At 45.4% G+C, this 220,480-nt stretch overlaps 2 protein-coding genes and 2 pseudogenes across 8 annotated transcripts; 3 read left to right on the forward strand and 1 right to left on the reverse strand.

Moving 5' to 3' along the window:
- Positions 1-17,792: 17,792 nt before the first annotated feature.
- LOC126538773 (uncharacterized) lies at positions 17,793-79,818 on the reverse strand. The gene is made up of 3 exons (XM_050185501.3): positions 77,472-79,818; positions 45,001-45,207; positions 17,793-19,323 (listed from the first exon to the last, which is right to left on the reverse strand). The coding sequence occupies exons 2-3, from the start codon at positions 45,191-45,193 to the stop codon at positions 18,335-18,337; spliced, it is 1,182 nt and encodes a 393-aa protein (XP_050041458.2). The 5' UTR covers positions 45,194-45,207; positions 77,472-79,818; the 3' UTR covers positions 17,793-18,334.
- A 647-nt stretch (positions 79,819-80,465) lies between these two features.
- On the forward strand, positions 80,466-199,918 carry LOC129386809 (uncharacterized). 7 transcript variants are annotated; one of them, XM_072289724.1, is made up of 5 exons: positions 80,466-80,705; positions 90,461-90,592; positions 98,278-98,484; positions 104,677-104,883; positions 168,071-169,794. In XM_072289724.1, exons 3-5 carry the CDS (start codon positions 98,292-98,294, stop codon positions 169,432-169,434), a joined length of 1,764 nt encoding a protein of 587 aa, XP_072145825.1. In that variant the 5' UTR covers positions 80,466-80,705; positions 90,461-90,592; positions 98,278-98,291; the 3' UTR covers positions 169,435-169,794. The 7 variants fall into 7 exon arrangements, with proteins under 7 accessions (XP_072145825.1, XP_072145827.1, XP_072145826.1 ...); XM_072289726.1 differs by having other exon boundaries at positions 90,466-90,592; XM_072289728.1 differs by lacking the exons at positions 80,466-80,705; positions 168,071-169,794 and adding exons at positions 148,851-149,405; positions 150,848-151,016 and having other exon boundaries at positions 90,055-90,592.
- Positions 123,847-124,571, forward strand: LOC140219947 (uncharacterized; annotated as a pseudogene).
- On the forward strand, positions 128,117-129,967 carry LOC126538768 (uncharacterized; annotated as a pseudogene).
- Positions 199,919-220,480: the final 20,562 nt, after the last annotated feature.

Consider the following 220,480-nt stretch of genomic DNA (forward strand, 5'->3'; position numbering starts at 1 on the left):
CTGTACGGTCACATCAATAGGTGGATAGGCGAGACCCAAATATTAAGTGATTCTCAAATAGTATTCAGGCCCGGTTGCTCAATTTGGTGTGCTCATGTTGACTTGGAGAGTAGAATTCAACTCGCTCGCCGCAACAACCAGTGCGCGGCCTTAGTGACATTAAACATTGCGAAGGCGTATGACAGTGTCGACCACAGTACTTTAATCAACAGACTCAATAGTGTGAATCTTCCACAGTATATAATTGCATGGATTCAAAATTTTCTAAGCGGACGAACATTTTATTGCTATCAAAAGCGGTGTTTCTTCTCAATGTTACAAACAGACAAGTGGCGTTCCTCAAGGTGGAGTACTTTCCCCAGTATTATTCAATATTTTACTAAATCACATCCCGACACATCATGACGTACAGGTACACGTATACGCTGATGATATCGCATTTTTCACGGTATCGAATGATATACATAGCCTATATAAAACTTTGCAGTCGTATTTGAATTAGATTGAAATTTGGCTAAGAGGAATACAAATGTCACTAAATGTCAACAAAAGTGCGATCATTGTCTTTCCCTTAACTTTTCCTATCCGAATAATACTGTCGTCTCGCCAGAAGATTATTCCGCAGGTACATTCTTTAATATATCTGGGAATGATTTACACCGATAAGCTTAATTGGCAGACACACATAGAATACATCGCATCTAAAGGAGCACGCGCTGTTGGTTTATTACGAAGAGACTGCAGCAGTCGTTTTGGAATGCGCAGGGAGACCTTGCTGATGATTTATTGTATGTATGTCCGCCCCATTCTAGAGTTTGGATGCGCGTTATTTTCAGGAGGTCCTACGTATAAGTTACGTGCTCTGGTTCTTTTAGAACGCGAAGCACTACGTCTGTGTCTCGGCCTTCCAAAATTTGTAGCCAATAATATTTTATATCATGAAACTCACCTGCCTTCTCTTCAAACTCGATTTCGTATACTGACAACCCAAACATTTCTAAACATCTATGCTTCTCCCCAGAGACGCTCCTACTATATTTTTAATCTAGAACCAACTACATTCTTTGAGAATCAATGGTCCAGACTGCATTGTCCCCAGGTAGTTTTTGTGCAGAAGCTATTAGACCCATTACAAATATCAATCCGTGATGTGGCTTTTCAAAATTTACCTACTTCGACAGTAAGTGTTGAATTTGGCGATATATTTCCCAATAACACTAAGCTCCTACCTATTTGATACCTAAAAGGTTTATTACATAACCACCTTGAAAGCCTCCAAATAAATGCAGTAATAGCCACAGATGCTTCTGTCAGTGAGGAGAAGGCCGGAGTGGGCATTTTTTCGATATCATTAAATTGGTATTTCTCTCTTCGACTACCCGACTTTACGCCAATATTTCAAGCAGAGTTATTGGCGATCATCCTAGCTCTACGGAAACTTCCCACATCTATTTCTTCAGTCGTAATCTTAACCGACTCCTTGTCTGTTTGCTCCGCTTTATCTGTGCCCAATTCAAGTATCATTCTTCGAGAATTTCATTCATTCATTCCCCAACATTTACGCCTCATCCAACTGGTATGGGTGCCAGGGCACGTGGGGCTCACTTTAAGCGAGTCAGCAGACGCACTAGCAGCAGCATCTCTTAAAGGCCCGGTACTGAGGATCCTAAAGCCTTCGGCATACGTCACTTCTGCAAGATTTAAAAATTTTTCCATTCAAGAAGAACATGCCAAATCATGTGTATTAGATAACGCCGATTTTCGGCACCTTAGATTTCCTTGGCACAGCGGATGGTGTGCAACAAGAAAATTTGAAGTTTAATTTACGCGTATGCGTTGCCGAATACCACGGTTTAATTTCTATTCCCATAGGTCTAGTTTGGCACCTTCTCCTAAATGTTTTTACTGCAATGAGCCCAAAACTATGGATCATTTCTTTATAGAGTGTCGTAGGTTCAACGTGCATAGAAAACGACTTCTAGAAGATCCCTTCCGCAAACTTGGATTAGCCATTACGCTACCTATCATTCTGTCTCTGGGCGCTTCGGCACTAGGACACTGTAATAGGAACGTATGTGATGCCATATACAATTTTGTAATGGAAACAAGGAGACTTTCATGCTAATTTTACTGTTTCATTTTCCACAACAAGAAACCAAAAATATTAAATTCTAATTTTAAGAAACTATAGCATGAAAATTATTATTAACGACTAGAATACATTTAATATCTCATTCTCAGTAAAAAAATCCTATTTAGGTATTTATTATTTTTAGACCCACTGCCGCCCGATTCATGGCCAATTCCCCGTTGTAGGTTGTGCTATTACTACAGGCACCGAACAAAACCAAACCAAGTGCGTCGTATTGCTATGTAAATATACTTATATATAGCTTTTCGTCGGCGTTTTCTTACGTAACATATCTGGTGGAGGTGGACGTTCCCTCTACCTTGTCACGGAGCTTCGCAGTGCACGGTACGGCGAGACTTCCTTCATGGCTCCCGTCGACAACTCGACTCCGCCGGCTCCGATACCTGTTGCCACTTCGACGCCCTACATCACTCTCTCCGCTCCCCGTGATCCTGGCGTATTCTCGGGCAAAGATGGGGAAGACGTCGAGGATTGGATCAGCCTGTACAAACACGTCAGCTGCAATAACCGGTGGTACCCTATATCATGCTCCCCAACGTAGTCTTTTACCTCGGTGGCACACCTCGAGTTTGGTTTCGGACGCACGAAGATGAGCTCACCAGTTGGGATTCGCTTAAGCAAAATCTCCGAGACCTCGTTCGACAACCCCTACGGTCACCAACTTGCCCGCAGAAGGCGCTTTCCGGCCGTGTGCAGACCTCGACAGAGCCCTACGTCACGTACATTCAGGACGTCTTGGCTCTGTGCCGCAATGTTGGCGCACACATGACTGAGTGAGACAAGGTCTCCCACATCCTCAAAGGCATTGCCGATGACGCCTTCAACTTGCTCGTTTTTAACAACGTGGCGACGGTGCATGCAGTTATAAAAGAGTGCCGCCGCCTGCAACTCGCTAAAAGCTGACGTATCGACCAGCAGTTTACCCGTCTGCCCAACACCCCAGCGACATCTTCCTGTGCCGACGCTTCTCGTCCCAACAACACTGGCGATGTTACCAGAATCGTCCGGCGTGAGATCGAGGCCGCCTATCCGGCTGCCTTCGACTCCAGCCCCTCCAATGCACCTGCAGTCACGGTTTCCCTGATCCAGGCAGTTGTCCGCCAGGAGTTCGCAAACATGGGTCTTCATACCATCTGCTCGGCCCATCGCCCTGATACCCGCCCGGCTTCTTCGATTCCGCCCCGTCCCGCATCTTCTTACCCACCACGTTTCCGCAACCCGTCTGAATGGCGCACTGCAGACGACCAGCCCATTTTTTTTCACTGCCATGGAATCGGGCACATTTCTCGGCACTGTCGCAGTCGCTGCAGTTCCCCGACCCTGTCTACTTATGTTCCTTACTCTGGCCCCCCAGGTGGCCTTCTCGTCCCTATGCCGCACGCTCCGGTAATGCCGCCACTGATTCTCCTGCGCCGAACCGCCCCTATTCCCGTTCATCTTCGCCCCAACGACAACAATCTCGCTCCCCCCAGCCCCGTCGCTCCTATTCGCCGACTCCCTTCGGACGCCGCTCCCAGCCGGAAAATTGGACGATGCAGCGCCTCGAGGTGACGCTGCATTGCTCCCTACGCCGCCAAATCCTCTACTGACGTTGCCCGCTCATCTGAGCCATCTTGACGTGCAAGTCGACGGTGTTTCTGTATCTGCTCTCATAGACACTGGGGCGCATTTATCAGTAATGAGCGCTGACCTTCGTAACCGGCTGAGGAAAATAATCACGCCCGCCACGACGCCTGTTGTCCGTGTCGCCAATGGCGGAACAGCCCCTGTAATTGGTATGTGTGCCGCCCACTTCTCCTTCGCCGATTGCTCCACTATCATGCTATTCACAGTCATCGCCCACTGTCACCACGACATCATCCTCGGCTTAGACTTCCTCTCCGCACATTCTGCTCTCATCGATTGTTCCGCCAGTACTCTTCGCCTTGACTTGCCTGTTCTGGATCCTGCTGAACCACACCCCAGTCGCCTCAGTTCCGTCAACTTCATTCCCTTGCCACCTTCGGCACTGACTTAAGTTCACTTCGTGTCATCCCCACAAGTCCCCGACGTTCGCTACATCGCGGCTCCTATGCAAGACGTCCAACTTACACACGGGATCACACTACCTCATACAGTTTCATCTATTACGGCGAATTGCGTCAGCCTGCCAGTGGTCAATTTTGGCTTGACGACACAAGTGCTGCCACGCGGGATGTCTCTGGCCCAGCTTTGCTCATTCCAGGATCACTCAATAGCATCTATTGCAGTAGACGACAATTCAGCCGATGCTCCTCTACCATCGCAGTCGGCAACTTGTACCATCGCCGACTTACCGAAAATGATTGCGCCCGACTTCCCTTCCGAGCACGCTCGTGAGCTCTACCGCGTTCTGTTTGCCCTACCACGATATTTTTTTACTTTAACGATCGTTCTTTGGCCAAAACTACAGCTGTTACACATCGCATTTATACCGGCCCGTATCGAGTATCACCGGCTCAGCGGCAAGTTATTCACGCCGAAGTTCGCAAAATGCTTTCCAAGAACATTATTGAACCGTCATGTAGTCCATGGGCGTCTCCTGTTGTACTGGTATAAAGGAAGGATGGATCATGGCGCTTTTTTGTAGATTATTGGGGTACCTTAACAGGGTTACAAAAAAGGACGTGTATCCCCTACCTCGGATTGATGACGCCCTTGATTGCCTCCACGGTGCTCGCTATTTCTCCTCTATTGACCTTCGCTCCAGCTACTGGCAGATTGCCGTGGACGATCTCGACCGCGAGAAGACTGCCTTTGTAACACCCGACGGTCTTTATCAATTCAAAGTGATGTTCGATCTATGTAACGCTCCTGCCACTTTTGAACGCATGATGGACTCCCTTCTTCACGGTTTCAAATGCTCCACGTGCCTGTGCTACTTGGACGACGTTATAGTATTCTCCCCAACGTTCGCTACGCACCTCGAGCGCCTCTCAGCAGTCCTGGACGTTTTTCGGCGAGCCGGTCTGCAACTCAACGCATCGAAGTGCCAATTCAGCCGTCGCCAGATTACCGTCCTCGGACATCTCGTTGACGCGAACGGAGTGCAACCGGACCCAGGCAAGATACATGCTCTTACGCACTTCCCTGTTCCAGTGTGTCAAGGATGTGCGCAGCTTCATCGGCCTTTGCTCGTACTTCCGCCGTTTCGTGAAAAATTTCGCGGCCTTAGCACGACCATGCACTAACCGAGTTTTTGAAAAAGGGCGGCCCTTTCTAGTGGAGCGATAACGAGGCCTCTGCAATCTCGCTTCTAATCGACCTGCTCACAACGCCTCCCGTTCTGGCCCATTTCGATCCTTCTGCGCCTACCGAAGTCCGTACTGATGCCAGCGGTCATGGAATTGGCGCAGTACTGGCACAACGCCAGCGCGGCCACGACCGTGTTATCGCTTACGCCAGCAGGCTCCTCTCGCCCGCGGAGCGCAACTATTCCATCACTCAACGTGAGTGTCTGGCCCTAGTTTGGGCGGTTGCGAAGTTCCGCCCATACTTATATGGCCGACCCTTTTCCGTTGTCACAGACCATTACGCGCTTTGCTGGTTATGCTCACTGAAAGATCCTACAGGAAGACTTGGTCGCTGGGCCTTACGCCTTCAAGAATATTCGTACTCTGTCACCTACATATCTGGCCGACTACAGAAGGCCGCTGAGTGCCTGTCTCGCTACTCGGTAGACGAGCCTGACGACGCCGACAGTAGTGCCGCCAACGGCATTTTCTCTGTGTCTGCCTTCGCTAACATCGCCGATGAGCAGTACCGAGACCTATCGCTGCGAGAACTCATCGAGCGTCTGCGCTCTACACCTACCGACGCATCCGTTCGCCGATATGTCCTCCAGGGCGGCATTCTGTACCTGTACCGAAGGAACTTCCTTCCTGACGGCTCTGATCTTCTTGTCGTGCCAACACATCTACGACAGACTGTGCTCTTTGAGATGCATGACGCACCCACTGCAGGACATCTTGGGGTAACCCCCACGTACGACCGCGTCCGCCGCCGCTTCTATTGGCCTGGCCTCGCTCGCTCCGTCCGACGCTATGTTGCTGCCTAGATCCCTGCCAGCGTCGGCAAACACCTCAGGTGCTACCTGCCGGCCATCTCCAGCCGATCACCGTCTCTATAGAACCGTTCTTTCGTGTTGGATTAAACCTCCTCGTTCCCTTTCCCACGTTATCCTCTGGGAACCAATGGGTAGCCGTCGCAACCGATTACGCCACCCGATACGCTATCACGCGGGCTCTCCCTACCAGTTGCGCCACTGAGTTCGCGGACTTTCTGTTGCGTGACATTATCTTAGTTCATGGCGCCCCGCGACAGCTGCTTACTGACCGTGGTCGTAACTTCCTCTCGAAAGTTATCGCCGACATTGTGCGTTCCTGCTCCATTCAACACAAGCTGACTACCTCATACCATCCTCAAACCAATGGCCTGACAGAGCGGCTAAACCGTACTCTTACCGATATGCTGTCCAAGTACGTTTCCAAGGACCACCACGACTCGGACATTGCCCTTCCTTACGTCACATTTGCGTACAATTCTTCCCGGCGCGACACCGCCGGATTTTCTCCATTTTATCTATTGTATACGGCCGCGAAGCGACCTTGCCCCTAGACACGGCACTTCCTCCTGCTGCGATCTCAACAAGCGAGTATGCGCGCGACGCTATCGCCCTCGCTGACCATGCACGCCAGCTTGCCCGTGCTCGACTGACGGCCTCACAAACCACTCAGCAGTGTCAGTACAACGCCCGCCATCGTGACGTACAGTTTTCGCCTGGTGCGCTCGTGCTCCTGTGGTCGCCCTTTCGTCACGTCGGATTTTTAGAGAAGCTCCTTTCGCGATACACAGGGCCCTACCGCGTGCTGCGCCAGGTGACGCCTGTGACGTACGAAATTGCTCCAGTGGGTTCAACCTCGTCCTCTGCTCTGGCATCTAGTGATGTCGTGCATATCAGTAGGCTCAAGGCCTACTACACTGCTTCCGAGATAGGCGTTTAGTCGCTCCAGGACGGCGCTTTTGCCGCCGGGGGTAGTGCTACGGAACAGTATTTGCGATGACAAAGAGGCGAGCAGGCTGAAGACGACGACGACGATTAGAGGCTAGCGCGGGCTGTTGCCTCTTGGCCAAGTGCGGCGTATTGCCTTGTAAATATACTTGTACATAGCTTTTCGTCGGCGTCTTCCTACGTAACAATATTTTTGGATTTCGCGAAAGCGTTCGATAAGTTGTCCCATGCTAAACTGTTGTTAAAAATAAATGCTATCTTTAAGAACTCAAGCATAACGCAATGGTTTTCCTCCTATTTTTCCAATCGCAAGCAGTAGGTTCAAGTCAACACTAAGAAATCTACATTTACTTACGTTATTTCTGGACTTACCCAAGGTAGTGTCTTGGGCCCACTGCTGTTTTTTTTATTTTTATCACTGATTTACCTAAAGATATTACGGTCCCTATAAGGCATTTGCAGCCGATCGCGTAATTTATAATCCAGTTAAATCTCCTTCTGATCAAACAGAACTAAATCTAAACCTCCAGAAGATAAATAACTGCTGCATTACTTGGCGGATGCATCTAAACGCGGCAAAATCCGTTGCAATAAGCGTTTCCAGGAAAAAAAAGCTTTCTAGAATGACCGTACTCCATAGGTGATCACGAGCTTGCCAGAGTCCAAACACAAATACTTGGGTTTATGGATGACTTCAGATCTGCGATGGAAATTACATATTGACTCCGTTTGTGCTAAGGCCAACAAAGTGCTGTGGAGAGTTCGCAGAAATCTGCACAATGCCAGCCGAGAAATCAAATGTTTGGCTTACAAGGCACTCGTACGACCAATCATGGAGTACGCAAAGGTGATGTGGGATCCGTATACAAAAAGTAACTGCTGTAAGCTAGATAGAATACAAAGACTGGCTTCACGTTTCCTATTTAACAAATACCAGCGATTGCACTCGCCAACTCGACTTTGTAAACTAGCTCACCTTCAACCACTAGAACAAAGGACAGAGTACAAAAGGCTTAAATCGCTCTTTCTAATAATTAAAGATCAAGTAAAAATTGACAGATCAAAGTACATAGAAATAAAAAGCGGGGAAACATCAAGACACCGGAATAACGTATACATTCCTCCTCCGAGACACCACAATGATTGCTTTAAGTACAGTTTTCTTCCGCGGGCAATCAATGAGTGGACCAGGCTGCCGAATTCCACTGTTTCATCTGAATGTGCACCTTCTTTCGTTAAAAAACTAAATGACTTAGTGTTTAAAGATGTTTAGTGTATTTTATGCATTGTTTGCTATGCTTCAGAGTAAAGAACTTTGGCTATACCTTGTCAATCATTGTTATATGTTTATAGTTGTTTGTATAAGGAGTGCTTATTTTTGAGTATGTATGCTCCTGTCCACCCCTGCTATAGCCAAAATGAGGCTGACAGTATAATAAAAATTAAAATGAAAAAAAATATAGCATGCTGTCATTCAGGTACTCAAATACCAAGAAGAGACAATGAATTCTCATTAAACACAGGATTTTATTTGGTGCTCCGATGAAACACAGTGGAAAGCTAACTTCATCATCCTCATCGTCATGATTATCAGCCAGGTTCCGCCCACTGCAGGGCAGAGGCCTCTCCCATACTTCTCCAACTACCCCGGTCATGTACTAATAGTGGCCATGTCGTCCCTGCAAACTTCTTAATCTCATCCGCCCACCTAACCTTCTGCCGGCCACTGCTACGCTTCCCATCCCTTGGAATCCAGTCCGTAACCCTTAATGACCATCGGTTATCTTCCCCCCTCATTACATGTCCTGCCCATGCCCATTTCTTTTTCTTGATTTCAACTAAGATGTCATTAACTCGAGTTTCTTCTCTCACCCAATCTGCTCTTTTCTTATCCCTTAACGTTACACCTATCAATCTTCTTTCCATAGCTCGTTGCGTCGTCCTCACCTTAAATAGAACCCTTTTCGTAAGCCTCCGGGTTTCTGCCCCGTACGTGAGTACTAACTTATAAACAATCAATTACTCTAAAACAGTGCTCAATTGCAAAAAAAGAGAAGTATGAATAGAATAAGATCAATAGTATCTCCGGGATGAACCACGTAAACTAGAACCTAGAGCCAACAAATACACGAATTGGTCTAAAAGAACAAGTTATGTACCAAAAGAGAATACTGGGGAAGACACACAGAGCTTAGAAAGCAGATCATTCAGACATCTGTAGTATAATAATTATTACAACGAACATACATAGTTTCTAGGGTCAAGCAAACAGTAATTTTTGAGATCGGGATCAACAAAGATTACTTGTCGAATATGAAAAGCCACAATATTACAAAGCAAACTGCTCATTTTACAGTCTTCATTATATTAAAGTTTTACTGAATCTTTATGTTTTTCTCAGTTGTAAAGGCCTTATATGGGTCAATTTTCATAATTTCTTTAGCTCTATGTTTTATGACCTACTGAGAAAAGACTTAGAGCAAATATGGGGATTGAAAAAAGTGTTTCAGGGGACGTATAAGACCACATCCAGACATTTGTGCTATCAATGCATTAGAACACTAGGCAACATGCTACACGTCCATAGATATTTATTTCAAACTCTAGTTCAACATAGTTGTTGACCCACCCTAGAATCAAGGTTCTGTGCTCTCTACTTATGTCTGCTCAAACTACGAGACTGCACAAAGGATATGGAGCAGACAGTGCAACTGTATGGCCGGTCACCTGTGTGAATGCGCTGGTGTACCTTCATTGCACTTTTCAACGAGAAGCTCTGAAGGCATAAAGGGCACTGATATGTTTTCACCTGTGTGAGTGTGCGTGTGTTCATTCAGGCGGTTCTTTCGTGAGAAGCTCTGAGAGCATGAAGTGTACTGATATGGCTTCTCGCCTGTGTGGGTGCGCAGGTGGTATTTCAGGCTGGCCTTTTGTGAGAAGTTCTGAAGGCATGAAGGGCACCGAAATGGCTTCTCACCTGTGTGGGTGCGCAGGTGTTGCCCAGGCGGGTCTTATGCGAGAAGCTGTGAGAACATGAAGGGCACTGATATGGCTGCTTCTCGCCTGTGTGGCTGCGCAGATGGGACTTGATGCTGGCCTTTTGTGAGAAGCTCTTAAGGCATGAAGGGCACTGAAATGGCTTCTCACCTGTGCAGGTGTGCAGGTGTTCACTCAGGCGGAACTTTTGCGAGAAGCCCCGAGAGCATGAAGGGCACTAATAAGGTTTCTCGCCTGTGTGGGTGCGCAGGTGGGATTTCAGGACGGCCTTTTGTGAAAAGCTCCGAAGTCATGAAGGGCACTGAAATGGCTTCTCACCTGTGTGGGTGCGCAGGTGTTCTTTGGGGTTGTTCTTTCGCAGGGAGCTCTGAGAGCATGAATGGCACTGATATGGCTTCTCGCCAGTGTGAATGCGCAGGTGTGATTTCAGGCTGGCCTTTTGTGAGAAGCTTTGAAGGGACGAAGGGCATTCAAATGGCTTCTCACTTGTGTGGTTGCGCAGGTGTTCGTGCAGGCGGTACTTTCGCGAGAAGCTGTGAGAGCATGAAGGGCACTGATATGGCTTGTCACCTGTGTGGGTGCGCAGGTGGGATTTCATGCTGGCCTTTTGAGAGAAGCTCTGTGGTCATGAAGGGCATTGAAATGTTAGTATCCCCCACCTTTTTTCTAGATTTTTTCTAGTTTTTTTTTTACTTTTCTTGTTTTTCTGCGTCTGTTCCGTTGACTGCCGGCACGTTCGTTCATCGATGCGCAGTGTCATTTTCCCCGATTGTATCACTCCCTTCCCCCTTCATTTCTGCCTTTCCCCTTATATAAGGTATTCGTCTTTCATCAATAAAATTCAGTTGACAGTCAGCGCTTGTGTCTCGTCCTTGTTACTTCGTGAATGTATGTGTTCGCGCTGTTACAATTTTTATGTCAAGGCTCGCGTCAGTTCAGAGCTGGTTGGAAACAGTCGTTGGCTCCTCAGTGCGGGAGTGCAACTCATCTTACAGCACCTGAAAACCTATTTTGTCATTAGTGAGTACAGCAAAGAACTATATATCTTCGGCAGCGTTGGTGAACTCCTCCAGTGTAATTTCCATAAGCAAATGCTCGATGAGGTCAGTAGGGGAAGTCTACTGATCAGGTTGCTAGAGCTGCAATCATTGCATGACGAAGGCATTTCATATCTTGGATCATGAAACCTGCCTCGTGAAACCAGACTCGTGAAACCAGACTGTGTTCTCAGTCAGAGCCTCCATGCATCCAAAGGCATGCTGACTGCAGAGATAAAGTCAATGTTGAAGCTTTTGCCACTGTCCACACATACCGCCACAAGAGAAAGCACGCATGACCAATGGAGCTGCTTGAGTCCAGATAATCCCTTCGTCCATTGGCTGCAGGAGTGATGTTGCGTTTGGTGGCAGGAATTCCACTTGTATAGTTTTGAGGTCCTTGACATGGCTATGCGCAACGCAGTTGCCTATTGTTTTTAGAACTGTGTCCTTGGCACTCCAAATTCCTCCTCAGCTTCTGAATGCACTCTTTGAATAGATGTTGCATTATCCACACTTTCTTGTTGCTTCATACAGCACTTGAACACGCGCTCTCTCAAAGCATCTCAAATTTTTTGATTTACTGATAACAAGCATCGGAACCTTTTCAGTTCCCAGACTATTGCTGCCGAGGGGAAAGGTCAGCTGTTCCTTGCTGTGCTTGCCAAGGTGGCAAGGGTCCCTAGTGAACGCGAGAGGTTCATCAGGTGGCAACTTATAAAACAAGCCGTGTTGGGCTGCTGAGCACGAGGTCGCGGGATCGAATCCCGGGCACGGCGGCCGCATTTCGCTGGGGGAGAAATGCGAAAACACCCGTGTACTTAGATTTAGGTGCACGTGAAAGAACCCCAGGTGGTCAAAATTTCTGAGTCCTCCACTATGGCGTGCCTCATAATCAGAAAGTGGTTTTTGCACGTAAAACCCCATAATTCATTCAATAAAACAATCCAGTTTTATTGCATTTAAATGTGTCTCCGGAGGTCAACTGCTGGAGCAATGACTGTAGCCTATCACGACGATAACTTTCAGCAGCGGACTCATCTGCAGCTATAGCTGCGCGCGCACTCCTTCGTTGCGGTGCGAGCAGAGCCAGGATTTTTAAACATTCTATGCTTATTCCATTGCTTTTCGCGTTCCACACATGGTCAGAGCGGTGCTTCGGCTGTCTTATCAAGGGGCTTTTGTTATCAATGTGATCAGTCGGCCTTGAGAGACGGATAATAAGTGTGCCATAGAATTGAGAGGAACGAATAGCTGTCAAATTCAAAACCTGCTTGTTCTGTACCATTGTGAAGACGATACGTTCTCTTCAGGTTTGCGACAGGCATGCAGTTGCTTTCAATCAGCTTATTTGAGGGCACTGCTTTATGATGTGGGTGAGAGCGCAGTTACATACACTTTTTCATATTTCGTGAGGTTTCTTTCCCAGGGGGAAAAAATTTAACAGAGCCTGAAACATATGAAATTTTGGTAGTTCTTGTACAATGACTCTATGGAGTGCGTGGCGGTACCACGGCAGTGCCCAAATATTCGGGGAGGCACAAAAAATCGGGTGTCTGAAATATCGGTCGGAGAAGATATCATTATGCCACGAAAGAGAACATATTCGAATTTCACTTAGCGCTAGTAAATATTTTGTAAACCATTTTCCAATTCTTATGCTGCAACCGCATGCACCTGAATTACCAAGGAACGGTTGGGCCTTGGCCAAGTGTCGGAAGACACCTTTGGCACATTCTTCTTGTTCTTGCCAAGTGTACTGTGAAACAAAATAAACGTTTCTTGTTTGTAGTTGTCAAAAATGGAGACAGCATCCTCATTTTTGGCATTACTGTGGCAAACATGTCAGCTTTGAAAACTTTGTGCAAGCACATATAAACACTGCACAGAGTGCAAAAATAACATATCAGGGCTCAACTTTATAATTGTATTTGAAAAGAATGATAATATGGGCAGAACCGTAAAGCAGGAATGTTGTACTAGAAATGAAACTCGTTAAAACGGATGTTTGGGCGAGTTGGCAAGCCATATTTGAAACAGAACAGTCCGTGTCGTTTCTCCCTGCTTGTCCCCGTCAAAACCGCGCTGTTCTGTTTCAAATATGGCTTACCAACTCGCCCAGATGTCCCTTTTAAGGAGTGTTACACTGCATTCTGTGAATAGAAACAAAACAGTGCAACTGTTTATTTTCACTGGAAGCTTTGTTGTGCCATGGCTACACTTTTGAGAGTGAACTTGAAGACACTGTGGTGGAATTTGCTTCGTGAGCACCATGCATGAATTCTCTGATGACAGGAGATTATATTCATTGCAAAGGCAATTGATTTTCTCACCACTGTCTCGTTTCACAAAAGGAAAAGGCTTGACTTTCGCATCTGCGAAGGTGCATATGCTTGTAGCACATTGCAACAAGAGTGCAGCACAAGAACAACTATCTACTCGGAAAAACTGGCGGTACAGGAGCAGTCCCGTCGGCCACTACAGTCTGCAAACACTGTGCAAAAAACCTGAAGCCGCTATCGACGGAAGAGGACCAAAACGAGTGTATGGCCAGCAGTCACCTCAAGATGCCTACAGGTCGACTGAAGTGATTGCTGGCATGCACCTCAGATGCCCAATTCATGCTGCTGATTGCCTGACGACATTGTTGAGAGCTCAGTTTAGTGGAGGCAAGGATGTTTTGACAGCTTGAGAACGAAGAGTCGACTGGTTTTATTCAAGAGTAAACGTAGGTTTTCCGTGTGGCTGTGGTGGAGTCCCTGTCGGGCAGCCACTCTGGTTACAAGAAACAGCAGGGGGCAATGACCTGCACAGAGAGGCACACTGCATTTCTGGAGCAAGGGGCACTGACACACACGGCGAGGCACCGCTTAGTGACGGATGGTCGCTACAGGGGCTCCCCTGTAGAATGCTGGAGGCTTAGGTGTGAATGGCTGAAGGAATGAAGAGTTAATTTTCAAGATAGGTGGGCTTTATCTAGTCGAATGACACTGTCTCTGCCGTGAATGTCAATATTCAAGGTTTTGTCTGAACATGAAACCACATGAAAGGGGCCTTCACAGTAAGGAGTCAATGGTGGCTTGATAGAGTCGCGCCACAGAAAGACGGGCGCAACTTATTTCTTAAGAGTATTTCACAACTTATCTCTAAGGAGTATTTAGTGTACATAGGAGTCTTTCGTAGGCATAGCAAATAAACAAATACTTCACGATTTAGCCGTTACATCAAGGAACATCAGATGGTCATAGTCACTGAAATAGTTGCTGCAATCTGATTACCAAAAATGTCTCTGCAACCTTCAACACACCTGGTCTAAACTATATTGTATTATATAACTAGAGAACTTGTTAGTTAATAATACTATAAAGAAGCAGCTATAGAGGCGAAGTCGCATATAAATTGGCGAAAATAGCAAGCGATGCCAAGGAAACTGCGTAGTTCTCTTGTCTTTTCTGGTTGATGAGATTTAATTCCACAATATGTGCCTACATAACTGGTACCCTACTTGACTGTGGAATGGTGACGTCAGTATCATGTGTCAGGTCATATCAATGTTTTCAATTGCTTCATTACATTGTTAAAACACAATGAAACAGTTTGTCACATTATGCTGAAACATGCTATGAGTTACCTCGGCAGCTCAACATATCCGAGCATACGGTAACGCTCGCGCAAAAGAATGTCATGCAGCATGCTGCACATCAGGGTTGCCAGATTGCTCCGACCACAGATAGCCAAACTGGCCTCCGCAGTAGCCCAAATGTAGACAAAAGCGGAACTTTTGGGTAGCCCAACAGTAGCCAAAAAGCTTTGTCTTTTTGTGAAGTCATTTCTTAAGCATATTGAATTACTTTCCGCAGCCCAGTGTTCTCCCTCCATTCTTGCGCCGAGGTCACCCGCGGCGCACCGTCAACGGGAACTAAAAGCACCTCATGCTTAAAACGTAGAACGCCGAAAGCGTCATATTACTTTTTCCACACACGACCACGCAAGACCTCTGCGCGCATTGTCACGGAGGCCATGCGGCACGGAAAACAGATGCTGCACAAGCGCAAGTGCAGAAACGCAGACATGCAGGCAAATTTATGATAAGACAAATGCAGTCTTCATTGCCAGTGCGAAAAGAACACGAAAAGAACACAAGAATAGCACTGTGCAATAAACATGCTAAGCAATGGCATGCATTCAGGCGTTCAGTATTATTACTTACAGCTCATGATAATTTCGCTTAACACCACACAATGCACTATATGGAAAACTAAACAAAATTTCAAGACAAGTCGAACACAATAAATGGCGGTTGGTACAACATCTAGTAAGATATATAGACATAAAAAGTATGCTATGATTGAGAATCACGAGCTTATTGAGAAGTGGAACTGTTTGGTCCGTTCAAAATGTCAGAGCTGAAAGGGGACAAAAATTCTTCGCCCGGTTTAAAATCCTTGCAGCAGCCTCCATTCCTGGCCAGGTCAAACTTCACATGCAGGAGCGCTACCAATGTCTCGTTCGACATTCTATTTCAAAGATCGGTTTTAATGAGCGAGGCCTGGCTGAACACTCGTTCGACGGCGGCATTTGATACGGGTAGCGATAGCAAAGACAGGAGGGGGGTTTGGAGTTTGGAGTTGGCTGTGGTGGCTGTGGCGCAACGGAAGAGGATATCTTCTACGTTGGCGTTGTAGCTGGCGCAATTTGGGCAGGAAGGATCCGAGCGAATTGCCACGTAGGCTCCATGCGGCAGGCAGAAAATTCGGCAAATTTCGGTTAGGTTCAGCCCGGTGTTCTCCCTCCTTTCAGGCGCCGAGGTCACCTGCGGCGCACCGTCAATAGGAGCTAAGAGCATCTCATGCTTAAAATGTAGAACGGCGAAAGCTCACATGTGGAGACAGCAACAGTCTATGTTCCCTGGCGCACGCGGGTAGCGTTAATTCACGGATGGAGACGTGTTTCCTGAGGCCAGCTTTCTTCATCAAAATTATCAAAAGGCCACAGCCCTTGACTCTTTGACATGCATACGTGATCTCTAACATATCATTTGCAAATTTTGATCTTGTAGCAGACGCATTCAATTTCTTTGACCTGCTATCATCTGCATTTTGATTCCAGCGTGCTTTTCATTTGTGCTTAACTATTTTTACTTCTTTTTTGCACAGGAAAAAGATGCAGCCCAAAAATAGTCATATAGCCAAAAACAAAATTCTGACGCAAACTCGGATAAAAAGCAGCCCAATTTGGCTATTAATAGCCCAATCTGGCAACCCTGCTGCATATATATGCATATTCCCAGTTCAGACTTTACGTAATAGATGGAAACCTACATCTACATGGCTGAACTGTGTGGATAGATAAATGTTATTGGGTTCACATGTTACAAAGAAACTTTGAAAGAACCTGCACTGAAATGGACATGTGTTGGCACAGGTGCCCCTTCTATGGCTGTAATGTGCCAAAGCCTGAAGGTGTGCATGTCACCGAAATGGCTGAGTGGATGTGGAGGTAATCCATAGGAGTGGAACTTGCCAGAAAGAAAGATATTGTCATGCATGTTTGCCTATTAATGTCGATACATTGTTTCTGAATATAAATCTAAATTAGTGGTGCACAAAATTAGTTTTTCAGATTAAATGGAGTGCGGATGGAATAGCGTCGAAGCGAAACAAGTCGAATGTAGAATACGTCTCAAATAGTTTTCAAGATATGAAGAGCTATTATCAAATTATGTATAAAACAATGGCGCATCCGGCTGTTGATGACATTGGCCAGTTCCTGTCATTCCCCTGCATTTTTATGAAGCACTATTTACTAAAAGCACAATTAGAGCATAAGGAACGAATGAGGAATCTGCTCGCACATAGCAAATGCAAACAATCTCTGTATAGCTAGGAAAGTGTAGCTCCCTTAGCAATGTATACACCCTCTATTAATCACATTATCATATTTTAAGCCTATGCTATGACCACGGGTATGAACGCGGTTGCACAGGTAATGCTTAAAGTGTTCGAAGGCTACTAGAAAATACTTGTGTTTATGAAGTACCCATTCGAAGCAACAAATATTCACACTAACTTGATCAAAATAAAAACACTTCTTGGATTTATTATCTTGAGAACATTTCCTGTGAACAATTTTGTTGGTGAGGAAATTCCTTCACGAGAGAGTGGAAAAACTGCAATTCGTAAAGAATTTTTACAAATGTCAAAAAACACGATTGGCCCAATTTCTTGCCTTCGGCATACAAACGTATAATACAGTACAAGTGTCTTTGTATGTTTGATTCGAATGTAAATTTTATATAAATATTTCTACAGATTTATGACACACCAGTGCCTACACAAATGCTGACACATTTCCTGAAATAAAATGTAGGAATGAATTAGGCATGAGGCACCTGACATTTGACTCAAGACGTAAATTCCTTGTGTATATTAGTTATAATAAGTGCCTTTCATGCTAATAATTGACTTCCAACTGCCGTCACTCAACTTCTCTTGCAAGCCCTGATAGACTAAAATACTAACATCTCTATATTGCATGCTGTCTTTCAAGTATTAAAATAGCAAGAACAGACAATGAATACTCAATAAACAAAGGGTTTTATTTGGTGCTCTGATAAAACAAACAGTGGCAAGCTAACTTATTGAACAATCAATTGCTGCTCTTAAGAACCCTGTTGAAAAAAAAAAGAAATACCAAACAGGCTTGAATACAGGAAGATCAAAAGAATGTCCAGCATGAACCACGTAAACCGGAACCTAGAGGCAACAAACACACGAATTGGCCTAGAAGAACAAGTTCACATATACCAAAAGAGGATACTGGGATAAAAAAAGGCACGCAAAGAGCTTAGAAAGCAGATCATTCAGATATCTGTAATGTAGGCTATAACGTAGGCTAAAACGGCTTTGCGTGCATCAGTTTCATTATTTCTTCTGCTCTATTCGTTCTGACATGCTGAGAAAAGATCTAGAGCAAATATGCTAATCTGTAAAAAGTGTTCCAGGATTCCTTTAAAAGTACATCAAGACATTTGCGCTACCTGGTGCAGAAGAACACTATGTAACACGCTACATGTTAGTAGATTTGTACTTTGAAGTCTAGTTCAACATGGTTGTTGGCCTACCCTACAATATCATAATGCTGTCCTCTCTTATGTCTGCTCAAGTGATCAGACCGTGTAAAAGACTTGGAGCAGATAGTGCAGCTGTATGGCCGGTCACCTGTGTGAATGCGCTGGTGTACCTTCATGGCACTCTTCAACGAGAAGCTCCGAGAGCATGAAGGGCACTGAAATGGCTTCTCGCCTGTATGGGTGTGCAGGTGTCTCGTAAGGTTGCTCTCTTGTGAGAACCTCCGAGAGCATGAAGGGCACTGATATGGCTTCTCGCCTGTGTGACTGTGCAGGTGAATTTTTAGGCGGCTCTCTCGTGAAAATCTCCGAGAGCATGAAGGGCACTGAAATGGCTTCTCGCCTGTGTGAGTGCGCAGGTGTTTCATAAGGCTGACCTTTTCTGAGAATCTCCGAGAGCATGAAGGGCACTGAAATGGCTTCTTTGTGTGGATGCGCAGGTGTCTCATAAGGTTGTACTCTTGCGAGAAGCTCTGAGAGCATGAAGGGCACTGATATGGCTTTTCACCTGTGTGGGTGCGCAGGTGTCTCGTAAGGGTGCACTTTCCTGAGAAGCTCCGAGAGCATGAAGGGCACTGATATGGCTTCTCCCCTGTGTGAGCGCGCAGGTGTCTCATAAACTTGTCTTTTTCTGGGAAGCTCCGAGAGCATGAAGAGCAGTGATATGGCTTCTCGCCTGTGTGGGTGAGCAGGTGTTCCATAAGATGTCCCTTTCGTGAGAAGCTCCGAGAGCATGAAGGGCACTCAAATGGCTTCTCGCCGGTGTGGGTGCGCAGGTGAACTTTTAAGTTGGATCTGTTTGACAAGCTCCTATGGCATGAAGGGCACTGAAATGGCTTCTTGCCAGTATGGACGCTGGCATGCGCTTCCAGATGAAACGCTTCGTCAGCCTCATTGTCGCATAGGTGACGTAAGTGGAGGCATCCTTGGTTTGAGTTGTCACATGTTGCAGTTGACGGAGAAATAGAAGGCCTCGATGCTGCACAAATAAAACAAAAGTAAGTAAAGGTTATTATGAAATGCCAAAAAAAGAACAGAGATGCTAAATTTAATGAAGTTTTCTTTCTTTTTTTTCTGAAATCTTGAGGGTGATTTCAAGTATGATGAAACAAAGGACTCCTAATGGCCCTTTTTTATTTAGCCAATATTTCTGCATCTGAATGCTTCATGACCCTGTTTGTGAAGACCAACAAAAGTTATTTTTTGGAAAGCCAAAAAATTACAAAGTGAATGAATGTGGGGTGTTTGAAGACTTTCGCAGGCTTCTGCGACCCTTGGAGAAAAGTTTAAAAATTCTTTGACCCAGCTTGGTCTGTCATCCTCAATGAGCAAGTATGCCCTACTGAACAAAAGTCGAAGGTCGAGCAACAGGATGGTACCTTCTCATGCGATTTCACAGGTGGTTTCAAGGGGGGCTAGAGACTTTTTAATAGCAGGCAGAATTGTGGCAGCCTGACTTTCGACTTTAGATGTAGTAGCCATTGCATTTGTTGGAACACTTTCAACAACGGTCACAGAAACCATGGAAAAAGGCGGCACAGAATCAGTTTCGAATCATTTCCTTCTTAATGTATGCCCAGATGCTGCAGCAATGGCAGATTTTGCTTCTCTGCATTCAACTCGCCAATTTATACCTTCACGGTGAACAGCAGATTCTGCCACTTCACCTAGACATCATGCAACAACGAAGAAAACACGCGTGAAAACAACATAATACTATGACCACAATAGCTATGGAAGGGAGCATAGCAGTGCAGGCCTGGATAACTTTTTGTAGGGAAGTGCCAACCCTCGGCTTGGTTGTATGGAAAAAAGTGAGCTACTTTGACCCTATCTATCTCACTGTGGCGGTAGAGCTGCGCAGATGGGCAAAACCATTTTTGGGTGGTGTTGGAAGACCGCCGGCCACCGCGCATGAAGCGAACTTCTGGGGCATTCTTATGCTTCTTGAAATTCAGTACATCAGTAGTGGCTATATTTGTTCTATGTAACCATATCTCTTGCAATAATTTCTAGTTGTAACAGTGTTTTAAGAAATTGTTCGATATAAGGAATAATTCGATGTAAACATGTTTGACATTTAGACAGGTTTGACTTTACACATCACAGAGAGGTCAGATTCTTCATCCTTGCAAATATTGTGCCCCTTTGTAAAGAACACGTAGAAACACATTGGTCCCAGACGACTCCTAAACCTTCACTGAGGACAGAACCAAGTATAAATGAATGCATTGGGGCGAGGAAAAGCATTGAAATATACAGACCACAACATTGCCATTTTTATTTTCGAGAACAGGGTTACATGCATTAATAAAGATGCTGTTTTTGTATGTGCATAGCCTGTGAGAATACATGTTCCTGGGATGTTCCTTTCTGCAGCAATTAATGATAGAAGAAAACCCTTTAAGAAAGGCCCCGCATTGTAGTTTTAAACCTTAACCGGGCTGTTACAAACTTGTTTTCTGCATCTGGGTTATACAGTACATAGCATAGATTTGTTTCTTCGCTGGAACACAAACGAATGTCCAAAACTTAGTGTGTAAGTAAAATCTTACTGCATCATGGCTAATCGCTTGCCTGGTTTAAGCTGTTTCTTGCATCCGTCATCGCAACTACTTTCTCCTTTCCCCTGCAGCCAAGAGGGTGACTGTTGTCTCTCTGACTGAGTGCATGTCCCAGGTGTCAATTGAAGGGGCCTCAAGCTGCTCTCCTCTGCCGTTCATCATTGACAGCGTGCGCCTCCTTTCCTCTGTGTGGTTCGGCATCCACATAGCCGACATCTTCGTTGTCTTCGTACATCTTGTTAAAGTCTTGATCCTTGCCGTTTTTCTTCACGGGGAATACTCTGTATCCACATTGCACGCTAGTGCCGTGACTTTGATGTTGTTTCATATCTGCAATGATAGTCCTTCCTTGCCTGTCTTGTCTTTGTCTGTTCGTCTACTCTGTATCCCAGGCTTCTCAAGGTGTCGTTTTCTGGCTTGGAGAGCTTGAGTCTCTCGAGTTAGCTAATTCTATAGGGTTTCACCAGCTCTTCCGACGTATTGTGGACTGTGTTGGTGCTGGCACGTGCCATACTGGAGCAGCTAGAAATGCATTTTATAGCAGTAAACCTGACTATCAGTGCAGGTTGTGAAAGCAAATGCAAACTATAATAATCAGTTTTAACAGTGGGCAAGCTATGAGAAAGCAGTAAGTGGTCACTCATTTATAAACTCAACCAAAACACTAAAAATAACCCACCCCTTCATCGGAGTGCTTACGATAGACAGTGACGAAGCGCTGGTGCCTAAGATGAGCCTAAAAACCACTTCAGTGGCTTAGAAAAGCATGGAAGCACTTAAGCATGCTACGACCAGACTTCGGAGAAGTTTTGAGGACAATGAGCGCGATCTTGCCACTATGAATGTATTAAGATGGACCACTCTGTGAAAAGCAGTTACGCTAATAATGCACCCAGCCTGAGATACGCAAACCTTCTCTACCTCTCTAAATACAATTGGCTATTTTTATTGTTTCTTCTTTTATTTTTGCGTTCCCACAAGGCTTTCTTCTTCACATTGTACAAGTCCTTTAAGTATCGGTAATTTTGATAAAACAAATGCTGTCTATACAAATAGCTCCTTGCATAGGTAGATTATCTACTCTGGGAAACAACCTTCAAACAAACAGAATGGCAAACAAAAATGTTGTCTTTCTTTATTTGATGACTTACGGTATCTATATGTTTAAATTAAAAATTTGAGTGATGCTATTGAAGAAAACTAATTTTCTTTCATCTTCAAAAACAGTTACGTCCCAAGATAAATATCAAATTTGACACCCAGTAGGATAATTTCACATTCATAGGCAGGGGTCTAAACAAAAAGCCACACCGATCCCCACAAACATCCCCACAATTGACACAGCTCATTATGGGGAAATGTCAGCTGATGGAGGGCAGTAGTGCAATTACCATAAGCTCTGCCAGAGTTCTAGGAAGGCGTGCTACAGGATGACCTACATCACATGCAGGGTTTGTCTGTGTCAGGACTTTCACCTTTCAATGTTAAATTAGCATACTGAATCACCAACCAGAATTATGAATTTCTTGGAAGAACATCAGAATAACTGCACGGGAAGTCTGAAACTGGCAACTTTAATGGCAAAAATAATTTACCTGTTTTTATAGCACAAGCGGGATGAAAAATTTACTTAATTGTGCCCAGCGCTGTGCTTAAGTGATATACTGCATACTTGAAATACCATGATGATGAACACCAAGGAGGTGGTTCGCTTTTGCTTGTCTTGTAGCTCGATGCAAATCGCACAGTCGCAACATGTAGATACACCAGAACCTCGTTCATACGTTTTGGAAAAAACCACGAGAAAAAACATACTAACTGGGAAAATTACGATCCTAAGCAACTTAAAAAATTTGAGACAACTTTTGTTGACAACTATGTAATACAAAGCGTCGCGCTGAACATTGCGGCACGAGACGCTGACGCATTTTGTTGTTTTCCTAGTGCGTGGTATTTTCAGAGGGCGACTGGAAACCGAAACGAAATCTAGCTGGTGGGCGACGCCTGATGCCACCGAAGTGAAACGTGGTGGTCACATCACACCGCCTGCAGCAGGAAACGATGCCACATTTGCAATATCGCCTAAAAAAGGTGTGCAGTTTGCTACCAATGGCACTACGCACCACGCGATTAAGACACATAGGTGAAGATGCTTACCGCAATAGGTTCGGTGGTGACAGCTAAGAGTGTAGGGTGCAACAAACTAAGCGGAGATTTGAATGGCACCAGAGAAAGAAACTGTGTGCGCCATCGTTGTGTTGCGAGACAGGCAGCTCTACACTGTTCTCGATCTCACACGCCTCGCACCTTTTCTTGCTCACATGGAATCTTGCGGCCAGAAAACATATGGACCCTTTTCAGAGCGATTCTTAGGGCGCTGCCAAGTTTGATCTCATGGTGGAACGTCCACTACTTGCCTCAGCTGCATCTGCATTTACAAAAGGTGTGTATGGCGCCAGTGCAGCTTAGCAAACCTCTGTTTCGGGAGATACCTTAGACGTTGACTGGATGGACGACACAAAGTTTTGGCGACAACTTCAGAGAACATGCAAAAGAACTTTGGAAGTTGATTTAGCCATGCCCAAATTGGGCGAGCAAAATATATTGTGTTTATTTCAACAGCAAGGCTCAATATGCATTCCAAGCTAGCCAAATTTTCTGCTGATGAATTGAATCAAGATTAGCATATTTTGCTTTTCGTTCTTTACTTGGCAAATATTTTTGAAACAGGGGCTTGTAAATTTCCTTAGTGGGGTTACTATCTGATTATTTCTGCCTAATTACTCGCAGGGGTGCTAAGTGCTGACAAATTTGTTCTTGCTGCGTGCAAGGCTTGAAACGTAGCCATTTCGTAGATTGTAATAACTTTTAGCAAAGATCACTAGTAACTCGCTTACTCTTGTGGACCGTCGTAAAACATGCAGCTTCGACATTCAGCTTCGGTTGTGTGGAAGGCATTCAAAATAGACAACAATCCAAGGATAAAACAGTGGTACAATCCAGGCTCAATAGGAGAGGCTACACTCGGTCCACCGCAAAGTTATAACACAGCTGCTGGTATTTGCCATGCTCCTTTCGATGGAGCACAGGAACAGTGCTTAAGGATAAGCTTCAGTTTTGAAAAACTCAAGGAACACTTGCGGTGCAGGATGGGTGCACATTTCTCATATTTTGCTAAAATGTAGCATGATTCGGTGCAATTGGTGGGGTATTATCATCACTGCGTGGATACCCAAACTATGTAGCTTTTCTGCTGTTCTTTTTTTAGACCACTGTTTCGGCATCTCCAATGCTCAAATGATGCTGTATCAAAATGATTACGCTGAAAACACACTGCAAGTGTTTAAAAAAGAGTGATGTCACTGTGGACAACAAAAAAAAAGAGTCTATAATCGTGCAGAAACATCAGAAATCACGGATCCATCCTTTGTCTTTCCCATCGCTGAACGCCACATCATGGATTGTCGAAAGCTCAACGTTCCGCCTTTTCGTTCATGCACTCCTCGCACAAGACCAAATGCAAGAAAAAGAAATCAGAGGCCGGTGCGACAAATTTTTCATTGCAATCATCATCATCATCATCAGCCTGCCTGGTTACGCCCACTGCAGGGCAAAGGCCTCTCCCATACTTCTCCAACAACCCCGGTCATGTACTAATTGTGGCCATGTCGTCCCTGCAAACTTCTTAATCTCATCCGCCCACCTAACTTTCTGCCGCCCTCTGCTACGCTTCCCTTCTGTTGGAATCCAGTCCGTAACCCTCAATGACCATCGGTTATCTTCCCTCGTCATTACATGTTCTGCCCATGCCCATTTCTTTTTCTTGATTTCAACTAAGATGTCATTAACTCGCGTTTGTTCCCTCACCCAATCTGCTCTTTTCTTATCCCTTAACGTTACACCCATCATTCTTCTTTCCATAGCTCGTTGCGTCGTCCTCAATTTAAGTAGAACCCTTTTCTTAAGCCTCCAGGTTTCTGCCCCGTAGGTGAGTACTGGTAAGGCACAGCTATTATACACTTTTCTCTTGAGGGATAATGGCAACCTGCTGTTCATGATCTGAGAATCCCTGCAAAACGCATCCCAGCACATTCTTATTCTTCTGATTATTTCCGTCTCATGATCCGGATACGCCGTCACTACCTGCCCTAATTAGATGTATTCCCTTACCACTTCCAGTGCCTCGCTATTCCTATTGTAAATTGCTGTTCTCTTCCGAGACTGTTAAACATTACTTTTGTTTTCTGCAGATTAATTTTTAGACCCACTCTTCTGCTTTGCCTCTCCAGGTCGGTGAGCATGCATTGCAACTGGTCCCCTGAGTTACTAAGCAAGGCAATATCAGCAGCCAATCGCAAGTTACTAAGGTATTCTCCATTAACTTTTATCCACAATTCTTCCCAATCCAGGTCTCTGAACACCTCCTGTAAACACGCTGTGAACAGCATTGTAGAGATCGTATCTCCGTGCCTGACGCCTTTCTTTATTGGGATTTTGTTGCTTTCTTTATGGAGGACTACGGTGGCTTTGGAGCCGCTATAGATATCTTTCAGTATTTTTACATACAGCTCGTCTACACCCTGATCCGTAATGCCTCCATGACTGCTGAGGTTTCGACAGAATCAAACGCTTTCTCGTAATCAATGAAACCTATACATAAGAATTGGTTATATTCCGCGCGTTTTTCTATCACCTGATTGATAGTGTGAATATGCTCTATTGTTGAGTAGCCTTTACAGAATCCTGCCTGGTCCTTTGCTTGACAGGAGTCAAGGTGTTCCTGGTTCTATTTGCGATTACCTTAGTAAATAGTTTGTAGGCAACGGACAGTAAGCTGATCGGTGTATAATTTTTCAAGTATTTGGCGTCGCCTTTCTTGAGGATTAGGATTATGTTAGTAGTTTCTTCCAAGATTCCAGTACGCTCGATGTCATGAGGCATTGCGTATACAGGGTGGCCAGTTTCTCTAGAACAATTTGCCCACCATCCTTTAACAAACTTGCTGTTAGCTGATCCGCCCCAGCTGCCTTCCCCCTTTACATTACATAGCTCCCAAGGCATTCTTTGCTTCTTCCGGCGTTACCTGTGGGATTTCGAATTCCTCTAGGATATTCTCTCTTCCATTATCGTCGTGGGTGCCACTGGTACTGTATAAATCTCTATAGAACTCCTCAACCACTTGAACTATCTCATCCATATTAGTAATGATATTGCCGGCTTTGTCTCTTAACGCATACATCTGATTCTTGTCAGTTCCTAGTTTCTTCACTGCTTTTAGGCTTCCTCCGTTCCTGAGGGCATGTCCAATTTTATCCATATCATACTTTCTTATGTCAGATTTCTTATGCTTGTTGATTAACTTCGAAAGTTCTGCCAGTTCTATTCTAGCTGTAGGGTTAGAGGCTTTCATACATTGGCGTTTCTTGATCAGATCTTTCGTCTCCTGCTATAGCTTACTGGTATCCTGTCTAACGGAGTTACCGCCGTCTTCTATTGCACACTCTTAATGATTCCCACAAGATTGTCGTTCATTGCTTCAACACTAAGGTCATCTTCCTGAGTTAAAGCCGAATACCTGTTCTGTAGTTTGATCTGGAATTCCTCAATTTTCCCTCTTACCGCTAACTCATTGATCGGCTTCTTATGTACCAGTTTCTTCCGTTCCCTCCTCAGGTCTAGGCTAGTTCGAGTTCTTACCATCCTATGGTCACTGCAGCGCACCTTGTTGAGCACGTCCACATCTTGTATGATGCCAGGGTCATATAGCGCAGACTATGAAGTCTATTTCATTTCTAGTCTCACCATTCGGGCTCCTCCACGTCAACTTTCGGCTATCCCGCTTGCGGAAGAAGGTATTCATTATCCGCATATTATTCTGTTCCGCAAACTCTAGTAATAACTCTCCCCTGCTATTCCTAGTGCCTATGCCATACTCCCCCATTGCCTTGTCTCCAGCCTGCTTCTTGCCTACCTTGGCTTTGTAGTCGCCCATCAGTATAGTGTATTTTGTTTTCACTCTACCAAACGCCGATTCCACGTCTTCATAGAAGCTTTCGACTTCCTGGTAATCACGACTGGATGTAGGGCCGTAGACCTGTACAACCTTCATTTTGTAACTCTTATTACGTTTCACAACAAGACCTGCCACCCTGTCGTTAATGCTATAGAATTCCTGTAGGTTACTAGCTATATTCTTATTAATCAGAAATCCGACTCCTAGTTATCGTTTCTCCGCTAAGCCCCGGTAGCACAGGACGTGCCCGCTTTTTAGCACTGTATATGCTTCTTTTGGCCTTCTAACTTCACTGAGCCCTATTATATCCCATTTACTGCCCTCTAATTCCTCCAATAGCACTGCTAGACTCGCCTCACTAGACAACGTTCTAGCGTTAAACGCTGCCAGGTTCATATTCCAATGGCGGCCTGTCCGCAACCCTGCTAATGGCTCATCACGCCACCAAGCTGAGAGAGTCTTCATGATTGGCTGTTGCTATGGCAACAGTGCAACAACGCTCCAGTTGGCATTGATAGGGCTGCTTCCAAGTTGACGCACCATTTCTTTTTTGATGACACCATGATTACAAGCAGCATTTGTTCGACACTTGTTTTAAGAACTTCGAAACTGGACTTCCTTACAGAAAGCAAAGCACGATGATTATATGATAGTACGCCCAGAAAGAGAAAGCATTCCTTGCAACTATCACAAGGGCCATTGATCAGATCGTGCCGGACCACCACATTCTTTGAAGCATAATGCAACTCCATATCACGTTGGCAGTTTAGCTCTACCAAAGCAAACTGCACTATGTCATCGCGTCATGGACTACATAACAATGCAGACATTGCACACGAGCCGTTTTACTTAGCAAACCACACAGGACCGCAGAGGGCGCACCAGCACTTATTCTTCCAAGTCTTTGCAGATTCACGGGTTCTTGCAGTCTAATTCTGTTTGGTGACTAGGTGCACCTATAACATCAGCATTCATTCAATTTCAATTCAATTCAGCATTCAATTTCATCCAACATAAGTTGATAAATAAAATGCGAAGCCTTCCTAGGACCCTCGTCACTATTTAACAGCAATTGAATAACCAGAAGTCTAATGGCTGGAAAACAGAGAAGGTGGCTGCAGTCCATCAATTGGCTGATGTGCACTCTCCCGAGAACCACCACCTTACCTTGACTAGCATTCCACGAAAACTTTTAAAACACCCGATATATTCTGACCCCATCAATTTTCTGGAAAGTAACTCATTCTTTCATTCATGTCAGCAGGGTCTTGAAAAATTATTTTATGTGATCCCCAACTTCTTTGTTTCAATAATGATTGGTCCACCACCTTAAATCAAGGATTTGATGTAGACTCCTTTTTTAGATGTTGCCAATGCGCTTATATGACTCAGTATGACTGAGTAGTCATATTCTATGTGTCCTTAAACTTAGGCAGCTTAATGCAAGCAAATGTGTCATCTTGGTGAAGGACCTTATTTGCAATCAAAGTCGGTATGTCGCAGCCAATAACTGCTCATCTACTTATTCACCATTTGCCCCAAAGTGCCACAAGGATCCATCTTCCGGCTCTTGTCATTCTTGATTTACATTAATAATGTTCGTAACCGTGCGATCATTAATTATTCTGTACGCAGATGACTGTGTAATCTACCACAGTATTACTAAGCCTGGTGACTCATATATGAGGCAAGGGAATCACCACAATCTGTCACTCCGGTGTAGCAAGTGAATAATTAAACTTAACACTCACAATTGTAAACAGATGCGCATATCACATACCATAAACAATGGCAATCAATATACTACTGAATGACACTCTGTTATCATCAGTTAACACCCACAAATACCTTGATCTTCCCATAACTAATGATCTGTCGGGGAATATGCAACTAAATTATTTCACTACAAATGCTAATCGCACAATAAAGAGCTTGGGCATAATTTTCCCTCTTGATCTGCAAGCACTGACTCTCCACGAAAACCCAGTTTGATCAAAACTAGAAAACACATCTGCCATTTGGGATAAAATTAAACATCACTAAACCTTGCACTTAAGAGATTCAAATGCGAGTAATTGGCTTTATCTAGCTACTCCCCATATTCCAGTGTAACATGCATGAAAAAGGAAAGTGAATCTGCCATATAGCGCAAATGTGCTCCCCTTCGCCTATTCCACAAGGTTTACAACTCCAACCATGTAGTGAAGAAATAACAGATAACACAATCTTTCAAACTTTCATTAGGATTTGACAAGAAATATAACATTGGCATACCAGTCACCAAACAAACAGGCGCCATCATTCTTTCTTGCCCCGCACAATTACTGATTGGAACGGCCTTCCTACATTTCATTTCATTGCATTTATTTTTTCCCTTAAAGGCCCGAAGGCATTACATAAGGGGGGAGCAAAATCAAGGTCAAAGAGAAAGAATAAATTGACAAAAGAGAACAATAACAAAAAAAGAGTATGTAACAAACAACATCCACCATTAACATCTAAAAGCATCTTCATTCAAGACGTCAATCTGTGACAGTATTGCTTAAGATATATTTTTTGTATAATTGTCTGTGCATTCTTTTTAAAGCTTTGTTACCACTTCTGTATTGCCTACAGGCCTTGAAAGTACAAATAAATGAAATAAAAATTAAAGCTATATATAGGGTGCACCTGTATGTAAGGCCCACCTACTTAAACTCAATTGACTTCTGAAAACGTGATTAGGCGTGCTTGTACACTCATCGTGAAATGCCATACTTACACATTTTGGGGTACAACATTTCATTCACCAAAATTAACAAGAGCTGCAAATTCTGACAGCATAAATCTTGTCCAGGAAATCAACATTTATTGCACTTCCCTCAAAGCCACTGAAGGCCTCATTTTCGGACGCACTGTCAATAAATGTAGCTACTTCAGCCAGCAGCATTGTTGGGTTACAGTCATCAGACTCCAAATAACTTTAAGGCAAATTTTTAAGCACTTTGAAGCCTATCAGTGGCATTGCCTCGGCATTGTCGAATGCTCAGGATGTACATATATCATGATGACATCATGCTTGCTTGTAAACACACAAGTAAAATGGTGAATGGAAGCTGAAAGTACTGAGACTATTGCTAAACTGCTGAGACTCCCCACACGGGCAACTGATGATAATGGTAAAGAGGTGCTGCTTGCTTGGTTGGAACAAAGGCGCCGACGCAGAGAGCGTATGTGTGCACAATTTAGAGTGAGTTTGTTGCCAGACTCAACCTTCCCAGCTCTTCGACGCATGTGCTATCTACGAATATTAAAACAAAGGTAGTGCTGATTAACAATTTAGTGCGTTGCATTTGTGGTTCTTAAATAGAAGTTCACAAAAGCATTTTCAGGGTCCACAGACCCTTGCATGGAAGATGGATTCAAAAGTACAGTGTGCAGTGGATCACACCTTTCGGAGGGTTATGCAAGGTAGTCCTTGCCCCCTTGCTAATTAATCAAAGAGGAAGCCATATCATCACTGCTATTACATATACAGCACGTCGCACATACCAGGAAACCTTTCTCTCGGTAGGGTGAATAAAGTCCACGTTGACAATCTGGTAGCACTAGCATCCGGCGTGACACAGGCTAGTTACGAGGGTACAAAAGTTTGAGGGTAGAAAGTCCGAGTCTATCAAAATCAGCAGCAAGGCAAGCTGTAATGCGTAGTCTCCTCACGTTTTCGGTGGGCACCCTGGCTGACATTCTTCTGGCGGGATCCAGCAGATTTCTAGGCAGCTTCCAAAACCTCTACCTCGTTGCTTACGTAGTCTGATATTGTCTGCTCCAAGATTTCTAATTCAGCAACATAATGGTGGCCTTATTTTCCATCGTCAGCCTGCTATAATTTCCTCGCTTTGAAGCATTTGTCAAGTTGGAGGTGGACAACGAAGGCGCTGCCGGCACCATTGTTAGCAGCTGGCGATAAAACCACTGAAGATTATCAGTTGCTAAAGTGGCTAAGCCTCGTGTCACGGTATGAAGCTGAAGTGAACCACAATAGCACAAGAGGCGATACAAAGGGTACCACCAACCACATGCGACTTCCGAGTGCCGACAGCAATGACAGCACAAAGGCTCGCAAGGAAGTGCAGCAAGCGACGCCTGCTATCGAGGCTGTGTCAGAAATGGAAGCTTTGAAATGACATGCGAAATGCGTGCCACACTGGTTTGTAGCTGCAGGAAAACAATATGACAGAAATGTTCTTTGCATTTTCACTAGCTCTTGACTTGTGATCATGAGAAAAAGTTTAAAAAATCAAACGAAGAGAGCTTGGAACATGCTAAATTTTGATAGTTATACAATGACTCTATGAAGTGCATGGCGGTATCATGGCAGCAGAGTCCAAATATTCGGGGAGGACCAGAAATTCAGGTGTCTGGAAAATCGGTCGACAAACATATTGTCACTGCTCACTTGAGACAAAGGCGGAGAGCAGTATTTAATCTAAGCAATTAGAACAAGCATTCAATTTAGGCTTCTTCTCTAGCACCCTCGCTTGCACACACGAGGTCGTCGTCTTCATCGTCAACGTTCTTGGGCATAGATGGCGTCGTGGCATTTGCCCCCCTCCAGAAGGAGCATCGTCCCGATGCTCGGCGGGTAGCATCCGGTGTCCAGCAAACCAGAGAGTGTCCATGTCATTCAGAAAAATAAGGTTTCATGCGCACCACGTGCACAACCTCAGGCAGGCCTTGACGGCGCCTTGAGCAGAATGGGCTGTCAGGAACGACTTCATAGTTGACGCCGCTAAGGCGTCGTAGAACCTTGTACGGTCCGAAGTATCAGCGCAGAAGTTTCTCCGCGAGGCCTCGGCGGCGTACTGGAGCCCAAACCCAGACTCTTTGGCTGGGCTGGTAGACGACGCATCGATGGTGTTGATTGTAACTTCGGGCATCATGGTCTTGCTGGCTAGCTATTCGAACGCGCGCGAGCTGTCTTGCTTCTTCGGCGCGCTCTGTAAAATCTGCGGCGTCAGTCTCGGAATCGCTGGAATCATGAGGAAGCATAGCATCCAGCATTGTAGTCGCTTCTCGACCGTGCAGGAGACTGAATGGCGTCATTCTTGTTGTTTCTTGCCGAGCCGTATTATAAGTAAACGTTACGTAGGGTAATATTTGGTCCCAGTTATTGTGTTCCACATCGACATACATGCACAGCATGTCTGCGAGAGCCTTGTTGAGGCGCTCCGTAAGTCCATTGCTTTGCAGGTGATAGGCTGTCGTCCTTCTGTGTGCCGTGCCACTGAGGGTGAGTACAGTTCGCAAAAGTTCAGCCGTGAACGCGGTTCCCCTGTCGGTTACGATGACCGCTGAAGCACCGTGCCTCAGGACGACGTTTTCGATGAAGAACTGTGCGGCCTCGGCTGCTGTGCTGCTAGGAAGTGCCTTGGTTTCAGCATATCGCGTGAGGTAATCTGTCGCGACTATGATCCACTTATTTCCGGCAGCAGATATTGGGAATGGGCCCAAAAGGTCCATCCCAATTCGTGCAAACGGTGTTTCCGGCACTGGAACGGGATGTAATAGTCCGGCAGGTTTCGTAGGTGGCACTTTTCGTCGCTGACAGTCAAGGCACGTTCGAACGTAGCGCTTCACCTGTGCTGCGAGCCGTGGCCAGTAATACTTTTCTTTGATCCGTGCTAACGTTCTTGTGTAGCCTAAGTGACCTGAGGTAGCTTCATCGTGACAGGCCTGCAAAATTTCATTGCGGAGAGTTTTAGGGACGACTAGTAGATATCTCTTCCATGTTGAAGAGAAGTTCCTCCTAAAAAGAACACTGTTGCGTAGGCAGAATGATGACAGGTGTCTTAAAAACAATCTGGGCTTATTTGTGGTGCGGCTTCTAAGAAATCAATTAGTGACGCGAGCTCCTGGTACTCTTGCTGTTGTTGAGAGATGGTGGCCGCATCAACAACTCCTAGAAAGCCTGCGGATTCGTCATCATCTCCGCCTTACGACTCGATCGGCGATCTGGAAAGGCAGTCAGCGTCTAAGCGCTGCTTTACCGATTTATAGACTACTGTCATGTCGTACTCTTGAAGCCGTAGGTTCCAGCGTGCCAAACGTGCAGATGGATCTTTCATGTTGGTCAACCAACAGAGAGGATGGTGGTCACTTATAACTTGAAATGGGCGGCCGTATATGTACGGTCGCAACTTGGTAACTGCCCATACTGCAGCCAAGCATTCCTTCTCTGTGGTGGAGTAGTTCGACTCGGCACGTGACAATGTTCTACTCGCGTAAGCGATGACTCGCTTAGCGCCGTCTTGCCACTGAACAAGGACCGCGCCAAGACCTACGTTGCTGGCATCGGTGTGGATCCTTGTCGGCGCATCCACGTCAAAGTGGGCAAGAACAGGCAGAGTTTGTAGACGGTGCTGCTACTCATTAAATGCCACCTCCTGCTCCTCGCCCCACACAAACGTGATATCTTCTCTGGTTAAGCAGGTGAGCGGTGAGGCGATGCGTGCAAAACCCGCAATAAATCGCCGGTAATATGCGCATATGCCCAGGAAGCGTCTGACTGCCTTTTTGTCTATAGGCCTTGAAAACTTTGCGACGGCTGCGATTTTCTCAGGATCAGGTTTGACACCTGTGTGACTTACTACGTGGCCCAAAAACTGTAGTTCTTCATAGCCAAAATGGCACTTTTCAGGTTTTAAGGTAAGCACAGCGAACCGTATGGCTTGAAGAACCGACCGTAGCCGCCTGAGATGTTCATCAAATGTGGCAGAGTAAACAATGACATCATCTAGGTAGACTAAGCAAGTCTTCCACTTAAGGTCTGAGAGAACAGTATCCATTAGTCTTTGGAACGTGGCTGGGGCGGAACACAGACCAAAAGGGAGAACTTTGAATTCATAGAGCCCATCAGGCGTTACAAAAGCAGTCTTTTCGCGGTCCCGCTCATCGACCTCTATTTGCCAGTATCCACTTTTTAAGTCCATTGATGAGAAGTACCGTGCATGCCGTAACCTGTCGAGGGAATCGCCGATGCGTGGTAAGGGATACACATCCTTTGTTGTAACCCGATTGAGCTTGCGATAATCGATACAAAACCACAGGCTACTATCCTTCTTCTTAATGAGTACCACGGGCGATGCCAAGGGCTTTTTGACAGCTGGATGACATCAACTTCTAGCATTTTCTTCACTTGCTGCTGTATTGCTTCACGCTCTTTCTCAGCCACGCGATACGGATGCTGTCGGATGGGTATTGCTGTTTCCTCCGTAATAATGCGGTGTTTCGTCAGTGGTGTTTGACGCACTTGGGACGTTGTAGAGAAGCAGTCCTTAAAATCGTCAAGCAGTTCCCTGAGACTTTGCTTCTGTTGCGGCGCTAAACCTGGGTCAACGTCGTCGACGGGTGCATGTGACATCGTATCGGTGGTCGATTCCTCTTTTACAGCAAAGCAGTGTTGAACGTGGTCAATTTCATCGAAGTATGCCACAGCGGTGCCTTTACTGATCTGCCGGCGTTCACTGGCGAAATTTCTCAGAAGTACCTCTGTGCGACCACCAATTAGCCTGACGATACCGCGAGCGATGGCAACACCTTGATGGAGCAGAAGTGCAGTTAGTTGTTCGGCTACACCGTCCTTGTTAAACTGTTCTCCGCAACTGACGGAGACAAGACTGCATGATAGTGGTGGTAGGCAGACGTCGTCGTCGGCGACACGTAATGATATACTTTGGCGCTCTTCGTCGTGGCTTGTCTCTGTACTAAATGACAAGGTTATCTCGCCGTCCCGTATGTTAACCACGGCACCGTACTCCCGCAAGAAGTCCATTCCAAGGATGAGTGACCTGCAGCACTCTTTTAAAATCATAAAAGTGGCGACAAAAGCTGTATTTCCTATCTGGAGTCGTGCAGTACATTATCCTGTAGGTGTCATTATCTGGCCCCCGGCATTTCGAATATAAGGACCCGTCCATTGCATTTTGACTTTCTTAAGCCGGTCTGCCAACTGCTCACTCATTATCGAAAAGTCTGCGTCAGTATCAACTAAAGCTGTCACGTCGTGCCCATCAATCGTTAAGAGTAGGTCGGCACTCACAAATTCGTCGGCGTTCCGTTTCTCCTGGTTGCTCTGCTCGTTTCTCTGTAATGTTGGGGGACTTTCGGCGGTTCGACGACTTGCAACCTTCCCCCCGGAAGTCGCCGATTTCAGTTTCCCCGCCGTGGGCTTGAAGAGCGGCCTCTCACCACGTCGGCGAAACTGCGACGGTTCGGCGAAGAATAACGAACGCAACGGAGACGGCGAGCGCGACCGGAGGTTAGCTGGGCTGCCTTGTTCCCGAGTGACACTGTCGTCGAAGCATCGATGTCTCTCTAGAAACTGTCGCTGAGTGGCAGGTGACATTTCCTGGATGCCACCCTGGCGATGTGGGCAAAAACGATAAGTGTGCCCTGGTTCGCCACATTGAAAACACAATGGTCGGCGATCAGCATTATTATACTGTAAAAAAGAATATATTTGAATTCCACTTTATGCCAGTAAAGATTTTGTAAACTGTTTTGCAAATCTTACACTGCAACCGCATCCATCTGAATTATTAAGGAGAGTATGGGCCTTGGTCAGGTGCTGCAAAACAACTTTAGCACAATCTTTCACTGTTTGCCATGTGTATTGTGAAAGAAAATAAAGTTTCTTTGTTTGTAGTTGTCAAAATGAATGAAGCATTATTGTTTTTGTCATTACTGCGGTAAACACCCCAGCTTTGAAAAATTTGTGCAAACAGCCGTCAATATTGGTGAGGGTGCAAAAATTACATGTCAGGGCTAGACATTATGATTGCATTTCAAAAGAATGTGATAACATGGGTAGAATCGTAAAACAGGATTATTGCAGTACATTCTGTGAAGAGAAATCAAAACAAAGCAACTGTCGATTTTCATTGGAAACATTGTTGTGCAATGGCTACCCTGTTGACAGTGAACTTGAAGACATTGTGGCCGAATTTGTTTTGTGTGCATCGTGCACGAGTTCTCTCGATGACAGGAGATTCAATTCATTGGAATGGCAATTGAATTGCTCACTACTATTTCATTTCTCTAAGGGAAAAGGCTTGACTTTTCACATGAGGAAAGGTGGACGAGCTTGTTGCTGCACATTGTAACAACAGTGCAGCAGAAGAATAACTATCTGCTGGGACAAACTAGCGGTACAGCAAAGGTCCAGTCGGCTACTGCAGTCTGCAAACACTGCGCAAAAAACGTGAAGCTGCTACAGGTGAGAGCGGATCAGAATGACTGTGCAGCCAGCAGTGACTTCAAGATGCCTACAGTTTGACTGAAATGACTGCTGGCGTGCACCTCAGGTGCCCAGTGCATGCTGCTCATTGCCCCATGACATTGTTAAGAGTTCGGTTTAGCGGAGGCAAGGAATACATGTTTTGACAACTTGAGAACAAAGAGTCAACGGGCTTTATTCAAGAGAAAAAGTAGGTTTGCCGAGTGGCTGCATGCTTGGTTCCAAGAAACAGTAGGGGGCAATGAAGCCAACAGCAAGGCATACTGGATTTCTGCAGCAGGGGTAATGACACCCATGGTGGGGCACAGCTTAGTGGCGGACGGTCGCTACATGCGCTCCCCCACTAGAAGGCCGCAGGCTTAGGTTTGAATGGCGGAAGGAATGAAGACTTAATGTGCAATATAGGCTGGTTTCATGCGGTCGCAAGACACTGTCTCTTTTTTGCTGGAAACGTCAATCTTCAAGGTTTTCTCTGAACGCTAAATCACGCAAAAGAGACCTTCAAATAAAGGAATCAATGGTGGCTTGATAGAGTCGCACCACAAGAAGACATGTGTGGTTGAGTCCATTGTCGGGAAACTTAACATAGGCTGCCTGCGTGCGATACGTTAGGGTGTAGGTCGAAGCTCGTTGAGCCAGGAATGTAGCCTCTGTGATTGCTGCACGGTCGCTGGTGGACGCTGCTCGGTGTCAAAAAATTGGCCTGGAATGTGGATTGCCAACCTATAGAACATCTCGGCTGCACTAACTTCGAGGTCATCCTTGACTGTTGTTCGCAGCCACAGTAGTACTAGGGGTAGCCTGTCCACCCAGTGATGTCTGTTGACTGTGGCGTTCAATGAGGCCTTCAGTTGTCGGTGGAGACACTCGACCAGGCTGTTGCACTGTGCGTGGTAAGCCATGGTGTTTTGAAGGCACGTGGTGAGCAGTCTCGCCAGGGCAGAAAAAAGCAAGCTTTGAAACTGTCAGCCCCGGTCAGTAGTTACAAGCAAAGGGCAGCCATACCATGACACCAATGTAGCATAAAATGCTTCCACCACTGTTTTGGCCGTGATGTTTTGTAGAGGATTTGCCTCAGGCTACCTTGAGCACCGCCTGACAAACCTCAGGAGGTACCTGAAAGTTTCGCAGGGCAGAAGACGGCCCGGGTCGCTTTCACAGCTTGACAGGCTCGGCAGCTTCTTGTCGAGCATCGAACATCTTTGGCGATCCTTGGACAGACGAAGCGGTGTGTGATAAGCCTCTGTGCCGCTCTGATGCCGGGATGGCTTAGCCCGTGCAGTGAATCGAATGCCGCCAAAATTGATGGGGTACTAACGGGTGAGGAGCTGCATGCAATATGTCGCATGTGACTAATGTTGTTGTGTAGGAAAACGGCACAGCCGCGAGCTGGAGCGACGAGCCTTTTTCCTGTGATTGGCACAGCTTGGGGTCGTTTTTTTAACAAAGGTTAACGGCTTGTGGTTGGCCATAATGTAAAAGGCTTCAAGAAAAACACGGAAATGCTCGGCAGTGCGATAGATGGCCTACATCTCCCGCCTGAAGGTGCTAAGGCGAGTTTCTGTAGGTTTGAGGTGCTTTGAAAAGAAGCCCAGCAGCGACCAGGCTATGCCATCATGCTGCTGGAGTACTGCACCCACTGCTGTGGCCGACTCGTTTACCATAAGGCGTGCTGGCGCATCAGGGAACGAATGAATCAGCACCACTTCCCCGATAACTACTCCCTACTGAATCCATCCGGACAGCCCTGTCCAATCTACTGTGTATGTACATCAACAGCGACGTCAACCCCTGGTGCCTACTTAAACTCCCGGCCGTTCGACGCTATCTTCAGTGGGCGCGGGAGTAGCAACAGCAATATGGCTCACCTTCCGCCTTTTGGCACTTCACAGGTGTGTAAGCGTTTTTCCTTGTACGCTAGAAGAAGCGATGATCTCTGCTTGTTGCTACTTCCATGCCCACATGTGCGTTGTGATATTATTTGCGAATCTTTCCATATGTCTGTGTTATTACTTTGTTGTGGTGATATCGAAACTAATCCTGGGTCTAGCACACGTTAAGAGTATTTTCTTGAAACACAGACGTTACCTGCGTTACCTGATGAACCCTCGGAACAAATGGCTATCCTCTTCCAGCTTCTGAAAGACGTTATGTTTCAATCGGTTCAGTCCTCAAAGAATCAGACAGAATTGGTTGCTGATGTTAAAGCAAGGAAAGCGAGCCAAAAAAAAAAAATATAGAAAGCAAGATTGGCTGCATCCAAGAAAGACTGGATGCTCTTGAAGAAAAAGCAAATTCATTGATCAGCTTAAAGGGACACTAAAACGAAACAATAATCAGTTTAGACTAATGAAGCATTGCTTGAGAACCCTGCGGCAGTCATTTAAAAAAATAGTTTGATTAGTAGATGAGAAAATGAAGGTCCAAGTATCAGTATTTGAATTTCGCGCCGAAACCCCAGCGCCGGTACGTCGGCGTGACGTCAGAGATTCCAAAGTATGTTTTCCCATTTGGGCCGCGATGGCTGAATAAAGGTTCCTGAAACTTGACATGTTTAATGTTTATTCCTTTAGAACACAATGCGGTCAATCTGTACAGCTATATATAGTTAGTCGGCCCTAGAAGATGCCATCAAAATCCAAAACATCACAGCCTCCAGGGGCGGGAACTTAAGTAGGCGTCGCCACCCGTATTTCGTTCTTGCGCTTTTTCTGGCTTACCAAACGTCTTATCGTTGTAAGAGTGGTGTTTTTGGTGTTGTAGAACGGTAATTTACTGATGCAGAAGAAATTATTTTTCACTTCAGTGTCCCTTTAAGGAATAAATCACGGGTGTCCAGAAATGTGTAGAGACTTGCAACACTAAGCTTGTTTCTTTGCAATCTCGGTTCAACGACCTAGAGGACAGATCACGAAGAAACAATGTAATTTTTCATGGCATCCCCGATTTACACGAATCATGGGAAGAATCTGAGGCCCACATCATTAACGCACTAACAACTATCATCGGCAATCTACCCGACATGGCAATCTAATACACTCATCGTCTCGGTTAGTATTCACCTGACAAATGCTGCCCCATTATAGCCAAATTCAGCAACCGCAAAGTAAAGAAAAAGGTGCTTTCGACGCATCAGCTCCTTAAAGATAAAGACATCGCAATCTGTAAATGACTACTCACCAGCCGCCCGCCATATTCAAAGTAGACTGATTGCCTTTGCAAAGAAGTTACCGGGCAAACCCGTTTCATCTCCGATACAACAAATTAGTCGTAAACAAGAAGCAGTACGTATACGATCCTGTTACAGACAGCGTGATAGAGTGCACGTCATAACACACACGTGTTAACACCAAAGCGTGTACTGCACCACCCAATCGTCCATAGGGAAGTGCGAGGGGCAGTGAAAGACACTTATACGCCTATCTGTCCTTTTCACTAACATTCAAAGCATCAAAAACAAACACGACTGGTTCACTTCCGCAGTCGACACGTTCAACCTAGATATCATTGTACTTACAAAAACTTGGCTGCATCCACATATTAGAGACCATCAAATCTTCTCTACCGCACATGGCTTCTCAGTTTGTCGCTGCGACCGTACCTTGCATCAAGGTGGTGGCGTTCTTCTGGCAATTAATAAGCACCTACATTCTCAGCACATTAATATTACTACTAACTTGGAGATACTCTGGGCAATTATTGAAATAAATTACGAAAAAATTATAATGGCATATGTTATCGCGATCCTACTGACGCTGCTTCCTTTCCTAACGATTACAAGAGGCAATCAATATTGTCGTAACACGCTTTCCTTCCTTACGCTTGTTTCTACTGGGTGACTTCAACATTCCAAACATAGCCTGGCATAGCGAACCCATTGTGATACACCCTTTCTCCGCATAATCAAAATATTTTCTTCACTTGTGCGCACTGTTCTCTTTCAGCCAACTGATAACACAGTTCTCCAGAATCACACCACAAGTTGCTAACACCCTTGACCTTCTGCTAACAACACGACGCGATATTATTTCGAACATTATTTACTTACTGTCCTTAAGCGCTCACTCTCTTATCCATTTCAACATCAACATTTCACGTCCGAAATGAGAAAAAAAGATCAAGACAATTCACGACTATAAGGAAGCTGACTTTGAAACAATTAACGAGTTCTGTATATTCCTTTACACTTTTCCGACTGATTTCTATAACACCAGTGCGCAAACAAACTGGAATATGTTTATTACTAAAATTAGTGAATTAACGGAAGAATTTATTCCTACCTTCAATCTTTCCTATAATAATAACGCTCGCTGATATAACACCCACATTAAGTGCCTTTCTAACAAAAAGAAATGTTTGTACAGATCAGCTAAAACATCTCCAAGCGCTGAAAGATGGGCAGCTTACAAACGTCCTACATATAACTACATGACAGCGCTTAAGCAAGCTAAGGATAACTTTTTAAAGAACACATTTTTATCCATGCTAACTACTGATACAAAAAAGTTCTGGCGCACGATCACCCCAAAACATGACGCCATAACCGTTGTTGATAGCACTGATAACGCAATTCCCTCTGCCGATTGTGCATCCGCATTAAATGACGTTTATATGCGCACTTTTTCTAAACACGCTCGCGTAACACGCCCAAGTACACTATCTTAAGACTACGCCACAATGTACCCTTTAATAATCGAACCCGTCAGCATAGAAAAAAATAATCGCATCACTGAAACTCTCATCTGCTCCTGGCTGTGACTTAATGCAAAGTTTCTAAAGAACACTAGCACATATTTACAAAGATTTTCCAGCAATCACTTGACAAAGGTTCAGTGCCTGCTTATTGGAAGGTGAGGAACATGATTCCACTCTACAAAACAGGTGCTAAACATTCCCCACTTAATTATCCGCCTATTTCTTTAACCAGTATACCATGCAAAATTATCGAGCATATTCCGTTTTCTCATATTGCCAACTTCTTAGAAGAACACTCCTTTTATTACGAGTTTCAACACGGCCTCCGCAAAATTCATGTGACACCCAACTAGTATCATTCACGCATAAACTGAACCTATTGCTTGACCACTCTTCATCTGCAGACCTAACTTTTTAGACTTCACAAAAGAGTTCAATAAAGTGTGCCACAGCTTATTAATCTACAAACTGCACCAACTAAACCTTCATCCTAAACTTTTGTACTGGCTTGAGGTTTTCCTCACTAACCGTTCACAGTTTGTTTCAGCTAATGAAGTAACCTCTAATCTGAGTCCTGCTTATTCGAGTGTACCATAGGGCTCTGTGCTTGGACCCCTCCCATTTCTTATACATATTAATGACTTACCTTCCTGTGTTTCCTCAAGTTCACCTATTTGCTGACGACTGTGTAATTTACACCGAAATAACTAGCGATGAGGATGTAACCAGGCTTCAAGCTGTCCTTAACGCCATTTTTGCATGGTGCAATTCATGGTTAATGGAACTAAATGCTAACAAATGTAAATTGATGCGTGTATCTAGAACTACCAGTGAACCACTTGTGTACTCCCTTAATAACGCTCCATTAGATTTGGTAACAAGTTACAAGTACCTTAGCCTTCACATCACGTCCGATCTCATTTGGCAAACCCACATCTCCCATATAATAAGCAACGCTAACCGATCGCTAGGTTACTTACGACGAAACTTTTCCAAAGCACCTTCTTCCTTAAAATTAATCCTCTATAAAACTCAATAGGACCCAAACTTCAGTATGATGCTTCAATCTGGGATTCGGGTCAAATAAACCTAATGCACTCACTATAAATGGTACAGGATAAGTCCACTCGTTTCATTCTTTCTAAATATAATAAAACTGCAAATATCAGTGCCATGAAACCTAGCCTTAACTTACCGTCCTTGTCATCACATCGCAAAATATTCCATCTGTGCCTTTTTCATAAGTTATTTCATCACCTGCTGTTACGCAACAAACTGATTTCCCTGCCTCCGTATGTATTGCCCAGACTTGATGACATTCATAAGGTCGGCATTCCATTATGCAGATCCAACGCTTTTTTGCAGTAATTTGTACCATGCCCTTCCAATGAGTGGAACCGCCTTCCTGCCTCGATAGCCACTATCGCATATCACCAATTATTCAAGAATGTCATAGCTAGCAATGCATAACTAGGGACCTTTTACTTCACATTGCTCGACCTATACTCACGAACGCCATAGCTAACTTTCTATATCTAAAAATCTAGGTGCCACTTGCTTTTGTAATTAGGGAGGTTAGGGAAGACCAGAATTATTCTCAATTTGAAGAGATAAAAATATAATTACTCAAGAGGAAACAGGCTAGCCAACCTAGTCATAGTAAGGGTAAAAGTAGATGACAAGAGAAGCACAATATACTAATATATATATATATATATATATATATATATATAACCTTCTGCTTTATTAATTCCTGTTTGCTGAATTTACCCGTTTTGCTTGTAACCACTCCCCTCTATAATGCCGTACTGGCCCCGAGGGTATGCTAAATAAATAAATAAACACTGCAGTCGTAAACCATGTTCTGGCTTTCTGAAAGGAGTGTTCTTGCTCCAAGTACCAATGGAAGGTAGGCATGTTTATTTTTTTTTTGAGTCACAATGCAGCACACCAGTAAGTGGCTGAAGAACTTGCGCACAGGATGTGTTTCAAGCACCTGCGAAAATTCGTGAGCCCCAAAAACTCAAGCAACCTTCGGAAGTAGGTTGGAGAGGGGAAGTCCTCGATTGCCCGCACCCGCTATTCCAGTGCCTTGATGCCTTGGGGTCAAGCTGACGTCGGCAATCACAAACACATACCAATACAAGCGCCCGAGTCCAATGGCTAGCGTTATAGACCAGAGCCCATACGACACGATGGCATTGTTGTTCCCTGTGTGGAGCATGGGTGTGGATTTGGCATACTGGCGATCTGCGGCCGTGGCAGGAACGATAGACAGCTCGGCTCCAATCTCCACGAGGAGGCGGGTGACGGTGACGTGGTTGACAACCATGAAAAAGTGACTCATTTGAGGGCCAATGTCGCATGCCGTCGTTAGCGACTGGCCGGTGCATTTCCCGCCCACGAACAGGGCTGAGCGCAACGACTTGCTTGTTTGCGAAAGTGAAGGTGGTAACAGCCCAACTGCCATGGCGAGTCTAGGTGCACTGTGAGACTGTGAAGCCGAATGGTTATGCTGACGTTGGTCATCAGTGTTGCTGCCAGTCGCCAGCTTCTCTAGTGCACTGGTAAAGTGGTCGACAGTTTCCTCTAGGCATGAGAGCCAGTCTCTTGGCTTCAAGACTCTCAGAATAGCGATAGGTAGCTGTGCACACACGAGCAGTCACATGCAGTCAGCAAACGTAGCTAACCAATCGAGACTCATCTCACCGGAACCTAACAGCACCATGCTAAGGATTGTGGGAGGTGCTGCAAGAAAATCTTGTGCAAAATTGGAAGCTGGCTCTTGTTTGCTGAGTGTTCGCCCAGTAATTAATGCAGCCAGTTCAGCAGTTGTAACGCTTGTTGGTCACCGAATTCCTCGAGGAGGAGCTCTTGGCGCCTACTCTGTTGTCGTGGCTCGAGTACTGCAGGACCATGTGTTTCGGGTCATCATATGCAGTGACCGAAGGCGTACCCACTAGCACGTCACCTACGGAATCAGCGATGTCGGAGGGTAACGTGGCAATTACATGCAGGTACTCTGCTGTCTGCGAAGCGATGCGTAAGAGTTAAAAAGAGGCCTCTACTTGCATAAACTAAACTCAGGGATTCTTAAGCCAAAAACTGGGAAGCTGAAGCTCTCCGGCAATAACAACAGATGTAATCATGTCACCGTCTCTGTCAGCGGGTGTAGAAGTAACATCGTCCATGCCTAGTGTTCAAAAATAAAATTTAATGTCCTGCATCACCAGTAGTTGTGAGCTCCCTTTAGGGTAGGCAAGGAATACACACTATGACAGCTTGAGAATGCACACTCAGGTTTGCCACATATTCTCAGCCACTTGGCAGGTTTGCCAAGTGGCTGTGGTGGTGCCCCAGTCGGGCAGCCGCCTAGGTTCCAAGAAAGAGCAGCGGGCAATGACCTCTACTTCCGCTAAACTGGATTTCCCGAGCAAGGGGCAATGACCCCCATGGCAAGGAAAACTGGATTTCCGAGAAGAGGGGACAACGAAGTGATGGATGCTCCCTACAACATTGTTGCACATGCCTAGTCCTGGTTAGTCGCTACGGATGATGTGCTGTGGGGTGTCGTGAGTCAAACCTGTCCTAGAAATGATTCCTAACAATTCACATGTGGTTTCTGCCTCCCTTAATAAATTAGCATATCGATAAAACAAAGTATATTTTGTTTGTAGTATCCTTAACTGCATTAAACAATTGTGTTTTAATTTTGTTTTAACTTTGATCAGCCTAAACACAGGGGTCGACTGACATTCTGCATGGAACTCTATTCGCGTTCTTATACAAGTACACCGTTTAAGCATAACTAAGACTTGGCTCAAGGATGTAACATTATCACAGAGCAATCTCACGCCTACAAGAACGTCAAGTCATGAGGGCTCTGGATTAAACTCTGCCATCTTAGTTGTTTCAATGTGATCAGTACAGCATTATTTCTGCATTTTGCTTCAATCAGTATGCAGACAAGGCTCGCAAACCTGCTAATTTGTCCTCAGCAGCAGAATGTCACACACTTTAGCAAGTGATACCAAGCTACTCAGACTTGGCCATTCACAATGCTCACACACGCAAGCAAATGTAAGAGAAGTGCCAGTCACTGCCCACCTGAGGCGGAGCTTAACTGCTCCACAGTCTCCGTAGTCTGCACGCTCCTAGATTCGCTCCATGCTTTGAAGCAGCACCCAACAGACTTGTCAGCCAGAGGCAAGCTGTACTGCATGCCAACCTCGACCTGACCGACGACCTTGGAAGGGGTGTGGCATTCCATTCTGGCAGGGACGCTTTCAGCTAGGCTCATCGCATTTCTGAAGCCTGCAGAAAATAATTGGGGTGATTGCAGTCCTGTTATGGTATCGAAAAGAGGTAAATACAACAACAAAATAAATGCAGAGGCACCTTACAACGTATAGCGATGGAATACAATATAACCCTTTCGGTTCAGTATTCCTAAAAGGCTACAGGTGCTAATCCACATTGATTACTCTAAAGCAAAGCAACCTCTTATCTGTGAAAGGATTACGACAATTGAACATATGTCAGACACTTTTTTCTAGGATATATTCTAAAACTATCGCTGTAGTGCATATAATGAAAAGTGACTGCGAGATCCTAGGGTCATCCCAATAGGCCTATTTAATGTCCACTCTAAGATCCCCATGTCTTGCGCCAGCTGACACAATTCTGTTCTTGCAAAATTTTTATTTCATCAGACTACCTAGTTGTCTGCTGTCCACAAGGACATCAATTCTTCTGGTACCCATTCTGTAGCCCTGATAGATCGTCGGTTACCCACCCCCCACATTACATTGCTTGCGAAAATTCTTTTTTAACACAACAGCATTGTTTAGGGATTTGATCCAATTATGGGTAGCTCCGTGTGTCTGTGTGCATGCATGTAAGCAAGCAAGCAAGCAAGCAAGCAAGAATGCATGCATGCATGCATGTATGTATGTATGTATGTATGTATGTATGTATGTATGTATGTATGTATGTATGTATGTATGTATGTATTTCCGCATCTAACCACTTTCCTGCCAACTTTGGCCACTGGGTAGTCTATGGCCAAATGGGTAGAGCACCTGGCTACTGTGCTGAGGGAACTGTAACTGCTGAGGGAGCATGTAACATTGTCTACGTGCTGATCTTCAACAAACATTTTTGATGCCAAGCTGGTTCACTGGGTATGTGCCACTCTTCAATGGCCCTGGGCGGCATCTGCCACTTATCTCCAATTACCCTTGTCTTGTCATCTACTTTTACCCTGACTATGACTAGGTTGGCTAGCCTGTTTCCTCTTGACTAATTATATCTTTATCTCTTCAACTTGAGAACAATCCTGGACCTCCCTAACCGATGCTCACAGCCATTTACCCTACCTAACACCTCTACATCCTGCACTATGCTAGGGTCGGCACAGAGTATGAAACCTATTTCCTTCCTTGTTTTCCCATTACAGCTTTTCCAGGTTGACTTCCTGTTATTGCGCTTCCGGAAGAAGGTATTCATAATTTGAAGGCGATTTCTTTCTGTGAATTCTACCAACACCTCTCGTCTACAATTTCTAGAGTTCATGCCATAGTTCCCAGTCACTCTTTCTGCCAACCACTTTCCACCTAGTTTTGCATTAAAGTTACCCATGACTACAGCACACCTTGGACATTTCTCATTGCTAATTCAACCTCCTCATAAAACTGTTCTATTTCTCCTTAATAGTGGAGGTTGGAGAGTAGGTTTGTACTACCTGTCATCGATATCTGCTGCTAAGTTTTATTCAGATGATTGTTACCCTTTTAGTGTTACCATAACGTTTTAGGGACAGAGAACAACCAAAGTGGCACAATGCATTGGGCAAACCTGTGCCCAGAAAGCCAAGTAACACTCAACACGATCATAGCAGTGCGCACACTCATCGATAGTCGAAATATCATGTGCGGGTCAAGCACATCGACTTTCATACATGACTCGTAAAAAGTTCCAGTTGTATCGCTAATGCCTTCATGCTTTCCAGAAAGTATTACACAATATATCTCACGCATACAATCTCATTACACAAGTTTCAGTAACAACAGACACAACCGGTGACATTTAAGAACCTTCCGATACAGAAAGGTGTCTCTTAAGCTGTGTGACAATATTGTAAGAGAAACTGGACCATGAGAAAGGTTCACCGAAAACAAGCTATTAGAACACATACCAATACTGCAGAATTCATCAATGTTGCCCGCTATGTACTTATTAATTAGAAGCCCTACCCTCTATTCCCTCTCATCTGGAAGACCTCTGTAGCAGAGGATGTGGCCGTTAGTCAGCTCTGTATAAGCTTCCTATTTTTCAAACCTCATTACGGTCAATGATATCTCAGCCAATGCCCGATGATGCCTACAAAAGCCCCACAAGCTAGCCTCACGTGAGAGGGTTTACATGTTAAATGTTGCCAGGTTCTATTTGCAGTGGCCCACCTGTACAGATCCAGAGATACTTAGCACCTTCTCCCGCTTTGCAGGTCTGACTGCCGGCTTCTTCAGGTGCTTCGTAGACACACTGTGTACATGCTGCTCTTCCCTGAACCACTTTGATGATGCCAACTTGAGTCCCAGGTGTGAGCACTTTTCATATTATTCATCATACGAATAATATAACCAAGAATTGTGAACCAGTTGCTCATTTGCATTTCTACATTGCATCTGCTCAGAGGTCTTCCAGATGAGAGGGAATAGAGGGTAGGGCATCTAATTAATAAGTAAATAGCGGTAAGTACATAAGTACATAATAAGTACATTGCTCTGCATCTGCAGCAGAGGTCTTCCAGGTGAGAGGGAATAGAGGGTAGGGCTTCTAATTAATAAGTACATAGCGGGCAACATTGATAAATTCTACAGTATTGGTATGTGTTTTCATGCATGAAGACATTAGCGATACAACTGGAACTTTTTACGAGTCATGTATGGCATTGCTCATAACATGAAAGTCGCCAATCATATATACAGAATGGATGAATTGCCAACTTTCTTCCTCTTAAACCCTTGCGAGTAATTTTTGCTCCAATTACACAACACCATCATTGCAGAGCCGTAATCCTGCGGCCGCACCCAAAATTAAGCAAAAATCAGTCTGTCGAATGGCGACAGTTGCAGAACAGATCATGTCCGAGTGCAGCTATCATGCACCTAATACACCCAGATTTATACACGACCGAGAAGTGCAGACAATGCAACTCTAGAGCTACCCTGGAGCATACCCTATGGTAATGTACGGCTATTATGCAGAATAACGGTGATGCAGCCTCAAACAGCGACAGCCTCCACGTGCTCTGGGAGTCTGCATTCCTCAGCTCGGACCTACAGCACCAACTCTGGGCCATCCAGCCAGCCGAGGAACCCGACAAGGGCCAACAACCCTTGGCCGAAGCCTAGGCGGGGTCAAGCCCACCAAATTGTAGGACACCCGATAAAGTTATATGAATGAATGAATGAAAGTGACCCCCAGGGATTTACTGTAGCTTCAAATTCTTCAGAGTGACCAATTAGGGATGAAAATTTAGCTCAACTTTTTCAGAGTGACGATAAAATCAAAAAACATTTTCTGCGGGTAAACATGCCTTGTATATTCATGAATACAGATGGGCTTGCATAAACACGCATCAGATTATATATATATATATATATATATATATATATATATATATGGAAATAGATCTTTACGATTTCGCATTTGGGCAGTAGTCGACATCACAGAAATTGCCACCCAACTCGCAAGCAGCACAGCAACCGGCATCCACGCCCATAGCGCATCTAAACTATGTATATGAGTGCACGCAAGAAACCCGGTGGTTTGTCTATTACTAAATTTTTTTCGAGGCAAATATCGAATAGCAAAATATTCAAAACCATCATTAGGAAATTCAGATATTTACACGACACTAATGTGTGTACTGGACCTTGACCTGGGAGTGCTTGCCAGCACCCGTCGAGATATGAAGGCAGATGTGAGGGTTCATTCTAGCCATAGGGATTACAGTGCAGTCCACTTATAACAGTATCAAGAAGATCAATCTTACAACTAATCATTACAATGTCTGGATGAATTGCTGTACAAAAAAGAAACACAAAAGCTGCCAAACATACCTTTGTAGCTGGAGTACAAATTCGCCACTCGCACTAAAAGATACAGACTGTATGGAGTATACAATGAAAAAAATAACATGTTTATTTACAGCCATAAACTGGATGTTGAGCATCTGACGTGCCGAAATGGTCAGAAATGTGCACCTGCTCTTGAGGTATTTCATGTCTAGAACTGCAGCGTGCATCAGATCCAGCTGCTGCGCGAACACTGGTGGAAATCCTTAAGTGCACATGAAATCAATGCGGGACTTGATTAATGACACTTCATTTTGCATGAACGTGAAGGTCGAGGCCAAAGATGGGCCATTGTCTTTCTCATCACTGCAGCTGCTGTCGTCACAACATTCCACCGTTTGCAACGAGAATGATCACACCGTAGGAGATCTCTTTGCAGAACAAGGCAGTACTATGTTCACTCAGAAGCTCCTCCATTGAAGCACCCCCTGTTTCTCCATCAGTAGCAATATAGAGGCTAGAAACAGCGACCTGCTCCCACAGCTTGGTCATGTCAGCGTCTTCTACCATGTTGGTATCACTGCCGAGGGGGTTTCGCTTCGGCACACAACGCCCCCCTTCTTGAAACAGTAGATTATGGTGAAAGATGGTCTCTTGGGATCTAACTAGACACTCCCAGGCTTCTACAAGGAAACGTAAAATACCCAAGAATGTGGATGGAGAAGCGACACCACAGTAGCTCAATTGGGAGAGCATTGCACGCCAACTGCGAAGGTTGTGGGATTGTTCACCACCTGCGGAAAGTTGTTTTTTCATCCATTTTCATTGCCAGTAATTTATCATTTCAATTCAATTATGAAGTACAAGTAATTTCCCCTATGTTTTCCTTGGTATCTTTGTTTGTTCAATCATCATGATACGATTAATCAAAATGAGGCCCCTCGGTTGACCCCCTTTGTTCTCGTTTTTATGCTTTGTTGGCATTTTAATTCATCTCTAACACATGTCCCACGATGCGATATGAAATTGGAGGCAATGACAATACTAAACCCTCTTGGAGGTTATCAACAATCGTATACAACGGCTCTCAAAACGTGTCTCCCTGTGTATTCTGTGTTCTACGCAAACAGCAGTGGTGCACGCAAGGTAATGTTTGACATCAACTCACCAGACTCGCATTGAACTAACCATAGAAGAAATCAAACATTTGTAATCTACATCACTGCCAGTTATTTTCAATCACCAAGGTAACATACGAGTTGCGACCTTTGCAGTCAGCAAGCAAGGACAAATGGAGGAATTAGAGGGCAGTTAATGGGATATAATAGGGCTTAGTGAAGTTAGGAGGCCAAAAGAAGCATATACAGTGCGAAAAAGCGGGCACGTCCTGTGCTACCGGGGCTTAGCGGAGAGAAGAGAACTAGGAGTCGGATTCCTGATTAATAAAAATATAGCTGGTAACATACAGGAATTCTATAGCATTAACGAGAGCGTGGCAGGTCTTGTTGTGAAACTTAATAAAACGTAGTCATGATGACCAGGAAGTCGACAGCTTCTATGAAGACGTGGAATCGGCGATAGGTAGAGTGAAAACTAAATACACCATACTAATGGGCGACTTCAATGCCAAGGTAGGCAAGAAGCAGGCTGGAGACAAGGCAGTGGGGGAATATGGCATAGGCACTAGGAATAGCAGGCGAGAGTTATTAGTAGAGTTTGCGGAGCAGAATAACTTGCGGATAATGAATACCTTCTTCCGCAAGCGGGACAGTCGAAAGTGGACGTGGAGGAGCCTGAACGGCGAGACTAGAAATGAAATAGACTTCATACTCTGTGCTAACCCTGGCATCATACAAGATGTGGACGTGCTCGGCAAGGTGCGCTGCAGTGACCATGGGATGGTAAGAACACGAATTGGCCTAGACCTGAGGAGGGAACCGAAGAAACTGGTACATAAGAAGCCGATCAATGAGTTAGCGGTAAGAGGGAAAATAGAGGAATTCCAGATGAAGCTACAGAACAGGTATTCCGCTTTAACTCGGGAAGAGGACCTTAGTGTTGAAGCAATGAAGGACAATCTTGTGGGTATCATTAAGGAGTGTGCAATGGAAGTCGGTGGTAACTCCGTTAGGCAGGATACCAGTAAACTATCGCAGGAGACGAAACATCTGATCAAGAAACGCCAATGAATGAAAGCCTGTAACCCTACAGCTAGAATAGAACTGGCAGAACTTTAGAAGTTAATCAACAAGCGTAAGACAGCTGACATAAGGAACTATAATATGGATAGAATTGAACATGCTCTCAGGAACGGAGGAAGCCTAAAAACAGTGAAGAAGAAACTAGGAATTGGCAAGAATCAGATGTATGCGTTAAGAGACAAAGCCGGCAATATCATTACTAATATTGATGAGGTAGTTCAAGTGGCTGAGGAGTTCTATAGAGATTTATACAGTACCAGTGGCACCCACGAAGATAATGCAAGAGAACATAGTCTAGAGGAATTCGAAATCCCACAGGCAACGCCGGAAGAAGTAAAGAAAGCCTTGGGAGATATGCAAAGGGGGAAGGCAGCTGGGAAGGACCAGGTAACAGCAGATTTGTTGAAGGATGGTGGGCAAATTGTTCTAGAGAAACTGGCCACCCTGTATACGCAATGCCTCATGACCTCGAGCGTACCGGAATCTTGGAAGAACGCTAACATAATCCTAATCCATAAGAAAGGGGACGCCAAAGACTTGAAAAATTATAGACCGATCAGCTTACTGTCCGTTGCCTACAAACTATTTACTAAAGTAATCGCAAATAGAATCAGGAACACCTTAGACTTCTGTCAAGCAAAGGACCAGGCAGGATTCCGTAAAGGCTACTCAACCATAGACCATATTCACACTATCAATCAGGTCACAGAGAAATGTGCGGAATATAACCAACCCTTATATATAGCTTTCATTGATTACGAGAAAGCGTTTGATTCTGTCGAAACCTCAGCAGTCATGGAGGCATTGCGGAATGAGGGTGTAGACGAGCCGTATGTAAAAATACTGAAAGATATCTATAGCGGCTCCACAGCCACCATAGTCCTTCATAAAGAAAGGAACAAAATCCCAATAAAGAAAGGCGTCAGGCAGGGATATACGATCTCTCCAATGCTAATCACAGCCTGTTTACAGGAGGTATTCAGAGACCTGGATTGGGAAGAATTGGGGATAAAAGTTAATGGAGAATACCTTAGTAACTTGCGATTCGCTGATGATATTGCCTTGCTTAGTAACTCAGGAGACCAATTGCAATGCATGCTCACTGACCTGAAGAGGCAAAGCAGAAGAGTGGGTCTAAAAATTTATCTGCAGAAAACTAAAGTAATGTTTAACAGTCTCGGAAGAGAACAGCAATTTACATTAGGTAGCGAGGCACTGGAAGTGGTAAGGGAATATACTTAGGGCAGGTAGTGACGGCGGATCCGGATCATGAGACGGAAATAATCAGAAGGATAAGAATGGGCTGGGGTGCGTTTGGCAGGCATTCTCAGATCATGAACAGCAGGTTGCCATTATCCCTCAAGAGAAAAGTGTATAATAGCTGTGTCTTACCAGTACTCACCTACGGGGAAGAAACCTGGAGGCTTACGAAAAGGGTTCTAGTCAAATTGAGGGCGACGCAACGAGCTATGGAAAGAAGAATGATAGGTGTAACGTTAAGGGATAAGAAAAGAGCAGATTGGGTGAGGGAACAAACGCGAGTTAATGACATCTTAGTTGAAATCAAGATAAAGAAATGGGCATGGGCACGACATGTAATGAGGAGGGAAGATAACCGATGGTCATTAAGAGTTACGAACTGGATTCCAAGGGAAGGGAAGCGTAGCAGGGGGCGGCAGAAAGTTAGGTGGGCGGATGAGATTAAGAAGTTTGCAGGGACGGCATGGCCACAATTAGTACATGACCGGGGTTGTTGGAGAAGTATGGGAGAGGCCTTTGCACTGCAGTGGGCGTAACTAGGCTGATGATGATGATGAAGCAAGAACAATCAGGGGAACCAAGGGGCTCAAGCTTTTGTTAGTAATGTCCTCTTCATAACCTTTGGTGGAAGTACGAGGCAACAACTCAGAATTCAGCTTCACAGCGGCCGCCGCTTCAGTTCATCACCGAGCTCGCAGGAGACGGTGCATAGTTCAGCAATGCCTGCATTGACTGTCGTGCTCATGCATCCACAGGATCCATGAACCTTCCGTGGCACCAACGGAGCCGACATCGACGACTGGCTGTAAAAGTACGAGAGGTTGAGAAGTTGCAACAAATGGGATGCCACAGTGATGCTGACGAACGTAATTTTTTACTTGCCAGGAACTGCTCGTGTTGATTCAAAACCATGAAGAACTCCGTGACTGAAATACCTGCAAGAAGTTGCGAGATATTTTCGGAAAACCACTGGGTCAGAAGGTAGTCACTACGAAAGAGTTGGCATTACGAGTTCAGACATTTACCGAAGGCTATGTCGCCTATATACAAGATGGGCTGGCACTCTGCCACAAGGCCAAGGCTGAAATACCAGAGTCTGAGAAAGTCGGGCATGTCTTAAAAGGTATTGCTGATGATGCCTTCAATTTACTCTTTTGTAAGAACTCTACTTTGGTTAATGACATTATCAGGGAATGCAAGCGTTTTGAGCAGGTGAAAAGTCACCGCATCAGTCATTTGCATGGCTTCCCACCACGGCTGCAACATCCTCTTGTGATGACCGACAGGACTCCTTCGCCAGCAGCATCCTTCAGAGCAGCTGACAAAGATTGTGCAGAGGAAGTTGGAAGCCATGTGTCCTGCAGCTAGTTACCCAGCTCTCGATGATACCTGAACTTCTATGGTTCACACTGTTCAGGCTATTGTGCGTCAAGAACTCGCCAGTGTCGCCTTGCAGTCAGTTTGTACCATCGCCAGTTCCAAGCTATCCGCACGTCCTTCGCTCGTGCATACACAACATCAATGGATCCCTCAAGGCTCTCGCAACATGACAGAGTGATGAACACCATTTGACAAACCTGTTTGCTTCAGTTGTCGCCGCGTTGGGTACATCGCCCGATACTGTCGCAACTGCTGGTCATCGATGCTGTTCTTGAAGAGGCCTCGTCCAGACAGCGGTTTTTGCTATGTCCAGCCGCAAGCCGAGACGAACCTGCACCCCACTTAACGGTACAACCACATGGCACAGTCGATCACCGTCGCTGAGCAGTCACCAGTCCCCTTTGCCTCAAAGTTTTTGCCTGTCGTTCAAATCACCTGAGTTCCGTCACCTGTTGGTGTCATTCTGACCTGGGCATATATGCCTTCGGAAAACTAAAAGGTGGAGCTCCCGGATGTGATGCTGCATTGTCAACCTCTTTGCCGAAGCCTCTCACCCTGCCCACCAGAAGCAATATGGTCAATGTAGAAGTTCACGGTTTAGTTGACCCAGTGCTTGTTGATACTGGAGCCCATATCTCGGTGATGAGCAGCCACCTTCATTGCCACCTAAAGTCCTTACACCTGCCGCATCTCATGCTATCCTGGTCGCTGACGGAGCAACGCCCATTATCCTTGGTATGTCCAGCGCCCGAGTAACTGTTGCTGGTTTCAACACTCCCGTTCAATTTGCTGTTCTTGAACGTTGCTCCCATGACTTCAGCCTTGACTTTTTATCAGACTATTCAGCACTGACTGACTGCACTGCCGGCCTCCTCCGACTCAAGCTGCCTATTCACTGCTGTCCTCCAAAATCAGGTAAGCCTCGTTTATGTTCTGTTGACTTCATATGGTTGCCACCTGAAGCTCTCATATATATATATGCCTTTGACATGCTTCCCATCTGTTCCTGACGATGACTAAATGGAGACTCCTAATCTCAATGTTTTCCTGCTAAGCTGAGTTGTCATTCCTCATACCATTGTGACTATCGCCAATAACTGAATATTTCTTCCCGTTTAAAATTTTGGTTTAAGTACACAGGTCGTCCCGAAAGGCATGTTGTTTGGTAACGCTTCACCCATCGACAATACTGGCATCTCTGTATTAGATGTTCTGTGCTTGTCTTCATTCACTTGCTTTCCAATAAGTTCCACAATGTCCAATCCTGGCATATTTTCAAAGATGATTGCTGAAGACCTGCTTACCAAACAGACTACGGGTCTTTGTCACGTCCTGGTGTCTTATCGTGATGTCATTGACTTCTAGGATCGCCCTCTGGAACAGACTTCCGTTGCAACTTGAAAAGCGTGCGCGAGAAATCTTTGAAGCATTTTGCATATTCAAAAGTGGACACGCGTGCGTCAGCTCTGCGTCCCTCAGGCTCTCAACAAAAGAAATTGGTTATCTTCTTGGCTGACGCTTATCCTTCTTTTTCTATTCTTTATTTCACCTTGATGATGTATTTATAAAAAAAATTATGGGGTTTTACGTGCCAAAACCACTTTCTGATTATGAGGCACGTCATAGTGGAGGACTCCGGAAATTTCGACCACATGGGGTTCTTTAACGTGCACCTAAATCTAAGTACACGGGTGTTTTCGCATTTCGCCCCCATCGAAATGCGGGCGCCGTGGCCGGGATTCGATCCCGCGACCTCGTGCTCAGCAGCCCAACACCATAGCCACTGAGCAACCACGGCGGGTGATATATTTATATGCTGCTTCTGCAAATAAAGCATTTGGTTGCTAGTCAGCACTCTATCCTGTTTAATCGCTCGTCGTGTGTTGCGCTTTTCCTGTTTTTATTCTAACCCCCGAATGCAGAGATCTAACTTGGATCGTGCTTGGACTTGACGAAGTGGGCCTGAAACAAGAAGCATACTTCAAAATGCCCAAGTCTGCTTTCGCGTTTCATAGATGCTCAAGCTGACTTCCTTCATCAAGTCAAGACTGCGCTTTAATGCAAAAGTAGGTTGCTCGTCTGTGTTTGAGGTTAATAATAAATTTATTAGCATAAGGCGCGTTGTACAGCAAATAAGTATGTATCTTTCCAAATTTTGACCAGGGCATAAGTGCTGAAGTATATTTTGGGTAAATTTATTCCATCTGGTGACGTCCGCCGCTGCGACGGGCAGTGTTGCTTGCCGAAAGCACCCGTTACCGGCGCGTTTAAGCGGTGTTCAAGTGTCGGTATTATGGCGCGCTTTTTAAGTTGCAGGTTTCATCATTTTTTCAAGTCGGTGCTCCACTTTTACGTGACAGTGTATTGTTGTAGCTTCCACGGGGCGGCCGGACGGAGAACCTACGGCATGAGGCATAAACGGCCGGGGCGCGCAGCGCCGCAAGAAAAAGCCGGACTGCTTCAGTTGGGGACCAGACCAAAACTGAATTTATTTCCGCGAGGGGAAACGCTGGAGGCAACTTACAGCGTTTGGGGCTGAATGGCGCCTTGACGTAAACTACCCAAAACCGAAACCAGAAGCCAACACAGCATACCACATCACCTCATCCTTGAGAGGAAAATGCGCTACTCGCTCTCCTCACAACAAAAGTAAGTCATGAGTTACAGAACACATGTTAGCACTGTAACACGCGTGTTTGGTGATGACCTCTTTACACAATAGAAAGTTACATCTTTGGCTTCCCCATTTTAAGAAAAACACACATGAAAACTGAAAATGAACATGGTTGCACTACAGTTCTGAAGAGTTTCAGTACCCGTCCGGGGAAGACGATAAGATGCAGACTTGCACACACAGATCACACATGAAAAAGAGTTCGCAGAGTACAAGTCAGGGTGTCTACCAAGTTGACATTTCCAAATTCCCTGAGTTTTCCAGGTTTTCCCTGAGTGCCTTTGCACATTTCCCTGAGTGATGCAGAACTATGTTTATGTCAAGACGGGCTGAAACCATATCGCCTGATGCTGTCACTCTCTAGTAAGCACATGAAAAAAATAAAAAAGCAACTTAATCCAATCTGAATACTAAGGAGTAGTGTTTATGTTATTCAAAAAGATAATAGAAGGCAGGGGTTAGTAAAATGCACAGCAAATAAAGTGTCTTCGAAAAAAATTGCAAATGAAGTCGGACATTCACAAATACGAATAAAAAGGAGATGCACATAGAAGCAAATATATTCGAATATGAGCTATTTATATCAACTGATAGCAAGCTCAGTGGTATGAGGCCCGAACTCTGTCACAATTGACATTCTCTTTCAACAGCCCGTAAGTCAACCTCAACTGTCCTGACACAATCTCAGCCCGCGCACGACGCCTGAGTGTTGTGTTTCACTGCTTTAAAGAGTTTATTTTGGTTTGGGTGAGGGACACCTGCATCTCGGCATCAGCCAAAATTTCGTTTTTTGAGCTCAAGCTTCTTCAAAACGGCGGCAGCAAGCTTCCTTTCCCGTTCAATCCTCAATGCGTACATCATTTCTGTTCTTGTCCTCCTTCTGCCACTCGTTCGCCCCAAGGACCATTTGAAGCATCTTGGTCAGTTGCACAGTCCACGACCGATGTTTAGAACTCCGTAGGGGTCGGAAAAACGTTCGAAAAATCGGCCAGTTGGAAAAAAAAAGAAATGCGTGTCATTTACTGCCCTTAGGGGCTCAAACAGCGACAGGGACGTTCGAAAACGCTCTGAATGCCTGTCAGTACACGTATTAGGCAAATTGGTGCTCGTACTGTGACAGGGGAGACCGGGTGCCCGCGCGTATAATTAAGGAATACATACTGTGTCCGGTGGCATATCCGCTTCCCACGCTTGTTATGATTCACTGCAATACTTTTACATATGCTTCACTAAGTAACATTTCCGTACGGAGGCGAAGCTGACTTTCGGGAACCGGCATTATGCAACGCACTGTGCTTTCCAAGCTCCTAAGCCAATCGCGAGGACCACAAATGCGGAGTCCGTGCCATTGCTGAAAGCAGCTAATTCTTTCAATAAAAAACTCGGCACCCAACGGCAAGAAGCTTCACAGCGAACGTCGAAGCAGCTAGGCCTAGCGTTGCCGCAGTGGTGGCAACTGCTGCCAGCGGATCTGCGTGCGAGAGTGCCGGTTCGAGGTGGCGAAGTAATCAAAACGGCAGCGGTGGTGCCTTTGATTATTGCCGTTTCGGACCTGCGGTCACGGCAAAACGTCCGGAAAATCGGACGGCGAAGAGTTCTTGCGTCCGAAATTTCACACGTTCTGATACGTTGACTCTATGGGTTACGTGGCGGTGGCGCGAAGCCGTCCAAATTATCGGGAATCCGGAAAGTCGGTCGTTGACTGCACACTGGCAACTCCTCCAGCCGACGACAGCGCGTCAAAGACGATTCATTACGACTCCTGTCTGTTGCTCGAGGCCGCATTACCGCGACTTTCGACCCTTTCAATATATTGCCGCTAATTTTCCCTGATAGAGGCCCAAATTCCCTGAGTTTTCCCTGAGTTTTCCCTGACTTTTTCCAGACTACTCAAAATACCTGAGAATTCCCGGTTTTCCCGGTTGGTAGACACCCTGACAAGAGTAGACAGTGCAAACATCTGTGCGCCCCCTGGGACAGCACTGATGGGTGGCTCATTCGCCCTGAGCCTGACTCGAGACAGTCTCTGTGGCTGTCGCGGATTGGAGATTGTGCGTACAAAGCACTTTACACTCCCAAGAAGTTGGGATAGTCCCCCCGTAACGATGCTAACGACCTAAGTAATGTCCAAAACTTTTTGGCATGAAAGACAAATTCGTATGGCAGCTATTACCGTAGTGAAATTGTGCATACTACACGCTTATGCTGCAAGAAATGTAATGTACAAGAAATACGGTATCCCTTCTACGGGGATGCTAAGAAATGAAGAAAAGTGTTCCTACCACTTGGACCCACTGATAAACCTGCAGTAAAGCAGTAAGTACAGCGTGCGCATTACACCCTTTATGCTGCCAGAAATCCCCCCATTTGAAGGATACTAATTATGCCCTATTTACCTAACAAACATGTAAGGAAATACTTTTGGCGTTAAGAGCCGAATTCGCATGGGAGGGTTGAAACCTCTGTATACAGTAACCCAAGACAAAGTTACTTGGAAACATAATCCTTAAGCCATTCCGGAGGTTGTCTATGACGTGCAGAGCTACGGAGGACTGGTTCAGGTTGTAGAAGACGAACAGCGGAAGTGTTACTCGTACAGGGACTGGAAGGTGTGTCAGTGTCCTGAGTGCCTTCAGGGGCAGTGTCTTGGGGAGGAGTGTCGCACAGACGTGGTGGTGGTGGTGAGACAGGTGGTTGCAAAAAAGTGGCTGCAGCAGGAAAATCGGTACCAGTAGGAACTGGAAGAAAAGGTGGAAAACTATCGTCAAAGATTGTGTCGTCATTGAAATGACTCCTTTCATTTGTTGTTTCACCCTGACGTACCGAGTACTTCACCAGTTTAGGTGCATTCCAACGCTTGCCATTTTCAAGCTGGAAAGTACTTCGACCTGCTTTGCGATAAATCTTGAACGGACCGGAGTATTTAGTACCAGATTTTCGTGAAGATCCTCCATTCGATCGCCACGTCGAAGTTACAATAAACTGGCGCAGGCAACTTACAGCGTTTTGAGTCTGAGTGGCGCACTGACGTAAACTACTCAATACCGAAACCAGAAGCCAACACAGGATACCACATGTATTTGAGCGCAAATTATTTTATAGTCACATTTATTTCGGTTTTAGCTTCTTGTTAACCTAAAGGTCTTGTGCGTTTGTATAACTGGCCGTAGAGAAGTGAACAAAATGGTTGGTTCGTATGGCGGGCTTTCAACGGCTTCTGTTCTCGATTGCCGCAAGGCGTTCATGCACAGTCTGGGTCGGCAACCGGATGCAAGAGGCCGAGACGAGGCATACGGTCGGTTTCGGAGGGAACTCGTTTTCGCCTATAGGCATTCCAGCAGGAAGGGGACGGCCCTTGTTCTGGTCGGGCTACGTGACCCTTTGAAGAAAAGGCCAACCTATTCGAACGTGCTACGCCGGAGTCATAAACAAGAAAAAAAAACAGCAACATATGCTGCGAACGAAGAGTACCGAGCGCCGTGGAGTCCCCTGTCCGAACCCATATGGGTAACAACACCCGATAAAAAACTAAATAAATAAATAAATAAATAAATAAAATTACACGTGCAAACGATTTGTCTACTTCGCATGGAATCTTGCCGAGAACAATGAGAGGGAGAGTGTGGCACAGTCATAGACATTGCAAATTGGCAGTGCTTGTCGTCTGCTAGGAAAGTGTCGTCTGTTAGGCAAACAAGCTGTGGGGCTAGCACGACGGCCGCGCCACATTTGGTACGAAATTGTTGTCCTGTCAACAGGCTTTGACGCTGAAATGTCGCACTCACGTACGCTCTCCTCCCCAGAGAATGCACCGCAACGCAAGAAGGCACCCCGTTTTACAGAAGACGAAAAGAGCCTGCTGACGACACTCGTGAACCACTACAAGCATATTGTGGAATGCAAGAAAACTGATGTCGCGTCGTTGACCAAGAAGAATGAGACATGGAATGAAATAGCAAAACAATACAATGCCAACCACGAGATTACGCGGCGCAATCACCTGCAACTGAAAAAGTGCTGGAACAACCTGTAACAAAAGCGGAAAGAGTGCGAAAGAAAAACGAGAGCGCCACAAAACTGGTAAGCGCACATGTTCTGCATGACTCGCTTGTTTGGGCTACTTCTTATTATGCTCATGCGCATGTTCTGTATTCAGTGGGTGAGTGCGTGACAGCCCGGCATGCTGAGCATAAATATCGTCGTGAGCGCTAATAACTAGTGATGGCATGTGTAACCACTGGAGATGAGAAAACGCGCTCGCAATCAATCTTACTGCGATTGCGGGAAGCACACTCGGGCGCAGGCGCTTCGCGATGAGCAGAGTCATCTTTCCAACTGCACGACACGTTGTTGACTGAGGAATGCACACCAGATGCCCGGTGACTGTTTGAAACGTGCCAGCGCCGTAAAACAGAACCATCAGCAACTGCAGCATGGGAGGCACACAGGCTGTCCTCTGTTGTCCCCGCTTTCCCGGATAGGCAACATAGTGAGAAGTTGTCGCACGGCGTTCTTCGTGAACCTGTAGCGACGAAGGAATTGTCCGTCGTCGTACAACTCCATTGGATTTCCTCGGTCACGTAGGGAAGGTCGCGGAATTTTCGGCAAGGGATGCGCCTCTGAAAATGCTGTATCCATGGTGTGGCAAGCAAACTCAAAAGCAGCTAACCTCCACGCAACGTCCGTTCGGGAGGCTGCAAGGTTGGAATAACGCACGAAGTCAGTTTCAAGCTAGCCTGGGAGGAGACTTGAAACTTGAGCGGACTTTCACCCAGCCAAGTTATTCGCAAGTCGTCCGCAAGGTCGAGTACGATTTAAGACGCACGACGAAGCTGTCTTGAGACTGCCAGAAGTCAAGTTCGAGCCAAGTTAGATCTCTGCATTCGGGGGTAAAGATGAACCAACCAGCCCCATTGAACACACTGCTAACTTATTAAGATTGACACCGGTGATACTACTCCAATCCGCCGGAGACCTTATCGCGTCTGACACGTTATGCAAGCTGAAGTAGACAAGATACTAAACAAAAGTGTAATTTAGCCATCTTTGTGTCCTTGGGCATTGCTGGTTATCTTGGTCAAAAGGAAGAATGGCAGCTACCGATGTTGTGTCAACTACCGTCAACTGAACCAGATCATGAAAAGGGATATGTACCCTCTCCTGTGGATTGATGATGCCCTCAACTGCGTTCACAGATTGAAATACTTCTTTTCAATTGGCCTCCAATCTGGCTTTTGGCAGATTTCGGTTGATGAACTTCACCATGAGAAGACTACTTTCACTGTATTGACAAAAAACCAGCCAAAGAAAGATGCACACAGCAAACATACAAGAGGACAGGAAAGAGCCTGTTTTTTTCTTTTCTTAATACAATGCAGCAACTATCCCAACAACGTGTTTTACAAGACTGTTCGTGTTACATCGGACGGTATTTACCATTTTAAGGTTATGCCTTTGTAATAATGTTTGCAATGCCTCGGCAACTTTTGAAAGAATGATGGACTCTCTCCTTTGGGGCTATAAGTGGTCCAACTGTTTGTTATCTAAACAATGTCATCGTATGTTCCCCTACATTTCCACAGCCACCTCAGTCACTTGGCCACTATTCCTTAAGTTTTTCAGGGAGGCTGGCCTTCAACTTAACTCTTCTAAATGCCATTTTGGACATTGCAAGTCAAAGTTCTTGGCCACCTTGTCCAAAGCTGCCAGTACACATCCTGATCCTGCTAAGATTCATGGTGTCAAGAACTTTCCTGTGCCCTGCTGAGCAAAAGATTTGTGCAGCTTCGTGGGCTTGTGCTGATATTTTCGTCAGTTTGAGTAATTTTGCAGGTATCACCCAGCCACTGACTGACCTTCTCAGGAAGGACACTACATTCTTTTGGGGCTGCGAACAAGCCGATGCTTTTTTGCTGATAAGTGCATGCACACTGTTATAGCGCATGAGTTGCATTATGCTGTTGCATCTTCTATATCTGTGCCCCCGAAAGACACTGAGCGCTGACCTCACAGGGTGACGCACACAGCTGAGAATAAATATTGCGGGCTCTTTTGTGTGCCTTCAGACCTTCCTGCGCTTCTTAGAAGTGATCGCGCAGCACTATCCAGTGTGAAGGTACATCATAAAGTATAGGAAAATAAAGCGTAGTTTTCTGACCCTTTGGTTGCATGAATGTTTTCTGGCATTCTTGCATGCTTACATACAGGGAAAGCCCACGGCAAAGCACTTCTGTGCTTGCCGACACTCACTTTATCTTTAAACGTGAGAAGCGAGTGATCTGTTGAAAGCCCAGTGCGAAAAGCACGCACACACCAATCTGTGCTAGGAAATGCAAGCTCAAGCACATAGCGAGCCGTGCCAATTTAATCCACAGGAAAGAGAAGAAGCGATGAGCGAAGGCGCACGCAAGCACGTAGCAAGCCATGTCAATCCAATCCAGTAGACAGAGGAGAAGGGGAAGCGTATTCATAACATGTGTATTAAAGTCAAACTCCTGCCCATAATCAGCGATATTAAGAACATACTGCACGCTGCTCAAGATTGTAAGGTGGCCAAATGCTACTCCTCTGTTTGTAAGCTAACCACTTCTCACTACTTTGATGCATAAGCATTCTTTGGCGAGTACCCTAGCAAAATCTGTCTGTCACGGGAAAAGTGTAATGCCTTCTATGTGCAGAAAAATGTGTAATTTGTGAAGCTAACACATTTAATGGTTTTAATTCTGTAAATGTAGATGATTGGTAGCTTTATAAGTGATAAGGAACAACTGAAAAGAAGAACTGTTCCAAGAGAAAACCCTTATGATCAGATTTATGCATATCCATAGGGATACATAATGCTCCATAGAAGATGCCTGGCGAAACCTATACTAGGGGGGGCCAACATGAAAATTGGGGGAGGGCAAACAAATTTAGGGTTATACGCTTACGCACACTATAGTATGCATACATAGACAACTGCAGTGGAGTTCCTGCAAACTTACTGCTACAAACTAAACTACTATCTGGAAACTGAAATTAATGCGCCACCACATCTGTTCTGCATCTAATAACCGTAGTTTCTAGATGCAATTTTTACATGTCACTCATACATATAAAAAGATTAACGCTCAATGTGATCGGCAGGAAGTGGCAACAACTGATTCGACAACTGAACATTCCATGTTCAAAGGATTTTCTTTTCTATGACCATAAATGGCAAGGAACATTGCGAAGTATTTCATTTACTTGAGCAACCTTTTTTCAAAGTAATTTTACCGTTATTTTCTGGCGGTTTAAATGCACGTGCTTTGTAAACGGTCATCTTATTTCCTTTTTCTTTCTGTTTTGTCAAGTGCATGCGCTTGATCATATAAAGCTTTATTAGACATGTCAACTGTTAGAAATCATCACATCCAAACGCAGACACTCAAAGATGGTTTCTCCAGTCTGACTGGGGTTTTTCAGAATAAATCACAGGAAACTGGATTCACTAAACTGTGTGACCAATTAATGTTTAATTCTGTACACATTTAATAATGGTAAATATCCCACGAAGGTTTTCAACGACCTCATAGCTTTGTAAAGAGGCTTGTGGGGGTCGAGAATCACGTACATTTGAAGCCACGGGCATTTTTCTTCATATTACCCATACATGTTTCTGTATTTGCTTCAGTGTTGCGTACGGAGGCTTCGTCGAACAAAGTTGCCTCTGCAGTCAGAGATGACATTCACAAGTTTTTGTAAATACTGTGCACCACACTGTTTGAAGTGAACATACGATTTTGTATGTCACTGTCTTACGATGGCTTGATATGTTATGCACACCCGGCCGTGCTTAATTTTGAAGCCATCTGCTTCTCTGGGGACAATTTCAGTTATGGTTTTGAGGATAGTATCGCGGCCCGAAATAGCATTTTGTGGATTTCGTTGCAGCTTGTCATGCAGCTAATTAGGTGAGATACTCTTCATGGACAACAGTTTCCATAAATCAAAAGATTCTACCTACGACTTGCCTTAGACAAAACGATAACAGAAGAAGGCAAAATCACGGTTGCGAGCGTGATGATGAGAGTCAATAGGAGAATTTCCGAGTCAGCCGAGGTGAACGGACGTGTCGTGAGCGCGCTCCGTAACCACCGAGACTACGCGACCTTCACCGACCGCCCTTGCCCGGGCCGCTATCGTCGGGAGTCATATGGGAAGCGGCCTTCTCGCCGTTTCCCACCGACCACCTTTTTGAAGCGGACTCCGCCTACGCGGGAGCTGCGTTCCGCGCAACGCCTGCTGTCGACGCCGCCCGATTTCGCCGCCTACGTCGATACAGCTCACACGCCGACATGGAATACCAAGTCGCAGGCACCTCCATCAGCCCTGCCGAGCTTGAAGCTGACTCACGCTGGGTCCGTGCCGTGAAAGCACGCCGTGCAGCCGCGGCCCACCAGCCCGTCGTCTCGCCACCGCCTGCCTCGCCACCATCCAAGACTGCCTGCACTGCCACTCTCCGTCGTCACGCTCCCCTACCTCGCCTCCCAGCGGAGGACTTCAAGATCGTCTACAGACCGGGAGGAGGGCTTGACCTCCGCACAACCACTAACGGAGCCCTGCTCCAAATCCTTTGCACTCGTGCGACTATCGACTACGCCAGCGCACGCACCGCCGACCGTGTACGGATAAATCCGTACAACAATTCCCTTACTGTCAGCACCCCATCTGAGCCGCGCGCTCGCCTCTACCTCCGAGTCTCGGAACTCCACCTGGGTACCATATCTTACCCCCTGCGTGCCTACATGGCCGCACCCGACAACGCCCTCCGCGGTATCATACACAACGCAGTGGACTCCCAAACCCAGGACGAGATCGTCCAAGACCTCCAGTCAATGAACGTGAACACCCCCCCTACGCCATCGCTGACGCACGCCAGCTGGGGCGCTCCCAATCCATCCTCATCACCTTCGTCGGCACTTCTACTCTTCCCTCCACCATCGTCTTCAACTGCGGGGTCTACCGCTGCCACCCGTTCCGCCCGAGAGCCGAGGCCTGCACGAACTGCTGGGCTCCTGGCCACCGAGCGGATGTCTGTACCAAGCCCAAGTCCGCCCTCTGTCACCGCTGCGGCCAGGCCCACAAGCCAGTCGAGCCCCCGGCCTGCGTCCCCTGCTGCATCCTGTGCAAGGGAGCCCACGTCACGGGCTCGCGCTCGTGCGGGCTCCGGTTCGAGAGGAACGGCCCGTCATCGCCCCCGGCCACCTCCAAGCACCAGCCTCCCCCACCAGCGCCACCCACCGTGCCCATCCTCAAGACCCCCCGGCCTTCCCGTCCCCGCCACCACTCTGTCTCCCGTGGTGCCCAGTCTGCCAGCCGCCACCGCTCCGTCTCCTTCCCGCCTCTGCCTAGGTCCGAGGCGTCCACCGCCCCCGCCACCACCACCACATCACCGGTAAGCTGGAAACCGCAGCCTCCCACGTCGGACCCCCAAACCGCGGCCCTCGAGGCCACTATCGCTGCCCAGCAACTCCAAATTCAGGAGCTGTCGCGCCAGCTGCAGGCCGCGCTAGTGCGTCTGTCCTCCCCCGCTCCCCCTCCTACTTCCCCAGCTCCCGCACCTCCACAGCCGCCGTCGCTAGCTGTGGAGTCGATGAATACGGCATCCTCGGCTGCATCATCGCGCGCCTCCTCTCCCAACCGCAGTCCCCCGCTCAAACGCCGATCACCTTCCTCCGACCCCGTCGCGCCCGAGCGTGACGTGATTCGCCAAACAACCTCCTTCTTGGAGGCGTTTGAGAAGCGCGTCATGGCCCGCTTTGCGCGACTTGAGGAGCGCGTCGCCAGTATCGACACCCGTGTGGCGGCCATCGAATCCCACCTTACCGCCCTAGACACGAGGGTCGCGGCCTTAGAGACCCGCCAAAGCGCCACTGAGGCCACCGTCGCACACCTGTCGCTCCCTGCCCCACTCACCCCGGCACCTACCCCAACTCTGTCGGGGGACTCCGCCATCCATCATGGCCAGACACCCCACGCGCCTTAATTTCTGGCAGTGGAACTGTCGGGGGTTCCGCAGCAAGCGGAACACCCTGCAGCTCCACCTCCAGAACATCCCTCCCGACACTCTCCCCTCCGTCCTAGCACTCCAGGAACCCCTAACTCCCGTGAAACTGCGCGACTACACCTCCTTCCATCCTTCTTCTGAAGCCCACCCAAACGTTGCCACACTGGTGCAGCGAAACCTTGCTGCCGTGCAGCACCAGTTGGACGTTTCGGACTGTGCCCATCTCCTCCTTGAAATCCTTCCTCGCCGTCGCACTGAGACAAGCCTCTTTGTTCTCAATGTGTACAGTCCTCCCAAAGCCCCTTCAGCTCCTCTCCTCCTCGTCCTCCGCCGAGCGCTCTCCTGCGCTGGCCGCAATGCCCTGGTCGTTCTTGGCGACTTCAATGCCCCACATACCAGCTGGGGCTACCTCCAGAACACTCGCAAAGGCCGCTCACTCTGGACTTTCATCCACAACGAGTGCCTTTCGGTCCTTAATGACTTCGCTTGCCCCACCAGGATCGGATCTAGTGTTCAACGAGACACCAATCCGGACCTTACCCTCGTCAAAAATGTCGCCAATCCGACCTGGACTAATACAGGGGTCTTCCTCGGTAGCGATCACTACGTCCTCTGTACAACTTTCCCACTCCCCTCCCTTGCTCGCGCCTCTACTCGTCTCACCCAGATAGTCGACTGGGACCGCTTTCGCTCCACTCGTCTCTCTACTGCCTCCTCTGCTCCTATCACCGATCTCTCTGCCTGGACCGAGACCCTTTTGGCGGACGTCCACACTGCCACATCCACACTCCCTACAGCACCACACTCCACTACGGCAGACAGCCGTCTGCTGCACCTTTGGGAGGCCTATCACGCTGTCCACCGCCGGTGGCAGGCTCAGAAATACAATCGCCGCCTGCGCCTCCGTTTGGCCCGACTCGCGTTGGACATGGAGGAGCACTGCGCCTCTCTCGTTAGACAACAGTGGGGCCAGACCTGCGACCGCATGGCAGGCAACCTGGGCCTCCGCGACACGTGGTCGCTTCTCAGGGTGCTGCTAGACCCTACACACACTAAAGCTTCCCAGCGCAAGGATATCTCCCATCTCCTTCATTCCTCCCCACTCACCGATACTGACTTCCTGGCGGCCCTCCGGGACCACTACCTCTGCACCGACCTACCTACTCCGCTTCCCACCTACTCCGGCTCCCCAAACCCTGACCTTGAGGCGGACATCTCCGTGGGCGAGGTTCGTGCGGCGCTACTCACACTCCGCACCACCTCGGCCCCGGGGGCGGACCGCATCACTAACAAGGTACTCCGCAACCTAGACACCCCCTCCCTCGAAGCCCTTACTGATCTCCTCAATACACATTGGCAGGCTGGCACTCTTCCATCCTCCTGGACCCATGCACGTGTCTCATTCATCCCCAAACCCGGCAAACCTATTGCCCTCGAACACCTCCGCCCCATCTCTCTCACCTCCTGTCTCGGCAAGCTGTTCGAGCATGTCATCCTGGCCCGCCTCCAGACCTATCTGAATGATCATGACTTTTATCCGGACTCCATGTTCGGTTTTCGTCCCCAGCTGTCCACCCAGGATGTCATGCTCCAACTTTCCGAGGATGTCCTACACCCCTCCCACCACAAACGCACTCGAGCTATCCTGGCGCTGGACCTTACTAAAGCATTCGACAATGTACACCACACCGCCATCCTGGACGCTCTCTCCTCCCTCCATGTCGGACCCCGTGTCCATGCTTACGTCACTGCGTTCCTCGCCCACCGCACAGCCGAAATCTCATACGGCCCACTTTCTTCTCCTTCCTTCTCCCTTGGCAACAAGGGTACCCCCCAAGGCTCTGTCTTGTCCCCTCTTCTGTTCAACATCACCCTCTTCCCGCTGGCACGTGCTTTACGAGCTATCCCAGCTCTGTCTCATGCTTTCTACGCCGATGACATCACCCTCTGGGTGACCACCGGCAATCTTGGCGACATGGAGACCGCTCTACAGGCAGGTGTGGACGCGGTAGCAGCTCACGCCCGGGCCATCGGGTTGAGCTGCTCCCCGACCAAATCGGAGCTTTTGCTCCTTCGGCCTGGGAGGATGGCCCCCCTGTCGCCTTCTCCACTCACCGTCTACCTTGACGGCACACCCATTCCTCTCGTCTCTACCCTCCGCATCCTCGGACTCTTTCTTCAGTCCAATGGCAAGCACACCACCCTCATCACTCGACTCACAAACACTGTACACCACACTGTCCGCCTCATACGCCGCATCGCAAACCGCCACCACGGCATGCGCGAACACGACCTCCGCCGCCTGGTCCAGGCCTTTGTTCTCAGCCGCTTCATTTATTCTCTTCCGTATCTCTACCTTTCTCGTACCGAGGAAGACAAAGTCAACAGCCTCATTCGCCACGCATATAAGTCAGCCCTGTCCCTTCCCACATCTACGTCGACGGCTCGGTTACTGTCGATGGGCGTCCACAACTCCCTGACGGAGCTGACGGAGGCCCATCCCACGGCCCAGCTCCTCCGTCTCTCCCGCACCCGCCCGGGTCGCGCACTTCTCTCCACCCTTAATCTCTCCCCTCTTATTCCTCTTCCCACATCACTGCCCATCCCTTCCCATGTCTTCCCCCTCTTAACCGTTAATCCCCTCCCTAAAAATATGCATCCCGAACACCACCCCTCCCGTAGAGCAGCGCGAGCCTCCGCGCTCTGGCGTCAGTACGAACGGCAGGCCGCCGTGGCTTACGTAGATGCTGCCCCGTACCGCCGCTACCCAGCACATGCCCTTGCCGTCACTGACAATTCTCTCCGACCCACTCTTACTGCCTCAGTCTACACTTCTACCTCTGTCGAGGCCGAGGAGGCAGCTATTGCCCTTGCCATCACGCAAACCTCCGCGAAGTACATCTTCAGCGACTCCAAACCTGCGGTCCACAACTACGCGGTTGGACGGGTGGCACACCCGGCCATCGGAATCTTGCGTTCCGATACCGTTCCCTCTCGCCCCATCCAAATCATCTGGGTGCCCGCTCACGCGGCCCATCCTGGTAACGAGGCGGCCAATTCCATCGCTCGAGATTCGACTGACCGAGCAAGCCCGTCCCCGCCGGGAATGGATACGCGCGACGCGCTCCTCACGTACCGCGATATCACGCAGCACTATCGCCTCTCTCGTCTCACCTTCCCCCCTCCGCACCAATCCCTTTCCCAGCCCCACCAACACTTATGGCGCCACCTTCAGGCCCATACCTATCTTACTCCCGCACGTCTTGCCCTCTTCCACCCCGGGACGCACTCGCCGGCTTGCCGCTTATGTGACGGCTCCCGCGCCGATTACGTTCACGTCCTATTCTCCTGTCCGGCACACTTGCCCCCTGCCTCTTGGCGCCTAAGCAATCTGCAGCAGTGGGAGGCTGCTTTGTCCAGCACCGAGCCGGATATCCAACTCCGGCTGGTGAACTGGGCGGAGGACGTCGCGACTAGGCATGGCCTGGACGCCACAACCGGCAGCCTGAAGGCCGCCCACAACGCTGCTTTTTAATTTTTTAATTTGTTTTTACTTTTGGCCTTCTCATCAATAAAAGTTTTTCACCACCACCACCATGAGAGTCAATAGCGCATATTTCGGTTTGGCATCACATTTTTTTCCTTCGAATTGTGTTCGTGAAGACCAAGAATAATTAAGTCATCCATTGCGCCGTGAGCCAGCATCCATTTTTTAAACGAGGAATCAATATAGATTTGTTCTCAAGAATGAAAATGTGGATTCTCGTACCCAACATGACGTTCACACACATCGGGCTTGTCTGTGAGATTCTTTCAGCACAGCATGTTTCTATATATTGACCCTTTTCACAGAAAACTTTGTTCTAGAGAAACGATGATGATGATGATCGGGGTTTATTTGTGCAAGGGCCAGAAGTGGCCAAAGAGCGCCAAGGCTATAATAAGAAACTGCCGTTGCTGAATAATGATCATCAAGTGGATGAAACACGGCAGTATAGAGCCCTAAAGAAATATCCTTTGGAAAGTGCATATATTCTTAATAACGCTTGACAATGATACATGAAATATGTTGTGGAAAATGATGTACTATGATGAAGTGATATACTACAATATGTTGCTACAAGTAGCACCACTGCCTCGCCAAGGCCCTTAAGCTTAATAGAGTGGCCCGGAGGCATGTGCCATACATGTTGTCATTACAGAGTCAACTGCTCATCAGAAGATGTGCTATGAATATCGTGGGCTTAAACGCGCAGTAAATTGACATCTTGTAAAAAATTTAAAACTTATTTATGATCAAAGATTGGTTCTGCTCCGAGAAACATTACCAGATGAATGTGAATGTGGCATCGGTATGCTATGGGAAAGCGCTTTTTTGCTCAGCTTCTGCTTCCCCTCACTCCAATAAGACGTGGAAACGGTCAGCCTCTCACCACATCTATCGCAGAGGGGAGCTTCACAACCAGGCATCAGGTAAGAATGAGTACCGTATGTGTATCCTTTCTCAGTCGACAGAACATGACTATCACGTTTGTCACACTTTTGTTACTGAAGGCGAATTTCGTATGTGCGGCTTAATTAAAGAAACGAGATGGCGCTTTCGGTGGCATGCCGCATGTGGCATCAGAGACAGCACACGAATACGAAACCATTACCGCTTCCTTCCTTCTGTGCAATCAGCTGTCAGAAATGCAACTGAGTTTTTGCTAATGGACAGTGCTCCAATCGTGTTGGATTGAAGACGTGTGCAATATTAAGGAATGGAACGAATCTTTGTGGCCAATTTTGCGGACCACTGCTGCAACTGTTGGTACGTGTTACTGGCGCTTTGAAATGTATGGCTTTCCTCGAGGATACAGGTATTTGCTCATCCACCACTGTTGTATCTCTAATCTTCAGAGAAAGGTCTTCAGTACTGGAATGTCGGCAAGAGCGAGTACCGCTTCTTAGGAAATGACAAAGGAGGTAGTGCCGCTTCCTGTCATAGCAAGCTTCACACGCAGTATCTACACACATCTAACCTAACTGTAATAGAATCTTACGCACACTTTATCACCAAGATGTCAATAAGTGAATGGATGCACACTTCAATATATGTGAACCATATACACACAATAAATGACACTACACGGATGGTGCACAAATGGACGAAGTTAAATGTTTTGTGACAGTCCACAAGAGTAAGTAGCGATATATTTGCTACAATGTACTTAAATGTACAAAACGGCTACGTTTGAAGCTGTGTGCGCAGCAATAACAAATATATCGCAACTGAGCACACCCATGCACAATGAGGCAGAAAATAATCAGATAGTGACCACACCGACAGACTTTGCCGAATCAGAAATGTGACAAGCCACTGCTTCAAAATATTTTCCAAATAAAGTACGATGAACGAAACACACTAACCCTGATTCAATTCCTGAGCGGAGTTTGGATAGAATGGAATACATATTTAGCCCCACTTTTAGAACAAGCACCACATACGCTGCTCGCGCCGTTTGGACAGCTTAATCAGCTCCGAAAACTCTTTTTCGCATTCTCTGATGCTGTGGCCAATGCTATGTGTCGTTCACCCAGTCACCGCCTACGATGTCTCCGAAACAGAGGTTTGTTGAGCCGCACCGGCGTCATACGCATCCATTGTAAACACGGAGGCAACGGAGGCAGTTGAGGCCATGACCTACTGGAACTCCAGACCTGCACAGGTATCCGGTTTCTATGGGAGCCACTTGCGCCCACTCTCGTTCAACCATAGGCCATTGGTGTCGCTTTTATAACCTGTTCGTCTGCTACGCCACGGTCGACTGGTGCGGCGTTGTAATTAGTACGGCGGCTGTTGTGTTGTCTAGTTGACGATTTTTGCAACCACGGTGGCAGAGATGTCACAAGGCTTTGATCGGTCACTCGGCTCCAAAAGTTGACTGCCCAAACTTTAAAAAATGTCGGAGCGTGTAGTCCGCTGCTCTCTAATATAGCGTTAAATCAGGCACGTACCCAGGGGGGGGGGGGGGGCCCGGGGGGCCCCCCCCCCCGAAATCAAGTGGCATAACCCCCCCCCTCCCCGCCCACGTCACCACTCCTCACACATTCCTAAAGCGCCGCCATATCAATGTTGACACTTGGGAGCTGTTCATCGGTCAGCATTATGCTGCCTTTTTCACTCCTTTTAGATGACGGTAGTTATCGGCATCTCTTGTAATGTGAAGGACAGTTTTCTCATAGATTCCGCACCCGCGCGATTAACTCGAGATGCGTTCAGTTGTCACCATCTATTCAACCGTCACGCGCATAGCTGTTGCTTTTGTTAGTTCAACTTTCTTTGTTTAGGCTGGTCCTGCGACCAGGAGAGGGATGCGGCTGTTACTCAGCTGGTCTGTACTCTCATGGAACGAGTTGCGGCCAGAGAAAACGCCAATTGCGTTTAACTTATCCCTTTGCTTCATTATTTCCTTGAGTTACGGCTCGCCGCGACGCTGGCAGATGCCCGGAACTATATACACGTGATATGGGTTAGATAAGGTGGGAAATAAAATTATGTGAAAGAGCGTCCATCATGAAACCCTGCAATAACCCTTAAACCCATAAGCAAGATGACTGTCACCCGTAACCTCGTCAGTTTTTCCCTAATTGTATAGCACTTTTCGTGCAAAATTGGCAACTGGAAACAAAAATCGCAAGGAGTTGAGAAATTAAGCGATCTACTAAAGGAGAGAGCCAAGGCAACAATCAAAGTGCAAGCAAAAGCGAATAATAAAAAAAGTTAACCGTTGTTTATGAGAATATTTATGGATTAACATCTTTTTATTTAAAAAGGAAGTAGAGAAAACGCCGCCGGAAGTGGAGAACAATTACTTGTTTTGAACGACGCTTCTACAGTTATCGGTCGAACCGCCTCACGTAGCCACTTCTCTGCTGTGCTTATGTGGGTGTTTTTCTAACCTTTCGCGGTGAGCGCAGTACGTCTAGAATCGCAGAGTCCTGCGCTCTACGCGGTTGTGTGGGACTGGCGGCAGCACAGCGTTACGCAATTCGCGGAACTGTCAAAACTGATCAACAAGGCGAAAATAACTGATATTCGAAACCATAACATGAGAAAGACTGAAAAAGCCGTAAAGAATGAACGCAGCCTGAAATCAGTAAAAAAGAAACCTGGCATAGGACAAACCATGATGTATGCACTTAAATATAAGAAGGGTAATATCATCAGCAATCTCGAAGATATAGTAAAAGCAGCGGAAAAATTCTAAGCTGACCTGTATACAGTACCCAGAGGAGTCACGATACCTCACTTAGAAACAGTAATGAACAGGATACAGAAACTCTCCTATAACTAGCGATGAGGTCAGAAGGGCCCTGCAAGACATGAAACGATGAAGAGCGGGAGGAGAAGGTGGAATAACACTCGATTTAATCAAAGATGGAGGAGACATAATGCTTGGAAAACTGGCGGCTCTTTATACGAAGTGCCTATCGACTGCAAGGGTCCCAGAAAACTGGAAGAATGCAGATATTATACTAATCCACAAAAAAGGAGACGTTAAAGAATTGAAAAATTAAGGGACCATTAGCTTGCTCCCAGTATTATATAAAATATTTACCAAAATAATCCCCAATAGAATAAGGGCAACACTGGATTTTGCCAACCAAGGGAACAGGCTGGCTTCAGGAAGAGATACATTACAATGGATCACATCCATGTCATCAGTCAGGTTATCGCGAAATCTCCAGAGTACAATAAGCCTCTCTATGTGGCTTATATAGATTACGAAAAGGCATTTGATTCAGTAGAGATACCAGCAATCGTAGAGGCACTACGTAATCAAGGAGGTACACAACGCTTACGTAAAAAGCTTGGAAAATATTGCTACATGCGTGTGGTATTCGTTTGTTTGAACGAGGCGCGTAGGCGCCATAACTCCAGAAAAGAGAAGGAAGAACGAACTGGGCTCGCGCTGTGAATCTAACCGGTCAGTGCAGCAACCGTTCTTGTAAATATAATCTGTAAATAGTTTGTCGTCTTACTGACTCGTCCTTCGCGTAAGAATACTACAGAGGTTCTACAGCTACCTTAATTCTACACAAGAAAAGCAGGGAAATACCTATAGAGAAAGGGGACAGACAGGGAGACACAATTTCTCCAAAGTTATTCACTGCGTGCTTAGAAGAATTCAAGCTATTAAATTGGGAAGGCTTAGGAGTAAAGATCAACGGCAAATAACTCAGCAACCTTCGGTTTGCCGATGACATTGTTCTATTCAACAACAATGCAGACGAGTTACAACAAATGATTGGAGACCTTAACAGAGAGAGTGTCAGAGTAGGGTTGAATATTAATATGCAGAAGATGAAGATAATGATAAATAGCCGGGCAAAGGAACAAGAGATCAGGATCGCCAGTCGGCCACTAGAGACTGTGAAGGAGTACGTTTACCTAGGTCAATTAATCACAGGGAACCCTGATCATGAGAAGGAAATTCACAGAAGAATAAAAATAGGTTGGATCGCATACGGCAGACATTGCCAGCTCCTGACTGGAAGCTTACCATTATTATTGAAAAGTAAGGTGTGCAATCAGTGCATTTTGCCAGCGCTGACATATGGGGCAGAGACTTGAGAGCAAGTTAAGGACCGCGCAAAGAGCGATCGAACGAAGATTGCTAGGCATAACGTTAAGAGAGAAAGAGAGTGGTTTGGATCAGAGAGCGAACTGCTATAGACGATTTTCTAATTGAAATCAAGAGAAAAAAATGTAGCTGGGCAGGTCATGTAATGCACCGGTTAGATAACCGTTGGACCATTAGGGTTACAGAATTGGTACCAAGAGAAGGGAAACGCAATCGAGGACGACAAAACACTAGGTGGAGCGATGAAATTAGCAAATTCGCGGGCGCTAGTTGGAATCGGTTGGCGCAGGACAGGGGTAATTGGAGATCGCAGGGAGAGGCCTTCGTCCTGCAGTGGACATAACACAGGCTGATAATGATGATGATGATGGTGGTGGTGCCCCCCCCCCCCCCGGAAAGAAATTCTGGGTACGTGCCTGCGTTAAATAGCCGCTCACATATTGCCCTTTTCAGGCAGTAGCAAACCGTGCAGATCTTGTACACTAAGTCACATTGTTTATAGAGTTCGTAAAGTACACAACAGTTTCATTGCATACGTTGTAAAATTCGTTTCTGCACTCTTTAGAAACTTGAAACCACCGTAATGTTTAATGGCAGAACGATTACCACTCATTTTAACCCTTAAAAGTTGTCTGTGAATGCATCGTGAGTTCAAAAAGAATTACGCACACACCTTCAATGCGTACGTATCTTTCGCACCACCGTTATGTTCCCGTGGGACCACGCAGAAAAGCTAGCTGTACAGTTTGAAAATAGTTCCGTGACACAATTTAAGGCCTGCAGCGCAGCACGTTTTAAAGCACTGGGATCGCTTTTGCAAGCTTTCTACTGAGCTAGACATCCAACGACATTAAAGACAAGATATCCTCAGCTTTCCTTGAAACATACTCGATCAACCTATTGCACCATATCGGGCGGAGGGCTTAATCGTGAATACTTTTACCAGATCATCTGCCTTTCTCTACGGCACACAGCAGTAAATCCTAATGTTATCTACGACATTAGGTTATCTGTAATCAACTCAATAAAGCTCGATTATCCCATGAATCTTGTAACACAATTTTTCCAGTGTCTTACTGAGGCTAGGAAAGGGAAATTTATGTCGTCGATCTAGCATTGCAGCTGCCACCTACACTCTTAGGCAAAGTTACACCCTTTGGCTTGCCCCTTCTGCCACACAACAATAATCGTTATCTGCCTTGATGCGTTTCCTCTCTTTATCGCTGCGAGCCCGGAACTTTCCAGTAACGAACGGCACGCGCGTTATCAGAAGGGGCACTCCAAAGGGTGTAAACTATTATATGCTGATAACGCGCGTGCAGTTCGTTACTGGAAAGTTCCGGGCTCGCAGCGTTAAAGAAAGGAAACGCATCAAGTCAGATAACGATTATTGTTGTGTGGCAGAAGGGGCAAGCAAAAGGGTGTAACTTTGCCTACGAGTGTATGCTTGTTTACATTTCTTGCACCGCGCTCCTCCTCTAGTTTCACTATTCAAACACAAAGCATTCGCAAATTTCTGTTTTCTTTTTATATTGGTGAATTTATTTATTCACGGCCAATACAAGCGTTTTGTGCCTGCCGAAATGGCAGCACGAGCGCTGAACAGAATCCAGAAGCAGACGACAGCGAATAGGTTATAACTAGCGCCACTCTGCTCGTACGTCCTGACCCCAGCCGCAAAATGGGCTAACTAGACCTGGCGTGCTGGAGCAGGGAGATCTGTGCAGGTCTAAAGTTCAGTAGGTGGTGGTTGAGGCAAGCAGTGGACGCGTCACCACGTGATTAAACATGGCAGCGCCCACGGGATCACCATTTCTTTCTCTATGGGATCACCGTGAAAAAGGGTGAATATCACTCTCTGCCGTCGCCCCAATGCGAAAAAAGCATATCGAGCACCAGCGTCACGTTGCATCTGGCCGCTGTAGCAGCCGTGGAAACTTCTTCCTATTGTAAGACGTCGACGCACTTCTGCGCTAACTTTCCCCGGAAACAAAGCCGCCGCACATCACACGGCACCAACAGCATGACCACAGTAGCGACAGACAAAGCAGCACCACCGATATGTATACAGACGAGGAAGCAGAAGCGAAACCAGAAGCGACAGAAGTGACGAAAGACGCGATTGCAGCACAAGTAGTTCGCGTGATCACCACTTCGCGAGTGCACTCTTTTACGAATGACACCTTTATTCTATGGTGACACTCCACTTACCAAGTGACACCCTCCTTAGTGCACTTGACAGAGGTATTGCTCTATGGTTGTTCCTACAATTAAGTGTCAGCAAACGAACAGGTAATCGTGCGAAACTCCGAGAAGTATTCTCACCTTTGTTCCAGATGCGTTTCGGCAGCACAGGCACTTGGGCACACTGATAATGGAACAGACCCTGGGGTGCCCGACGATTGTCCGAGGTATCCTTCGAAAGCAGTTCCTTATTCTGTGAAAGCACTGCGGTACTGTGACCAAAAATAGATCTCTTCTGCTGCTGCCGGCTGCCCTAGAGTGTACTAGAAAACGGTTGAGTGGTGCGAACGGATGGGGCGGCGCATGCTTACCAGTCGGATTCGCGACGACGAAATCTACTGTGGCGGCGCTGCGATCGACGTGGATTGCATCGCGTCACGGTCGCACCGTTGGAAACTGCGGTTTCTTCTGGGATACTTCTGGGAAGGGTCATTCGTACTACCTTGCACACTGGTATATGCGTTGAGCGCCTCAAATTGTGTTCATAATTGCAGTTGACATGTATTTTGTTTATACCTTAGAAATAGACGCCTTTCTTTCCCTGCTTTATTTCGTTTTATTATTTTTTTTTGATGCCGCTCGGCAATTGCGCGTGCATTGCGGCCTCGATCGGTGTCGGCTTTTATTCTACGATGTTATTGTACGGTTTTCTTTCGAGAACAAATATTTTTCTTGTTCTTCAAGCAGCATGTATCTCTCGTGTGTATTTTTGCGCATATAATTTTCCATCAGTAAAATGTTGAATTCCAATGGCAGATCCAGATCAAGTTTTTCTGCTCTGTATGTAGCAATCCTATTCCAATGGCAGAATGGGAGCGTGAGCTGTGTGTTCCAATGGCAGATTGGGACCAGCCGCTGATCCCGGATTGCTCCGTGGAGCAAAAATATTTGTTCCGCTGAAATCGGCAGATTTGACCGGAAGTTCTCACGTATTGTCTTCACCCGCCTCTGCTTCTTGTCACGGTCGCCTGTTTCCGGTCGCGGGCAGCTATGGACGACATGGGAAACGTGGACGCAGCTGACGCAGCGTCGCGCCGTGCGATTTTGTTCGCTATCCTGGACAGCTCCGACTCAGACAGTACAATTTCCATGTCGAGTGATGATTCTTCTGACACGGACAGTGAAATGGGCTGGTGGGTTGCGCTTCCAAGCGCTTGTTCCTCTCTCTATTCTAGCGCCCTCTCATTTGATTTTCCTGTACTAAGTGCCCCCGCGGGAGCGCACGCATTCCCTTCGCAGATATGGTGTGAGCAGATGAGAGCGATCTCAGTCGGAGCAACGCGCTCCGTTCGTGATCCGGCCGAGCGCTCGCGATCTACCATTGGAATTCCACATAATGAAACAAAGACGGAAGAACATATATAAGCTTCCTGCTTGCCGCTTCAAACAAGTAAAACACATATCTGCCCCATCTGGCGCCCTGTACTAAGATTTACGAGAAGTATTTCTACAGAAAAAAAAACTGCATTGCAACATTCCATTCATGTTCCCGTGTCCTTCATGTAACAGAATGCGGAGTAATTGGTACGGATTCTTTTATTGCGGTTGGACCTCGGGTACCGAAGGCAGTTTTAGGTAGCCGCATTATATATGCTAATGTTTGGCCCGTAAGCCGTGTGAAATTTCTTGTCCAGTCTGTGCTTAACAAAAAAATAAAGGAAAAGGAAAACGACGTGGTAATTAGTGGCGATATAGTGGATATATGGCGTTGCGCTGCTAAACTCGAGCTCACGGGTTCAGACCAGGTCGCGGAATACGATGGGAACAAAATGGAAAACACTCGGGTACATCTGCAGTGTTTCGGTGCACGTTAAAGAGCTATTTGCCATGCATATATTTTTAGGCCAACCACCAAGGCACCTTCTTTTTTACCTTAATGAAATAAAGCTTTTTGCAAAAAAATTGAATTTTACAAATTTTTTTCATGCGAACTGCTAAACCATCGATACTACAGATATTTTTCAACAGTACTATGTTGACAGGGCTACTAGTATATATTTTATATGTGACTTCCAGATTTTTCTATGTTCCGAGAAAAAAACTCAAACTTTGCAATTTTACACGCTTTTGCTAGTGCCAGAACCAATCGAAATATTCAAATATTTATAAAATTGGCAATTTTTGCAGTCACATCGCATCTTTGGGTTGCTATAAACGCAATTTGAAGGAGTGGATCATACAATGTGTCTTTGAGGAAAAACGTTGATTGATGCCGTCTAGGTCAGCTTGGCAGGAAAAACAAATTGTCGTCAAAATTCAACAAAATTTTTGGCAAGGAAAAATAAACGTGGAAGATGAGTTTTGAACTCCAACAAACATCAGGAAATTTTTGCCGCTATATTTGTGATGGTCGAAGAAACGCTGGTTGATTTTGCATGGAATGACCCATATTATAATGGCTACCTAAAACTGTTTTCGGCACCCGAGGTTCGACCACAATAAAACAACCCGTACCAAATTACTCCGCAGTCTGTTACGTGAATAAGAAGGAAACATGAATGGAATGCTCTAGTGCAGTTTTTTTAATTTCTTTTTCTATAAAATACTTCTCGTAAATCTTAGTACAGGGCGCCGGATGAGGCAGATATCTTTGACTTGTTTGAAGCGGCAAGCAGGAAGTTTATATATGTTCTTCCGTCTGCGTTTCGCAAGACTTACTGATGGAAAATTATATGCGAAAAAATACACATGATATATACATGCTGCTTGAAGAACAAGAAAAATATCTGTTCTCCAAAGGAAACCGTACAATAACATAGTAGAATGAAAGCCGACACTGCGGCTGCAATGCACACGCAATTACCGAGCGGCATTAAAATATAATAAAACGAAATAAAGAAGGGAAAGAAAGGCGTATATTTCTAAGGGATAAACAAAACACATGCAAACTGCAATTAGGAACATCATTTGAGGCGCCTCAACGCATATACCAGCTTGCAAAGTAGTACGAATGACCCTTCCCAGAAGTATCCCAGAAGAAACAGCAGTTTCCAACGGTGCGACCATGACGCGATTCAATCCACGTCGATCGCAGCGCCGCCACAGTAGATTTCGTCGTCGCGAGCCCGACTGGTAAGCGTGCGCCGCCCCATCCGTTCGCACCACTCAACCGTTTTTTAGTACACTCTAGGGCAGCCGGCAGCAGCAGAAGAGCGCTATTTTTGGTCACAGTACCGCAGTGCTTTCATAGAGTAAAGAACTGCTTTCGAAGGATACCTCAGACCATCGTCGGGCACCCGGGGTCTGTTCCATTATCAGATCCTATAGTCCCCGTTGCCCAAGTGCCGGTGCTACCGAAACGCATCTGGAACAAAGGTGAGAGTACTTCTCGGAGTTTTGCACGATTACCTGTTCGTTTGCTGACACTTAATTATAGGAACAACCATAGAGCAATACCTCTGTCAAGTGCACTAAGGAGAGCGTCACTTGGTAAGTGTAGTGTAACCGTAGAATAAAGGTGTCATTCGTAAAAGAGTGCACTCCCGAAGTGGTGATCATGCGAACTACTTGTGCTGCAATCGCGTCTTCCGTCACTTCTGTCGCTTCTGGTTTCGCTTCTGCTTCCTCATCTGTATACATATCAGTGGTGCTGCTTTGTCTGTGGCTACTGTGTTCGTGCTGTTGGTGCCGTATGATGTGCGGCGGTTTTTTTTTCCGGGGAGAAGTTTAGCGCAGTAGTGCGTTGGCGTCTCACAATAGGAAGCTAGAAGTTTCCACGGCTGCTTCAGCGACCAGATGCAAAGTGATGCTGGTGCTCAATATGTTTTTTCGCACCGGGACGACGGCGGAGAGTGATATTCGCCCTTTTCACGGTGATCCCGTGGGCGCTGCCATGTTTAATCACGTGGTGACGCGTCCATTGCTTGCCTCAACATCCTCCGTTGCCACCGTGTTTACAATGGATGCGTATGACGCCAGTGTGGCTTAACAAACCTCTGTTTCGGGAGACGTACTCGTAGGCGGCGACTGGGTGAACGACACGTAGCTTTGGCCACAGCTTCAGAGAACGTGAAAAAGAGCTTTCGGAGCTGATGAAGCTGTCCAAACGGCACGAGTAGCGTATATGGTGCTTGTTCTAAAAGTGGGGCTAAATATGTATTCTATTCTATCCAAGCTTTCTGCTCACGAATGGAATCAGGGTTAGTGTGTTTCTCTCACCGTACTTTATTTGGAAAATATTTTGAAGCAGTGGCTTGTCACATTTCTGATTCGGGAAAGTTTCTCAGGGCGGTCACTATCTGATTATTTTCTGCCTCATTGCTCGTGGGTGTGCTCAGTAGCGATATATTTGTTATTCCTGCGCACACAGCTTGAAACGTAGCCGTTTTGTACATTTAAATATATTGCTAGTTACTCTTGTGGACTGTCCCAAAACATTCAGCTTTTACCATTTGTGCGCTATCGGTGTAGTCTGTCATTTATTGAGTGTATATGGTTCACATATATTGAAGTGGGCACCCATTCACTTATTGACACGTTGGCGATAGAATGGGCGTAAGATTCCATGCCAGTTGGGGTAGATGTGTTTAGATACTGCATGGGAAACTTGCTATGACAGGAAGCGGCACCACCTCCTTTGTTATTTTTAACACGCGCTACTCATTCTTGCCGACATTCCAGGACTGTAGACCTTTCTTTGAAGGTTAGAGATACAGCACTGGGGGATTAGCAAATACCTGTATCCTCAAGGAAAACCATACATTTCAAAGTACCAGTAACACATACCGACAGTTGCAACAGCGGTCCACGAAATTGGTCGCACAGATTCATTCCATTCTTTTTGCAGCCAACTATTCCACACGTCTTCAATCCAACACAAGTGGAGCACAGTGCACTAGCAAAAAGTCACTTGCATTTCTGACTGCTGATTGCACAGGAGTAAGGCAGAAGCGGTAATGGTTTCATTTCGTGCGCTGAGGCCACGTGCGTCATGCCACTGAAAGTGCCATCTCGTTTCTTTAATTAAGCTGCACATACGAAATCGGCCTTGAGTAACAAAAGTGCGACAAACTGACGCCATGTTCTGTCGACCGAGAAAGTATACACATAGGGTACTCATTCTTACCTGCTGCCTGGTACTACCAAACCTCCCCTCTGCGATAGATGTGGTGAGAGGCTGACCGTTCTCAACGTCTTAGTGGAGTGACGGGAACCAGAAGCTGAACAAAAACAGCACTTTCCTATAGCACACCGATGCCACATTCCCCTTCATCTGGTAATGTTTCTTGGAGCAGAACCAATGTTTGATCATAAATAAGTTTTAAATATTTTACAAGATGTCAATTTATTGCGCGTTTAAGCCCACGATATTCATAGCACATCCTCTGATGAGCCGTTGATGCTGTAATGGCAACATGTATGGCACATGCCTCTGGGCCACTCTGTTAAGCTTAAAGGGACCCTGAAACGCTTTTGACAATTTTCCACAAACGTACTGAGTCGTTAAGAGTAGGTCCTTCTGATCATTCATTGACACGTCTAAGTGCTCCGCGTAAAGCGTGTAATTTACTATAAGGTTTTAAAAATGCACATCGCTGCCGATCGCAGCACACTACTCGGCAGAATTTTGAGCCGCCCCTACCCATATGACGGAAATCACCCATATGACGTCAGTGGGGCGAGCTATCCTATTGGCTGACCAGGGCGCGTGATCGATAATTTTTCCAACTTTATGGTAAACCAATTATCTTCGTAATAGTTGGAATGTTAGTTCATTTGTTTTTATAAAAAGAAAGTAACATGAAGAGAATGCACAAGAGCAATTTTTCAGTACACTTAAGCACTTCCGGCACACAGCTAGTGTCGTCTGCTTGTGTTACAACGTACTCCATTTTAACGAGAGCTCCGCGGTCAGAGTTGGTCTCAGTCTTTTTGTGAGCACTATGATTCGACTTTGTTGCCTTGTGGACTGCAAACGTAGCGACTGGCAATATGTCAAGCTCCGCCATCGTGTTCCTCTGCAAGGCAGCATTCGAGCGAACTGGCTGCTGCCCATCGGACTGCCGCTATCCGATCGGCGCCAGGATTTGCGCGTTTGTGGCTGTCACTTTACACCGGAAGATTACTAACGCAATAGCATTTCGCGAGTCCGGTATTAGGGCAAACGCAAGCGCAAGGGGACAGGGTCTGGCCGCTTGACTGTGCTGTAACGGGATGAGCCATGAGATGAGCAGAAGGGTAAATGTGAATGGTCTGCACGGTGCAGCCACCTGGTGGCACAGAGCTCAACCATACACAGTAGCAGCAACGAAGTGTATTCTTCTTTGCTACTGGTGTGCATTTTTCACAGGAGTGTAATCATCTACACGTTGTTTTTATAAATGTTTAAAATGTTTTACACTTGGTTAGAGCAATATTGGCGCTTTGTTTGGCTGGTTAAGCGCTGCGCCAACAAGTGTCTGGACCATGTACGTCTGCGCTAAAGTTCCTTCATCAGCTTGAGTTTATGCCTCCAGTCATTTGTCGAAATGACCAGCTTGCCTGTGGTTACTGGAATACCAGACACGTACGGCGCTACGACAGAATGCTCGCAACGCACTCTGCTTCGATAGCTCTCGCTTGGGGTAGGGCCAAGCGGCTAGCAGAGAGGTCTCGCGCGGGCGGGGGCGGGCTCCAAAACAACCGGAAGTGGACGATGTGACGTCGCATCGTGACGCAGAGCTAGTGAAGGCGGAGCTTAGCCCCGCTCGCTAGGCAAAGAGTTGAGGAGGAAAAGCATGGCTAGGGAAGAGGGTAACTTCTAGTCGCTTGTAACTCCATTAATATGTAATGCTTCACTTAAGTTGTGGTGCGAATGTTCTACTTAAGCTGTACCCTACGCGTCTACAAAATTTGTCTGAACCGTTTAAGGGGCCCTTTAAGGGCCTTGGTGAGGCAGTGGTGCTACTTGTAGCAACATATTTTAGTATATCACTTCATCATAGTACATCGTTTTCCACAGCATATTTCATTAGTCATATCATGAGAAGCCAGCAAACACTGGCACCAAGGACAACATAGGGGAAATTACTTGTGCTTAATAAATGGAATGAAGAAACGATAAATTAATGGAAATTAAAGTGGATGAAAAAACAACTTGCCATAGGTGGGAACCGAACCCACATCCTTCGCATTTCGCGTGCGATGCTCTACTAATTGAGATACTGTGGCGCTGTTTCCCCATCCACTTTCTTGGGTATTTATGTGTCCTAGTAGAACCCTGGGAGTGTTAGCCAGCGCCTCGGTTAATCCCCTCTCTTCTCGTTTACAGCATATTTCATGTATCATTGTCTAGCTTCATTAAGAATATACGCACTTTCCAAAGGATATTTCTTTAGGCCTTTATACTTCCGTGTTTCATCCACTTCTTGATGATCATTATTCAGCAACGGCAGTTCTTTATTATAGCCTTGGCGCTCTTTGGCCACTTGTGGCCCTTGCACCAATAAACCCCGATCATCATGATCATCGTTTCTTTAGAACAAAGTGCTCTGCGAAAAGGGTCAATATATAGAAACACTGGCTGTGCTGAAAGAATGTGTCACAGACAAGTCCGATATGTGTGAATGTCATGTTAAGTACGAGAATCTATATTTTCATTCTTGAGAACAAATCTATATTCATTCCACGTGGAAAAAATGGACGCTGTTTCACGGCGCAATGGGTGACTTAATTATTCTCGGTCTTCACGAACACAACTCGAAGCCAAGAAATCTGATGCCAAAGCAAAGCTGACCAAGAGACAGAGCTCGAGTGTTGGTAGGCACTGCGGGGGAAGCTTGTAGGGATGCGCTTTATGCAGGCTTTAAGTCAATTGCAATTTGAATGGTGTGGTGCTTGCATACGAAATATGCGCTACTGACCCTCATCATCAAGCTCGCGACCGTGATTTTGCCTTCTGTACTCTGAAAGCTTGAACTTATTGAAGACGACACCACATAGCAGCAATACGGGGTCATTCTGCATGAGCCAACTTATAGGTGGAATCTCTTGAGCTATGGAAACTGTTGTCCATGAAGAGTATCACACCTAATTAGCTGCATGAAAAGCTACAACAAAATCCACAAAATGCTATTTCGAGCGGCTACACTACCCACAAAACCATAACTGAAATTGACCTTAGAGAAGCAGATGGCTTGAATATTAAGCACTGCCTGGTGTGCATAACATACCAAGCCAACGTAAGACAGGGTCATATAAAATCATAGGTTCACTTCAAACAGTGTGGTGCACAGCATTTAAAAAAGCTTGTGAATGTCGTCTCTGACTGCAGAGGCAACTTTTTTCGACGAAGCCTCCGTATGCAACTTTGAAGCAAATACAGAAACATGTATGGGTAATATGAAGAAAAATGCCTGTGGCTTCAAATGTACGTAATTCTCGGCCCCCACAAGCCTCTTTCCAAAGCTATGAGGTCGTTGAAAACCATCGTGGGATATTTACCATTATTAAATGTGTACAGAATTAAACAATAATTCGTCACACACTTTAGTGAATCTAGTTTCCTGTGATTTATTCTGGAGAACCCCAGTCAGAATGGAGAAACCATCTATGAGTGTCTGCATTTGGATGTGATAATTGCTAACTGTTGACATGACTAATAAAGTTTTATATGATCAAGCGCATGCACTTGACAAAAGCATAAAAAAAAATAACATGACCGTTTAAAAAGCATGTGCATCTAAACTGCCTGAAAATAACAAAAAAAATTAATTCGAAAAAAGGTTGCTCAATAAACGAAACACGTCACAATGTCCGTTGCCCTTTTTGTTCATAGAAAAAGAAATCCTTTGAACATTGAATGTTCAGTTGTCGAATCGGTTGTTGCCACTTCCTGTTGATCACATTGAACGTTCATCTTTTTATATGCATGAGTGACATGGGCAAGTTAGGGTTATTAGACGCGGAACAGATGTGGTTGCATATTAAATTCAGTTTCCATATAGGAGTTTAGTTTGTAGCAGTAAGTTTGCACTGCAGTTGTCTAAGTATACATACTGTAGTATGTGTAAGCGCATAACCCTAAATTTGTTTGCCCACCCCCAAATTTCAAGTTGGCCCAACCCTAATATAGGTTTCTCTAGGCATCTTCTATGGAGCACTATGTATCCCTATGGATGTGCATAAATCTGATCGTATGGGTTTTCTCTTGGAACAGTTATGTTTTTTTTAGTTGTTCCTTATCGCTTATAAAGCTACCAATCATCTACAGTTACACAATTAAAACGATTAAATGTGTTAACTTCACAAATTACGCATTTTTCCGCGGATACAAGGCATGACACTCTTCGTGTGACAGACAGATTTTGCTAGGCTACTCGCCAAAGAATGCTTATGCATTAAAGTAATGAGAGGAGGTTAGCTTACCAACAGAGGAGTAGCATTTGGCCTCCTTACGATCTGGAGCTACATGCAATATGTTCTCATTATTGCTGATTATCTGCAGGAGCTCGTCTTTATTACACATGTTATGAATACACTGCCAGAAGAAACGCCACGAGTTTTATTAATTTCAAAAAAATTATCTTAGGCGTCTGCTACCGGCCACCCTCGAATAGTCCGTTTTGTGATCACCTGCATGACTCTAAATCAATTAACAGTAAGATTCCCCGGAGCAAAGATAATTCTTATGGGCAACTTTAACTTTCCTAACATAAATTGGTCGAGCACATGTCCCTTCGCTTACCCATCATCCAGTGAGGCTAATCAGTTTATCACTATTTGTCCTGACTTTAGTACAAACGGTCGTTATTCCAACACGGGTAGCAGGCACTATGTCATCATTACTTGATCTCGTGCTGACATCATCAGCTGATATTATATCCCCAATAACACACTTACCTGGCCTTAGCGACCACGATACATTACATTTTACAGTCACAATATCACTACCACTGAAACGTAAACAATATAATCAAATAAAAGATTGTAAAAAGGTTAACTTCTCTGCAATAAACAACGAACTTGCTTCCTTTCTTGACACGTTTCTACTCTTCCATCTCGATCGTTCTGTCGAGGAAAATTGGCGCCTCTTTAAAGAAAAAGTATCTGATCTACTAAATCGTTATATTCCAGTCCGATGTATATATTCAAATAGTAACGCACTGTGGTATAACAGACACCTTAATAGACTAAGTAACAAAAAGAAGCGCCTCTTTTGTATCTCTATAAATGGTGACAAAATCCTGAACTCTGGTTCTCATACAAATCCGCTGCCGCCACGTACGCTTCAAACTTATGGTCTGCAAAGTTTTCATACTACAATGTTACCCTTCCCAAGCTGCTGAAAACTAACAGTAAGGCATTTTGGTGCTCTATGATAGGAGACAGCACTAGAAAGATCACTCTAACTTCACTAACTGGGAAAGCAATCGCCAACCACGCATGCGCTGATGTGCTAAATGACACGTTCGTACAGGCCTTTTCGCTGTCTTTACATGTTACTCCTCCCGAAATACGACCAAAAAGATGCCCCCACAAGGATCCCGTAGCATTTAATAGTAACAGTATCAAATCGATTATAAATAAATTAGAATTAAGATCATGTGGTGTTGATGGAATTAACATTACATTTTTACACAGTACTAGTGAGTATTGCTCAATAATTTTACAATTACTTTTTTCTCAGTCACTTCACAGCGGCATATTGCCTTTTCACCATATCGACTTTATAGCAAGCAAAGGTAATCGCACACTTGGATATCTTCGCAGAAACTTCTCACTGACATCATTATCACTCAACATTTGTTATACACGACATATGTCCATCCACAGTTGGAAAATGCATCTTCAGCATGGGGCTCACGTCATGCCATCTCAATTAACTGCCTTGAAAGTGTCCAGAATCGCTCCACTCGGTTTATACTAGCTAATTACCATCGTACGGCAAGCGTAACACAAATGTACACTGAACCTACCTTCACTGTTAACGCTCCGGAAACAATCATGCCTATGCTTATTCCACAAGATTTACTACCAGAACGCAGTGCTTCGGTTGGCATGGATTAATCCAGCACCATTCATCTCCTCACACAGAGATCATGCGCATAAGGTACATGTGCCTCACTCTAACACACTAACACATTCGCAATCATTTTTACCCAAAACATGCTACAAATGGAACGGTCTGCCAGCATCTATTGTTAGTGTAAGTGCATGTTCCTCTTTTAGTCTGTGTCTTCGTAGCGCTCTTCTCTTCAAGTATGCAAAACCAACTTGCCCACATCAAGCTTCTGCTAGTATAAGTAATCCTCTTCAATTTAGAAATGCTTTAGTTAACTACATTTAAATCATGAAACTTGCGTTCAATATATCATGTGACTTTTCATTGTATAAATAATATATTTGCAACTTAACTATGTATGTATTGACCGATCATTCCCAACTTATGTATTGAAAAGTGTATCAAGAGATTTCTATGGTGACTTACCACTATTATTTTTTGTTTATGATGTGTAAATTAGTGAGCTAGCATAACTTTTCATTGTTACTTACACTGCGCCTTTTCTGTATATCATTCTTTTACCTCATTTATGTAGCCTCTCCCCTTTATAATGCATATTACTCTGAGGGTACTGTAAACAAATAAATAAATGTGCTTTTAACTTGGTTAGTTGGAAAGCAGAATCGCCGAGCCGGATCGCTAATTTGCATCGTCAAGCTTCAGGCTTGAGGTGCCAGCTACATGTGTATGTCGAGGTCGGTACAGGGAAGTTTTGTTCTTCACATTAACCTCCGTATAAAAGTTTGAGCGGGCAGCTAAACTGCATTTACTAATGAGCAGGCAGTACAGGTTAGGTGGGGGAAAACAATGCATCGCAGCAAGCCTAGTAGACGAAGCACCTTGTGTGAAGAGACATGCGACTGCAAGGCACCCTGACAGGTATCGCTGAGCGTAGTGTCACAAGTTGACAGCGCCGCGCTTCGCGTTCTCCTCTGTCTTCGGGATTGGATTGACATGGCTTGCTGCGTGCTTGCGTGCGCTTTCGCTCATCACTCCTCTTTCCTCTGGATTAAATTGGCACGAGTCGCTGCATGCTTGCGCTTGCATTTCCAAGCACAGATTGGTGTGTGCCTGCTTTTCGCACTGGGCCTTCAATAGACCACTCGCCTCTCACGCTTAAAGATGAAGTGAATGTCAGCAAGTGTAGAAGTGCTTTGCCAGCGGCTTGCCATGTATGTAAGCACACAAAAATGCGAGAAAACATTCATGCAACCAAAGGGTGAGAAGAGTACGCTTTATTTTTCCTTTACTTTGTGATGTACCTTCACACTGGATAGCGCCGCGCGATCACTTCTAACAAGCGCAGGAAGGTCTGAAGGCACACAAAAGAGCCCGCAATGTTTATTCTCAGCTGTATACGTCACCCTGTGAGGTCAGCGCTCAGTATCTTTCAGGGGCACAGATACAGAAGATGCAACAGCATAATGCGACTCATGCGCAATAACAGCATGCAAGCACTTATCAGCAAAAAGGCATCGGCTTGTTCACAGCCCCAAAAGAATGTAGTGTCCTTCCTGAGAAGGTCAGTGAGTGGCTGGGTGATATCTGCAAAGTGTTTGGCAAACTGACGAAAATAGGAGCACAAGCCCACAAAGCTGCACAAACCTTTTGCTGAGCAGGGTACAGGAAAGTTCTTGACAACATGAATATTATCAGGATCAGTATGTATATGGGCAGCAGTGACAAGGTGGCCAAGAACTTTGACTTGCAATGTCCAAAATGGCACTTAGAAGAGTTAAGTTGAAGGCCAGCCTCTCTAACAACTTCAAGAATAGTGGCCAAGGGACAGAGGTGGCTGTCGAAATGTAGGGGAATATATGATGACATTGTCCAGGTAACAAACAGTTGGACCACTTATAACCCCGAAGAAGAGAGTCCATCATTCTTTCAAAAGTTGCTGAGGCATTACAAAGGTCATTACAAAGGAATAACCTTAAAATGGTAAATCCCGTCTGGTGTAACAAAAGCAGTCTTGTAAAACACATTGTTGGGATAGTTGGTGCATTGTATTAAGAAAGAACCAGTCTCTTTCCTGTCCTCTTATATGTTTCCTGTGTGCATCTTTTTTTGGCTGTTTTTTTTTTCTCAGTACAGTGAAAGCCGTCTTCTCATGGTCCAGTTCATCAACCAAGATCTGCTAAAAGCCAGATTGGAGGCCAATTGAAGAGAAGTATTTCGATCTGTGAATGCAGTTGTGGGCTTCATCAATCCACAGGAGAGGGTACATATCTTTTTTCATGATCTGGTTCAGTTGATGGTAGTTGACACAAAATCGCCAGCTGTCATTCTTCTTTTTGACCAAGATAACCAGCAATGCCCAAGGACACAAAGACGGCTCAATTACACTTTTGTTTAGTATCTTGTCTACTTCAGCTTGGATAATGTGTCATTCTGTGTGAGAGACGCGATAAGGTCACCGGCGGATTGGACTAGTATCACCGGTGTCAATCTTGTAAGTTACAACAGAAGCCTGTCCCAGCGGGCGATCCTCCAAACCAGACATCACAATAATACACCAGGATGCGACAAAGACCTGGAGCCTGTTTGCTAAGCAGGTCTTCAGCAATCATCTTTGAAAATATGCCAGGATCGGACGCTGTGGAACTTATCGGACAGCAGGTGAATGAAGACAAGCACGGAAGATCTAATACAGAGATGGCAGTATTGTCGATAGGAGAAGCGTTACCGAGCAACATGCTTTTCGGGACAACTTGTGTAGTTAAACCAATATCTTAAATGGGAAGAAATATGCAGTTATTGGCGATAGTCACAGTGGTATCAGGAATGACAACTCTGCTCAGCAAGAGAACATTGAGATTAGGAGTCTGCATTTAGTCATCGTCGGGAACAGATGGGCAGCATGTCAAAGGCATATACAAGGGAGCTTCAGGTGGTAACCATACGAAATCAACAGAACCTAAATAAGGCTTAGCTGATTTTGGAGGAGAGCGGTGAATAGTCAGCTTGAGTTTGAGGAGGCCAGCAGGGCAGTCAATCAGAGCTGAATAGTCTGATAAAAAGTCGAGGCAGAAGATCAAGTCATGGGAACACCGTTCAAGAACAACAAATTAGGTAAATGGAAGTGTTGAAACCAGCAACAGTTACTCGGGCAGTGGACATACCAAGGATAATGGGCGTTGCTCCCGTCAGCGAACCGGATAGCATGAGGTGCGGCAGGTGTAACGACTTTCTTCAGGTGGCAACGAAGGTGGTTGCTCATCACCGAGATATGGCCTCCAGTATTAACAAGCACTGGGACAAATAAACTGTTGACTTCTACATTCACCATATTGCGCCTGGTCGGCAGTGTGAGAGGCTTTGGCAGGGAGGTTGACAATGCAGCATCACCTCCGGGAGCTCCATCTTTTAGTTTTCCAAAGGTATATGCCCAAGCCAGAATGACGCCAACAGGTGATGGGACTCGGGTGACCTGAACGACGGGCAATGACTTTGAGGCAAATGGGACTGGTGACTGCTCGACTACGGTGATTGACTGCGCCATGTGGTTGTACCGTCAAGCATCATGCAGGTTCGTCTCGGCTTGCGGCTGGAAATAGCAAAAGCCGCTGTCTGGGCGAGGCCTGTTCAAGAACAGAATCAATGACCAGCAGTTGCAACAGTATCGGGCGATCTGCCCAACGGGGTGATAACTGAAGCAAATAGGTTGGTCAAACGGTGTTCGCCACTCTGTCATGTTGCGAGAGCCTTGAGGGATCCATTGATTTTGTGTATGCACGAGCGAAGGACGTGCGGATAGCTTGGAAATGGCGACGGTAAAAACTGACTGCAAGGCGACACTGGCGAGTTCTTGACGCACAATAGCCTGAACAGTGTGAACCATAGAAGTGCAGGTATCATTGACAGGTGGGTAACGAGCTGCAGGACACATGGCTTCCAACTTCCTCCGCACAATCTTTGTCAGCTGCTCTGAAGGATGCTGCTGGCGAAGGAGTCCTGTCGGTCATCACAAGAGGATGTTGCAGCCGTAGTGGGAAGCCATGCAAATGACTGATGCGGTGACTTTTCACCTGCTCAAAATGCTTGCATTCCCTGATAATGTCATTAACCAAAGTAGAGTTCTTACAAAAGAGTAAATTGAAGGCATCATCAGCAATACCTTTTAAGACATGCCCGACTTTCTCAGACTCTGGCATTTCAGCCTTGGCCTTGTGGCAGAGTGCCAGCCCATCTTGTATATAGGCGACATAGCCTTCGGTAAATGTCTGAACTCGTAATGCCAACTCTTTTGTAGTGACTACCTTCTGACCCAGTGGTTTTCCGAAAATATCTCGCAAATTCTTGCAGGTATTTCAGTCACGGAGTTCTTCATGGTTTTGAATCAACACGAGCAGTTCCTGGCAAGTAAAAAATTACGTTCGTCAGCATCACTGTGGGATCCCATTTGTTGCAACTTCTCAACCTCTCGTACTTTTACAGCCAGTCGTCGACGTCGGCTCCATTGGTGCCACGGAAGGTTCATGGATCCTGTGGATGCATAAGCACGACAGTCAATGCAGGCATTGCTGAACTATGCACCGTCTCCTGCGAGCTCGGTGATGAACTGAAGCGGCGGCCACTGTGAAGCTCAATTCTGAGTTGTTGCCTCGTACTTCCACGAAAGGTTATGAAGAGGACATTACTAACAAAAGCTTGAGCCCCTTGGTTCCCCTGATTGTTCTTGCTTGCGGACTGCAAAGGTCTCAACTCGTGTGTTACCTTGGTGATTGAAAATAATTGGCAGTGATGTGGATGACAAATGTTTGATTTCTTCTATGGTTAGTTCAATGCGAGTCTGGTGAGTTGATGTCAAACATTACCTTGCCTGCACCACTGCTGTTTGCGTAGTACACAGAATACACAGGGAGACACGTTTTGAGAGCCGTTGTATACAATTGTTGATAACCTCCAAGAGGGTTTAGCATTGTCATTGCCTCCAATTGCATATCGCATTGTGGGACATGTGTTAAAGATCAATTAAAATGCCAACAAAGCATAAAAATGAGAACAAAGGGGGTCAACCGAGGGGCCTGATTTTTATTAATCGTATCATGATGAGCCAACAAACAAAGATACCAAGGAAAGCATAGGAGAAATTACTTGTACCTAACAATTGAATTAAAGAAATGATAAATTAGTGGCAATGAAAGTGGATGAAAAAACAACTTGCCGCAGGTGGTGAACAATCCCACAACCTTCGCAGTTGGCGTGCGATGCTCTCCCAATTGAGCTACTGCGGTGTCGTTTCCCCATCCACTTTCTTGGGTATTTTACGTTTCCTTGTAGAACCCTGGGAGTGTCTAGTTAGATCGCAAGAGACCATCTTTCACCATAATCTACTGTTTCAAAAAGGGGGGCTTTGTGTGCCGAAGCGAAACCCCCTCGCCAGTGATACCAACATGGTAGAAGACGCTGACATGACCAAGCTCTGGGAGCAGGTCGCTGTTTCTAGCCTCTATATTGCTATGGATGGAGAAACAGGGGGTGCTTCAATGAAGGAGCTTCTGAGTGAACATAGTACTTCCTTGTTCTGCAAAGAGATCTCCTACGGTGTGATCATTCTCATTGCAAACAGTGGAAGGTTGTGACGACAGCAGCTGCAGTGATGAGAAAGACAATGGCCCGTCTTTGGCCTCGACCTTGATGTTCATGCAAAATGCAGTGTCATTAATGAAGTCCCGCATTGATTTCGTGTACACTTAAGGATTTCCACCAGTGTTCGCGCAGCAGCTGGATCTGATGCACACTGCAGTTCTAGACATGAAATACCTCAAGAGCAGGTGCACATTTCTGACTATTTCGGCACGCCAGATGCTCAACATCCAGTTTGTGGCTGTAAATAAACATGTTATTTTTTTGAATGTCTACTCCATACAATCTGTATCTTTTAGTGCGAGTGGCAAATTTGTGCTCCAGCTACAAAGGTATGTTTGGTAGCTTTTGTGTTTCTTTCTTGTACAGCAATTCATCCAGACGTTGTAATGATTAGTTGTAAGATTGATCTTCTTGATACTGTTATAAGTGGACTGCACTGTAATCCCTATGGCTAAAATGAACCCTCACATCTGCCTTCATATCTCGACGGGTGCTGGCAAGCACTCCCAGGTCAAGGTTCACTACGCACACACACAGAATACACAGGGAGACACGTTTTGAGAGGCGTTGTATACTATTGTTGATAACCTCCAAGAGGGTTGAGCATTGTCATGGCCTCCCATTGCGTGTTGCATTGTGGGATATGTGTTAAAGATCAATTAAAATGCCAACAAAGCATAAAAACGAGAACAAAGGGGGTCAACCGAGGAGCCTGATTTTTATTAATCGTATCATGATGAGCCAACAAACAAAGATACCAAGGAAAACATAGGGGAAATTACTTGTACTTAATAATTGAATTAAAGAAATGATAAATTAGTGGCAATGAAAGTGGATGAAGAAACAACTTGCCGCAGGTGGTGAACAATCCCACAACCTTCGCAGTTGGTGTGCGATGCTCTCCCAATTGAGCTACTGCGGTGTCGTTTCCCCATCCACTTTCTTGGATATATTACGTTTCCTTGTAGAACCCTGGGAGTGTCTAGTTAGATCCCAAGAGACCATCTTTCACCATAATCTACTGTTTCAAAAAGGGGTGCTTTGTGTTTTGTCTACCACATTTAGTGGTAGACAAACCACTGGGTTTCTTCCGTGCACTCATATACACAGTTTGGTTGTGCTATGAGCGTGGATGCTGGTTGCTGTGCTGCTGGCAAGTTGAGTGGCAATTGCTGTGATGTCGTCTACTGCCCAAATGCCAAATTGTAAAGCTCTATTTCCGTATATATATATATATATATATATATTTATTTATTTATTTATTTAATCTGATGAGTCTTTATGCAAGCCCATCTGTATTCATGAATAAACAAGGCATGTTTGCCTGCAGAAAATGTTTTGTGATTTTATCGTCACTCTGAAAAAGTTGAGTTAACTTTTCTGCAAAATTGGTCAGTCTGAAGATTTTGAATCTACAGTAAATCCCTGTGGGTCACTTTCATTCATTCATTCAAATAACTTTATCGAGTGTCCTGCGATTTGGTGGACTTGACTCCGCCTAGGCTTCAGCCAAGGGTTGTTGGCCCTTGTCGGATCCCTCGGCTCGCTGGATGGCCCAGAGTTGGTGCTGTAGGTCCGAGCTGAGGAATATAGACTCCCAGAGCACGCGGAGGCTGTCGCTGTTTGAGGCTGCATCACCGTTATTCTGTATGATAGCCGTACATTACCATAGGGTATGCTCCAGGGTAGCTCTAGAGTCGCATTGTGCGCACTTGTCAGTCGTGTATAAATCTGGGCGTATTAGGTGCATGATAGCTGGACTCGGATAGGATTTGGTCTATAACTGCCACCATTCGACAGACTGATTTTTGCTTAATTTTGGGTGCGGCTGCGGGAAGATACCTCGGCAATGATGGTGTTGTGTAATTGAAGGAAAAATTTACTCTCAAAGGTTTAAGAGGAAGAAAGTTCGTAGTGCATCGATACTTTAGGTATGATTGGTGACTTTAATGTCATGAGCAATGCTGTGATTGGTGCACAATTCTTGGTTATATGATTTGTATGATGAATAATATGAAAAGTTCTCACCTGGGACCCAAGTTGGCATCAAAGTGGTTCATTGAAAAGCAGCACATACTCTGTGCGTCTACGAAGCACCTGAAGAAGGCGGCAGTCAGACCTGCAAAGCGGGAGAAGGCGCTAAGAATCTCTGGATCTGTACAGGCTGCCACCACAAATTGAACCTGGCTACATTTAACATGTGAACCCTCTCACGTGAGGCTTGCTTAGTGGGGCTTTTTGAGGCATTATAGGGCATTGGCTGAGATATCATTGACTGTAATGAGGTTTGAAAAATAGGAAGCTTATACAGAGCTGACTAACGGCCACATCCTCTGCTACAGAGGTCTTCCAGATAAGAGGGAATAGAGGGTAGGGCTTTTAATTAATAAATACATAGCGGGCAACATTGATAAATTCTATTGGTATTAGTATGGGTTCTAATAGCTTGTTCTTTGTGAACCTTTTTCATGGTCCAGCCTCTCTTAGAATATTGTCACACAGCTTAAGAGACATCTTTCTGTATCGGAAGTTTCTCAAATGTTGTCGCTGGTTGTGTCTGTTGTCACGGAAGCTTGTGTAATGAGATTATATGCGTGAGGTTAAATGTGTAATACTTTCTGGAAAGCATATGAATGCATTAGCGATACAACTGGAACTTTTTACGGGTCATGTATGAAAGTCAATGTGCTTGACCCGCCATGATATTTTCACTATCGATGAGTGCTCACTGCTATCATTGTTTTGAGTGTTACTTGGTTTTCTGGGCACAAGTTTGCCCAATGCATTGTGCCACTTTGGTTGTTCTCTGTCCCTAAAACGTGACGGTAACCCTAAAAGGGTAACAATCATCTTAATAAAACTTAGTAGCAGATATCGATGACAGGTAGTACAAACCTACTCTCCAACCTCCAGTGGTGAGGAGAAATAGAAGGTTTATGAGGAGGTTGAATTAGCAATCAGAAATGTCCAAGATGTACTGTAGTCACGGGCAGCTTTAATGCAAAAGTAGGGGGAAAATGGGTGGCAGAAAGGGTGACTGGCAACTATGGCATCAACTCTAGAAATTGTACAGGAGAGATGTTGGTAGAATTCATAGAATGGAATCGTCTTCAAATTATGAATACCTTCTTCCAGAAGCGCAATAACAGGAAGTCAACCTGGAAAAGCCGTAATGGGGAAACAAGGAAGGTAATAGGTCTCATACTCTGTGCTGACCCTTGCATAGTGCAGGACGTAGAGGTGTTAGTGGGGTAAATGGCTGCGAACATAGGTTAGGGAGGTCCAGGATTGCTCTCAATTTGAAGAGATAAAGATATAATTAGTTAAGAGGAAACAGGCTAGCCAACCTAGTCATAGTCAGGGTAAAAGTAGATGACAAGACAAGTGTAATTGGAGATAAGTGGCAGATGCCGTCCAGGGCCATTGAAGAGTGGCACATACCCAGTGAACCAGCATGGCATCAGAAAGGTTTGTTGAAGAGCAGCACATAGACAATGTTACATGCTCCCTCAGCAGTTGCAGTTGCCTCAGCACAGCAGGCAGGTGCTCTACCCATTTGGCCATAGACTACCCAGTGGCCAAAGTTGGCAGGAAAGTGGTTAGATGCGGACACACACACACATACATGCATGCATACATACATACATACATACATACATACATACATACATACATACATACATACATACATACATACATGCTTACATGCACGCATTGTTGCTTGCTTGCTTGTATGCATGCACACACATGGAGCTACCCCTAATAGGATGAAATTCCTAAACAATGATGTTGTATTAAAAAAGAATTTTTGCAAGCAATGTAATGTGTGGGGTGGTTAACTGGCAGTCTATCAGGGTTACAGAATGGATACCAGCAGAACTGACGTGTCATTGTGGACAGCAGACAACTAGGTAGTGTGATGAAATAGAAATTTTGCAAGCACAGAATGGCGTCAGCTGGCACAAGACATGGGGATCTTAAAGTGGACATTAAATAGGCCGATCGTGATGACCCTAGGATCTTGCAGTCACTTTTCATTATTTGGACTGCACCGATAGTTTTAGGATATATCATAGGAAGAAGTGTCTGACATATGTTCAACTGTCATAATCCTTTCACAGAAAAGAGGCTGCTTTGCTTTAGAGTAATCAATGTGGATTACCACCTGTAGCCTTTTAGGAATACTGAACCAAAAGGGTTATATCGTATTCCATGGCTATGCATTGTAAGGTGCCCCTGAATTTACTCTGTAGTTGTATTTACCTCTTTTCGATACCGTAACAGGACTGTAATCACCCCAATTATTTTCTGCAGGCTTAAGAAATGCGATGAGCGTAGCTGAAGGCATCCCTGCCAAAATGGAATGCCACACCCCTTCCAAGGTCGTCGGTCAGGTCGAGGTTGGCATGCAGTACAGCTTGCCTCTGGCTGACAAGTCTGTTGGGTGCTGCTTCAAAGCATGGAGCGAGTCTAGGAGCGTGCAGACTACAGAGACTCTGGAGCAGTTAACCTCCACCTCAGGTGGGCAGTGACTGGCACTTCTCTTACATTTGCTTGCATGTGTGAGCATTATGAGTGGCCAAGTCTGAGTAGCTTGGTATCACTTGCTAAAGTGCGTGTGACATTCAGCTGCTGAGGACAAATTGGCAGGTTTGCGAGCCTTGTCTGCATACTGATTTAAGGTTTAAGAGGAAGAAAGTTGGCTGTGCATCCATTCTTTAGGTATGATTGGCGACTTTTATGTCATGAGCAATGCTATGATTGGTGCACAATTCTTGGTTATATTATTTGTATGATGAAGGATATGAAAAGTGCTCACACCTTGGACTCAAGTTGGCATCAAAGTGGTTCATATAAAAGCAGCATGTACCCAGTGTGTCTACGAAGCCCCTGAAGAAGGCGGCAGTCAGACCTGCAAAGCCGGAGAAGGTGCTAAGAATCTCTGGATCTGTACAGGCTGCCTCTGCGAATTGAACCTGGCAACATTTAACACGTGAACCCCCTCACGTGAGGCTACTTACTGGGGCTTTTTGAGGTATTATCGGGCATTGCCTGAGATATCATTGGCCGTAATGAGGTTTGAAAAATAGGAAGCTTATACAGAGCTGACTAATGGCCACATCCTCTGCTACAGAGGTCTTCCAGATGAGAGGGAATGGAGGGTAGGGCTTCTAATTAGTAAGTACATAGCGGGCAACATTGACGAATTCTACAGTATTGGTATGTGTTCTAATAGCCTGTTTTCGGTGAACATTTTCCATGGTCCAGTCTCTCTTAGAATATTGTCACACAGCTTAGGAGATACCTTTCTGTATCGGGAGTTTCTCAAGTGTTGTCACTGGTTGTGTCTGTTGTCACTGAAGCTTGTGTAATGAGATTGCATGCATGAGATGGATTCTGCAGTACTTTCTGGAAAGCATGAAGGCATTATCGATGCAACTAGAACTTTTTACACAGATGACAAGGGTAATTGGAGATTAGTGCGAGATGCCGCCCAGGGCCATTGAAGAGGGGCACATACCCAGTGAACCAGCTTGGCATCAACAAGGTTTGTTCAGGAGCAGCACATAGACAATGGTACATGCTCCCTCAGCAGTTAGTGTTCCCTCGGCACAGCAGCCTGGTGCTCTACCCATTTGGCCATAGACTACCCAGTGACCGAAGTTAGCGGGAAAGAGGTTAGGTGCGGACACAGACACACACCATCATTATCATCATCATCATCAGCCTATTTTATTTCCACTGCAGGACGAAGGCCTCTCCCTGCGTTCTCCAATGACCCGTGTCCTGCGCCAACCGATTCCAACTAGCGCCCACTAATTTCCTAATTTCATCGCTCTCCACCTAGTCTTTTGTCGTCCTCGATTGTGTTTTCCTTCTCTTGGTACACATTCTGTAACCCTAATGGTCCAACGGTTGTCTAACCGGCGCATTACATGACCTGCCCAGCTCTATTTTTTCCTCTTGCTGTCAATTAGGATATCGTCTGTACCCGTTTGCTCTCTGATCCAAACAGCTCTCTTTCTGTCTCTTGACGTTATGCCTAGCAATCTTCATTCCATTGCTCTTTGCACAGTCCTTAACTTGTTCTCAAACTTCTTTGTCAGTCTCCAAGTTTCTGCCTCATATTTCAGCACTGGTAAAATGCACTGATTGTATATATATACCTTCCTTTTCAGTATTAATGGTAAGCTTCCAGTCAGTAGCTGGCAATGTCTGTCGTATGCGATCCAACCCATTTTTATTCTTCTGTGAATTGCCTTCTCATGATCAGGGTTCCCTGTGATTAATTGACCTAGGTAAACATACTCCTTCACAGATTCTACACGCCGACTGCCGATCCTGAACTCTTGTTCCTTTGCCCAGCTATTTATTATTATCTTTGTCTTCCGCATATTAGTCTTCAACCCCCTCTTACACTCTCTCTGTTAAGGGCCTCAGTCATTTGTTGTAACTCATCTGCATTGTTGCTGAATAAAACAATGTCATCGGCAAACGGAAGGTTGCTGAGATATTCGCCGTCGATGTTTACTCCTAAGCCTTCCCAGTTTAATAGCTTGAATTCTACTTCTTCTAGGCACGTAGTGAATAGCATTAAAGAGATTGTGTCTCCCTGTCGGACCCCTTTCATTACAGGTATCTTCCTGCTTTTCCTGTGTAGAATTAAAGTAGCTGTAGAAACTTTGTAGATGTCTTAAAAGGTATTTACGTAAGCGTTCTGTACGCCTTGATTACGTAATGTCGCTATGACTGCTGGTATCTCTACTGAGTCAAATGCCTTTTTGTAATCTATGAAAGCGATATAGAGAGGCTTGTTGTACTCTGCGGATTTTTCGATAACCTCATCGATGACATGGATGTGATCCATTGTAGAGTATCCCTTCCTGAGGCCAGCCTGTTCCCTTGTTTGACTAAAGTCCAATGTTGCCCTTATTCTATTGGAGATTATTTTGGCAAATATTTTATATAATACTGGGAGCAAGCTATTGAGCCTATAATTTTTCAATCCTTTAACGTCTCCCTTTTTGTGGATTAGTATAATGTTTGCATTCGTCCAGTTTTCTGGGACCCTTGCAGTCGATAGACACTTCGTATAAAAAGCCACCAGTTTTTCAAGCATTATGTCTCCTCCATCTTTGATTAAATTGACTGTTATTCCATCTCCTCCTGCCACTCTTTTTTGTTTCATGTCTTGCAAGGCCCTTCTTACGTCATCACTGGTTATAGGAAGAGTTCCTGTATCCTGTTCATTACTGTTTCTAATTGAGGTATTCTGACCCTCTGGGTATAGTACAGGTCAGTATGGAATTCTTCCACTGCTTTTACTATATCTTCAAGATTGCTGATGATATTACCCTGCTTATCTTTCAGTAAATACATCTTGGTTTGTCCTATGCCAAGTCTCTTTCTCACCTATTTCAGGCTGCGTCCATTTTTGCGGCTTCTTCAGTCTTTCTCACGTCATAGTTTCGAATATGCCTTATTTTCGCCTTGTTGATCCGTTATGACAGTTCCGCAAATTCTATCCTCTCTCTTGAGTTGGACACTTTCATTTTTGTCGTTTCTGTATTAGGTCCTTTGTTACTTGGGAGAGCTTGCCTACTGGTTGCCTTGGTGCTTCTGAAGTCAACCTAGTTACGGTTTCATTCATTAGCTCTATGCCATCATTATCTCTCTGTTCTAATGCAGCATATTTGTTTGCAAGTACCAGCTTGAATTGGTCTGCTTTTACCCATACTGCCTCTAGGTTGACCTGTTTCTTCTTGACCAATTTAGCTCTTTCTCTCATAAAATTGTGGTGAGTCCTAGTCCTGACTAACCTTTGATCACTCCACTTTACCCTACCTATCACCTCTACATCCTGCACAATGCTGGGATTCTCAGAAAGTAGGAAGTCAATTTCATTGCTTGTTTCACCATTAGGGCTTTTCCAGGTCCACTTTCTTTTGCTATGCTTCCTGAAAAAGGTGTTCATTATTTGAAGTTTATTCCTTTCGGCGAATTCTACCAGCATCTCTCCTGTAGCGTTCCTAGAATTGACGTCGTAGTGGCCAATTGCTTGTTCACCAGCCTGCTTTTTCCCCACTTTTGCATTGAAGTCACCCATTACTACAGTATATTGAGTTTTCACTTGTCTCATCGCTAATTCAACATCTTCATAAAACTGATCTACTTCCTTATCATTGTGACTGGATGTTGGAGCGTAGGCTTGTACTACCTTTAATCTATACCTCTTATTAAATTTGATTACGACTACAGCTACCCTCTCATTAATGCTGTAGAATTCGTCAATGTTGCCCGCTATGTCCTTATGTATTAGGAATCCTACCCCGTATTGCTTCTCATCTAGGAGACCTCTATAGCAGGGGACATGGCCGTTATTCAGCAATGTAAAAGCCTCACCAGTTCTTCTAATCTCACTAACGCCGATGATATCCCAAACAATGTCTGATAATTCCTCAAAGAGGCCCGCTAAGCTAGCCTCACTCGAAAGGGCTCAGGTGTTAAACATTGCAAAGGTCAGTATCCATTGGCGGCCTCTCCAGATCTAGAGATTCTTAGCACCGTCTGCTGCGTTACGGGTCTGACTGCCGCCTTGGTGAGGTGCTCCACAGCTGCTGGGGACTGAGGGACATTGGGTAATTGAGTTAGCCATTTGGGAGGGGGTGGCCATATACAGCACCAGGGAGGCCAGTTCCTGATCTGGTGGGGGAGTCTCATGTTGAAACTTTGTGGGCCTTTCTAATTTCGTTGTACCTGGATTAGTATAGCCCCACTCACTCTCGGCATCTTGTGCTGGTGACAGGTGTCACTCCAAGCCTGCAGAAGTTGTGCACTGGAAGAGATGAATTTCAAGCTCGCCAGAATAAATAAAAAAAAAAGAAACAGCGGAATTCGAAGTTCCGACTATAGCAACCGAGCATTCGCCATAGTTCAGTCAGATAATCCTGCAGGCGGGAAAGCTACCTTATCGCCGACAAGTACAGCCCCGAGGGCCCTACATGCCTAAAAACTTATTTGATTTGTCTGTGATAGAAGTGCTTTCTTGATCGCAATGGGTAACTCAATATAGAGCGATTTCTAAACGGGTTCCGGCCTGATAGTTCCGGAGTCGCACGTGCGCAGGTGACACGGCGTAGTATTGCTCAAAGGTTCCATCATCATGGTTTCGGAGTCACCCGTACGCATACGGCCATGAATGCGGCTAGATATACGATATATTTTCGGCGAACTTGAACAATATCTAAATGTAGTGTGGAACAAAAAGAAGATGAGAAGAAATAAAAAAATACTTTTAGCGCCTACCGGGAATTCACTAGTAGCGTGTTCAAGGAGGTACACCAAACAATTAACGGTCTCGGCTGCCTGTCCAATGCATTGGAGAAGTCTTTCTGAATGAGACGGACCTGTTACTGATGCACCACGCAAGGCGGCGCATCAGTACGCAAGGTGTAAGGAGGGTGTATTCACTGAGACTTTTGCTTAAAGGAAAATTTGCAGTGGCGAGACGGGCCGCCCAACAACATTTTTGAGCCGCGCATAAAGTATGCGACCTTACAAGCAGTCTTGCTCTATGGTTGGAAAGCGCTTATATGATGCCTCTTTTAAGCTGCAACGTAAGCTTCTGCTTCGCGTGGGAAACCTATTGACATCCCGTTTGCCGCCGAACTTGCAATACTTGTAATTTAGCAGTTGCGTATGCGCACTTGTAATCTTCTTGAGTACAAACGAAAAGCTGTGAAAACTAACATAAGTGCAAATGGGGAGGAAATAGCTGGGTGCGAACTACGACCCTTTTTACATGATGAAGATCTGTATTGTGAACTTTTGAATTGTTGTCGCGACATTGTTTTTCTTATGATGTGCGTGATACTGTGAACTGTCTCTTCATATTTTCTTTTCCTTTCGCACGACAATTATTACTTTTTTTCGCTGTGGTACAGAGTCCATACAACTATTCATGTTTCGAATGAAATGTGCACGATGCGCTCGCTTCGATAGCAGAAAGGGGCATCTCAGTAGGTACTGTCGGCAGCGAGCTTCAGAAGCTATTCCAGCTCATTCCGTAAATGTTACATGCCTAAAAACTTCTTTGATTTGTCCACGCTAGAAGTGTTTTCTTGATCGCTATGGGTAACGCAATATGGTGCGATTTCTAAACGGTTGCGGCCTCATAGTTCCGGAGTCGCGCATGTGCAGGTGACGCAACGCTATTGCATTAAAAATGAATTTTGGCAATCAATGTTAGGTGTAGGGCAAGTAACCAATGGTCTACAAGCGTTGCAGAATGGGTACCAATAGAACTGGCATATCATTGTAGACAGCAGACAACTAGGTAGTGTGGTGAAATAAAAATTTTGCAAGCAGAGAATGGTATCAGCTGGCACAAGACATGGGAAACTTACAGCGGACAATAAGTAGGCCGATGGCAATGACCCTAGGAACTTCCAGTAATTTTTTATTGGTTGGACTGCACCAATAGCTTTAAAATGTATCATGTGAAAAAGTGTCTGAGATATGCTCTACTGTCGTAAGCCCTAGCGTAAACAATGGGGATTACCACCTGTAGCCTTCTAGGAATACTGAACCAAAAGGGTTATATTGTATTCCATGGCTATGCATTGTAAGGTGCCTCTGCATTTATTCTGTTGTTGTATTTACCTCTTTTCGATACCGTAACAGGACTGTAACCACCCCAAATATTTCCTGCAGGCTTCACAAATGCGATGAGCCTAGCTGAAAGCGTCCCTGCCAAAATGGAATGCCACACCCCTTCTAAGGTCGTCGGTCAGGTCGAGGTCGGCATGCAGTGCAGCTTGTCTCTGGCTGACAAGTCTGTTGGGATTTGCTTCAAAGCATGGAGCAAGTCTAGGAGCGTGCAGACTACAGAGACTCTGGAGCAGTTAACCTCCACCTCAGGTGGGCAGTGACTGGCACTTCTCTTACATTTGCTTGCGTGTGTGAGCGTTGTGAATGGCCAAGTCTGAGTAGCTTGGTATCGCTTGCTAAAGTGGTTGCAGTAAAACGCGTTGTGTGGCTAGTTTGTGAATAGCTTTCAAAAGCTGAACTGCCAACAGTTGCGGCACACTAGGAAGGACCAAAGACAGGACAAGATGCAGGAAGCACCTTCTACTGTCTTTGTTCTTTCCTAGTGCGCCGTCACTGTTGGCACTTCATCTTTCGAAAATTTTATTGCTAAACTACGTGTTGCATTCTGCTGCTGAGGAAAAATTAGCAGGTTTGCGAGCCTTGTCTGCATACTGATTGGGCCAAATGCAGAAATAATGCTGTGCTGATCACATTGAAGCAACTAAGATGGCAGAGTTTAGTCCAGAGCCCTCACGACTTGACGTTCTTGTAGGCCTGACATTGCTGTGTAATAACGTTACATCCTTGAGTCTCCTAGTTATGCTTAAAGCAGTGTATTTGTGTAAGAAGGCGAATAGAGATCAATGCAGAATGTCAGCTGGCCTCTGTGTTTAGGCTGAACAAAATTAAAACAAAATCCTTTAATGCAGTCAAGCATACTACAAACAAAATACACTGTTTTATCGATATGCTCATTCATTGAGGGAGGCAGAAACCACATGTGAACTATCAGGAATCTTTTCCAGGAAAGCTTTGAATCATGACATCCCACAGCACATCATTGGTAATGACTAAGCAAGACTAGGCATGTGCAACAATGTTGTAGGGAGCATCCCTCACTTTGTTGTCCCGTCTTCTCGGAAATCCAGTTTTCCTTGCCATGGGGGTCATTGCCCCTTGCTCCTGAAATCCAGTTTACCTTGCAGTGGAGGTGATTGAGTGCAGCGGTGGCGTAGAGGTAGAACACCCGCCTCGCGTGCAAGAGGTCCGTGGTTCGAATCCCGGTGCCGCGCAATTTTCCACCGGATTAAAAAAAAAATCCGCATGTTCATAGAATTGCATAAACAGGCCTGGAGTGTGGCCTGATCCTGGTGACCAGAACCGGTAACGCACTCCCTCACCAGAGCAGGATTGGCCACCCTGGTGCAGTACTTGGCCACAACCTCCTATATGAACACGAGGAGGGAAGATAACCGATGGTCATTAAGGGTTATGGACTGGATTCCAAGGGAAGGCAAGCGTAGCAGGGGGCGGCAGAACGTTAGGTGGGTGGATGAGATTAAGAAGTTTGCACAGACGACATGGCCACAATTAGTACGTGACCGGGGTTGTTGGAGAAGTATGGGAGAGGCCTTTGCCCTGCAGTGGGCGTAACCATACTGATGATGGATGATGATGGAGGTGATTGGCCACTGCTCTTTCTAGGAACTTGGGCGGCTATCCAACTGGGGCACCACCACGGCCACTTGGCAAACCTGCTTTTACTGTTGAACAAAGCCAGTCGAGTGTGCATGCTCAAGCGGTCATAATGTGTATTCCTTGCCTACCTTAAAGAGAGCTCCTAACAAGTGGTGACGCAGGACATTACATTTTATTTTCGAACACTAGCCATGGACGGTGCTACTCCTACACTTGGTGACAGAGACGATGACATGATTACATCTCCTGTCATTGCCGCAGAGCTTCAGCTTTCCAGCTTTTGGCCCAAGAATCCCTTAGTTTGGTTTATACAAGTAGAGGCCCCTTTTCAACTCTGACGCCTCGCTTCACAGACAGCTGAGTACACTCACTTCGTTGCCGCGCTACCCTCCGACATCGCCGATGCCATAGGTGACTTGCTAGTGGGTGCGCCTTCGGTCACTGCATAGGACGACCTGAAACACCAGTGCCTCGAGCCAACAGCTCCTCTTCGAGGAACTCGCCGACCAACAAATGTTACAACTGCTGAACTGGCTGCATTAATTATTGGGCGAGCACTCTGCAAACGAGAGCCAGCTTTCAATTTTGCAGAAGCTGTTCTTGCAACACCTCCCGCCGTCGGTAGCATGGTACTGGTGGGTTCCAGTGAGATGAGTCTCGATTGGCTAGCTACATTCGGTGAACGCATGTGATTGCTCATCGGTGTACAGCTTCCGATCACTGTTCTGAGAGTCTTGGAGCCAACAGGCTGACTCTCATGCCTAGAGGAAACAGTCGACCAGTTTACCAGTGCACTGGAGAAGCTGGTGACTGGCAGCAACACTGATGACCAATGTCAGCCTAACCATTCTGCTTCACAGTCTCATAGTGCACCTAGACTCGCCTTGGCAGTTGGGGTGGTACCACCGTCATTTTCACAAACAAGCAAGTCGCTCCACTCAGCCCTGTTCATGGGCGGGAAATGCACCAGCCAGTCGCCAGCGAAGGCATGCGACATCGGCCCTCGAACGAGTCACTTTTTCGTGGTTGTCAACCACGTCACCAGCACCTGCCTCCTCGTGGTGATCGGAGCCAAGCTGTATCATTCCCGCCACGGCCGCAGATCACCAGTATGCCAAATCCACACGCATGCTCCACACAGTGAACAACAATGCCATCGTGTCGTATGGGCTCTGGTCAATAACGCTAGCCATCGGACTCGGGCGCTTGTATTGGTAGGGTTTTGTGATCGCCAACGTCAGCTTGACCCCAAGGCATCAAGCCACTGGAATCACTGGTTCGGGCAATCGAGGACTTCCCCTCTCCAACTTACTTCCGAAGGTTGCTTGAGTTTTTGGTTCTCATAATTTTTACAGGTGCTTTGAACCATCCTGCGCGCAAGTTCTTCAGCCACTTACCGACCGGCTGCATCATGACTTAAAAAAAAAATGCCTACCTTTCATTGGTACTTGGAGCAAGAACACTCCTTTCAGGAAGCCAGAACATGGTTGACAACTGCAGTGTTTATTTATTTATGTACTTATTTAGCATACCCTCAGCGCCATTACGGCATTATAGAGGGGAGTGGTTACATGCAAAACGGGTAAATTCAACAAACAGGAGTTAATAAAGCAGAAAATTATATATATGTATATATAAATATATATATATATAATAAACACGAATGGCATCTAGATATACAAAGTTAGCTATGGCGTCCGTGAGTACAGGTTGAACAATGTGAAGAAAAAGGTTACTAGTTATACAGTACTAGCTATGACATTCTTGAATGATTGGTGATCTGCGATGGTGGCCTTTGAGGCGGGAAGGCGATTCCACTCATTGCAAGTGCGTGGTACAAATGACTGTAAAAAAGCGTTGGATGTGCATAATGGAATGCTGATCTTATGAGTGTAAGCTAGTCTGGGCGATACATACGGAGGCAAGTAGCGTTTTCTGAACCATTTCCAGTGAGTGCATTAGGTTTATTTGACCTGGATCTCGGATTGAAGCATCATACTCAAGTTTAGGTCATATTAGAGTTTTATAAAGGATTAATTTTAACGAAGAAGGTGCTTTGAAAAAGTTTCGTCGTAAGTGACCTAGCATTCGGTTAGCGTTACTTATTATATGGGAGATGTGGGTATTCCAAGTGACATCGGACGTGATGTGAAGGCCAAGGTACTTGTAAGTTGTTACCAAATCTAATGAAGCGTTATTAAGGGAGTACACAAGTGATTCACTGGTAGTTCTAGATACACGTATGAATTTACACTTGTTAACATTTAGTTCCATTAACCATGAATTGCACCATGCAAAAACGGCATTAAGGACAGCTTGAAGCCTGGTTACATCCTCATCGCTAGTCATTTCGGTGTAATTTACACAGTCATCAGCAAATAGGTGAATTCGAGAGGAAACACAGGAAGGTAAGTCATTAATATATATGAGAAATAGAAGGGGTCCAAGCACAGAGCCCTGTGGTACACCTGAATAAACAGGACTCAGATTAGAGGTTACTTCATTAGCTGAAACAAACTGTGAATGGTTAGTGAGGAAAACCTCAAGCCAGTACAAAACTTTAGGATGAAGGTTTAATTGGTGCAGTTTGTAGATTAATAAGCTATGGCAGACTTTATTTGAACACTTTTGTGAAGTCTAAAAAAATTAGTTCTGCAACTAAAGAATGGTCAAGCAAAAGGTTCAGTTTATGCATGAATGATACTAGTTGGGTGTCACATGAATATGTTTTGCGGAGGCCATGTTGAAACTCAGAAAAAAAGGAGTTTTCTTCTAAGAAGTTGGCAATATGAGAAAACGAAATATGCTCGATAATTTTGCATGGCATACTGGTTAAAGTAGGCCGATAGTTCAGTGGGGAATGTTTAGTACCTGTTTTGTACAGTGGAATCACATTCTCCACCTTATAATCAGCGGCCAGTGAACCTTTGTCAAATGATTGCTGGAAAAGGTTTGTAAAAATAATGGAACAATATGTCCTAATGTTGTTTAGAAACTTTCCATTAAGTCACAGCCAGGAGCAGATGAGAGTTTCAATGATGCGATTATTTTTTTTATGCCGACGGGTTCGATTATAAAGGGTACACTGAGGCGTAGTCTTAAGATAGTGTAGTTGCATACCTGCCAACGTGCCCGATTCGCCTGGGACTCCCGATTTTTTACTGAACTTTCCGATTGTACGATCACTGTCTTATATCTCCTGAAAAGTGGTCTCTGTTCGTGCAATAATGGTTTTTGCGAAACCGGCACCGCGGAATCTACAGCCACGTCATAATTGTCAGCATCACCAACAACGGCTCCACAAGCACCATCGGTATCATCGACTAAGCAGCCGACTACGGTGCCTAGTAAGCCGACCGAAGCCACCCCCAATGTAGCTCTTGCATATTATGCATGCCTTCCTCTATGGTGCATTGTTGCTGCTGCTTGTGTGTATGATTAGTGTTGGCTAGGCCGTGTGTGTGCGGTGCACCATGTAAAGTTAGAATCCTTGTGTGCTTGATGCCATGGCGCCATGAGAGCTCAAGAAAAGGTATTTGCAGAAGTTTTTGCAATCTTATACTTCTGAATTTCCGTGCTTTTTGACATCAAGAAAAGGATAACATTTTGCGTTTTGTACAATGTGTGGATGTGACGTCAGCGTGTCTCACGGTGGCAAAGGCGGCTTGAAACTGTGCATTTCCACGGGGAAGCATCAAAGCTGTGTTCGTACCGTTGAGCAGCAAGACAACATAGTGAACTTTCTCCGGAACAACTGTGACGACAGTGTCATACTTGTCGAGCGCCTGTTTACAAGATTCCTCATCGAACACAACCTACCGCTTAGTGTCAGCGACCACGTTGGACCTCTTCTACGTAAAACGTTTCTGAAATGCAACAAGGCGAAGCGCTATGGATGTGGATGCAACTCTGAAGAATGCGGAGGTGGCCAACCTGAAATTTATTTCACAGGCATCGCTCTCGAGTCTTCGTTTCTTGCTCTCAAAGCTGACTATGCCACACTACAGGTGTACAGTCTTCCAGAGGGCATTCTGAATGAATAAAGGTGGGATGTGCAGTGGTCTATGGCTGGAAAAATGAAAAACACTGATGGAAAGCATGTTTCACCGTGTTGCTAAGGTGATGCTGGATTTACTCGTGATACTGCATAGCTACTCAGAGTGTGAGAATATTTTTAGCACGGCACGAGAAACTAGGACTGAATTCCGCTCATCGATGTGCGACACAACCACCTGCTGCTAGTGAAGGGCCTTCAGTCTAGACCATGTTTTGAGCAAGGCTACTCCGACAAATTTTTGAAGTCAGCAAAGTCTGCTACTACAAGGTCCCTGCAAAAGGAGAACACTGCCTGACAATTTGAACGAACCCCCCACTTCACCTCCCCCCCGTTGGCGCGAATAAAAAGACTCCCAATTTTTTATCTCGCCAGGTTGGCAGGTATCTAGTTGGGTGTGTTACATGAGCGTGCTTAGAAAAATTACGCGTATAAACGTCATTTAATGCGGATGCACAATCGGCAGGGGGAATTGCGTTATCAGTGCTATCAACAAGGGTTATGGCGTCATGGATTGGGTTAATAGTGCGCCAGAACTTTTTCGTATCAGTAATCACCATGAATAAAAAGTGTTCTTTAAAAAGTTATCTTTAGCTTGCTTAAGCGCTGTCATGTAGCTATATGTAGCCGTTTGTAAGCTGCACATCTTTCAGCACTGGCAGATGTTTTAGCTGATCTGTACAGACATTTCTTTTTGTTAGAAAGGCGCTTAATGTGGGTGTTATACCAGCAAGCGTTATCATTATAAGAAAGACTGTAGGTAGTGACAAATTCTTCCGTTAATTCACTAATTTTAGTAATAAACATATTCCAGTTTGACTGCACACTGGGGTTGTAGAAATCAGTCGGAAAAGTGTCAAGGAAAGTACAGAGCTCGTTAATTGTTTCAAAGTCATCTTTCTTATATGGTGAATTGTCTTGATTTTTTTTTCTGAGCTTGGACATGAAATGTTGATGTTGAAATGAGTGAGCACTTAAGGACAGTAAGTAAGTAATGTTAGAAATAGCATCAGGTCGTGTTGTTAGTAGAACGTCAAGGGTGTTAGCAACTTGTGGTGTGATTCTGGTGGACTGTTATCAGTTGACTGAAAGAGAACAGTGCGCACTAGTGAAGAAAATCTTTTGATTATGCGGAGAAAGGGTGTATCACAATGGGTTCGCTATGCCAAGCTATGTTTGGAATGTTGATGTCACCCAGTAGAAACAAGCGTAAGGAAGGAAAGCGTGTTACGATGATATTGATTGTCTCTTGTAATCGTTAGGAAAGGAAGCAGCGTCAGTAGGATCGCGATAACATATGCCCATTATAATTTTTTTATAATTTATTTCAATAATTGCCCAGACTATGTCCAAGTTAGTAGCAATATTAATGTGCTGAGACTGTAGGTGTTTATTAATTGCCAGAAGAACGCCACCACCTTGATGCAACATACGGTCGCAGTGATAAACTGAGAGGCCATGTGCGGTAGAGAAGATTTCATGGTCTCTAATATATGGATGCAGCCAAGTTTTTGTATGTCCAATGATATCTGGGTTGAACGTGTCAACTTTGGAAGTGAATGTGTCGTGTTTGTTTTTGATGCTTCGATAGTTAGTGAGAAGGACAGGCACGGGGTATAAGTGTCTTCCACTGCCCCTCGCACTTCCCTATGGACGATTAGGTTGTGCAGTACACACTTTGGTGTTAATACGCGTGTGTTGTTACGTGCACTCTGTTACGCTGTCTGTAATAGGATCGTACATGTACTGCTGCTTGTTTATGATTAATTTGTTGTATCGGAGATGAAACAGGGGTTTGCCTGGTAACTTCTTTGCACAGGCAATCAGTGTACTTCGAATATAGCAGGCGGCTGGTGAGTATTTATCACAGATCGTGACGTCTTTATCTTTTAGGAGCTCACATGCGGAAAGCGCTTCTTTCTTTACTTTGTAGTTGCTGAATTTCGTTATAATGAGGCAGCATTTATCAGGTGAATACGAACCAAGACGGTGAGCGTGTTCGATTGCCATGTCGGGTAGATTGCCGATGATAGTTGTTAGCACATTAATGATGTGGGCCTCAGATTCTTCCCATAATTCGTGACAATCAGTAATGCCTTGAAAAATTACATTGTTTCTTTGCGATCTGTCCTCTAGGTCGTTGAACTGAGATTGCAAAGAAACAAGCTGAGTGTTGCAAGTCTCTACAGATTTCTGGAGACCAGGGGTGCGATCGGAGATGGTTGTTCAGCGCGTTCGTTTGGTTACCGGCGCGCGCGACTGGCCTACTCCGCGCCGACGTCGCCAGCCGCGGGGCGCCGCCCCGTTTTTGGTGACGTCAAAATGACGACACGCTCCTGTCAATCATCCGCCCACCGAGCATTTCGTCCGAACGCGACGGGAGTTGAGAAGTTTGGAGCGATCATACGGCTTCGCATGGCGCGTCTGGTGGATTGGATTGGATCCAACAGGCGGCCTTTTCGGCTGCGGAATGGCACGTTCAATCCAATCCATAGTTTAATTCTAGAAAATGGCGCTTCCGTTGGAAACTTAGGTTGTTACGCTGGCGTTTCTAGAGGAAGGAGGAGAGCGGGTGGCGGTGCGAAACGCGTTTGAAGAAAAAGCAGAAAGTGAATTCCGGCGTCGTTTTTGTTTCTCGAAACAAATAATTCGTTGGTTGTACAGAGAAATCGACAACATCATCGGTGCCAGCGAGCCACTGGGATGTTGTCGCTGCCTCTTGAAAGGTGCGCCACTCTTCCCATCGTTTTTTTTTTCTTTTTCCTTCTCGCTGTGCGCGACACCACCTAGGGACGACGCAAAGAACCTAATAGTTATAAATTGCAGTAGTCACACGTACTACTATTTGAAAACGTGTTTGGGCTTGAGAAGAAAAAATACATTTTTTTAGATAAAGATGTCATTCAATTGGAAGACGAGAAACATTTGACTTTGTAGTATACTGTTTGCAAGCAGACGACAATCGACGGAGGCAAACTTCCGGGGAGGTCACCGCTTCCTGATTGGCTGCTCTCTCCGCCCCGCTGTCACAAATTTTGCATACTGCAACTTTGTGACGTTGCAGCAACTGAACAGAACGCGTATCGAACAAAATATCTCCGATCGCGCCCCTGGGATGTGTTCTTTAAAGGGACACTAAAGTGAAAAATAATTTCTTCTGCATCAATAAATTACCAATCTACAACACCAAAAACACCACTCTTACAACGATAAGACGTTTGGTAAGCCAGAAAAAGCACAAGAATGAAATACGGGTGGCGACGCCTACTTAAGTTCCCACACCTGGAGGCTGTGATGTCTTGGATTTTGATGGCATCTTCTAGGGCCTACTAAATATATATAGCGGTACAGATTGACTGCATTATGTTCTAAAGGAACCAAATACGAAACATGGCAAGTTTCGGGAACCTTTATTCAGCCAACATGGCCCAAATGCGAAAACATACTTTGGAATCTCTGACGTCATGCTGACGTACCAGCGCTGGGGTTTCGGTGCGAAATTCAAGTACTGATACTTGGACCTTCAATTTCTCATCCAATAATCAAACTATTTTTTTAAATGACTGCCGCAGGGTTCTCAAGCAATGCTTTATTAGTCTAAACTGATTATTGTTTCGTTTTACTGTCCCATTAAACTGATCAAGTGAATTTGCTGTTTCTTCAAGAGCATCCAGTCTTTCTGCTACTCTCGCGCCGACTGAAGATAGTGTCGAACCGCCGGGAGTTTAAGTAGGCACCAGGGGTTGACTTTGCTGTCGATGATGTACATGCACAGTAGATTGGGCAGGGCTGTCCGGATGGATTCAGTAGGGAGTAGTTATCGGGGAATTGATGCTGATTCATTCGTTCCCTGATGCGCCAACATGCCTCATGGTAAACAAGTCGGCCACAGCAGTAGGTGCAGTACTCCAGCAGCATGATGGCATAGACTGGGCGCTGCTGGGCTTCTTTTCAAAGCACCTCAAACCTACAGAAACTCGCTACAGCTCCTTCGGGCATGAAATGTAGGCCATCTATTGAACTGCCAAGCATTTCCGTGTTTTTCTTGAAGGCTGTTACATTATGGCCGACCACAAGCCGTTAACCTTTGTTAAAAAAACGACCCCAGGCTGTAATAACCTAACCTAACCTAACCTACACCCTGACGTATTGCACACGGGCAGCCTGTGTTAAGTTTCCCGACAGTGGACTCAACCGCGCATGTCTTCATGTGGCACGACTCCATCAACCCACCATTGATTTCTTCCTATGAAGGCCCATTTTGCGTGGTTTTGCATTCAGAGAAAACCTTGAAGATTGACGTTTACGCCAAAGAAGAGACAGTGTTGTGCGGCCGTATGAAACCAGCCTGTCTTGAACATTAACTCTTCATTCCTTCTGCCATTCACACCTAAGCCTGCGGCATTCTAGTGGGGTGCCCATGTAGCGACCGTCCGCCACTACGTTGTGCCTCACCATGGGTGTCATTGCCCCCTGCTCCAGAAATTGAGTATGCCTTGCTGTTGGCGTCATTGCCCGCTACTGTTTCTTGGAACTAAGCATGCAGCCAATCAGGCAAACCTACTTTTACTCTTGAATAAAGCCCGTCGACTCTTCGTTCTCAAGCTGTCAAAACATGTATTCCTTGCCTCCGCTAAACCGAACTCTTAACAATGTCATCACGCAATGAGCAACATGCACTGGGCACCTGAGGTGCACGTCAGCAATCATTTCAGTTGACCTGTAGGCATGTTGAAGTCACTGCTGGCTGCACAGTTGTTCTGATCCTCTCTCGTCTGTAGCGGCTTCAGGTTTTTTGCACAGTGTTTGCAGACTGCAGTAGCTGACTGGACCTTTGCTGTACCGCTAGTTTGTCCCAGCAGATAGTTATTCTTCTGCAGCACTGTTACAATGTGCTACAAGCTGATCCATGTTTGCTGAGGTGAAAAGTCAAGCCTTTTCCCTTAGAGAAATGAAATAGTAGTGAGCAATTCAATTGCCTTTCCAATGAATTGAATCTCCTGTCATCGGGAGAATCCGGGCATGATGCTCACAAAAGAAATTCCACCTTAATGTCTTCACGTTCACTGTCAACAGAGGGTAGCCATTGCACAACAAAGCTTCCAGTGAAAATCGCCAGTTGCACTGTTTTGCTTTCTATTCACAGAATGTACTGCAATAATCATGCTTTACAATTCTACCCATTTTATCACATTTTTTTAAAATGCAAATATAATGTCTAGCCCTGACATGTAATTTTTGCACCCTCATCTGTATTGACGCGTATTTGCACAATATTTTCAAAGTTGGGGTGTTTGCCACAGTAATGACAAAAACAATGACGCTTTATCCGTTTTGACAACTACAAACAAGAAAACTTTATTTTCTTTCACAATGCGCATGGCAAACAGTGAAAGATAATGCTAAAGTTGTTTTGCGGCACCTGATCAAGGCCCAAACTCTCCTTGATAATTCAGATGAATGCGGTTCCAGTGTAAGATTTGCAAAACAGTTTACAAAATTTTTGCTGGCATAAAGTGGAATTCAAATATATTCTTTTCACAGTATAATAATGATATGTTCAGCGACTGATTTTTCAGACACCTGAATTTCTGGGCCTCCCCGAATATTTGGACTCTGCCATGATACCGCCTGCACTTCATAGAGTCATTGTATGACTACCAAAATTTTTTGAACTTTTTCTCATGATTGCAAGTCAAGAGCTAGCGAAAATGCAAAGAATATTTCGGTCGTTTTGTTTTCCTGCAGCTACAAACCAGCGTGGCACACATTTCGCATGTCATTTCAGAGCTTCCATTTCCGACACAGCCTCGATAGCAGGCGTCGCTTGCTGCACTTCCATGCGAGCCTTTGTGCTGTCATTGCTGTCGGCACTCGTAAATCGCATATGGTCAGTGGTACCGTTTGTATCGCCTCTTGTGCAATTGTGGTTCACTTCAGCTTCATACCGTGACACGAGGCTTAGCCACTTCAGCAACTGATAGTCTTCACTGGTTTCATCGCCAGCTGCTAACAATGGCGCCTTCATTGTCCACCTCCAACTCGACAAATGCTTCAGAGCAAGGAAATTATAGCAGGATGACGATGGGAAATAAGGCCACCATTATGTTGCTGAATTAGAAATCTTGGAGCAGACAATATCGGACTACGTAAAGAACGAGGTAGAGGTTTTAGAAGCTGCCTAGAAATCTGCTTGGTCCCGCCAGAATAATGTCAGCCATGGTGCCCACCCAAAACATGGGGAGGCTATGCATTGCAGCTTGTCTTTCCTCTGATTTTCATGGAGTCGGACTTTCTACCCTCAAACTTTTGTACCCCCGTAACCAGCCTGTGTCACGCTAGATGCTAGTGCTACCAGATTGTGAACATGGACTTTATTCACCCTACCGGGAGAAAGGTTTCCTGTTACGTGCGAAGTGCAATATATGTAATTGCAGTGATGATATGGCTTCCTCTTTGATTAATTGGCATGGTGGCAAGCACTACCTTGCATAACCCTGTGAAAGGCGTGATGCGCTGTACACTGTACTCTTGAATTCAACTTGTTTGCAAGGGCGTGTGGACCCTGCAAATGGTTTTGTGAGCCCCTATTTAAGAACCACAACTGCACAGAAGTACATTGTTAATCAGCACTACCTTTGCTTTAATATTCATAGGCAGCACATGTCTCAAAGAGCCAGGAAGGCTGTGTCCGGCAACAAACTTGCCCTAAATAGTGAGCATGTACGCACTTTGTATCGCGCCTTTCTTCCAGCTAAGCAAGCTGCACCTCTTTATCATAATTATCATCAGTCGCCCGTGTGGGAGGCTCAGCAGTTCAGCAATAGCCTCAGTTCTTTCAGCTTCCATTCACCATTTTACTTGTGTGTTTCCAAGCAGGCATGATGTGATCGTGATATATGTATATCCTGAGCATGCAACACTGCCGAGGCAATGCCACTGATAGGCTTCAAAGTGCTTAAAAATTTGCCTGAAAGTTATTTGGAGGCTGATGACTGTAACCTAACAATGCTCCCGGCTGAAATAGCTGAATTTTTCGACACGTGCGTTCGAAAATGAGACCTTCAGTGGCTTTGAGGGTAGTGCAATAAATGTTGGTTTCCTGCACAAGATTTATGCTGTAGGAATTTGCAGCTTGTGTTAATTTTGGTATATTAAATTTTGCACCCCAAAAAGTGTAAGTATGACATTTCACGATGAGTGTACAAGCCGCTTAATCATGTTTTCAGAAGTCAATTGAGTTTAAGTAGGTGTGCATTATATGCTGGTGCACCTTATATATAGTTTTAATTCTTATTTGATTTATTCATACTTTCAAGGCCTGTAGGCAATACAGAAGTGGTTACAAAGCTTTAAAAAGAGTGCACAGGCAATTATACAAAAAAATATATGTTATGCAATACTGTCACAGATTGACATCTTGAATGAAGATGCTTTTAGATGTTGAATGGTGGATGTAGGAAGGTCGTTCCAATCAATAATTGTGCTGGGCAAAAAGAATGACGGTACCTGTTTGTTTGGCGGCTGGTATGCCAATGTTATATTTCTGGTCAAACATTAAAAGATTGTGTTATCTGTTATTTATTCACTACATAGTTGGAGTTGTAAACCTTGTGGAATAGGTGACGGGGACCACACTTGCGGTATATGACAGATTCACTTTTCTTTTTCATGCATGTTACACTGAAATATCAGGAGTAGCTAGATAGAGCAAATTGCTCGCTTTTGAATTTCTTAAGTGTAAGGTTTAGTGATGTTTAATTTTATCCCAAATGGCAGATGTGTTTTCTAGTTTTGAGCAAACTAGGTTTTATTAGAGAGTCAGTGCTTGCAGATGAAGAGGGAAAATTACGATCAAGCTATTTATTGTGCGATTAGTATTTGTTGTGAAATAATTTAATTGCATATTCCCTGACAGATTATTAGTTATGGGAAGATCAAGGTACTTGTGGGTGTTAACTGATGATAACAAAGTGTAATTCAGTAGTATATTGATTGCCATTGTTTATGGTATGTGATATGCAAATCTGTTTACACTTGTGAGTGTTAAGTTTAATTATTCAGTTGCTACACTGGAGTGACACATTGTGGTGATCCCCTTGCCTCAAATATGAATCACCAGGCTTACTAATCTCATGGTAGATTACACAGTCATCTGCGTGCAGAATAATGATTGCACGGTTACGAAGATCATTAATGTAAATCAAGAATGGCAAGAGCCGCAAGATTGATCCTTGTGGCACTTTGGGTGTAACTGGTGAATAAGTAGATGAACAGTTGTTGGCTGCGACATACCGACTTTGATTGCAAATAAAGTCCTTCAGCAAGTTGACACATTTGCTTGAATATTATGCTGCTTAAGTTTAAGGACACATAGAATATGACTCAGTCATACTGAGTCATATAAGTGCTTTGGCAACATCTAAAAAAAATAAGTCAACATCAAGTCCTTGATTTAAGGTGATGGACCAATCATTAGTGAAACAAAGAACTTTGGTATCCCATAAAAAAATCTTTCAAGACCCTGCTGACATGAATGAAAGAATGAGTTACTTTCCAGAAAATTAATGGGGTGAGAATATATTCTGTGTTTTAAAAGTTTTCATGGAATGCTAGTCAAGGTAGGGTGGTGGTTCTCAGGACAGTGAACATCAGCCGATTTTTGGACCTCCATTTTCGAGCCATTAGACTTCTGGTTATTCATTGGCTGTTAAATAGCTACGAGGGTCCTAGGAAACTTCGCATTTTATTATGTTGGATGAAATTTGGTAAGCAGGCACATCACTGAATGGAGATTTAAAGTGTGCAAACAGATTTTTGTACATCATTTAGATAAGTAGATATGACAAAATGCCAGATTGCAATTAGGTCATTTCTGACGGGTTGTTATGGAAGTTTTTTTTTTAGTTACTTCTCTGAAATATGTTGTCATTCTCAACGGTTGCCACACAGCCTAAAGCTGAGAGAACATTGCTATAGTTATTCTATTGATCAAAAATACTTTCAACATTGCAAATAAAAAATTACCTTACTCTAATTAGATTACATATCAGCTAGTTAATAATGTATCAAGGTTATCAATAAAGGAAAGCCTTAGCCTATAGTTGAGTTCTTAGTAAAAAGAATGATACCAAGTCTTTAAATACCTTCATGTAGACATCCTTAAAATTTCTGTAAAGCTTAGGTACCTCACAGAAAGAAACAATGCTGAGAAGATTTCATTAAAGTTTTGTGTGTGTATGGAATTTAACTTTGCACCTATGATGAAAAGAAAGGCTTTAGAATGAAGCTCAGCTTTGGTGAACATAAGGAAACCAAACGTATTGTAATCGGCTCAGTGAATTGTAAATCATCCTCCATTAGATTCATTTTGATAAATCTGGTAGTATCCCCTGCTTCTATGAAGCAGCATTCATTTTCAAAGTGTGAAAACAACTTGCACAGCAAAACTCTCCACGAGACCGCATGGGAATGAGCGCACGAGACGCACATCGTGTTCAACACGAATTGCACCTAGCAGACACTGTGCTGCATTGTTCGCATTTCTTGGTGCTGCAAATGCACTGTGTCCACTATTGGTGACGTTATAGGTGCACCTAGTCAGTAAGCAGAATTAGACTGCAAGAACCCGTGAATCTGCAAAGAGTTGGAAGAATAAGTGCTGGTGTGCCCTCTGCGGTCCTGTGTGGTTTGCTAAGTGATACGGCTCGTGTGCAATGTCTGCATTGTTGTGTAGTCCATGACGCCATGACATGGTGCAGTTTGCTTTGCTAGAGCTAAACTACCAACGTGATATGGAATTGCATGATGCTTCAAAGAATCTGGTGGTCCGGCACGATCTGATCAATGGCCCTTGTGATAGTTGCGATGAACGCTTTTTCTTTCCGGGCGTACTATCATATAATCTTCGTGCTTTGCTTTCTGTAAGCGAGTCTGGTTTCGAACTTCTTAAAACAAGTTTAGAACAAATGCTACTTGTAATCATGGTGTGATCAAAAAAGAAATGGTGGGTCAACTTGGAAGCAAGCCTATCAACGCCAACTAGAGTGTTTTTGCACTGTTGCCATAGCAACAGCCAATCATGAGGCTTCTCTCAGCTTGGTGGCATGATGAGCCATCAGCAGGGCTGCTTGCAACGAAAAATTTGTCAGATCGGCCTCTGATTTTTTTTCTTGCACTTGGTCTTGTGCGAGGAGTGCATGAACGAAAAGGCAGAACTTTGAGCTTTCGAATAATCCATGATATGGCGTTCAGCGGTGGGAAAGAGAAAGGGTGGATCCGTGAACTCTGATGTTTCTGCATGATTATGGGCTCCTTTTTTTGTTGTCCACAATGACATCACTCTTTTTTAAACACTTGGAGTGTGTTTTTAGCTTAATCATTTTGGTACAGCATCAATTGAGCATTGGAGATGCCGAAACAGTGGTTTAAAAAATAGAACATCAGAAAAATTACGTAGTTTGGGTATCCACACAGTGATGCTAATGCCCCACCAATTGCACCGAATCCTGCTACATTTTACCAAAGTATGAGAAATCTGCGCCCATCCTGCACCGCAAGTGTTCGTTGAGTTTTCAAAACTGAAGTTTGTCCTCAAGCACTGTTCCTGTGCTCCATGAAAAGGAGCATGGCAAATAGCAGCAGCTGTGTTATAACTTTGCGGTGGACCGAATGAAGTCTCCCCTATTGAGCCTGGATCGTACCACTGTTTTATCCTTGGACTGTTGCCTATTTTGAATTCCTTCCACCCCACTGTGTGCGGGCTGCTTAGGCAACAGGACATCATCGCTTTTCAGGCTGCAGCGAGCAAGTGCACTGGTGCTGAGCAAACCCTGCGCTCCTCCCTTGCATGACCAATTTATTATAGTAATCAAAGTTTCATATGCTGTATAGTGTTTTGCTGGATATTTCCAGCATAATGCATTGGTGCAACAGCTGTGTCAATTGTGCCAAACTGTGTCGAGAACATGGCTTTGTGCCATGCTGCACCAGAACGGCATTTTAGCAAAATATTGCACCAAGCCTGCACCAGAGCATGCACAAGAGCGAATTCCTCCTTTCATCTATGTTTAGCAGCTCCAAAACTGAAATGAAAGCCAACAGTACACCACCATCATCATCATCATCACCATAGAAGGAAGCAGAGTCCTATTCATACTCTATGGGCCCGTCAGAGCCGTCTGGTTCGTCATTGCCACATTTTTCTCTGACGGAAGTACAGTGTAGTGCTACTATACTGCCTTGCTGCCACTTTGTTTCGGTGTTCATTGAACTTGCATGGTACCATAGAGTTTGCCGAAGGAGGATGTCACATTTTAGGATTAAAGTTGAGCTTTTTATGTGTTGATGGGTGATAACAGGGCTTTGCAAAACAGTCACTGTCATCAGATTCGCACGTGGTGCATATCTTAAAATGTTCTTAGGGAATGAGGTCAAATGTGGTACACAGCGAGAGCTGCCATTTCAATGGGTGAGAACATGTTTGTTGATGCAAAAGTTTTGCATCGAGCTTGGGTGGCTGTGCTATTTCATTGAAATAGTTGCCAACACAAATGCAAAACCCTGATTGCATCTCGTGCATGCGGAGTGGCACTGACGCACTGACGCTATGCGGAGTGGCACTTACGAAACCTTTATGTCCTCTATTCAAGAACTCCTTAATGTGCATGGCATGACATGAGTACACTGCATGATGCCATGTTAAGTACAGGCGCATGTACTGATTGGTCTTGCAGTGAGCCTTTGCGCACAAGCCGTTCTGGCTTTTGCGCTGAATTGCATACTGGGTTAATAAACATGCGTTTGTTGACGATCTGTCTGCGGTGCCTTTTCTGCGCCATAACTACGAACCCGTCTGTAGTGCCCTTTCTGTGTTGCGCTCTGGAGGAGCGCTGTGTCCTTTCCTGACCACGCTTATAAGGTAAGCCTCACAAAAACCCATTTCCACGACGTATCGACTATATCAGTTAAAATTTGCATGGTATATTATAAACACAAGTGCGCTGGACCGTGTGCCAAAAGGGCTTGCTGCTGCACCAACTTGGCTTCTTTTCTGCGCCAGGACGTTACGGCCGCGAAGCTCAGACGATGCTGGACACTATGCTGCTGATGAAGACAAGTGGCTAACTACCGATGCCGAAGATTTTCCTCAACGCGCTGAGAAAGCTCGCCAGCTTCCGCAGCTGCACATCACCTGTACATCTTCACAGAGGTCATTGCATGCAGCATTCACGACAATCACAGCAAATCCTATTGTGATAACCATCTTCACCTATCTGCTTCACAGCGTGTAGTGGAATCGGAAGCGCACCACACACTTATGATTAGAGGCCCTAGCTTTCCTGGATTCTGCGATTCCGTGAAAAATCATGGAATTGATGTTCTTTCGCAGAAATGCGATTTAAAAAAAAACGTTGCTTTTTGAAGCAGCAGCGTAACGCTGTTTCTCGCAGTTTTCACAAGATGGCGCGTAAAAAATGACAAATCAAGTGAGAACTGCCAAGATGACGGAAAAGTGGGATTTTCTTAGTAATTAATCGTAAGAGGGTTTCTACTGCCTCTGCACCTTATACTGATGCAGAAATTTAATTTCATATTAAAATATTCTCGCCTTATAAAAAAAATTGGCTAGGTGGCGCAGCCGCCAATCGAATCGAGACCCCTGCGAGACCCCTGCACGGCCGTGTCTACAGTGCACTAGAAAATATTACTTCTAGTTCACTGTAGCCGTGTCGTAAGCTGTTCGTACGGACGCTCCTGTGGTCGAGGCTTCAGCGACTTCGTTCGTAGCTAAGTACTTTTTTTATCTTTATTAGCTAGTGTTTTGAAGTGTTTTCTGTTGCATGGAGTAGAGGCGCAAATTTTGAATTCTTGGTAAGAGTAGCAAACGCACCGGCTTTGTCTAGGTCTGGCGGCTCCCCCGTTAGGCCTAGTTGGTAGGAGGGACCTATTGATAGGCTTAGTTAATTCTTTCAGCTAGCTCCTCGGATTCTTACATGGGGTAGGGAGTGATAATTCTTTATTTTAGTTTGGGATAGCGGTCGAGGTCGGCTTTGCTTGAGTGATTTGGCGAACTTCCTCGTTGGGCCTAGGGACGTAGGCCTAGCGATGAAATCGAAAAACGTGAAGGCCGCGGGGGACGGGGAGCAAGTGCAGTGCGACGAGTGCCTGCGATGGTGCTTCCTCGACGAAACTAAGTTCCAGAATTTAGCAGACGCGGAGGGGTCTAGCTTCACGTCAGGTCGTGCGAGGGCGTCAGGGAAGCCGTCCAAAAACTGGAAGGGAATTGGGCGGCTAAGTTCGACGAGCTTAAGGCAGACCTGAGGGAGGAACAGGAGAAGCGGGTAGCACTGCAGGTGAAAGTTGACAATTTCGTCAAGGTGGAGGCGGCCCAGGCCGCGCAGTTAGTAAGGACCGTGGCCGAGCTTTAGGAAGAAAAAAAAAGGAGTGCCGAACTAGAAAGGCGGCTCGACGCGCTGGAGACGCGGGCAGCGGAGAAGGTCGGGTCAGGACAACAAAGTGCTGGCAAAAACTCAGAAAGTATGGTAGAACCTACAGGCGGAGTGGGAGGCAGGGAGCCAGAGCAAGCCGTCCTCAGCTTGCCGCCGATGAAACGGCGTAGTTATAGTGAAGCTGCACAACGCGCCCCGAGTGAGGCGACGCTGCAGCCACAGGGGCGCCAGCGGGCGCAAAGGGAGGGGCAGCGGACACAGGCTGCAGTCGAATGGTTTGCACGTAGAAGGGTCCTGGTGATAGGGGACTCCAATGTGGGGAGGGCCGAACAGGGCGAGTACAGGTAGAGGCGCAAGCGGGCAAGGGCATGGCGGAAGCAATGACCAAGGCGCGGGAAGTAGTTGGGGTTAGCACGGAGAGCGACAGCTTGGTCATTGTGCATTCTGGGCTCAATGACGTGCTTAAGGGGAGAAGCCAGGACCTTGAAAGGCACATTGAGACTGGGCTGAGTAAGCTTAGAGAGGCCTCCGGGAGGGTGCATGTGACCATATGCACTATCCCAGAGGTCCAGGGCCAGGCTTGCCAGGTAGACAGGAGGGTGGTTGAGGCCAATCGCGCCATTAGTAGTCTGAGCGGACGACTCGGGTACAGCGTGATGGAGGTCAACAGGGACGTGTACGGAACCGGCTTCCGGCCTTTTGTGCAGGATGGCATTCACTACAGTGGTGCCACTGGCAAAAAGATAGGGGTTAGGATGGGTCGCCAGGCAACAGCTTTTTTAGGGAGACCCAGAGCCCTGAAAGAAGCAGTGTAGGCGTGGACGATTCGAGGCAGGAGCCACAAACACACAAACATCGGTACTTTAGGAGAGGTGACAGGAATAAGCGCAAGAGCCAAATTAAGTCAGACATACGGTTCATTAACATGCAAGGTGGCAGAAATAGGCTAAAATGGGAGGAAATCAAAGAACAAGACAGGAGAACTTAATGGTTTATGGGTTTGTAGAGACACATCTTAGGGACATGGAACAACCGCCCTGTAACCCTGATTATGCATGGGAATACTGCAACAGAGTGCAGGGTAGCAGAAAGGGTGGGGGAATTGGAGCACTCATTCATAAAAATACAAATTGGCAAAGGGTCAAACAGGAATGCAAGGAGAATTTATGGCTAAAAGGAAAAGTAGCAGGGGCGAAAACACTTCTAGGCTTTGTATACCTTTGGACAGGATCAAATGCTAGAGAGGAAAACAAAAAAATGTTGGACTGTATAGCAGCGGACATCAATGAGCTAGGAAAAGGATGTGAAGTAATTGTATTAGGCGACATGAATGCGCATGTTGAAGATATGGATGGGTACACAGACTCCACAGGTAACATGCTGCTGGATATGTGTGCGAGGCTTAACTTAGTTGTCTGTAACTCTACTGAAAAGTGTGACGGGATCATAACATGGGAGGTAGGGGGCCGACACTCGACAATAGATTATGCGTTAATGTCACATAGGATGTACGATAGATTAGGAGCCATGATTATAGATGAACAGGGCTCCAGAAGTATAGGTAGCGACCACAAACGTATCAAGTTGAGTTTTAAGAGGGAAACTAAAGCACGAACGACGCGCGAGGAAACGCCAGATGTGATTTTTTACTCTGAAGACCAAGTGGAAATAGCGGCCAAACAAATTGAAGAGGAAATATCAGAGGGTACTGAAACTGATTGGACTTACCCAAAGTTAATGAGACTATTTGAGCGTGAGCTAGGTAAGGCGCGAGTCAGGAAAACAAGGCAAGGGATACGAAAACTCAAGAGCTGGTGGGATGAATAGGTTAAGAAGGCCATAAAGAAACGTCAGGAAGCCTCCAGGGAACACAGGTATTCCAAAAGTAAGGGAGAACCTGAAGCAGAAGTAGAGAGGAAATGGGTAAACTACATAAAATGCAAAAGGGAAGCATCCTATTTGATCAACGAGAAAATCAAGACAAAAGGGTCCCAATGGCTGTCAAAGATAAGCAATAAAAAAGATAAACAGGCAGCTAGAAAATTCTGGCAATATCTGAACTCCTTGGGTAATAGGACAAGCCTAGAGCAGAGGTATATAGTAACAGCTCAAGGTACTCGGTTAGAAGGAGAGGAGGCAATGGAGCATATAGGAACCATGATGAGGGAAAAATTTACAAAACAGAAATGGTACATGCAGTACGTCGGAGAGGGATAGCCCGGTCAACCCACTGCTTTCGCTTGGACAAAAAGAGTTGGAAAGGGCTGAGAAGAGGGTACCAAGTTGCACATCGGCAGGCCCCGATGGTATTCCAATTACGTTAATAAAGAAATTGGGCCCGAAATCTAAGAAAGCATTGAGGGAGGTGGTGAGCAAAGTGCTAGTGGATGGTAAAGTACCTGACGAATGGAGGCTAAGTAGGATGAGAATGATATATAAGGGAAAGGGGGACAAAGCTGACATAAATTTAACTACCGGCCTATAACAGTGACGTCAGTGGTTTACAGGGTGGTTATGCAGATTATAAAGGACAGACTGCAGGCATAGGTAGAGAACGAGGGGGTACTTGGAGAGCTACAAAATGGGTTCCGGAAGCATAGGAGGCTAGAAGACAATCTGTTCTCGCTAATACAGTGCATTGAAATAGCTGAAAAGGAACACAGACCCCTATGGCTGGCTTTTTGGACATCAAGGGAGCCTTTGACTGTAGTTCAAGAAGGCTTGTGGGGCATTCTGGAAACTTTACGAGCGCAAGATGGAGTAACCAATTTCGTAAAAGATATCTATAAAGGTAACCGGGTGATTATACATTGAGAAAAGCAGGTTTCGGAGCCTGTAATGATTCGGCGGGGGCTTAGGCAGGGGTGCCCATTGTCACCTCTGATGTTTATGCTGTACCTACAAGGTTTAGAGGCCAAAATACAGCAAAGCGGACTCGGCTTCAACCTATCATTTTTCAAACAGGGAAAATTGATTGAACAGTCATTACCAGGACTGATGTACGCGGATGATATTGTATTAATGGCTGACAATGCAGAAGATCTGCAGGAATTAATGGACATATGTGGTACAGAAGGAGACAGATTAGGCTTGAAGTTTAGCAAAGAAAAATCAGCAGTCATGATTTTTAATGATAACATTTGCGGCGAGCATAATATACAGGAGGCCACGCTGGAGATAGTCGATAAATACAAGTACCTTGAGGTGTGGATAAATAATGGCATTGAGTATCTGACAGAGTACGAAAAATATCTAACGACTAAAGGTAACAGAAGTGCAGCGATTATGAAGAGTAGGGCACTGTGGAACTACAATAGGTACGAGGTAGTACGAGGGATATGGAAGGGGGTAATGGTACCAGGCCTGACTTTTGCCAATGCAGTTCTATGTATTAGAACAGAGACCCGGCAACAGTTGGAAATTAGGTAACCTGGTGTGGGTAGGCTCGCTCTGGGAGCACATGGCAAGACACCAAATCTTGGAGTGCAGGGGGATCTGGGATGGTCTTCTTTCGAGGGCAGAGAGGCTAGTAGCAAGATAGCATTTGAGGAGCGATTGAGAAAAATGGGGGAAATTCGGTGGGCTAGGAAGGTTTTCGGTTACTTATACACGAGGAATGTTGACACGAGGTGGAGGAAGCGAACTAGAAAATTGACAAGCAAATACTTGGGCAGTAGCGGGGGGACAAGTAAGGAATCATCTGTCAAGAAAAAGGTTAAGGAGACAGAGAGGGGTATGTGGAGTACAGAGATGCAAACCAAATCGACATTGGAGACATACAGGACGTTTAAGCAAGAAATAGCCAAAGAAAATATTTACGATAACTCAAGGGAAGCTCATTGTTGTTTGAAGCCAGGACAGGTGTACTGCGGACTAAAACGTACCGAGCCAGATACCAGGAGATAGATTTGGTGTGCGAGGCGTGTGGAGAGGAGGAGGAAACGGCTGAACACCTGATACTTGCTTGTAAACAACTTCACCCTGCAGTTGAATCTAACGGGGAACTATTCAAAGCGTTGGGTTTTAAAGACAGTGAAAGTAGAATAGACTTTGAACAGGTAGAAATAACTAAACGGAGACTATCTGATTGGTGGATAATATCAACGCAAAAGTAAAGAAGTAAATACATAGGTATGCATGCATATAGAACCATTAAAGGCTAGGTGGCGCGTGCCGCCGCCGCCCGATTCAAAGGGTTGAGCCTCAATCATCCATCCATCCATCCATCAAAGGGCCCAACCGTAGCCGTAGTCATCAATCCATCTAACGTTTGCTTCAACAGAAAGTGCGTCATTTTACTGTTTGCTTTGTGTTTCAAGTTGGTAATCAAGATGGCTCCCACAGGACCTCATTTGAGCAAGACAGCCAAAGAACATGCTCGAGAATACAAGAACGCCAGCTTTTACGAAGATTCACGAGTTCTTTTTTGCCGAGTTTGTGCAAGAGCAGTTGACCATCGGCACAAGCAACTATTGATGAGCACATCGAGAGCAACCGTCATCATAAGAATGCAGAAGCAAGAGAGACTTCCAAACGAAAAAGTGGCGAGGAATCATCAGAAGACGGTGTTGGGGCTAAAGGAACGCCTGGAAAGCAAAGCCGACTGCAAACGTTGGAATCCGCAATTACCGCTGGCGAGACGAGGCAAGACATTGTGGTCATATTCCTGGATCTGTTACTATCTGCGAATATTCCCCTAGAGAAGGTGGACAATCCAAAACTGAGAACGTTTCTGCAGTCACGTTCGGAACGGCGGTTCAGTGCCTGGATCCGATACGCTCCGCCGCTGACTTCTAGAATTGTTTGAGAAGCACGAAACAGCTTTGAAAGCTATGGTTCAAGGTACCACGGTGTCGGTAATTACCGGTGAAACCACCGATGACCGATCAAAATTGGTTGTGAACGTGTTCGTCGAGTCAGCCAGAAGCGTGAGTGCTTCACTACAACCTGTACTTGTGGAAGGTAAATTCGTCGATGAAGTGAACTCGTCTGTGTAGGCCGCATTGTAACGAGAGTACTTACGAAGTACTGAATTGAATTCGAGGACGTAACAGGCTTTGTATGCGATAACGCTGCTTATATGGTGAAATCATTTAATGAGTGCATAAAGCCACTCTGTGAAAGTGCTGTTCACATTACATGTGTAGCCCATACAGTAAACATCATAGGCAGTGCATTGCAGGTATCCTTTCCCTTAGTGGACAAATTTGTGGCCTGTATGAAGAAGGCGTTTCGGCTGTGGAGTAGAAAGAGAGCTTTCTATAAATGTCATCTTGAAAAGTGCGGGATTCAGTGTGCCAAAACACCTCCAGCACTTGTCAACAGTAGGTGGAATTCGTGAATTGAAGCTGTTGAGCAGCATTCTGCATACTTTGAGTGCTATCCTTTGCTAAGGCAAGTTGATGAAAGGTATGCAGAAACTGCATGCATTGATTCTCTTCTGGAACTTTTGAATGAGTCCTCAACTGAGCTTAAGTACAGCATGCGATGCATTGAAGTATTTGGTAAAAAAGTTGCCAGCCTGCTGAAAGCAGCTGAGGGTCAGCGTGTAGCCTGTCATAAAGCGTGCAATGCTTTTATTTGTACTCTGAGGATATTTGGAAGGAGCTGCACAGGAAGATTTTGAAACACAACTGAAGAAATAAAACATTGCACATGATGAGGCCCATCGGATTGCAAACAATATAAAGGCTACCATGAGTAAAGCAGCTAGCAAAGCGCTAGCATATTTGGATAAATCTGACACATGGAAGTTCAAGAGTGTGAGGTGCTTGCATCCTCTGCAAGTTGGGAGTCTCTCAGAGAAGAGGTCAGAGTTTGCAGGTGTGCCTGGACTTGGGAAAGAGTCACCAGCGCTAGCTGCTGAATGGCAAGCGTACCTGAAGTCTGACGAACTCAAGTCTAGTGGCAGGGGCTTAGCGCCGTTTATTTCTAAAGAAGAAAATCCAGGTGTGGATTTTGGATGTTCTGGCTTTCTGTGCAGGGATGGATCAGCTCACTCCAACGCTTTCTTCCATTGCCCTTAAATACCTGTCAGTGGCGATCAACTCTGTTGACGCAGAAAGATCATCCAGTCGCTATGGTGACATTGTGTCCCACAAGCGTCATTCTCTTAGTGAAGAGAGTACAAAGCATCATCTGATGCTCAGCCACAACAGCTTCCTTTAGTTTAAAATATGCAAGTATGTTTGGAGTCTGAAAGTTCTTAATAAATAAGCTGTTATGTGTACCTTATGTCTGTTCAATGTTGCTGCAGAATTTTGCAGATTCCTCTATCTCGATTTGCAGAATTTCAAATTTTCCACCGCACAAAGTTAGGGGCTCTACTTAAGATAGGTGCTAACCAAAACGCATCGCCGTTCCCTGCTGCAGACTGTGATCGTATTGACCCTTGTCGCGGAGCAGTTTGTCTTAGAGAATCGACATGGCGTCTTTGGCAGCAACTCGCCTCAGTGACAGTGCATGAATACGAAACCATTACCACTTCCACCTTGCTTCTGTATGATCGAATGGCGGAAATGCAACTGAGTTTTCGCTAAAGCGCATTCCTCCAATAATGTTGTATTGAAGACATGTGCAGTAGTTGGCTGCAAGAATAATGACTGGCATAATAAGGATTGGAATGAATCTGTGTAGGTAAGATCGTGGACCATTGCTGCAACTGTCCGTATGTGTTACGAGCACTTTGAATTGTATGTATTTCCTTGAGAACGCAGAAACTTGCTCATCTGCGAGTATTGTATCTCCAACCTTCAAAGAAAAGGCTTTGGCGCCGGACCTTCAGCGAGAATAAGTACCGCTTGTTAAACAATGGCAAATGGAGTAGCGCCACTTCTTGTCATAGTACCTTTCGCACACGGTATCTACACACATCTATGCCAATTGGTACAGAACCTTAACGCCGACCGTATTGCCAACGTTACAGTAAGTGATTGGGCGCACATTTGAATATATATGCACCATATATGCACAATAAATGACGGACTACACCAATAGCACACGAATGGTCGAAGCTGAATGTTTTATGATGGTCCACAAGAGTAAGCGAGTTACTAGTGATCTTTGCTACCAGGTATTACAATCTACGAAATGGCTATGTTCCACGCCTTGCACGCAGCCAACAACAATTCTGTCAGCACTTAGCACCCATGCGAGCAATTAGGCAGAAATAATCAGATAGTAACCCCACCAAGGATTACAAGCTGCTGTTTCAAATATATTTGCCAAATAAAGAACGAAAAGAAAAATATGCTAATCCTGATTCAATTCATGAGCAGAAAGTTTGGATAGCTTGGAATACATATTGAGCCTCGCTGTTGAAACAAGCACAATATATTTTGCTTGCCCCATTTGCACATGGCTTAATCAGCTTCCAAAGTTCTTTTGTATGTTTTCTGAAGCTGCCGCCAAAGCTTTGTGTCGTCCATCCAGTCACCGTCTATGGTATCTCTCGAATCAGGGGTTTGCTAAGCTACACTGGCGCCATACACACCCTTTGTAGATGCGGAGGCAGCTGAGGCAAGTAATGGACGTTCCACCATGTGATCAAACATGACAGCGCCCATGGGATCGCTCTGAAAAGGGTCCATATGTTTTCTGGCCGCAAGATTCTATGTGAACAAGAAAAGGTGCGAGGCGCATGGGATTAAGAACGGTATGGAGCTGCCTGTCTCGCGTGATAACGATTGCACACACAGTTTCTTTCTCTGGTACCCTTCAAATCTCCGCTTGGGTTGTTGCACCCTGCACTCTTAGCTATCACCACCAAACCTATTGCGATAAACATCGTCACCTATCTGTTTTACAGCGCATGGTGCGTAGTGCCATTGGTAGCAAACTGCACACCTTTAGTAGGCGATAATCCAAACGTGGCATCGTTTCCTGCCGCAGGCGGTGTGATGTGAGCACCATGTTTCGCTTCGGTGGCATCAGGCGTCGCCCACCAGCTAGATTTTGTTTTGTTTTCCAGTCGCCCTCTGAAAACACCACGCACTAGGAAAATAAAATGCATGAGCGTCTCGTGCCGCAATGATCAGCGCGACGCTTTGCATTACATAGATGTCAACAAACGTTGTCTCAAATTTTTTTAGTTACTTAGGATCGTACATTTTCCCAGTTTGTTCTTTCTTGAGGTTTCTTCCAAAACGTATGAACGAGGTTCTGCTGTATCTACATTTTGCGAGTGTGTGTGATTTGCATCGAGCTGGAAGACAAGCAAAAGCTAACCACTTCCTTGGTGTTCCTCATGGTATTTCAAGTATGCAGTATATCACTCAAGCACAGCACTGGGCAAAATTAAGTAAATTTTTCATCTTGCTGGTGCTGTAAAAACAGTTTATTTGTTTATTTATTTATTTATTTATTTATTTATTTATTTATTTATTTATTTATTTATTATACCTCAAAGGCCCCAGAGATGGGGTGGGGTATTACATGAGGGATGGGCTTAGTTTAACAAAACAGTAATTCGAGAGCAGCCTTGAAGTGATGAGCGTCGGAGTGGTTCGTGATGTCGGCAGACAGACTGTTACAGTCCCTGGCGGTTTTCACAAAAAATTATCGTAGATGAGAGGTAGTCTGCGCCGGGGGAGGATACACGGCTTTGCTGTGGTTAATGCGGCTTGACTGACGATGAGCTGCTAATATAGCTGAAATGTGGAGTGGTGAATGATAGAATTTGTGAAAAAGACACAGTCTAAAAATAAGACATCGCGACTCTAGATTAGTAAGACCGGCACGGGTTTTTGTTCAGACACTCTTGCATGATAAGAATATTCAGAGTAGATAAACTGGACTGCACGGTTTTGAATTGATTCCAGTGTGTTAGATAGGTTATGTTGATGAGGATCCCAGACAGAGCATGCATATTCTAACTTAGGGCGGACATATGTAACATAAGCTAACAATTTTACCGATGGGGGAGCAAGTCTTAGATTCCGGCGGAGAAAACCGAGGGTTCGATTCGCGGCATTGGCTAAGTTAATGACATGATGTGACCAATTTAGGCTAGTTGAAAGGTTATGCCGAGGTATTTATATGAGTCTACGGATGAGATTTCGGCGCCATATATGGTGTATTTCCTTGATTGGTGATGCTTTCTGCAATGGAAAGAAATTGGCGAGGTTTTTTTAGTATTTAAAGACATCAACCATTCGTTACACCATAATTCAATGCGTTTTAGGTCATTTTGAAGCAAATGCATGTCTGAAGTGTTAGTTATGCGTTGATAAACTACACAATCGTCGTTCGAACAATCGAACGTTATAAGAGATCTCAGTAGGAAGATCATTAATGTAAATTTGAAAGAGTAGTGGTCCGAGAACTGTGCCTTGTGGTACGCCCGAGGGGACAGAAGATCTTTTAGATGACTGTGTTAGCAAATACAAACTACTGTCGGTTAGTGAGAAAGCTACGTATCCAGTCTAGTACAAATGGATTAATCTTGAGACGGGAAAGTTTTAGGAGTCGCCGTTGGTGTAGAACTTTGTCAAATGCCTCTTTTCAAAGTCTAAGAAAATCGCATCTGCAGGTACGTTCAAATCGAGGTTAGAGCTTAGATCATGAAAAAATAAAGCTAGTTGGGTGTCACATGAAAGACCTTTATGGAAGCCATGTTGAGCTGGGTGAAAGGTTATTGGATACTAAAAAGTTTACAATCTGAGAGTAAATAACATGCTCCATTAGTTTGCAACAAACGCTGGTGAGTGAAATGGGACGATAACTAGAGCACAACAATGAAGGGCCTTTTTTGGGTACTGGAACAATCTTGCCTACTCTCCAGTCTTCCGGCACCACTCCTGATGACAATAATTGCTGAAAAATAGCACATAAGATCGCGCTCACATTTGTTTTGGTGTTTTTCAGCATTTTAACATTTATTTTATCGACACCAGACGATGATGTAAGTTTTAATGAATCAATTAGTTTCTCAATGCCGTATCGACAAAAAGTAATATCAGGCATGACTGCATGATCCGAGAGGGAAGCGAGGTAATATGTTAACAGGTTCAATTGTGAAGAAGGAAGAAAAAGTACGGTTAAGTTGTTCAGCAATTTCGCAATCGGGAATACGATGGTTTTGTTCATCAAACAGAGCTAATGGCTGGGACTTATTAGGGTTAATAACCTTCCAGAATTTTGGGGGGTTATTTCTTAACATAGACGGCAGTGTTTGCGAAAAAAAAGTGAGTTTTTCTTTATTAGCTAGAGCTTCGAGTTCTTTTTCTGCAAGGTAATACTTATTCCATGCGCCTGCGTTGTTAAATCGTTTAGCCGAGCGACAAAGCCTTTTCTTTTTATTGTTAAGACGCTTTAGTATGATATTAAACCATGGGGATGACTGTTTTTCGGTTATGGTGATAACGGGTGCGTATCTTGCGAACACATTGAGCATTTTGCTTTTGAAAAGCAGCCAGTTAGTTTCGACAGAACGCATAAGAAAACTGGTGTGGAATGAAGCAGCAAAATGTGCGAGTTCCGAGTTAATTGCCGAGTAATTCCCTTTGTCATACAGTTTGATCACTTTGGTTATCTTTGTAGGTTGTGTAAGCTGACAGGAGTACGATGCATGGATTATAGAATGGTCACTAAGACCAGGCAGATGCATCACTGCGTAAACTTTGTCAGGATCAGAAGCAAAAATGAGGTCGAGTATGTTAGAGGAATTACAACTTTGACGTGTAGGTTCAGTGACAAGTTGCGTTAATCCAAAGGTTAGGCATGAGTTAAGCGCAAGATATACTCCGGCGTAACGCGCGCGCGCGGCCACGCGCGTCGCGGTTAAACGACGTCGGTGAAAAACGCGCAGTCTACAGTCCGGCGTCACGGCGTAGCCGGCGTGCCCAGGCGCGCTTGGCGAACTCAACGCCGCCGGCGTGGAGATAGAGCATGTTCTATTTCACGCGGCTGACGCTAGACCAGAATGCACTGCGCGCTGTAGCGGCAGCGAGCAGAAGGCAGAATGGCGGCCTGCGGTGCGCGTACTGGCAGTGTGGCTGTGGTTTTTTTCAACATCCGTGTGTGATGACAGCGCGAGTGAGGACGCCTGCTTGAAGCGATCCGCAATCATCCATGTGTATACGATGTGAAACGCATGAACTACCGCGACACAGAGCGGAAGAACAACGCGTGGGAAGCTATACGAAAGAAGTGTGGTCTCGCCACAGGTAAGCTGCATTTCGCAGCTCCTGTACTAGCTGGTGGTTGTCGCCGAGTTGAGGGCGCTTGTCGAATACCTTTCGTATGTACATGGTCCGCTTCCGTTTTTGACGTAGCCGACGTACTAGCAATATGAGTGCGGTGTTGTGGCTGTCAGGACAAGTTAACGCCATGCCGCAAAAATTTTTGTTTTATGCGCACGGAAGGAGAAAAAGCGCGCGCGCTACCCGAACGGCGCGCTATTCGCCGCAGCCGTGAAGTTGCGCTCCCGGACGCAGAGATGGCGCCAGCCTCGCACTGCGCGCGCACGCCGAACTGTAGAGGAAGCAAATTTCTTGCACCCCTGGCGTCGCTAGCGCAGCGTATCCGACTTCGCCTGCTGCGGCCTGGCGCGCCGAGCACGTCGGACTATATCTTGGCCTTTAACAAAATTGCTTTCGGTACTGTGTTGCGAAGTTGATGTTAGGTTAGTCCAGTTTATGGCGGGAAAGTTAAAATCACCGAACAGTAACATCGGAGAGTGGTGATGCAATTCAGTTACCGAACGCAATGTTTCGTGGAATTCTGCAACAAAGTTAGGATTATTACCAGGGGGGCGATAGCAGACTGCGAATATTGTGGGTGGGTAAGAGGCGTTACACAGGACGAACAGAATTTCTAGGGAGGACGATGTCTTAATTTCAGTACATTGAAGGTCCTTATGAGCGCCAATGAATACGCCGCCACCACATTTTGTAGTTCGATCATGCCTAAAGATATTGAAATTAGGGAAAAATGGCAATATTTCAGAGTCTTCTATTGTAGAATTAAGCCAAGTTTCAGTAATAACGATTAGATCAGACTCTGTTGTGTCGGCAAGATTATTGAGAGTGTCAAGCTTCGGTAAAAGCTTGACACTCTCTTCACTCTGCTTCTAATGTCAGTAAAAACAAATGAAAAAAAATTGTCTTGGAGTTGGCATTGCAGGGGCCTAGACATTTAAAGTACGAGGGACAACCTTTTGGGTGTTGCGGTCAAACGTGTAAGCTTTGTTTCCAATAGTTAGCTTGTCATGTCGGAGCTTGAATGATTTCTGTTGTGTCTTGGCGAATTCGATTAAACGCCTTCTAGCTGTTAGAGCGTTAGGAGAGTAATCTTCTGAAATTCTATATTCAGTGCCATTGAGTTTCCTACCCTGTGAAAGAACTTGGTCTTTTACTTTGAAATGTGAAAGTTTTACAATAATTGGCCTGTTGTTGTTTACTTTGAATTTGCCCAAACGGTGGGCACGTTCGATGTCCACCGACTGAACAGTTATATTTAATTCTTTACAACATAGATCTATTATTAACGACTCTGACTCGGCCCACGTTTCACATTCGCGATCTGTTAATCCAAAGAATACTAGGTTTGAACGTCGCGCGCGGTCTTCTGAGTCGTCCAGCCTGGCCTTAATCAATATCTCTTTTGCATTTTGATCGGCGAGCGTCCGGATGTCGTGAACTTGTTCTTTTATTACTACCAGGGATACGCAGTCTTCTTTAGTCTTGACAAGGCGGTCTTTAATCTCCTTTATAGCGCTGTCTCTCTGGGACAGTTTGCGTTGCATGGATTTCATTTCTTTTAGTTGTGAAGCTTGGCCAGATTGAATTTCAGTCAGTGCTGTCATTATGTCACTAGATATTTGCGTTTCGCTTGCACGGGTGCTTGGACCTGGGTTTAACTCGACGTCTCCGGACAGTATTTGTAGTTGGTGGACACGTGCACAGTCGAAAGCAATATCAATACAACACTGTGGGCTCGACAGCACAACAAGGGCCATATAACGAGTACGTCGGGCATACAATGAATACTGATAATTTACCTGCAGAGCGAAAAGGCGTCGCAGGTAAGCGGCTGTTGTCATGGCTGTCGTGCCACCGAGCCCATAGATAGCCGCGCTGCACGGTGTCACACTTATATAGTCCTGGGTAAAAGGCGACGTTATCTGGTGGCTTGGTAGCGGTAGAACCAGGGGGCGCAGTTGTGAGAGCCAAGGCGGCGGCTCGTGAAACGGATCATGGGGCGGCGATGTAGCGTGCGTCTATTTGTCGTACAAAAATCCCTCAAGTGACCTGATCCTAGGTGCCTAGGGACAGCATCATTTAGGGATTTTTGAGAAGGCGCGATGCTGGCGCCGAGCGACGCCGTGGCGTGTTCGTCCTCGGCGTGATCGTTCTCTGGGCCGCGCGTTGTTCAACATTGCTCATGTAATCGTGCGTGCGTTGCTTGTGTGTTGGTTGTAGGTTCTGTGTTACTTGGCGAAAAGCCGTGAGTAGTGGCGGTGCGGCAATGCGGCTTTGGCCTCGATGAGCTCTGGCACTACAGAATCTGCGTTGTGTGACCCGTGCTTTCTTGAGAACCCGGCGGTGGTGACAATTGAAATATCGAAGTGGCCTAGCTCCTCGGCAGCGAAGTTCTGCGAACCGCGATGTGGCGTCGCCGTGTCCGACTTTGCTTAACGGACATCGAGGGATGTGCTGCTCGCTGCAAGTCATGTAAATGCAACTGCGTCGACCGCCCATTGTTCAGCGCTGAATGTGTGTTTGGTGTGCTGTGCTTGAAACGATTGATGCAGCCGTGCAGCGGGGGTGGCGGAGGAGTAGAGTGGCTTAGGGTTTGCGCGTTCACATACATGTGCTCCCGTCTTGGTCTCATTAACGGCTGTCGCGGGATTGTGGTGTGCTAGCTCCTTGCCTAGTATGAAGTTTACGACGCTAACACACAGCATGTTCACGTTTTTCCGCGCTATATGTCATTTGCATGACGGCCGAGTTGAAAACGAGACATATAGTGGTCTTTGCGTTTGTGTGTTGTAAATTACTTTCTATTGTGGAAGTTCTGGGAGTCTTATTACGCAAGGAGTGCGAACGTAAACATAAACACATATGTGTGTCTGAAATTTTGAATTACCCATAATACCCTTTACAACTGATAAGTGGGCTACACGGCCTATGTGAATTAGCTACCGTATATTGCGACGCTCTTCCGTGTGGTAGACTGATGCATGGTGCGCGTTTACTTCTTGCTGTTGTAAAAACCACTTGTTTATTCACTCAATACAAATGTACGGCTTCTTCGCCGCAGTACATTTTAGTTACGCGGTGAAGCATACTAAAAGTGGGAGGGGGCCGCTATCAGCCAGCATAGTATGTCCACTTAGGTGAACTGAGAGGCGGCGGCTGCGCAAGTGTATAATTGAAGAAGTCTTATGTCCAGTGACAGTGGCCCCTTTTCACTTTTAGTATGCTTCACTGCAGTACATTGCTTAGGCTTCACCGCGAAATAATAGTGTATTGCGAGAAAGATAATCGTAAAAAGCCTAATTATGCAACGTTTCTTTTGTAGCTTGCTACACCGCAATACAGGGGTGTAAATAAGCATCGTGCAGTAAAGCATGCTAAGAATGGAAAGGGCACATAGGTTTTAAACTGTGCTCATTACTTTCAATTGTGACATAATTTGCAAGTGCATCTGTGCTCGTGGTAAGCTTCATTGACAATTTTTTTGTACATTACAAATTAATATTGCAATGAAGCTTACTAAAGCACATTCGCCATTATGGTACGTGTTATTCACCTTCAATGCAGGAGCACAATGCGGATTCTTGCCCCTGGACTGCACGTGCTCTTTGACAATTGATTCATTGTTCATATGCGCACTGGTACTTTACTCTAAACTGGAGGGCTCAAGTTGATATGAAAGCACAACTTTTATTAAGGGGACAAGATGTTGCCAAGATGGTTGCAGCACAGCTTTTTTTCTTTCTTCCAGGCACCTTTTCTACTTGAAGCTTCCATTGCAGTGTTTTGAACATCATTGAACCAGCACATAGTGTATATAAATATTGGACACTGATTGGGAACATCACCTAAGTTCATGCCTATATATAGTAAAAAGATGTAGCACGACCAGACAAAATAAAAGAAGGGGGTGGGCTGTAGCAATACTAAGTGTTAAATGGTGCTTTATCCTTTCCCTTCAGTTTTCTATTTTTGTGCTTTTTATGAATCCTCCGCAGTAACCATGCGAGTGCTGAGCTTGAGCTTGTTGGTTTCAAGTCTCATGGTTGTTACTAACAGAACAGTGTGATAAACGAACAAGGGCTTGGAGGCATCCATTCACCTTGCTTGCCTCATGGTGCCGCTTCATAAGCACCGTGAGCATCCAGGCCAACTAGGAAGGGAGGTTTGTTGCAATTGCTTCTGAACTTTATTGCCACCAAACCAACAGTGCTCTCATTGACAGCTTTTGGACAGTAGAATGCTTGCACCCAGCAAAGGCTTAAGAAGGAAGCATTCAGGATGTGCAAAATAGGCTTTTGAAGCTGGCAGCATTACTGAAGGGGCTTTGCCCATCTGCCCTCTTTATGGATACACAAAGATGATTTCCTCTTTAAGAGGGATTGTTTCAGAGGTCGTTACATGGCAACAGTGTTGGGTGTTTAGTAGCTTGTCTTTGCCCACTGTTAATAACCTGTTCCTTCTCCAGTGCCCCTGTGAAGTGCCTACTTTTTGGACACAATGTGCTCTCCACGCATTCATGCATTTTTAGCTTGTAAAGATGTCTATTACCCCTTGCCTCAAGCTGGTCTTTGCTGATGTCACCCAAGAAGGCGTTGGGGAGTATGGCAATGTACGCTTACAAAACACTGTCGATACCAGTGAAACTAAATTAATGGAGCTGCTGTTCTTTTTTTGTCCACTCCATCCTTGTTAGTTACAATGAGCAATGTCCGAACAGAAGGCATATGTAGTTCGTCGTGCATAGCCTGCGCACTAAGACTTGTTGGCATGTTAAGACCTTAGCACAGTGTTTATATGTAAAAACCTTCTGATGTGTTGATGACTTCCTTCTCTTTATTATACTTTGCCTGGTGGAGCCAGCAAGTGGGTCAACCAGATGTTCAACAAGCTTCCCTCTAGTTTTCCCAGAGTCTCCTTACCAGGGTGCTGCTCATAGATATCTGTTTTCTTGACCTTGCACTGCACTTCAACCATGGCCACACTTGCTAAACCTATAGCATGCGATCAAAAAAGTGCTATACATCATGTTGCTCCAAACTCGCAACATGTGCTACAAGGCCTTGAGGAACACCCTCATTTATTTACGCCCTCATCATACTGTATGAAGCTTCGCATAATAAGTGCGACAATTAACATCTGCTGGTTTTTCAGCGTTATTCCTGTCCAGCTTGCTGAAAGCTATCCTGAGTGTTTCAAAAAGCAAACGACCGCTGCTAGACAAGAAGTGCTTAAAACAAGGGTCGCTATAACCACATATGTCACACGAAATGAAGGCCACTGAGTATACAGGCGGTTTACTTCATATCTGACAAGCTTGGTTCTCCCTTTGCTAGTGAGTGAACTCAACTTGCCCCGAATACATGGCCTGTGACAAACTATGTGCCAGATGCTGTGTCCCCTGCAAAGCTGAAGATGTGTATGAAATCCCGACACCCTGCAGCGGCTTCTACACTGGGCAAACAGGCTACTATAAAAACGACTGCCTTTACTAATATGCTAATAACATGAAAACGGGCAGAAATTTGGCTATTCATTGGACCCAACTGCAGGTGCAAGCCACCCTTCCACCGGATGTGTATTGTTCACAGAAACTGGAGCTATAGAAATGCAGATAAAAACAATGATGGTTGAAAGTAGTAGAGCTGCACTATATTCTGCACAAGCAGTGCTATCTGCAGCGCTGGTACCTTATAGCCACAATTCATGGCTGGACCACCATGCAAAGGCACTATTCTTGAATTATTAACTTCTATTATATTTATGGTGGCCATAGATTGCAATTATATATCATCCACATTGTGTGCAATATGGTTAAATGTCAATTATGATAGCCATTCCTAATCTGAAATGCAACAAAAGAGCAAATATAGGCAACAAATTGCAATTCAAAGAGACAAAAGGCAACCAGTGCACAGGACAAGTAGTGACAGACTTCCTTTTATTGAAAAAGAAACGTGGCATGTGTCATGCCACCACTAGTGGGTAGCAATCTTTCAAGCTTGGGTGACAGAGGCAAAACTTAGCAAAATGCTACAATCACGCTGTAAAACGGCCTTGGACACAAAAAACCGACATCATATTGTACAGAATGAAAGGGCAAGACTTCATCTAAGAACAGTCTATGGCACCACATACTTGAAATGGTGTAAAAAATGTTGACATGCCCTACCCATAAAGAAAAAGCAACAAACACAGAAAACATGCCTTAAAATGCAATGTGCAGAGTCTGAAACCAAGAAAAAACAACCCGAAAAAGGTTTCGCTGAGTCTTTCAATGATTAAAATTGTCAAACTGTATCATCACTTCTTAGTGAACCTGCACAGCTGAAAAGGAAGGAAGGAAAGCTCAATAGCAGGGCTGCAGAAAATGTCACCGAATAAATATACTTTGCTTACCAACGATACCTGTGGTTTAGTTGTGGTCTGTATATAAACTAATTGTGTATGAACTTTTCTTGTTTAGAATGGCTGAGCGGATAGGGAAAAAATGACCATAAGAGCACCAGGTGTATGCATAGTCTACGCACAAAAAGCCACTGCTTTCTTACTTCTTTTTTCTCTGTATGACTATTCATCGGAGTATTTAGGTGCCTTATTAGCACTGCTAACATCCCACTGCAAAACACAAAATTGGGCAAGTTGTGGCATAAAGAAAATTGCAGTTTCACTCATAATGTGAAACAATGATGCAGTAGCTGGTGAAATATGCACAGGAAGCTTACTTCATGCAGTGTTTGCTGAAGTGTGTGAACACTTGCCAATGCAAGTCGGTAATCTCCTTAAAAAAGTTAAATAAGTAAGAGTCCTATTTATTTGTGGGAGTTGTGCCTCAGTGTTGAAGTGGAAAGACTCGGCTTTTCTTCCTCCTCTTTCATATCCGGACTTAGCCACTGATCTACACCGAAACAACCCTTCAGCTTCTTACTGCTGAATTCGTTTTGGTTTTCTCAAATCTATATTTGGGCTACGCATTGCTATGTCTCGCGCTTTGCTTGAGGAAAACAAGACACCAACAGCTCCATCCAGTAAATCTGAGAAGCCAAGCACTAGAAGAAGATTAATGAAGCAGCTGCACCCAATCATTGTCATCACATGCAAGAAGAAAACTTAACATAGGACTGCCTTCACAAGTGGGAAGGTGATGTGCAAGAACTTGAAGGTGTGGATGCCAGCTCTATATACAGTATGCAGACATTGAGCAGGTGCTAGCCAATCTAGGCACCTGTTGGCTAGATCACGCTCTCCGGGATCAGTATTCACCACGACTGTACCTTCAGCAGAGTGGCTGAAATGTAGAATTGTGGACTGCCACTCTTTTGATCGTATGTTTAAATCCTCGCAGCACAATGAGAACTTTATTTGCAATACTCTAGCAAGAAATTCGGGAATTCCAGTGACAACACCAGTAGACATCAGAACAACCAGGGGAGTTAGCCCATAGCAGCTATTGCTGTAAAAAATAAGACTGGCATAAGCACAAGAATTGAGATGGGCATACTACATGCCTTTGTTCTGGTAGTGGTCCACTACTTTGGTGCTACAGTTTATGATCTCCACTGTCACTGGACATAATAAGAGTTCTTAAATTATACAGTCGCGCACCAGCCGCCTCTCAGGTCACCTAAGTGGACATACTATGCTGGCTGATAACGGCCCCCTCCCAGTTCTAGTATGCTTCACCACGTAACTAAGCTGTACTGCGGCGAAGAAGCCGTAAATTTGTATTGAGTGAATAAACAAATGGTTTTTACAACAGTACAGAAATAAACGCGCACCATGCATCAGTCTACCACACGAAAGAGCGTCGCAACATACGGTAGCTGATTCACACAGGCCGTGTAGCCCACTTATCAGTCGTAAAGGGCATTATGGGTAATTCAAAATTTCAGACACGCATATGTGTTTATGTTTACGTTCGCACTCCTCGCGTAATAAGACTCCCAGAACTTCCACAATAGAAAGTAATTTACAACACACAAACGCAAAGACCACTATATGTCTCGTTTTCAACTCGGCCGTCATGCAAATGACATATAGCGCGGAAAAACGTGAACATGCTGTGTGTTAGCGTCGTAAACTTCATACTAGGCAAGGAGCTAGCACACCATAATCCCGCGACAGCCGTTAATGAGACCAAGACGGGAGCACATGTATGTGAACGCGCAAACCCTAAGCCACTCTGCTCCTCCGCCACCCCCGCTGCACGGCTGCACCACTCGTTTCAAGCACAGCACACCAAACACACATTCAGCGCTGAACAGTGGGCGGTCGACGCAGTTGCATTTACATGACTTGCAGCGAGCAGCACATCCCTCGATGTCCGTTAAGCAAAGTCGGACACGGCGACGCCACATCGCGGTTCGCAGAACTTCGCTGCCGAGGCGCTAGGCCACTTCGATATTTCAATTGTCACCACCGCCGGGTTCTCAAGAAAGCACGGGTCACACAACGCAGATTCTGTAGTGCCAGAGCTCACCGAGGCCAAAGCCGCATTGCCGCACCGCCACTACTCACGGCTTTCCGCCAAGTAACACAGAACCTACAACCAACACACAAGCAACGCACGCACGATTACATGAGCAATGTTGAACAACGCGCGGTCCAGAGAACGATCACGCCGAGGACGAACACGCCACGGCGTCGCTCGGCGCCAGCATCGCGCCTTCTCAAAAATCCCTAAACGATGCTGTCCTTAAGCACCTAGGATCAGGTCACGTGAGGGATTTTTGTACGACAATTAGACGCACGCGGCGATGTAGCAGTCCCTCGTGATGTCGGTGGGGTACGCTTCGTCCGGTGTGGCAAATCAAGGTCATCTGCTGCGGCTGGCCAAGCCGGGAGCCAAGAGACCTCCGGGATATCGCCAGCGCATCCGTTGTCGCGTGGTCGAGGGCCACACCAGAGCAAAACCTGCAGAACGAAAAGGCGTCGCAGGTAAGCGGCTGTTGTCATGGCTGTCGTGCCACCGAGCCCATTATTTAAATTGTTCTTATTTTTATTTAAATGATTAGTTAAATTATTTTTGACATTAGTGTTGCCAGTTTCAGACTTCCCGTGCAATTACTCGGATGTTCTTGCGAGAAATCCATAATACTGGTCGGTGATTCAGTCTGCTAATTTAACATTGAAAGGTGAAAGTCCCGACACAGACAAACTGTCCATGTGATGTAGGTCATCCTGTAACACGCCTTCCTAGGACTCTGGCAGCGCTTATGGTGATTGCACTACTGCCCTCCAGCTGACATTTCCTCATAATAAGCCATGTCAATTGTAGGGATGTTTGTGGGGATCAGTGTGAGTTTTCTTTAGACCCCCTCCTATGAATGTGAAGTTACCCTACTGGGTGTCAAATTTGATAGTTATTTGGAACATAACTGTTTTTGAAGAATAAAACAAAATTAGTTTTCTTCTGTAGGATCACTCCAATTTTTAATATAAACATATAGATACCGTAAGTCATCAAATAAAAAAAAGACAACATTTTTGTTTGCCATTCTGTTTGTTCGAAGGTTGTTTGCCAGGGCAGATAAACTACCTATGCAAGCAACTATTTGTATAGACAGCATTTGTTTTATCAAAATTACCGATACTTCAACGTTAAAGGACTTGTATAATGTGAAGAAGAAATCCTTGTGGGAATGCAAAAATAAAAAAAAGAAACAATAAAAATAGCCAATTGTATTTAGAGAGGTAGAGAAGGAGGTTTGCCTATATCAGGCTGGCTGCATTATTAGCATAGTTATTTTTCACAGAGTGGTCAATCCTAATACATTCATAGCGGCAAGATTGCACTGAATGTTCTCAAAACTTCTCCGAAGTCTGGTCCTACCATGCTTAAGTGCTTCCATGCTTTTCTAAGCCACTGAAGTGGTTTTTAGGCTCATCTTAGGCACCAGCGCTTCGTCACAGTCTATCGTAAGCACTGCGATGAAGGAGTGGGTTATTTTTAGTGTTTTGAATGAGTGACCACTTACTGCTTTCTCGTAGCTTGCCCAATGTAAAAACTGATTGCCCAATGTAAAAACTGATTATTATAGTTTGCAGTTGCTTTCACAACCTGCTCTGATCGTAAGGTTTACTGCTATAAAATGCATTTCTAGCTGCTCCAGTATGGCAAGTGCCAGTACCAACACAGTCCACAACACGTCGGAATAGCTGGTGAAACCCTATAGAATTAGCTAACTCGAGAGACTCAAGCTCACCAAGCCAGAAAATGACACTTTGAGAAGCCTGGGATACAGAGTAGAAGAACAAACAAAGACAAGACAGGCAAGGAAGGAATATCGTTGCAGATATGAAACAACATCAAAGTCACGGCACTAGCGTGCAATGTGGATACAGAGTATCCCCCGGGAAGAAAAACGGCAAGAATCAAGACGTTTAACAAGGTGTACGAAGACAACGGGGATGTCGGTTATGTGGATGCCGAACCACACAGAGGAATGGAGGTGCACGCTGTCAGTGATGAAGGGCAGAGGAGAGCAGCTTGAGGCCCCCTCAGATGCCACCTGGGACATGCACTCAACCAAAGAGACAGCAGTCACCCTCTTGGCTGCAGGGGAAAGGAGAAAATAGTGGTGCTGACGGATGCAAGAAACAGCTTAAACCAGGCAAATAATTAGCCATGATGCAGTAAGATATTACTTACTAAGTTTTGGGCATTCCTTTGTGTACCAGATAAGAAGCATCGATCTATGCTATGTACTGGATAACCCCGATACAGAAAACAAGTTTGTAACAGCCCAGTTAATGTTTACAACAACAATGCGGGGCCTTAAAGGGTTTTCTTCTTCTATCATTAATTGCTGCAGAAATGTACATCCCAGGAGCATGTGTTCTCACAGGTTATACACATACACAGGGTGTCTACCAACTGTGAAAACCGGGAATTCTCAGGGATTTTGAGTAGTCTGGAAAAAGTCAGGGAAAACTCAGAGAATTTGGGCCTCTGTCAGGGAAAATTAGCTGAGATATTATTGAAAGGTTCGCAAGTCGCGGTAATGCTAGCTCGAGTAACAGACAGAAATCGTAATGAATCGTCTTTGACGGCATGTCGTCTTCCGGAGGAGTTGCCAGTGTACAGTCGATGACCGACTTTCCGGTTTCCCGATAATTTGAATGGCTTTGCGGCACCGCCACGTACCCCATAGAGTCAATGTATCAGAACGTCTGAAATTTCGGACGCAAGAACTCTTCGCCGTCCCATTTTCCGGACGTTTTGCCGTGACCGCAGGTCCGAAACGGAATTAATCAAAGCCACCACCGCTGCCATATTGATTACCTCGCTGCCTCGAACCAGCGCTCTCGCACGCAGATCCGCTGGCAGCCTAGCTGCTTTGACGTTCGCTATGAAGCTTCATGCCGTTGTGTTCCGTGTTTTTTATTGAAAGAATTCGTTGCTGTCAGCAACGGCACGGACTCCGCCTTTTTGATCCTCGCGATTGGCTTAGAAGCTTGGAAAGCACGGTGTGTTGCATAATGCTGGTTCCCGAAAGTCAGCTTCGCCTTCATACAGAAGTGTTACTTGGTGAAGCATACGCACGTGTATTGCAGTGAAGCATAACAAGCGTGGGTAGGGGCTATTGCCACGGGACACAGTATGCATTTCTTAATTATACACGCGTACACCCGCTATTTCCTGTCGCAGTACGAGCACCGATATACCTAATACGTGTACCGACAAGCCTTCAGAGCGTTTTCGAATGTGCCTGTGGCGGTTTAAGCCCTTAAGGGCAATAAATGACAGGCATTTATTTTTTCAAACTGGCCGATTTTTCTGCCGTTATGGCGGCCCCTAGGGAGTTCGAAAAATCGGACGTAGACTGTGCAACTGACCAAGAAGACGCTTCAAATGGTCCGTGGGGTGAACGAGTGGCGGAAGGAGGACAAGAACAGAAAGGACCTATGCATTGATGAATGAACGGGAAACGAAGTGTGTCCCCGCTTCTTTCAAGGAGCTTGAGCTCAAAAACCACAATGTTGTCTTACGCCGAGAGGCAGGTGTTCCTGATCCAGACCAAGATAAACTCTTTAAAGCGATGAACGCAACACTGAGGTGTTGTTCGGGGGCTAAGAGTATGTCAGGAGAGTTGAGGTCGACACACCAGCGATTGAGAGAGAATCTCACTTCTGACAAAGTTCGGACCTCATACCATCGAGCTTGCTATCATTTGATAGAAATAGCTCATATTCGAAAATATTTGCTTCTGTATGCATCTCCTTTTTATTCGTATTTGAGAATGTCCGACAAGATTTGATATTTTTTTCGAATATATTTTATTTGCTGTGCATTTTACTAACCCCTCCCTTCTGTTCTCTTTTTGAATAACACGAACACTCCTCTTTAGTATTCAGAGTGGATTAAGTCGTCTTTTAAAAATTTTTTCATATGCTTATTAGAGAGTGACAGCATCGGGCAATATGGTTTCAGCCTGTCTTGACATAACACATAGTTCTGCATCACTAAGGGAATTTTGCAAAGGCACTCAGGGAAAACCTGGAAAACTCAGGGAATTTGGAAATGTCAACTTGGTAGACACCCTGATACAAAAATAGCATCTTTAGTAAATGCATATAACCGTGTTCTCCGCAAATAAAGATGACAATGTTGTGGTTTGTATATTTAACCCTTTTCCTCCCCCCAATGCATTCACTTGTACTTCTTGGTTCTGTTCTCAGTGGAGGTTTAGGAGTCCTCTGGGACCAATGTGTTTCTACGTGTTCTTTACAAAGGGGCACAATATTTGCAAGGATGAAGAATCTGACATCTCTGTGATGTGTAAAGTCAAACGTGTCTAAATGTCAAACATGTTTACATCAAATTATTCCTTATATCGAACCATTTCTTAAAACGCTGTTACAACTAGAAATTATTGCAAAAGATATGGTTACATAGAACAAATATGGCCACTACTGATGTACTGAATTTCAAGAAGCATAATAATGCCCCAGAAGTTCGCTTTCATGCGCGGTGGCCGGCGGTCTTCCAACACCACCAAAAATGGTTTAGCCCATCTGCGCAGCTCTACTGCCACAGTGAGATAGATAGGGTCAAAGTAGCTCACTTTTTTTCCACACAACCAAGCCGAGGGTTGGCACTTCCCTACAAAAAGTTATACAGGCCTGCACTGCTATGCTCCCTTCCACAGCTATTGTGGTCGTTTCGTTATGTTGTTTTTGCGCGTTTTCTTCATTGTTGCATGACGTCTAGGCAAAGTGGCAGAGTCTGCTGCTGACTGTGAAGGTAGAAATTATCGAGTTGAGGGCAGAGAGAAGGAAAATCTGACATTGCTGCAGCATCTGGGCAAACATTAAGAAGGAAATGATTCAAAACTTATTCTGTGCCGCCTTTTTCCATCATCCCTGTGACCGTTGTTGAAAGTGTTCGAACAAATGCAATGGCTACTACATCTAAAGTAGAAGGTCAGGCTGGCACAATTCTGCCAGCTATTAAAGAGTGTTTAGCTCCCCTACAAACCACCTATAAAATCCTACAAGAAGGTCCCATGCCATTTCTCGACCTTTGACTGTCTCGTTCAGTAGGGCATACTTGCTTATTGAGGATGGCAGAGCAAGCTGGGTCAAAGCATTTTCACACTTTTCTCTAAGAGCTGTAGAAACCTACAAAAGCTTTGAAACACCCCACATTCTGTTACTGTAATTTTTTGGCTTTCCAAAAAATAATTTTTATTGGTGGACTTCACAGACAGGGTCATGAAGCATTCAGATGCAGAAATATTGGCTAAATTAAGAAGGGCCATAAGGAGTTCTTTGTTTAATCATACTTGAAATCACTCTCAAGATTCCAGAAATAAAAAAAGCAAAACTTGTAATTAAATTTAGCATCTCTGTTCTTTGGCATTTCACAACTTTTACTTACTTTTATTTTTGCAGCATCGAGGCTTTCTATTCCTCTGTCAACTGCCAGATGTGACAACTTGAAGCAAGGACGCCTCCACCAACGTCAATTATATGGCTGTGAGACTGATGAACTGACTCGCCTGGAAACACATGCCAGCGTCCATACTGGCAAGAAGCCATTTCAGTGTCCTTCATGCTCTCTGAGTTTCTCACAACAGGCCCACCTGAAAGAGCACCTGCACTCCCACATAGGCGAGGAGCCATATCAGTGTCCTTCATGCTCTCGGAGTTTCTCAGTTGAGAGCAGCCTTAAGAAACACCTGCGCACCCACATACAGGAGAAGCTATTTCAGTGCCCTTCATGCTCACGGAGCTTCTCAGAAAAGGGCAACCTTAAGAAACACCTGCGCGTCCACACAGGTGAGAAACCATATCAGTGCCCTTCATGTTCTCGGAGCTTCTCAGTAGAGTGCAACCTTAAGAGACACCTGCGCACCCACACACAGGAGAAGCCATTCCAGTGCCCTTCATGCTCTCGGAGCTTCTCAGAAAAGGGCAACCTTAAGAAACACCTGCGCGTCCACACAGGTGAGAAGCCATATCAGTGTCCTTCATGCTCGAAGAGCTTCTCATCTAAGGGCAGGCTTACGACGCACCTACGCACCCACACAGGTGAGAAGCCATTTCAATGCCCTTCATGCCTTCAGAGCTTCTCAGAAAAGAGCAGCATAAAAGCCCACCTGCGCACCCACACAGGCGAGAAGCCTTATCAGTGCACTTCATGCTTTCGGAGTTTCACGCGAAAAAACCGACTGAACGAACACCTGCGCACCCACACAGGCGAGAAGCCATATCAGTGCACTTCATGCTTTCGGAGTTTCGCGCGAAAGAAACGCCTGAACGAACACGTGCGCACCCACACAGAGGAGAAGCCATTTCAGTACCCTTAATGCTCTCGGAGCTTCTCAGAAAGGTGCAGCCTTATGAGACAGCTGCGCACCCACACAGGCGAGAAGCCATATCAGTACCCTTCATGCTCACGGAGCTTCTCAGAAAAAGCCAAGCTTATGAGCCACCGGCGCCCTCACACAGATGAGAAGCCATATCAGAGCCCTTTATGCTCTCGGAGCTTCTCAGAAAAGGACAAGCTTATGAAACACCTGCGCATCCACACAGGTGAGAAGCCATATCAGTGCCCTTCATACTCTCGGAGATTATCAGAAGGCAACCTTATGAGACACCTGCGCATCCACGCAGAGGAAAAGCTATTTCAGTGCCCTTCATGCTCTCGGAGCTTCTCAGAAAAGGCCATCCTTATGAAACACCTGCACACCCACACAGACAAGAAGCCATTTCAGTGCCCTTCATGCCTTCAGAGCTTCTCGTTGAAGACTTGCATGAAGGTACAACAGTGCATTCATACAGGTGACCGACCATACATGCTCCAAGTCTTACGCACTTTCATCACTTGAGCAGACATAAGAGAGCACAGCGTTATGATATTGTAGGGTAGATCAACAACCACGTTGAACTAGAATCCAAATTACAAATTTACAGACGTGTAGCATGTTGCATAGTGTTCTGCATCAGGTAGCACAAATGTCTCGATGTGCTCTTAAAGGAGTCCTGGGAAACTTTTTCAAGTTGCCGTACTTGCTCTAGATCTTTTGTCAGCATGTCAGAAAGAATAGAGCAGAATAAATTGAGAATTGTCCCACACAAAACCGTTATAGCCGAGAAAATATGTAAAAAGTTAAACCTTGATATAATGAAGACGGTAAAATCAGCAAGGTTTGTTATATTGTGGCTTTTCATTATCCGAAAAGTAATCCACGTTCAATCCTTTCTCAAACAATACTGTTCGCATGCCCCTACGAACTATGTATCTTCATTAATAATTATTATTACACTACAGATATCTGATTGATCTGATTCTAAGCTCTTCGCATGCCTTTCTTTTGTCCCAGTATTCTCTTTTGGTACATGTGAACTTGTTCTTTTAGGCCAATGCATGTTTTTGTTGCATCTAGGTTCCGGTTTACGTGGTTCATCCTGGAGATTCTTTTGATCTTACTCTATTCACGCCTGTTTGGTTTTTTTTTTTTGCAACTGGGTTCTTAAGAGCAATTCATTGTTCAATAAGCTTTCCACTGGTTGTTTTATCAGAGCACCAAATAAAACCCTTTGTTTAACGAGTCATCATTGTGTGTTTGTATTTTAATACTTGAAAGAGAGCATGCAATATAGAGATGTTAGTATTTTAGTCTTTCAGGGGCTTCAAGAGAAGTTGAGTGACGGCAGTTGGAACTCAAATATTAGCACAAAAGGCACTTATTATAACTAATATACACAATCAATTTACGTCTTAAGTCAAACGTCAGGTGCCCCATGCCTAATTCATTCCTACATTTTATTTCAAGAAATGTATCAGCATTCGTGTAACCACTGGTGAGACATAAATCTGCAGAAATATTTATATAAAATGTACATTTCAAATCGAGCATACAGAGACACTTGCACTGTATCATATGTTTATGTGCAGAAGGCAAGAAATTGGGCCAAACGTGTTTTTTGACATTTGTAAAAATTCTTTACGAATTGCAGTTGTGCCACTCTCTCGTGAGGAATCTCCCCACCAACAACATTGTTCACAGGGCATGTTCTCAAAATAATAAATTCAAGAAGTGTTTTTGTTTTGATTAAGTTAGTGTGAATATTTGATGCTTCGAATGGGCACTTCGTAAACACATATTTTCCAGTAGCCTTCAACCACTTTAAGCATTATGTGTGTAACCCCGTTCACACCCGTGGCCATAGCATAGGCTTAAAATGTGATCATGTGATTGATAGAGGGTGTATACATTGCTAAGCGAGCTACACTTTCCTGGCTATACCGGGATTGTTTGCACTTGCTATGTGCGGGCAAATTCCTGATTTGTCCTTTATACTCTAGTTGTGCTTTTAGTAAACAGTGCTTCATAATATGCCGGGGAACAACAGGAACTTGCCAATCGTATCAACAGCCGGATGTGCACATTGTTTTATAATATTTTGATAATAGCTGTTCATTTCTTGAAAACTATTTGAAACATATTCTACATTTGACTTGTTTCGCTTCTGACACTATTCCATCTGCATTCCACTTAATCTTCCTAATTAATTTTTCACACCACTAGTTTAGATGTATATTCGGAAACAACGTATCGACATATAATAGGTAAACACGCGAGGCAATATCTTTCTTTCTGGCAAGTTCCGCTCCTAAGGATTACCTCCACATCCACTAAGCCATTTTGGTGACATGTACTCCTTCATGCTTTGGCACTTTACGGCCACGTGGAGAGGCACCTGTGCCAACATATGACTATTTCAGCGCAGGTTCTTTCAAAGTTTCTTTGTAACTGTGAACCAAAATAGCATTTACCTATCCAAACAGTTCAGCCATGTAGGTTTCTTTGTATTACGTAAAGTCTGAACTGGGAATATGTATGTATGTACAGCATGCTGCATGACATTCTTTTGTGCAAGCGTTACTGTACGCTCAGATATCTTGAGCTGCCGAGGTAACTCATAGCATGTTTCAGCATAATGTGACAAACTATTTCATTGTCTTTTAACAATGTACTGAAACAATTGAAAACATTGATATTACCTGACACATGATACATCAGCATACCAAAGTCAAGTAGGGTACCATTTATGTAGGCACATATTGTGGAAATAAATATATTATTAATTAACAAGTTTTTTAGTTATATTGCAATATAGTTTAGACCAGGTGAGCTGAAGCTCCTATGTACACTAAATACTCTTTAGAGATAAGTTGTGAAATACTCTTTAGAGATAAGTTGCGCCCGTTTTTCTGTGGCGCGACTCTATCGAGCCACCATTGACTCCTTCCAATTTAATTAAGGACCCTTTCGTGTGATTTCATGTTCAGAGAAAACCTTGAATATTGACATTCACTGCAGAGACAGTGTCATTCGATTACATAAAACCAACCTATCTTGAACATTAACTCTTCATTCCTTCAGCCATTCACACCTAAGCCTCCGGCTTTCTACAAGGGATCCTTTTTAGCGACCATCCATCACTAAGCAGTGCCTCGCCGTGGGTGTCAGTGCCCCTTGCTCCAGAAGTCCAGTGTGTCTCGCTGTGGGAGTCATTGCCCCCTGCTGTTGTAACCGGAGTGGCTGCCCGACAGGGACGCCACCACAGCCACACGGAAAACCTACTTTTACTCTTGAATAAAACCAGTCGACTCTTCAATCTCAAGCTGTCCAAACATCCTTGCCTCAGCTGAACTGAGCTCTCAACAATGTTGTCAGGCAATCAGCAGCATGCATTGGGCATCTGAGGCGTACGCCAGTAATCGCTTCATTTGACCTGTAGGCATCTTAAGGTGACTGCTGGCCATAGACTCGTTTTGGTCCTCTTCCTTCAATAGCAGCTTCAGGATTTTCGCACAGCACAGATGAGGGAGAGAGAGTTGAGAAGAAAAGCAGAGTATAAAAATAGCATCGCGCAGTATAGCAACGCGGCACTATGCTGCGCGAAATGAAATGTTAGGATCGGGTCGATCGTAGCATGAGAGAAGGAGCGGCGCGCACGCGAGCGCGCGTGAGGCATGGGGGTCAGGCGAGGGAGGAGGAGCGTTCTCTAGCGGATGCTAGGGTGTCTCGATGTCCTCCTTTTCCGCCGCTCCGTACAAGATGGAGACAACCGCGGCGTCTACTACTGCGTTAGCCATGCGAATCGCGGACCCCGCAGAAGACGCCTTTTGTCGACGCCGTAGGTACGCGTTGCCGGCACTCGTGTGTCGGTATATTTTTTATTGTTAGTGTTTAGTTACTTCAAGTCGTACGTTCTCCTAGTTAGTATATTTTTTTGCGTTTTTTCGAAAATATATGAACGAGGTTCTACTGTATCTACATTTTTTACTGTGTGCGATTTGCATTGAGCTGCGAGACAAAGGAAAGCGGAACACCTCCTCGGTGTCCGTCGTCGCGGTAGTTTGATCATGCGGGGGCCCTGTAACGTTAAACTATTCCAATAAGTTTTTATTCCAATCTCCTGACGTAAAATTTGCGTAACCGCCGACGCAGGCATCGGGCGGTCACCCGCAGGGTTGTCTGAACTGACAAATCAAACGCTCTCCTCGTAGTACATAGGAGGTCACATTTGGTTGCTTGAAAAACGAATAACATTGCCTACACTGAGCGGCTTGTCTTATCTAACTGGCTGACAAGAGGCGAGGAGCACGCATAAGTGGAGAGGGATTCGATGGGGCCGAGCCACTGCACTGAAAATCGATAATCGCATGAAGAGGGTGTTGCTGCCGTTTCTGATTGGTCCGCTTTCCCTTAGTTTACGGTGGCTCGTCGACAATCGGGGCGGCATCCAACGGAAGCTTTTGAATGACGGTAAAACGGATCTTCAGCAAAGAGTTGGCAGAACGAAGTCGTAAACGTGCCTAAAGTGCTCGAAAACGTTACACAGTGACGCAAAAAGTATTATTGTACGCAATTAAACCCATTCTCTCCGGCAGATGCGAATAGTCAGTGCCTGAGCGATCGGCGGCAGCCATCTTTTATTCCTTTTGGAACGGAACAGCCTGCGGCTATTCAGAGAAAAATTCAGTTTTGTTCGGCATATTAATGCATCTTTAACGCGTACACGTCACTTTGACGCGGTGAGTTTTCGCGGTTTTGTGACGTCGCGTGGCAGGCAGGTGAAGTGGTTGCAGCCCGAAAACTTTTGACCAATAGCCGAGATCTAATGGCGAAAAGGCGTCGAATCAGACATAACTATTTTTCTTTTGTTCTTTGCAGTCATGCATAATCAGTGTGTTCACATCATATCAGATGGGGAGTTACCGCGGTTTTCGTGACGTTGCGTATTACACAGGCGAAGTGGGGGTGGTTAAAGAAAGTTGTTGGCCAGTGACGGAGGGATGATTGCAGAATTTGAATAGAAATGTTTGGAATAGCTTTATGTTATAGTGCCCCAGGACACCAGTTAAGCGCAGCACTGGGCAAAACTAAGTACATTTTTCATGCCGCTGGTGCTATAAGAAGAGTGAAATTTTTTGCCCACTAAAGTTGCCATTTTCAGACTGTCCGCACAACTATTCGGATGTTCTTGTGAGAAAGTCATAATTCTGGTCGGCGACTCAGTATGCTAATTTAACATTGAAAGGTGAAAGTGCCAACACGGACAAACCTTCCCCGTGAGGTAGCTGATTATGTAGCACGCCAGCCTAGAACTTTGGCGGAGGTTCTGGCAGTTGCACTACTGCCCGCCATCAGCTGACATTTCCACATAATAAGCTACGTCAATTGTGGGGATGTTTGGGGGATCTGTGTGGGTTTTCGTTTAGACCCTCGCCTATCAGCGTGTCAAATTTTATAATTATCTCGGAACGGAAATGTTCTTGAAGAATCGAGAAAAATTTGTTGTCTTCTATAGGATCAGTGAAAATCTTAATTATAAATTATATACTATAAATCGCAAAAAAAAATTTTGTTTGCCGTTCTGTTCTTTTGAAAAGTTGTCTGCCAGAGCAGATAAACTGCTTGTGCAAGCAACTATTTTCACAGACGGCATTTGTTTTATCAAAATTACCGCTACCGAAATTTTAACGGACTTCTAAAATGTGGAGATAATGGCCTCGTGGGATGGCGAAAATTTCAAAAATATAGCGGGTTCCATCTAGAGGTAAAGAAGTAGGGTGCGCCTATGGTACTAGTTTGTGCTGTATGATTAACATAGTTGTTTTCCACAGAGTGGTCCAGATTAAAGACTGCATTTATGGCAGCAAGATAACGCTGAATGTTCTCACAACTCCTCCGAAGTCTCGTCGTAGCATGTCTAAGTACTTTCATGCTTTTCTAAGCCGCTGAAGTTGTTTTTAAGCGCACCCTAGGCACCAGCGCTTCGTCACAGTCTATACTAAGCGCTGTGATGAAGTGGTGGGTGATTTTTAGTGTTTGGATTGCGTTTATGAGTGAGTAACCACTTACTGCTTTCACATAACCTGCCCACTGTAAAAACTTCGTATAATATAGTTTGCAATTACTTTCACAATCTGCTCCGAATGTCTGTTTTACTGGTCCAAAATGGATTTCTAGCGGCTGCAAAAGCTGTTTTGAAATGGCATGTGCCAGTAGCATCATAATCCACAACATGTGGCAAAAGCTGGCGGGAGCTCATGGAAGAAGCCAACTCCAGAGAATCAAGCTGAGCAATTTAGGAAGAGACACCTTGAGAAGGCTGGGGTATCGAGTAGAAGAAAACAACAGAGGCAAGAAAAGTATTGGGCTTTCCTTTGTGTTCTAGCTAAAAAGCATAGATCTGTGCTATGAACTGTATAACCGCGATACAGAAAACAAGTTTGTAACAGCCCATTTAAGGTTTACAACTATAACGTGAGATCTTTCTTAAAGAGTTATCTTCTAGCATCAATTGCTGCACAAATGAACATACCAGTAACATGCCGTCTTACGGGTTGTGCACATACAAATACGTCTTTAGTAAATGCATATAATCCCTTTCTCGGAAAATAAAAATGACAATGTTGTGGTACATATACTTTAAGACTTTTCCTCACACCAAAGCATTAAATTATGCCCCTTAGTTGTGTTTTTAGCAATGGTTTAGGAGCCTAATGGGACCAACGTGTTTCTACATGTTATTTACGAAGCGGCACAGTATTCAATTCAGTCTTTATTTTTCTCTTGGACAGAGAGTGAGACAAGACTAGAAGCTCGTAAGCTTGACAGAGGTCCTGCCCCCTTGATCAACTTGGCAGTACAGTACACAGGCAACAATGTTCAATTTTCCAAATAAACACTGAAACAAGGTAACAAAACACTTCGTAAAAAGCAACGCTACGCATTGCAGCACAAGACATAGGCAATAAGATAAACAAATAACATATTATGGGGAAACGAAAAAACAAAAGTGCTATAGCTTTAAACTGAGTGCAATACCACGTAAGTTTGCTAAGAAAAAATCGCTTAATAGCATGACTTGAATGCTGAAAGGGGTCAAACAATTTTTTGTTTAATTTATTTAATAATACTGGAAGAGTATAAGAAAGAGACTGCTCGGTATAATATGCCCTAGGTGTCGGCACTAACCAAATTTGTCCTGCAAGGATGAAGAATTTGACTTCTCATGTGTAAAGTCAAACCTGAATAAATGTCGAACATGTTTGCATCGAATTATTCCTTATATTGAACAATTTTAGAACACTGTTACGTAATAAAGAAATTATCGCAAAAAATATGCTTAATCGAACAAAAATGGCCATTACTGATACATTGAACTTCAAGAAGCATGAGAATTCCCCAGAAGTTACTTATCGTCTATAATACAGTGCAGCGCAGTTGTAAACTATAACCCATCTACTTTTGGCATATGTTCCACGGTTGTTCAACAGGGCTGCATTTTAGGGCCCTTGGTTCTCCTAGTTCATAGTGATATCGGTATACCTAGTTCAGCTGATATAGTTCTGTGTGTAGATGACACTAACATATCTTTCTGCAGTCACAACTTCTTGAACACTCTAGTAAATGCAAACAAATATTTCTCTGAACATGATCAAGCTTCAGCTAAATGTGCACAACACAATATTTAATATTTATTGTCCTTAAAACCAAATATAGAATTCTGCCCTTCGATCCTGTCATCAGTTTAAGAAAGCAAAAAAATAGAATGTGTGAGCTCAATGCGTTTTCTTGGACTGGTATTTAGTGAACAGTTAACCTTGATTGAGCATATTAATAACTTGCGTTCCAATACACCACTCTCAGTTGGTCTGATACATATTGTTACGAAGAGTTGCGAAGAAATGGTTTTATTTACAGGCGATGGATGATGATCGTAGTGTGATCGCAGCGCAGCCCGGCCTCTCAAACTCTTCGTCTTCTCTTTCTTCTCTTCTTGTCGGTGCCTTTCGTATCTGTTACATTTCCCCGCAAGCAGACGAAGCCCGTGGGGCGAGTCAGGATGGACAAGCAGGGTAGAAAGGCTTCAGGCGAGCAATATGGGTCAGCTGAGTTCTGCTTGATCGCCGACCATTGCACAGTAGGCGAGCTATGACGTAAGTGAGTTCGCTGAGGCGGTCCACAACTACAAATGGGCCTGAATATTGTGACAAGAACTTTTGGCACAATCCACGCTTGCGTTGCGGTGTCCAAAGGAGGACCAAGTCACCTTTTTGCAGCGATACTGGTACGTGACGGTCGTCGTATCGCTCTTTCGAACGACTTTGCGAGGCCAGAGTACGAAGACGAGCTATTCGACGCGCTTCTTCGGCGAGACACAACGTCTTCGATACAGAATCATCACCGTGCAGAACGAAGGGTAAGAAAGTGTCCAGAGGGCTACGCGGTAACCTTGCATACAGGAGATGACATGGGCTATAGTTCGTGGTTTCGTGCTTCGCCGTGTTGTATGCATAAGTGATGAAGGGCAGCACGTCGTCCCAGTTCTTATGATTGGAGGAGACGTACATGGCAAGCATGTTAGTCAGCGTTCTGTTTGTCCTTTCAACGAGGCCATTGGTCTGTGGATGATACGGCGTGGAATGACGGAACTGTGAAGTGCACAAACGATGTAACTCTTCAATGGCATCAGCCGTGAACTGGCGACCACGGTCGCTGATGATGACACGTGGTGGGCCATGACGAAGGACCACGGAACGGAGCAGGAAGACCGCCACGCAAGCAGCGGTGGAAGACGGTATTGCTGCAGTTTCTGCATACCGCGTAAGATGGTCTACGCAGACAATGATCCAGCGGTTCTTGTTGTTAGATAACGGGAATGGACCCAAAAGGTCAATGCCTACTTGCTCGAATGGCGTACTGGGCGGTGTCAATGGCCGAAGGGGACCCGGGGCTGCGGTGGTCGGTCGCTTGTGACGTTGGCACGTTTCACAACTAGCGACATAGCGCTTGGTTGTTTCGTACATCTTGGGCCAGTAAAAGTGCTCCTGCATGCGGTGCAGCGTTCGTACGAAGCCGAAATGGCCGGATGTCACATCGTCATGCATGGCACGTAGAACGTCGGAGCGGAGACTCTCGGGGACAACATGCAAAAAACGCGCTCCATGCCCGGAGTAATTGGTTTTGTACAGCAATTTATCACGGACAGTAAAGCGACCGCTGCCTTTAGAAGTACGGGCGGCGACAAAAAATGGGTTAAGGGTAACATCATCTCGTTGTTCTCGCTGAAAGTCCGCCGCGTCAGGGAACGTAGGAGTAACAGCAGTGAGACAGTCGTCAAAATTCTCAGCATCGCAGTCGGTAGTCGCAAGAGGAATCCGAGAGAGGCAGTCTGCGTCAGCGTGACGACGGCCACTCTTGTACGATACCACAAAGTCGTATTCCTGGAGGCTCAGCGCCCAACGTGCGAGGCGACCAGAGGGATCACGCAAACCGACCAGCCAGCATAAAGAATGATGGTCGGTGATAATCTTGAATGGTCTACCGTAAAGATAACACCGAAACTTCTGTATGGCGAAAACAGCTGCCAGGCATTCCTGTTCCGTAACCGTATAATTCCGTTCAGATTTGCTCAGGCAACGGCTGGCATATGCGACTACATGTTCTGCGCCACTGTGACGTTGTACAAGCACCGCTCCTATCCCAATTCCACTAGCATCAGTGTGAACTTCAGTCGGACAAGATGGATCGAAGTGACGCAAGAGCGGTGCTGACGTTAGTATAAACTTCAGTTGCGAAAATGATGCGTCACACTCTGGTGTCCAATTGAAGGATGCATTTTGTCGCAAAATACTTGTCAACGGGTAAACGATGTCGGCAAACCTGGGAACAAACCGACGAAAATATGAACATAGGCCAATGAATGAGCGAAGTTCTCGTGCTGATTGTGGTGGTTTGAAGGAGCTCACCGCTTCAATCTTACGAGGATCGGGTCTGACGCCATCCTTGTCAACTAAGTGTCCCAGGACCAATATTTGACGTTTGCCAAAGCGACATTTTTTTTAGTTTAGAACCAGTCCAGCTTTCTCGATGCAGTCGAGAACAAGGCTGAAGCGTTCATTGCGTTCTTCAAACGTGCGGCCAAAGATTACAACATTATCGAGGTAACACATGCATATCTCCCACTTCAGATAACGTAGTACTGTGTCCATGAATCTTTCGAAGGTGGCAGGAGCATTGCAAAGGCCAAAAGGCATAACATTAAATTCGAATAGGCCATCTGGAGTCACGAAAGCGGTCTTTTCCTTGTCGGCAGGGTCCATAGGTATTTGCCAATACCCAGATCACAAATCAAGTGTTGAGAAGTAAGAAGCAGCGTGTAAGCAATCAATGACGTCATCTATTCGCGGTAGTGGATAGACATCCTTCTTCGTCACTGCGTTTAGATGTCTGTAATCCACGCAGAATCTCCAGGAGCCATCTTTCTTTCGGACCAGGATTACTGGGGCTGCCCATAGACTTGATGACTCTTGAACGACACCTTTGTTCATCATCTCCTTGACTTGCTCGGCAATAACTTTGCGCTAGGACGATGACACTCGGTAGGGCTTCTGGCGGATGGGGTGTGCTGAGCCGGTATCCTGTGACGAGCGCGGGACGATGGCAAATGAAGGGGTGCATCTTCATGCGTGAAGTCGAATGCGGCCTCGTGCCTGGCAAGGACTTGTACCAGTGCTTGCCATTCCGTTGTACCGAGGGCCTTGCTGATCATGCCAAGCATTAGCTCTTCAGAATGGCGATTATCGCAAGGAGAGCAAGCTGTAGAGACGTCCGTAGTTAGTGTCGCTATTGAGCTACATGCGGCTTCATCGAAAAGAGCGATTTTCATACCGCGAGGAAGGACAGCCGGCGTGGCGGAACAGTTCAGCGCCCACAATGTGGCGACTCCTTTCGTCATGCACACGACAGAGCAGGGCACAAGTATATTTTTTTAGCACAGTCTATGCGGAGAGGCCTGACTACAAGGTCAACACAATCAGCATCAACAGCAGTTGTTGAAACACGAACGGGCGTCAGGCACCACGATGGTGCAATCACTTCATCAAGAACACTGAGTGTGTCTGTGTCCCCGTCTTCACCACCCAAGCTTTGTTCGGAATGTGCTGATATAAATAACTTGTTCAATGAGATTTCGCCACAACCACAGTCCACGGAAGCACCGCACTGTTCAATAAAATCGATACCAAGAATAACGTCGTGCGAACAACGAGAAAGAACAAGGAATTCCCACACAAACACTTTCCCAGCCAACAAAACACTCACAGCACAAACACCAAGGGGGTGAAGCCACTCGCCGCCTACTCCACGAAAGGTAATACCGTCAATCCAAGAAAACATAACTTTGTGGCGTAGCCGGTTTTTGAAAGCAAGGCTCATCACAGACACAGCTGCCCCAGTATCAACTAACGCCATGGTCGGTTTTCCGTCAATCGAGACATTCACTTTGTTTTTGAACATCACAACAGGCAGAGGTATTTCTTGCAACGACCGTCCGGCGACCACACCTCCACTGGCCGCGGATGCTAGTTTCCCGGCGGCGGTGAGGAAGAACGGCGCCGAGGGGACGGAGAGCGACGCGGACGGTTATTTGGTGGCGTGAAACTCCGCTCAGATGCGGGCGAATCGCTGCGCCTGGTCTCGTGTGAGAAGTGGTCCATTGGGAGCAAATCGGTCGTCCGCAATTCATATGAAGTACGGGTTCTGGGTGGTGAGAACATCGGTGGTGTCCTTCGTGATTGACGGCCTTGGCGACAATACCGGGCTATATTGCCTGTGGAACCGCAGTTGTAGCACACGGGAGAGTCGCGGTTCACAGCATCTTCCTCGAAACGGATGCTAGGGTGCTGCGGGCGGCGAGAAAGTTCGTTGTCATGTGGATAGCCTGTCTCTGAGCCTCGCTGAAATCCGTTATATCGTTCATAAGTCACGTCGTGGTAGGGGGTCGGTGCTCTTCTTGTCGCGGCCTGACAGAAGTCACAGGGCCTCGGGGGTAAAAACGCGGCTGCTCTCGTTGTGGCCGAGCGTCATAATTAAGTAGCGCCTCTGTCGTAGAGACGTGGCTGCTGTCGGGGCGCGAGTTCATAATCCTCGGTGCCCCTCGCTGCAGGATACGGGGCGATGGATGCCACGTTTGACTCGAAATCTGGTGGTAGGCGGAAGCTATGAGTGCCTGAATGTGTCGCTTGTGCGTGCAGGCTCAGCTCTTCCCGAACTATTTGTCGGATCGTTGACGCAAGATCGAGGGGCTGGTTGCTGTCCACGCTTGCAACTGTCGTCACATTGGCTAGCCTGCCAAACTTCGGCGTGATGCGCCTCGTTTTCAGCTGCTCGAAAGTACGACAGTGCTGAATGATGTCAGTGATGGAAGCCAGGTTGTCCTTTGCGATGAGGAAATTATAGACGTCTTCGGCAATTCCTTTCAGGATGTGCCCGACTTTATCTTCCTCAGACATTCCCGAGTCCACCATCCTACACAGTTTTATTACCGCCTCAATATAGGCCGTGCGGGTTTCGCCTGGCACTTGCGCACGTTGCAATAGCGTCTGTGCTGCCCTTTTCTTTTTCGTCGCGGATTCGCCGAATCGCTCTTTGATTTCGGAAACAAATCTTCCCCATGTTGTGAACGTTTCCTCGTTATTGTCGAACCACAGCAACGCAGTATCTATTAGAAAGAACACGACGTTCCAAAGCTGAGAAGCGCTGCTCCACTTGTTGGCGGCACTCACACGGTGATAATGGATGAGGCATTCCTCGACGTCTTCGTCCGATCTTTCAGCGAAGGGACGCGCATCTCTCAGTTGCAGAACGGAACTTGTCGGCGCAGCTGTTGGAATGGGCCGTTGTTCGTCTGCGTCGTGGGACATATTCAACTCCAGTAGATACGGTGGGAGTCCAGCAATGCGACGGCTCCGTCGAAGAAGTTCTGGTTCAGCCTCCGTCTTCGGATGTCGATTACCCCGCACCTTCCAGCACAACTGTTACGAAGAGTTGCGGAGAAATGGTTTTATTTACAGGCGATGGATGATGATCGTAGTGTGATCGCAGCGCAGCCCGGCCTCTCAAGCTCTTCGTTCTCTTCGTCTTCGCTTTCTTCTCTTCTTGTCGGTGCCTTTCGTATCTGTATATAATATAGGCTGATTACTTGATCCACAGCAAGCCTAACCTTAGGTTTTGTTCACTTGCACAGCCTGGTGATGTTTCTCAACTGCGATATGTTTCTTGCAGGACTCCTGAGGCTATAACTAACTGTGGGCTTTTGAACTTTGAACATAGCATCATAAATTTCTTGAATGATAAAGCAAGCGAAAATCTAAATCATGAGTTCCCTTGTAAAATACTTTACAAAGAATGAATTATGGATCTATTAAGAGTTCATCCAGAAATAAGGTTCCCATGAATGTTAGAAATAGACAATATTGTTTATTCTCATAGATGTTCACACCATTTGAAAGGTGAAACTTTGCTCTATTTTTCTGCATAATCGTCATCTTTTTCTACGCATTTTTGTAGACGATGCTCCAATTTCTGTCTCCCAATGTCGTTGAACTCCGCCGCCAAACCATTGAGGAAGCGTTTCAACTCTTCTTTGACTTCATCGTCGCTTCTGATGCGTTGGCCACTCAAACGTTCAAGTGATAATCGCTACACGCAAGGTCTGGACTGTATGGTAGGTGGGGCATGACAGTTCACTCAAAGTTTGTGAAAAGTTCCTGGGTTTTACGGGAGACGTGAGGTCGAACGTTGTCGAAAGCAGCGGCTGCGAGTCGGCCTCGCCGACGGTTCTGGATAGCTTGTCTGAGTTTTCTCAGTGTTGCAGAATAACTGTCTGAGTTGATTGTTGTCCTACGTTCCATGAAATCGATCAGCAGTATTCCCTTACGATCCCCAAAAACAATGGCCATGACTTTGCCAGCAGAAGGAGCTTGTTTGAACTTCTTTGCGACTGGTGACTGGGTGACGCCACCGTTTGGATTTTTGTTTCCTTTCGGGAGTGAAATGAAACACCCACGTTTCGTCTCCCGTAACAATGGAATGCAACAACAATCCTGCCTTATCTTCTTGACACTTTTGAAGAAACTGGCGAGCACAGTCGAGGCGTTGCTCCTTGTGGTCTGATGTCAATAGCCGCGGTATCCATCGAGCACAACACTTGTGCTACCCCAGTTCTGTCACTGTATCGTAAGAACTCCGAGGAAACGGAGCAACAAGTTAACGGACGGTGATTCTCCTGTTTTGAAGCAGTTCGCGTTGGACCATCTCAATAACCTCCTCCGAAACTGACGGTCTTCCACTCCATTCTTCATTGTGGACTTCCTCCCGACCGGCACTCAAATCCCTGCACCACTTTCAGACGTGTTGAACGGACATACACATGTTGCCATACACCTGTGTCAACTGACGATGAATATCCACGGGTGAAGTCCCTTTGGCATGCAAAAAGCGAATTACGGAATGAATCTTGCACTTCGCGGGTTCAGCAATGGGAACGTCCATATTGGACGGCTGCTGAGCCAAGAATGAAGCCTGTATATGCAAGCGAAAATGCTCGCGAATCCTGCCGCCGCGCCACAGAAATCTGTTTCGAGCGGCGGCGGCGGCACTAGCGGCGGGAGCGGCGAGGTTCGGGCAAGTTGGAATTTCGTCGCAGCGGCAGCACCGCTTCCGAACGGCCCGTCTCGACACGTGACCAGTGGAGGACTAGTGTGGGAAAGCCTGCGCATAGAAGGATGTTTATTTACTTGCTACACGTGGTACGGGCAACATGCCAAGAGAGCTTTTCAACGAATTGATAATTGCTAAACGCAGGATATGTATTTATAAAATAATGATTCGAGCGGCAGGGACAAAGCCATGCTTATATTGGTAGTCGCCAACTACCGAAACTGGCTGAAAGTCCCGTCTTTTTTGCCAGCAACATTGATATTCGCAGCGGCGGAAAACGCGCGGCGACAATGCATGTGAAACGAAACCTCGCGAAAAGCTTCGCAGCGCCGCGCCGCTGTTCGCTCCATTCGCTCAATCGCTTGCATGTGAAACAAGCTTGAGCGGCACAGCGAAGCGGCCGGGGGGAATAGAGTGTGGGGGGTTGGATGGATGGGTGGATGGCGGCTATACCCTTTGTAACGGGGGCGGTTGGCGCCACCTAGCCTTTTGCTCCCCCTCCTATTTTATTATTATTCTTTTTTTTCTTTCTTTATATCCTCTTTTAACCTAGTTTTCACTCCCCTCCTCCCCCCAAGATAACTATCTAAAACAGTAGAGGAAACACTATCTCTTCGATTTATGGTGTTATCTATCCCTTGACTTCCTCCACCAATCCTCTAGCCTCCCCTTCGTTACTGCCACTCTTTTCTCGTCTATTTTCCCTCGTTGCCCGGGAAAACCTAATGCCCATTCCATATCTGCCACTGTTCCCTCTGCCAGGGTCGGGCGAAGGTCTGTGCATCTCAGCACTATATGCTCAGTGGTCTCCATTTCGGCTTCGCAAGCTGTGCACCGAAGGTCCACGTCTTCAAATTTAGCCCTGTATGTTTTCGTTCTCAAAACCCCCGTCCTAGCTTCGAATAATAGTGAGCTGCCCCGCGACCGCGCGCACCAGTGTTGCCGGATTTCACCTCGCACCTTCCCGTGTGGCTGGAGCTCTTTGCAAACCTTATTTCTCGAGTGATATTACACACAACATCGACCTATTGTGGGCCTGATGTGGGTGATTACTTATTTATTTTTTAGTGCTGTATGTGGTGCTCTATTTCACAGTTGTAGTTAAAAAATATGTTATGCTGAAATGTTTTTATACTGTGCAGAATTGTGGATGTTCTTTTTTGGTGTGATTCTGATGCTGCCGCACATGGAAGCATGTTGCCGTCTCAAGTGCATTGGTTGTGACTACCAGGAGGGCAGGCCTCGTCAGGCACACACAGCCTTTAGCCTCCCCCCTAATTTGGCGATGCATGTTTGAATGCTGTATGTGAAAAGTGAATCACGATAAACATTCAATCTTTCAAAAAGAAACTTTTCAAGTCTGAGAACTAAGGAGTGAATCTGGAGATTCATTTAAGGAAAGCGAGTGAATAGCACTGACTGTGGTGTACCAAAACCTCATTGTGCAGAGAACACGCTTAATTTTGCTTTTTATTGGCATCTTATATTAAACAAATGTTACGAAAGAGAAGTATGGTGATGCAACTTCATTTATATGTTTCTACTATGTATGCCTGTAGTAAATAAACTTAACTTTCTCCATGAACTGTGAACATAGCTCATTTGGCATAAGAGGAGAATTAGCCTGATGTTAAGATCCTTTAGTATTTTTGCTATAATTTTGTGTTGTAGAAACATGTAATCGGCCGATTCAAATACTTGTTATGCTTCTGTGGACAGAGAAGCATATATAACGGCTTCTTACGAATTGTTAAGCACAACGAATTACAGCAGAGCTGCCTTAACTATTGTGACAGTTGTGACTATGCGATAGATGCACACATTGCACTCAAGTGCAACAGCATAGGGAGAAGCCACATCATTGGCACTTCTGCCATCAAAGCTTCTTCCACAAGCGCGGCTTTGTGCAGTATTACCCCGCAATATATTACACCGCGAATTGCCGCATTCTTAGCCAATAAGTCAAGGTTAACCTCAAGGGTGTGCCTATGTCTCCTACAATGCCGTGACGTCACTCACAGTAATATATGACTTTGGGAATTATTGAAGGCAACAAAAACTATCTGTTTGATCTGTTGCTTCAATAAACGATTTCACAGTTAGAGAAATTGTAAAACCTAGAACCAGAATTTCTGTGAGTCTGTTTTACTCTGTGCCGTAACAGGAGAGACATACTTCGGTTTTGTGTGCTGGTTCCCAGGTTATGCAGTTGTTTCGTGCAGAAAACGAAACTATCTGCCTTTTTTACCTAGTTCCAATGTGTTAATGTGCACTTTGATTCGCCTCTGTCTGCCTCAGTGCTCGTGACTGTGGCACTGACTTCTGCCATTATTCAGATGTTCTCGCAGACGACGCCTGAGCTGAGCGCAATGAGTAGAGTGCATGTCAAATTGTTCCTCTTTGAACAAAACTGCAACTGAAGATGTTGTCATACTTTGTTAAGCCTATAAGGCCGGTACTGAGACAAACCCAAATTAGCAAGTAGTTTTCGCAGATGAAGAATGGCAATATCACTAAAAAAAAGTTGCCATATTTTTGCAGCTATAGCTCGCTCCAAAAGTTGTAAATCATTAAGAGTAAGGTCAGGCTTGGGGTACGGATTACAGGAATTTCTATTTGAGGTGCGTCTTTTTGGCAGCACAGTGTGCTGCCAAAAATCTTATATGCTGCCACAAAGCTGCACTTCAGGGCAAGGTTCTCGACTACTCAAACTCATTATTTCCTGGGTAACCCCTCAATCTTTCCATTCCTCTATGTAGAAACTCCCTTCATTGTCACTGATTCCTCCTCTGTACGAGTCACTATATTATATTTAGTAATCAACGAATGCTCAAACCTCCTTTTAACGAAGCGGGATATAACAAAATAATGGATACAACGAAGTAGATTAAATTCTCTGTGAAATCCCCATTGAGATTCTCGTATTTAAAACCTCATTTTAAGGACGTGAAATTGTCCTACTAATGGATATCGCGCACTAGATTCGTCCACAAAACCAAAAAATTCCCAACCGTTGCCTGCCGAGTGCATCACTTTCCCCAGGGTTCTACACTGACTCACCGCAGCAGTTTAATATTTCCAGATCGCTGCGTTGAATATGTATTCGAGCAACAGTGGCCTATCTCAATGCCACGCGTAGCTGCGCACCTGTGCACAAGCAGCAGTGCACTATTGCACGTCTCCACTGACCTCTCCCTTTCGTGCGGGTGCTTGGCTACACGGTTATGCACAGCAGAGCGAAAGAGCACTTGAGGCCTCCTAGCCTCAAGTGCTCATTAAGGATCAGCGAGCAAGCTGGCTCAAAACATCCTTAAAGTGTTCGCTAAGGTTCCAGAAATCCGTGAAAATCTTCGAACACTCCACGTTCTCTCACTTTCTAATTTTACACCTATGTAAAAAATAATTTCTATTATAGGCGTACATCACAAACAGCATTATAAAGCATTAAAATGCAGAACTATTGAGTCAATTTAAAAGGACCCCCCCCCCCTCCAGAAAGAGAAAGTTTGTAATTAAATTCAGCACCTGTTTTCTTTTTGGCATTTCATGCTATTTTTAATTACTTTTGTTTTATTTGTGCAGCATCGAGGCCTCCTATCTCTCCATCAACTGCCACATGTGACAACCCAAAGCAAGGATTCCTTCACCAATGTGACCTATGTGACTACGAGGCTGATAACTTGTTTCATCTGGATGCACATGCCAACATCCCTACTGGCAACAAGCCGTATCAGTGCCCTTCATGCTCTCGGAGTTTTTCACGAAAGAGCGATTTAAAAATCCACTTGCGCACCCACACAGGTGAGAAGCGATATGAGTGCCCGTCGTGCGCTCGGAGCTTCTCACGAAAGAACCGCTTGAACGAACACCTGCGCACCCACACAAATGAAAAGCCATTTCAATGCCCTTCGTGCCTTCAGAGCTTCTCACAAAAGGCCAGCCTGAAATCACACCTGCGCATCCACACAGGCGAGAAGCCATATCAGTGCCATTCATGCTCTTGCAGCTTCTTGCGAAAAGATCACCTGAATAAACACTTGCGCACCCACACAGGTGAGAAGCCATTTCAGTGCCCTTTATGCCCTAAGAGCTTCTCACAAAAGGACAGCATGAAGTCCCACCTGCTCACACACACAGGCGAGAGGCTGCCATATCAGTGCCCCTCATGCTCTCAGAGCTTCTCCTATAAGACCCGCCTGAACAAACACATGCGCATCCACACAGGTGAGAAGCCATATCAGTGCCCTTCATGCCTTCAGAGCTTCTCTGTAAGGGCCAGCCTGAAAAACCACTTGCGCACCCACACAGGCGAGAAGCCATATCAGTGCCCTTCATGCTCTCGGGGCTTCTCGCGAAAGTTCCGCCTGAACGAACACCTGCGCACCCACACAGGTGAGAAGCCATATCAGTGCCCTTCATGCCTTCACAGCTTCTCGGTAAGGGCCAGCCTGAAAAACCACCTGCGCACCCACACAGGCGAGAAGCCATATCGGTGCCCTTCATGCTCTCGGGGCTTCTCGCGAAAGTTCCGCCTGAACGAACACCTACAAACGCACAGAGGTGAGAAGCCATTTCAGTGCCCGTCATGCCTTAAGAGCTTCTCGCAAAAGGCTAGCATGAAGTCCCACCTGCGCACACACACAGGCGAGAAGCAGCCATATCAGTGCCCTTCATGCTCTCGGAGCTTCTCGCACAAGACTCACCTGAAGGTACACCTGCGCACCCACACAGGTGAGAAGCCATTTCAGTGCCCTTCATGCCTTCAGAGCTTCTCGCAAAGGGGCAGCCTAAAATCCCACCTGCGTACCCACACAGGCGAGAAGCCATATCAGTGCACTTCATGCTCTCAGAGTTTCTCGCGAAAGAAACGCCTGAATGAGCACCTGCACACCCACGCAGGTGAAAACATACCAGTGCCCTCTATGCCTTCAGAGCTTCTTCTGTAAGATTGCAATGAAGGTACACCAGCGCATTCATACAGGTGACCGGCCATACAGTTGCACTGTCTGCTGCGTGTCCTTTATGCCGTCTCGTAGTTTGAGGAGACATAAACGGAGAGCACAGCAGCATGAAGCACAATATGGAGGGTAGGTCAACAGCTATGATGAACTAGACTCCAAATTACAAATCTACAGATGTGTAGCAAGTGAGCATGTGTAGCAGATGTGAGATACTTTTGATTTTATTCTATTCATACTTCTATTTTGCAAATGGGTACTTTTTTAGAGCAATTGATTGTTTAATAAGTTAGCATTCCACTGTCTGTTTCATCGGAGCACCAAATAAAATCCTGTGCTTAATGAGAATTCATTGTCTGTTCTTGGTATTTGAGTACCTGAATGACAGCATGCTATATAGTGGTGTCAGCATTTTATTCGATCGAGAGCTGCGAGGTAGGTTGAGTGTTGGCAATTGGGAAGTTCATTATTAGCACAGAAGGCTCTGTTGCAACAAATACACATGCGTAATTTACATCTTTAGTCATATGTCAAGTCCTCCATGCCTAATTCCTACATATTACATCAAGATATGTGTCAGCATTTGTATAAGCACTGGAGTGACATATATCTATAAAAATAGTTCTATAAAATTTACATATTTTTTCGAGTATGCAGTGACATCTGCACAGTATAATACATTTGTGCACAGAAGGCAGGAAATTGGGCCAATAATGTTTTTCAATACTTGTAAAGATTGTTTGTGAATTGCAGTTCTGCCAGTCGCTCTTAATTTCTTCACGAAGAAAGTTATGCACAGGGCATGTTCTTAAGATAATAAATCCACGAATTAACTGTTTTTATTTTGATTATAAGTTAGTGCGAATATTTCATGCTTCAAATAAGTATTTAAATACCAAATATTTTGTAGTAACCTTCGAAAACTTAAAACTTTAGTTGCTTTATAATATGGATAATGTAATATTAAAGTGATATATGTTACAGTGATAAAGTATATATATATATATATATATATATATATATATATATATATATTATGGGGGGGTAAGTATAATCATAGAATCGATCCCGCTGTCAGGAACGGAAGAAACCTAAAAGCAGTGAAGGAGAAACTAGGAACAGGCAAGAATCATATGTATGCGTTAAGAGACAAAGCCGGCTATATCATTACTAGTATGGATAAGATAGCTCAAGTGGCTGAGTTCTAGACAGATTTATACAGTACCAGTGGCACCCACGAAGACACTGTGAGAGAGAATAGTCTAAGGTAACTTGAAATCCCACAAGTAATGTCGGAAGAAGTAAGGAACGCCTTGGGAGCTATGCAAAGGGGGAAGGCAGCTGGGGAGGATCAGGTTACAGCAAATTTGTTGAAGGATGGTGGGCAGAGTGTTCTAGAAAAACTGGCCACCCGATGCGCAAGGCCTCATGACGTCGAGCGTACCGGAGTCTTGGAAAAATGCTAAAATAATCTTAATCCATAAGAATGGGGATGCCGAAAACATGAAAAAATAATAGACCGATCAGCTTAATGTCCGTTGCCTACAAAATATTTACTAAGGTAATCCCAAATAGAATTGAGAACACCTTAGACTTCTGTCAACCAAAAGACCAGGCAGGATTCCCTAAAGGCTACTCAACAATTGACCATATTCACACTATCAATCTGGCGATAAGAGAAGTGTGCGGGATATAACTTAACCCTTATAGGCAGCTTTCATTGCTTATGAGAAAGCGTTTGATTCAGTCGAAACCTTAGCAGTCATGAAAGCATTACGGAATCGGGGTGTAGACGAGCCGTATGTAAAAATACTGAAAGATATCTATAGCGGCTTCACAGCCACCACACTCCTCCATAAAGAAAGCAACAAAATCCCAATAAAGAAAGGCGTCAGGCAGGGAGATACGATCTCTCGAATGCTATTCACAGTGTGTTTACACGAGATATTCAGGGACCGGGATTGGGAAGAATTGGGAATAAGAGTTAATGGAGAATACCTTAGTAACTTGCGATTCGCTGATTATATTGCCTTGCTTAGTAACTAAGGGGACAAATTGCAATGCATGCTCACTGAACTGGAGAGGCAAAGCAGAAGGGTGGGTCTAAAAATTAATCTGCAGAAAACTAATCTTTAACAGTCCTGGAAGAGAACAGCAGTTTACAATAGGTAGCGAGGCACTGGAAGTGGTAAGGAAATACATCTACTTAGGACAGGTAGTGACCGCGGATCCAGATCATGAGACTGAAATAATCAGAAGAATAAGAATGGGCTGGGGTGCGTTTGGCAGGCATTCTCAGGTCATGAACAGCAGGTTGTCATTATCCCAGAAGAGAAAAGTGTATAACAGTGGTGTCTTACCAGTACTCGCTTACGGGGCAGAAACCTGGAGACTTACAAGAAGGGTTCTACTTCAACTGAGGACGACGCAACAAGCTACGGAAAGAAGAACGATAGGTGTAACGTTAAGGGGGGGGGGGGGGGTTAGAGGGAAGCAGATTGGGTGAGGGAACAAATGGGAGGTAATGACATCTTAGTTGCAATCAACAAAAAAAATGGGCATGGGCAGAGCATGCAATGAGGAGGGAACATAATCGATGGTCATTAAGGGTTACGGAGTAGATTCAAGAGAAGGGAAGCGTAGCAGGGGGGGGGGGAGCAGAAAGTTAGGTGAGCGGACGAGATTACGAAGTTTGCAGGGACAGCATGGCCACAATTAGCACATGACCGGGGTATTTGGGGACGTATGGGAGAGGTCTTTACCCTGCAGTGGGCGTAGGCGGGCTGACGATGATGGTGATAATGTTCACTCTCGTTCACCCCCCTTGGGCATAGCATAGGAAGAAAATATGAGAACGTGTGTAGTAGAGGCTGTATACGTTTCTCGGGGAGCTAGGCTTTCCTAGCTTTGCAGAGACGATTTGCACTGTATGAAGAGCCCTTTGTGTGCAAGCAAATTCCCCATTTATTCCTTACACCCCACTTGTGCTTTTAGTAAACAGTGCGTCACAACATGTGACGGAATGACAGGAACTTCATCATCATCATCATTTATTGTCCCTTAAAGGCCCCTGTCAGTGTATTACATAAGGGGGGAGCGTAAACATAGTAGACAACAAGAACAAAGGTCATAAAAATATAACAATGCAACACAGGGACATAAAAAGAAGCAAAGAACGCGATAGTTAAAATGGTGCATAAGAATATTGCCTTTATGCCACAAGCGCCACACACGTCGGCGAATGGTTAGGGCAGCAGGGCAAATACACAATGGTTACAGGGAAAAAAAAACTCAATACAGGAAAAAGGATAAAATTTCATATGAGCACAAATCGGAGCAAAAAGAAACATGTCAACCCAGATGATTTAACAACATCGCCTTAAACCTTGTCGCGTCGTGCTCATTAGTTAGTGAATCGGGCAGCAGGTTCCATTCTTCAATTGCGAATGGAAAGAACTTGTTAAAAACATTTGTAGAGCAATGAAGTCGTTGGACGATATTTGAATTGAAAAGGTGGCGCGATCTACGATTGGGAGGAGATATAAGGGAACCACGCAGATAGGGGAAATTGAAATATAACTTAAGGAACAAGCACAGGCGCGCAACTTTTCCTCTGAGAGCTAAGGAAGTGAGGCCAAGTGATAGATTAATGGATCTTACGCAGGAATGAAAGTCGTATGTCGTCGATATGAAGCTTGCTGCACGGTTCTGGGCGATTTCAAGCATCTTAATTAGGTAGGACTGATGAGGACTCCAGATCGCGGATGCATATTCAAGCCTACTGCAGACAAAAGTTTCATATGCCAGTTATCGTATGTTAGCGGGGGAAGTGGGAAGTGATCTGATAGAAGTTCATGGCCATGATCGGCCATGAACTTGCCAATGTTATGAACACTGCGATGAGCACATTGTTTTATACTTATTTTGATGATAGCTGTTCATTTTTTTAAAACTATCTGAAATGTATTCTACATTGACTTGTTTCACTTCTCCATCTGAATTAAATATAATCTGAAAAATTATACTTTTTGCTCACCACTACTTTAAGTCTATTTCAGGTAACAAATACCGATATATAATAAGTAAACATGCAAAACAATTTTCTCCTTTCTGGCAAGTTCCATTGCTAAAAGTTACCTTCACACCCACTCAGCCATCTTGCTAACACATACTCCTACAGACTTCGGCACTTTACAGCCACGTGAAGAGGCACCTGTGCCAACACGTGACCATTTCAGTGCAGGTTCTTCTTTCAAAGCCTATTCGTAACTTGTGAACTGAAATAGCGTTCGTCTACCCACACAGTTATGTTATGTAGGTGTCTATGTCTTAATAAATGTAAAATAGCTGGGAAAATGCATACGTGTGCAGTATGCTGCAAGGCGTTCTGGTAGACAATCGTTACTGTATGCGAGGATAGGTTGAGCTGCTAGGGTAATTCACAGCTTGTTCCAGCATAATGTGACAAGCTGTTTCATTGGGTTTTAAAAGTGCAATGAAATAATTTTGAACACTGATGTGACATTACTCAACACTGAGAGCACCACAGTGAAGTGTGGTACCATCTATGTAGGCACACATTGTGGAAATAAATATATTAATAATTAACAGTGAAGTTATTTAGTTATATGAAGATATAGTTGAGACCAGGTGTGCTGAAGGTTGCAGAGACATTTTTAGTAATCAGTTTTGAGCACATGTGTCAGTGGCCGTGATCGTGTGAAATCTCTTTGATGTAACGGCTCAACAGCGAAGTACTTGTTTATTCGCTACGCCTACAAAAACTCCTGTGTACAGCAAAATACTCATTAGCGATAAATTGTGAATGCTGTAAGTCTCCCTAGGACATGTTATCAAAGTAGACCACTACCTAATTGAACATCCTTGTGCATGAAAAGAGTATTATGTGTGTACAAGAAAAGCTAATGGCATATTGTTTTTCTGATCTGTTAATGTCCTGAGTTGATTGGAAGTTCTGTTTGTTGAAGTAGAACGAATATATTGATGCCTTATTTAGTTAGAACTAAACTAGATTTCTGAGACATTGAGAACATAAGCAGTGTGAATGCGCTCGTGAATGAACCTACTCGTTTTGTTGGTATCTTCTTATTCTGCAACAACTGACCCTTTTGTATACAAGTGTGTGGAAGAAGATGACATTACCAATTCTGTTCTATGTGTGCATCATTTTTGTCATGTGCTGGGTCTCTTCATAATAAGTGATACATTGAAACCCTATGTAGGTCACTTCATATTCACTTGGGATGTGTGCTAGCATATAGGCCTTTCTTACATGGAGCGATGCACAGTTACAAGAGGCAGGGGTTTCCAAACGTCTTGGTCTTAGGGATATCTGACCAGCGTTTCCGTTGTGCACCTCCCTTCCTTTTCACGCTAGTTTGCTTACACACAGACTTAACATAAGAGCTCATTAATGCTTATGGAGCCTGAAATTGTAATCAGGGGAAGCCTTTTTGCACACTCAATCCGCAGAGAAGCCGGTATGTCTCGGGAGAAGGATGGAGGGTTCGGGGGAGCCACTGTATCTGCCTGCCATTATATGCAGTTCAAAGAGCCATTTTTCTTGATGATATGTGTACACTGATATATGGACCAGCAATTCTTTTTCCGCACTGCATAATGCCATGCGCAGGCAGACCATGTGGCTTTTACGCTACGCACCGGGTGCCATTCACGGCATGTTCACACAAACTGAAGTGTCGGGCACTCAAAAGCCTATAGTAGTATTTTGCAAAGAAATGTTGCATGGCACTCTTGTTCCGGAGCGGTCTTCGATGTATCAGCGCAACGATAAGTATAAATGCCCGCATCGCCTGGAATGTAGCAGTGGCCCTTGCCTCAACAAGACGCTTATTTTTTATTGTCGTTGCTTGTCAACCGACGAAACGTCAGTATGAAACTATATATGCACGGAGTTTCAGCGAACACTTCCGAATATTCTTAAAGGTTGCCTGTGGCAGATATCAGAGCTCTAGTTCTTGAGGTGGTAAAAATTGAAATGCATAATCCACTAATTAACTCTTTAAAGTAATTACACCATGGCCCATACTGCAATTTACAAATTCTAGCCGTGGAGTTGACCAAGTTGGATACAGATGAAATGAATTCTCAGGATGGCACCAATTTTGAGGTATTAATTCCTAAACGAAGAGGGCTTTGCAAATACACTCCCGACATACCTTGCACATGCTTTCTAGTGACAACGCTAAAAAAATAACGGAGACAAATTCCGCACATCTGCACCTGCCGCAATTCCTTCTTGATAAGCCCACAATACATAGAAGCTAGCTTAAACAGATTTTGAAAACATATTCGTGGAACCTAATATGCGAGTAGACGTTGGCACTACACGCTTCATAACACTACAAACGTCCAAGAACTTATCCGCAGCAACATACGAGGCACGCTGCCAAAACGGGCTTTCTTTGAGGATGTGAAATTTCCGCACAAAAGGTGCAGAGAAAAATGACGGGAATGTTTTTGTTTGCAGTATTCACGCAAGGAATAGGGGAAAGCAAGTAGCATCAACACCTAGCCGTAAAGTTAACACACAGATTTTCAGCACGTCGGACCGGTCGTATATGCGTCCATTCCTTTCGCCTACATCTGTACTTATTCTTTCTTGCTTATTTTGGTTTCTATTCCCGAGAATTGTATTGCGACCACGGCGGTAGCTGAGCCGTCAATTTATTACAAGCGCGAAATGTTCCAACCATGTCTGACTGATCCAAGAAAGCACCACTGCAGGCTACATGAGGCATACAATTCCCTACTCCCTTGAGCTAAGGGCCGCAGCATTCCCAGAAAAACTACGGGGTCAATTGCCCCCCCCCCCCCGCCCCCGCCATTTCTTCCTTCTCGATAGTTCTAGTATAACCGTTGTCGAAAGATGTAGAAAGGCTGAAGACAGCACTGGGAGCTGTCAAGGTCGCCTGCTTTGTGCGAGGCCCAGAGCGGTATTGAGACCGCGGCGCGACTTACCATTCTGAATAGCTACCCGCGAGCGTTAGTTTTCGGACGCCAAGGGACAAGCAGATGCGACGAGTGGAAGATACGCGACTCGAGGCTTCTCGGTAAGCGCTGAAAACTTTTCCTTTTCTTATTTTCACACACAAGTATTAAGTGGTGTTCAAATTCAGCTAAAATATATCGTGTAGCTAGGCGCGCTCATGATCGCGTGCATGCGTGAGGCTGCGTGAGCAAAGGCGGACAAATCAACGGATAGGCATGTAGGGCCCTCTGGGCCGTTTTTCGGCGACAGTGTAGCCTATCCGCCTGCGGGATTATCTTACTGAGCTATGCCGAATACTTGGCTGCGGTAATCGGAAGTTCCTATTCCCCCCCCCCCCCCCGTCTTTTTTTTTTCTTTTTGCATTGTGAGGCCTGACAAGCGGGATAGCCGAAAGTGGACGTGGAGGAGCCCGAACGGCGAGACTAGAAATGAAATAGACTTCATACTCTGCGCTAACAGATTGTTCTAGAGAATCTGGCCACCCTGTATACGCAATGCCTCATGACCTCGAGCGTACCGGAATCTTGGAAGAACGCTAACATAATCCTAATTCATGAGAAAGGAGACGCCAAAGACTTGAAAAATTATAGACCGATCAGCTTACTGTCCATTGCCTACAAAATATTTACTAAGAAAATCGCAAATAGAATCAGGAACACCTTAGACTTCTGTCAAGCAAAGGACCAGGCAGGATTCCGTAAAGGCTACTCAACAATAGATCATATTCACACTAGCAATCAGGTGATAGAGAAATGTGCGGAATATAACCAACCCTTATATATAGCTTTCATTGATTACGAGAAAGCGTTTAATTCTGTCGAAACCTCAGCAGTCATGGAGGCATTACGGAATCAGGGTGTAGACGAGCCGTATGTAAAAATACTGAAAGATATCTATAGCGGCTCCACAGCCGTCGTAGTCCTCCATAAAGCAAGCAACAAAATCCCAATCAAGAAAGGCGTCAGGCAGGGAGATACGATCGAGAGATCGTATCTCCCTATTCACAGCGTGTTTACAGGAGGTATTCAGAGACCTAGATTGGGAAGAATTGGGGATAAATGTTAATGGAGAATACCTTAGTAACTTGCGATTCGCTGATGATATTGCCTTGCTTAGTAACTCAGGGGACCAATTGCAATGCATGCTCACTGACCTGGAGAGGCAAAGCAGAAGAGTGGGTCTAAATATTAATCTGCAGAAAACAAAAGTAATGTTTAACAGTCTCGGAAGAGAACAGCAATTTACAATAGGCAGCGAGACACTAGAAGTCGTAAGGGAATACACCTACTTAGGGCAGGTAGTGACGCCGGATCCGGATCATGAGACGGAAATAATCAGAAGAATAAGAATGGGCTGGGGTGCGTTTGGCAGGCAGTCTCAGATTATGAACAGCAGGTTGCCATTATCCCTCAAAAGAAAAGTATATAATAGCTGTGTCTTACCAGTACTCACCTACGGGGCAGAAACCTGGAGGCTTACGAAAAGAGTTCTACTCAAATTGAGGACGACGCAACGAGCTATGGAAAGAAGAATGATAGGTGTAACGTTAAGGGATAAGAAAAGAGCAGATTGGGTGAGGGAACAAACGCGAGTTAATGACATCTTAGTTGAAATCAAGAAAAAGAAATGGGCATGGGCAGGACATGTAATGAGGAGGGAAGATAACCGATGGTCATTAAGGGTTACGAACTGTATCCCAAGGGAAGGGAAGCGTAGCAGGGGGCGGCAGAAACTTAGGTGGGCGGATGAGATTAAGAAGTTTGCAGGGACGGCATGGCCACAATTAGTACATGACCGGGGTTGTTGGAGAAGTATGGGAGAGGCCTTTGCCCTGCAGTGGGCGTAACCAGGCTGATGACGCCTGACACCGGCGAATGATGCCGAGAGGGAGTGGGGCTATGCTAATCCAGGTACAACCAAATTAGGAAGGCCCACTAAGCTAAACAAGGACACCCCGCAGGGGCGTCTGCGTCAGCAGGCGTTTGGTGTGTTGCGACACCACGTACCCGAGCACACGAGGGTTGGACCCTCCCGCGTGTAGTCGTGCGCGGCTCAGCCGTGTTCGGGGAAAGGGGGATCCTGGGGGTTGAGCCGATGCCGGGTGTTTGGATCTTTAAGGCCCCCCGGCGGAGGCAACACACCTCTTTGGCCTCTGCTTCACGTAGACGGCACCTCCGGACTGACCCACCCGGGGGAAATCGACAGTCGCCTCTTCCTGTCTCTTTCTCCCCAAATCTTAGTCTTTATCTCTCACTTTTTGATCTTTCCTGTCTTCTTCTCTCTTCCATTTACTTCCTTTCTCCACAGCGGCTAGGGTTAACCTTGTGTGGCTATCCTACCTTGGGTGCACCATATTTGGTTATAGTGACGGCGTACGACTGGCGTCGTGCAGACTTGTACACAAGCTCTGCCGCGTCCCCTCGTTGGACTCCGTGGTGGGCGGTCGGCGTTGTTGCCGAACATACACATTTTTCTCATGGCAGCGCAAGCCTCTATTCTATAAGATCGGCGTCTGAAAAGATGCCGCACCGAAGCAACGTTCCAGTTTTCTTTTCGGAGCAACGCTCCATCATTTCCCAAATTCTATGTACTGCACAACGAAGACAACGTACCAATGAGAAAGCTCTCTCCATTTCTAGTGGCCAAGTGTCTAAAAGAAAAAATCGGACCTACATGCTGTGTTCCCTTTCCTACGAGGATCAGAGCGCTGCGTGCACTAGCCTCATCGCTGCAAACTGCGCCCGTGTCGTGTGGTTCTTTCTCTGTCTTGTTCTTTTTTGCGCAGTTTTTCTTTGTTCTCATAATGTCATACCAACTAGCCCCTCACCGTACGCTTCTAGACTGCATACAAAGCCTCAAAAATGTCTAGCGGGGACCTCCTCCTAGAACTAAATGACAAAGACCAAGCGCAAAAGCTCACAGAACTTACCAGTATTGGTAACGCAACAGTGACAATTTCACCGCACAGAACATTAAATACAAGCAGGGGTGTAATATCAGAGGAAGATTTTATTGGCTTAAGCGACGAAGAACTGCTGGAAGGTTTCCAGGAACAAAATGTTACCAAAGTCCAAAGAATTGTCATCCGCAGGAACGACCAAGAAATCCCCACAAAACATGTAATACTCACCTTCGGAACAAGTCTAATGCCTACCTCCCTGAATGCAGGTTATGTAAAGCTAAATGTTAGACCATATATCCCGAACCCTAGACGATATTTCAAATGCCAAAGGTTTGGACATGCTTCGCATGCATGTCGAGGACGAACTACTTGCGCTAAATGCAGCTCCAACGATCATCAAACTGACAATTGCACCTCTTCCCCACTTTGTGTTAACTGCAAGGGAGATCACCCAGCTTACTCGCGGTCCTGCCCTTGCTGGAAAAAAGAAAAAGAAGTAATTGCTCTAACTGTCAAAGAAAAAATCTCGTTCTATGAAGCCAGAAAGCGGCTATCGTACCTTCCGCGAAGAAGTTACGCCGATGTGACGCAGATGGGGGCAGTGTCACAGAGGTCTCAGGAGTCCTCCGAGACCACGCATAGTGGTCCCACAGTGACCCCTCCCGCCCCCGTGGTGAAAGCAGCCGGCGCTGCTCCATCCTCTCCAAAGGCCCCGCGGACACCAGTCCCGCAGGGCCCTAAGATCAAGCGAACTCCAAGGCCCGAGATACGTGTCTCGGCGCCAAACTCTCGGTCCTCCAGCGTCTCAGAGAGAGCGATGGAGGTCGAAACAAAAACCCCGGTGTCATCGACACCGAAGGACAAGCGCTCTCTCGAGCGCGCTAAGAGGGACAAAATCCTAATAACGACTCAAAATAAGAAGGCTATAACCTAAGGGTTATAGCTCCGTTGTACCTCCCTTCTTCAGATCCATGTCACCTAACATATTTCTTATCTTCCATTCACTCGTTAATATCATTTCTTACCCTTCAATTTTATAATGGATTTTATGATCCATTGGAATTGTAGAGGTCTCTTACATAACTTAGGTGACATAAAAGACCCGTTATTTAATTTCTCTCCCGTAGCATTATGCTTACAGGAAACAAACCTAGGTGAAAAGCACAAAAACATTTTAAAAGGCTTCACAATTGTACGGCGCGATCGTACTCAGGCGAACCGGCTTTCGGGTGGTGTAGCTATAGTTCTACAGAGCGTCATTGCAGCTAGAGAAGTTGCCATTAATACTCACTTAGAAGCCGTTGCTGTCACGGTTATAGCACATAAAACCATTACCATTTGTTCAAACATTCCACCCCATTCACATTTTACTGTAAGAGATCTAGAGTTAGTTTTAAACCAGCTACCTAAACCTTTTTTAATAGCAGGTGATTTTAACGCTCATAACATATTATGGGGTAGCAAAAGAACTGACACCAGGGGACAAACACTTGAAGATTTTATCGTGACTAACGAAATATGCCTTTTAAACACTGGTGCGGCAACCTACTGCTCCCCAAGCACAGGAGCTATGAGCTGTCTTGATCTGGCGCTGTGCACTCCATCTCTGTTGATCGATTTTAAATGGAGTGTTATTAACAATCCTTATGTTAGTGATCATATGCCCGGCGTTATTAAAAAAGCATCTCCTTTCCCTACATTACCATTAAGATCACCCTGTTGGAAATTTCATCTAGCAGACTGGCCTCTCTTCAGCGAGAAGGCCAGTCTGGATGACATATCAGATGATCAAACAATAGACGAAATGAATGAAAAGATTATTGCCTCCATACTTGCTGCAGCAGAACAGACGATCCCGCAATCCTCCGGCTTTTTAAGGAAAAAACTAAAACCCTGGTGGACGAATGAATGTACACAAACTAAAAAAGCACAAAACAAAGCATGGGGTATCTTTCGGCGATACCCAACACAAGATAACCTCCTGTATTTCAAAAAAGCAAAGGCGAAAGCCAGGTACACGCGTAGGCAAGCCGAAAGACAGTCTTGGCAAAAGTATGTATCCTCCATCAATAGCTCAATAACATCCAAAAGCATGTGGGATCAGGTTCGTAAATTTAGAAGCGAGTACGCTCCTTATACGATCCCCATACTCTCACCTCCAGGTACACAAACGAATTTAAAAGAACAAGCAGACATATTAGGGCAGCATTTCCATAACATATCAAGCTCACTAAACTACTCCACTGAATTTCAAAAGTATAAACAATCAGCAGAAAAACAAAAGCTTCCGACAACAGGAAGTTCCGAGAAACCATATAATGCCCCCTTAACACTATCGGAAATCAACAGAGTACTCACCACTGGAAAAAAAAACAGCGCCAGGTCCGGACGGAATACATTACACAATGCTCGCACACCTATCTTTAAAAGCAGTTAATACATAGCTCCGCTTTTTTAACATAATCTGGGAGAGAGAGGAAAAATGCCAAATGAGTGGAAAAAAGCCATTATAATCCCTTTCTTGAAAGCTGGGAAACATCCTACAACAGCTACCAGCTACCGGCCTATAGCACTAACAAGCTGCCTTGCCAAGTCCTATGAATCCATTATAAACATCAGATTGGCATACGTCCTCGAAACTGAGAACCTGCTCGATAATCATCAATGTGGGTACAAGAAAGGCTGCTCTACAACAGATCATCTAGTTCGGTTAGAACACGAGATACGTGCGGCCTTTCTACACAAGCAATATTGTCTCACAGTTTTCTTTGATCTTGAAAAGGCGTACGACACAACATGGAGGTTCGGTATTTTAAGGGATTTAGCGGACTTAGGGATCCGCGGCAGAATGCTTAATTGTCTAGCTGATTTCATGTCCGATCGAACATTCCAAGTGCGTTTAGGAACGGTGCTGTCCAGCGTATTTATTCAGGAAAACGGAGTACCTCAGGGATGCGTATTGAGCACAACATTGTTTGTGGTGAAAATGAACTCGGTCAATAATGTAATTCCATCTTCTATAATGCATTCACTATATGTGGATGATCTTCAAATTGCATGTCGTGCATCGAGCATGGAAACCTGCGAAAGACAAATTCAAATTACATTAAACAAACTAACGCAGTGGGCATCTGAAAACGGCTTTCGCTTCTCAAGTGAAAAAACGATTAGTGTTGTCTTTACACAAAAAAGAGGCCTACAACCAGATCCCATCCTTAAACTACAGGATGCCACACTACCCGTGAAACAAGAACACAAGTTTCTGGGTGTTCGGCTTGATAAAAAGTTGAACTTTCTCGCACACATCAATAGTATTAAAATCCAAGCGAACAATGCACTTAACGTTCTAAAAATCCTCTCCCGGAAACGGTGGGGCTCTGACCGCAAATGCCTGCTACACATCTACCGCACTTTGTTGCGTAGCATATTAGACTACGGTAGCATTACGTATGGTTCAGCCAGACTTACGTCCGAAGACTTGATCCAGTCCATAACCTAGGACTACGGCTGGCATGCGGTGCTTACAGAACATCACCTATACAGAGCTTACATGTTGAATGTAATGAGCCTCCATTACAGCATCGCAGAGCGCTACTTTTTCCTGCATACTCAGAATCCGATCCTCACCACAACACATATGCTACAACATCGTCACACAGTGCAGCTCACGCTTACATTATACAAATAAACCAAACATGATTAGGCTGCTTATCTTGCGATACGAGGAATACTGTCGGGATTATGACATCCCTCGGGAAGTCCTCCAGGTTGCCAGAAAGCCAGAACGTTTACCCCTGTGGTGTGATTTCATAGCGTTATGTGATTGGACACTAACACATTCAAAGAAAAGAGACACACCACATCAACACATTATACAAGAATTCCGCGCCCTTCAAGACAAGTATATAAACTACATAGAATTTTATACTCATGGCTCTAAAACGAAAAAACACGTGGGTGTAGAGGCCGTAACAGAAAATTGGGAAACAAGTATTCAATTACCTCAGCATGCCTCTGTCTACACAGCCGAAGTGTACGTGATATGGACGGTAGTTCAAAAGATCATTGCTGACAAACTTGAAAACACTGTCATATACACAGATTCATTAAGCGTACTGAAGGCTCTACACATGATATCCCAAAGTGAACCCTTGTTAGGCGATATTTTGAATGCATTAACGTCAAACAAATATGGCAGATCAATTAAGTTTTCCTGGGTACCAAGCCTTGTTGAAATATTGGGTAACGAAGCAGCGGATAGATGCGCATCAATGGCAGCGTACAAAAACATTCAAAATATAGCACTTCCATATAAAGACAGTGTCAATACGACTAGGAAGGCCTTGACGTCAAAATGGCAACGCGATTGGGACACTTGTTTAAGTAACAAGCTTCATCTAATTAAACCTGTAATCGGCGAGTGGAAATCATGCAGTCACCAGCAACGATTCTACGAGGTGATCTTGTGTCGACTTCGCATTGGACACACACATCTGACGCACAAAGTCCTTCTCCAAAAAGAAAACCCGCCAACTTGCGAAAAATGTAGTGAAGCTCTTACAGTCATGCACATCTTAGTAACATGTCCACACATCGATACACTGAGACGGAGGTTTTTACACAGCCTGTATAATTTGCACATTCCATTACACCCTGCTCTATTACTAGAAGATGACCCCCTAGTGCCATTTCCTAACCTCTTCGACTTTTTAGAAAAAAACTGGTTATTTACACCAACAATAATGTAATGCAGGTTTACCTGCCCTAACGTTCCGTTTTATTTTGTCTTGTGACTGGCGCAGCATGGCCTTAGTTGCCTTTGTGCCACTAAACCCAAACTAACTAACTAACTAACTGAACAAGGACACTCCCTCACCAAACAGTAATTAGCCTCTTTGGTGCAGCATTCGGCCGCAACCTCCCTCACATGATATATTCAATTAACGAATGGCCCTCAGTCCCCAGCATCTGCGGAGCACCTGACCAAGGCGGCGGTCAGACTTCTAACGCAGGAGTGGGTGCTAAGAATCTCTGGATCCGGACAGGCTGCCAATGGAAACTGACCCTCGCAACGTTTAACACCCGAACCCTCTCGAGTGAGGCTAGCTTAGCAGGACTCTTCGAGGAACTATCAGGCATTGTTTGGGATATCATCGCCCTTAGTGAAGTGAGAACTGGTGAGGCTTACACATTGCTGAATAACGGCCATGTCCTCTGCTATAGAGGTCTCCCTGATAAGAAGCAATACGTGGTAGGATTCCTAATCCATAAGGACATAGTGGGCAACATTGACGAATTCTACAGCATTACCGAGAGGGTAGCAGCAGTCGTAATCAAACTTAATAAGAGGTATACATTAAAGGTAGTGCACGCCTATGCTCCAACATCCAGTCACGACGATGAGGGAGTAGATCAGTTTTATGAAGATGAATTAGCGGGGAGAAAAGTGCAAACTTGGCATACAGTAGTAATGGGCGATGCAATGCAAAAGTGGGGAAAAATTAGGTGGGTGAACAGGCAATTGGCAAATATGGTTTCGATTCTAAAAAAAGCTAGAGGAGAGATGCTGGTGGAATTCGCAGAAATCAATAAGCTGAGAATAATGAACATCTTTTTGAGGAAGCGTAACAACAGAAAGTGGACCTGGAAAAGCCGTAATCGTGAAACAAGAAATGAAATTGATTTCATACTTTCTGCCGATCCCAGCATAGTGCAGGATGTAGAAGTGATAGGTAGGGTAAAGTGCAGGGATCATAGGCTAGTTAGGGCTAGGATTCACCTCAATTTGAACAGACAAAGAGCAAAATTGATCAAGGAAAGACAGGTCAACTTAGAGGCAGTAAGGTTAAAAGCAGACAAATTTAGGCTGGTGCTTGCAAACAAATATGCAGCCTTAGAACAGCGAGATTACGATGATGACATAGAGATAATGAATGAAACCGTAACGAGGCTGGCTTCAGAGGCAGCAATTGAAGTGAGAGGCAAGGCACCAAGGCAACTAGTAGGCAAGCTTTTCCAAGTAACAAGGGACCTAATAAAGAAACGACAAAGAATGAAAGTGTCCAACTCAAGAGAGAGGATAGAATTCGCGGAACTGTCATAACTGATCAAGGCGAAAATAAGGCATATTCGAAACTATAACATGAGAAAGACTGAAGAAGTCGTAAAAAATGGATAAAACCTGAAATCTGTGACAAGGAAACTTGGAATGGGACAAAGTACAGGGTGTCTATCAAGTTGACATTTCCAAATTCTCTGAGTTTTCCAGGTTTTCCCTGAGTGCCTCTGCGAAATTCCCTGAGTGACACAGAACCTTGTTTTACGTGTAGGCAGGCTGACACTATGTCGCCCGATGCTGTCACTCTCTAGTAAGCATGCTATGAAATGACTTTATCCAGTTTGAATAGTAATTAAGGAGTATCATGTATTTTATATTAAACAAAATCTGTAGCGAGGGGTTAGTAAAATGCACAGCGAATAAAATAACTTTGAAAAAATAGTAAAACTCATTGTAAATCGAGTGCAACATTCTCAAATATGAATAAAATTAGATGCGTACATAAACAAATGTTTTCGAATATCCACTTCAGTCACGAATTACGATCGACTGTCGATACGTATGTGTGAAATATAGGTGGTGCTTGAGACTCCACTGAAAGCAAATGAAGGTGATAGAATGACTCTATGAGCATTTTATGATGAGTCATTATATATACAGAGTAACTAAATATTTGAATATCGTTAAGTCAGTCATGCTACATTTCTTCATAAAAAGGATTAAATCCCCCGCTCGAATGCCGTGCACAAGTTATTCATTAACCCCAAGCATTTCAACAAAGAAAAAAATTATATATTTGAAGGTTGCTATCGACTTGTCCCACATCAAGCGTCAGGTAAAACATGGTAGTGCCTTTACCGAAGCGATACTCTGTAATGATACATATCACTCAAAAGCAAAATGGAAGTAATTTAGGTTAACAGAAATATCAATTTGCCATAAGCTTAATGTTTATGCTCTATTGCTTCCTACCACTGCACAGGAATAGCAAAAATAGGTTGAGTCTACAAATGTGCACGCTGTGACTGAAGGTGATATGAGCTAATTTTATCAATTTATAGTGAGCTCATTGGTATGATGCCCGAACTCTGTCACAAATGAGATTCTCAACAGCTGGCTTGTCAACCTCATTTCTCCTGACATACTCTCAGCCCGCGCGCAACACCTCAGTGTTGCATTTCACTGCTTTAGCGAGTTTATTTCGGTTTGGATGAGGAACACCTGCATTCCAGTGTCAGCCAACACTTTGTTCTTTAATCTCAAGCTCATTGAAAAAAAAACGGCTTCCTTTCCCATTCATTGCTCAATGCATAGGACCTTTCTGTTGTAGTCCTCCTTCTACCGCGCTTTCGCCCCATGGACCATTCGAAGCATCCTCTTCGTCAGCTGCAGTCAACGTCCGATTTTTCGGACTCCCTAAGGGCCGCGAAAACCTGCGTAAAATCGGGCAGCCCGTAAAAATGAATGCATGTCTTTTACCGTCATAAAAGGCTCAAATCGGCACAGGCACATCTGAAAAGGCCTACCATCACGCTTATTATGCATATCGGTGCCCGTACTGTAACAGGAGATGGTGGATGGATGCGTGTATAATTAAGGGATACTGTGTCCCTTGACAATCGCCCCTTCCCACGCTTGTTATGTTTCACCGCGTAACACTCCTGTATCGAGGCAAAGCTGACCTTTAGGAACCGGCTTTATGCAACGCGTCGTACTTTCCGAGCTTCGAAGCCAATGGCGAGGACCACAAAAAAAACAGAGTCAGCGCCACCGCTTACAGCGGCGAATTCTTTCAATGAAAAACGCGGACCGAACGGCAAGAAGCTTAATAATGAACGTTGAAGCAGCTAGGCCTAGCGTTTGCCACGGTGGCCAGGTGATAAAAACGGCGGCAGTGGTGGCTTTGATTAATGCCGTCTCGGACCTGCGGTCACGGCAAAAAGTCCGGAAAATCGGACGGCGACGGGCTTTTGTGTCCGAAACTTCAGACGTTTTTAAATATTGATTCTTTGGGATACGTGATAGTGCCGCAGAGCCGTCGTGCGTCCGTAAAGTCTGCCATTGACTGTAAACTCCTGCAGCCGACAACACGGCGTCAAAAGACGATTCATTACGATCCCTCTCTGTAACGCGAGCCAGCATTACTGTGACTTTCGTTCCCTTTCAATAAAATTACAGCTAATTTTCCCTGATAGAAGCACAAATTTCCTGAGTTTTCCCTGAGTATTTCCAGACTATTCAAAATCTCTGAGAATTCCCGGTTTTCCCGGTTGGTAGACACCCTAAAAGTAAGCTGTATGCACTGAAAGATAAGCAGGGTTATATCATCAGCAATCTCGAAGGTATAATATGAGTAGCGGAAGAATTATATACTGACCTGCACATTACCCAGAGGACTTAGGAGGATTCTATTCGAAACAATAATGAACACTATACAGAAACTCATCCTATCACTAGAGATGAGGTCAGAAGCGCCTTGCAGGGCATGAAACGGGAAAAAGCGGCACGAGAGGATGGAATAACAGTCGATGTAATCAAAGATGGAGGAGACATAATGCTAGGAAAACTGGCGGCTCTCTGTACGAAGTGTCTATCGACTGCAAGGGTCCCAGACAACTGTAAGAATGCAAATATTATACTAATCCACAAAAATGATATGTTAAAGAACTAAATTATAGGCCCATTAGCTTACTCCCAGAATTATATAATATACTTACCAAAATAATCTCCAGTAGAATAAGGGCAACACTAGACTTTAGTCAACCAAGGGAACAGGCCGGCTTCAGGAAGGGATACTCTACAATGAATCACATCCATGTCATCATCAGGTTATCGATAAATCATCAGAGTACAATAAGTCTCTGTATATGACTTTCACAGATTACAAAGCAGCATTTGATTCAGTGGAGATACCAGCAGTCATAGAGGCATTGCGGAATCAAGGAGCACAGACCGCTTAGGTAAATACCTTGGAAAATATCTACAGAGATTCCACAGCCACCTTAATTCTACGCAAGAAAAGTAGGAACATACCTATGAAGTGGCCAGAAAAGGAGGCACAATCTCTCCAATGCTATTCACCTATTGCTTGGAAGAAGTATTCAAGCTACAAACTGGGAAGGTTTAGGAGTAAAGATCGACGACGAATACCTCAGCAACCTTCGGTTTGTCGATGACATTGTTTTATTCAGCGATACTGCGGACAAGTTACAACAAATTATTGATCCTATCATAAGAACCCACCAAACACAGGCACCAAGGACAACATAGAGGAAATTACTTGTGCTTAATAAATGAAATGAAGAAACGATAAATTAATGGAAATGAAAGCGAATGAAAAAACAACTTGCCGAAGGTGGGAACCGAACCCGCAATCTTCGCATTTCGCGTGTGATGCTCTACCAATTGAGCTACCGCGGCGCCGTTTCGCCATCCACTTTCTTGAGTATTTGTTTCCTAGCAGAACCTTGGGAGGTGTTATCCAGCGCCACCACTCAGAGACCTTGGCGGCGGACGTGGAACGTCCTTTCCCCCGCAGGCGTCACGAGAACGTGACCTTTTTGGGTGAAGGCGGCTGGTCAATAAACCCGCATGCTACCTGAAGGCAACAATGTTTCCGGACTCGAGACCCTCGTTATGTAATAAACGATAAGGAAGGGGATGGGGAAACGGCGCCGCGGTAGCTCAAGAGGAGGAGCATCGCACGCGAAATGCGAAGGCTGTGGGTTCGGTCCCCACCTGTGGCAAGTTGTTTTTTCATCCACTTTCATTTCCATTAATTTATCGTTTCTTCATTTCATTTATTAAACACAAGTAATTTCCCGTATGTTGTCCTTGGTGCCAGTGCTTGTTGGCTTCTTATGATATGACTAATAAAAAAATCGGGCGCCTTGGTTAATCCCCATCCTTCTCGTTTAACAAATGATTGAGGACCTTAACAGGGAGAGTGGAAGAGTGGGGTTGAAGATTAATATGCAGAAGACAGAGATAATGATAAATAACCGGGCAAGGGAACAAGAGTTAAAGATCGCAAATCAGCCTCTAGAGTCTTTGATAGAGTACGTTTACCTTGGTCAACTAATCACAGGGAACCCTGACCACGAGAAAGAAATTCGGAGACTAAAAATGGGTTGGATCGCATACGGCAGACATCGTGAGCTAGCTCCTGAACGCAAGCTTACCATTGTCATTGAAAAGGAAAGTGTACAATCAGTGAATTTTACCGGTGCTGACATATGGGGCAGAGACGTGGAGGCTGACAAAGAAGCTTCAGAACAAGTTAAGGACCGCGCAAAGTGCGATGGAACGAAGAATGCCAGGCATAACGTTCAGAGACAGAAAGAGAACGGTTTAGATCAGAGAGCAAACGGGTATAGCTGATATTCTAATTAACATAAAGAGAAAAAATGGAGCTGTGCAGGTAATGTAATGCGCAGGTTACATAGCCGTTGGACCATTAGGGTTACAAAATCGGTACCAAGAGAAAGGAAGCGCAGTGGAGGACGGCAGAAGACTAGGTGGTACGACGAAATGAGGAAATGTGCCGGTGCTAGGTGGAATCGGTTAGCGCAGGACAGGGGTAATTGGAGATCGCGGGGAGAGGCCTTCGTCCTGCAGTGACATAAAATAGGCTTATGATGATGATGATGACGTATTCCCGAACTATGCGGAGAAATGCATTGTCGTCCCAGTTACTTTCTTAACAAAACGTCGTTCTATGCATTAAAGCGCAAATGTAACTGGGCCATAAAATAATTACAACCCTAGGTAATGAAATTTCGTTAATTTCTCCGTTACACATTTCAATTCTTTGTGCAAGTAATGTCCGCCTCTTGGAGTAGACCAGCTCATGAACAGAATTGTGCTATCTCCATAGGCAAGTTTCAAAAATTTTGAAAGTCTTAGCCTAAACACCCGGTATATACATGCAAGCTCGTTTCATTGAGATACTGCAACATACTTAATGTGTTGTCTATAATCCATTGTTCATAGCCTTCTGCTTGATCAGTGTTCAATTTACACCTTTAAGTGCACTTTCGCGAGTTGTCTTTGTCCCAGGGGCACAGGGTATGTCTAAAGTAGATGGCGAGCATCAGATGCAGGAGCACAGCACTGCGGACACTGGACAATGTGTATGTATCGCTGACCCCTGGCGGAAGTGATGGCTGGTCTAAAGGTCACCCTGGCTTGAAGTCTCTCGACAGAGACTTCTTTCGCTCGAGAAAGATTGTGATGAAAGAGAAGTGCTGGAGGTTCAGAAAGATTAAATGTGAACCACAAGGTCGATAATGTTGTGATCATGACCACCTGTAAAGTCACTTGTTCTGCTGCACATGCGTAGATGCAGATGCCATACTTTGTATTGAAACTTCCAATAATGTTTCGTTACCGACTTTAGTACAAATTAAGGTTGGTTAATGCTGATGCCATTTGATCACTAGCAATGCGTGTACTTGCGCCAGCTTAAGCGAAGACTCTTGTGGTTAAGCTTACAAGGGCTGGGAAAGCAATACGTAGAACACAAACACATTGTAAACATTGGGATACCTATTTCAGTACTGGTGTTATGTGTTGAGAAAAAGTATTTTTTGCACTCTATTACTTTTTTACATGATTGTAAATTTGAAGTTTGTGCAATATTACAGTGTAGTTTAGCAGAATGCGTTGTTGGGCAAGATGGTTCATTGTGTTTCGAAAGATTGAATGCGCTTTGTAGACCATCACGAGGAAGAAGACGGAATGCCTCATCACAAGGAAGAAGACGGTTGCGCCTGTCCCTTCCTTGTGATCGTCTACAAAGCGCATCCAATCTTTAAAAATATTACTGTAGCATGAAATCAAGGGCATGAAAACTTACATGATTGGGAAATGGCACAAGACACTGACCACAGTCGAAGTGAAAATTTTACTGTGGTCGTTGCCTTTCTTGTGCTTTTGTAGCGACGTGTAAAGTATGAATACAGCTTTCCAGGATCCTAAACATGGTAAGTAGAGCTAACTATAGCACATGCGAAGCTGAAACAAGCCTGGACATTGAATGTCTACACTGCAGCATCAACAGTGCTTGTCAAGGTAGCTAATATCCGTTAGTGGAGGGAGCATTAGCTGAGCTACCAGCTGGTTTGTAGAGGTCTAGGTCTAGAGTACGGCTTACGAACGATGGCTATTAGCTGTGGCCTTAGCTAGATGAAGCAGGAAGGTGTACCCCTACTAACTAGCTGCATGCTTGCTGGGGTGGTAGGCCCGCTTATTATGCATGACGTACGTTTGACCACAGTTGCTGCATTAATTCCCTTTTTTTCTTTAATTTTCTTGCCATAGTGATCCTGCATCACGCAGTAGCAGCTGATGCCGCGTCTTAATCGTTTTTACTGCGTCGGGAAACCATGTAGGTAAGCTTGTATGCAGTCGGCACGGCGGCACTCGCTGTTGGGAAACTTCAAGAGACGCCCTTCCGCGCAGTGATGCCATTTGACTTACTACAATGAATGCAGGTGATAATTAAATGAGCTGCAACAACACTAAAAAATCAGTAGCAAAGTTGTTCTAAGACCAGCTCGCGCAAACGTATCCCCCTGCGACTATCAGAATGTAATGTGCTACCGTCGCAACAAACTCGCCTGGGACTTGGCTTCTTCGCCGTGCCAAGCACGCCCTCTGTCGATTCAGTGCTACCAGCTCGGCTAGGGATGAACAAAGCAAATAACATTCTCCTCCGTAGTATCTAGGCAAAGACAAATCTCATGGACCGAAAGGACCCCAGCTGATTTCTGTCTCGCAACCACTGCTTCACACACATGCGCAGAAAGAGCTATTAAATCCAGTATTTATGTGCTCGTCAGTGCTAGCGGATTGGTGATGATGAAGTAGTGCCTTTCCTTTGAAATGCGTGGCCGCTACTATAAAGTCCGGGCAATATGAAATAAAAAAAAAGTACAAAAGTGTGTTCCAGGAAGGGTGTCCGACTTCGTGCCCTCAACCCACACCCACATAGCCACGGACCCGTCTCCCCAGGTCCTCCACTGACGCTGCTCATAACCACCTGCTTTGCAGTGTTGCTGCGCTCCACTGTTCAAGGCGTCGCTTAGTTCTGGGCGCTGCTACAGTCTGCATATCACCCCCATATGTATCGAAGCTGAGTGCTACTGCTAGCGCTTTGTCAGACACAGACTCGCCAATCTCGTGGCACTGAAGCACCAGATGCTCGAGTGTTTCATCCGAGTGCCCACAGGAGCGGCACAGCACACATGTCACTGTTAATTGTATCGAACGCACATTGCCATGTCAGAGCGCGCATTGCCCCTGCTCTAGCCTCAAAAGGAGGGCGCTGCTGACGCTATTGTATAGGGGGACAGCTTTGATGGAGCTCTTGTGTGGGCGGTAGAAAGACAGAGTCTCTTTGTGGACTAATGCACGTTAACATGCCGCGTCCTCCACGCCATGGACTCTGTTGCACTGCCTTGGCGTAGGCTCCGGCCGATTCCGCCAGTATGGTGTCTCGTATGAGGCCGTATTTTTGCTCCAAGTTGTATACCCTCCGCGTCCACTGCGTGCGAAGACAGGTTGCCGACAAGTAGTCAAAAACTCCTCGCCCACCTGTCGCAATACATATGCAACAAGCGCTTGTAGAAGGCCAGCTTGCTTCAGGCCTCCCGTACAGCAAAACTAGGCCAACCTTAATCGCACTGGGCACCTCGTTAGCCACAGTTCCGTAGGCGCCGATTAGGGGGAGGGAGGGGGGAGGCTCCGAGCGCGAGCCCCTTCCGGAGTATTCCGAGGGGGGAGGAGCTCCCCCCCCCCACGTCGATGACGCAGCCTACCCACCTATCTAAGATGTCGTTGTCAGAGTTCTGTCAGCCACATCATTTCAGGCTCCTTTTGGCCCTCGACTTTTTCACTTAAAATTTCATTGTCGCTAATAGCTTACTGCATCTTTGTTGGCGCGGACGTGCACAGATTTTAATTCATACTTTGGCTTTATTTCTGTCCTAGGTGCCTAGGGACAGGATTGTTTAGGTACTTTTGAGAGATGATGGCGGCATGTGGCGCGTTCGGGGCGAATCTCCGGCCCACGCTGACCGCTGGTCGTATGATGTCTCCGCGGTGGGTTCAGTTTTTGTTGGCGAAAAGTCTTGCAGTAGTAGTGGTGTGGCATGTCGGCTTTTGGTCTCGCTGAACTCTGGTAGTGTGAGACCCGTATTTCTCAAGTGATGCAGATGATCGAAATATTCAAGTGGCGTAGCCCCTCGGCAATGCAATTTGCGAACCGGCGCTGTGCAGCAGCGTCGCTGTGTTCGCCCTTTTAGGCAGCGCCATCACATCACACATGCACCTTTACCAAAGTTGGTTCTTTATTCTATGCCTTTACTTGATGGGTGTCGTAGGCGGAGGTATTGCACGTGATCATTGCCCCGCCTTCCGTTACGTAAATAATATATTGCTTAAGGTGGTGTTTGTTCACAGCTGTTCACGCGTCGTTTTGAATCGTGTTCAGCGTTTGCGTGCCATGTATGACTTGATGTGATTTACTTTTAATGTGTGTCACCCGCCGTGGTTGCTCAGTGGCGATGGTGTTGGGCTGCTGAGCACGAGGTCGCGGGATCGAATCCCGGCCACGGCGGCCGCATTTCGGGCGAAATGCGAAAACACCCGTGTACTTAGATTTAGGTGCACGTTAAAGAACCCCAGGTGGTCGAAATTTCCGGATTCCTCCACTACGGCGTGCCTCATAATCAGAAAGTGGTTTATTTTATTAGGACTGTCAAACTAATCTTACAGCACAGAAAAACAATGTGAACACCTCAAGAGTTGATTAGCAAGTAATACTGGAAAGAACAAGTCTAGTGGTCAAGGGTGTGGTGAAGTGCTTTAAACACTCAACTGACACACCTTAAGTGCTTAAAAATTTCTAGCATATTGATGCAGGTTGATCAGACTTACTGCGATATTGGTTGCTTTACAATGAAAATAATAGTATTGGATAAGATGATGCAAGGGACTCGTGTGCTGCTTGGTTATGCAAACCGCATTGGTCCCAGAAATACGCAAACAGGGTTCTTGTTTACGCGTGATGCTTGCGTCCACTATTCTAAAGCTCTCTAATGCCAGCAGTATAAAGAGAGACTGTAAATATAGGGCTTTGAACTTCACAACTCCAATTTTGTTTCTTCTATACTCATACAACCTGAACACTACGCTGTCGTGACAGCATCTGTCTAGCTCATTGCCACATTTTGCGACAAAAGCAGTGATCACTCCGAGTTGCCTGTACTAATATAACCCCAAGAATTCTTTAAACAGTTCATTTTTTAAGCACGAAGCGTGTCATGCCCTACTAGACAATTAACCACGCTATAAGCTACTAGAATTAACTTAAAATCAGCAGTCTTCTGAAGTCAGCTTGATTTGCAGCTCCTAAAATTTGCTGTTATTGAATTATGGGAAGGAAAGAACAGCTTAAATAAACATATGTCTGATCAGAAAGTTGTGGCGGTGTGCATCAGGCTAAGGCAGTGAAAGAAAGCCGTTTTGGCATTGGTCTACCTCTCTCCCAAAACCATGCACCGCACCCGAGGCGACTTCACTTGGCTTTGACATCTTCAGATTTCTTTCCTCAGCACAGAATACTCAGTCAAGGTGAGCTCAATGCACATCACCCACATTGGTGATGCAAAGACGTACGGCCAAGAGGATTCCACCTTGACTAAGCAGACACCACAGACCTCAATTAACAAATGACACCAACTATCCCAACTGCCACACCCTCCATTAAAACCAGCAACGGCAACTGGGGCCTTCATCCAGAGTGTCAGTGCGACTCTGTCCCAAGAGGCAGCGACCATTATCCAGTATAACACTTGATGTATGGGTGAAAATGTGCCACATTCAGAAAATCGGGGTTTCAGGCCGGGACCATTTCCGTGATGCACTTGAGTCTGCAGAATGTGAAGGTGCTGAAGACTCGCTAGCAACACTCATCCTTTACAAACTGCAAAGAGAGACATGCGAACTAGGGCTTACTGGGACAACATCCAGCCCTGACAAGCACCTGCTGCAACTTTGGGGTGAGCAAGCCAAGCTGCATACTGCGTACTTAAATTGTGGCTGCACGCAACAAGCCCTGATCAATGTTCTGCACAAGACTGAGCAGGCAAGATGTCATACTAAGAAACTTCCCAGAGACTAGTGGATGGAGCACTGCGTGTCATTTGAATGTATAGGTCTCAGCAAGATGCGACACATTCTCGGCTATAACAGGATGAACCAAATACTGTAATACTATTGAATACACGCTGCTCACTCTTTCGTGCACATCTGAATAATTTGAGTAACAAGCTGCAGATGCTTTCCCCGACCACCTCTCAGTGACTGACCGTCACCAGAGTTGTACTACGCACCTTAATGACCACTTGCCAAGGAAGGAATGGAGAGCCTCTTTACGATGGCAGAACATGTTGTTGAAAAAAACGTACATGGCAAAGATGGAGTCATTTTGCAGATGTTGAGGAATCTTGCCGAAACGAGGAAGCAAGCACTATTCCTTGTAACCAATGAAATCTGGAATATTGGAATTCCCCACAGAGTGAAAACACTTGGCCATGGTGCCACTACCGAAACCAGGCAAGAAACCTGACACCATAGCCAACCTTTGATCAGTCTGACTCACATTGACAGTGTGCAAACTGACTGGAAGAATACGCTTCGCGAGGCTGAACCACCATATGGGAAAGAGAAGACAATATCCACCTGTGCCAGATTTGTTTCTGGCCTAAGGTTGACACGTGCGACAATAGCCTCTTTTTGCATCAAAGCATCGCCAATACCAGCCGCTTTGGAGGCAAAATATATGGGTTCTTAGTTACAGTCGAACCAAGAAGAATGTCGAGCAGTCTGCAACGAGGAGGTACTGGTGGCCTTTCGTGAAGCCTGCCCAGGCATTAGGGTTGCCAGTATTGCCAAAGGCTTTTATGCAACCAAATGTTTGAAATATGAAATTACAGTAAACAGCCAAATAACTTTTAACAACTGCACAGGAGGAAACGCAGGTAAAACCCGGACCAGCAGATTTGGTTGCAGGAGTGATTCGCTGATGAGCTAAGAAGGTGACTTAACAGTTGGTGATAAGGTATACCGAAATGTGCAGTATGTATATGTACTGTAAGGCTGAAACAGATGAATTTTCTCCAAAGCAATATCAAAAGCTCATCTTTTTTTTTTCAGGATGCCACTCATGTGCTTTAGGCAAGTGTGGACAGGATTATATAAAGCTGCATAGGCAAAACTTATACAACTAGATACAGCTGTTAAGCGTAATATTTTTTCTGGGCTAAATTCTTGCTCCTTGAACTCATTCGAGATCATTAACTGTAGCACCAAAGTAGTGGACCACTACCAGAACAAAGGCATGTAGTGTGCCCACCTCAATTCTTGTGCTTATGCCAGTCTTCTTTTTACAGTAATAGCTGCTGTGGGCTAACTCCCCTGGTTGTTCTGATGTCTACTGGTGTTGTCACTGGAATTCCCAAATTTCTTGCTAGAATATTGCAAATAAAGTTCTCATTGTGCTGCGAGGATTCAAACATATGATCAAAAGATTGGCAGTCCACAATTTTACATTTCAGCCACTCTGCTGAAGGTACAGTAGTGGTAAATACTGATCCTGGAGAGCGCAATGAAGCCAACTGGTGCCATGATTGGCTAACACCTGCTCAACGTCTGCGTACTGTATACAGAGCTGGCGCCCACGCCTTTAAGTTCTGACACATTACCTTCCCACTTATAAAGGCAGTCCTACATTCATTTTTCTTCTTACATGTAATGACAGTGATTGGGTGCGTCTGCTTCATTAATCTTCTTCTAGTGCTTGGCTTCTCAGATTTACTGGGTGGTGCTGTTAGTGTCGTTTTCCTCAAGCACAGCACGAGACCTAGCAATGGGTAGCCCAAATATAGATTTCAGAAAACCAAAACAAATTCAGCAGTAAGAAGCTAAAGGGTTGTTTTGGTGGAGACCAGTGGCCAAGTCCGGATATGAAAGAAGAGGAAAAAAGTCAAGTATTTCCACTTCAACACTGGGAGGCACAACTCCCACAAATAAATACGACTCGTACTTATTTTACTTTTCTAAAGGAGATTACTGACTTCCATTGGCAAGTGTTCACTTCAACAAACACTGCATGAAGCAAGCTTCCTGCGCATATTTCACCAACTACTGCATCATTGTTTTGCGTTATGAGTGAAACTGCAATTTTCTTTATGCCACAACTTGCCCAGTTTTGTGTTTTGCAGTAGGATGTTAGCTGTGCTATTAAGGCACTTAGATACTCGTGAATAGTAGTAGAGAAGAAAAAGTAAGAAAGCAGTGGCTTTTTGTGCGTAGACTATGCATACACCTGTCATAGCCATTTCTTCCCTATCTGCTAAACCATTCTAAACAAGAAAGGCTTATACACAATTAGTGCAAAGTCAGACCACAACTAAACGGGAGGTATCCTCGGTAAGCAAAGTATACTTATTTGGTGACATTTTCTGCGGCCCTGCTATTGGGCTTTCCTGTTCAGCTATGCAGGTTCATTAGGAAGTGACGAGACAGATTGACAATTTCATCATTGAAAGACTTAGTGAAACCTTTCTTTGGTTGTTTTTTCTGGGTTTCAGACTCTGCAGACAATGGCGAGACCGTCAAGAGGCTGCAGAATCACGCAATACAGACCCTGAGCCTAATTAGGCGGGTGGCCAGCAAAGGCCGAGGGCTAAAGGAGAAAAATCTAATTAAACTAATACAGGCGTACATATTCAGCCGGGTGAGCTATGCAACGCCATATCTCGATTTGAAAGTGGCGGAAAGAGAAAAGATTGATTCTCTAATGAGAAAATGCGCAAAAGGAGTGCTGGGACTGCCCATGTATACATCAACAGAGAGACTGATGGCTTAGGAGTGCACAACACATGGGCAGAACTGGCGGAAGCGGTGCGAACCTCTCAAATTGAGAGACTTAGCACCACGAGGACAGGAAGAGCCATATTGGCCAAAGTTGGAGTAAATCCGGACAGAGGCCCCACCCAAAAGGTGGAAGTAGATAGGGAAGTGAGAAAAAATCTGATTATCCCCCCCCCCCTGCCAAAAAACATGCACCCGGAACATAGCAATGACAGGAGGCATAAACGAGCCGAAGCATTAAAAATTAGATTCGGTAATATCTCGGAACATGAGGTGGCCTATGTAGACGCGGCGGGAGGTAACAGCAGTTTTACGGTGGCAACGGCCGTCAGCGGCCGGGATATTCCCGTGACCGCTGTCACTCTGCGCGGGCGCAACATAGAAGTTGCCGCGGAAATTGCGATCGCATTAGCTTGCGCTGGAACGGACGCGAAATTTGTGATCAGTGACAGCAAAACTGCCATGCAAAATTTTAGCAAGGGAAGGATCTCGCCCTTAGCGGACAGAACCTAGGCCAGAGAAAGCTATATAGAAAAATTCGAATAATTTGGACTCCGGCGCACGAAGCCGTCCCCGGGAACGAGGCGGCCCACGAGCTGGCTCGAGATCACTACCGCCGAGCCGCTACGGGGCCCCTCGATGACCGAGGGAGCGGAGAGCGCATGCTAAAATATGGGGAGATCATACAGCATTATAGATTAGCTCGTAGACTGGTATCCCCGCCAGATCCAAAATTAAACAACAAACAAGCAGTCGCGTGGCGACGACTACAAACTTATACGTATCCGCACCCGGTTATGGCGAACCACATGTTCCCCGAGGCCAGGAGCGATAGATGTAATCTTTGTGGGGCGAGAGGGACCCTCGACCACATAATATGGGAATGTCCGTACTCTCCCGGAGGCACGCACAAAATAGGTAGTAGAGACACCTGGGAGACCCTGCTGCGCAGCTCGGACTCTGAGCTCCAGCTCCGGCTCGTCCAACTGGCTGAAGAGGCTGCTGGGACCCAAGACCTCCCAGCCTGCATCTGAGGCGGTGGCACTCGCCCCCTGACCTGCGTATCGGGGGGTGGGTAGACCACCTTATCCGTTGGACATTAAAGTTTATTCTATCTCTAGATTGCATTTTCAGCAATGTTTTCCTTGTTTTTGCTTTTGTTTGTTAGTTTATGTGGAGGGCATGTAAACATCTTTTACACCATGTCAAGTATGTGGTGCCATAGAGTACGTATTCTTGGATGAAGTGTTGGCCTTTCATTCTGTACACTATAATGTCTGTTTTCTGTGCCCAAGGCCGTTTTACATTGGAGTGTGAGTGTAGCATTTTGCCAAGTTTTACCTCTGTCACCCAAGCTTCAAAGTTTGCTGCCCACTGCTGGTAGCATACTCGCACGTGACATTTTTTTTCAATAAAAGGAAGTTTGTCACTTATCCTGTGCACTGGTTGTCTTTGTCTTTTTGAATTACAATTTGTTGCCTATTTTTGCTCTTTTGTTGCATTTCAGATTAGGAATGGCTATCATAGTTTACATCATTTAACCATATTGCACACAATATGGATGATATGTACTTGCATTGTATTGCCACCATAAATATAACAAGTAGAAGTTAGTCATTCACAGATAGCGACTTTGCATGGTGGCACAGGGATGGATTGTGGATATAAGGCACCAGCGCTGCTTGTGCAGAATATTGTTCAACTCTAAAAACACTGCTTTCAAACATCACTGTTCCTATGTGCATTTGTATAGCTCCAGTTCTTGTGAACAACACACATCTGGTGGAAGAGTAGCTTGCACCTGCAGTTCGGGCCCATGAATAGCCAAATTTCTGCCCGTTTTCATTTTATTAGCATGTTAGTAAAGGCAGTCGTTTCTATAATGGCCCCTTTGCCAAGTGTAGAAGCTGCTGCAGGGTGTCAGAATCTTGTACACATCTTCAGCTTTGCAGGGTACACAGCATCTGGCACATAGTTTGTCACAGGCCGTGTCTTCGGGGCAAGTTGAGTTGACCCACTTGCAGACGGAGAACCAAGCTTGTTGGATATGAAGTAAACCGGCTGTACACTCAGTGGCCTTCTTCATTTTGTGTGACATATGTGGTTATAGCGACCCTTGTTTTATGCACTTCTTGTCCAGAAGCGGTCTCTTGCTTTTGAAACACTCAGGATAGCTTTCAGCAACCTGGACAGGAATAACACTGAAAAGCCAGCAGATGTTAATCATTGCACTTATCATGCAAAGCTTCGTGCAGTATGATGAGGGCATAAATAAATGAGGGTGTTCCTCAAGGCTTTGTAGCACGTCATGAGTTTGGAGCAACATGATTTACAGCACTTTTTGATCGCATGCTATAGATTCAGCAGGTGTGGCAATGGTTGAAGTGCATCGCAAGGTCAAGAAAATAGATATCTATGAGCAGCACTCTGGTAAAGGAGAGGCTGGGAAAACTAGTGGGAAGCCTGTTGAACATCTGGTTGACCCTGTTGCTGGCTTCATCAGGCAACGCGTGAAACATGAGAAGGAAGTCGTGAACACATCAAAAGGTTTTTGCATATATACACTGTGCTAAGGTTCTCAGGCAGGTCTCTGTCATAACACGTCAAGTCAGCCTGCAGGCTATGTACGACCAACTTATTCCTTCTGTTCGGACAAAGAACTGCTCATTGTAATTGACGAGGATGGAGTGGGCAAAAATCAAAAACAGGAGCTTCATTAATTTGGTTTCACTTGTATCAGCAGTGTTTTGTAAGTGTGCAACACCATACTCCCCAATGCTTTCTTGGGTGACACCAGCAAGGACCAGCTTGAGGCAAGGGGTAATAGACGTCTTTACAAGCTAAAAATGCATGCATACATGCATGGGCAGCACATTGTGTCCGAAAAGTAGGCCCTTCACATGGGCACTGGAGAAGGAACAGATTATTGACAGTGGGCAAAGACAAGCTTCTCACAATCACCCAACACTGTTGCTATGTAATAACCTCTGACACAATCCCTCTGAAAGAGGAAATCATCGTTGTGCATCCATAAAAAGGGCAGACAGGCAAAGCCCCTTCAGTAATGCTGCCAGCTTCAAAAGGCCCACTTCGCACATTTTGAATGCTTCCTTCTAAGACATTGCTGGGTGCTAGCATTCTACTCTCCACAAGTCGTCATTCAGAGAACTGTTCGCATGGTGGCAATATAATTAAGAAGCAATTGCAACAAACCTCTTCCTAGTTGGTCTGGAGGCTAACGGTGCTCATGGAGCGACACCATGAGACAAGCAAAGTGACTGGATGCCTCTAAGCCCTTGTTCGTTTATCACATTGTTCTGTTAGTAACAACCATGAGACCTCAAAACCAACAAGCTCAAGTTCGGCACTCGCGTGGTTACTGTGCAGGGTCTATAATAAAAATCATAAAACATAAAACTCAAGGGAAAGGATAAAGCACCATTCAACACTTAGTATTGCTGCAGCCCACCCCTGTTCTTAATTTTGTCTGGTCGTGCTATATTTTATTTTACTATAGATAGGCATGAACTTCTGTGCACAGCTTACTGCAGAGAGCATAGGTTATGTTCCCAAGCTCAATCAGTGTCTTATTTTTATTCACACTATGTGCTGGCTCAAAGAGGCTTGAAACACTTTAATGGAAGCTTCTAGTAGAAAAGGTGCCTGGAAAAAAAATGCTGTGTTGCAACTGCCTTGGCAACATCTTGTCCCCCTAAATAAAAATTGTGCTTCCATATCAACTTCAGCCCGCCAGTTTAGACTAAAGTACCAGTGGACTTATGAACAACGAATCAATTCTCAAAGAGTATGTGCAGTCCATCCAAAAGCATGGGCATGAATCCGCATTTTGGTCTTGCATTGAAGGTGAATAATGCGTTCCATAATGGTGAATGCGTTTTAGTAAGCTTCCCTGCAATATGAATTTGTAATGTACAAAGCATTGTCGAAGCTTACCTCGAGCAAAGATGCACAATTGAAAATAATGAGCCCAGTGTAAACCTATGTGCACTTCCACTCTTAGTATGGTTCACCGCACGAAGATATTTCCACCCCTGTATTGTGGTGCAGCAAGCCACAAAATGAACGTTGCATAATTGGGCTTTTTAAGATTACCTTTCTCGCAATACACCGATGTTTCGCGGTGAAGCTTAAGCAATGTACTGCGGTGAAGCGTACTAAAAGTAGCAAGGGGCCACTGTCACTGGACATAAGAGTTCTTTAATTATACACTCGTGCACCCGCCGCCTCTCAGGTCGCTTAAGTGAACATACTATGCTGGGTGACAGCGCCCTCCCCCTCACTTTTAGTATGCTTCACCGCGTACCTACAGTGTACTGCGGCAAAGAAGCAATGAATAAGCAAATGGTTTTTACAACAGTACAGAAATAAACGCGCACCATGCATCAGTCTACCACATGGAAGAGCGTCGCAACAAAAGGCAGCTGATTCACACGGGCTGTGTAGCCCACTTATCAGCCGTAAAGGGTATTATGGGTAAATCAAAATTTCCAACACACAGAAATATGCTTATACGTTTATGTTCGTACTCCTTGCGTAATAAGACTGCCAGAAGTTCCACAATAGAAAGTAAATTACAACACACAAACGCAAAGAACACAGACATATGCCTCGTTTTCAACTCGGTCGTCATGCAAATGACATATAGCACGGAAAAACGTGAACATGCTGTGTGTTAGCATCGTAAACTTCATACTAGCCAAGGAGCACACCACAATCCCGCGACAGCCGCTAGTGAGGCCAAAACGGGAGCACGTCTGTTAACGCGTCAATGAAGCACCTAAGCCACTCTGCTCCTCCACCACCCCTGCTGCACGGCTGCACCACTCGTTTCAAGCACAGCACACCAAACACACATTCAGCGTTGAACAGTGGGCGGTCGACGCAGTCGCATTTACATGACTTGTAGCGGGCAGCACATCCCTCGATGTCCGTTAAGCAAAATCGGACACGGCGACGCCACATCGCGGTTCGTAGAACTTGGCTGCGGAGGCGTTAGGCCACTTCGACATTTCAATTGTCACCACCGCCGGGTTCTCAAGGAAGCACGGGTCACACAACGCAGATTCTGTATTGCCAGAGCTCACCGACGCCAAAGCCGCACTGCCGCACCACCGCTGATCACGGCTTTCCGCCAAGTAACACAGAACCTACAACTAACACTCAAGCCGCAAGCACAATCACAACAGCAATGTTGAACAACGCGCGGCCAGAGAACGATGACGCTGAGGACGAACACGCCACGGCGTCGCTCGGCGCCACTGTCGTTCCTTCTCAAAAATCCCTAAACGATCCTGTCCTTAGGTACCTAGGATCAGGTCACGTGAGGGATTTTTGTACGTCATTTGTACGACATTTTAGACGCACGCATTTCGCAGGGAGACCCAAAACGACTAGACGCTCAACGAGGTCAGAGTGAGGCATGCTATCGTAGGCCTCCTGTACGTCCAGCTCACAGAAGATCGAGGACCCGTCTTCCCACCTTGCTATTTCGGCACACTGGGCGATGACAAAGATGCTGTCCTCCATGCGCCGTCGTCGTCGAAAACTGTTCTGTAACTCCGTGAGACGACACTCAGACTCTCCCTGCCTTCAAGCCATCTCTTCAAAGCCTGGACTCCGTAGAAGACGCTTGTTACCGTTATAGGTCGGTAGTCTCGGAGCTTCTCTGCTTTCCCTCCACATTTCTTAGTGAAGCACACTCTGGCATGGCGCCAGTCCCTAGGTATTGCCATTCCATTGAGGATCCCAGTCAGTAAATAGGCCAGCTGTTCCTTTGAGTTGGGACCAAGGCTTTTCACGAGGCTGGCCGAGATGCCGTCCTGACCGGCCGCTATTTGGGTGCGGATGTACGATATTACACGATCAATGGTGCAAAGCGTAAAGTCCCATCTTAGTCCCCGGCTATCCTCGTCTTGGTCAGTTCTGATTTCACTGGTGTGCTTAAAAGCTCCTGCCTTTGACCTGTAGAGCCTTTCGAGATGGTGAGTTGCGCATGCCAGGAGGTCGGTGACAGGCTGGCCTGTTATATCTGTTACCTACACACAAAACAGGTTCTGTCTATACAGCGACCGGACCTATCGCCAGAAACTCTGCGCAGTCGATTTGCCGGTCACCCTGAGGCTCTGCATTTGGCGCATGTTCGCCTTTGCAAGTTTAGTCTGCACCATCGCCTGCATTACCCAATTGAGCTGTTGGTAGAGTTTCCAAGTGATTTGGGAGGATTCTGCCTCTATGCTTGTCGATGCTCTTGGTTTGCCATGCGTCTCGCACGCAACGCCTCCGCAGCTTCTCTGTCCCACCATCCGTTTCTTCTTCGTGTTTTCCGTAGATGTACCATGTGGCGCCGCATGATCCCACTGAGCACTGACACGTATTCCTCGTACGACTTTGCCGCGCGCCGCTCTCCGCTCTACTGAAACTCCGTCGCCAGAAGTTTAAGGCACTGTTTCATAGGAACTTTTCATATTTGGGGTGCCTTGCTGCAGAATTCTAACTGGTGGGGTAGAAGTCTGTTGCCAGACTTTGTAGTGAAGCCTACCAGACTGTCTGCCAAATTTAACGGTGAGAACACCGTCAAATATAGCGAAAGCAACGATTCCGTTTCCGAGGCGCAGAGTTACCAGACCACGTCAGAAGCACACACACATGCACTCGCTCACCTCCAGGTAGTACCGTCTGGCACCACGTGCAGAAAGGAATTTCACCCGACCTTCTCTCACCATGCCTTGTTGAAATGAGACGTGACTGCTCCTGCTACAGTTGGCGTCCCGCACCTTATGCAGAAAGGACTTTCTCTCACCTGACCTTTTTTGTCGAAATGAGGCGTCACTTTTCTTGCCACGGTTGGTGTCCCGCACCTCGTGTGGAAAGGAATTTCTCTCACCCTACCTTCACCCACCAGGCCTCGTCGAAATGAAGCGTGACTGCCTAATTCGCCATGACCATTTCGAGTGTCTGCCGGTCTGGCGGAAGCCCCGCAGTGTTTACAGGCCACTTTTGTGTGTTTGTGCGATTTTAGAGGGACCCCTTCCTCGAACGGCCAAACTCTACAGGAGAACTTCCACGAACAAGCAATGTGCAAAAGAGACGGACAAGCGTCTACAATTCCAGGAAGCGGGACGCCCTCCTCCTTGCAGCAGACTCGGTATAAACAGAGGAGGAGGGGCCCTCTTTCTGTGCCAGTCATGTGACATCGACGGAAGCAAGATCCTGCCCACGATTGTAGCGAGCCTATTTACGGGGCTCCTAAATGTACTTTTCAACGCTTCATTCTCTTCCCTTCATTTTTCACCAACCTTTGCATAAACCGTGCAAGTTTCGCACTAGAAATTGTCTCGCCCTTGCTTGGTCTCCATGGTCTACCGGATGCCTGCAGCCCGCTTATAACGCCACGCTACCCAATAAGTAACGTCGGTCGAGCTTCGATAGGCAGGCGCCGCTACAATTCGGCAGCAGTACGATACGCTACCCTGGAGTACGCAACACTGCATAACCCGGGCGCTTCGACATCGATTTCTAGTTGCGGGCCCTGTTCTCCGAAGTTACGAAGCGTTTTCTTTCGCTGCGCGCGCTGTGCCTGTTACGCACAGAAGTTTTGGAACGCATTGTAAAACTTGTGTACGATGGCTGTAACTGGACAAAAGCGATTGTTTTTACTTTCTTCACGTCGGGTAATATAAATTCGGGAATTCGTTCCGCGCGTTTGTGACGCGTCGCACAACTCTCGGATAGCTTTTTCAAGCGAAGCTAGCTTGTATTGGCTCAGAAGTTTCGGTGGCGTTATGGCCACACACACAAAGAAGTTTCTGCCAGAGCAGAGCAGCTGCGGGAAAGGACGGTTTGATGACTTGAAAGCTGCCCCGGGGCGTGAGTCATTAGCAAGGACTCCAGCTGCATATGCGCGCGCTCACGCCATGCGCACAACCAGAGCCGTTTCGCTTCCGCCGGGGAGGGAGAGGGCAGGAAAGGCATTCGCGCTGGCTGCGCCGGCGGCTTCGTTCCCCTTCAGTTCATTCTCGGAAAACGGATATGTCGGCCACGCGTTGTGCGTTCCCCCGAGGAACTGGCAGCCTTCTACGACCGGCGGCGAGAGCTCGCCCGTGAAAGGGCTCGCCGTCGGCGCGCCGATCCAGCAGTTAGAGCCGCCCGAGCTCAGGCAATATGACAGCAAGAAGAGTATCCCGAGCTGAGGGCACGGGAGGCCGAAGCGATCCTGTACCGTTACCTGTGGGTCCGTGACAAAGGTGAGGCGCACCCAGGACAAACTTCGCTTACCCACATTTTCCGGTAGGGGAAGGGTTGGTCATTTCTTTCCCTGGGACCGCTATGGCTGCTACGTACGGGTTGGAGCTTTCGGTGGATTTGAAACTGAGACGCGTTGCACAATAACACTCGGATTGTTTTTTTCGCTGCTTGTGATGGCTTCCACGAGACGAAGCGGTTCTATATATATATATATATATATATATATATATATATATATATATATATATATATATATATATATATATATATTGATAGATAGTCATATCATAAGAAGCTAACAAACACTGACTCCAAGGACAACACAGCGGAAATTATTTGTCCTTAATAAAATGAAATAAAGAAACGATAAGTTAACTGAAATTAAAGTGGATGAAAAACAACTTGCCACAAGGAGAACCGAACCAACAACTTTCGCATTTCGCGCGCGATGCTCTACCAATTGAGCTACCCCGACGCTCGTTCTCCCTTTTCACTTTCTTCGGTATTTATGTGTCCTAGCAGAACCCTGGGAGTGTTAGCCAGCGCCACCACTCCCAGACGTGGAACATCCGTTTTGCCGCAGGCATCACGAGAACGTGATCTTTTTTCGGTGAAGGCAACTGGTCAATAAACCAACATATGCTATCTGAAAGCATCAATGTAGCCATCAATATATATATATATATATATATATATGGAGCGTAGCCAGGGGGGGGGGGGGGGGGGGGCTTATGGGGCTTCAGCCCTCCCCCCTGAAATTTTTTCGTGCTGTCCATGCACCGCCGACGAAAGCAACCCCCGGCGCCGGAAATCATTCTGGATTTTGTCTAGAATGTCTTTTTGACGCTCGAAAAGACATTTGACCGCGAAGATAGCGAACTCGCGCTGGATTTCGCGGCAACGCCCATGCACCGAGAGTCACATAACGCCAAGCAGCCCCATCCGACCACAAAGTTTCAAGGGCGCTTTGATGGTGAGCGGGCTCACCGCGGCATCTCGCTGAGGCCGCGGAACCTATGGAGCGCATGGATGTCAATTCCAAAAATTTATGGGCATAAATCTCATAAACTCTTTATGTGAAAGGTGCATTGACATTTCCAAAATTGTGCTTTAGATTTTCAATTGCGGAACTTTGTGGGTTTAATGTTGTTATAAACATTTGACGCCAAAGGTCCATTGACTTTTCTAATGTCTTACATCGGAACACACAACGAGACAAGTCAAATCAACACACTGGCAGACAAGTTGACAAAGCACGCAGCGAGGTTCAATGAGACGAAGCGTTGTGTTGGTTCATTTGCGCCGCCATGTCACATTAAAAAAAATCAACATTTTTTTTTAACCTGCGCCAAGACGTCCATGTCAAAACACTAAAGCCAGCCAAGCTAACTACGTTCTTATTTATTTTTTCTACTTTGACTTTTATTCGCGAGGGCACATTGAGCCTCTTCAATTTTTTTTTTGTTCTCGCTACCATACCCGCGGACTGCCAGAGCCAGCCAGAGCGCATACGTTTTTCTCGCGTGGCCCCGACCACCGCGCGGCGCACTTCGGTGCGCGTTCGGTTTTCTCTGGCCGAGCGGATTTTCGCCTGGCAGAGTTTTGGACACTTTCTGGCTAGCAGACGAGAAAAAGAAACAATGGTCGCTCGCCGCCATCACTGTGGCGACTCGATGGATTTCACCGCGTTCGCTTTTGCAGAACTTCTCCGGAAAGTCTTGTCTCGCCGGTGTAGGATATACCGAGCAGTATGCGCATGGTTGGTTCTCAGTGGACCGAGCGTCTCATGTTTTCGTCGATATTCCTTCCGTAGCCACATTAGGTGCCCAAAGTAAGCATTCGATTGTGGCCAACATACTTTCCTAAGTGTTTTTTTTTTTTTTTCATTTCGGTGCCCCCGCCCCACAGAAGGAAAAAAAATACATTGTTGCGGCGCAGCGAATTGTCGCATGGTGAAAGTTCGATTTCGTTACTTCTTCTTTTGTGGAAAGTAATGAGCCACGGGACGCTTCAGTTGCCAGATACTCTTATTATATTATTGCGATAGCAATTATATGGACACTCCAGGCGCATTCCTGCCGTCGCCGTCGGCCTCATGTTTCGTATAAAGTCCAAGGGTGATAACATCGTGACCGCGTGCTGCATGCTGTATGTGCGAGTGAAAGCGTAGGGGGTGGGGGTGGAATGGCTGAGCCGACGATGGTGGCTCAGTCGTGTGTGCGCAAAGGAGAAAAGCGGGGAGCAAGCGCGCCGCCTTCCGTCGCGCGCGATACATCGGGGGGAATCGATGGAATGGGGGCGGGATCTAGGATTCTGTGAATCTGTGATTGCGCAACATGTTTATTTGCCATGTTTCACGCATTATATACCGTGACTTTTTCTTAGATACGTAGATTTATTGGAGACTTATACGTATATTTAGATATCTTGTTGTGAGGTTTTGTGTATACGTGCAGCGAACTTTGTTTCCAGTCACACTTTTTGCCCTTCATCAAGCTGTATCTTCGCATTTGTATATCCCATTGTATCTTGGCATTTCTAATGCACGAGTGCGAGTCGCAATAATGGTTCGGTTCATTATCTGCGAGGCATGCGCGTAGCAGGGTGGCATCTCTCATTTACAAAAGTGGTACGCATGTGTGATGATAAATGTTCTTTAATGCGCTCATACACTGGGTTGAACATGGTCGCCTGGCATAATGGACACCCCAAAAGCAGAACAGCGTGGTGTCGCGAAGTTTTTCACAGCTAAAGGTGTTTCCCAAAAAGAAATTAATCGCCGTATGGCTGCCGTGTGTTGAACATTGCATTTCATTGGCCACTGTAAAGCGTGGGAGCAAACGGTTCAAAGAAGAATGGGAAAGTTTCAAATATATTCCAAGACCGGGCCAATGCCATCGTGCAATCACATCCCCCACAATTTCAAAGGTTGATGAGCTGATGAGACAAGAATGGAGGCCAAGCATCGACGAACTGGCAGAGCGTGTGAAAATCAGTCACGGCTCGGTTCACGCCATAATTCATGAGCACCTCGGTTATCGGCTCTTGTGTGCGCAATTGATGCCCAAGATTTTGATCCACTGCCAGAAGACGGAGAAGTTTGGCGCTGCTTTGACTAATCTGATCCGGTATCACAATGAGGATGACGATTTCTTGTTTGCTATTGTGATCGGGGACGAACCATGGTGCCACTACTACGAGTCTGAAACACGACGGCAAAGCTTACAGTGCAAACATTCGAATTTACCATGGCCAAAGAACGCAAAGGCCGTCATTTTCGACCGAAAAGTGTTGTTGACTTTTTTTTCGATCGTCAGGGGCCATTACTGATAAAATTTGCTCAATCTTGAGAGACTATAAATTGTTTCCAATATTGTGAAATGCCGGAACCACTGCGTGTCGCAATCAAGAACAAAATACGTGGACAATTGACGAATTGGGTCATCTTGTTCCACGACAATACCCGTCCCCACGTCGCTGATGTGGTTAATACAAAAGTGGCAAAGTTCAAGTGGGAAACCCTGCAACATCCGTCATACAGCTCAGACCTGTCCCATTGCGACTTCCACATTTTGGCGCAACCTAAAAACAGCTCAACGGAACTAGATTCGTGCCGGACGATGACGTGAGTCAGTTACAGATTTTTGAAGCAGCAACCTAAGGAGTTTCATGAGACGGGAATCACGCGACTCGTTAGTCAATGGGACAAATGTCTAAATGCTCATGGAGACTACCTTTAAATAAAGTACCCCGTTTGTCATATATTCGCATTGGCTCACATTCATTTGACTCGCCCTCGTATAGCTTGCAGAACTCCTGCTTTTTATACGTGCTCTCTCTTGCGACTATAATTTCGGTGCATTATTACTCACGATACACGACCGGTGACAGCTACTCCTGCGTAATACATCTCAATGATCATTGAGATTTTTCACTGGCCATTGCATATATACAAGAATGTAAACACGGTTCCTGAATGACAAAGTTTCATTAACATCTTTGTCCTCAACTTGTTCATTTCATGGCCTTTTCATTTTATATATCAGCGGCATGCGCTGCTTTCCTGGTTTCGAACTGATATAGTTCTACAGTTCGTGTGATGTTTTCTTTACTTATTAAATAGACAAAAACATGGAAGCATAGATATCAGTTACTTTGGGCACAATTTTTGGCACATACGAGAACATTCTTTTATGAAAAAATACACATTTTACTTGTTTGGACAGTGCGTAGCGTTCGAGAATTCGTTTACAGCATTTTTGACAATGGTAATGCAGTTATTATTCATGTATTTGATCCCTCGACAAATTGTTTAAGAGGAAGCTTTAGCTGGGGCCCAATCCGACGCGGCCTATACAAAATTCATGTAAAACGCAGAAACGTTTTTCTGAGATAATCGTGCTAATCGCTTTTAATTAAGTTTGTTGCATTTGAGAGAGAAGGTAAATTATAGTGTCTGTTGGAAACGAAATTTCGATTTACGGCCTGAATTTTGTATAAAATATTTTGAAAAATTGGAAATTTCGAAAAATTAGAAGCACGACGTTTACAAAATAATAGCTATGTACCAAGAACGGATATCTCGGTTCTATAAACGGTAACTATTAGGAAAGTCAATGCGGACAAATTTGGTGGGTCAATTTGTATCTTGCGGGAATTGGTTACGTTGCGTACAAAGGTTCTTCAAAAGTCGTATTTCCATAATAATATTTTTTTTTAGATTCATGTTTAACATATCTATTTTGTCCGATGTAGATGTACTATTAGATGCAATTCACAGAATTGTGCTAGCATTTTTCGTTGTTGAGTTACTGAGTTTTAAACTTGATAGTTCCGTTTTCTGAAAATTTGCGATATTGGCCAATTTTTAATAAAGAATTGACCGCCTAAATGAAAAATTCGAAACCAACAGTCACTAGAATTTAAGTTTTTCTTTTAAATTCAACAAACATTGTCAAACTTGGCACAGTTCTTGCGAGGAAAAACGAATTACCCTTCTACATGTATTTAAATAGCAGCACCCGAGCTAAAGCTTCCTCTTAAAGGGACACTAAAGTGAAAAAAGATTTCTTCTGCATCAGTAAATTACCGTTCTACAACACCAAAAACACCACTCTTACAACGATAAGACGTTTGGCAAGCCAGAAAACGCGCAAGAACGAAATACGGGTGGCGACGCCTACTTAAGTTCCCGCACCTGGGGGCTGTGACGTCTAGGATTTTGAGGGCATTTTTTAGGGCCTACTAATTATATATAGCGGTACAGATTGACTACATTGTGTTCTAAAGGAACGAAGTATTAAACATGGCAAGTTTCGGGAACCTTTATTCAGCCAACGCGGCCCAAATGCGGAAATATACTTTGGAATCCCTGACGTCACGCTGACGTACCGGCGCTGGGGTTTCGGCGCGAAATTCAAATACTGATACTTGGACCTTCATTTTCTCATCTAATATTCAAACTATTTTTTTGAAATGACGACCTGCAGGGTTCTCCAACAATGCTTTATTAGTCTAAACTGATTCATTGTTTCCCTTTAGTGTCCCTTTAAGGAGGAGGCCGAGCTGCAACACGAGCCCCCCCTGAACGAAATTTCTGGCTACGCCATTGATATATATATACATATATACACACACACAAGGTCTGTTGGAAAAGTATCCGACCTTTGGCCGAAGAAAAAAAAAGTTGCATAACTGGCACGTTGGAAACCTAATCCCCCTCAAAGTAGTGTCCTTGGGTCTCCACACACTTCTCCCAGCAGTGCTGTCATTTTTGGAACCATTCCGAGAAGGCCCCTTTTGGATTGGAGTATAGCTCAGCTCTCGTTGCAGCCATAATGTCCTCTCTTGTCTGAAATCGCGTTAATTTCAATGGTCTCTTGATTTTGCGAAACAGCCAGAAGTCGCAAGGGGCCATATCAGGAGAGTAAGGAGCCTGTTGAACTACAGGAGTATGGTTTATCGCCGAAAAAGTCTGAATAAAGTGCGAGGAATGTGCAGGAGCATTGTCGTGATGTATGCGCCGATTTCCTGTTGACCACAACTCGGGTGACTTGCGCCGCACAGCATCACGTAGGCGACGGAGGACATCCCTGTAGTACTCGTTGGTGATTGTTTGACCTTGTGGTGCGTATTCGTTGTGTACCTCACCGCGGCAGTCAAAGAAAGCAGTCAACATCACTTTGACGTTGCTGCGCACTTGGCGGGCCTTTGGTCTTGGTGACGTGGAATGCATTCACTGTGACCACTGGGATTTGTTTTCCGGGTCGTACCCGTACACCCAAGGCTCGTCACCGGTGATTATGTTGTTCATGAAGCCGGGGTCACTGGTTGTGGAATCCAGCATGTCCTGTGAGACTTCAAAACGAAGTTGCTTTGGATCCACCGTGAGCAGCTTCGGCACGAATTTCGCCGCAACTCTCTTCATGGCCAAATATTCGGTCATAATGGAATGTGCAGAAAAAGTGTTGATGCCCACCTCTTCCGCAACTTCTCGGATAGTCGCACGACGGTCCGGCATCACCACAGCGTTCGCTTCTGCAATGACCTGGTCATTTCGGCATGTTGATGGCCGACCGGGGCGTGGCTCGCTCTCCACCAATGTGCGGCCGTCTTTAACCGCGGTTGTACCACTCCTTAAGCTGTGTGCTGCTGATAGCATCATCACCGAAAGCCGTCTGAATCTTCCAAATGGTTCCCACTTGGCTGCCGCCCAGTTTCTGGCAAAATTTGATGCAGCAGCGCTGCTCCAGTCGCTCCGCCATTTTCCTTGCAATAAGAAACCGATGAGAGCACTGCGCACTACCTTACTGAAAGATTGAAGTTATCGGCAGGCGGGAAAAAATTCGAGCCTGCGCACGAAGGTTCTAGGTCGGCTGATGCATATATATATATGTGTGTGTGTGTGTGTGTGTGTGTGTGTGTGTGTGTGTGTGTGTGTGTGTGTGTGTGTGTGTGTGTGTGTGTGTGTGTGTGTGTGTGTGTGTGTGTGTGTGTGTGTGTGTGTGTGTGTGTGTGTGTGTGTGTGTGTGTGTGTGTGTGTGTGTGTGTGTGTGTGTGTGTGTGTGTGTGTGTGTGTGTGTGTGTGTGTGTGTGTGTGTGTGTGTGTGTGTGTGTGTGTGTGTATTAAGAACTTGAGCGATGCTACAAGCTTGGTAAACAGAACAAGTATTTAATTTCAACAGTTCCGATCGGTGGACCTATTCATCAGGGTTTACAAAAAAAAAATGGCAGTTCGGCCCTGACTGTGAAGACACCAGACCGGGTGCCCGGTCGTTCTCACATACATCAAACCGAGAAGGATAGTTGTGACAGTGATTGACTTTCTCTCGGCGCTTTGGCAGATTTACAGCTTCCTTATTGGCAACTATGCAGGGCAAGAGGAAGGCGGAGTCCCATGTATGTAGAGCAAAGAGGTCAGTGAAAAAAAAAAGAAGAAGAAAGAAGAAAAGGGGGAAAGAAAGCACGCAGGAGGAGGGAGACATAAGTCGGAGAGTGAAGGGGGCAGAAAGTAGAGGCAGCTAGGTTCCCGTTGACACGAGGCAAGGAGGGAGAAAACGGTCGCTGCGCAGCAGCAGTGCGCGTGCAGACGTTGTAGCGAGAGAGAGAGAGGGCAAGTTCAATCGGGCGGCGGGGGCACAATAGAGAAGGGGCCCAGAAGGAATACAGAAGAGCGGCAACTTGTGGAAAGAAACACAGTGTCACAGTAAACATGTACAGGCACGGCCCGTTCCGGCAACTCTGTGGTCCAGCTGCGGTGCTAAAGAAATATATGTTTCCAAAAAGTACATATGCATGGGATTCGCAAAGCAAGTGCGCCCCTGGGCTTAGGTTTAGGGAGCCGAGTTAAAGAGCCTCCTTGTGGTCCAGTTTTAACGGACAACTGACATCACGTCAGCTCGTGCGGATTCCAAGAAGGGTCAATAGGTCACTCAGAATGACCACTTCAGTGGCAGGGTGGAGGAAACTGGATTTATTGTTTTTCGCTCGCCCCCTTGAGGCGCATGCGGAGGGAGGAGCAGGCAGTGGCCAGCGTCTCAATTTTAGAGTACAGAACATGTATTCGCGCTTCCCATGCACTGTCATGGCATATCCCGGAGGCACGTCAGCCGCCCCGGACTCTCATTAATTCCTTTAGCGTACGTTCCAAATTTATGGATGAAAAAAGATTCTCTCTGCTCGCGAGCAGAGGTGTGTTGGAAACCAGACTGCAAGAGCACAACGCTCATGCGTTCAAAGGAGGGATCTGGCAGTCGAACGTGCCTGGAGAATGGTAAATTCGGGAGACTTTTCACATGCGCGGTGATTGTTGAACCACAGGCGGAAAGGGGTCTCTGTTTGTCCGATACATTCCTGCTTACACACCTCGCATCAAATTTTGTACACGACGTTACTGGAATCACAGTCAAGATTTTCGTTAATTTTATATACGAAGGACGAGTTCAATGTCTCAGCCGTGTCTGTTGTTGTCATGTGACGTCATACCTTTCAACGAGGTTTCCCACACGATCGACATCCCTTGGGAGTGTTTGACTTCTGTGCTCACCCTGACTAACAAATCCCTTAAATTTCTGTTCCTTCTATACACAACCCGAGGCGGCCGCTTGAAGATAGTAGCGAGTAAGATGCTCTGTTTCATGATGTTGAAATGGCGGTTGAGAATTACATTAACCCGCGGAGAACCGGTAGTGTACGTGAGGACCAAGTTCGGATCTGATTGTGTATTGGTATTGCTTTCCCTTTCTCCCATTATATGTGCTCGATCTAAGCTGCGGGCGCGTTCAATGGCATCGTCTACTATTTCGGAGGATATTTTTGGCGTATAAGAGCAGATTTTCGTTCCTCCGCGTGTCGCTCAAATTGTGCAGATTCGGAACAGACTCTTCTGGATCTGTGGGCCTGGGAGTAGTGGATACTTGTTTTACAGCGATGGCTGAAATGCAGATATTGCTGACGATCTGTCGGCTTTTTGTATAGGGACGTGGAAATTCGACCGCCACTCAGTGACGGAGTGACGTCGAGGGAGTGAAATACTATCTTGGGAGAAGTTGTGCGTAAAGCAGATTGACGGGTGCAGAGAATTGAAATTGGAAACGAAGTCCTACAGACTTTGTTCACTGTCGGCCCACACAAAGAAAATGTCATCCAGGAATCGCTTATAAAATATTGGTTTTATGGCCGGTTTTGCGAGGAAGGGTATTTCTAACGATGGCCATAAAGATATTTGCATAATTTGGCGCCATCTTCGTTCCCATGGCGGTTCCGCTGATTTGCAAATAATGCTTGTCCTCGAACTCAAAGTGATTATATTTCAGTACTAAATTTAGAAGAGTCTCAACTGTATCTTTCTCTAATTGCCTAGGTTGGCTGGAGCCAGCGTAAGCTGAAACTGCGAAAGCTATGCCCTCGGCGTAAGGTATGTTGGTGTACAAAGATGCGACATCCATAGTGACCAAGTAACCCCCCGCCGGTACCGTCGGGTTTGATACCTCCCGAAGGAAGTGATTTTGTGTCTTTAATGTACGAGGGGAATGAAGATGGGATGTCCCTAATGAGACTGTCAATAAAGCTGGATATTTTCTCAGTCACTGTTCCGTTGCTGGAAACCATAGGCCGACCGGGATTGCTTAGTTTGTGAATTTTGGGTAGTAGGTAGAAACGGCCGGGCCAGAGTTTGTTGGTATCAATGCTTTGAACGTCTTATCGGTTATCTGCTCTGCCTTGCGCAGAGTGGTTAGGGCGTCCTTTATTTCGCTTTCAAATTTCTCGGTAGCATTGCTTGGGAGTTCTGTGTAAAAGTTAGAGTTGCCCAGTTGACGGAAACCTTCGGCTATGTAAACACTCCGGTCAAGTACCACCACTGCACCACCCTTGTCCGCTGGCTTAATGACAATTGTTTGATCATCACGTAGTGTTCACAGCACCTCCTCTTCCTCTTTTGAGAGGTTACTGCGGACGGGATGATGCCTCTCGTACTCTTTTATAATGTCTTTTTGGACCGCACAAATATACATGTCCAAGTATTTGTCGCGTGCCTCGCCGGGTGTCCATGACTTTTCGGAGAGTTCAGGTAGCTGATCACGACACCCCTCTGTAGTTTTTCGATCATAAAAGTACTCCCTTATCGCAAGTTTTTCGCAAAATCGTCCAAATCTTGAAACAATTGAAACTCGTTCATCCTTCCGGACGCCGGACAAAAAGTTAAGCCTTTCGAAAGGAGATTTAGTTGTGCACTCGACAATGGGCTACTCGACAAGTTTATGACATTTGAGGCATTGCCGACTGCCTCGTGCTTTCTTTCACTGATTACTTCAGAACAACCGGTCGCTTCGGGTTCAAGATTATGGCTTTGAGAATCACCTCTGATCGCCGTAGGGATACTGTCACGCTCCCGTTTATTTCTTTGTGGTTCTTGGATGCTGACATTTTTCTTTCCCTGGTATTTTACCAGTTCCAGCGCTTCCAATTCTGTGAGCTTTGACTGACACAATAACAGCTGCTCCTCATTTTTAAGCTGCGATGCTCTACGCACGCTATGTTGTGCCACCAGCCGAGTGAGCCCAAGCGAGGCCTCCCGCAGTAGAGCATTCCACTGCTTTCTTTTTCGTCAAATGTATCCATTGCCAGCTTCTGTTTTACCTGAAGACCCTTCGGTGTGACGCCTGAGGCTAAATATTTATTCATATTAGAGGCACGCATCTTTTTACCGTTTTGGTGCTCATAGGTGACAAAAGAACCTAAAGGTGAATAAAATTGTGTGAATGCATATATATGTTAGTGTTGTAATAATATAGCAATATAAAGCAGTCGTCTTCAAAACTTGTGATGGGGGCGCCACTTACGTATAGAACTAAGGCGCGCTTTTTGAAAGTTTGCGAACTGCACACTCCTCGCGCTTCTCTATTAAAACAAAGTATGAGTGATTGTGGTGCTTGACATGAAGATGAAATTTTTTCTTTCTTTTCGCCGGTCAGAATGTCATCAGCAAAGAAAGCCTGTGTATTTCTAAAAACGGCGCCGTAAGCAATCCGGTTCTCGGCAGCGGCGGGTGCATTTCAACTGGGGAGAAAATTTAAAAATATACGTGAATTTAAATGTAGGTGCATATGGTGTAGAGCACCAGGCGGTCAAATTTAATCCGGAGCCCCACCGTACTGCATCCCTTTTGATCATGTGGATTTTGCACGAGAGCTCCCATATATCCTCCTTAGTATTGTGATCTTGCACAGATGTACCACGCGAGTGTGTCGATCGTCTACTTCTGAAGCTTAGAAACATATTTATTCACTGTTATAGACTAATTAAAAACTCGCCGCTCGTCATAGTAACCAAGAACTAAATTGTTACTGAACCATTTGTACAAAGTATGCTTTATTACAAGGTCGATCGTCGAAGTTTCTCACTCCGCACCACGGACACCCGTGTTCACTGTGTCCGCTCGATTTACTTCAGGTACTTCCTCGACAGCGGTTTCCGAGCGAAGTTTTTGCATACATCGCTTTTGTCGGTCGCAGCGGAGGCGTATAGTTGTTGAGCAGGGGCTTCATGAATCGGGAGCACACAAGTTCAACCAATTTTTGACGGTGCTGGTCGTCACCCATCGTACATCGCAGGAGGGCTGAATATATCAGCGCTGGTACAGCTACACTGAATAGTGATGCCAGGGGCCTTCGGAGATTTGGTGTCTCCGTCAGTGCACTGTTAGTGGCCATTTTTAGCGTCTCTAGGACGTAAAGAAGTTCGTCTGAGGGGTACAGCAGTCCGCCTCTGTCCTGATTCTTGGTGAGCTGTTGAAGTGGCTGGCTGCTGGGAACTTTGCTTGTTAGTTCACCGCAGTTATCGCATTCCATGTGCTCTCTTTACCACTCGTGCTATGTATCCGCCCATGTAGACTGTTGCTGTTACTTGCAGGGTCGGCAAGCTTGCTTGCACGGTTTGCACTTTGAAGCGATCCAGGGTGTGAACGGCAGCTGAAAGCAGATTGGACGGTTCCTTGCGTGTGCGAACTGCAGCGGGGAGCGCCTTGCTTTGTACGAGCTCTTGCTCGTGTAGGATGTTGCTACATTCAGGCACGTCTACGATGCCTGTTTTGAGCACTTTCTCAAGGCCACTCATCGCGGAGCGCATGTCCAATTGGTCATTATAGCGCAAGGATCGCCTCAACGTACCAAAAAGGGATTCGATGGGGTCGCTATTAAATGTCCTTGTCAGCACAAAGCAAAATGTTTCTTTTGCAAGCACGAGCCGAACGCAAGCGACCGTGGAGTAGGTCGTCAGGAGAAGCGCCTCGTATGTTTCTGCCGTGAGAAATTTGTGCGCAGAAGGCGACCTGTTTTTCAATTCTCCCACATACATGGGAAAAGTTAGTTCAAGCCATACGAGGCGGCTATCGTCGGGGTCATCATAGTGTCTGAAATCGGGATTGTTTTGGCGGATGTATTGTGCCGTGTTGCTGCTGTCGTGAATATGAATCAACGGTAGGTGTTCTTCATGAAAGTTATACTAATGGCATGCTGCAGCGAAGGAGCAGTCACAGCTGTGCCCTGCCTGTCCTCTTAAAAATTCCAAGGCCGCCGTTACGCGTGTAGAAACAATTTCCAGCGCACGCTTGACATTCTTTTTTTCGATGTATTGTTCGGGAAGACATGTTTTCTAGGAAGTTTTCTCACGTGTTTAACGATCAGTTCTTTCTGCAAGTCGTATATTTTCTTCAAGTAACTAGAAGATATTTCTCCGTCCGGGCAACTTTCTCTTTCCAAAAATTGAGATCTTACATTTTTCAGGACGTGGCAGCAGTTGAAGCTGGGAAATAAAACTCTGTCGGAGTCAACCGGGTGTTCTATTCTGTGAGTCAGAAATCCACCGCAGAGGCTTCTCATGGCGCTCACGTTTATTTTGTGGTTGTAAGCCACGAGTCTGTCTACTTTGACGCCAGACTCTTCAACGTTCTTGATAACTGATCGCACCAGCTGTGGACCAGAGAGGCTCTTCGTAAAGAAATAAGACACTGTAATTCTGTAAGATGTTGACAGGCCATTTATGAGGAAGCACAACAACGAATTTGCCAGCAAGGGCTCATTCGCTGGGTCGTCCACTTCACCTGCGTCAGCATGGCCAACAAAACAATATTGCTGTTTGTTGTACTGCAGCTTTGGCTTTGGCAAATGCGCATGCGCATTTGATCGATGATGAGGGAGCAATGCCTCGAAACAGGCGACGTCAGTTTCTCACTCTCTGCTTTTAAGCGCAGCTTTATCAATGAATTGAGGCCTGCTTCACCACTCGTGCCCCCGAGGAATTCTTGAAGGGTGGTCCTGCCGGGCAGCTTGAGCAGTCCTTCTTTCCTGGCATGCTCATAGGCCTTGGTGGACAGGTGCCTCAATATAATGCAGTGACGCACAACATCTTCTGACCATGTTGGTTTTTTTCGTCTGAAATTAATTATTTGATTCCAAAGGAAGACAGCCAATATGTCTTTTTGCTTGGCTTGCTGCCTTATGTATGACATATCCGCAAAGTTGCAGTCTTCCTTGACCTTTTCTAATTCTGATTTGTATCTGCACTGTCAATTGTTTTCTAGAGTGTATCGATTTTTCTTTTCATTTCTCTTTCTTTTCTCAAAAATTTTGCTCTCTCGTTCGCGTAATGACTGGAAGCTTCTTCTTCTTCGTCCATCTGCGCATCTTGGGCAATGGATGGAAACAACTTTATTTTAAATCCGACAAAGTTTGACGACCCAGGCTCAGGTCTCCCATGAGGGGACTTCGAGGCCTTGCCTCGTCGCCGCCTCTCGGGCCTGCTGGACAGCCCACTCTTGCGTCTTGATGTTGGAGCTGCG

The sequence above is a fragment of the Dermacentor andersoni genome, chromosome 8 (genome assembly GCF_023375885.2).
Source record: "Dermacentor andersoni chromosome 8, qqDerAnde1_hic_scaffold, whole genome shotgun sequence".
NCBI classification, from domain to species: domain Eukaryota; kingdom Metazoa; phylum Arthropoda; class Arachnida; order Ixodida; family Ixodidae; genus Dermacentor; species Dermacentor andersoni.

Excerpts from the sequence above, each read along its gene's own strand:
- LOC126538773 (XM_050185501.3), bottom strand. The coding sequence starts at position 45,193 with ATGAGCCTAGCTGAAAGCGTCCCTGCCAGAATGGAATGCCACACCCCT. Across the intron at positions 19,324-45,000 it reads GCAGTTAAGCTCCGCCTCAG|CATCGAGGCCTTCTATTTCT; the intron begins GTGGGCAGTGAC and ends TTATTTGTGCAG.
- LOC129386809 (XM_072289724.1), top strand. The coding sequence starts at position 98,292 with ATGAGCGTAGCTGAAGGCATCCCTGCCAAAATGGAATGCCACACCCCT. Across the intron at positions 98,485-104,676 it reads GCAGTTAACCTCCACCTCAG|GCTTCACAAATGCGATGAGC; the intron begins GTGGGCAGTGAC and ends TATTTCCTGCAG. Across the intron at positions 104,884-168,070 it reads GCAGTTAACCTCCACCTCAG|CATCGAGGCCTCCTATCTCT; the intron begins GTGGGCAGTGAC and ends TTATTTGTGCAG.